This window comes from Pelecanus crispus, chromosome Z (assembly GCF_030463565.1).
Source record: "Pelecanus crispus isolate bPelCri1 chromosome Z, bPelCri1.pri, whole genome shotgun sequence".
NCBI lineage: Eukaryota > Metazoa > Chordata > Aves > Pelecaniformes > Pelecanidae > Pelecanus > Pelecanus crispus.
Window position 1 is genome coordinate 31,640,751 of NC_134676.1, and position 275,934 is coordinate 31,916,684.

At 40.1% G+C, this 275,934-nt stretch overlaps 1 protein-coding gene across 2 annotated transcripts; it reads right to left on the minus strand.

Moving 5' to 3' along the window:
• Positions 1-22,861: 22,861 nt before the first annotated feature.
• On the minus strand, positions 22,862-204,355 carry GLIS3 (GLIS family zinc finger 3). 2 transcript variants are annotated; one of them, XM_075726129.1, is made up of 10 exons: positions 203,971-204,355; positions 162,129-162,336; positions 155,370-156,495; positions 76,209-76,370; positions 74,666-74,776; positions 56,170-56,311; positions 43,654-43,816; positions 33,008-33,186; positions 23,997-24,179; positions 22,862-22,998 (listed from the first exon to the last, which is right to left on the minus strand). In XM_075726129.1, exons 1-10 carry the CDS (start codon positions 204,353-204,355, stop codon positions 22,862-22,864), a joined length of 2,796 nt encoding a protein of 931 aa, XP_075582244.1. The 2 variants fall into 2 exon arrangements, with proteins under 2 accessions (XP_075582244.1, XP_075582243.1); XM_075726128.1 differs by having other exon boundaries at positions 43,654-43,826; positions 56,162-56,311.
• Between the last annotated feature and the right edge of the window lie 71,579 nt (positions 204,356-275,934).

The following is a 275,934-nucleotide window of genomic DNA, read 5'->3' on the forward strand; positions in this document are numbered from 1 at the left end:
TCTCTGCCCTAAGCAATGCATGACAGCGCAGGAAGTCTCTGGATTCACAATCTCCTTGTGATTGCTGTACTGTTTAAAGCTTCCCCTTCTGTGGGTCATAAAAGAAACCAGGTATTTGTACAGTAAAATAATTTTCATCTGATAAATTGACTTTTTTTTTTTTTTTTTTTTTTTAACAGGGATGCAGGGATGTAGTTCATTAGATTTAGTTCTGCTTAAGATAGCCTGATATCTTGTACATCTCTCAGGTCTGGTGCTAGTCCAGCTGCAGAAGACCTGTTTTCTTTGGCATGCCATAAAAGAGCTTTGTCCTTTTCTTTCTGCTTTTCACAGGAATAACTTTGGTTTTTGATTATAGTGAGAATTGATTGGACTATTCTTGCAAGTACATCTTCAGTTATCATTTCAATGCAGTGCTTAGTTTATTCACCAGGGGTCATCAAAGGTCTGGATTTTCTTTGTCTACTGAGATGAACTGAATGGTGACATTTCACAGCTTTCTTCAGGACTTTGCATTTGGAAATGTTTATGTACCCTCTTACAGTCCTATTGCTCAGTCTGTGATAACTATACAATGCACTCTGAAGACTTATTTCAAATATTTAAGACCACAGTGGTTGTTTTGACAGACAACTTAGTCTAAGAGTCACTTTTTTATGCACTATTATTTTTCTGTTAGTGAGTTTAAATTTCCTTTTTGTGATATTTACATGAAACTATTAGCAAATGCAGGAGCAATAACAGCTATTTGTTCCTTGTAGGTATTTGTAAAAGCAAATATGGGATAAAGTGACAAAAATTGCATTAGGTACAAATCTGGTCTTCCTCTGAATTCTGGACTGTTTAGACAGCAGAGAAATTAGACTTTTCAGACCTGCCTATATTATAGCCTCTCACAAAGGCAGCAACAATGAAGAAAGCAGGTATTAATTTTCTTAATGAAGCACTTCTAGTAACTATTTTTGCAGCATTGGTTAAAATGCTGGGTGTAAAAGATGCAGTACAACTCATGTTATCTATAGGTTTGGGTCACTAAAACACCATAAGAAGTGCGTATTGTCCTGGACAAAACTTGTCAATGCTGAAATATCAGGCCAAGAATGTCCTCCATCAGCTTCAAAGACTTTTGGACATAAACTGAAAACAGTTTACCTCACTTTGCCAGGCATTTCAGGATCTACTTCCTAATCCAAGCCAGACAATGAAGTCAGTGAGAGGTAAATGCTGAGTGGCAAGAGCAAAACCAGCAGCTTCAGCCACTCAGTCTGAGGTGCTTTTCTCTCCGTATTTCTGCTAGTGAATAATAGCAACTCCCTGCCCCAAGAGTCTATGGTAAAGAAAATCATTTCTGAAAAGCTGAGATAGTCAGGTAGTTAAAGGATGCATATTAGTATGTCAGGTAGATAACCTATGTTGACTATTCAGTGATCCTGACAGACCATGGTTCAGAGGGTAATAAATGCCCTGGCATTATGCTGTCATGGCTAAAAGTCTGAGGTAACAACTGGCTGCTCTAAGCTTTGTCACTGCTTCCCACCATATGTGTATATAGTGATCACCTCACTTCCATTAGACTAACTACCAAACTTGTGTCACATGGATTAGTGTCTTTTCACAGGACCTCTAAATTCACTCTAAATCATACCTTCTTCCCAAGACATCAGCCACTTTTCAAATTTCCCCACTTTTAAAACATCTCGTTCCACAGCAGTAAATCATTATTTCCTATGGTTTCTGTTTCATGCTTGCATTGTCACATATCCTGAAAAAGATGCACTCACATTAAAACTTGTCCTATAAGGAGAATTTTTCTGTCCATTGTAGATTTTTGGTTTCTAAAGACAAACTGGGTTCATGCTCTATCCTGTCAGTGGGTCACTGGAGCACTGATATGTTTTCTTTGTTCTAGTTTAAGTGCACCTGCAAGAGCTTTTACCATTGGTACCTATGTCACATTTGTTTGAAATTGACCAACGGACATAAAAAATGTTCAGGTGGGACTTGACTGACAGAAACATTTATAGATAGCTAAGTCAGAAAAGTAAAGCTTAGTGCTGTCATTAGTCCCAGACAGATGCCTCAAGAAAGAGACATAGAATCATAGAATCATAGAATCATCTAGGTTGGAAAAGACCTTTAAGATCATCCAGTCCAACCATTAACCTACACTACCAAGCCCACTCTAGACTAATCAAGGGTAGACCAGACTAAACCATATCCCGAAGTGCCACATCTACCCGTTTTTTAAACGCCTCCAGGGATGGTGACTCCACCACCTCTCTGGGCAGCCTGTTCCAATGCCTGACCACCCTTTCCGTAAAGAAATTTTTCCTAATTTCCAGTCTAAACCTCCCCTGGCGCAACTTAAGCCCATTTCCTCTTGTCCTATCGCTAGCTACTTGGGAGAAGAGACCAACACCCACCTCACTACAACCTCCTTTCAGGTAGTTGTAGAGAGCGATAAGGTCTCCCCTCAGCCTCCTCTTTTTCAGGCTAAACAACCCCAGTTCCCTCAGCCGCTCCTCATAAGACCTGTTCTCCAGACCCTTCGCCAGCTTCGTTGCCCGCCTCTGAACACGCTCCAGCACCTCAATGTCTTTCTTGTAGTGAGGGGCCCAAAACTGGACACAGTATTCCAGGTGCGGCCTCACCAGCGCCGAGTACAGGGGGACAATCACCTCCCTGCTCCTGCTGGCCACAGCATTCCTGATACAAGCCAGGATGCTGTTGGCCTTCTTGGCCACCTGGGCACACTGCTGGCTCATGTTCAGCCGGCTATCTACTAACACCCCCAGGTCCTTTTTGGCCAGGCAGCTTTCCAGCCACTCCTCCCCAAGCCTGTAGCGTTGCATGGGGTTGTTGTGACCCAAGTGCAGGACCCGGCACTTGGCCTTGTTGAACCTCATACAGTTGGCCACGGCCCATCGATCCAGTCTGTCCAGGTCCCTCTGCAGGGCCATCCTACCCTCGAGCAGATCGACACTCCCACCCAATTTGGTGTCGTCTGCAAACTTACTGAGGGTGCACTCGATCCCCTCATCCAGATCATTGATAAAGATATTGAACAAGACTGGCCCTAAAACAGAGCCCTGGGGAACACCGCTCGTGACCGGCCGCCAACTGGACTTAACACCATTTATCACTACTCTCTGGGCTCGGCCACCCAACCAGTTCTTTACCCAGCGAAGAGTATGCCTGTCTAAGCCGTGAGCTGCCAGCTTCCCGAGGAGGATATTATGCGAGACGGTGTCAAAAGCTTTGCTAAAGTCGAGGTAGATGACATCCACAGCCTTTCCATCATCTACCAGGCGGGTCACCAGGTCATAGAAGGAGATCAGGTTGGTCAAGCAGGACCTGCCTTTTGTGAACCCATGCTGGCTGGGCCTGATCCCCTGGTTGAACATCTAACACAGCTACACCATTGCCTGAGAGGGAATTTTTACACTCAACTTTTGTGCTTTCATTTGTAACACATTCATGACAATTACTGTATAAATGCTTGCCACCACTTTAGGTTTCCATGCTTATCTAGATATTTGTATATGTTTTTGTCTACACATATCACTAAAATCTTCAAATGCTTTTATGATGAGAAGCTTGATAGGAGAAAAAATTAATTTAAATAGTAAGATAAGGGCACCATGTGTAAAGTAATACTTGAAATATGGAAAAAACTAAAATCTTGCTTCTGAACACAGTTTCCATATCTTCTGTATGTTCCATAAGTTGCCTTATCGCCTTTTTTAAAGTCTCAAAAAGATTGCATTCTGCTATATCTGATTTACCAAGATGATCACAACAGGTTCAAGGTAACCAGACAGAAAACTTACATACTTTGGCTGAGATCAGTGCAGCAGTATTCACTTAGGCCAGCTGATTAACCATTCCTAATTCAATAAAGGATTCTTAGGTTTGTTTAATGAATATTATTAACTGCTTGTTTCTGTGAATATTATTAACTGCTTGTTTCTGTACAGTGTGCTAAGTAGTTTAAGCAAGAAAAGTTTCAGCAAATATGGTTACTGTGACTGAGTAGCTGTCATGAAATACACTGAACGTGTATAAGTACACCCTAAGAATTTCCCATCAGTTTTTCCCATCTGCTCTGATCTTCACCTGCTCATAATTTCCCTCTTATACTTCATATATATATATCTACAAAAGGTAGCAATACAGTCTTGCTCCCAAACAGGAAAGCACTAATTAATGTACTTTTAATACCTTTAATGGTCTAGAGTTGGTGGTCACCTTCTTTGATGCTGTTGATAGACAACGGCATCTTTGTAAGCTTGAGTGTTTTCCACAGTAACCCTGAGAAATGACCACTGGAATACTCCAAAACCACACCCAGGAAAAAATGTTCTGCCAGCAGTTTCTTACCTGGTTTTATCTCACTGATCTCAGAATAGTTACTTGGCAACTCTAAGGAAAAAACTCAAGTGGTGTCAATACTCGTTATGCACTTGTGAAGCAGTTTAGCCTCTTGAGGAATAATGGCAGCAATTAGATATCTGAAGACTCTGCTAGTTTAATCTTTTGTAAGCGGGCCTTGCTCAGCTCAGCTATAAAAAGTCACTGTTTATAAATTTAATTTTTTGCAACTTTGAGTTGCAAAAGTTGGGGATAGGGAGAAGGCCACAAGCTATTGGGGGTATCCACACTCAGCTCAAGTCTTAGCCTGTCTCATTTTATACCTGAAGAACTTCTACAGACAAGGAGCAGATATACATGCATGCCAGGCTGCACAGTCAGGCTCACAGAGTTTACCATAGTGTCAGCCTCCAGCAGAACCAAAGCTGTATTGCATCATTTAACAAATACACCTGTCAAACTTGGGTTAGTCTGTCAGGCTTCTTCTGTTGGACCTAATAAAGCTTAAACCGAATTCTTTCACATACATATTGTGGAAAAACATTTCTCAGAATCAGAAATGTAATGAATGACCAAAAAAACCTCTTTCATCGAGTCTAGCTGCACAATATTATTGACAGTCATTCTCAATGAAATACTCCTTTCTCACCTCCTTTCATATTCAAATTCAGTGAAGAATGGCAACTAGTCAAAAGAAATTTCTTTTAGCAAATGGAGAACTTCATATTACTCTTTGGAACGATCTCTGAGACAACTAGAAACATAGAATCGTTTAGGTTGGAAAAGACCTTTAAGATCATCCAGTCCAACCATTAACCTAACATTACCAAGTCCACACTAAACCAATCAAGGGTAGACTAGACTAAACCATGTCCCCCAGTGCCACATCTACCCCTTTTTTGAACGTTTCCAGGGATGGTGACTCCACCACCTCTCTGGGCAGCCTGTTCCAATGCTTGACTACCCTTTCTGTGAAGAAATTCTTCCTAATATCCAATCTAAACCTCCCCTGGCGCAGCTTGAGCCCATTTCCTCTCATCCTATCACTTGTTATTTGGGAGAAGAGACCAACACCCACCTCACTACAACCTCCTTTCAGGTAGCTGTAGAGAGAGATAAGGTCTCCCCTCAGCCTCCTCTTCTCCACACTAAACAACCCCAGTTCCCTCAGCCGCTCCTCATAAGGCCTGTGCTCCAGACCCTTCACCAGCTTTGTTGCCCTTCTCTGAACACGCTCCAGCACCTCAATGTCTTTCTTGTAGTGAGGGGCCCAAAACTGGACACAGTATTCCAGGTGCGGCCTCACCAGTGCCGAGTACAGGGGGACAATCACCTCCCTGCTCCTGCTGGCCACACTATGCCTCATACAAACCAGGGTGCTGTTGGCCTTCTTGGCCCCCTGGGCACACTGCTGGCTCATGTTCAGTGGGCTGTCAACCAGCACCCCCAGGTCCCTTTTGGTCAGGCAGCTTTCCAGCCACTGCTCCCAAAGAAAGAGGAAGGGTGAGAAGATTTTTAGTGCTGTAAATCTGGATTCTGCCATCTCTCTTTTGCATGTCCTTTAGTTGAAGTGCTGTATAATTCACCTCATTAAGTGCTATCCAGTACTGGAATTCCTTCAGCTGACTGCTATCACCTTGCAAACATGCAACAGCACATTTTCACATGCATCGTATATCCTTACCTTCCTTTCCAGATAACATTGAATATAAGGTGTTGTTGAACTCTGACATATCTTGGGTTTTCATAATGTTTTTAAAAGTAATTTTCTAAGGTATTTGCATTTAGGCACCTATCTGCTTCTTGAGTTGACTTCCAAAGCAGAAATACATTTAGAATTGAATCTTAGTAGTTTATTCATTAAGTTGTAATTTAAGATAGTCAGTGTACTAGGTACCTTTCCAACTTGTGCTGCTGTTCCCTCCCAAATGTCCTCTTTGACTGATAGTTTACTGTTAAGGTATGGAAATTGTATTTCTTTGTTTTTAAGTAGTGCTTCAGTTAGAATCTGCTGGAGTTTCCATTAGATTTACCTTTTTTCATAAACAATTATTAGTTCTGCTGTTTGCAGCACTGCTGGGTTCTTTGTTATTTGCTTACTAGCTGATGGAGTCTCTATTTTACAAAACTGTTAATCAGGAAACTCAAAATGTCTTTCCTAATTTGCTGTTACTACGCCAAGAACTGTTTGTGTTAACTCTGTCTAAGCAAGTTTTTCATAATATATCCAATAGAAAAAGTGAGAAGTGAGAGACTGGAAGTTTGATACCAAATGCTACACTGAAGTTCATTGTGTTTACTTTAAAAGTACTTGCTGTACCTATATGTAAAGCCTTAACATTATTAATTGGTTTTGCTAGCATGTAATAACATTTCAAGTTGTTCCAGGCATATGATGTTCACAAATTTGATAAAGGCTCTCAAATGCTTTCTTCAAACCCAAATGTCTATGGCGAGAGTTTTTTGCTATTCGCTGCTCTCCGTTACTAATATTGCCAGGGTGAAGATATTCTGGGTCAAAAATCTAGCCTGCTCTTCACCTCAGCTACTTCCTTTATTCTGCTTTAAAGAGTTTTCCTGGTGCTACACTTATAAGAAATGAGTGATTTTCCTGTTCTTATTGTCAAAAGCTCTCAATGCTTCCCTAATCATTATCTTGATCTTCACCTTCAGCTTTCCTAGATTTTAACTTTCTATTTCTATTTTTACTTCCTTGTGACTTGAGACAAGTCACAGGCACTGGTTTCTTCTGGATGTTTAAGTTCTTTTACAGAGGGATCACAGGGTGTTAGGGTTTGGTTGTTTTGTTGGTTTGTTTTTTTTTTACATTGGGCATTTACTATAACTTGAAAAATCTGTTTGTTGTTTGCTTGTTTAAGGTCTTCCCAGACTACCCTGTTGTGGTAGATAGTACAAGCTTGCCCATTAAAAACTTGCTAAGCAAGATTTTACAGCTTCACAGCCAAAATTTTCAGTAGTCTCTTCAGCACCCTGGGAATATGATTCATTGGTCTCTGATACACAGATATGCCTCCATAAGATGTTCCATTCAGCAAACAAAGAGAAAAATAAAGTTAAGAAAAAATTAAAAGAAGTTTCCCCCATTGATACAATGGATGAAAAATGTGATAAACTTGAACTTCTGGAGAATGAGATTAAAGATGAACACTTTTTAGCTGGAGTCACCAGCTCACAACCAGGAGTCAAGCTTGTAAACTTGTTCAGTGGGAGGAAGCTGCCTGCTTGCCTGAAAACTGCCATCCAATTTTATTGCATGGAAGGGGAAGGAGCATTACAGTATGCAGAGTTATAATTCAAAGAAAAAAACTGGTCTTGGCACCTTCATCAGAGTGTGCTAGCCACATTGTGTGCTTCTCCATCCAGATGTTGTACCTGTGTTTTCTGTCACTGCTGCCTGCTTCCAGTTTACCCAATCAGAAATGTCCCCATTTTGACATCTGTTTCTGATTGCACTGGATCTATCCTGCCTTCTTTTCAGAGTGTCCTGAAGCCCAGGGCACCTCTCAAATCCAGTAAAGGTTTTATTCCATATTTTAATACACTATATTTTTAGGATACAGATTGTAATTAATAATTCTGAATACTGGCACAGCTTGAATATGGTCTGAATTGAGGGTCCTGACAAAACCTATCTGCCAGGGGATGTTAATTTCAGGGATTGTCCAGCAAAGACCTTGAGACGTGGTATCTGCCTGCCACTGGTCACTTGATATCCTGGGGTTGACAAGTGGGCCAAGCACAGAGTTTCAGTGACAGCTAGGAGGTCCACCCCTGGACTCTGCTCTGAAGGAGTGGTCCAGGGCCACTCTCTGAGGTGCTCTACAGCAGCTGGAAGAACATGTTAGCAGGAAGCAGCATGTTTGGAAGGCTGTTTGGGCCTCTTGTAGTTACAGCGGTATTAGAGCAGAGCTATACCAAGTGAGCTGATCATTTATTTTATTTTTAGAGGAAAAACTAGACATTTTCAACTTAGAACAAAACTGTAGAAACATCTCCAACCTACACAGCTTTAAGGCAGCTTGCATTCCTTCTGAAGCTCTTCACACACTAAACTGTGACCTGTACTAGTGCATTTTGGCATCTCAACCATAGATCAAACCACAGGGCGTTGCCACTCTGCAAGGCATAAAATCATACCAGAAAAACACTTTGAAAAAACTATGAATAAATAAGTCTTACATGAAAAGATTAAGTTTTATTGCTTTCTCATGTTTTTCTTCTTTGTGTAAAGTCAACCACCACCAAAAATGCCAGTATGTGGATTAGTAAATAGCTTCTTGAGTAACCATTGATGTGCTGTAATCTTCTGGCATGAGGCAAAAGATTCTGCAAATCAAAGACTGGAGAGAATTGTTATTTAATATTGAGATGTATTCCAGTATTAAATTGTTTAGGGATTTTAGATCTCAGCATTAATAATTTTTGTTTTGTTTTGTTTTGTTTTGTTTTGTTTTGTTTCTTCTTTGTGATGTTTCCTCAAAAGTGGGGGAGATTGTTGCTTTTTAAATCTCTCTTCTTTCCTTTCCCAAATAAAAATGTTGTCCTCTTCTCACAAGGAAATTGAGCAGTCCTTTATAATAAGGACAGATCACAAAGAACAAGTGTTAAAAGGTTTAAGAGAAGAGTGAAAAAGCAGAGTATAAAAGTTTCATCCAAAGATCCATTATTACACAGGCTCTCTGTGATTTCAGTAGTCTTGTTCTTCTGTTGGTAACTGTAAATATGGGAAAGAATTAAGATTGGGTTTTGCACCAAGAAAAATCAGTTAAGAAAAACAGTGAACTGATGTAATTACTTTGAAGTGGTTTAAATGACTAAACATTAAAAAATCATGAATAGTGTAGGAAACAGAGTAGACAGCAACAATCATTAGGGAAAGGCCATTGCAATTAAACTAGACCAAATTTAGGGTAGGATTTAGTCTTGGGGCTTAGTTAGCATGAGTTATGCTTACAGACCAATGGTAGTAAAGTACCTCAGAAGTTTCTGCAAGGCTTTTGCCAGTGAAAAATAAAAATCTTTCATTACAACTTGAATGATATGCTTCATGGTTGAGAAAATTATATTAAGTGTGCTTGGTCAACATTTGCAAAAATGTGCTCATGAATAGTTGCAACTGTTCAAAAACTACAACAGAGAAGAAAAATAATAGGCTTTATTGTTTTGAGATAATAGGATAAAATAAAAATCCAGCATTTCTTGGAAGTATGGAGTGGGGTCAGAATGCATAATAAAAGAACTGTGAAATCTGGACCCAGTTTTAATACAGCTGATCATGACCCAAAACAGCCAGAAATTTCAGGAAAAAATTATAATTTTCCCATCACTTGTCATTGGAGATTTTTATCTTTGCATTCTCTTCCAGTTGCAGCATCCTACAAATACATACAGCCAGTTTGCACTGCAGTACAAACTGTACAAGAATATGCCTGGAATTAAATCTAAACAGATCTTAGAAAAAAATAGCTGTGTTAAATTCTGCTCCAAGATGTATGAATGAAATATTCATCAGCATCTATGGCTCTTTTACAGAGATTTTGGCACAAAGAGAACCAATCAGGTTTGATATCTGCATTTTTAGATCCTTTTAGTTTACAGATAATGGATAGTAGACCAAGATGAAAGATGCTTAGTACAAATAGTTTCTCTCAGCATTTCCAAGGGAATTACTTAGACATAGCATTATTGTCATACAGTGATCACAAAAATGGGATTAATGATTAGCTATGAAGCATATGAGTCATGAAGCTTTCTTCTGGTGAAGAAATTCAGAGGCTTCTTACTTCAGAGGCTGTTTTCCATTGGTGTAACACATGAGAAGAAATATAAGGTAAGTGATCTCTATCTAAGGATCTAATTTTTTTTTTTAAAAAGGACCAGTAAGAGAGGTCTTTGTCTCTGAGAAAAAATTACAAACAGTTTTGCTCTGTGCTCTACTTCCCAGCTGAATTTAGGAACACATAAAGACATCAGTCCACACTTCACTGTAGTTTCACTGTGGAAATGAGCTCGTTTTATCCCCATTTCATCTCAGTTTTTAAGACTGCTAAGCAATGAATTTCTCACTTCATTCACTTTTAGGTCACCTTATGCTGCCACGTGTTCCTGTAGCAGGTTTGCTTTTGGAAAGTAAAGAACATGACATTGGTGACAAATTCCTGTGCATCTGTTTGCAGATAGTTTGAAGTTTCTTTATACCCTCTCTATCTTGTTATCCATTACATCACAGGGAAGATTCTCAGAGCAAAGTGTAACTGCTACCAGCCACCTTAAAGACCAAAATTAATCTAAATATTTTTACAGCAGAAAGAGTGTTCAAGTCCTTACAGTCAGTGCTCCAGGGGAGTGGATCTGCACACACTTTCCAGCACAGTCACCTTCTGAGGCTGAATGCCTGATTCTGACTCTGCTAATACTGACTTATGTCAACCTAGTTCCACAGACTTCAGAGAAACTGCTGTGGGATGATAACTGCCCTCATTAAGCAAGTACATACATGATCAGTACCACCTTAACACAGAAAGGAAAAAAAATCCTGTGAACTCATTTTAAGATAGATTCTAAAGTTTGACTGTACATTTCCTTGTACTGCTCCAATCTATTTTCATTTCTGGGGAAAAAGAAATCTGATCTTTCAGTCTATCAGTACAGATACTAAATTTCCAAAGCTTTTTATCAGTGCAACCTTTCAAACATCAATAAAGCACACAGCACATTTCTGCTAAATGCAAGCAGTGTATGTCTTCCCAGTGTAAGCATAGAATTAATTCCATGGAAACAGATGGAGTGACACCACTCCAAAATTAGGATAACTTAGCTCAAAACCAGGACCATGAAACATAAAGAGAGGAAGTCAGCAAACAAAATTAGCATTGTTGAGCAGTAGTCAGGACTGAGAGGGTCAGCAAATTCAGAAAGATCACATACCAATTAGATGAGGCACATCAACAGTTTCAGGAGTGATGGTGTGGTTTCTTGGAATCCTATGACTCAGCAAGGTTATTTGGATTGTCATAAGACTGGATTTTTCTAAGAATTTATATATTTTTACATGCCTTGTGCAACTTCCACATGTGTTATCAGGGCTGTTGCTCTGAAACAGATAGGGGCCTTATGCCCCATTTTGTTGATGTATACATCTTTTTTCTTGGTTTTATGTACAGTAATAAAATCTCTTGAATGGTAGAACAAGCAAATGCTTGCAGTTGATCTGCTGCTGGAAACATGCCTGTTGCTAATTTCACTTTTTGTTTTCAGGATGGTATTGAAGTAACCCAGTGGCCAATAGCAGCTCAGAGGCTGCTTTTGCCCTCTTTGTTGTGGATACTTTTTAAGTTCTACAGAACAAAGAGTAAGAGTCCCTACAGTTCAAAAAGGCATGAAGAGGCTTTTCCTGATATTCCCAAGAATATTCTAGAAACCCATGACCCCAAGGGAACAGGGAAGTATGGGGCCGGGATCCCTCCTCAAATGCGAATGCAGGCAGACCCTGCTGTTACTTTTTTTCAGTGTTCTCCTCGTGTTGCAGCCAGATGGATGGGATAAAGCCTCAAGGTTGCTTCACTCAACTCCTGCATTTTAGACAGCAGGTTTTACTGTTTCAACATGTTATTCCATAACAGAACTTATCTACCTTCACTGAACAGTTGATATGCTCACCAACATCCCTGAGTTTTCCTCAGCTTCTAACCTTGTACTAACACAAGTAGCTCATAAAATACTGCTTTATTATTTTTAGAGCTGCTTGATGGTGATGACCTTGTATAAAGACACTGAGTCCAGAAGATAATCTGTGCTATGTGTCTTTCCAATGTATCCCCACTTAGTAAATGCAGACTCACAAATAGGAGTCATCTTTGCTCTGAATCAGGTCTGGAGCATAACTGGCTTCTGGTTTTCAATTTTTTTCCAAGTTATGGCATGCATATATTTTCAGGGGCCATCACATTTATGCTATGCAAAGAATGCATTAAAAATGTGACCTCTTGGAGAAATGTGGACTGGTACCCTTTTTCACCCTGTTGTTTCTAGAATGCGCTTGCACCCCATTACATTTTGTCACTGTGCAAAGATGTGTGTTTGGAATTCCCGGTACAATTTCCAGGATTAATTACTGGAAGCTGCAAGGAGACTCAGAGAAGTAAAGAACCTCCTGATTCTTGCATGTGAAATACAACCCTGCAGCAACAGGGCTTTACACACTTACACATGTTAAATGATGTACAAGCAGGTGACACACTTCTAACACACTTACTAGCTGCCATTTTTCATCCACTGCTTCATCTCCTTTGCTGAGAAATAAGAGCCTATTTCAGCAGCTCATGAAATGTTGCACAGAAAGCTTATGTTATCCTAGACATCTGGGTGAATTATTAACATGGCATCATGTCAGGTGCTCTTTGTCCCCTTTTTTCTCTCACTCACTTCTGATAATTAGTTGAAACTCAGCATTCAAGAATACTGCCTTTGTTAAATGCCTGCAGGATGAGGTAAGGCTATAGGATTAATTCCAACATTTTACAGACCCACACATAGTCTAGCAGGGAGCAGCTTTCAGAGGCAAAAAAGTAGATTACTCACTTTTTCTCTCATTTCCACCCAAACCCAAGTATATGAAATTTAGATGAGCTTTTACTGTGGAACTTACTAGGTCTGATTTGGTATTCATGCTCATGACATGCTCGCTCTCTATAGTTTTTAGCAGAATCACTCCTTGTTCAGTTGAGTGCAAATGGGCCCTGAATTAAACTTAACATTTCAATGTCAAACTTATATTATCCCCCACCCCAGCAAAAAATGGGAGAGAGGACAACACATGTTCTTCCTGACTTGGGGTGAGATTTTTCCCTACTTCCCATGTAGAGTGAGCTTGACAGTGAATCTCAGGTTATTCAGTAACTGTGATGGCAATTCCATGGAAGACTGCATACCTGGTGTCAGTTCTCTCTCAAAAGATGTGAGACAAAGAATAGAGAGGAATAAAAGAATAGGAACCAGTGAATGCAAAATTCTCCTTTGTGATATAGTTTGTGCAGTTGGTTACGTCAAGGAAGAGTGGATGTACCACTCTGCCATGCCAAAATGGCAACTTGCTATTAACAGGTACATATGGTACAGTGCCATTAAGAATCTGCTCAAGGGTTTACATGGAATTGGAATGAGGCTCTTGAGTGCTGTGAGCATAAAATCAAGGTAACAAATTTAGAAGGCAACAAACCACCACTGGAAGGTCTTCCAGATTATAAGCAACCTACATCTTCCATTAAGTAGTAGTTTCTGGTTTTGATGATATTTAAAATGGATTGGCCTGTACTGAAACTATATAACCAATAGTCTTATAAATGTTATTGCAATTACAATGCCATATTAAGGTTAATGATGTATTCTCCTGTTGTTTTAGGAAAGAGCCTCGAGAGCTCTGAAAGGAAAAAGCTTTTATCAATTCCTGCATGTCCTTCCTGTGTGTCTGTACATATATAGTTTATAGGTATATTGTACTATGACTGTTTTTACTCTTTCCTTCACCATTTTTTTCCTGAAAAATTAATGTTCATGAGCCTCTTGAATCAACATTTAAAATTAGTTTCAATTGCCTGTGACCAGTTCCCTGCTACTGCTAGCATGCTGTAACGATACTTCTGTTTGCAACTGAAACCAAGTTATTAGGATCCTTTCATTGCAGGCTAAATGTTTGTTACTGTTTTCAAGTGGAGAACTAGGTTATATATCTATCATCTCCTTTGCCCTTTGATTCTTTAAAGACCTATGTGTTTACAACCCACTTTATCCTCACCAGAGCAATGATGCCTCCTATGACACAGTGGGCCACACTTCACATACTAAGTAAGCAAAGAGATGCAGTTTTTCCATTCACAGGACAAGCTTCCCAGTGGATCTTGGGAAGAGCTGCACAACACTACTCATTGTGTTTGGGGTTTTCTAACAGCACTCTGAGTTTGATTCCACAGTTAGCTTGAACTGTTTGAAGTAGCTGGATAGAATTACCATGTCTGCCTTCAGGTGATTTAGTTGTGGTATGTTTTGAGCAAATTGGCAAAAAGCACCTGAACATGTCAGTGACTTCTTTTTGCTTTTAGGTTAAACCCAAACTTCAATTCAAATTTAGACTTGAGTATAATTCTCAGGAAGGACATACAATTTCAGGCAACATCAGTTATCCTACTTATCTTTTTCTGCAAGCAGAGAGAGGTAAATCTACCCTCATTCACATTTGCGCAGGCCCAAAATGAGTAAAATGCTTAGTGTGCTTTGTCAGGAAGATTTTCTGAACAACATAAGAGAAAAGATACTATAGGAAAAGCTTTTTTCCTCTCCCTTCTTGGTATTCATTTTAGCATAAAGGAATATCCTAAGGCCATTAAACAAAAAGAAACAGCAGTAATAATAAAAAATATTGGACTGTCCAGTGGGAATTCATTTGATGCAACCTGTTGCAGTCATTGGGCCAAAACCAGATATTAGGGTCCTCCTTCAGTTTTTCCCTCATACAGGTGGCCAGAATTACATCCAGCAGCTTTGGCTTTGCTCAACAACCATGACTCTCCCAAGTCCAAAGTAAAACCCAGCGGGTCAGCTCCCTGAGGATACTTTCTGTGGTGGGATTCTCAGGTGGCATAGAGTCACCAAAGCCATTGATCTGTGCAGAGAGCATGTTTGGGAGAGGCACAGACTGTGTTCAGCCCTGGGCCACATCGGTCTTCAGTTGCTTCAGCAAACCTTCTGCTGTCAGAGTTCTCCAGTTTTCATGAGCAGCAGGCCCAACACCGGCAATCCCTTGGTCCAAAGGAGCATGAAGATCACATTTAGTCATAATTTCATTTAAGGCCTTTGTTTCTCTGCTAACAGCCTTCATTGTGTGTGATGACTTGAACAATAGCCTTGCATGGGGCCGTAATTCATACAGTGAAAGTAACAACTCCATCAGTAAGGCATGAAAAACTGATCAGACCAAGCAGTCTGGCTTCAGTTTGTTCCCGTATGTTAAATGTCCTGTTGGAGGTCACACAGTGATGTGAAAGTAAAATGAGGAACAATGGCATTGGCAAGCTCAATTCTTCTTGTCCTTTGAGCCATTTAGCATAGCCTCATTGACTGTCATGTTGGGGTTAGGGATCAAAGAAGAAAGTATAAAGTAAATGCACCAAAGCCACTATTACGTAAGTCCATTTTAGCTAAAACCAAACAATTGCCCCCACCCTTATTCAAAGTAGGTTTGCTCAGCAATGTATATGCATGTGGTTTCCATGAAGAAGGCCCACCAAGCTGAAAAGCCCAACTCCCAGCACAAATTCTGCATCTACCAGTCTCTACAGTGAAACAGGGCTCTTGAATAATTGAGACACACAACTACAAGTATTTGAAAAAGTGTAGCAACAAGAGTACTACAGTGGAGTTGAGTGCCACTCTTTTCTTTCTGGTTCAACCTCTAAGCAGCATTTCCATTAGTTAGGTAATCTCACCTTGTTGTAAATACTGCTTCAGCTTCGGTTTGAGTAATTGTAATAGAAATCACTGATATTGTGCAGATTCTATTTCAGCAGGTTCCCTAAAATTAGCTTAATCATTTTAATAGAGTTTCTATTCAATACATATCTAGATCACAAAATTGCTACCATATTTAATGCTTTTGTGGCCTGTCTCAACAAACTCACAAAAGAGAAAATTGGCATTGAAACTAGACACCTTTTACCCAGCATTCTTTCTTTGACTTCTAAAGAAGGACTGAAAAAAACGTGTATGATAGAATGCAGCTTCCATAGATTTAAACCTCCAAGGTAAAAATGTCTGTTTTGCAGAAATGTTTTGACTCCTCATTGGGTAAAATTAAATTGATCACGAATGAAGGTTTAGTGCAATAATGGTGCCACCTAACACTATTCCCACTTCCTTGATGGATAAGCTGGTTCAGTATTACTGCTTTAACTTTTGCCTAGGATTGTCACTCAGGCACTACTAATTTAACTTCCATTAAAGCAAAGTATCGTTCCTCTTCCTGCAACCAAAGATAGATACAGCATTATTACAACTGTGTGTTATGCAAAGCCGTGAGTTAACAAGTGAAATCACAATGCTGTCAGACTTGTTATTATGATTGTAAATATGTCAGCCACAGTTCTAGCAGCAACTTTGTCTTGTGTTTTTCCAACAAATTTATGCTGGAATTTTCAGAGAATTTTCAGGGAATGAAGAAGCCAGGACACCCTGGTTTTCATGAGCTTAATCAACCTCAATGTGTCCATTCCTGGAATAGCTGAAGGCAGATGATTTACATGTGTAGCCAAGCGTGCAGTGTGCCTACCGACTGGCAGGTTTAGGTACATTTTTGGTCAAAAGGGAAAAATGCATGATATTGAGGAAATGGTGGTATTTTCTTCTGCCTACCTAGATGTACTTGTAATGCTTTATCCTGTGTACCTAGTTGCAACCATGCATGAGGTTTGCATTTTCTAGTTACAACAAAGGTATGTTGGAACTTGTAACTAGACACATAGAAAGGCGTTCTTTGTTACAGTTCACTGAACTAGCCCATCTCATTTGTGAATCATTAATGATACTGGCTGCTGGGTAAATTTACTTTGGTTGTAAATCTATAAATGGCATGGGAAGATGTGGTAGAATGATTTTTCATACTTAGCTTTTAAATGAGAACATTTTAGTTTCAAGGAAGGTAGAGGAAAAATACAAATTAACATTTTGGAAGGAGACACAGCAACATTAAAAACTAACATTTTTCATTCTGTAATATTAATTTTACCATTCTGTTTCCTGTAGCTATATATTGCAGTGAGTATATACAGTCATGTAGAAGTTGTCCACTTTAAGACTGTCCATTATGGGAGAAGCTTTTTAAAGCTGCTTCTTGAGAAGTCTTATTTACAGTTGTTTACAGAGAGAGTTTAAAAATCAAGTAATTCAAAATACATTTGATGTTATTTGTGGTGATAAAGTGATCCAAGATAGGAAACAGCAAGTCTGAATGTGAAGAAGCATTTTCTTGAGGACCATGGCCTAGGAAAATGGACACTTGTGTTTTCATACAGACATAGTCACTCTATTACAAGGTATCTTGTAATTAGGTGCAGTAAATATGAATGGATTCATATTCAGAATGGAATTCTGAGTATTCCATTCCGAATGGAAGAATGCTGTTTGTTTTTTTCCACTCTTATTGAAGGAGATAGCTGTACAGCAAATGGAGCTTTATTGTACTATTTTCCATTAGGGCAGAGTTGGTATAAATTCAGGAATACACTATGGCTTTGTCACAGGTACATGGGAGAACTCTTACAACTACATACAAGCAACGAAATAATAACCAACCCCACCCCCCACCAAATTTCTATCTTGTGAGAAATTCTGATGTTTCAAAATGGGAGGTTGTTCCGAAATAGGAAAAAATAAACACCAACACTTTACAGAATAAAATGTTCAGGCAACTTTCATTCAGAAATTGTGTTCTCTGGAGGAAATAATTTCTTTCCTACACTTCACTACTTTGCTACAGGAGGGTTTGCAGGACATCATGAAAACCTGATCTAGCTTGGGCACCCAGAGAAAAGCACATGACTTTGAGCACAATATTCCCATTGCATAGGGAACTTGTATACATCTCATTTTAAGGGCTCTCTTTCCATCAAAAAGAAAAATTGAATTCTGAAACACTTAAATACAGCAACTCTCAGTTCTTCATGGTGGCTTGCAGGATTCACTAACAATATTTGCTAAACCATGGGGCAAGTTTCCTACATTCAATTAAGATGCAGTGTAAATAATGCACTGGGCAAAGTTCATTTTTAGTAAAGCTTTACTAAGCTCACACATACCCCAGTCAGTGAATTTGGGCTTACTTGTTTTGTTCTGCTCATGGTTGACTCAGAGCCAACCTTGCTAACGATTTCATAGTAAAATCAGCTTGGACCATTGTTTTCAAAAGTGTCTTTGCAAACATATAACAGGATTTTTTTTTCACTTAATTAATTTATTAGGTTGTATTTTGTCCTTAGATTTCTAGTCTAATTTATGGGTGTAGTAAAAGGTAACATCTTATTTCCTAAGCATGCTGGATTCTTAGGATGTGTTTTGGACAATATGAATGTTAGCATGCATCAACTTCTGTCTCTGTCTTTCGTTAGCATTTTGCCTAATGCACAGTAAAAATAGATGCTCTTTTCCTTACATTAAATACTCTGAAATAACTTCTTAATTGCTTGAGTATGTTAGAAACAATAAACAGACAGAAAAGCAAAATCTCTTTACATGTTGTATTGTAGAATCACATGAACAAAGAAACCAATAAAAATTATCATAGCACAAAAATGTAGTTAGATGTTCTTTTATTTGTGTCTCCACCCAGGGTGTAAACACACACTGAGGCATTCAATTATCTCTACAAATCTCTAGCCTCACTATACCAATAATTAAATCCAGACTTAAAACTCTGACCCAAGTGTTTTTTAGAAGAAATCTGAGATTTTTTTTTTTCTATTTCTGTTTCTAATTATACTAATCCATACAAATACTAGTAATTTTATGGTGAAGGACAATGGCTGGAGCAGTATTCTTTAAAGGCATCTCACAATAAGAAGTTCTACTGGTCATGTCATTGAGTTATAATTTTCCAGTTTTATTTTGTACCACGTGCATACACCTTTCAATTTTACCTTTTACATAAAAAAGAATTTTATGAAACAGGACAAAAATAAGTTATGATTATATGAAAAATAACTGTAACAAATCACAAAATTATACATACTAGTAGAGAAAAAAGTGTAACTAATTCTTTTGAAAATTTATTTCTCATGGTTTGCAACAGATATGTGTTTAGAGCAAATATCAGCCAGATATACAGTATGGCAAATGGAGTTCATGTCTGTATATGTGAGCATGTATAAATATGTAGAATACTCTGTAAAGTTTAGGAAAAACATATTCCCACTTTCCTCACCAAAGTGCTTTGTGTAAAAAATATTACACAAGATGCTGCTTTCTGCACAGAATAAAGGAATTTTTTTCTTAAATAAAACCCCATCCAGCTAATTTTAAATTGTGGTCTTTTTCTTTTGCTTCTGTTCCTAGGAAATTAAAAAAAAAAACCCACCAACAAAATTTCACACAAACAACAAAAAAGTGCTATTTAAAAAAAATCTGCTATAAAATTACACAGGAAAAATAGGGAATAAACAGTTAAAATGTAATTTTTATACTCATTCACACCTCTTCAAAGAAAGCTGAAAACAAAATACAATGTGACAGATGGCCTTAGCACTGCAATACTTGAGCATCCAGTATTAGTAAACCATAATGCCTATATGTGTGTGTGTATATATACGTGTAGATATACACATAGAAAGGAAGATCCAAATACACACATGCACTCGCATACACTCAACACATGTACACATGCACTTTGAAACTATATTTTAAACTCCAGTGTAGACCCATTTCTAATGCAGATATAAATAGACCATTTGAATCTGAAAACAAGAGAATTGTATAAAAGAATGATTGTAAATAACTTCATTAGAATATTGTTTAATGTCCATAGTCTAAAATAACTTCATCTCTTAGATATGAATCCCTTTAGGAAGTTAACAATCCAGCAAGTAGAATAACAACACAAATATCACTGAGGCACAAGTATTTGCACGTAACTCAGTAACTGGCATTACGCTATGTATTTTCACAAGCACCATTTTTCATTGTAACACGTGACAAACATGATTCCCTATTTAAAATACATGAGATAAACCGGTTCTTTTTAATACAATTGCCCTCAGTGATATAAGTTGATCCCCCAAAGTCAGTCTGACTCCAAAGAAAATAAAGAAACAATCATGAAGAATCCTCTTTGTCTTTGATGCAGAAGTAAACAAAGGCGTACCTTTTTACAGACTGGTAGCCCGCTCTTATGTGCTTAATTTGACTGTACTCTAGCTCCTTTTTTTTTAAGATTAACGCTCACAGAAAGCTGTAAATATATATATATTATATATATAAATGAAATAATGAATGAATGACTTGCAAAAGTTTCCTTTTTTAAATGTAACTGATGAACCCCCAAATTACAAATACCCTTTTTGAATTCTGTCTTCCCACTTTCCCTTTGGTCAGGATCTTTCCTGATGTATAAGCCCCCTCTCTACTGGGTACCTTGTATATTCAGATACTGGAGAAAATATTTCAAATGATTTAAAAGTCAGGGTGGTACAGATCTGAAGTCAGCAGCAATATTTCAGTATTGTACACAGCAGCTGACAAATTCTGGACAACCACGTGGTTAAAAGAACCTTGAAGGATTTATAGATACAGAAGTATGTATGTACATATACATGCATATGTACACACCTGGCCTGATCCTGCCCTTACCAGCTTTGGTGGAACAAAACATAGTCCTACACATTTGAAATTGAAGTGTTCAGCGTGCCTGCTTACTCCTGCTGAACCAAGTTATGCATGTGCAGGGACCACAGAAAGGGCTTTAAGATAGCACAAAATTAACGCTTTATTAAAAAGCAAAACTCGCTGTCAATGCACTGGACCAGATCATACATTAATGCAAAAGGACTGTCTTTTTGCCTGTGTAGGGAAGCCTGATGCCATTTAACCCAATGCAAACCAGATATAGTAACAACTAGACCTACTATTGCAAGCTGAAGCAGAGGGACACATTCACTTGTAATGTGAGAAGCAGAATAAAATGGGGAAGAAATTAGTACAGAATTATCTGTATTTAAGCTGTATTACTTCTTATTGTACATCCTTTATGTGCATGTTTATCCATATATACTTTGCATTTATTGGATGAAAATCTCTCCATTAAATATATAAGCACATATGTCTGTATGTAAGAATATACTTCACGAATATAAACCTCAAAAGATTGCCAGTGTTTATACACATCTGGACATAAATTCATCTTTGCAACAGGATGGCAAATTAAATCATGAATTTGACCCAAACTGCATTCAATAACTCTCCAAAGCTTCTCAGGATAAGAATATGTTTGTATAAACATTTTTAAAAATTAATCTTTCTAGATGAGTGATTTCAGAAGCATAGTTATGGTCTAGCCTGTAAGAATGGATTTTTGTCCTTCTTATTAAATCAGGTCATGAGAATATTAAGACGTACACTACACAGTAAGAAGTCCACAAAATGTATAAACAGGGATTAATAACCTAAAACTCAGTTTTACGTAATCTAATAGTTGCTCTCAAGGTATATATGGGATCACAGCCATGACACATCTCCACTGCAAAATACTGTTTTTAACTCATACCTTTGTAGCTTTCATGAAGGGTAACTTCATTTGCTTGCATCCTGGACTAAATTCAAAGACCAGAGCCTGATACTGAGTAGAAAAATCAAAACCACCAAACCAGTTCAGTTTTACATCTCTAAATAACCAGAGGGAACATAGCAAACTTAAGAGTAGCTCTTCTTCCTGAAAATGTGTTATGGAAATGAAAAATGTTAGGGCAACAAAAATTTAATTGAATCAGTACAGATTGCTTTTAAAAAAAATTGTGAAATTTAAGGAAGAATATCTTTTCTACATGGTATTTTAAACCTTCCTACAGAGTACTATAGCACATACAGCAGTAAAGCTCTACAATATAATTAAAAATCAATAGAAAGTTAAAACTTACTTATTTTTATCTAGCAGCTGTGCTAAATATAGACAAAGTCCATGTACCTTCTCATGTAGTGCATTTAATCCTTCTTATTGATTGCATAAAGCACTGGCTCAGAAGGAATATTGGAAAAATAGCAATGGCCATATTGTATGGCTTACAATACAGAGGGAAGGAAAAGACACCTAAACCGAAGTCTGTAAGAAATCCAGTACCAATGACCTTTGGCTCCAAAAGAAGCCAAACCAATGCTTCCGTAGTGCCAGGATATATGTCTAATTTCTCTCCCTTTTTGATGCTGGTGTGTGTTTAACTTTGGAAGCATCACATGCAAACAGGTTGTGCAGAAAGCTGTGTGCCTTTGAAATGTTGTAGTATGCTCTGGTTTTACTTCTTTTCCTTTTTTTTTAAAAAAAAGGAATTTTCTAAAGCTGTGTTCTTCAATAAGTCCACCTATTCAGCTTGAAAGGATTACAGCCAACAAGCAGTTTTCTTATTCAGTCTGTGAATTCCCTTTGAGAAATTAAAAGGAAGAAAGAACAAAAAAAGTAGAATTACTGTGCCACAGATGAAAAGAAAAGAAACAATTGCTAAGGTTTTGGCAAAGCTTGCTTTCTCCAAACATTCTCCTCAGTTGACTGCTTGAAAACATGATGAATGCTTGGTGATTGCTTTCTTCCTCTCCTTTATGTATGTATATAAACCTATATCCCCATACATACAGAGCAGTTTCATGGAGAGAAGAATTTCGTAGAGAAATATCAGAAGGGCAAGATGAAATGGAATGAAGTTCTTGTAATTAGATTTATATTACTTTAGCCTTCAGTGTAGACAGAAGAAAGCTGGCTAGAACAACGATCCACTGCATTTACTTGTAGAAAACTGCTATCCTCTGGCATGCTGCGAGTTGAATCACCAAAGATACCTGTGGACCCTGCTGGAAAGTCATAAACTGGAAAAAAATACAAAAATAATTAATTAACTAGGATAATTATATCATGGAGAATGTCCTAGTACTTATGCAGAGAACTGGAAATGGCTTTAAACCAAACAGACAAACAAAACAAACAAGCCAAGATATGTATGAAATTAATAATTACATAACTTACTGCTTACCAAGGGAGGAATTTCAGTTCTGTCAGAATCAAGTCTGAAGTACAGTAGATCTCATCACAACTAACACTTGCCCATTTAGTGGGTGCTAAAATTGTGATAATTTTAAAAATAAACTCCATGCCTGCTTATCAAATTTCATCATACCAAACATATGATAAGAGGCAATAAAATATTGTAGAACTCACTTGCTCTAAAGCAGACCGTGGTACAGAAATGACTAACATCTACGAGTGATAGTAGTAAGCACAAGAGCAACTGTTTGCAGAAAAACTCCCATCTTTTGGATTACATCTTTACATACTGTGAGATGCCTCGTTGAAGTTACAGGTGCATTGTTTTTTTAAAGAAAAATCAATGGTTTGAATCATCTCAGGCCCCCGCTACAATACTTCCAGCACAGTGGAGCAGCTGCAATGGAGCATATTTCAAAGCAAATGGGACATGGTTTAGTCTAGTCTACCCTTGATTGGCTTAGAGTAGACTTGGTAGTGTAGGTTAATGGTTGGACTGGATGATCTTAAAGGTCTTTTCCAACCTAAACGATTCTATGATTCTATGATTCTAAATACATGAGCTAGTGACTGTCTGACCCCCAGAGGTTAGAACCTTGAGAAACCCTCAACAGTGTGCAGTCTGCACACAGGCCAGATGTTACTGTGACCCATGGTGACTGGGTCCCAATACCAACCACTCCACAAAGGTCTGAAAACCATCTCCTCTTTGTGAAGAGTCAAGTCTGCCATGACAGATCGCAGCCATGTACACAGCTCAAGCAGATCTGTCAAGTCCACAAACTGTACACAACCGTCCACAAAGTCCCCAGCTGCCATTTACCTGCAATACCAGAATGAGCTGAAAAAGTTCGATGGAAAATGCCAAGCCCTGCCTGGCCTGCTGATGTGGGAACCAAGCAGTCTTCAAAAGGAGGAACCATATTGCAAGAAACACCATGTTGTACATTCTTCTGAGTGTCACCATAATGTGGAGGGCAGAAAGTCTGAAGCTGCCCATAAAAACCTACAACAAGGAGAAGAAAGTGTTGAGTAAAACACTTGGACAGAGATACAAGGGATAGCACATGGAATGATGGCTGTAAGAACAATAAAAACCTCAACTGCAGTAGCACCAGGACTTCAATTATTTTCCACCAATAAAGCAGCTTTGACATGAAACTCCCTAGGACAACCTCCAGTTGCTACTAATTCTGAACACAACCCACTTCATGGACATCCTGATTACAGCATGACTTGTTAGAAGCACTGACTGGCTAGAAGCTGAAATTTTTCAGGAAATTCCTCCTTTTATTCTGCAGTCCTGCTGTCTGAACTGGTACTCTCCAGATTCACACTGGGCTGCTGCCTGAAAAATCTCAGAAAATGCTTAATTCAAAATAAAGGAAGATTACCCAAGTAAGGTCTGAATAAAAGGGTCTGTCACTGATGCCCAGATAGCTGGCTTATAGCGGGGACATCGATATGAGACTCAGAAGGACTGCTAGCTGATGATCCATGGGTCCTGCTGTTTGTAAATACAGTGTAAGAGTTTTACCCGCTCATTGGTAGTAATGAGTCCACATGGAAGAGAACAAAGACCATTGAGCCACATGACATAAAAGATCCCCACCAGGGTATTGTTCTTTGTTTTTTGTTCCTTAAGTGATATTTGAGAGGTGCATATAAGCACTGAGTAAATTCACATTGAAGTCCATGCCAAAATATGTATTTATATAAACAAAACCATGCTTCTTGGTAAAACAGGGACATGTATGCAATCTAAGAGGCACAGGCAGATGTTCTGCAGTAGGTTGGTCTGATGATTTTTCTCATGGAAGCAAAGTCTTTTCTCCTGCTTAAAAAATTGCTGCTAAGTCTAAGTTTTGGAGATTTTGCTCAGAGTCTGAAGGATGGCTTTTATAGGTAAAAGACTGTGGTATGCATTTACTTCTGTTTTCTATAATATGTTCTTAGAATATATGTCAGAAATGAAACCATTATAAATTCAGTATTACAATATATACATATTTTTCTTTTAAGAAAAACTGTGGATTGAGCTCCTCTCTACCAGTGCTGTGGCTCCTTATTCTCACCACTCTCTTTCCATGCATAAAGGAAAAAGGAAAAAGACAGTGCATTACCTCCAAGGTGTTACATAGAAATTGTAGGCCTTGACTGTCCAAAAACAGGCCCAGGAGTGATACAGTCTCTGAAGGTTTTATTAGCAAACAGCTTATTGCCTAAGGGCTGGTGTGCTATTCTCTTAATGAAGAATATGTTGTGGTAAGTCATACCAAAAAGCCACTGTCAGACAAATGACCCCCTACCTCAGAAAGCATCTTAAGGAATTTCCTGTGTCTCAAGTTTATTCCAGAGACATTACTTTCAATAGAAAAAGCTCACGTGCAGGACTGTCTCCTATAGCCAGTCTAGTTAACCAACATCCATATGACAAAGTCCTTCTAGCTGAATTTCCTTTTAGCGTAGAAAGATCAATAAAAAGAAACAACAATAAAACCTTCCCTAAACCTTAAAACATCAACATCAGAAAAAAAGAAAAAAAGGGATTGAAAAACATCTTTTAATGCATCTTCTGTATATAAACTCCATACTGCAGATACTGGTTTACAATTCAAGAAGTTAAATGACTTCCCTCTCCTTAGGTATCTGTTTATTGTCTTTTGGATATTATAAAAAAGGAGGAAACCTTGTTACTTTCAGTGATCATAAATGTTCACAGATTTGACTTCAAAGAGCATTTAGTACTAGGAGGGAATAAGGAATCCTAATCTGGATAGTTAGAGGGACAGCCAACTGAAGTTCATCCTTCCATGTGTTCAGGAATTAGCCTCAGTACATACATACCATGTAGTTAGGAAAGTATATTTATACCAGACTTTCAGCTTTCATGCCTGGGATCTACTGACAACCATGAGCAGTATCAAACCACGAGCAGTCAGCAAATCAGTTGACAGGATTAAAAGCTCATATCCCTCCCTAAAAGTATGGGATGTCTGGATGAGCAGCATATGACAAAAGACCTTTAGGTACCATCTAACAGTTCAGAAAGGATCAAGGAGATATCCCAGAGGATAGGAGATTATAGGGAGAGAAGATCCTTTTATTAGAATCATGAAACATGGAATCACAACCTATCAGTATTTGAGAGGGACATGTCTAAATGTCTTGGGTACCTGAACACAACTATTGGCCTATTCATTCATAACTAGTAATTAGAAACGCCTGGCATGGGGCATCTAGTTTTGACTTAAGAACAAAAAGTATTTTAAAAATAAAAAAAAATTATATTGGTGCAGTTCCACACCCCAACCCAAACAAACCTTCCAACCTCAAATCCCTTTAGAGGGATAGTCCTTGCTTAGAAACATGTTATGAACATAAAGCACTTGGCAAACTTTTTCTGGATTGTGACTAGGAGCTAGGTGCATTTCTATTAACTTTCCTATGGAAGTGTGCACATGGGACTGTTGTTTGCTAAAGCTGCATGGAGTGTTTAGGTACAGATAATGCATTTAATAAATAATAGGGATGGAGAAAGGAGAAGGATGCAGTGGAAAACATATAATTTTATGTGATATAACTGATTTTCTGTCAAGCAGGAGGAAGGATGCATGATTTAGGAGTCTTATGATTCTAATTATTTTTCCTTTGAGACTAAATTTCTGTGCTCTCCACGGGGAAACATACCCATGTTGGCATGCATAAGATGTGCTAGCATTGAAACAAAAAACTCAGCATTTAAAAGCATCAGAATAGGCCATGACTATGGACAGAAAAAGTCTGAACCTGCACCCAGGAATTTGTAGAGACCTTATGGGGAGGTCTTGGTAACAATGGTGAGTGAAACATAGTCTTTGCATTTTATTTAGTAGTCTTCCAAGACACTTCTGTGTACACGCAATGAGATAAATGCCTAATTTCCACATACATAACAAGAGTTTAGATCAGGAAAATAGTTACATGAAAGAACATTGAAACAATTGTCAGAGTTCTGTCTGAAAACCTGCATGAAAAAAAGAGTATTTTGACTTCATATAAAAGAAGCAAAAAAAGAAAGAAAAATAATAAGTAGAAGCACAGTTCTTCTTCCACAGCAGGCACAATTTGCAGACTCTGTGCTCAGAGAGGCTGAACACTCATAGATTTCATTGTCTTTTGCAGGGGCTGGGGGCACTTTGCAGCCCCAGCTGTAAGATGACCGTTTCAATCTTTTTTTTCTTTTAAACTGCAACAAAACTGAGTTGGACTGCAAAGCATGTTAGGAATTTACAACCCGTCCATCCTTAAATGTTCAGTCCTGACATTTAAGAATCAACTGTAGTAAAACAAAATAAAAGAAAAAACAATAGCCATCCAAAACTTGACTTAGAAGCTACACAGCTATTGACAGTTTTTGCCTCCTTTAAAAGTGCTTTTAAAATCAACTTTTCTGTCAGCCAGCAACAGGACACACTGTGAAAGTTTACTGTTGAGTCAGACTAGTTACCAGAAACAACCATTTCAATCTATAGTGGTCTGAGCCAGCTGGCAAGACCCTTCAAGACACATGCTGAAATGTCCTTTCCCATTGCTCCATGCTCATTCTCTATTTGTGCCTTTCTCACAGCATCCTGTTCCCAATGCAAAACAATCTGGCAGTAACTTTGACTATTGCTAGCTGAAGTCTGGCAGAAAATCTACTTACCTTGGGGTTGAGCTATTGTGAGTCACATCCTCTGTGTTTGCTCATTCCCTACTTAAGCAAAAGAATATTGTCTAGCAAAGTCTTACAAGCTTTGACCCATTGGTACATTAACTGCTATACTGCAGAAAGAAGCAGGGAAGTGCCCAAAGCAATTTCATTAACTGATAAACCCTGATAAAACCGATAAGCTGATTAAAAAAAAAAAAATTAAGATGGAAAGAGAGCACAGAAAAATAACTCAACTTTCCTAGATACATTTTCTTTTCATGTTTCAGTGTCATAGATAGCCATCTTATAAGATGGAGAGCCATAAACAGGAAAGAGCAGAACAGAGCATACATCATTCTTTTCCCCTCAGTTACTTAGCACTATTCTAAATGTCTTTGTCCATGTCTGCAGTGCATCAGATCACAGTGTAGAAGTCTTTGAACTGGAGCCCAAACGTGACACAGCAAAATCTCCTAACTTGGTATCAGGAGCTCTTCCCTTCATTCACATGGTGCCATGCCCAAGATAATCTACGCTACTGCTGAACATAGGATAACCTGAAACCATATGCAATTCAGGCCTTAGACCCTGACCATAGCTGGCCCCTCATTCGACATTATCTGTTAGAGAACTACGTGTAGCATCAGTTTTCTGTGTTTTCATGCAGCACTGGAAAAATAAAAAAGGCAAACCGGTTGGCTAGTTAAGTTCCAGCAACTGAACATTTCTTCTCAGGACTGTAACTCTGGGGTGTATCAGTTGCTTTCTTATTAAACTACTTAAAACACACACATACACAAAGTTACGTCAGTTGCGTTTCTTTGAATCAGTACACTACAGCCAAGATCCATAATGTCAAAATACAGAATCAAGTTATTTTTCTGGCATTATAGCATTATTTCCTAAGGAAAGTGAAATATTTTTAAATACAATAAAATAGCTGTATACTGCAAGAATCTCTTCTAAAAGCAAGAAGCTCTTGTTCTTTATCACATAGAAAGCCTTGTCCTGAGAGATGCTGTGCATCTGAAAATCCCAGGTACACAGCCCATCTCAAATTCACAGCTGAAATCATGGTCCACATCAGTTTGTGATAGAGTCCTAATCCCATTGAACTGATGTGGACAAAGATTTCATTACAGATATGTAATGAATGACTGCCACAGTTATTTCCATAAGGTAGGAAGTTTCTGATGGACATTTATTTCCTTCTCAGTCAGCTCTCTGCCTGGCACCACAAAAAGAAAATGTTTTCTCAAGAAAATCATTGTAACTGCCATTAAGAAATACACATCATGGGTGAGTAGTTTTTACTGCTATGATATGTAAAAATTCCAGCTGTCTTTGGCCTGAATTACTTCAAAATAGTGTTCCTCTGCAGTACATTTCTACAGTGTCTACTAGGTGAATTACACAAATGTCAAGTAATCATTTGATACCATCTGAGTGTTAAGAACAAAAGGAAGAGTAAGACAGAGATATGAGTCACATACTGTACTGCCACACTGACCTGCAAATGTGAAAAACTAGAAATGTTTCTATTTATTTACATCTGATTATTTGTAATTAAAAGATAACTGTTACTAGTAGAGCTGCCTGTATAGATACACTAGTATAGCTAACTCATATCGGCCAATAATTTTTTTAAAGAAATGGCAACAATTTTTTTTACTGAGTATTTTGCATGACTTTTTTATTCCTTCCATTACTCAGCCAGCACTGGTCATCAGCTTAACTCACAAACACATATAACATAAGTTGCAGGCACAATTTTAAAGGACAGTCAGATTTCAGTATCAGAAGCATCCAAAATCAAGTCAGCTATATCCATGCCCAAAGGAGCTCTACCTGACTCTATACTACAAGCACAAGAATCTTGCTCACTGTGAAGGAGGAGTTGCCATTGCTGTTCTTTTCTTTCCTACCTCACACATCTCTTCTGACTTGCCTCAGAGCAATACCTTATTCTTGTAGCTGCCTGTGTGCTGCAGATGCCCATGTCTTCAGGTATCTCTGATGAGATCCCTGTAAGTTGTTCTTGGCTGAAAAGACTCACCAGTACAATACAGGTCCTGGGCCAATTGCTGCAGATTTCCAGGACCTGTACTGTCTTCAATTCTGTCTACAAACACATAATACAATGGCGTCAAGCTGGGAATTCATCACTCCAGTCTCCAATCCAGGATAGTTTCAGGTTTACTGCCTATGGTAACCCAATAAAAGATACTGCAGTCTAATGAAAGAAAAAGAAGAGCTTCACTTCTGCAGCTCAGTGAGTCGTCTAACATCATCACTTCCAAACACCCCATGCAGCAAAGGAAATTGTGAATTTCACAAGAGGAAGGAAGGGGAATATTTAGTCTATTATATAATATTAACCAAGGCAATAAAAAGCGCTCTCTGATATTGCTGCGTATCTGATGCTGAAAATCACTCAGAACAAATAATGAAATCTGAACTGCAGGCAATGTTCTTCTAAGAAAAAGCAGTTTCACAATACAAGTAGCTATTAGATATAAGAGGCTTGTCAATCTTGGATCTCCTACATCATTTCTTTCTAAAGGATAGTGCTCTGACAACTCCATGAGCTTTTAAGATGCTCAGGCTTTCAGTAAGGGAGTCTGTTTAGAACTTGTTTTCTTCAAAAAGCTTTTGGGCAATGAAACGCTTTCTTCCTTGGTACAGCCAATTTAAATGGAGTTGACAAGTTTAAGACTACACATTGAGACAAAAATGTCACCATTGTTTGGTAGCAGAGATGAAGTGGCTATAGCTACAGCACTTTAAATCATGAAAAGGCAGGTTATGAACTGCAGGAGACAGAAACTAACAGAGCTTCCCACAGACACGTATATACTAAATAGTCCAGGCTGCTGAGATAGCTCCATGGTGTTCTTCTACATTATAATGACATGACCAAGGAAGATGGCAATCTTTGTATTGCTGCTGGGAAAACATGACCATGAACTCTTGAAACATGTGCTTTTCAGAGGGAGAGTTTAGGCAAGCCTTTCAGGCACACAGGACGAACAAAGCTTTCAGTGTAGCACACAGGAGTGAGACAGCTGTGCTTAAGTTGGAGGGAGTACATTCTGACAAAATACCTCTTATAGTGACAATAGGTTACTTAATCTTTGAACAACATTTAATACCCAAATGTGGCTATTGTATTGCAATGTATTATATAGTAAAAAAAGAGAGTTCAGCCCACATTGTGTTCCAACCAGTTTTAAGTGCAGAGATCTTTACAATTGCAACTTTGAGTTGCTATCTATGTGTATACAATTCCTGTCACCAATGTCTATTTTCAACATAGGTTTTCCTAGGAAAGGGAGGCGAACACAGTAATGCTAATGTGGGACTAAGTAAGGTATGGGTTTAAGGTCCAAGCCCTTGAGGTTATCCATTTTTTGATCCACTCAGAAGACAACATTAAGCTCTATCTTAAATTTGGATGTGGAACAGGGCTTCAGTCTATATGTGACATTGACCCAGATGAGGGTCCTCTTATAATGGTTCTAATGACCCATGTGTTTTGCCTTTTGGACTGTAGGAGGGGGAGATGGGAACACATTAGCATTGCTCTGGCCTGCCCTAAAGAGAAGATGCCCAAGCAGATACGGAGCTAGCTGCACCAGCCAGTGCAAGTCCTGTGTGGAGCAGCAACTAATCTGAGGTGATCTGTGAGTGAGTGGGAGGCAGGATTCTTTGGAAACTGTTCAACTTTGGAGCAACTGGTCGTGATCCTGGCTTCTACAATTACTGAAGCTCCCATGACCATGAGAGGAAGAAGTAAAGCCATCTGTGCGCTCAAAGACAATTTTTGTTCCAGGCAGAAAGACAGACCTTAATGTCTGGACAACTTTCTGGAAGATGAGTTCTTGCCAAATATTCAGCAAAAAAGGGAATCGAGTAAAATGTATTGTACTGTGGAAATAGGAAGGCTAACCTGATCCCTTCATGCCCCATATGCTAGGAATTTATTGAACCGCTGTGGCATTCCTTCGCATATATATGATAATGAACAGCATATTAATAAATTTCATCCTGTACTCTGTTGGCCCTAGATTATTAGTGACATTTTAATCAGGGAATAAAGAAAGCCAACAATAACTGCTTACATCCATTGGTAAATTTCATGTTCTTCTAGTACAAATCAGTGCTGTACAGGATTACTAGTTCCTGGAAGAAAAGCACCTGGCTCAGATGCTGCTCATGTGTGGTCTAGTACGGTAAGAAGAACAAAACAGGACTGGCACCTTCCTTTCTCCTGTCCATGCTCATGAACTCTGGGAGATGCCTCAGTGTCCTGTATCATCCCTTTGCCTAGAGAGACTGCTTCCATCAGTGGAAGAAAATTAAAGACGACTCAGTTTTCTCAAGGTGTTTCCTATGATCCTGTGATAATTCTCAGGAAGCCTGATCAAAAAGCAGAATTTCAAGGCCTACAGAAGTCCAGTGTGCTACGTACCTTGTGTATGTAAATATGTCAAACCATATGTTTAAACAGTTGAGAGGAAACAGCATTACTGCTGTCAACACATTTCTGAAATGTTAAGGTAATTACCATTCAGACTCCATACCAGCTAGGGAAAAAAAAAAAAAACCCAAACTAACCCAATATTGTTTTCAGCTGCTGTTAATTTTCTTCTTGGCTACAGAAGTTTATTCCTGATTGAACAAAGAGGGAAAGAGAAGTCTTGAAGAAGCTGTTTACACAGTGCAAGTGGGAACACAGCTGTAAGAGACATGTATGCTAATAAAAGAAGAGGTCTCCATCACTCCACAAGTGCAAGGGAGAAAAATATTCCACCTCTTGAAAACCTGGTAACACTTTATGTGTAAAGTCAGGAGGGTTTAGAAGCATAACATTAGAAAATTAAAACCAGAGGCCATCACAGAATTATTTGCAGTTCTATTTCAACAACAAATCTGAAAATCAGTCTGAAGAGAAACCCATAACTCCATAGCAAGATGAATAACAATTAGCTATGAATTTTAAGGAAGTCTGAAGGCAGGGTGCTGAAGGCTACTTCCTGGAGTCTTTCAAAAGCAAAGGTGCCTTAAAAATACCAGCACCAGCCCTTGAAACACTTAATTTGAAGCCAAGCAGCAGCGACAAACAACTAACACCAGTGATGAAGATTCTTCCTGCTTACCTTGGATGTGGACGCTATTTGGTTGAAAAGAAGGGTTTGCTGCTGGCTGGTATGTCTTTAGAGGCATTCCTGCAGGCTGCTGAAGGTGGGTAGGCTGTGGAGTCCGTCTCTGCATCATGTGATGCGGAACTGAAATCCTCTGGGGGCTGATGTGAGGAGAAGGAGCCGGAGCAACAAACCTACGAGTTCAGAAACACAAAACTGTAAAATCCACAATAGGTAAGAGCTAAAGATTGTTTCTACTTTACTCAGATCGCTATAATGTTCAGCAGTTTGCATAGATGCAGACTTCCAAAAGAACAGTGTGAGGCCCAGATACAGAGAAGCTATATTTTCAAATGGTGACATATCATTAAATTTGACAACTGGGAAATTAAAAGGCTGAATTGCATCCTTATCATAGAAAACTCCTTTTAACTTCTGTGGGTGGGTTTAAGTCTTAATGGGAGGATATACCTCATGGGGGACCTGATTTCTGAGGCATTGCCAGCTGTCTCATTGTAAAGCTTTGTATCAACTGTATCTGTCAATAAATAGCTGTCCTTCCTCACTGGAAACAAGTGGTCAGTTCTGGTCACTGGACACTGAGGAGTTAGATATTAGGTTCAGGTCCAGGTCCAGGTTTCAAGTTCTATAAATCTTTGTATGTACCATAGAGCTATTTGAAAATACGCAATCTGAAGTCAATATAATGTATATAAAGGCAAGTGTTAAATTGCTTCCAGTTGGGCAGAGTCTGACCACATCAAAACGTTGATCTGGACTCAAAGTATAAACTTACAAGCCTGGCAGAGGAGAACCATTCAGACCAAACCTGGTGGTGCAGCTGCCACAAAGGTTCATTACTTTAGTGGTATGTTTTGCACAGCTCGTGTCACTGTTTGCACTACAAGGATACAAGCTACTTTTAGGATTTTAGACGACAGTTTTACAGACTTTGTAAGTTTAATTTTTTTCTACATTTTCTTAAAATTGCATATATCATAGTACATTACAAATAGGTGCTACAGTCATTTTTGCAGATGGAAAGCTGAGGTTAAAAGAGCTCTGGTCCATGCCTCCGATAACCAAACTACCCACTAGACCAATGGGATCTGATTGGTAAACAAAAGCTCAGCCTGGGCTCAGGAATGGCTCCATGAGAGGAGAGCCAGGAAGGCCAACAGGATATTTCTGCAAGAGGGTGAGTGAAACCTGATGTGGTATTCCTGTCACAGCTCAGCCTCTCTCTCCACTCCTAAAAGCAAGCTGCAAGTCTGTGCTGAGCAAGAGCACGCACCTACCCTTCTCTGTGGTGGGTGTGCTCAGTAGCTGCTCTTAGGAGGGATTAGTGCTTGCAGTTAACACAGTCTGCCAGGATCCTAAAGTGTGGACCTAGTCCCTGTTCTTCTGAGACTGGACCTCAATACACTAGATGACATTTTTTTACCCTAGCAATAAAGAACATTTTTCCTACATAAGTGTAAGGAAGCTGTAATCTCACCCTGAATACAACAGAAGGTGCAACTGCGGTAGTAGCACTACAGAACACTTCTAGACAGGGTCATCATACAGGTTATAACTGCATTTAAATCCAAGACACCTGAGATCATTTATGCTGCAGCTCAGAATCAGTACCAGCCACACATGATCTTCGTGATTTTGACTTAATTTGAAACCTATTTACTACATTTCTGGTATATCCATAATTTACATCTGGAGTATTGCAAGTGTCAAGATGAACTTTGGATGATTTACAGTTTTCTCTGAGAGTTGCATTTTTAGGCATATTTGATAGGGTTTGGATGGTCTTTGTGCTGATCTGGTATTAACTTCATAAACACATATATTACTTCAGATACGCAATAGATGGAGGAAATAAAGATGTCACTGCTAAGGCGTTGAGTCTTTAAGATATCAAATATTTCAGTGCTCCACATAACTGATGCAATGTAGACTTAAAGACATACTAGGAAGGAAAAGAATAAAGCATGCATGTGTTTCACAATAATATTAGAGAATAAATTTAAAAAAAAGAGAAATCGGTATCTACATTGTGATAAAAATATCAGAGGTTTTTAAAGTGCTACAATTACCTGGTTATATGTCTCCCCAGTTAGTTTTTTGTACAGCACTCACACAGAAAGACTGTTATTTGCTGCCAGAGATTAACAGCAAGGCACGGACAGTCCTTTATTACTACTATTACTTAAAAAAATCATGGAATATTATCCTCTGTGTTTTCAAAATTCACTTGTGAAAATTAATGTCTGAAAAATGGTTTTAACCAGCAGCCAACAACAGGGAAAAATCCTTTTCAAAACTCAAAATGAAAAGCACAGTTTACAGGTTTCACATCTGATTTAACATCCAAAAAAACCTTCCCAATAATAATGCACTAGTTTGTACAGCCAGACAGGACTCCTTTTTAGTGGTCTTTATAATGATTTATGAATCACTTCATGAATTCCTGGCTTACTCATATGGGTGACTATAGTTATCTACTTTTACTTCCCTTCTGCCTAACAAAAGAGAAACTTGGACTTGTCTCAGTCCAGATTTGTCCCTGAACAAATCACAGCGTGTTACTGGGGGAACTGCAAATTTAATTTTGTTCCTGAAACAATCAGGACCAGCTTGTAACCACTCAGAAACTGCCATCAATAATTGTGGCTAAGCCCTGGAGCCAATGCAATCAGGAACAAGGCAGACTTGGTAGTAAGCAAGATAGATGAAAAAGTTACCAAAGCTTACCTGTTTTGATGAGGTTAGTTAAAATGGCGCATATATAGGGGTTCTGTTAATGACCAGTACTGGTCACAGCTACATGGAAAAAAGATTTTACTCTAGCATTTGTTGACTGGAGTTGGCCCAAATGTGTACTACATGCACAATCTAAGCAACATTTAGGAAATGAAGGGAAGAGGAAAGCTAATAGTAATACACGCTATTTATACTATATAAATACGCTATATATATATAGTATTTATAACTATTCATACAGTTTATTTTAGCATGGTTGACCACCTGTAAATAAGTCTTTGGTGTGGTGGGGAAACAACCTTTCATGTTTGTGTAGCAAGGATATATACAAGGTGTTTCTTCACCTAGAATCTCAAGTGCTTTGAGACTCCTCTATTAAAGAACTGGCTGTGCTGAATTGTCTGGGCATCAAAGGACTGAAGGGGTTATATTTGTAGGTGGACAAAATACCAAGAACTGGGTGGTAGAGAAACCCTTTTTTGTTAAACTTCCCACTACGCAGAACTGCCATTGCAATCCAAGACAGTGGCAACAGGTATTATAAGTGTGACATCAAGTTGTCACTGTTGAAGCTGATGGGAAACAAGAAAAGGAAGAAGAGAATTGCCATTCAAAGGTCTGCCTGACCTATGGCTTTTTGATGGTGCTCCCGTTTTTCCATAGGAATTTCAAATTCCTACTCATCAACTCAGAATTATCCTGGCTGCTGTTCTTCTAGCCTGGCAGTCTTTCATTTGATTTCACACTCCTAGCCTCAGGAAGCTCACGGAAGTACATGACTGAGCCCAGCAATATTGGACATTTTGCTTATACAGGAATCTCTCAGTGGGCTTCTCCCACCTTCACTGCTTGATGTCTCCAAGAGTTTTCACCTGCATCCACTTCATAGAGCTCTCTGTAGCTAAGTAGCCATCTCCCCTTCCTAAGGGGAGAAGGGAGAACAGGAAATTTGGTCCAAGACAAGCCAGCATGCTGATGACAAAAAAAAATTCCAGGTCTTTCATGGATTTCAGTCCCACCTTAAAAGGAAATCCCTTTGACTCACTGCCTGCTTCACTTACCTTCTGGAAGGGAATAGCAACTCTGAGCTGCAACTAGAGGCTGAGTCTTCCTTGCCTTTTTTTTCAGGAGATTAGGAAAAGGGCAACAGAAAGAACACAAGGCAGCACCCCAGATCTTTCTGCTCTTCTGTCCTCCACCCTCAATGCTTGAAACCTCACCCTGCAGAAGTGAGGAGCACAGGAAGGATGGGAGACTGGCATTTTGGGGACAGTACTGGGGAATGATTGATTGCAAGATAGACTTAGAGAAGTGAGAACCACTATAGAAAAGGAAAGCTGGAGTTACATATCTTCGTGAGGAAACCCAGAAGAAGTGGCTAATGTAATTGCTATATATGCACATACATGTACATACACATATATATGGTGGAAAGAAGAAGTAACACCAAGAGGTCAGATTTCAAAATGCAGACAGAAATTGTGCACAGTCATTAAAAAAAAATCTATAATTTGGCATCCAATCACACTGATTTGGCATCTGAGATATGATTCTCAACTATTGTTTTTAACACTAGTGGTACCATGAATTCCCCCTCATGCTTCTGGCTTTCCTCTGTCTCTCAAATTCTCCTTCCTGTATGGCCATATCATAAGACATCAGAAAGCACATTTCAAATGTGGGTATAAAGATTACCTTGAATCACCAGAAAAAAGTGTAAGGACAAACTTACTTTTTTATAAAAAAGTGTGAAGGTAAACTTACTCTGACCCTTTTTTGTAGTCAAAGAGAATCAACTTTGTCAAATCTTTGAGAGATGTTAATCTATTCTAGGAAATGGGACTTTAGTCTTTTTACTGCCTTTTGGTAAATAAGCCAGACTACACTAAAAATGTCTGACAAAACCAATTTTTCTTTTTTACAGAAAAAACATGTTAAGAACCCAAATACCAAATAACCATTTGGGCTGCAGGACAACAGCTCTGTCGACTTCATATTCCTAGGGGGTTAGTATATTTCTGCTTTTCCTGTTTCCTGTACTGTTTCAGAGTTGTAGAAAAAAGCTGATTTTTCCTAAATCTAGCAAAGTATTTCATATTATATCAAATTTGTGTTTCACTTTTCCCAACTAGCAGTTTGCTGGGAAAAAGGTTGGTTCCAATTATTCTACAGTTTCAGACAAATTCTGCAGGGGACTAGGAGCATGATAAAAATAATGATAACAGCATATTCTACTATAGTAGTAATAATAGCAAGTCAAGGGAATATTTTCTTTGCTTGGGAACAGCAAAGAAAATATTTTCATTGCAATTAAATATTTGTTAAAAATATATTGAAAAGAAAGGAAACCGCATCTGTATATAAATGAGGAAAGAGGAGAAGACATAGTTTACCTACTATTAATCCATGCTCCACTATGGCACAAAATGCTACTAGCAGGAATTATTTGAGATAGGAACTATGTAACTATGTTGGATGTAGCTATGTCTTCATTCTCCGCTTTTTCTCAACTTCACACTGGAAAGTAAATCATGTGCCATCATTTAGACAACATCAATCCTTATGGCTGCTTTCAGATGCTTCCAAAATGGAAATGGAACATTAAACCTGAAAACTTTGGTCTTTGTTTTTTCTTCAGAGGTCACGGTTTTCTTTGAACAATTTGTAAACACAATTTATTGGGTTGCTGCTCTGTTAACTGGCTGAGTTCTGATCCTTTTTATTGGCTGCAACAGTTTGGGAACATATCCAGATGTTATGCAGTTGACACAGCCAGGAGATCAGGCTCTCATCACAGTTGAAGTTTTGGCTGGACAGAGGACAAAACCATAAGCTCCTGTAGGAGGTTGCTGTCTCCTGCAGTGTCCTGTACAGTACTGCACTTTCTGACGTTAAGTGAGGAATAATCTATGCTCACTCCCTCTTGATTGCCTTTGTATTTCTAGGCAAATCCAGGAAATCTGGGGTGATGTCTCCATTCTCTGCTTTAAACATCCCTGTCATTCTGCTGTGATCTCACATTTTGGTTTGGCTCCACACTTTATGCTGTGTGCTAGTGACTTTGCAGCTCCTCAGTACACTGTCAGTGGGGGAAACGTTCTCTTATAATAGAGTATTCTGTAACTCAACATATTGCACTGTAAGTTAATCCAGCTAGCTATCAACGACTATCAAATAAACATGGTTTAAAAATACTTGTAAGAAAAACATAGCTTTTGCCAAGCACAATTTTGAAAAATCAAATGTTTTCCCCAAAAGTCATGAATGCATTCATTTGAAAAAAGTAACAAACCCCTAAATTTTTTACCTATCTATGATATAACATGTTTCTCTCCAATGATTTTTCTGTTGCAAATGATTTTTTTTTTTTTAAAGGAAGGGAATCTTCTCCCATAACAGAAATATTTTGGCCAACACAAACCAAAACTTTTGTCCGTAGTTTTGTCCAGCCACTGAATTTGCACTTGTCAAGCTCTGCCTCATGCCCTGCACAGCAACGATCCCACAGTAGTTTTCTATCCCCATGGTGTCTCAGGGGAGTAGATTGCACGTGCCAGCAGACTTTAATTTTATATCCTTCTTTTCAGTCATTAATAAGTGTCTAAAAATCCTTTTCACGCTCAAGCTTTAGGAACACAGGAACTGCTATTTCAGATTAAACCAGTGGTCCATCTAGCCCAAAGAAGGGACAGCAGGAAGAAAGGACAGCCCCTCTGACCAGCATGACATGTTCTTCAGTGAGAAGGAGAATTTAAATGGAATTTAAAGTGGAATTTAAGGAAGGAAGCTGTGAGGGAACACCTCAATATACAGATTCCCTGGAGACAGAGATAGATAACTTTAAAATCTCTCTCAGCATTTTCTGTGGCTGTATTGCATTAGAGAACCAAGTTTCTTGCAAATGCAAAGAAAAGGAAAAGAGTGCCTTTGGAAAAAAAGAGGAAGCGTGGAAATAGGCTGGAGAAATATTCCAAGTTTTGCTAGGTTGGCTCTGAAAGGAGGTTGTAGCGAGGTGGGGGTCGGTCTCTTCTCCCAAGGAACAAGTGACAGGACAAGAAGAAATGGCCTCAAATTGTGCCAGAGGATGTTTAAATTGGATATTAGGAAAAATTTCTTCACCAAAAGGGTTATCAAGCACTGGAACAGGCTGCCCAGGGAAGTGGTTGGGTCCCCATCCTTGGAGGTATTTAAAACATGTGTAGATGTGGTGCTTAGGGACATGGTTTAGTGGTGGACTTGGCAGTGTTAGGGTAACAGTTGGACTCGATGGTCTTACAGGTATTTTACAACCTAAATGATTCTATGATTTGATGATTCTATGGCTCAGGTTCAGGGTTAGACTTGCTGCCACCTCCACTCTTTAGCATCCATCATTTATATGTGTCATTTGCTCACTAACAAAAAAAAGTGATAATGTCTTAGCAGACAATCCTCTGAAGTGTCCCACGCCTGGAAAGAAATTACTGTACCAATTTCAAACCCACACTGTTAAGGTCTTAAACTAAAGACTTTCTTTGAGGCAGCCCCTCATATGCTACATACAATGGGCTTTGTAATATATAAGGATTGGATGTCTCGACTCCTTGGTTAGAACTACTTAGAGGCTTTTGCTTCTGGAAGTCTGGCTTGGAGCTACTTATTATGTTACAGCAAAAGCATAAAAGGAATATAACCACACACTCAAATAAGCAAAAAGAAGCACTGTTGCAGAACTTATTATAGCATTACAGTAATGCTAAACTGAACAGTTCAGCCCTAAGTCCTTCTCTCCAGCTTTACACAGTCTCTAGAAATTCCTGTCAAGCCAGGACGTGTCGTGCTTTAGGGACATACCAGTAGCTCTGGTTCACAGGAAGGTGAAAAATCATCTGGAACACCAAGACCAAATGAAAAATTGTGTTCTGATCTCACATTGGTTAACAGGCTACTTCTTGCACAAAAGCAAGCCACAAAAAGCAAAATGTAAATATCGGGTAATTCAATAAATAATAAAAAAAAAAATTAAAATTAATAATTTCAAGCATTTGGCACCAACAATTTTGGGGCACTGAGCTGCACATGTTAACTATGCCATACGAAACCAAAATTTTTATCTGGGTTTTAATTAGGTTGGTTTTTCAGCTTCCTTGAATGACCATGTCTCCTTTTATTACAAAAATTAGTGAAAAGGAAGCCAAGTACATATTGTCTTTTATACATATGCTTTTGGGTACCACTACCATTTGGTACCTTCATTGGACAGTTGCAATTTTTCATATTAGGAGAGCACTGAAAGTTAGTATCAAAGAGCTGGAACAAACAAAATGTAAATCTGCATTTTTATTATGTATGTTTTCTTCTTTGATAAATGAAGTTGCTTCTTGGACCCAAACTCTCTATCTGATTTGCACTCTGTGTACATTGAGTTTTGAATACAGAATGAAAGCAGTGTAAGATGTGTCTCATGGCTGGTTCAATTTCTCACATTAATGAGGCTTAATCAAGTCCACACTCTCCCTCCCATTACCTAGGTGGAGAAAGATGCAAAAGAAGCCCTCCAATTATTTCTCCAGCCCATGGTACCCGGAGATGTAGGGAAAGTGCTTATTTCCTTCCACTTCTATCACTCACAAACCTGAGTTTGCTGTCCAAAATGGAAGGGGCACATGACTGGCCTGCAGAGTTGCCAAAGCAGCCAGGCCAGCTTGGATCAGCTTCAGTCCAACAAATGCAGGCTATCGCAAGGGTATGTGCTGGTCAGCCAGTCCTAGCTCTGAAACAACCCCAGGCACACACAGCACATCAGGAATCACACAGCATGAGGGGAACAAATTCCCTGCTTGCACCTCTAAATCCTGCAGTCCTCTCAATGACGAGATTGGGATAAACAGGGTGAGTCACACCTTTCAAAGACACTATCTCTGGCACTCTGTATACTGAAGTGTTGGTTTGTTCAGTTCACATTTTCACAGTTATCATCACACTCATGAAGTGGTGTAAATGACCACCTACTCACAGGGCTCCTAGCCGAGTGGACTGTATTAGATTCAAGATGCAGATTCTACTTTAGTTTTTCTTTTAAACATTTCCCTTAATTTGTACTATATGTTCTGTAATCAAACTGACACTGCTGTCATGCTTTTTTTCGTTTCTGAATTTAAACTGCCATTTGTCGCACTACCTAAATTAAGATATGGGCACTTTTTTTAAAATCCAAAATAGCTCCACATATGGGAATTAGCACTTAAAGCCTTTTCAGAGAGTATACACAGTTAACATATGAGAAAGGAGTGTATCACACTAGCTTTTTATTATTGTTACGCTGTAGAGTACTATAGTATCCTGAGGTCTGTAACGCATTCAAGGACTTAATGAGCTAAGTCATACTCTAAATGCATCTGCTATGGTCCTACACCACTGCCTGACTCAGAAACGGGCTAATGAGATCACTGTCTTTCATCATGAAATTTATACCTGTAATAACTATTGATCTGTCCCTGCCTGTCACCTCGTGCTCTGGCAATTGCTGGATATGGATGTTGGACAGTTCACACACTGGAAAGAAATCTATACTGGGAAGGAAAAGCCTCTGGGTCAGGCAAGAGAGCATGGGCAGCCCCAGAGTTTGCACAGAGGGCGAGAGCCAGGGCAAGAGAAAAAGGTCAGGACTGTGTGGCCAGGAGTGGGGAGGAAGGACTGAACCACTCGATGAGCTCCAATGATTATGAAATGGCAAGTTTCATCTTAGACTGGTGTACAAAAAGCTCAACAATTTCCAGTGGCTCCAGAACAGGCTGAATTCACATGTGCAGTCTGAAATCAAAAAGCAGTTTCACTTGTCAGTTCCCTGAGCCATCATGTTCTTCCATCTCCCCGATACAAGGTAGAGTGAGTACTGCTTTCCTCAAAAGAAATTATGCTCATTTATCAGTAACTGAAATCTAGTGAATGTTCTTTTCATGTTTGTAATTGGACACCTTGTGCTCTCCAAATTACTAGCATTTCTATTACTCAAGGAAATTAAACACTTAGAAATACATTAATGAAATACAGCAATTTATCATTTAGAGCACTGAAAAATAGGGAGATTAACAAAATAATGTTTAAGTATCCATATACATATAGTAAGAATTCAGTATTTTGTGTGATGGTGTATCTTCCTGGCTTTTCCACTGAAAACCTATTTGCTTAGGCCTATTCAGTCTTGTGATCTGGTAAGACTTCTGGTTCAATAAACTAGTGGAAATCTATACTAAGTGGAAATACAATACACTATATAAATACTTGGAAAGATTGCTGAAAATAATTTAGGGAATGTCTAAACATGAAAATTAAACCTCTTCCAAGCAATCTGCTTTCACATCACTGAAATATTAAAACCATGGAAACAGCAACAGGTCAGGGTTTTGTAGCTAGCCAGCATAAAATAAACCCTGATTATAAATCAAGCTCTCAACCCAGTGAATTAAAAATTCTTTCATTATCTCTTTGTCTTAATAACATGCCAAGAAAAAAAAATGCCAAGTTCCTGCAGAAGTTCTTAGTATTGAGAGAATATTGACGGAATATGACTGTCCTACCACAAGTAAACAGAAACGTGAATCTCAGGGCCCCCATTCTGTAAGGTATGGCTGGGCTCCTCTGAAGTTCAGTGTCCCAGCCAGTATGACTTTGCTCACTTGGGCCATTGGTGGAGATCAAGAGGGTATTGGAGAATGGATGGAAAGCCTCCCTGCCCAGGCTGGGATAACAGAGTCCCTTTCACCTCTCCTTCCCTTGGTAAACCCATACCTAGAGTAACTGTTATCCCAGGGCTGCCGCCAGCAACTTTCTGCACACCAACAATTCAGTTTCCGCCCATCCTGGCAGCTCTGAAGGCAGTCCTGCACCAGGCTCAGCATAGGAAAAGCAGGGGTTGGTCTTACCTCTCTGAGTCCGCAGCTGAGAGAAGAGGTAACTGGGGGGGAGGATGGAGAGGACTACCCTGTACGTTACATCCTGGGGAGGGGTGGCTGTTGGGGTGGGACAAGGACGCTCCCCCAGCTGCTGTTCCACTTCGACTTGTCTGTGTGTTGGGGAACATGGCTGCTGAAAGCAAAAGGAGAGAAATAACCCTCATCAGGTAGGTGATAGCATTGATAACTAACCAAATACTAATGGGCAACACCTCCCCTAATTCTTAGCAACTAACTGTTTTTTCTCAAGTGGTGTTTTCTGTCTGAAGGGAAGAAATAAAAACACATAAAAAACCCTAAATAATCTTTGCTGGTCCCAAATGACACTTTCATAAAACCAGGTATGACATAGCTGTGCTCCTTGTCTTGGGAATTTTATCTGAATAAGGCTGCAAATCTTCCATAGCTTCCTGTGTAGAAGAGGTGGGAAATACTTCCTAAGATACATATTTTTAGACCTAGTGAACAGAAAGCACGTAAATAGTGAAATACTTTCTACATTTTCCCCTCAGCTGTAAAAATCCCAAATTTCATAAAGAGGTCAACCCAAACTTAAATACTGCTATTATTGCCCCCAGACTACCCAGTAATGCATACAAAAATTTTAAACTAGCATTAACAGTTTAATACTTTTCTATGAGGTTGCTTTTGTACACATTTCAAATAGGGAAAGGTTCTGGATGATTAAACAAAAAGCAACACAGGACTCCCTCCAAATGTCCTATTTGACCCCAAACCCTGTAAACTCATTTTCAGAAGTTCTTTAAATCAGGCAGTCAGAGGTAAGACGCTGATTACCAAATCCCTCTGAAAATCCAGTTACTTAATTATTTTTACTGACATCTGTGTCAGGTAACTTATGTTGATGTTGCATGGCAGCCAAATACATGCTCTTAAATATTTTATGAACCCTGAGAATGAATTAGATAGGCTGTCTACAACATGAAAATTGTCTCACATTGTTTGGTTGTCATATCTACCAATCTCTTTATAAAAAAGGATTGTTTAGGCCCAGTTTACAGAATAAAATTCTACCCATAAAACTTACATTATGGTAGTGAATATATTGGAGATAATGATTCAAATTTATTGATAAAATCCTAGAATTTAAACCAGTTCCCCAAAGGGCATTGTCACTCGTAAAAGATCTTTCTAAGCTAAAATACCTACATTGATGCTGCAGTCCTAGCAGAACAAACACTACTTCAGGAGTAACCCCACCATAGATCCGTCTTCAAGAAAATGATTCCACAGGTCATAATTTTGAATGTTGCTACCCAAGATCAAAAGGGTGAAAAGTCCACCTCATCTCTCAAGTCCTCAGCCTATTTCTGGAAAGCCTTTATTCATCCTCACAAGCCAGCCTTTGTGACACACTAGATATTCACCAGGCTAAGGCAGAGTTAAGGAAAAGCTCTGGAGTTTAATTATGCTGTCGCCTCATTAAAGAGCAGTCCTGGACATCTTTCAGCTGGTGGAGATGACACAGTGCAAGGTGACAGATAGGAAACCACTCTGTGAATAAAAACATCTAATATAGATGCTGCAGAGGTAATGTCAAAGTTTAGGGAAAGTTGGCATGAGCCACACTGGTGGGCAAAGCTGGAGGAGTGGAGGCTGCCCTACCCCATGGCCAGGATGACCAACAAAAACACCTGTGGCTGCCCTTGGCACTAGTGTCTACTGTTTGCTAATCCTAATCACAACCCAAGTGAAAACAGACATCTGATAGTAGAAAGCATCCCAAACCTTAAAAGAGATACAGAGGATGCATATCCCACAGGGAGATGAGACATCACTTAAGCCAGCAGAGCAACTCACTAAGAAAGGGCTGAGGAAGAACCCGCACTAAGACAGGGGAAGGTAGCTTCTGTTGGTTTTTCACTTTGCTCATGCACCCCAAAAATTACTCTCTCCACATCTGTCTCTAAGAGTAGCACCAAGACAAATGCAGAGGGGAAAACAAAGGAATGATCTTTTGAATTTATTATTTTATGTTTACATGCAGCGTGGAAGAAAATACTGAAAAACAACCAAATGCACATGGACTGTCATAGCTGTTCTCTGCCACAGCCGTGATAAGCATTTCAAGCAAGTATTTTCTAAGTTGTGCTTGCATATTTCTAGCTGGTCCAGGCTGCAGTGGTAGCACAGGTTCCCACAGCACTGCCCAAGACCTGGTGACTCTGTTCCTGGGAAAAAGTTATCTGCAGCCAGGCATTGGCAACCATCTGTCCTTTCTCTGAACTAGAGCAACCTAAAGCCTACGACAATATTCACCATTGTAGTAGTATCTAATACTGTAGTACCTTTTGGCTAGAATTCCCAGCAATTTCTCTGTCCTTTTTTTCTGTTTCTGATGAAGAGACAGCATACAGCATAAAGTAAGAGCTAATATGGCTGGGACTAGAGGAGCAGGTAGAATATTTAAGGAAGAAAAAGCATGCATACTAGCTGCAAAAAGATATTCCTGTACACAGGGTATGTTAAATGACCACAGCACAACAAAAGAGCGTACCTGAGTTCCCACAGTGCCTCGTAATGAAGCCGCCAAGAGCAGCACCATGAATGATGGTGTGGGAGACCATATAACACCCGCAGATAGCGCAGCACATCTTTTGTCAGTGCAGCTTCTTGCTGTATAGAGGTACAGTGCTGAGAAAAGCACCTCCGTGGGCACCCAATGAAATGAAATCACAATGCTGGCAGTTGCTTCCCAGCGGAAATGCTACTATTAAAACTTCCTACTGTAGACATGGCATTGGTCCAAGCTACTACGTGAATCTTGTAGATACCAGCTGAAGGGAACACATTGTCAGCCATTGGCAGTCTACAGACTTATGGCACTCCACAAATATAGTCAGTGACAGGTGATTTCCCTAGTAGAGCTAGCCTTAAGAGACTGACAGAAAACTTTGGACACTATTTAAGAAACTACTAGATAACTTGAGCACTTTTTCTCAGGAGCTGTGTGTGTGGCAAGCTTCTTTAGTGGTTTAGCTGTTAAATGTGAGTTGCTTGCTCAAAGTGCTGGCAGGAAATATCTACACAAAGGAATGTGTTTTCAGTGCCTGATTCCATTAAACACCTGATTTGAATGATATGAAACTGAACAAATGTTCATGGCAACCAGCATTCTCACTGACTCAAATAGGTACCACACCAGGTAGGTCTACACAGAAAGATGCAGAATTAAGCATAAGTATTACTTAACAAAAAGGCTTCCTACAACAAGGCTTTTCTTTCCATCAGTACAAGATAAACTAACATACTTAAAGTGATTTTCAAAAGATTCAGATATTCTGAAAAAAAACCCAAAACAAAACAGAAAAACAAAAAGAATTGTTGATGCTATTCTTCTGTGCGCCTTAAAAAGCCCACACTACACCACAGTTTACAAGATGGATATAACCTGTTAGTGCTGAATATGAATCTTGGATTGGGTTACACCCACAAAGTTTCAGCCACAGAGAGGAAGGAGCCATGTTTTCATTTCTGGAGTCTCATCACAAATCAATTTATCAACACATATAAATTTTCCATGAGAATGCAAAGGCTTCTCTGTAAGAAGCTAAATTCACATGCATTTTCATAATGCATAGGAACAAATTAGGTGGTTGGAAGAGAAAAAGCTGATTCTGGATAAGGTTCCTTTAAAAAAAAAGACAGAAAAGTAGCATTTAAAAAGCTACAGAATCCAAAGCCTAAAAAAAAAAAATCTTTTTTTTTTTTAATGGAGCCAGAAACCTGTAATTTCATGGAACACTCTTTAAGTGCAGAAGAATTGCCCTCCTCTTTGCAAATTACCAACAATGGTATAATTTACTATCTTGGATTTATCACTGTCAAATCAGCACTTTGTCAATCTATTTCTGCCCCCCAAATACCTCTCCTCTTACTACTGCCAGCATGAATTTGGAGTAGGGCTGAGAATTCTTTCCATATAGAGTAAGACAGTGTGAAGGTTTCATTTTGTAGGTTAGTCAATTAAAATTATATACACTTATTTGCAAGAGTGGTTTTTTTAATTACTATATTTAACCTTTCATTTCTGCAAGGAATATTTATGCGGTCCTTGTGAACAAGTGATTTACTAGTGCGCAGAAGGAAAAATCTGAAATGCTTTTTGCACTTGGGAGCATCACCTCCATATATTCTCCCCTCTCACCTCCCCCAGGGAGCCCATACTTCCCTACAGGATTTCGTGGCCAGGAATATGTGGGCATATGATGTGTTGAGCTCTAAGTGGTAAGCCCAGCAAATGTAAAACATGCTGCCTGTGTTGCCTTGATCCTGCCCAGCTCATCTGTAAATCTGAAGACTCCAGTGTGCATGGAACTTAAGAAACCATCATGCACTAAGAAGCAGAGCAGAAGTCAAAATCACATTATGAAGATAATAAGCCTGCCTCCAAAGTAGGTCTGTCGCATAGACCATCTGCATTGATGATCTCTGTGTCTTTCTTCAGATGTTTTGCAGGCAGATCAGAGATACTGGAGGCATCCAAGTACTGGAGGCACCTAGAAAGCTGGAGTGTTAACGAAGTCCACCCACTCAAGATATTTGGATAGAAGAAGAAAACATGTCTAAGAAAGCACTCTGTACAGTAATCCAGTCTCACTATTTGGAGACCTGTTCAATCAATCTCTGTCTTTTGAGATCCCTTACCTCAAATATTTAGAAATCTAAATACTTAGACCAAAAAGTAGTTTTGTGATAAAGATCTTCCACATGTAAAGATTGTACTAAGACACCACACCATCTACAAAGAATCTTTTCCCCTACTCCACAGCTCAGAAAATAGGAGAGGAAAATTAAGAAAGTAACTGAAGAAGTACCAGCTGAGTCAGAGTAAAAATCTCAGAGTTAGTTTATAGGTAATTACAGGCCTCTCATAAAAATGGTAAAATGGTGCTTGCTAAAAGCCTCCCAATTGCTACCTAAGATATTCCCAAAACAGCCTATAATATAAATAAGAAAAGGTGTGTGGTTCTAATTTTTGAACATTCTTTGATCTATTCTCTGAGCTGGACATGATAAACATTTTCTAGTCTTGTTGCTGGATAGTTGCAATGATGGGCAGCTGGACTGGTTATTAGTTGAGAAAGGTGGACACCCTGGAAACTCCTGTAGTTTCTGAGATTATGAAATAATTAAATCTCTGAAGCAATAAAACGGGGTCTGGATTGGGATTTAACGTTGTTCCTGCCATGGCATCTTTACATCACATCCCTGCCTTTCAAGACAGATTCTTCTCTTTCAGTGGATTGCAGTTGCCTTGTTGCTTACAATGTTTGTACCAATTAATCAGTAAATGTTCTCTTCTTCACAATGTGAACCCAACCATTACACCAATTTTTGTAGAACCATTAAGCTGTCTCAAAATGGAAATTATAAACTCAGAAGTAAAACTGGTGAATAAAAGGACAAGCCTGAAGACAAATAAACTACCCTCCTTAAAATAGGTAAGATAATAATATTAACACTTTTCAGCCCCCTGTAATGTCTGTATAGAATCACAGAACCATAGAATCGTTTAGGTTGGAAAAGACCTTTAAGTTCATCAAGTCCAACCATTAACCTAACACTACCACGTCCACCACTAAAACAGTTAAGGGTAGAGTAGTAATTAATTTCATGTTTCCTGGCTTGGTGGCTGTATTACTTTTTAATGAAAGTAAAACTACAATAGAATCATTAAGGTTGGAAGGGAACTCTAAGATCATCACTCCAACCGTCAGCCCAACACCACCATGCCCACTAAACCATGTCCCAAAGGGCCACATCTATCCATTTTTTTAACACTTCCAGGCATGGTGACTCCACCACCTCTCTAGGCAGCCTGTTCCAATGCTTGACCACTCTTTCCGTGAAGAAATTTTTCCTAATATCCAATCTAGATGTCCCCTGACGCAACTTGAAGCCATTTGCTCTCATCCTATTGCTAGTTACTTGGGAGAAAGGACCAACACCTACCTCACTACAACCTCCTTTCAGGTAGTTGTAGAGAGTGATAAGGTCTCCCCTCAGCCTCTTTTTCTCTAGGCTAAACAATCCCAGTTCCCTCAGCCACTCACTTGTGTTCCAGACCCTTCACCAGCTTCATTGCCCTTCTCTGGACATGCTCCAGCAACTCAATGTCCTTCTTGTACTGAGGGGCTGAAAACTGAACGCAGTATTCCAGGTGCGGCCTCACCAATGCCGAGTGCAGGGGCACGATTGCTTCCCTGCTCCTGCTGGCCACACTATTCCTATTACAAGCCAAGGTGCTGTTGGGTCTTCTTGGCCACCTGGGCACAATGCTGGCTCACATTAAGTCGGCTGTCAACCAACACCCCCAGGTCCTTTTCTGCTGGGCAGTTTTCCAGACACTCTTCCCTAAGCCTGTAGCTTTGCATGGGCTTGTTGTGACCCAAGTGGAGGACATAGCACTTAGCCTTGTTGAACCTCATACAATTGGCTTTGTCCCATCGATCCATCCTGTCCAGATCCCTCTGTAGAACCTTCCTACCCTTGAGCAGATCAACACTCCCAACCAACTTGGCGTCATCTGCAAACTTACAGAGGGCATACTCAATCCCTTCATCCAGATATTTGATACAGATATTAAACAAGACTGGCCCCAAAACAGCCCTTGGGAACACCGCTTGTGACCGGCCACCAACTGGATTTAAATCCATTCACCACAACTCTCTGGGCTCGGCCATGCAGCCAGTTTTTACCCAGCGAAGTACACCTGCCTAAGCCATGAGCCACCAGCTTCCTAAGGAGAATGCTGTGGGAGACACTGTCAAAGGCTTTGCTGAAGTCCAGGTAGATGACATCCACAGGTTTCCTTCATCCACTAAGCAGGTCACCAGGTCATAGAAGGAGATCAGGTTAATCAAGCAGGACCTGCCTTTCATTAACCCATGCTGGCTGGACCTGATCCCCTGGTTGACCTGCACATGCCTGTTGAGTGTACTCAAGACGAACCGCTCCATGATCTTCCCCAGTACTGAGGTCAGGCTGACAGGCCTGTAGTTCCCCAGATCCTTCTTCTGGCCCTTCTTGTAAGATGGGCACCACATCAGCAAGCCTCCAGTCCTCTGGGACCTCCCCTGTTAATCAGCACTGCTGATAAATGACAGAGAGTGGCTTGGTAAGCTCCTCTGCCAGTTCCCTCAGTACTCTCAGGTGGATCCCATCTGGCCCCATGGACTTGTGAGTGTTCAGGTGGCACAGCAGGTCATTAACTGCTTCCTCCTGGATTATGGGGGCTTCATTCTGCTCTCTGTGCCTGTCTTCCAGCTCAGGGAGCTGAATAATCCCCTGGGCATAACTGGTCTGACTATTAAAGATTGAGGCAAAGAAGGTTTTAAGTACCTCAGCCTTTTCATCATCCTTGGTGGCAATGTTCCCCCCTGCATCCAATAAAGGATGGAGATTCTCCTTGGCTCTCTTTTTGTTGTTAATGTATTTGTAAAAACATTTTTATTACCTCTTACAACATTGGCCAGATTGAGTTCTAGCTGGGCTTTTGCCTTTCTAATTTTCTCTCTGCATGACCTAACGAGATCCCTGTACTCTTCCTGAGTTGTCTGCCCCTTCTTCCAAAGGTGGTAAACTCTCCTTTTTTTTCCTGAGTTCCAGCAAAAGCTCCCTGTTCAGCCAGGCTGTTGTCTTCCCTGCTGGTTCGTCTTACGGCACATGGGTCAGCCTGCTCCTGCGCCTTTAAGACTTCCTTCTTGAAGAAGGCCCAGCCTTCCTGGACCCCTTTGCCCTTCAGGACTGCCTTCCAAGGGACTCTCTCAGCCAGTGTCCTGAACAGGCCAACGTCTGCCCTCTGGAAGTCCATGGTAGTGGTTTTGTTGGCCCACCTCCTTACTTCGCCAAGAATTAAGAACTCTATCATAACATGGTCACTATGCCCAAGACTGCCTCTGACCATGACATCTCCCATGAGTCCTTCTCTGTTAGTAAACAGCAGGTCAAGCAAAGGCACCTCCCCAGTAGGCTCACTTACCAGCTGTGTCAGGAAGTTATCTTCCATACACTCCAGGAACCTCCTCCTAGACTGTTTCCTCTCTGCTGTCTTGTATTTCCAGCAGACATCTGGTAAGTTGAAGTCCCCCATGAGAACAAGGGCTAGCAATTGCGAGACTTCTCCAAGCTGCTTACAGAATGCTTCATCTACCTCTTCATCGTGGTTGGGTGGTCTATAACAGACTCCCAGCAGGATATCTGCCTTGCTGGCCTTCCCCTTCATCCTCACCCATAAGCACTCAACCTTACCATCACAATCGCTGAGCTCTATACAGTCAAAACACTCCCTAACATACAGAGCCACCCCACCACCTCTCCTTCCCTGCCTATCCCTTCTGAAGAGCTTATAGACATTCAGTGCAGCACTCCAGTCATGAGAGTCATCCCACCATGTTTCTGTGATGGCGACTAAGTCATAGCTATCCTGCTGCACAATGGCTTCCAGTTCCTCCTGTTTGTTGCCCATGATGCATGCATTGGTGTAGATGCACTTGAGCTGGGCTATCGATTTTACCCACAACATTGGCATGCCATCTTTAGGCTTCTCTCTGGTGAGCCTGGTTATATCCCCCAGGTATGGTCCTACCTGGTAATACATCACATTTAGTGGATTTAGTTCTGGATATGTATGCCATACTTCAGTGCAGCCAAAAAGGTGAGAATAGAGATCTTCTTAATTGTTAGTTACCCTGTATCACCTCCTCTTTTGCATCCATTCCCTATGCATCAAATACAACTCTGTTTTTCACTGCAATGGCCATTCATATCTCTGTTCTTCCCTCTCATACTTTTTTTCTTCCAGTAATGAGCTGTAACTACTTCACAAGGCTGTCACCTTTAACACATAGACTGTTTTTTCCTCAGATATCTCCCACACTGTCCATGGTGCCTAATGGTTAGGAGCTTACTTACTGGGACAATTGCTTTTATAAAATTCTTTCATTTTTCCTGTATGAGTCCTCCACCCTCTACCTGCCTGTTGTATCTACCTAGTGCCCTAACATTATTTTCGATATGAACTCCTTTGGGAATGAATTCTTTCTTCTTATGTGTGTAGAGCACCGAGCTCAGTACTATTTAATTGGGAAAAAAAAAAAACCCACACAAGTAAAAGAGTTACTTAAGTAAAGCACATCTTAAGTCATAGCAATAGAAGTAGCTAGGTCCAAGTTTCACCGTTCTGGAGCATAAGACATTTTAAAAATACACTTAGAATTGCAAAATGTTCTGTAACTTTCCTGATGCAATCTTTAATTTCCAACTTGCAAAGAAAATCATGCACTTGACAAGCTTTATTAATATCATTTGCTTGCTCTGGAGCACAGCAGAGTGTGATATTCAGTAACTATTTAGGAATTAATGACACATTCTTGTTTATTCTTAAATATGAAATGGTCAAGTTTTAACCAAACAGCACAGTAAAAATAATATTTTTGTACTGCATTATTTATGATTATTTCAGCTTTAGGAATTCTAGATTGCACTATTCAAAATAAGTTGATATGATTTCATGGTAGAAAAAACATCATTCATATGTTCTTATGCATTAATTGCTCACATCTTCATTCTATGAACTGAATAAACCCAAAAGCCTATGTATTTTTAAAATTTAAAACCTAGATGCTACCAGAAATTTTGCACTTCAGTAGAAACACACTTTGAATTTCTGTTTTACAAAATATCACTATGCTTAGCCCTAGAAGAATATGCTTGCTTAACTTTAGACCTGCAAATGTCATTTTGTGCTAGTTTTAAGTGAAGGATCTGTCATGTTACCTCAATGTATTAATAACATTACACTCAGTTCAGATTTCTTTTATAAAATCACAAAGGCCACAAAATAAGAAAAAAACATTCATACAGTCTTAACTTTCAGTAATAGATATGTAATGCAAAAGATTGTTGTTGTATTTCATTTAGATATATCTGTGTTTGCAGATTTTGTACTTCAATAGCACAGAGAAATGCTGATCATTACAGGCATTGTTGTACTTTGGTAAGTGGAAATGGACTAGCATCTAAATGTCTATTTCTGTCATCTCTTACATATTTCTAAGAGTTTTCTTTCAAACGTTTATTCTGTAGATCCCTTAGGAAAAAGGATAAAACTTACCTTTGCTTTAAAGGTGCATAAACAATAAGAAAAGTACCTTCAAGTGAGAAAAGTTTGATTTAATGGCATTGGAAGAATGCTACTTGAAGAGCAGCACAGACACATTTCAGCTAATATGCTGTCTCTAACAGTTCCCAGTAAAAGTTATAAATTTCATTTTTCAGAAAAGGCTCAAGGTTTTTCTTTAGATTTAGAAAAAATGTTGTTTTCAGAGAAGTTTGAAGGGTAGCTTTTCTAAGGCTTAAGTTTTAACACTTAAACTTTCATATGTTTTGCTTTTCTCTCCTTGGGGCATGAATAATTTTCATGTTCCCATTTCAATAAAATAATTCCCTCCCTGTTGGAGTTATCTACTTATTCACATAGTATATTATGATGTAGCAGCCCTGATGAGTAGTTAATGAAACAACTCATTTCAACTGGATTGGATGGTTGTCAAAATGAAGTGACATGGATTCATCTATACCTGACATAATACCCTCAGTTAATTGATGTGAAACAACACAAGCGAATAAAACTATGAGAAATTTGCCAAGTTATAGATAGCTGTGAACACATGTAAGGGAAAGCAGTTTATTACTTACTGAGAAATTAATGCTGATACAAGTATGTTGATGAATACTATAAAAATTGCTGCACAATAGGAAGCAGTGCCAAGTAATAAAAAAACAAAATAAATTATTGTATCAGAGAATGTTGATAGTTAGTAGTGCTGTAAACCCTAAGTATTGAAAGACAAGGCATGAATGAGATTGTCAAAAGTCTCAGAAGCTGTCTGTGGGATATCATGACTGCAGACAATTGCCAGCTAAGGGCTGGCTGGAGGCAATAGCTTTACTCGGCTTAGGGTCCTGACAAGTCATGGGGCAGCAGTTTGTTCAAGCCACTGTCAGTCTATGGTTGGATTGACCCAGTAGGCAGAGTTTGACACTTAATCATAGTCTGGAAGCTAGACTGATGAAAGAGCTGAGTGCTCAACAGATTCTAGTGGAAATTGCCTGTGAGGATGTCCTCAATTTCTGAAAACCTGATCTCAGCTCATCTGACACACTGTCCCCACCTAGCTTCCATCCTATCTAGGGACTTGAAAGGAAAAGAAAAAGCTGAGTCTTTTACTCTCTCTCTGTTTTGTGCATTACATTGGGTAATGCCAGTAAATAATTCTTTAAATCTTAACATTCCTCACTATCCAACTCCCTTTCAAAATACACTATAAAATAAGCAACTGTAACCAACACCATGTCCCTAGATGTTCCCCGGCCAAAATCAGATCGTTAAAATCTGAAATTTCCTTTAGCTTTCAAATAACAGATGCCACACTCAGCCTATACTCAGACTAAAGCATTTAAACGTTAACAGCATACAAGTAATACCAACTATTTTATAAATTAGGATACAGTCAATCACAGCTTTAAGTTTCCTGATTTTTGTCATATAAACCTACATCATCACCAACTAGTGTGTAGCTCATGACAGTCTTGACAGAAACATATGATAAAATTGATAGGTTTACAAGCCTGTCAGTAAAATAAAACCACTTATTGAACTGGCCACTTCATATAACGTCATTTTCAGCACTGCACATAACATTCAGACAATTCTTTCACTTCCTACATCTGGTTCTCAATTAAAAGTTGAATGGCTAGATGTAATGCATTCTGCCTGAAAGTTAAAAACAGATGTCTTTACAACTACTAAAATACTGCATTAAGAAATGTTAACATCAGTGGCTTAAGCTTTGAGATGTATTATCACTCATAAATTACTTATCAAATGTTTTAAACTTAGGTAAAATGTGAACAACGATTGTACATTTAAGCAGGTATGACAGAGTTAGGTATTTTAATATGAAAATCTCAAATGCTTAACTAAAACAATAAAATAGGATTATCACTTCCATAGCATAAATGCATTTATTGGGGTATTTATAGTCATAATATCAGAGCTCATAATGCAGCATTTAAGTTCATTAATGTAGATCTATTGGAAAACTGATATGTGATCCATGAATAAGGAAAAGGAAAAATACTCCTTTGATTTTAAATGAAGCTTAATGAATTCAAGATGTCTACAAGGAATAGTAGAAGTGAATTGCTAGCAGACGTCAAATGCCTATAGAGCAAAAATATTGCTTTTTGTTGCAGTAGGTCTTTTCATGGAAAAAACATGAGTTGTCCTGCCTCCCTTCAAAAAACAGGTAAAAATCTGTCAAAAAATCTACCTTTTCATATTATTTTGTAAATTCTATGCTTCTCATGAGATAGATATGGAATTTAAAGTACATCCTACTATGCAAAATCATTCCTAGTCTTAAGTGAGCAATAGTATTTATCTGTCCTTTTCTATACCTGGGTAAATATCATGGGCAGGCCCTGGGGAGTGTTCCATGGTATTATCTGCAGCATCATGTGGTGATGGGGCTGGCTGGAGGGGCTGGATTGCGAGGCAGTCATTCAGGATGTCCTGGCCAAGCTCTGAGCTCGATCGCAACTGGAACACAAGAGATAAAAAAGGAGAAATTATTATAACACGGACAAAAAAAAGGAAATAAATCACAAAAATCCTTAAGACACTGAAGAAGTATAACGAAGAAATGTTGAAGGATTAGAGAAAGCAATGGAGCACAAACAAATTCTTCTCTTTTAAATCCTGGTTAATATCCTTCCTTTATAGCAGGCATATTTCAAATCTGAGGAAGGAAACTCTTCCAGATGCTAAGCAAGACTGTACTCAGGACAAGGGCTACTTGTACAGATAGGACCTTGGACAGATGCAGTTACATGTGTTCTCTTGTCATACACTGCAAAAGAGAGAAGACTGTCCTGATTCATGGATAATGGAGATTTATCAAATGTCTGACATCTCTCATATCAGTAGAGGGATCCTATAAAAAATGTATGTACTTTCCTGCTGGCTTAGTGCCTTGAACTGGCTCACTGAAGGACCAGAAAAGTAAAGGTGCTCGTGGCAGTGGAAACGAGGGACTGGGAGTGAGCAGCCAGGAGTGATATCATTCAAGATGGTCAGGATGGAAGTGATACCACTTTATATGGACCAAAGTTGTCTCAAGACCACATTGTTAAAGTGACTAGGACTGCATTTGTTTCACATTATGACTGAACTGATCTGAAGTGAGTGCTCTGTCACTGCCACTAATCCCAGCTGCATGCATGGCCACTTGTCCGGTACCTGATCCATCAACAGCAAGTCTGTTTATCTGGCTGATCTAGCAGAAAATTCACTCTGCAAAGAATTAATAGAAAAATTCATAAAACGAGTCTTCCTTTGGATGAAGTTGGATGAACAGCGTCATCCTGAGGCTACAATACAATACCATAAAATAATGCAATTAAAAAAAAAAATCCCAGAACCAAAATAAGGAGAAGCTTACTGCAGCACCTGACACAAGGCTGTCCTAGCTGTAATGCAAAACAGCACCCTAAGGTTTCTGGCAGATGGATGCTCCTGCAGGATGCTGGGACTGATGCCTGCCCAACCCCCTGCCTGATGTTACCTTTATATATAACGGTATATATAACAAAATTTGCCTGTTCCTTATGGCCATCTTGGCTCACAGGCTAGTGGTGCTTTCATTTAAAAGCATGAAAAAGGAGGGTCTGTACTTATATGCAGTAGGCCACTGCAGTGGTTGAGATGCAGATAGATATGCTGTCCTGTCACCCATGTCAATGAAGAGATGGTTCACACAGCATGATAGACAGAAACCTGACTTAGTGCAGTAGGATTTGCTGCACTCACATATCAGAGTCCCAAGAAGCAAATCTCACAGACGGAACTGAGGCTTTTGTGTCCAGAACCTCTCTGTTTGGTGCCACGAAAGGTGAGCAGGTAAGAGTAACTAGAATATAACCTAGCATCTCTAACAAACTCCTAAGGGGAAGAAGAGCAACACGAGAAATTTCTGTCCATCCTATACTCGGAAATGAAGAAAAAAGAGTAAGAGGGAATGATTCTGATTGCAACTGTAGAACAACCCATTACAGTGCTGCGAGATGCTGATAATGACTCAAATGACTTCTGATGATATGCAGTAGTATGAAATGGTTGCAACAGGGTGGACACTTGGTCTTACACACCATAAGCACCTGAGGTAAGGTGACTGTAATAAGAGGTATTATGCAGCCTATGATACCTATGCACAGACTGTGCATGCTATAGATTATTCCTTCTCTTAAAAATTTAGTGAGTAATTATTAAGCCCGAAGGTACACTACCTTAGTGAGATATATTTGTTATTCTAGAACTTGTTGTTCTAGAATTGCACAGAGAGAGAGAAAAAAGGGGCAGGGAAGAGAAAGAGGGAGAAAAGGGAGAAAGGGAGAAATACCCTGACAAATGCTTTTCATTTATTATCCATATTTACAATCTAAGTACAAATGCGTCTTCCAGCGTAGCATGTATGGTTGTCTGCTATTATCCACTAATTATTCTGTTCTTAATGCTATCACTAGTAACATGGCTTTTCCATGAAATTAAGTGCATGTGAAACTAAATGCCAGATATATCCAGATTCAAATTTTTATCGGTTACATTATTAATGAGCATTATGTGACTTTAAATTTCTATGGAATCTAATATGAAAATAAATATGAAAAAAATCTGACTTCTATTAAAAAATCAGGATTCTATCACACAGAATGCAAATTTACAGAGGTCACCTGTGTAAAGTTGTTTGTGTGTGCAAATTTTTTTGTGAGTAAAAAATGGATCAATTTTATATGATCAGATGGCACTCATATGGATGAAGCAGTGAGCAGAACAAGAAAATGAGAGCTAAGTATTTACACATTAGTTACAAGTATTAAATAACAGCAGAAGCCTATTTTACACATTTTTCTATTTTGCAGTCTTCAGGAGGTCTGTTTTGCATTTGCAAATCCTTTGATACTGAGAACGAATCTATCACGACAACCTGTGCTGATATAAATTTTCTGGCTTGCGCAATAGTCAATGCTTACAAAACCAAACAAAACCCAGCACTGACAACAGAAAACCAAAAACAGTGAAACAAACACGGGGAGACAGCTGTGATCTGATTTCTGAAGATAGTTCTTAGTCCATGCATTGGTTATTATTGATTCATATTTACAACTGCAAGAGCTAGAAATACAGATTTTATAAACTTACATACACACACACATACAGGTATTGTATATATTATATATAATTTTAGAATGACAGTATATAGATTTAACTTACATATAATGAAATATCCTGAACAAGAGGCGGGTATTACACCGATTTGTGCAACTGCAGACACACACTGCTAATTCAAATTGCCACTAAACATACTTCCACAGGCCTTCTATAAAACCTCACCAGATAATAGGTGCTGTGAATAACTTTACTCTCCTTTACTGCAGGGTATGTATGTGAGTTGCTCTTTAAGAGCAATTACTGTTGTACCATTGGAAAGTGTAGGGAGCAAGGGGTAGAGGACCTGTTCTCTACTGCTTAGCAGAGCAACACCAGAAATGGGTAAGCTTCCTTTAGCAGAACCAGCCATTAAATCACAGATGCTTCTCAAACTAGACACAACTTCTGGAAAACTCCATTCCCCACCATTACTGTTTTCTCTTGAGAGATACAGTAACCACACTTTGGTTGCTGGGTCCCCCTTCCTCTGCCATCTAAAGCTCATCCTTTGTGCAACGTTTTTCCAGATCTTTCCTCTGTACCATGTCCTGGTTTCGGCTGGAATAGAGTTAATTTTCTTCCTAGTAGCTGGCATAGTGCTGTGTTTTGGATTTAGTAGGAGAACAATGTTGATAACACACAGATGTTTTTAGTTGTTGCTAAGTACTGCCTATGCTAGTCAAGGACTTTTCAGCTTCCCATGCTCTGCCAGGTGCACATGAAACTGGGAGGGGGCACAGCCAGGACAGTTGATCCAAACTGACCAAAGGGCTATTCCGTACCATATGATGTCATGCTCAGTATAGAAACTGGGGGCGGGGGTTGGCTGGGGAGCAGCGATCGCTGCTCGGGAACTGTCTGGGTATCGGTCAGCGGGTGGTGAGCAATTGCATCGTGTATCACCCAAGATTAAATGATACAAGCAGAAGTAATTAGAAGGGAGTAAGATTCTCCATTCTTCAATTTTCAGTTTCATTATATTTAAGTCCAAGAGCAGAGATGTGCTGTTGATTTGATGCATGACATAATTCCAGAGAAAATGTCTCCTTAAAAGAAAAGATCATTTGTTTTATATTTCCTCTAATGAGTGTGTTTTATCTGAGATCTGCATGTTTTTGTACAACCTGGCTAGTTTCTTCAGCATTATTCCTGTTCAGTAGAAATCAGACACCATCAAGGAAAACATAAGAAATGTGTGTTTATGAATACACTTAGTCAGATGAGAAGTAGTTTAGGATTTCTCAAACATTATTAGTTTGTTTCCAATCCACACAAAATAGGATCTCAGTAACTTAAAAACCTGCCATATGTACATGTACTCAGATCAACTCTAGTAATTCTTCAGCAAAGTCTAGACTCCTCCAGTCATTCAAACATGCCAGTTATGTCATCAAAACACAGCATTTTAAATCTTGCTTTCATGAAAGCAGGCTTCATGGGCTGTATGTATGCTGTGCACCTAGTAGAGTATTGCCGTATGTAAGGGAGACATTGGTTATAGTCTGTTTCGAAGCAGGTTAGATCTGTGCCTACCATCTCCAACACTAGCAAAAAAACCCTAAATACTGCTACGTTTCGTTGAGAGGAACTGTTTTACACTAACTGCAATAGCTTTATAAATGTGTTTTTGTTTTCATTATAAAGCTACGGAGGAATTTCTGTTATTCACATAGTCTGTGTATTGTTTACTAAGTGCTATTTGTCAAACAGAGAATAAGCCAGTAGTCTTCCACTCAGTTTTACTGTCTCTAAGTTAAGCTGGCATTGGGAGAGGGAAGCATGATCTGTCTACATAGAGCTACATATTGTACTAGTTTTTCTGAAGGAGTAGCCACATTTTAATATTTGCTTGTGCAGTTAGAGCAAAAGTATGTTCTGTTAGCATCATGACATTGACAATACACAGATGTGACCATTAGAAAATTACAAGTTCAACATGAAGCCATGCTATGTCACAGTGTTTACTCATATTACAGGTTTGCTTCCTACATTATCCCTTTACTCACGCAGATCAGCTTCAAGGTCCAGTGCTTTCTTGCATAGTATTAAATCTTTTTGACAACAGACAATAAAAGTTTATGCTTGCTAAAAGTTTATACTTGCTAAGTGTCCTAATTCTTGCCTCTGGAGGCTACAGACATCTTGGGGCAAAGAAGGAATGCAGACAGAAGGGATTCTTCAACAACCTTTGCTTCCAGTGAGTCATCTGGGCAGGATTTCTAGAGAGCCATCACATTCATTATTCCGCTGATTGTCTACCACAGCTTTCAGATATGTGTGCGTGCTATGTTCATCTGCTCTTACATTCGGTTTCAATTAAATGTTCGGCCAGGAAAACACAACAAAAATCAAGTTAAACTAGCCTATCTGCACAGTAGGGATGTTAGGTTCTATACAAGAAATAGTTACTTTTGCTCCTCTCAAAGTTTTACTACAAACATTTGAGTTCAAATACAAAAATGGCTTCCATCTTTGTGTGTAAATCAGGAAAACGTACCAAAAATGTTTTTCAGCCTCTAGCAGTAAAAATCAAACAGACCTGGAACCTACACAGTCAGCTAACTTTGGCAAATTTCAGGACAAGAAGAAATTCTGATTTTGAAGCAATACTAAAACCACTGAAAAACACACAGAAAAACACTGTTACGTTAAGGCTGATGACACTGAAATGAATTCTACCTTTATTAGACACAGAACAGTGAGCTTTCTTTTGACTGGTATTATTCTAATATGAGGAATAGTTATCTTTTCATTAAAATTACATAGAACACCAAGAGCACCATTTTAAGGGGCAAACATTGCAGCTGGGACAGACCTGAAAGGAAACCGAATAAAAAAATCAAACTGAGAATCTTACTTTAAGGAAGGGAAGTACAGTTTGAGTGAGATGTATTGTAAGTGATCATTTCCTGAAATAAACAAAAAAGCTGGTTTGGTCATAGTTCTGTTGAAAACATTATTATTTTGGTCTACATATTTGGAAGTAATATGTTTTCCCATAGAAGGGTCCTGAGGATGCTCCTTGTGACATCCACTGTCTTGGAGAAGTCTACATTTTCACAAATACTGCTTTCGCTTCTTTCTCACTCTAGTCATAGAACATCCATACAGATGCATGTGCGCGCATGCACACACCCATACATTACCTCTCTGCCCCGTATCAAATTGTATCAAATCTGAAAACATGCAAGTATTTCTAAAAAATGATACCTACATTATTCCTATGACCCTTCCTATGTCATCCTCCTTTTCTCACAGTTTTAAGAGGATTGTAGCTGTTTTTTTGTGAATGGCAACCTAAGAGCTGAGCTGTGCCATTCAAAAAGCAGGAAAAAAAAAATCTTTTTTTTGTGCCAGACTGATTTGGAGATATAGCTAGTATATGATATTCCTAACATCAGCTTTTCCAAGTAAATGCAGCCTGACAAAGAAACCACTTGTACTGCAGACTGATTTGAATTTCCGTTCTGAAAATACATCTTTTTGGCAAATTTTCACTTCATGAGTGGAAAACTGTGGAAAATAAATAAGTACTCATCCACCTGGTGCTTCATTTACCACAAACATATTTTTCTCCCTGTCACAGGTTACCAAAAATTGCCACAAAGATCTGTAAATAACATCAGCAATTGTTAGTATACAGAAACAAAGATTTTCAGATTTCGCATTCTTTCTTTGAAGTCTGCAACATCCTTTATATAACACTGGCCTTCACTTCAAATATTTGATTTTGTGTTAATCTCCACTGGAACTTAAGTTCATGCATGTACCAGTTCCTACAAGGAAATACTCATCTGTTCAAAATAATACCTTGATTAGAGCCTAAGACTAGAACTGAAAAAACTTTGGCAGCTTTACTAGTAAGAGATCCGAATTATTAGCCTTCAGGCATATGATTTTTACTCTTGTAAAGATTCCTTAGCACATTCCTGTACAGTTTCATCCACTGTCTGTGAGTTGTCCATTTAGTGTGTTTCCTGCCTAGGTGATGATGTGATGTGCTGGCTGGGCTGGCACTGCTAGCTTTCAGAGTTCCTACAGCCTCCCATTTATTTTGGGGCATTTCTGTTTCAGGTTGGGTTTTTTGTTGTTGTTAAAGCCCTAATTCAGCTTACAGTGCAGTCACACAAACAACTGAATATGAGGATAAACTGCTTTACTTTGAGGATGACAGAGCACTGGAACAGGATGCCCAGAGAGGTTGTAGAGTCTCTGGACATATTCAAAACCCGCCTGGACACGATCCTGTGCAACCTGCTCTAGGTGAACCTCCTGTAGCACTAAGGTTGGACTAGATGATCTCCAGAGGTCCCTTCCAACCCCAACCATTCTGTGATTCTGTGAACTGTGTCAGCAGATGGGGCAGAGTTCTGCAGCATGGGGAGGAAACAAATGGGCAGATGAAGGCCCCCCCTCATATGGTGACTGCCAGTGAAGCCTGTGTATCATTGCTTCAGGAGTAGTACTAAGGACTATGAAATCAGTACCTGCCAATGCAGGCCAACTGCCAATACTCATCTCCAGCAGCATGAAATCTGCATGCCAATGATGGACAGAGAGGAGGTCCCAGCCTGGAACAGGGACACTCAGTGAGGACAGTCTTAAAGACTTGAAGGGTGTTTGGGCTACTGTCAAGGCAGTTAACTGCAACCTCTTAGGCATCCTTTACACAGCTACAATCCTGCTTGCTCAGATACTGGTGATGCTTAAGTAGCATCACAGACAGGATAGCGTGTTTAAAACCCAGACTGAAGTGCGACTGGGTGGTAAGAATCATCGAATTACAGAATCATAGAATCATTAGGTTGGAAAAGAGCTTTACGATCATCAAGTCCAATCATAAACGTAACACTTGCCAAGTCCACCACTAAACCATGTCCCTAAGTGCCATGTCTACACGTCTTTTAAATACCTCCAGGGATGGGGACTCAACCACCTCTCTGGGCAGCCTGTCCAATGCTTCACAACCATTACCATGAAGAAATTTTTCCTAGTGTCCAATCTGAACCTTTCCTGGAGCAACTTGAGGCCATTTCCTCTTGTCCTATCACTTGTTACTTTGGAGAAGAGACTGACACCAACCTCACTACAACCTCCTTTCAGGTAGTTGTAGAGAGTGATAAGGTCTCCCCTCAGCCTCTTTTTGTCCAGACTAAACAACCCCCATTCCCTCAGCCGCTCCTCACAGAACTTGTTCTCTAGACTCTTCACCAGCTTCATTGCCCTTTTCTGGACATGCTCCAGCAACTCAATGTCCTTCTTGTACTGAGGGGCTGAAAACTGAACGCAGTATTTCAGGTGCGGCCTCACCAATGCCGAGTGCAGGGGGACAATCACCTCCCTGCTCCTGCTGGCCACACTCTTCCTGATACCAGCCAGGATACTGTTGGCCTTCTTGGCCACCTGGGCACAATGCCGGCTCACATTAAGCCGTCTGTCAACCAACACCCTCACGTCCTTTTCTGCTGGGCAGTTTTCCAGACACTCTTCCCCAAGCCTGTAGAGTTGCATGGGGTTGTTGTGACCCAAGTGCAGGACCTGGCACTTGGCCTTGTTGAACCTCATACAATTGGCTTTGTCCCATCGATCCATCCTGTCCAGATCCCTCTGTAGAACCTTTCTACCCTTGAGCAGATCAACACTCCCACCCAACTTGGTGTCATCTGCAAACTTACAGAGGGCGCACTCAATGCCCTCATCCAGACCATTGATACAGATATTAAACAAGACTGGCCCCAAAACTGAGTCCTTGGGAACACCGCTTGTGACCGGCCACCAACTGGATTTAACTCCATTCACCAGAACTCTTTGGGCCTGGCCATCCAGACTGTTTTTTACCCAGTGAAGAATCCACCCATCCATGCCTTGAGCAGCCAGTTTCTCCAGGAGAATGCTGTGGGAAACAGTGTTAAAGGCTTTACTAAAGTCCATGTAGATGACATCCACAGTGTTTCCCTCATCCACAAAGTGGGTCACCTTGTCATAGGAGATCAGGTTAGTCAAGCAGGACCTGCCTTTTATTAACCTGTGCTGACTGGGCCTGATCACCTGCTTGCCCTGTACATGCCGCATGATGGCACTCAGGATGATCTGCTCCATGACCTTCCCCAGCACCGAGGTCAGGCTGACAGGCCTGTAGTTCCCCAGATCCTCCTTCTGGCCCTTTTGTAGATGGGCGTCATATTTGATAACCTCCAGTCAACTGGGACCTCCCATATTAGCCAGGACTGCTGATAAGTGACAGGAAGTGGCTTGGTGAGCACATCCTACAGCTTCCTCAGCACCCTTGGGTGGATCCCATCCAGCCCCATAGATCTGTGTGTCTCAGTGGTGTAGCAGGTTGCTAACCATTTCCCCTTGGATGATGGGGGCTTCCTTCTGCTCCCCATCCCTGTCTTCCAGCTCAGGGGGCTGGATACTCTGAGAACAACTGGTCTGACTACTAAAGAGTGAGGCAAAGAAGGCATTAAGTACATCATCCTTTTCCTCATCCTTTGTTATTATGTTTCCCCCTGCATCCAATAAATGATGGTAATTCTCCTTAGCCCTCCTTTTGTTGCTAATGTATTTATAGAAACATTTTTTATTGCCTTTTATGGCAGCAGCCAAATTAAATTCTAGCTGGGCTTTGGCCCTTCTAATTTTCTCCCTGCATAACGACATCTTTGTAGCCCTCCTGAATTGCCTGCCCCTTTTTCCAAAAGTGGTAAACTCTCCTTTTTTTCCTGAGTTCCAGCCAAAGCTTGCTGTTCAACCAAACCCGTCTTCTTCACTGCCTGCTCTTCCTCTGGCATGTAGGGACAGCCTGCTCCTGCACCTTTAAGATTACATTCTTGAGGAATTTCCAGCCTTCCTGGGCTCCTTTGCCCTTCAGAACTGCCTCCCAAGGGACTCTGTCAACCAGGCCCCTAAAGAAAGAAGGGTTCCTGCTCTCTCAAGCCCCCCTTCATGCATATGCTGTAGCAGGGAACTGAAGACACACAAATGCAGAAAAGGATACTCTTTGCTACCGAAAATGAACCTGAAAAATACAAAATGGTATGGGCATGCACTGACAGCTGTTTACAAATTTTGAGACAATCTGGATTTTTTTGGCACGTGTGTAAATGTATTGAGGGTAACAGCACTTACTTCTTCTGGTGCACTTTTCAACACATCACACTGCCAAAGCTCACAGGAATACAAGTTCAGGGCAGAAACCAAGTACGGGGAGGAATCGTGATGTGAAATAGCAAATGTTAACACCAGAGTGAACCAACAATCTCTTGGTTGTAACAACTGCCACAGCTGCCAGAGCACCATGAATACCATAGGGGGGTTTCGATGGTTCCTCCTCCCTGCAGAGCAGAGCTCTACATGCACCGCTGGCAAAGCATATCCCCCATGATGGAGCTTCCCTGCAAGGCACAGCTTGTGCATCCCGCCACAGCGCACATTGCTGCCGCTGCAGCAGGTGTGTGTGGGGGTCAGCCACAGCCAGTCCTCTGTCGCTTTCAGGGTCTGTTTTCCTGTTTCTCACTGACCACACTCAAAAGAACTGGTCACTCGTAGTCTCAAAAGTTTTCCGACAAATTGTATGATTAAATTCCTTAAACACTGCTGCCCATTCCTAATCCCTTTTTGCCAACATCCTTTTCAGGAAAAATTGCTGCACGCCATGGTGCCTGATTTATATTTCATTTTGAAAACAGGAAGTAAAGGGATTAAAGCTGGGGATTAAAACACTTACTCTCTACTGCATTTTTTCTGCAGAATAGTTTCTTAGTTGCCATGGGCACTGCTCACTGACCTTTAGCCCCTGAATGCACTTCTTTTTGCATTAGTGACATCTTTTAAATGGACTCCATAGAGAACAAATGAGGGAGAATATCCTTATGTTCAACTGCTCTCAAAGCAAGAAAATAGATTTGCTGCCCTTTCAATCCATTCTCTCCCTTTTGCAGTTTTAACAGTGAAATCTGAACTAAGAGTTTGAACAAGGACAAGTGAAACCTGAAAGATGCAGAAGCAAACTGGGCACATACTGCAGGATCTGGCTGTTTGCTCCCCAAGAGGCAGGTGTTCACAGAGCCATTTCTCCAGATTAATAAAGTCACATAATAGACAATGTCTCTGGTAACTAGCTTAGTGCTCGAATAACCTGCTGAAATACCAATGATGTAATGGTCTAACCCTCCTTTGCTCCCTCTTTCCTCATCAATTAAACATTCTGAGTGAGCAGAAATAAAAAAGAAGTGTATTTCTTTCCTGTAAGAAACACATTAAGCATTGTGTTTCTTGATTCCCAGAAAAGCCTAGTTCAAATGCTGAGAAAAGAAAGGAAATGAAAGGAAAAACTGGAAATAAGTGTTGCAAAATTCAATAAACCAAAGATACTAGCTAAAGAAAATTACCAGGCATTGTTTTCTATTCATGTTCTCCACTAAATCTAAATGCTAGCATAAAATTTTGTTTATTCCAAAATCTTTAAACAAACTGGTAGTGAACATGTAGTCACAATAAAAAAGCCTGCTTCTACTGTAAAAAAATGTAAACAATGAACAATCAAGAAGTGTGCAGCCCTGTAAGAAGCAAGAGCTCTATATTATTTTGCTTAGGGAATAATGTATTTGCTGACAATGACCCACAGAATACAAAGGTAGACAATCTCTCAAAACTTTGTAGAAGTTAACCTGTAATGAAAACACTTGTATGTCCTATTTCCAGAGAAATACTGTTCAATAGGGGGATATCACGTCTTTAAGCCCTTTGTTTTTTTCCCATTTCTCTTAATGCTTCCAATGTAAGATAGACAGGTTTATATACATTATACATAACAGGGCTCTAAGAAAGAAGAGATGAACTGTTAGAAAAGGGATATAAAATGACTAGTCTTCAGAAGAATTCAGCTATTGAGATCTGCCTCTAAAGGTGGAGATTTTACATCCCTTTTTTGCTAATATGGGGGTTGCACAGTGGCAGAAGAGCAATATCTGCAGGACCATTACTAGCTTTGCAAGGTGGCTTCTGTGAAGCCCCCTCAGTTCAGATGGCAACCCTGCTCAAAGTCAGCACAGGCCACTGCAATTCCAGGAATAGCTTTGGCCAGACAATCCATACCCTTATTTCATTACTTCCAACATGGTCCACACCTAGTGTGGACTACTCTACTCTACTAGCCTCTGCTACAGTCTGAAGCAGGAGTGGATATGGCTGAGATGTCATACAGCCTGCTTCATATCAGCAGTGCAGTGTAGCACCTTTTTTCTTTATTGTAATCAGGGAAAGTATTCTGAAAACTTCCAGCAACTGCTAGCTGATTGGTTTTTGAAAGAGCAATAAATGCAACATGGAAGAAATCACGCACAAATATCAGCAGGATTAGAGAGACCCTGCTTGCCTGTCCTTTACTCCTCCTCAACACAGTAACACCTGAAAAGATCTCCTTCCAACCAGATATCACAGGAACAAATCTTGGAAAAGTCCATCTTCATTGGGAGAATGTTTTGACAACTCCCCAAAAGCCACTGTTCAGCCACCATTTTACAATTGACCAATCTGTGTCAAAAAGGAACATTATTAGGCAGAAATGAACCAAGCTGGACGTCCATGCACATACCCCTCATCTCCTGAGGTCTCATCACCCCCTTCATTCCTTAGTGGATTGGTAGATGTACCATATACACTAAATTCAAAAAAACCTCCACCAAGTGTAGACAACTTTAAGAAATGTCCTCTGGACCTCCTTTCCCAAAGCTATGCCTCCATGATACTTGCTTTCTGGCAGAGACAGTAGAAAAATGCTGACCCAGAAAAAGCCAAGAAAATAGACACAAGCCCAATTACTGTGTCAGACTAAGACTAAGTACAAATCAAATAAATAAATAAGGAGCAAAATACAGTTAAGACTAAACACTGCATGCTTTAGCTGATATATCCTCCTCTGCGTAGTACTAAGAAAACCAGTAGAGACCTAGGAGTATCACTTACTATGTTATGCATCTGCTGAGGTGTTAAGCTATCTGGTCAGCTGAATCCATGCATGGTTTCCTCAAGAACCCTTTGAATGAGCTAAGATGATGCAGGTTTCCAGGAGACAGACAGCTTTCAGAGGCAATTCTCAGGTAAGCTTTCAATATCTCAAAGCTTGTCTGTATAATGTATCTCATCCATAACTAATTTACACAACAAGATCAAAGACACGGTCTGGGCACTGTTAAAACTGCCAAAGAATGAAAGACTGATCAGCTGAAAGATGATATTATTTGGTATAAATTCTCTTTCAGTTCAAGGCCCAGACTAAGACTTTTTACATTCCCTTTAGCTGCTGTTGTTTATCTGAACCGCTCAAATTATCTTTTGCATTTTTCCCAAAGACGGAGCTAACCAGTTGTATCCTTATCTATTACACTTTCCTTTAATTAAACAGAAACAATCTTTTAAATCTTTTTTTTGGCAGGACACACTGGCTTAAAGAGCTATTATACATGACAACAGTTGTTCACTGGTATAATTATGGATAAAATTAAAACCATATCTAAAAGCATAGCCACCGCATCATTCAGATGAATGATAACGTAGATGTTACCAAATTGATCTTGTCCTTGCCAAACAGCTGTATGAAATCAAAGCAATCTTTTGTCCTTTTTTCATTATCTCTTATCTGTTTGAAAACACACTTTTTAAAAAGAGAAAACCTTTAAAAAAGGCATTAGACATTGCAGATGCTCATGACAAGATCTACAAAAAGTCTGTGGAGGATCCATTCCATTTACAGTGGGACTTGCACTGTAATACTTAAAAGTGAATTAAGTATTTCTTTAGATTTACAAATACAGATTTTTTTCAGCAAGACTCCTGCAGAAATAGCAAATTGTTTTTCATAGTATACTTGTAAAAAACATAACGTTCTTATATTTGTGCAAGGCTAAGTGCTAGCTTGCACAACAAATAGATCTTCATGAAGAGCATAATGGTAGTATTTGCCTTCTATATTGGTTTCAAATCACTGGATATGTAATAGTTCAGGCTCTGGCTTTTGTTAATGATATGTTGCATAATTTAATTTTCACTAACTTCAATAAAAAGATTTACAAACTAAAAGAAGTATGGATTCATATTTTCAAATAAAGTATCATCAGTTCACAGATGAAAGAAATTTGCTGTTTACTGAAAACACAAAGTGTAACCAACTGAAAATAAGCTTACTTGTGTCAAGTAGTGCCCTATTTTTTGACTAGTCAGAGACTCCACAGGATGACTCAAGGAACAAAATTACTCAGCCCTGTTGAAGATACCAAAGCAAAGTTCTCAACTGTAGCCTTCCTTATTAAAGCTCTTCTACAAGTAAGAACTATAGGATCTAACAGGCATAATGATTCACCCTGACTTCATGTAGACAATATCTCTACCATTAACAGCTGCACCTAATATTATAGGCTGGCAATTTTCGGAGCCAGTCTATACTCAGAACAAAAAGTATCACAGCATAAAGGGTTTTCAGATTTTATGAAGTCAGAAAATAGTATTAGTGTTTTGTAAGAAGAATAAATAATATGAAGATTAGCTGAAGCAAATACGTGCCTCACTCATCCTTCTGTTTTCCTAACCTTTTCTTCTGGTTCTCTGCACGTCCATAAAGCAGGCCAAGTAACTATACTGTTTTCACTGGGTATTTGAAAGTAGAAATGAAACAGCAATTTCAACTCATGAATTTTTCCTCCTTGTCCTTTCCTTTCAAAAATATTGCATGTTTACCATTGATTCTGGGAAACAATCGGTTTAGGCTGTTACAGCCCCTCTTCATATAAAAGGTGTTAGTTCAGGAAGTAACTCAGCTAAAATCTGCATTTCTCTCCTTTTTAGAGTTTCCCAAAAGGAAAAAAATGACTCATTTCTCTTTCTGGTCCTGCTCTGCCTTGAAAAATGCATGGAAGGTTGAAAAAGCTGAACAGTTGTTAGGTAATTATTGATGTGAGGTGAAAAGAAAAGGTAAATGGTTTATGAGATCCTAAGTTAACATGAGGTCCAAGCTAGATAAAGATTAACAAACACATGGCATGTCAAATGTTTAAGTGGCATTTGACTGTATGTACCAATATGCTTTCTAAATTGACAATTTTGTTGAACTCTGCATATGGAAAAAAATGTAGGAAAGAAACAGGGTGAAAGATGAGAGAATATAGGAGTATCTGGGGCAGAAGAAAGTCCTGGGACTGGTCTTACCACAGAATACACACCTCAGCCGCCTACAGATGTTCAGTTTGGGTTGCGTATCCTAAAGACCCAAAGCTACAAAGGAAGATGGAATAAGAAAGGAAACTGAAAGAGAAAAGCATTATAAAAATGGAATGAGAGAAGCAAAAAGGAAGGAGAATACATAAATTAAGGCTAGGCAGCCTGAAGATTATTTTACAGTATCAATTTAGAAGCAGATGCTTCTTCCAGATCAGGCCCAAGATCCATCCAGACTGCCTTAAACTATGTACATTGTGTCCACTAGCAGCTGGCATTTCAGGAGAAAGAGTGAAAAACTGCAAACAAGCAGTACAGAATAACCACGCTTTTCCCTAATCTATTAGCTTGATGCTGACTTCTATCCTAAAGCATGATCTTGAAGCTCCAATATCCCTTGCAAATCTCATGTTTATTTTTTAATCCTGTCTCGTTACCCACAGAAATATCCCTTTGAATCCCACATGGCACTTAGCTTCCATTATATGTTGTGGTAATAAGCACCACATGGTAACTGTTCAACTTACAAAAAAATCTTTTAAGTTTGTCGTCCTTTCAAAGTTGAAAGGAGGAGATGACTAAGAAGAGGACAGGTTTTAAAAGTAATTGTAGTCCAGAGGCATGGTGTGCATTAGCATTCCTCTCAGCATCACTTTATGCTCTCATTTTTCTATCACTGACTTCCCTGCTTAGAAGGAGCTCCATCCATCTTCCCCAAGGGAATATGAAATCCAAGCAGTCAGCAATTTTTACTTTTTAAAATAAGATAGGAAGCACTGCTTTTTATCCCACCAAAATATTTTAAAAGTGCAGACTGAATATTATGATGCATAGAGATTATACCTCAAATGTTTTGCTAGACATTTTCGGCATCTGTTCCCAGGTGTTTGCATGGTATTTGTGTACATGTTTGCCCTCATGTTTATGAATAATTTTACAAATTACACGAAGATGATTAAAGCAGGCATGGCTCTTTTAACTCTTCTGCTTTCCTCTGAAAAGTAAGTGAAAGTTTATTGTACTAGCCACTACATTGCTCGCATTAAATGTATTTGTGCTGGGATCTTCTTGGTCTATAGGATTTCATCCCACTACCTGCAGAGATTCCCAGTTACATGTATTTGGTGGATGGCCGGAGGCTGGCGGTTGGGAGGAGAAGGGGAACAGTGGCTGCCTTACAAGATTTGCAGAAAAGGCATTTTTGCCTTACATGGTAAGCCATAAACATGTATCAACAAAAGTTGCTTAAAATAATTCAAAGATGGAAATTTATCTATATCACATTGCATAATCTGGCCCCATCTTAAGAGGGCTAAGGAAAGGGTCAAAGCTTTGAAGACAGATCTAGAAAATCTGGGCTGAAGACTCAGTGTAAGGTTTAGCATAGCAAGTAGCTGATTCCGCTGTTATGAATATACTTCATCTTGCTATTTTAAGTCTATGCAACATCAAAGACGCATTTGCAGGTACAGTCTTGGAGAGCCAGCCACTTAAGACACCACAATAATGTCACTTGGTTTGTAGGGGGAGGTTGAAAGGAGGATTAAAAGCAGTCAAGCACGATATATTAAATGAATCCATGACTAACGGGGTGTGACAGCAAAGGGTTTCATTCTTTTCAGCAGAATAGATCCCTAGGGCTGGAAGTATTACTCCACTGTGCCTTTATCACCTTGGAATTTTTATGGTTATTTTTGATGAATTCACATTTTTATAAAGACTTTTTTGACATTAAGCCAATTTTCACTTTTAATTAAAGCCATAAATAACCTTAATTCTGCATTAAAAGGTTTATTGTTTCTTACTTTTTATTATTATTATGGCCAGAAAATATTTCAAATGCCAAAGCATGATGTTAGTTAGCAATTATAAGTTCTCAAAGGTCCAGTAACTGTGCTGTACCTTGTAAACACCATATATTGCAAACTTTATCCATGCTTTAAGTATCTGGCTTGGTAGATGCCACAATTTTTCTGTTCTTTTTGTGGAGGTTTGGCTTATTTCCCCTTCCATATATCAACGTATCTCAGGTGACCAATGAGCAGAAATAAATCCTTATCAAACAGGGATGAAAAAATAAGCAATTTTAAGTCTAGAATGTGCCCACAGAGAATCAAGCAAGGAGTAAAAAAGGCCAGGTTTAAACTGTTTGGTACAAAGAAGGAACAGAAAATGAGCAAAATCAAATAGTGAATGAAATGCAGGAAAGAAAATCCCACACAGTATTGCAATCCAACAAAATGAGAGAGAGGAGATAACATATTTCACTTTCAATGACAGTAATGTTACAGTGCAGTTTAATGCCTGTATTTGGGTCCATTATGCCAGTTTTAGCTGAGGCATCACACACAAATTTCTCAGAATGCAACGTCTTGATCGGCATGCTTGTGAAAGACAGTGTCTGGGTAGCTGAGCTGCCCTCCTGGGATAGGCAGGACAGGGGTCACAGACCTCCTTCGGCAGTCCTGACTGTGGGCAGCATGCACAAGAGCAAGGGAGCCAAAGCACTACTTATTAAGGTGAAAATGAATGCTCAGTTACTTTGTCTCTGATACAGGAGTGGGCACTCATAAGTTCAAAGGAAACTCCTCAAGAATACTACAGGCTCCAACAAACCATTGAATCAAAACTTACTCTTCAAATTTGTATACTGCAGCTTTAAAGACTGCCACTTAGTGCTTACAATACTGTATGAAGCAATTTTTTTGCCACTTTTTATGAATGGCTGTGCATTTAATTTTAAAACTTCTAAACTATAACTTGTTTTACATGCGGCTGACATCTCAAAGGTTTATCTATCCCTACACCATGCATGTTCCCCTTTCTGCTCAGGACCAGTTTCCTTTAAAATGAAAGCTTAGCTTTTTATCCTCAATGATCTAAACAATCTAATGAAATAGTGTCAGTGATTAATAGGAGATATGATGAAAAATGCTCAGAAAAAAAAAAATCATTTCCCTAGGTTGCAACTCAGCTCTTCAAAGATGTGCTTATACATATAAACAACTGTTGACTCATGGACTTTACATCCACAGGTAACCAGCCCTGTGAAATGTCTTGGTAATTGGAAGTGTCTGGCATACGGAAGTATAATTTAGAGCTTAATCTCACATACTGTACATCTGCCCTCAAAATCCATCCTTCCATCTGAGACTGGCCATGTAAACCAAATGGCAGAACTTTAAACCCAAAAATTTCTGTTTTCAAAAATTATTTTTGATTTGCCTTGTTATGTATGTTTAGTGATCAATCATCACATCAGAAAATAAAAAGCATTAAACCAGGCAGCCTCATTAAATCGAAGATGAAATTATCATCTACATAAGAAACATACCTGTTATTTCCCATTAATCGTTTTTCTAATCAACAGTCTGAAATCAGCACAGGTACTTGAAGATGCATTGAAACATCTAACATTAGAACACTGACTTCTCCACATAAGCTTTGCACCAGTCAACATGGTAGAAAATTTACCTTTTTCCTGACTTGTTGGTCTTTGGAAGAATGGGCTTTCACATGTTTTCTCAGGGAACTTGGATCTGTGTATCGTTTAGTACATCCTGGAATCTGACATGCGTAAGGTTTCTAAGTCAAAAAGAAAAAGGATAAAGCAGCTGTTATATCACAGATTATTTTAACTCAAGAGAATCCCTTTTGAGCCTTGGGATGCTGCAAACCACATTACTACAGAACACAAATGTTGTACATTATTACAAGCAGAATGCTCAGTAATTTATTAGAAAGGGAAAGGAGGAAAGTAAGGCTTATAAGGAAGACAAACCAAAGGAAAGCTTTCATTATGGCACCTTTCATTGTTACCTTTTTTTTTTGTAATCAGTACAATGAATATTGCTAGTTATACTCACATTTCTTCCACCCTCAGAGCAATCTTTGACTTAATCAGAAATTACATTCTTTAGTGAATCAGGTAAAGAAACTGCAGTAAAGGCCCAGATAGACTGTTTAGGATTATAGAAGAATCTGCTTCAGAAAAAGAGAACAAGAAAAGTGTTAGTTTACTACATTACAAAGAGAGCAAGCAAAAACCAAAGCAAGCATTGAATACTGAAGTTTCAGAAATATTACACACAAAAATGCACATTTTAATGTGAAGTACAAGACAAACTCCTTCAGCTTACATTTGCTAATAACACATCATTTTAGAAAGATACCAGTCCTGTAACAGTTATAGTTTTCTTAAAAGAAAGCCAAATAAATCTAACTCACCAAATAAACATAAATCTCTATAAATATCTCCTGCCTGTTCTAACCTGTCTGTCTTCCCTGAAGGCTTGTAGATCCACAATACAGAGTAAATGTTTGCTAAATTAGCTATTTTACAGTTTAGTTGCTTACGTTTCAGAAAGTATTTCCAAAAGCACCTTGTACAAATGATTAACTTACCAGCCATACTATCGACTATTCAAAATGGATAATTTAAGTTTTGTGACAGCCATTTAATTCAAATAGCATTGTTCTCGTTTTCTTTCTGGACTTCTGCCCTTTGGAAATTGCTCGTCTCTGACGAAACATGATCTTTTGTTATGCAACAAAAGTTTTTAAACAAATCTCAGCTGTGACTCAAATTCACAAGCAACAATTTGTTGGCACGAATATTTTTAGATTTACAAAATTATTCTTCCTCTCTTGACTTTCTGGTGCATGCCCCAGCCTTAAGTGTAACTGAGTTTTTCTCAGAGAATAGCAGGTATTATCACAGATGGCTTCTGTCTTTGCATAGTGACTTCAGGTTCCCTAAAGACCACCTAAGTGGGAGAAAGTTACTGCCCCTACCTGCAGCAAAGCCCATGGAGCTGTGGCCTTTTTATCAACTAGTTTGGCCCACCTTCATCCACGCTTACATTACTGGGTCACTTCTGAAACAGCTTAAACAGCCTCATCAGGCACTTCTCCCTTCCATCTCTAATGTTATGGGCTACCTGCTGCCACCAAGCTGGAGGACAGGAGCACACAGTCTAAGGTAGAGGGGACTGCAATGGGACTTCTGCTTCCTTACAGTGTCCAAGTGTGTCCTCTGGTGCTTGGCGCGGTCGCTGGAGTTGCTGAATGCTTTCTGGCAGCCAGGGTGCTGACAAAGGTACGGCTTTTCACCTGTATGGCTCCTTAAGTGAATCTTGAGGTTTTCTAGTCTGGAAAAGGCTTTCTTGCAACCCTCAAACTAGAAAAGAGAAAGAAATTATTTGAAAGAAAAGCACACACGGCAAACTGACACAGCAAACACTGAGCAGGAGGCTGAAAAGGCTTGCAGAGACCTCCAGCCTGCTATGGCTGGATGTCTCTCCAGAGCTGAGGAAAGCCTGGCTTTTCAGTGTGGGTGTTGCTGCAGGGTTTGAACCATTTAGACCATCAGAACATATTTATCCTCCCTGCACATGGCTGAATTAGGAAACTATGTCCTACTCCCTTTTTACAGATGGGACACTGAGACCCAAAGAAACTGGTCAGGTCAGAGCACAGCACCACTCAGCCTATCTGGGAAACACAGCCCCAGCTGATTCTCCCAGCAGCACACAGAAAGCAAAATGGTCACCGTGGGCTTCCCAAGTGCTAAGCTAGCTACCCTTATCTTAGCTCTGGGCTTGTTTGGATACTAGCAACTGAGCCGAACGCAGGCATCACTCAGTACCAACCCAACCTACAGAGCAACAACAAAATCATGCAGGGAAATAAATGTAAGTCTGCTCTGCCTTGTTGATGGTGATGTAAAAAGTAAAATGACTTTTGAAATATTTCTTTACCTTTCTGCCATGAGAAAATGTATGAGGTACTAAAAATAACGGAAGCCCATCAAAATAGGATTTAATCCCTATGGGTAACCAATAGTCATGTGGCACAGTATTTCTACACCTAATCAAGTACTGCATCTGCAGAGAAACATCTGTTTATAGGAGCAGAAAAACAGTTCTTCATCTATCGTGTTCCCACAGTACACTTTATCCTAAGGGAAACTAAAACCCATCAGTTCTATTTGACACCAGCATTTTTATGTACATTTGATTTCAATTAGACCTGAATATTTATGAATATTAGTTAGAAGTATAGGCTTTTTTAATTCTACCAGTCATGATCAATTAATGTTGTTAGTTTCAGCTGCTGCATATTCCACTGTGCAACATCTAAAGCATCTGCTGCATAACATGCTAGTTTGCAGTTCTGGTATACTTACAAAAATAATAATGCATTAACAGATGTCAAACATTTCTAATACTAACAAAATTTTCCACCATTTCTCTTCCTATTCATTTTACTCACTTGAAAAGAAATGGGACATTTTTCACTGATGTTAGAATAACACAAATAAATTTTATAATGTATTATTCAGTGCATGTATGTTTACAAAAACACAGGTAGGAAAACACTGACATAATTCTGATCACAATTAGCATGCCTTTCTTACAAATCTGTAAGACCCTCAAAAAAGAGAAAAACAGAATATAAACTTTTCATCACTTAATTTTAAGCACTTCAGTTTTTTGGATTAATGCAAACAAAAACTTCAAAGAATAAAGCACAGGGAGAAAATACAGAAAAAGAAGTTTCAGCCTCCCCAAACAAACTGGGGACTAACACTAACAGCTTTGGTTTAGTTTTAGCAACAGAAGAAAATATAAAATGAACGTTGCCCAGAAAAACACAATAAATAGGAGAAAATACACATTACCTATAAAATAGCAATATTAAAATTAAGCTTAAGAAATTAAAGCTTGAGAAAGGGGATGAACCACCCCTCACTATATCATAACTACAATTTTATCTTTTACACACATAAATTTCAAAAGATTTCTCAGCCTATGAAGCTTTTTATTTATATCCCATCCCTTTATCCAAAGTAAACCTACAATGCTTTTCAGATTATCCAATTTTGATCACTAAACATTAATTTATGCTTGTACATTTAGTGTTGCCTTTGTGTTTATGAAGGCTTAATATGCAAGCAAAACATTGTTGCAAGTGTAAAAATATTTTTACTTTTAGGGACCTATTGTTAGAAAATATTCCAGGATAAATGAAAAAAAAAAAAAATATTAGACAGCTATCTCTTACAATCGCCTGGATAATACTGTAATTTTTTTTAGCAAAACATAAAGAGAGGAGAAAGCATAATAAACACGAGATCAAAAAGATTGATATAACAAATGGCCTTTGAGAAGCAAAATAATTCAAGAGCAGCTATGTTAAAATAACAAAGAAACCTACTGATTAGCCCATCTTACGTAGACAAGTTAGTATTTCTTATTATATTCATAAAAGAACAACCATCCATTCTAATGACAGTAACTAAGCTGTACATAAGTATGAGCTAAATTGTAGTATCTCAAGCAACCTTCAATTTCATGGGGTAAAACTCAGCCCAGTGAAAAAGTTCGAAAAGCAGGCCCTCTGTTTTGTTTATTTCACAAGTTATTAGACTTTGAATCTTCAAGCATGCAAACAAAATTAAACATGTAAATAATTGTTTATATGATTGTAAAATTAGTGTTGAATTTAACTGGGCAAAAATGTTTAACTGAGCAGAACTGGGGAATGTTATCTTACAAATTTAAAAATTGTGATTTCTGAAGACTCCTGCATTGCCGATCATAACTTGGAAGCAGAGAAGATAGTCTGAATTTCTCTCTCCCCTCCACAGCCCTAAATTACTCTATGTCATATTCACAAGGCTATATATAGTTGTGTATTGCAGAAAAGGTCATTCTAGCAAAACACAGAAACTACAAGCCTGTATTATTAGAAGGACCATCTTTACACAACAGTTAATGAATGTTTACTCTAAAAACCAGACTTTTTGAAGCCTTGGGAATCTCTGATGCTTAAGATAAAAGGAACGAAAAGATACTATTTCCAATAACAGAGAACATACATTCTTTCCTGATAACCAGATTTCAATGAAAGTATTCCAGAGAAGACAGAATTACCTATGGAGGAAAAAAGTCAGGTAGATGGTAGTTATATTTTGAAATTGAACTCTTCGTAGTTTCTGTTATTAACTGTGGTAGAAAAGGAGGATGTAACACCTTTATTACAGTTAGTCACTTAAGTACATGGCATGCATTTGGCATTCTGAAGCTGTTTAACACTCCTAAACATACTCCTGATTAAACCAGATTTTTTGGAAGTATTATGTGGAATTAATTGTGTAATGTTTTCCTAAACTGCAATACAGAAATCAGAGTTACTGAGCTTTTATTTTTACTGTTGCATGCAAATTGAAACAGTTAAGTGGCTCATAAAGAAAATTTCTTCTCTGTACTTCCTAAACTTGGGAGTTCTTTTTAAAACATATTCATTGGAGTGTCCATATCCATGTTTACTTTATCTTTTTATAAGGATAATTGTCAAAAGCAAGAAATAATATTTTTACAGTGAAAGGTAAAGCGTGTCAATAAAAACCAAAAGCAGTGTTATGACTTTGAAACACTTCTGTTCTCATGAGTGTGCTGTTCATGTTTGTATACACAGAAACAGTGTTCAGTGTACCGGGCAACCATCCTGTAAAATTACACTATAGCTACATAGATTTATGTAATAATAATATTATGTAATAATAATAATAAAATAATCTGTGCAGCATGTAAAGCCCTGCAGAATGCACCATGCACTTCTGAGCCCTGTCTGGAATTAGACAGCAACATTCATTATGAAATACATTTAGACCCTTACACTTCAGGAACAGCATGGTAATGCCTGTGTGAATACTTCAATGTTAGTAGCAGATATTCAGTGGCTAAGTGTTTAAGATATTAGTCAGTTTTCACTGTAAAAGGAACTGCTCTGATTATTTCAGTTGATCACCAGTGTAACAAAGAATAAAGACCTTGCTCTGGCAAACAACATCCGTCTGAGATCTGATCCATTCACAGAAAAGTATCTAGTCTTGATTTTAAAAGTCAATGGCAGACAGCCTGGCTTCCTCTTAATCCTTTTAATGCCTAATATTATCTGGCATTCAAAATCTTCACTTTTTCCTATCTGAATTTGTTTTGCTTCAGCATCCAAACAGTGTATTTTCTTCTTGTCTTTTTCTGCTACATTAATAGGTAAGAAATGTAAAAGATAACTTCTGATTCTAGGTATTTTCTGTTATTAAGTCACTTAAGTTTCTCCCAAATAATTTATATATATAAAAATTATTTGCTTTCTCACTATAAACAATGCTTTCTCAGACCTACTTTGAAATTGATTCTAAAACCAAAACAAATAAAATTAAATACTCAGAAATACTGACACCTGAGCAGTATTTGATTTTATAGTAATGTTTGAGCCAATATACAACAACATGTTACTGTCCTATTCTGATACTCTCACATTTAGGCTTTTAATATTTTTTTTTTATTTGAATCAGTTATACACAGTGATCCCCATATATTTTTCAGCATCATTGCATTTGGGGGAGGAACATCTTTTATTTTTTAAGTATGAAGGATGAGCATTTCCCTAATCTGTTGCCATGTGTAGGGAAATATTTATGGGATATTATAATGAATACATTTAATTACATGTTCCCAATCTGGTCTCTCTCTAAGGTTACAGGGAAAAGGGTGTTTTTCCTGTTTAAATTTGACTTTGCTAAACATCAACTTTCCTATAACCCTTAAATTGCAACAGCTGGCTTTCTGTGTATCAAGAGCTAGCCAGTATCCACACAAAGTCTTAATAACAAACCTAGATACTTCAGTGACAGAATACATTTTGTTCTTCAATAAAACAGAATACATGCCTCAGGCAAGAAGCAAAAGAGACTGAGAGGCTCCCAAAAGGCTGTGATATAGAAAAATGATTGGATGAGACACATACAAATGATCTCAGAAAGCTAGCTGTGACCTATGCTTGACAGAAAGTTGAAGCACTGTCCAAATCTCTGCCAAACTGACTTGGAGGAAATCAACCCAACCCTATGTACACACCCAGGACATACTAACCAGATGCTTCAAATATGTTCCTATACAGTTGCAGAACCCAGGTTCATTTGGCTTAGTAACCTCTTCAGCCATGGTGAACCTTTGATGATGCAAAAAGAGAAGAAAAGAATGCATCCAGAAACTAAGACACATATCAGAGGGGAGAAATTCCTCCCTGATTTTACGAGGTCAACAAGGTAAGAAGCTTCACCATAGCAAACATGCTTTCCGTGAAAAAGTATTGAAAGAATCAACGTCTCTACCTTCCATGCCTCTTCTTCATTAAGCACAATGGATACTACTTTTGGTCAAAGGACACACGGCATCATAACAATGTGGGATGGGGCCTTCCCCACTACATCCACACAGGTAGGAAAGCCAGCAGTTTCACAGATGTACAGTTCAGATCAGATCTAGCTCTTCCTTTGCCAGCTAACCCATGGCTAATCCACGTCAATCCATGACTGATTGCACATGACCACATAGACACATACTCTAAAAACTCTTCACACAATATGGTTGGGTTTTCCATTGATAATTACTGTGGTCCCCTTCTGACTACTTCGACATTCACCTGGGATATGAAATATAGGATCAATATTTCAGTAGTAGTCTTACCACCGCTAGGCATTCAGGTAATGTGACTTTTCTAAATCAAACCCTCTTTTTCACCCATTCAAGGATTGTGTTAGCCTTGTCTAAGTCATAGCATTTTACAGAGGGTTTTCATTGCAGCTGGTAATATTAAATTCCCACTCAGACTCACTTTTTGCTAGGCAGAAATTCTCATCTTGTAAATATAAGCTGTATGTCTTCACTCCTGCCTGTACTGCTTTGCATTTGGCTGTTTTACAGTGCACCTTTTTATAATGCACTAATTCAGCAAAGTCAATCAGATCACCTGTAACAGTGTGATATCCTCAGTATTTGTGGCTCTACTAGTCCCTGTTAAACATACAAAGTTTACCTACTTATCACCCCTATTTTGAGAACAAGTGAAGTGTTCTCTAATATGTGCCTAACTAATGGAATTTAACACAAAAAACTTAAAATCACAGACATAAAATCATTTAGGTTGTAAAAGACCCTTAAGATCATTGAGTCCAATGTCAAACCTAACACTGCAAAGTCCACCACTAAACTACGTCCCTAAGCACCACATCTACAGGTCTTTTAAATACGTCCAGGGATGGGGACTCAACCACTTCCCTGGGCAGCCTGTTCCAGTGCTTTATAACCCTTTTGGTGAAGAAATTTTTCCAAATATCCAATCTCAACCTGCCCTGGTGCAACTTGAGGCCATTTCCTCTCATCCTATCACTTGCTACTCCCACCATGTTACAAGCTCCTTTCAGGTAGTTGTAGAGATCTCCCTCCACATAGGGTTCAAAAATGTCATGTTGTTCAAACATGAAAAGCCTTGGAGAACCCCAATTATAGTGTATACTGTCTTTTTCAAAAAAGAACCGCAGGCATTTCACAAGCAGTACTTTATATTCCATTCCTCACTGATCCCCATCAGCATTGGGACAAAATTCAGTGCAAGACCTCCTTTGGAAACAGCATTATCTGCCTATGATTCCACATTTTAATTACATTTAAGATATATTAATTAATAAATTATTAATGAATAATATTGGACTATTTTAAAATATTCTGTGCTTACCATTTACAATTTTATTTACATTTTTTTTTTCAGTAAAATATCAATAGAAACATAGTACTAATTTTCCACTTTTTCCTTCTTCCATCCCAGACTGTAGGAATAACAGCTTGGTAATACATGCACCCTCAAAGAGCTGATGGATATGAGAGAAGAAAATGAAACAAGTGGGACTCCACAAAGGTGAAGGACTCCAAGATGTTTCATGTAGCCTTCTGAGTCTTTGGAAAAGTGGGATAACTTGATATATAACATGTGCCGGAAGATCCAAACCAGTATGAGTCTGCCTGCCTGAAGGCAGTACAAAATGTTGCCTCTGCCTCATGCAGATGTACTCTCTGGACATTGACCTGATCCCATTCACACCAACAAGTTACTGTCTGAGATTGCTTTTGACAAGCTGCTTGACTTACTGACTTTAGTAATATTCATAAGCTGACCATAAATATGACAAATAGAAGTTTTAAATCTCAGACTTTGAAGAAAGTTATCTGAATGAAAATATAAGCCATTTCTGAATTTTAGGGAATGCTCTCATATTTGAATGCATATATGCAAATGGAGGGAATGGTATCGCTGAAATATAGAGGAAAAAATAAATCCAGAGTAGCATATACATAAGGTCTCAAACCAAATCTTTGAATTGTTCAGTAGTCATGTAGCATTTTAAAAAAGGTTTACTAGAAGATAAAGGGCAAATTAATTATTTAACAATGTTTTATGTCTATCTGTCAATTAATTTTGAATGCTCGGATATGCTGACCAGGTAGGTTCTTCTGCGTTAGCACCAAGGCAGGTGGTATGACAAGGACAAACTATCTTTCCCCAGCTTCACATTTATCACACAAACAGATGTAAAAGCTGTTCTTTATATGGCTTTCAAACAAGAACGATGCATTCCAAGCATTAATTAATGGTCTTTTAAAAAGCATTTCCCCTCCTCAACAGCATTAGCAGGGTGCTGCTCTGCAAGAGATGTAAGGGCTTTCAAAAAATTGCGAGTAAGACCTCATATGAAAACCTTTTAAATAGCTTTTTATTCCCCCAGACTGGCAATCTTGTAAACGACACATAATTAGTGTCAGACATCATTCAAACTGCTGACATCAGGTGCTCACCAACAAGGAGGCTGCATGCCACAGCTGAGATCTAAAAGCCCAGGTTCATTTCATGTAAAGTAAGTGCCGTGCTTTTAACCCTTAAAGTGTTTAAATGGGGAAAAATGCAGCATTCAGAGCAGCACTTCATTATACTGCAACCATTTCTATCTGAACAGAATATGTTTTGTGACATGGTGACTGAATGCTTTGGTAGATGCACAGTGATTATACAAGGCTATATTCTCCTCAAAGCTATGCAAAGGCTGGGATTTATTTTCTGCTTTTATAGTTAAGCTTATGAAATGATACAATGTCTTGGAATTCTTTGCTCCGGTAAATAATGACAGACTGTTTACATGTGTTGCATGCGATTATAATAGATGCTTGTTTGCCCACCCATTCAATGACAATTTGGTGCAAAGCTTACTGAAGTCAACAGGTAATTACTGTCTTTTTTTTTCCTCTTAAAAAAAGAAGGTTCCCTCCACTGCAATACTGTCACTTCAGGTATTTCTGGTATACTCCATTAAAATTCTACGATCCAGCATTGCGTAAGTACAAATGCAAACAAAAGGTAATTACAGACCATGACAAAGCCTGCAGTAAATTGTTATTTGTCTTCTTTGTACTTCCTACTTCAAGCTAAAAGGCTTATTATACTCAATAGATGTACAAGATAGTTCATATTATGAGTCAGATGTAAGACTTATGGGACTAGTCAGTACCTATGGCTATAAGGCTCATATTTTATGAGCTTTTGACTAAGGCACACATAATGCTTTTTGTGTGTGTGAGAGTGTATAGGACAAGATCAATAATCTATATCCTAATCTGATTTCATTTTTCCAATACATCCATCTGTCTGGGTGTATTTTAAGTAAGAAGAACTATAACAAAAATGTAATGAAATCAATGGAAAAAAAGGAGATATTAATGCAGAGCAAAAAGTTATACATTGGTTAACATATGGGAAATTGAATTGGGCTACTTTTTCAGACAGACACACAATAGAGGCTAGTCTATTGTATTCTCTTTGAACAAAATCTCACTTTATCAGTCATACTGTACACACTTGGCTGAATATTTCCATATGTAGACAGATTACTTGAGTTTATCAATAAAATTTAATTTTAATCTCCTTTCCAAGGAGATCAGTATTCACAGAGAACACTCTGGTGTCGGTTCTGACAAGACAAACAGGAACAGTGGATTAAGGTTGCAACCAAATCGCAGTTCTTGTGAGACCTCTCCTTCCAGGTGGCTCTTTTTGTTTATGTGTTCTTGATAAAGGTAGCATGCTCATTTCTCCTTTTCGTTTCAATACTCTGGAGATCTTCAGACTTCTCACATTCTAGAGATCTGTACCACACCATATACTCTTACTTTCTAGGTAACACCATGCCTAAGACACAAATACTGATCAGATGAAATGAAGCACAGTACATTGAATGTTATTTATCCCCTGAAATAATGGTGTCAAGAGATTCATTCACCATGGAAATGCCTTTTGTTTTCACTAGTTTTAGTAAGCATGGTCATTCCAGCCTTGGAAGCTATTCCTGTTGCTGTAGAGAAGTTAAATATTATGACAAGTCCTTTCAAAAGAAACTATTACTGAACACATCAGCTGCTACTGATTCAAAAACCATATGGTACAGAAACCATTAGAGGAAGAATCAACATGTTGGGAATTCTTTCATTGCTTCCTTTTGGAAGTCAGTGCTCTTGATTTTTTCTAGTTTGTCTTTCTTTCTTTCTTTCTTTCTTTCTTTCTTTCTTTCTTTCTTTCTTTCTTTCTCTCTCTCTCTCTTTCTTTCTTCTCTCTCTCTCTCTCTTTCTCTCTTTCTTTCTTTCTTTCTTTCTCTTCCTCCTTGGCTTTTCTAAAAGCTTGTCTTTGATCCTCTTGTAACTGAGGTCACCATCTGTATTCATGCAGCTTTCTCTACTAAAAGTTGACACAGTTCTAAAATTGTTCACTGTTAAAACAGCTACTATTATTGCTAAACCCCAGAGAATTAATCTAGATTTGAATACTTCTTCCTCCTAGTAAACTTGCAAGAACTAAATAACATTTTGTCAAGTAAAAAAACAGGTATTTCCTTGCAGGTATTTTAAAAGATATATGCAGGAACACTATCTTCCCCTCCAGTACAAATTCAAATATGTAGCTACATCTATTTTCTGTAGTTCAGATCTCTATAGGATCTTATGCCAGAGATATGGTATAAATTGAGACCATAGGCTTTCAAACATGGAGATAAGTGAGTGTAAATCACATTCTCACTGGGAAGATTCTTTCATTTTAGAACATTTTGGTCCTTGTGAATTTTTCAGAGGACTAAATTTTGATCTGTTATACCAGGGGAAAAAAGGAATAAAAGACCAGGGAACCTCTGAAACCATAGCCCAAATGGGAAAGAAACATGAGTCTAGAGGGTTCTTCCTCACCAAACTCCGCATCCAAATTCAGATTATTCATGATTCATTCTATTTTCTGTAACTAGAAATAGAATAGAAATATCTATACATAGGAATAGGAATATTCCATTCTGTCCTGTCCTGTCCTATTCTATCCTATCCCATCCCATCCCATCTATAAACATGCAAACTGGGTTTGAAAAATTCAAACATGCAAACTGTTCTGCAAGTACTATCAAAGTATTTCTTACAGTTACTTGAAAATATACCACTTGATTGCCATTCTTCACAGATACAATGATATTAGAGACAGGAAAGCACTAAGACGATCCTCTAGACTAGACTATTGGTCAGCTCTCACACTTATGGTACATAGCTCACAGCTGACACTATAAAACTTTTAGCACAGCTTTTTACAGACCTGGGACCTGGGTATGGGGTTCTTTCTACCCCCAGCATATGTACACAAGGCCAACTGCTATCTGGCATAGGCTCTCTTACTAAACTCCATTTATTATATACAGAGCCAAAATTCATTTTTCTTACAGATTTTTTTTAATTGAAAAAAGCCACATAGATCACTGCCAAGAGCAAAAAAGGCAGTGAGAGATCCATTTGATCTTTCATGAGTGCAGCATTTGCCTAGAGAAAATATGCTAGAATACAGAAGAACATGTCCATAAACACTAACTTTGTCTCCAAAGAAATTATGCGCTTAGGTTATCCTGAGGAAAAAACTTTGAATGGCTCCAATTTTGACAAACTGACACTGATGTTAATTAAAGAGCCTGGTTAAAGAGCTTTTATTAAAGCAAAAGCATAAGGCGTAATTTAATTTGTTGCTTGTTTATGTAAAGTGCTGTTCAACTTAAAGTGCCTGAGACTGAAAAGCACAATGCATACAGGAAGAGGCATCATTAGGAGAAAGAAATATGCTTGGCCAAACCTTGACTTGCATTCAGAATTTCAAGGTTCACCAGAAAAATGCATCAAACAATATACTGAAAAAGGCAACTCTCTTAATTTTAATGATACTTACACACCTGTTGCACTTCTTTTCCCTTGCCAAATTGGCTCAATCATATGTAGCTTCTTGCATAAACACAATTTTAATTTACACAGATAAACAGAATATTCTATTGTTAAAATACCAGACAATTAAACTGTGTTGCTGTTCCAATTTGTAATGGTGTGAGGAGTACCTTTTTCCAAGTAAGCTATCTCATAGGGACACACAGAAGCATACTGTTTGATTTCAAGAACCAAAAAGTCTTAGATTCTCTATTCTGCAACAACCACCTCATCAGGGGACAGAATTTTTTGCAGATTTCATATGACAGAATTTATTTGATGTTCTTCCATCAGGGAGGTAAAGTTTCTTGAATGTCTCTTGTTGAATTAACGAGAGGTTAAAGCCATGCAATCCATGGTGTATTCATGGTCCACTCACTTCATAATGTAGAAAGGACTGTTTCTGTTACACTCTGGCAGAACCAAGAAATATTCAAAAAGGCAGAAAAAACTCTTGGATAGTACTTCTTTTTTCTCTATATTATTAACAATTTGTAAAAGAACATCTGTGAACCAACCAATCTCACTTAACTGGTGAAGAAACAATAAGAAAATTAGAATCATGCCACAAATCTATGAAAAAATTAAGGCTAAAAATATATTTTTTTTTATTTTAAATTCTGTATTTTGACAAAAAGAATATATTTTCTTCTATATTTAAAGGAAATATATGGTCACAGCATTAAGTCCAAAGACCAGGCTTCCCAACCTTCTTCAGCTAGTTTCTTCAGAAGGATGAGGGAAACTTGAAAACACACATCCTTTTCATTGGATGCAAGTCCTCTGCTTTTGTTACAGGATTTCTGATTTAAAGGAATTCTTTGGGCTTTAGGTTTTTTTATCATTATTTTAAAGAATTCTTTTTATTCATTGAATAATTCAGGTGTTTCACTATGAAACAGAAAAAGGAATTTAGCTGCAATGTCAGAGCCACAATGCTGTTCTAAGGAAAAGTCTATCACTGTGCAGTTGTAACATTTCATTTCATAGAAGATGATAGTAATTTTGCACAGTTAAAGGGAGGAGGCTGGAGGAAAGAGCTTTCCTTTAAAATGATCTGTTCACACACACAAACTTTTTTTTCTCCAAAAGATTGATTGCTGAATCATAAACCAGAAGAAATTACACCTGTAGCGTCAAAAGTACTCTTTTTAAATTGAGAATGGTATGTAATGAACTCCAGCACAGGAACTTCAGATGTCTAAGTAAATGAAATGTATAGTTTCTTTTTTCAAAGCATTTAGCACTTTCCTTTTAAATAACATTTTGAATGTCATTATATCAATGAATCCCTCCAATGTCTATGTGAGAAAAGAGGGAAAACATTACTCTTGTCCTACACAAAGGACCTGAGGCCACACATATAGTGGAAAGGATATGGTCATACAGTAGGAGTGAACATATATAATTAAGCTGAGCAGCCCTACCTCTGCTAGTAATAATATTTTACAATAAAAGTGCAGTGGTAATCAAAACATTGTAGGGGTTGTGGTCCCAAGATAAATCTCATTTTAAATAAATTATTCCAAAGTTTTTCCCTTGTACTGCCTTTTACTAGAACTCTTTTGAAACATAATCTGTGCATCTTTATAGCTATGGCTATCCGCTATACTTGGGTACTTGGCTATAAGGATTACTTGGTTGTCCTCTAACTGTACTATTAACTTCGAATTTCCATCTGTTTGGGGAATAGACATGACACATACTAGTTTTTTATACCTCTGTTTCGTAACACTCGCTCTCTACCATGGTAGTGCCCTTTCAGTGATTTTTCATAAGAAATTTTAATCCTGACACTTGTACATAAAAAGCAAAACAAGACTATGTTACCTTGTGATATTTCTAACTATTTGGAGGCATGTAAAGCATATAGATGTTACACTCATAGCCATATTAATCAGTGAATATTCAGCATTTTCTAACAATTCAAGTGGTTTATTTGGGTTTACAGTTGTATCACATTCACTTGAACGGTCCAAGGCATCCAGAATACAGTCTGTACTACTTAAAATCCAGCCCACATACACCAAAACTATGTAACTAGAAATTAAAAAAAGAAAAGATCATATTATAATGTTTATTTTATGAATTTCAGAACTTTTAAAAACTACTCAATTAAAATTTGGCAATGTTTAAAAGAAATATGCTATTGCAAAATAAAAACTGATGTTTTATACTCAAAGTGTGAAAACTATGTTTAGACTTTTCCCATTGCTTTCTTCCTAATTCAGCTGAGGCAATTTTCTGATTTTGACATGAATCTGTTTATTGGTTTGGCTAGCCCTTATCTGCATTTCCAAATAAATAAAATATTCATCAAAAATACTAGCTCAGAAATAGCAACAATTCTTACAGACACCAAAGTGGGACATGCCTTGCCAAATAGTTTTCCTCCAAGGAAAAGGTAAGAAAAAACCACACTAGTTTTAAATCAGATTAATTGATGCTTTATTAAAAAGTGGTCAGATTAGTATCTGTATGGCTACTGAAAAAATATGGAAAACTCCCTAAAAGTTACTATTCAGCAAAAAATGTAAGCAAATGAAAGTAGAGCAAATGTTAATTCTTAAACAACCTTAACATGGATGTATTACTGTAAGCCCATACTGTAACAGTTCTCTCATAATAACCAGGTCCAAATTCTGCATTCCTTGAATATGCACCACTTCCACTGAAGTCATTGGGAATTTTGGATACGCAAGGAATGTAGAATTAATTTCTTAATCCTTAGGCCACAATCCATGATAATTATTGTGCCTCAACTCATAATATTGCCGGCTGAAAGCTCTGCAGCACCTTTTAGGGCATTAACAGTAGGATTCTGCTGATTTAGTCTAAAAATCATTCCAGGACCTTGCCTCTGCACTCTTATTTGTTATATGTACATTAAACTAAGCAACCACAAGTTTAGAGTGAAATCCATTTTGAGCTGTTTAGCAATGGAGCCTTACCTCTTCTTTCCCATCCGTCCCCTGTTAAAGGGGAAATCAATAATACAACTCAGCATTTAAAATCCTAGCTTTCCCCTGTTCTGAGCAGAGCTACTTACACAACTCTCCTTTCATGGCAAAGCACAGGAGGATATTCACCTCATGGTTTAAAAAAGATGGATTGCAGAAAAGAACAGTTGTGGAAAACAAGGAAAAAGCGCTTGCATTCTAATCCAGCAGCAAACAGCCAGAGGATGTTTCTTTCTTACCCCACAAGTAAACCATATGCAAATATCCAGCAACATTCAAAAAGCACTTCTCAGCTCAGTAAATGTTTTCTATTCTTGGCTGCTTAGCACCCTCAGCTTTTTTCAATTAGGTCCTGTTTGTTTAGTTATTAAAAAAAAAAAAACAAACCAGCTCTAAAGAAAAGATTAAGCCCTGTATCTTATGGAGAAAGAACATAAATTAGAAATTCTTTTCGAATCTGGAGTATGCATTCTTTAATCTTCTGCCCTGCTGAGAAGTGTAATAAGAATAAAGGCAGAAAGAAGCTTTTTTGCTTCATTTGATTTGTTCAGCTGAAAACATGCTTTTGACTATCTGCAACTAAATCTCAAAATTCATGACAACTCAGACAATACTCCCACATGTTACAAGCCTGTGAGTTAAAAAGAGAGCTGGGAAAGCTTACAGAAACCCACCTGGTGAGCAAGCTCTCCAGATTCAAAAGGGCAAGACAGAAGGCCATATGGATGTGAAGCAAGCAAGTCATGACTGTGAGAAGATGGCGACAAGAGTTTAGGTGCTGGCAATGTAGTTCTTCAGTGCAGTGTGGCCTCAGAAGGAAAATAATTTTCAAAATGACCAACAGATCTAACTGATGTGTGTGAGTTAGCTAGGGGGTGAGAAAACCAATGGAAGAGGCCAGAGATTGGAAAAGGTAAAGTGTTGGTTACCATTTACTAATGCTTTGCAGTAGAATTAACTGAAATCTAATGATTAGGCTTTGAATTTAAAATGAAAATGAAGACAATTTGATGAAAAAAAGAGAAGTCAAAAGACAATGCTAAAAGCAGAAATAGGCACCACCTCTTTGGGATAGAAAATCACCTTGCCTATATGTGCCATGTCAAATTGTGAAAGACCTTTGCTGTGATCCCATGCCAGTAAAAACAGCAGCAAGACAAAACTCTAGTAGCTATTTTCCTCCTTTTGGTGCAATGTACCCAACTGCAAAGAACCAATATGTACAATACATACAAAAGGAAAGAAAACAAGGCTGCTGTTTCTTCCCTTCCTCCTCCCTCTTAACATCAGAAAAAGACATGGTAAGGAAGCAGTGTGATCTTCAGATAATAGTTACAGTTTACAGCTTGCTGAAATCCCATTTAATGTCACCAAAGCTCATCTCAATTCCAACAAACTGAGTTCATACTGCATCACCTGCAATTCAATTTATGTGCACGAGAACGCCTAGCCTCTTGCAGACATTCCTCATAGCAGATTGAAGAAAACATGTGGTGTCAGCAGAAATCACACTGTGAGGGCAGATGGGGCTGTATTTCAGGCAAGCCCTGGTCAGATTAGGCCAGTGAGCCTGGGTTAGGCCATGGCTAGAGTCAGGACAAACAGAAGTCACTGGACTGGCTGTCACCAGTGAGTTAAGGCTAATGCCTGAGATAACAAGGCGATGCAGAATCTGGGAGTACAAACATTAGGGCTGGACCTTGGTTTGGAAGCAGGCAGGGCCACAGCTCAATCAGCAAATGTGTCTGGGTACCAGGAAAAAGACTAGGGGTTCCGAGCAAAGGCTGAGCGCACAAGACATGATCTGAAGGACCAGGCAAGGCATGGAGCTGGACCACACCCAGCAGAGCTGCTGGCACATACTCACTGGTTGTAAAACTGTGGCTGGGGCACCTTATTTTTTTTCTAAAGAGCTCAGCAGTCAACAGCTTCTGCCTAAAGGCAATGGCCACTGCCAGTCTTTTCTGACTCACTACAGGGTTGTTATTACTCCTGCCACACAGACTGTGCAAAAAGATTCAAGTTCCCAAAACTAGAAGGTAAGTAATGCAAAACCTGTGTGGATCCCCTTGAAAAGCTGCACTCATTTAATTCACACATACAGGGGCTTTTGGTCCTGTGTACTGAGGTGCTACCTTATACAAACAAAATCCATGTGACAAAAGGCCTGTGGTGAAGGGACCATGACGGAGTAATGCAGAAGAGTTCCCTTGGGGTGAGCCAAAAAAGCTGCTCATCTCTGAAAAATTTAATACAGAAGAAGTTGAGGAATATAGTAATAGAGACACTGTGGTGTTGATTATTTTTATTCTCCATCTTTCTAATAAAGTTAAATCAGGTATACAACATTTATATCCCACAACCAACCTTTAAAATACCAAAAACATCTACATAGCTTAATAAAGCAAACATGTACTTATTTCGCGTCAGGCATAGCTTAGAGGTGTGCTGAGACCTGTTCTTCCTCTGGGGCTCCTAAGAAAAGTGGCATGGCAGTGATGTAGAAAGAGAATTACTAAATAATTCAGGAATAAACCAGTTTCTGTGCTTTTTAGCACAGATCCTCCAATGCATCTAGCAATGCATTTCTTTACCCTGAATGTGTAAGTAGATGAAAAGGTTGTCAAGCATTGAAACAGGCTGCCCAGAGAGGTGGTGGAGTCCCCATTCCTGGAAGTGTTCAAAAAACAGGTAGATGTGGCACTTTGGGACATGGTTTAGTCTAGTCTACCCTTGATTGGTTTAGTGTGGACTTGGTAGTGCAGGTTAATTGTTGGACTGGATGATCTTAAAGGTCTTTTCCAACCTAAACGATTCTATGATTCTATGATTCTCTTACACTTCGTACACGCGAGTGGTTCTCACCATGCAACAGGGGCTTAAGCTATGATAAACCTTAAGTGATCATTACAGAGCAAGAGCAAGAAAGAGTAAATAGAGGAATTCAGTAATAAATGTAGGGTGTTAATGGAATAATCACAAGCCTTGAAGGATCTAATAATTTTGTTCCTATCATCCAACAGATGTTATTTTCCAGGAAAACCTTGGAACAGTTTACAGACCTTACAGAAACAGAGCAGTTTCAGAATAAACCCAAGGCTAGGATGAGAGAAGCCTGTCCAGAGCATGCAAGGCCAGGCAGAAGAATGAGATGCATAAAATAGGGACAGGAAGAAAAACGTACCCAGACTGGGTACGTTTGTTAAGATTAGTAAGCATGGCATATTACTAAAGATAAGTACATATACCCATTCCCCAAGTGTTTGTTCAATGAGTGAGTTACAAGACACTTAGTTGTTTATGCAGTATGTCTGGCACCACAACTGGTTGTGGAATACCTAGAGGACATTTTAGATAATAACAGATTAATGACTGTACCTAATTTTTACTGCTCATGGGTACAGCCAAAAAGAAAAAGCACCTGCAGGTTCAGAGGCACAAGTAGGGGATGAACTCTGCAATTTTCTGAGGGCAAGGATAAGAAGCTTTGAATTTCACCAAAGGAAAATAAAAGGATGACTCAGTAAATAACTATCCTTAGAACATACCACCAGTGCATGAAGTTAAGGGTTTTTTTCTCCTCTCCTTGGTGGACATTGCATTCTTCTTAGTATGTATATCCCCTTGGCAACTTAACATTTACCTCATTCACTGTGAATCACTACAGCATTCAATAGTCCTTGAAATGAATCTTTTCCCACTGTGAAAGGATCTCTTAGAGAAGCTGCAACAGATATTGGATCTATTTTTGCACTGTTGGCCAAAACCATCACACTTGGGTTTTTTAACTGACAATAAAAACTTTATTTTCTATTTTAATGGTCTGTACCATTAAAGCCAGATGATAAAAATACAGATAAGTGCACAACACAAAGACTAATTGAAAATGAATGGCAGATGAAGCTTACATGAGCTAATGGAAACAGCAGACTAACTCTTATTCTGGATTTATGCCCACCTCCTAATCAAGTGCAATACTAAAAGTGCATGTTGATGTGTACCACAAAACCAGTTGAAAACACAGTAGAATGGTATTCTATTGCACTTTACCTATCTGGAGTTTCTGTTTCAAAATAAATTTATGTTTACACTGCTATTGAAAAGTTCATCACCTGGCTGAACAGATGTCCAAATATAGGTTGAGCAATTTTGGTATCTGTACTACATTTTAAGGCAGATTGGTAAATTTGATAGGTGTTTGTTATTGATAGCTTTGTACAGACCCCTGATTATAGAACCATAGAATGCTTTGGGTTGGAAGGGACCTTTAGAGGTCATCTAGCCCAACCCCCCTGCAGTGAGCAGGGACAGCTTTAACTAGAGCAGGTTGCTCAGAGCCCCGTCCAACCTGACCTTGAATGTTGCCAGGGATGGGGCATCTACCACCTCTCTGGGCAACCTGTTCCAGTGCTTCACCACCCTCCTGTAAAAAATTTCTTCCTTATATCCAGTCTAAAGCTACCCTCCTTTAGTTTAAAACCATTACTCCTTGTCCTGTCACAACAGACCTTGCTAAAAAGATTGCCCCCATCTTTCCTATAGGTCCCCTTTAAGTACTGAAAGGCCGCAATAAGGTCTCCCTTCAGCCTTCTCTTCTCCAGGCTGAACAACCCCAACTCCCTCAGCCTGGCCTCATAGGAGAGGTGCTCCAGCCCTCAGATCACTTTTGTGGCCCTCCTCTGGGCCCGCTCCAACAGGTGCTGAGGACTCCAGAGCTGGACGCAGTGCTCCAGGTGAGGTCTCACCAGAGCAGAGCAGAGGGGCAGAATCACCTCCCTCGACCTGCTGGCCACACTTCTTTTGATGCCAGCCCAGGATACGGTTGGCTTTCTGGGCTGCGAGCACACGTTGTTGGCTCATGTCCAGCTTTTCATCCACCAGTACCCCCAAGTCCTTCTCTGCAGGGCTGCTCTCAATCCCTTCATCCCCCAGCCTGTACTGATACCGGGGGTTGCCCCGACCCAGGTGCAGGACCTTGCACTTGGCCTTGTTGAACCTCATGAGGTTTTTGAATTATGTTCAGGTAACAACTTCTCTGTTATGGGAAGGAGGGAATGATGAGTGAGGGGAAAACTGGCATGGTTTCAGAGACCTGGAAGAATCAAGAAACTGAAGTGAATGGGCTATCTCAGGATAGATCCTGCTGGACTGAGCACTTAGTGACTCCAGTCACACCAGCAGCACTGTGAAAAACATCTGTGACATCTGTATTCTCTTCTTCCCTTTGCATCCTATGTACCAATGAAGCATTCAAACCACAGTGGTTTATCGTTGAAGATCACCCAAGTTTCAGACCTCAGAAATGACTCAGGGAGAGCTCAGTGGAAGTTCTGGGTGTACTGCACTGGCAACTTTGATTTCCTCTAGAAAACTGACCACTTGCAGAAAAACTGAGGGGTTTATTTATTTATTTTTATTTTCATAGTTAGTCAGAGGGGGAATCAGAGCCCAGCAATGAAGAAGGATGATGGCAATGATGATATTGCTGGTAAGAAGATGGAGCTACAGATTTTTTTTTCCTCTGTTAGTGTTTGCTTATAAGAAGGCCCCATATGTAGTCACCTTTGCTAGCCCGGCTAGCAGTGACCTTTTGATGCTTTTAACAGAATACGCTGTAATTTCAAAACCAACACACATTATGGGATCGTGATGTTACGGCTACGCCCCTATAGTGACTATATTCTTTTTATAAAAACTATGTATAGATCAAACATTAAACACTCTCCATTAACTGCCTGCCAGCAGTTACTCTGTTACTTATTTTATTACTTCACTTTGATTGCTTTGTCCCACAGTCTGAAAACCTGGGGAAAACCTGAATAAGTCTTTTGCATTTTGCTAATTCAACATACATATATATACACACTTACCTGAAACACTGCAAGCCACTATTGTCAATAAAGGTCTAAAGGGCCCTTACAAAGATTTTCCTTTGATTTCTGCTTCAATTTATAGTACGAACACTGCCTGAAAGGCTCAATTGTTTCCTTCAGTGTCCTGATGTCCCATCAAACAAAACTGAATTGACTGAAATACAGCCCGTTGATGCTTTTGTATCACTATAGAAGCTGATGGCAACCTTTCACCTCTTTTGCTGAATGGTATAATTGGCCTGCCAGAGAGGATTTGGGATTTTAACACGTTCCCTGTTTGGCTGAGCTAACCAATTATTCTCCAGTTGCTATCAAGGCTGCAGACTTTCTTCATTGGGGTCATTAAGCTTGTCAAAACTAATTTGTCACCACAACTGCAGACCCTCATTGCCTCTGACAGCAGCACAAGTGTCAAAATAAACAGGCCTTTGCATTACAAGAAAGTAAATGACTGATCAGAGCCCACCAAGCGTCCTGACCATATGCCACAGTCTGGCCTTCTGACCCCAAGAGAGGTGGCAACAGTACCAGCTAAATGACATGGCGTCACAAAACGACACTAGTAATCATTCTGTAGAACAAGTAAAAAAAGCCTCAAACAGCTGAAGTGAAAGAACACTTGAAGGCAGTATATGACCTGAAATGATGATAATAAAGTTTTGGGTTGTTTTCTTTTTACTTAAAGAGAGACAATGAAAGTCACTTGCTCTGAAACAAAATTCTATTAAAGAAGTTACCAGCTGACTCAGACTACATTTTTGGAAAGCTGCTCAGACACAGCAGCTGGCAGTGGAGCACTTTGAGCCCAATCCAGCAGATCATTACTGCATAATCCTCTGTGTATTCTTGACCACCCGAGTGACATGTGAATCAGGCCAGTGGCAGTTTCTTCATCTGATGTAATACTAGCTACAGAGTACTTAGTATCAGTCCACACTTACTGCACTGGGGTAAAATTTGTCCCAGAAACATCTGCATACACCTAGAATTTGTTTCACTGAAGGTACCGGATATAACAGTCTTATAATAGAGTTAATCCTTTCTCATTATCCGTATCACTAAATTATTTTGGTGACAAATAATTCATAACCTGATTTTAATCTTTCCTTCACTGCTGCAATTATATTCAGTTTAACAGGGTAACTTGGAATTAGCACCATGTCCTCAGTTGCTATAGGGTATTTGACAGGAGAATAAACTTGCAAAAATAAGTGAGAGGTTTCAGAGGAACACTTTCAGCACATTCCTAACCATTCAAGGCACCAATTCTGGAAAGGCCTTTATCCTCAATACTCTGAGAGGTCCTACTTCATTCAATTAAGATGACTTGTACTGTCATAAGCTCATCCCATGAATAAATCTTTGCAGTGTCAGGACCTTCACGTGTATACTACCCTGCAGTACAAGAAACATTCTGTAAATACAGTGACAGCAAGAGGTGTTCAATTTTCCCCCTACAAGCCCTCAAATGTCATCTCCTTTTCTCCATACTTTTTGTAAAGCAGTATTTTTCTAAGCCTTTGGAAACATACCTCTTTAATGAAAACAGGCAGATGTAATATACCTCAGCAAACAGGATCCAGTCTTAAGAGCCAATGACTGTTGTTAGTTTTTTTGTCTATGTGAATTACACTTATTTAAACAAGGCTGAGTGACTTACAGTTCATCAGCAATGCAATGACTTCGAACACCACTGTTCCCATTTAAGAAAACTAAAGTAGTAAGAGGAAAAGAGACAAAGAAGAAAGAAATGGAGAGTAGTGCTGCACAGGATCCCAGGATTTTGTTGAGTCCTAATGATGTCATTCAGTATTTAATCTCTGGTGACAAGAAGGTTTTTTCCCCTCCTTTCAGCAAGAAAGCAAATTCAACATTAACAAAGCCCTGTATTTGAAGCCAAGATTGGATGTGAATCTTAAGTTGTTCCTAGCCTTCTCTATCCCTTCCCCTTGGACATAGAGAGTAGCCACAACTAAAAAAATATGCTTAAAAAGCCACAAAATTATTGTGAGCTTGTTTTTAATTTATATTTGGGATAAGGTCTTACAAAAAGGCTATTACATTCATTGGCAGAAAAATAAATAATGTCAATGGTTGTTGTGGTATGAATAATTGGGCAACTGCCAAATATTGCAACTTGCCAAGCATCACAAACAAAAGGTTTTAAAAATATGCACATTCTTTGACTAGCATCTTTTGTTGTTAAAATCAGGCATGGGTGAACCAATCAGAATAGGGGAGAGGGAAAGTAAGAGTAGAGAAAGAAATGGGTATGACAGTCTTCATATTCCCTAATAACTAATTACTTCTAGAGGGTGACACTCCTTATTTAAAACAAATTGCATTATTTCTTGATGCTTTTATTTCATGGAACAGCATTGACATTAAGAGCTGGTATATGCAGAGAAAGGGGAAAGAGTTTTTTTCCTTTTGTTTTACTTAATGGTTAGCATCCACAGGCAGCCAGATAAACTGCAGCAGATAAACTGCTCTCGTGTGATGTACATTGAAATTTTACAGAGTCAATATGTTTGTATGGGTCCAGTAAATATCCAAAAACAGTATTCCTAGTTTACATGAGTGAAGCTTAATTCTGAATTTTTTATGATTGCCTACAGCAGACAAATTTCAGTGCAGAAATAATGGCTAAGTGCATATGAACCGTTCCACAAAGGCTCCAAGTCAGGAAAGCAGCTCCTTAAGCTGCAAAGCAGTTTTCTTTGTGGTTTTTTTTAAGGATTCCCATAGAAAGGAATAGAAAAAGAAAACAATTAGTACAGCTTTTATTCTCTGTAAAATAAAGAACTATACCTACTAAATGCAGATTCTTACTATACTAAGTGTAATTTACTCTATGTCATCAACAGGTGTCAGGGACTGACAATAGGTGTCAGAAAGAAAGAAGAGTAAAAGATGCACCATGCAAAAGATGCACAATAAACCACCTACATGCCAATAATCCTCAGTCATCTTCTCATAACTCTCCTAATGTGCCCAGAACATGTAACTGCTCCAGGATCCAACAGGAAGGAATCAGAGTTATTCTGCCTACTGTTGCAATTTTAACCAGAAATCTGAGACCCATGACTCCTGAAAGCACAGAGAAAGAAGGACAGCAGCAATGAAAAGACTGCGTCTTGATAGCAGCTTTTCTGACTAGTCATTCGTCCCAGAGCTAGACTTACCAAGTTAAGACTCAAGGTCAAGTCGCCATTACCTAATTAACATTCTGCAATGTAGAAACACTCATGTTGTCTGTTCATATGGGGATAAATAACATTTTTCAGTTTTAAACTTACAGATTCCTACAAATCCATCCCCTTACTTGGTATGTGGATCTAGCTACTATAGAGGAAATTCGTGCTTTATTAATGTCAGAATGCACAGAAGCTCACTAAAACTGCAGAGTTGTGAAAGACAGCACAGTACAGCTATACATAAAGACCGAGAGTCAGGTTTTAAAGTATTATTTCTAGTCAAGTTTAAATCACATCTCTATTCAGCCTGAACATTCCAGTACCTAACATACTTTAGCACAAAGATTTATAAAAAGCTGATTTCAAAGTGACATGCATGAGTACCTAGGGAAAACAAACTTTTATCTGAATATTCCTAAATATTCGTGCTGTCCGTACAAAACCATAAATAATTTTAAGTAATAAAACACAGCTCGTGTACTCAGTCAGAATTGTACCAAAAAGATTTAGACAGAAGGACTCAATGAAAAAGCTTAGGATCAGTATACAGACATGAGTTACGAGTTGTGAGTCACTGCTGCTCTCTTTTATACAGAGAAATTCACCAGTGAGAAATTAACATGAATAAGATAAAAAACTACCTATAAACGAAGTGGCATTTTGCATTCATTTTAATTAAATATACTATCTACACAAGTGCAAGAACAACAAGAATCAAACCTGAAAAACACATAAGAAATATTACCTAATATTCCATATTACAAAATACACCTGAGACTATCATGTGCTACAGGAATGTGCTGTTCTATGACTATAAAAAACCAGATGTGCTTACAAGCTATTCTATACTTAGTTCTAGCTATATAGGAAAAACATATCTAAATCTGCTTTTTTTAGAATTATCAAATCATTTAGTAGTGATCTGCACTGAAAAACAGTTAAAGATCTTGGTGAAAAATTTGTCATTAAAGAGACACTGTTTGCACCTTCAAACATACAAGCACAAACCAGCAGACTATAACTCTGAATCAAAATTATACCTTGCCAGTTAATTTAACCTAGTGATTTTAGCATTCAAATGTTCTCACTTGATTGACATATGTGGATGAATTCAGTGAGATAAGGCTGCTGATGTGTACTGGTGCCAGTCAAAGATGACTCCAACTTTAATTGCTCAGTGCTGCCTAATGGTTTGCTAATTGCTCCACCAACACTGCTGATGGACGTGAGGATGTTGTGTTCCCTCATCCACAGGCAAAGTCACGCAGGTCAGTTTATATCATCAATATTTAAACAAGATGGCTTAACATATATGCACATGATTAGGGAAAACCTATGCTATTAGACAACTTCCAAAGTCAGCAAAACATAGAGTAAGTGCCAGCAAAAAGCAACTACTGGGGAAAGCTTTGTTTTCTGCCATTCCACTGTCTGCAAAACACAGTATTTCTGACTATGTCTGAGCAGCCTGGATGTTTTTCAGTGGTATTTATTTTTTCAACTTGTTAGTACTTTTATTGTATTCCCAAGGAATACAAATTCCTTCCTAGGTATTTTGTAGTCACATGTTTTTCAATAATTTGTCAGCTGATAACAACCTCAGTTGGATCTGTCTCAAGCAAATGACATGGTCAGAAGAGCTATTCATCAACTTTTTGGTCGGTGTGAATTAACAGCTTCATCCACAGGCATCTGAAATTGACAGGTATCTTTCCACAGATGATAAAAAAGAAAAGGAGCAAAAATGAGGGAAGGTAAGAGATCTGCAAATGTCACTTCCAGAGAAACTGTAAAATTCATCCTCAGATTCCAATGCAAGTTATTAAGCTTTCACTCTTCCAAATACAAAGTGGAATTTCTAAAAAAAAAAAAGTCAGCAGAGTAACTTGCTCTGAAAAGCAAGATAATGCTGTCTAAAAGAAAATTAATTTCTAAAAGAAAAATGTAAGCACCTCACTCAAGGCTGGAACCTGGCATCAGCAATGCAGTGAAACATCTGCAAGGATGCCCTCCTCTAACCCTCCTAGCTAGGCACAGACAGTGATGGTTCTAGGTTTGTGTGTTGCTTCTCCTGTGTAAACAGTGACAGTTCACCTGCATGTAAGTTTGCATGACTTAACAATGTTTTGTGTCAAAGCTAAGTTAAGCTTTTGACTCATTATTGGCTTGGTTGTGTCCTGTGCTTTGCTGTCACAGGAAACAATTCCATATTGAGTTATACAAATAATGTATGCAAAAAACTTGGTGCCTGCCAGCTGTAAATTTTGAGCACTTGACAACAAGAGCTTTATCACCAATTTTGCAAGTAGCAAAATGAGCTTTGGCATAGGATAGTTATCAGACGTCACCTACCATTTTGACTATGCAACTTGAAAAATCTCCCAGGCAGTTTTTCAGAGATACTTATGACCAGTTTCCCCTCAGACACAAGCATGCCAGAATTTTGAAAAGCAGGTCTTCAGCATTTAAAGTTGAGCAGAAAGAAGAGCAATGTACTCCAACTTAGGAGTTCTTTGAATATTTCTGCTTACAGGACATACTAGTTTCACAATGTAATTTCTCCACATAGCACTGGAAGATAAAAAGTGACAGGTTTGATATCTAGGCCACAGTGGAGGAGCGCTGCCTGTGACTTCTGTAGGGTTAGGATTCAACCCCAGTTTCCCGGTTCAGCCCAATAACCACAGTGCCCGCTGATCTCTGCTGTTCCGGTACTCCTCCCTTCCTAAAGATAACAGTGCATGTGGTAGACTAATACACTTTTAACCTGTAAGAACAGAAATTAATTTACTAATTTTTTTTTTACCGGTTTTCCAATTGTGTCTTACAGTATCCACATCTCATTGTTATTTTCCACTTTAATTGTATTAATTTCAACTTCAATTTTAAAATTGATTTGATAGTGATTAACATGATTACGATTTATCAGACTGCCACTACCTATTGAAATTCTATGCTTTTACCATAGGTTTTGTGTTTGATAATTAGCCCTTCCCTCTCTTGCTTTCTTTAGCAGCCAGCTACTACCAGCTAAAGTCAACTTTAATTTCAGTTTTCTTCTACTTTAAATGGAAGGAAAAAGCTGTTAAGGTAACTTGAAAACATTTATAATTTTGGCTTCCAGTAAGAGGTTAAACATAACCATTGCTCTGGCACTAAAGCTCAGAGCAGAAACAAACAAGTAAACAAGATCCCAAAGGAGGTTCCTTGGAAGAAGGGGAGAAAGAGAAACAAATGTGTTACCACAATTTGAATCAGAGTTAGGTCTTCCCAGCATCTATTTTATCCACCTGTGATGGAAGACAAAACCATGGTTTCTCATGAAAAATATGCAGGACGTGTATCAGAACAATGTAATTTTGTTTTCTTACTCAATTTGGTAAAATTAAAAGTATTCTGTAATGTTTTTAAAGGGGGACATTAATCTTTAACTGATTATCACAACTGAGATAAATATCATACCTGTGAACCAAATTGATAATGCAATGTAAACATACTGATATTCAAGAAAATGGTAACTGGGGCATCATTTTCATGTTTTTATCATCCGTAGGCTGAGACTTGATAAAATGTGTGTAAAGCACATGCCTTTCTAAATCCTCCATTTTTATCACTTATATTTCCTTATTAAGTGGGATATACTGCAAGTTTTTAAGGAAAATCTATAATTTAATATTTCTGCTATCACCAAGTTATTCTTCTCCAGCAAGCAACTTGGACTTGATAATCATTACTCTAATCATCTTGGTATATTTGTTCTCTGTAAAGGTATTAGTAGGTTGATGCAACTTAAGGTCACCATCAGTTGTATATTGAATGCTGTAGCAATGTAAGTGTCAATTATATTTCCATGAATATGTGATTACACCATACCTAAGCATGCTTCCTTAATAAACAATTTTTGTTATTGCTGTTTAATACTACTTGCAGGAAAAAAGAAAAAAAAATTACCTCAGCTCAGTAATTAAAACCTGTTCACAACTGAAATCATTCATGCCTGTTGAATTTACAAACACCAGATTGCAATGCTGAAGTCAAACATAATATGCAGAATTCTGAAGTCAACACAACCAAATGAGAGTTCTTAAGCTCCCTAACTGGTATCTTTTAAAGTTTTGACAGGTTGGTATATTTAGGTACATAGAAGCCAGTAATAAAACTTTCTTCAAACAGCTTACTCTTTGGAAATGAAGATGAAGCACAATTACAAGTGTTCTGATAACAAAACAGAGAAGAGAGAAAAGATGCAGGTATTACTGACTTCTCAGGAACTTTGTAATTTCAGAAGGAGTTCTTATTTCTATTCCAAATAGAAAGAAATATCTAGAAAGAAAACCGTTCATGTTTTCCATGTTCAGTCTTCAAATACTTATTAGTAATAAGAGACTCTTAAGTAAAGAGTACATAATTTAATGAAACTGAAAGCCTCATGTTATAATTGTGATTGTCTCTAATTAGAGTTGTATTTCTTTTGAAAATTTATGTCCTAATCTTCTCTACAGCTTGTTTGAAAGCATAAAATTTTATGAGTTTGACAATTCAAGAACAGTTGGAAAAACTGATTACTAGTGCTTATGTAGTCTAAAATAATAGTAGGGGTTTTTTGTTAATCTTCATTATTTAGCAATTCAGTCCTTCTCATTATGTAAATAACAAAAAATGTTGCTGTTACACTCAACAGAATTTGCTAGATTGTCTTTGATTCACCTTTTACCGTTAACGAGGGCTGCCTTTGACACACTGTGAGTTTCAAAGGAATGCTATTTAGTGAAAACCCCTATTTAATACCTACTGTTGATGCAGCTGATGTATTTAGTGAAAAATGGTATTTCTTTTATTACTAGCAGACAGATTTGGCTTATGCTACTCTCAGAAAGTCAATCACTGTTATTCACATCATTGTGAAAAACATTTTTTTTCAGCAGTGGGGAGGTCATAAAGTTCACAGAGAATTTAGAACAAGATTGTTACAAGGCTTAAAAGAACAAGTCAGGATTATTTCGTATATGGAAAGCTAGAGTGCAGACTGCAGGTGAATGAGTTCTTGGAATCTCAGTTTACAGGATTTTAATATGTCTGACGTAAAAAAACCTGAGAACATAATAGCAAAAGAATCTAATTTACTGAAACAATTTTACCTTCCCTAAGGTAAATTAATTACAGTCTCTTTACTTGCAAAATAAAGTGTGTTTTTCCAGTCTTTTCAATGTCAACTGGAAAATCAAGACTAAAACAAGTGACATTTAACTTTTCAAAACCAGGGTTATAATAACTTACAAATATTTTGTTTTCCTCCATTTACATTGTGTAAGAAATGAGAGAATAAAGACTCAGAAGAATTTTCTAATTATGGCTAATTAGACCATAGAGCTGGGTTGCGAATCACTGTTTTCTCTCTCTAATGAGAAAGCAATGGGGAGTATTTACTTGAAGCCAGGCTCCCACTAACAAGAAAGGGTTATTCACTGTTGATAAGGTATATTTCAGCTAATAAAATCACTACCTTAAGGATGAATCTATATGGAAAAAAATACATCACTTTGCAGACAAAACCGGACTATATCTCAACAAGTTAGTGCTGATGATGGAAGACATGTAGTCTTGTCTTTCTAAATAATATTCTCTGTTTTCCGTGTTTACCACTATCCTACTGATCCCCCATAGATACACTTTCAAAATTTGTTTCTGAAAAAAGTTTCTTTCAAGGTCTATGGCTGTGGATACTCAGGTCATTAACAGATGGATAAGTTTTGTAAAATCTGCCTCAGTTTTCAGCCTGATTTGGCTGGACAGTCTCTAGAAAAGCACACTTTTAAAAAAAGTGAACTGAGAAATCTGTAATTACATTTATTTGGTAGTGCTGGGAGGAACAACAAACAGCATTCCTGTTAGTTGCTGCAAAATATCCTGTGTGAAGAAAGGTACTTAGAAATAAAAAATGGGAACAATAATTTATAGTCAATACTTAAGAGTGACAGGTACAGCCAGTCAGACAGGACAGTTACAATGTCGTGTTATCCTTTCAGACTTAATGCAGCAGTACTAAGTGCAACATACAGCACAGAAAAAGGTCTCCTCTCCAGTTTCCTCTTGGAAGTCCAGACACTGTCCACAGACAGTAACATGTATTAATATAGTTCATATCAACACAGAATTTATTCACCTTTCTAAACTACTCTGGAGGCAACATTTTCCCTCTCATTTTTTCTTTCCATGCTGGCATAGCCTATGGTTTCACTTGGTTTGTTAAACTTGGTTGCCATATTTTTGGGAAAGGTAAAGCAAACACTAAAGAAACTTCTCCTGCAATTAAAGCCAAAACAAAGACACTGTCAAAGAACACGATATGCTTATTCAAGGGCCACGTCAGCCACTCGTTCAGACTGGATCAAACCCCATAATTTTAGACCTGATTTTGAAAATTCTTTTGGCTGATTGTAAGAAAAGTATGAACATGTGTTTTGTATTTTGCTAAAACACAACAAATGTTATTCTTAAGCTTGAATATGATGAAAGCAACAATCCAAACACGTATTTCTGCTACTAAAACCTATTTTAAATTGTTTTAACTTACTTCTTACAAAAAGTTTAAAAACCTTTCATTTTATACTTATTTCTTGTTTTTTTTTTCATTACTGCAACATCTCCTTTCTCATGACAGAAAGAATTGAGGTGAACCCTCTGATACTTCAAGGACAAAGAGCAGATACCCAAGAATAAGGGGGAACAACTCATCAGCTGATAAAGAGGAAGACCTTGATCATAAAGCAGAATGGAAGGAGGCTGATAACATCTCTATTTTCCTACCTCTTGCAGAAGAAGCCCACCATGAGGCAGAAAGCCTCCTCCCAGGCTAGACAGGGTGCTTGCAGCCACATTAATGATATATTTTAGGAGTAAAAAGCTTTGTGATCTGGATGCTTTCTATTTTCTATAAGTGAGTACAAGCTTGGCATCGTTGAAAGCTTCATACATTGAGCATACGTCTCAAGAAGGTTTACAGCATCTGTGGAAGCTTAGCAGCCCTAAGGAACAAACAAGCCCACAGCTCTCTGTAGGTTTTAAGCCTCCTTTTTTTGCAGCTATGGGAATCAGGAGCTGAAACAGCTCCACACCACCACCACACTTTTGGCAGGGAAAAATAGTGCACAGCATCAGGGTGCCAGTGACTAACCTGTATCTGTTGGCTCCACATTGTGATGCTGCTGCCTATGCACTGGCAGCAAAGGATGCTTTTTTAAACAGGTCAACTTTTGGAAAGTCTAACACAAACAGAACAGAGGTGCTAATACCCCTGCTCTTTGCTGTGAGTACTATATTCAGTTATTTCACTGTTTCACTGCTCAGAGAAATTTCCCTTCCTTTCTCAGAAATTATGGTCTACTTGTTTGTTTCACTCAAACCTTTAAAACCTAAGGACGCAGAAATCTTGGTAAATTCATACTAACAGCTGCTATTTTTGAAATTATCAAAATGACTCTCAGGATGAAGAATGTGATGCTTGGGCACAGTATCTGAACAACAACTACACATACTTAATCACAGAGTTGAAGATGCAAATTCATAGATAATTACCATTAGTCAAATGTAAACAATACATATGAATAACCAAAGGCTCAAAATGATACAGTGTTATTTAAAAAACATAGACTAAAAACCTAGAAAATTCAGAGTTAAGGTCACAACCAGCAACATAACTTGACTCAGATACAAATAAGAGCAAAATTTACTGAATGAGCTCACATAACTAAACATCTCAGAGATTTATAAAATGTACAAATGTGCTGAGAGGCACACTCTCCCATTCAAATGAAAAAGAAATATTTAGGAAACACATAAGATGTCACAGACTTCTCCAGGGAATAACAGTGAACGGTAAGAGACCCTCCTTCATTTTCTAGAAACTTCTAGGAGTTTCGTAGATATATGAGTCTGCAAGATAAATCTCTGTGATATCTAAATGCGTATAGCTCAGCTGAAGTCAGTCTAGCCTATTCCTCAAGAACATCACTATGCAAAGTTTCTTCAGGGTATCACTTATGTAAAAGAACATAATCTTGGCCCTCGTGTTCTTGCAAGCTAAATGCTTAGAAGATTATAACAAGATGCTTCCAGCACAATATGTTTTTGATTTCTAGCACATACTATGCACATAAGCCCAGGAAAATGAATAGAGTCATCCTACTCAACAGCAGTTTAACTTTCACCTCAGCCATCAGTGAAAAATGAGGGTCAATTGTTTTAACAGGATAGAATATCTGTGCTATTTAGACCTGTGATCATAACATGATTTGTACTTGATAGCAGAAAATAGAAGGGTTCTGTAAAAGACTGGTGTGTGTGTGCGTCAGCTCAAGAAGAAATATTTCTTAATTCATGTTCTGTAACCAAGTCTATTGAAAATGGGCTCATGGAAAAAGTAATACTGACCCTATCTTCTGTCTGAATCGGTACAGACTGTCTGGCTCTGTTGTTCTCCTGATTCTTGCTTGCTTTCTTTCAGATTTTTATTCTCGCTTCCCTGTAACTGGCTTCCAGCAAATCAGCTAATTAAATACCACAGTGGTGACAGTGAATTTCAATGAGTACCATGTGATTACTCCATGGACTCTCGCCAGCATCCTAGCTCAGCCAGCAGGCAAGTTCTGCGCTCTTCAGCTGAAGCAAGTTCATTGTGTTTCTGCATATACTGCCTATTGACCCAGTAAAAGATGGGTTCGCATTATACTACATGCTGTACGAACAGGGTAACTAACTCCCTGCAAGTACTTGCAATAAAGAAAATAAGCCATAGAAGAAAGGGTATGGCATATGGAATGAAAAATACCACTGTTGCAGAGATGTCAATGTCATGATCTTCATTAATGAAAAAGCTTCAGTGAGAGGATAAGCTAAAGACAAAGACAAGGAAAAGGAGGAGGTGAGGAATGTAAAGGAGCAACAATGGAGGTAAAGAAGGGAAGACTGGAGGAGACTTTTGATATATGCAGGGCAGAGAAAACCCAGGGAAAGTTATCTGTGAAACGATTCTCTCTTTTAGCTGTTTCAGCAGATGATTCTATCAGGTTGAGTATTTGAATGCAACTTTCTCCTGAACTAGATTTGTTTAAATTGCTTTCTAAATTGGATTTGGAGAAAAGCTGTTACCCAACTTTCTGGCCCCAAAGTGGTGATGTATATCCACTGCAGGAGTTGGGTTTAGATCACAAAACTGAGGCAAAACCAACCCTGTCTGAGCTGTGGTTTATTCCCAATGGTCAACACTGAGGTGGAAGACTTAGAGAAGATTTACCTGGAGACCCTGCAGCCCTCTGATATCAGATTTCTAAGTTCCAAACCCTGGGAGGTGTTCACATCCAAGGGCTTTTATAAAGTATCATCACGGATACACACAACCAGACATGCTGCCTGCAGTTTTTAGGTGTGCCTTGGTATTCAACAGTACTGTCTGACAGCACCTCCATAAATCTTTAAAATAGCAGGAAAACAGGAATTTAAGGAGATAGGATAACCAAGACAAGAAAAACATCCCACTCCCAATTTCTTGGTCAGATTCCTGGGCATATTTATGAAGCTTAAACAAACAAACAAACAAACAAAACCTACTACAGTTATGGATAAATTATCCTCAAGTTTCTAATAAACTGATACATGGTTTTCCAAAGAATCAATGCCAAAGTCCCATGTATGTTATCATACTACAAAAGCATAACACTTAGATACTCTGTATGCCATTAGCAGGGGCATCTGTATGAGTAGGGAATAACCACAACTTTAAAATTCACAAACAAGAATCCTCTTGGTCAGAAAGTACACATTGTCCTTTCCAGGGCTCCAATTTTAACACTTCTGACTAAGGTCTAGATACAAGTAATTTTGGAGCTGAACAAATGAGATCTTAATCCTTAAAATTCTTTCTGCTTCTCTGCAATACAACTAAACAATGTCCCTCTGATTTGTTCCTTGGAATGGAAATATAACTTTGAACAGCTTCTCTAAATAAATACGTGAGGAGTTACAGGACAAATTTTTTTTATATGCTCTGCTCATGAGCATTTTGTTAAGCAGATTCTGTATCACCCTTGCAATTACTTTTTAAAAAGAGCTCCCATGCTCCTGAAGAGACAAAATTAGTGCTCTTAACGGTGTTCCTGCCATGAAACACTCACTCATGTTCCTTACCGTGATTCTCGTAATTTCAAAACCAACTTTCTAAGTTGCAGTTTTACTTTCTTCTAACATATTGCACATGAAAGCAACAGGTTTTTTAACACCGTACTATCCGAAGTATATAACTGCAGCAAAAACAATTTATCATGCAGACCTTACCAATTCACAGTAATGTTTTCAGTGTAAATTCTCCAAAATTGTTTTTTAGGATGTTTTGGATAAACTTGATATAAAGATAAGTGTTATTGGTATATATCAGTATCATATGTCAGTACTGAGTTCTTTGAGATAAAGGGTTTTGTTACTTTTTGGTCAGGATATATAGACTCCTTGAGAGACTAAATACATCTAGCTTCTGCAGTCATGCTCAGTAAAAAGAGCTTCACAGACTTGCAGTGTATTTCCTGTGTCATTACTATGATAGGATAAGAAGTTCATACATCATAGATGCTTCTTCATTTAAAAAGAATTCAGAGTATAACCAAGACAGAGTGAAAGAGAAACACTGTGGTTTTATTTTCGGCACATTTATGAAACACTTGTGGAAAAAGAGGGTCAATATAAACCCACCTTAGGGTGCAAACAGTCCACATGAATGGAGTACTGTCTTCATGGACGGAAAAAGTCAGTGATACAGGTCTAACTTCAGTACAAACATGCTACATTTGGACATTGTGATTTAGCAGAATCAGCCCTGGAATGATTACAAGAACAGACTCCACATTTAGTCATTCTCAAAATACCATGTGTGAGAACAGCTTTCCATTTGGTATCCACCAAGGATCAGCTTTTAAACATTTCAGTAGTTTTGTTCCAGTACCCTGCTGTTCTAAATCTGTGACACTGGGCTCATGTAAAAACCTGAACCTTTATTTCAACTGCAGTACAACTGGCTTGTTTTTTTTTTTTTAAAGTTATTCTGAATTGTCCTCTGTGAGTTCATTACTACTTTACAGAATAGCACACTTTAATTCTTTGTTTTGTTGCAGAACTATTGTATTTACTTGCTAATGCAGAGACGGAAAAGAACATGACATTCCAAAATGCACTTTTTCCCATGATTTGTTCTGCCTCTAACAGCATGTGGTAAGACTACTGTGAATTTTAATACAACTGCATAAATAACAAAATAATAATGTTTACTGTAGTGTCCAGATAGATAAAAAAAGAAGAAAAGGCTAGCATATGAATTACAGCCCACTTCCAGGAGCATCTCAATTTGCCATTTGTTCTTGCAGTGAAACGTTTAAAGCTTTGCAAGCTGACATGTTCTTTAACACTAATAGGTTTATTGCATTCTTCTTTTTCAGTGTCCCTTTACAGAGTAAAGACAATCTTTTCTTTTGTCTCTGTGGGCCTCTCCTTCTACTCATGGTACAAAACTGATTCAGGAAATAATAAAACTGTAAATCATACAAAAGCTCCAAGCAGCTGAGGAATTTCTTTTCTGAGGAGACTTTGCTGATGGTACATTATATGCTTAAGTTTGAAGTGCTGTAGGCATCAGGTTTGGATTCACAATACTGTTAGCATCCCAAGAATCTCTCCAGTCACTACCCTAAGCATAGCTAAGAATGCTTTAGTCCAAACACTAATCTGCTTCATTGCCATCAGCTGAAATGCACGGCTTTTCCTTCTAATTCCTATCCTGATGGTGCCCTTGTGTTTCACATTTTTCATGGCTACAAAGTTAAAAAATACAGACTGCATTCTTCAGCTTAATTTTGTTCATGCTACAAATACACAAATTAACATTTTATTCAGCAAAGAAGAGAAAAACTAAAGATAATTCTAAAATGACGTCATGAGATCTAGTCTCTTTGGTTAAAAAATTAAATCGGTTTACAGCTGCAAGGTTTATAAATATGTAACTCTGTACTTAAAAGTAAAACCATTTCAATTAGGAGCATAAGTTGTAATCTAAAGTGAATAATGCAACAAATTTCTCTAGTTTAGTGCTAAATATCCACTGTCATATCTCAGCCTAGAATTATAATTTCATACAATTTTATCATCATTCCATCTTAAATTCTATAGCTTGTATTTAGCTCATAAATCTGAGGTAAATTATTTCATGGGACAAGGAGGCAATTCTTCATGGCCTTGTAATAATTTAAGCAGGAAACATCAGAATAGTTACAGTGCTAAAGACAAGCATCCAGTTTGAGCACAGGAGTATGGGATGTGGAGTGAACAGCATAGCACAAAAATTTAGTGCCCATACAGCCAGACCAGTAGACTGGTTTTGTAAACAAGCATCCTCATTCACCAAGATGTTCCACACAGATTTTTTTTCCCCCCTCCTCTCCTCTTAGCACTTTGGGTATTACTTCAAATGCCTGTGATCACCATGCCTTCCCCTCCTATCTACCTGCCTCACCTCTTCAGCTCTTCCTACAACTCCAGCTCTCTCCCATTACCAGCACCTCACCACTGATGGGACAAATGGCAACATGTGGCACAGCAATGTTGGAATAAAGTGTACTAACTGGACCGGTTGTCTTCACCAGTCTGAATGAATGTCTTATAACTTCCTTTCCCTCGACAGAAGTAATAATTTGGGCTCCTAATGTACCCAGTCACCAATTTTCACACAACCTATAGGAACTTCAGATACGCTTCAGGACAGACTCTGCCCTCCCTGGTCCTTCTCTGGATGGACAGAAACTGGAAGAGAGGAGCTTTTGTTCTACTGAAGAGGAGAAAGAAAGAAAAATAAGTTTAGAGAGAGTGAGGATCAAAAGTTCAGTCTACTCTCAGATTCATGAAACTTCACTTGTATATATACCAGATCTATCCATTCTCCTATATTTAGTCTGCATACATCTTAAAACTATTTTGGTTACCTCCAGTCTATAGACCTTTATCCTGTGTATCAAGCCCAGACAATTATGAACTGGAACAGGCATTTCCTTTATGGAGCTATCCAGTTGTGGTTTAAAATCTCTGTATTTCTTGGAAGTTACAATGCTCGTTGGTAAAATATTTCATCGTATCTTTATCCTCATAGTCACATTAATGACTCATTTAAGCTTGGCTTCCATACGTTCAGCTTACCTAAATGAGGTTTTTACTTCGTCAGCTAAATTTTGCTTGCTGAGTAATGCCAAATACTTATTCATACAGATAACTGCAATAATCTTGCAACATTTTAATATTCTTTCCAGCTGTGTTCTTTCAGTCTCCTTTCCCACTGTGAAGAAGTTGCATGCTCTGCCTCATCCTCTCCAGTGCAAGGCACGTTTTCAGAAATTTGTACAGTATTTCACAAGCATTTTCTTTCATGCCATGTTTAAGCTCTGTATCGTTACAACAACTGGCACGTTACATTTCTTCAGCCAGGGTTGGCCTGGAAAAGCTACTTCAAGGAGTGTACCTTTTTCAGGGGATGACAGAACAGGTGGCAGAAGTAGTACGGAAGGTACCTATGGAGAGCATTTAGTTCATGTCCCTACCAGAGAACATGAGCTTGCAGCTTCCACTGGAAGTATTGCTGCTTGGCATTTACCTATTTTTCTCAAAAGGCCTCCAGATCTACTATTGCACAGCTTCTGCTGGAAATCTAGTCCAGAAATTCACTGCAATACTGTTTGTACTGATACTAGGTTTTCCTAACAATCTCCATTCCTGGAAAGAAGTCTCTATATCCATGAGGGACAGAACAAGAAAAACTGATTGATCCTTTTCAATAACATTCTATGCACTCAAAGAATTTATACCTGCTACCCACTCTTCTTCAGTCCTCCATTACTTAGCTAAAGCTAACACAGCCCTTGCATGTTGTCTAGGTCATGTTTGCTAAATCTCTGATCATTCAAACTGGTCTTTTCAGACTCCAGGGGTGATGCTTTTCAACTCGTCCATGTCTACTTGAATTGCAGTATTAAACTGGACAGATTATCACTGGACAAAAAATAAGCTAAGGATGGTATACCATGTCGTACAGACAGTACTTCTACCTACAAGTCCCTGTGTCCTAAAAGTCTCATTTGCAGCAGAACAGCATTATTTAATGATATTCAACTTGAGGACCATTATTGTATTCTTTTTTTCCCCCCTGAAAATCTGTTACATGGCCAAATGTTACCATGTTATTAAATGTTAAATGTTATTCCTGCCTAATTTCAATCCCCTATATTTATTCTTACCGAATACCAACTGAAAAAAAAAAAATTCAAGATAGCTTTGTATTCTGATCCTAACACTTCAAGATACACACAGTCTTCCAGCTTCATCTGCAATTTGAATAAACATGTCAGACTGCTAAGCAAACTACTGACTAGACATGACAGATCACTGTGAAACCCCACTCAAGACATATCCCTCTCTCTGACACAAATCAATGGGGTCTGCTGACAGGGTACCTCTGGCAGGATTACTCAGCTTGTTTGCCATTCACTCTTCAAGAGTTCTATGATTACATTTCCCCAACGCTTATAATATGTATCACATGTAAGCATCAAAAGCTTTCATAAAGAACAGTCACAGCATCTATGAACTCATAAGTGTCCTCTCATAAGTGGTACTGGGCTTAGGGGGAAAAAATAAACCAAGCACAACAAACAACTGCTCTTTAGAATGAAGCTGTGCCTTTAATAATAGAGCAGATATTTGAGAACAAGGATGATGTCATGGGCATGTCTTTGCTCAGTTGAGAGAATCCAAATTATTTCTTCAGTTGTCTGACTGCAGTCCTTATTTGCACACACTGACTCAGAGATAGAGGAATTTGTGGAGGGAGGAATCACTTGAATCATGCAGCCTGACTCGGCATCATCCACAGAGCTACCCACTGTACTTTCCTGAAGACTCAGCTCAACTGTATTTACATGTCAGTAGTGATAACCTCTGCTGCCCCCTTGTCTGTCTAGTCTGCTACCACATTATTCATGCCATCAGGATTTTTTTCCTACCTCAACATCTAATGCCTGAGTAAACACAGAATGACCAAGTATATGAGTCAAGTTCTCTAAACCTATTTTCACTTGATGTCAAAGCATACCCATCCAGTGTCAAAATACTAGCCTATTTTTGGACCCCATACATTTTCAGCAAATTTCTTTTTGTTTTTAAGAAAGAATTTTTAAAATTAAAAACTCAGATGCTTAACACCCACTGGAATTACCAAACACTATGTACTGAGAACACTTAGTCAAAGAAAACTTTCTGTGGACAGCAAAATGTCATTTGATTGGCTAACTAAGATTTCTATGGTAGCTATGTCCATGTCTATTGCCTCTGACATGACCTGGTATGTGAGACTGGAATGGAGGCCCCTAGTCATGTTTCAGCATAAGTGAATGAGATGATGTGTAGTTTTAAACCTGTGTTCATTTAAACATAGTGTTTTTTTGTTTGTGGTTTGGTTTTTTTTTTTTAATTTTAGCTAAAGCTTCAAAAGCACATGGACAGAAAGTGTAAAAACAAAACTGGTTTTCATCTTCTGTAGTTTTTGGTGCTCCCTGGTCAAACACAGGTGCCACCAGCAAGCCCTGCCTCACATGAAGACTGACTGCAGCTAAGTCCAACACTGAGACTGTTCAGAACTGACTGTAAGCTGTAAAGCCCCATTTTGTACACAGCAGTCCTCGTATGAAGTAATCTCTTGTTCCTGACTACTTTATGAGTATGGCTAAAACTGTGGTATTAAAAGCTTGATGCAGGCACTTTTCACATATTACAGCGTATTGTGAATCACACCATGAGAAGAATTCCTGAACCTGCAGTTGACTACTGCTGAGCAGCTTGTACCTTTTATGGCAAACAGCTTACAGCTGAAATCAGTACATCATGATTCATGAAGTAAGGGTCCATATATTCAGCAGACCCAAATAGGATCTTCTGCAAACCATGGGCACACACAGCTCAGGAGATAACTCATCTCCTGTATAAGAGCTCGAAATCCTTATCTGCCTGTGAGGTTCAAATAAACTGTTATTTTTACATATTCAAAGATCAAGAGGCCCCTTATATTAAACAGCAGAACCTCAAATATATTACAAAGGTTAATTCGATGACCAAGAAGTTAGGCTGTAGATTTCTAGAGAATTCAATAATTATTTGGTCCATTGTTAAATTAAGAAGATAGCCCAAGCTCAGATGTAAGATTTCTCAAAGGTTAAAGAAAAATGCCAGTGGAAATCAGAATCATAGTAGACCATGGATTAAGGAATAGCAATTGCAGAGAACTGCAGATCTTCAAGATGATCTTATCAGACTAGTCCAGGCCTAAAGGCATGCAAGAATAAGAGCTTAGAGCAGATGCTAATAAAGTTAGCTTAGAAAACTGATAGGGTTGGAAGGAAGTTAATTAAAAAAAAAAAAAGAAAAAAGAAATTAAGAATGACCAAAGCAGTCATTGAGCTGTAATTCTGTAATTCTTTACTAGGGGAAGAGAGACTGACCATAATTAACATGAACACCCAAAAGGAAAAAAAATAACCAAAAATCTTGAATGGGCAATAATGCCGAGCAAAGGTATCAGATACAGCATAACGCACAGACTGCGTACCGTAACACTTGTCTATAAACTCTAAGCATGGCAAGAGCAGTTCAAGGAAAGGACTTAAATCCCACAAACAGTACTACACATCTGCAGGCTGTTTAACAGTGCTTTTGTGACCTTCAGTGTTTTCCTCACTGTGTTATCAAAACTCCGTAAGTTCTCCATACTGCTAAAAAAAAAGTTTGCCACTTTCATTGCCTGAAATCTGCACTTTAATTTAGTCTCACCCATGGATGTGTCTTGATAATGTTGAGAAACTTTGATTTCTCACACATATATGTGTGTTTCTTACGTTACCACATGGGCTGTAAGGTTAGCCCAGCAAAGAGTAACGTACCCGCTCCCTCACGCTCAACCCTGCAAAATTTTGCCCTAAGCACCCACAGGTTTTAACATAATACACAAATGCAATAGGGGTGTGCAACAAGGTGAGGGTTTTCAGGCAGGTGCCATATCCCACAGCAGCAGACCCTCTGCAGTATCTGGGAAGCCTAGTTGTGCACGAACGACACACCAGCCGTCCCCAGTGCTACCACCCGGGCATGGGGATGTGGTGACGGCGCTGCGGGAGGGGCCCTGGGCTCTGCGGTCCTTGGGGCGCTGCCTTAGCCTGTGATTACAGGCTTGCCGTCCCTCATCAGCAACCCTGCCAGCAACGCAGAGGAGCACTGGTTTCCCTGAAGTGAATCAGATGTTCAAAATACCCAACTTCTATTCCTGTTGTTTGGGTGGTTTTGTCTTTCTTTTTAACTGAAATCTCAAATGAGACTGTGAGGGACAAAGGCATACCTGGATCCTCTGAAATGATGAAAGCCCTGGGGGCACTTGAGGAAGCAGCACGGTTTGCCCCTGCCACAGCAGGACAGCTGCTTCTTTCAGCCTCCTCTGAACCAAGCTTATCAGCAGGAACCTGAATATAGCTTTCAAGTCTAGGTTGGGCAAAATTTCTACTACCTGGGTGGGTAGATGAGTGACCTCTTCAGGTAGCAGACTCTAAAATACGGACTTACTATCGTCTGTTACAATTTGGTTTAAAACAACCACTGATGGGAGAGTAGAAAAGTCTATTTCAGCAAGGATGTTCTCTCTTCTGTGTTTCAGCCTTGCATGCTGGGCCTCAGCATGGGCTGCAAGTTTTGAACATTGCTGCTGTATCTCGTGCTTCAAGCAGGCTGGCCAGGAACATTACAGAAAAAAACCAGTCAGACAATGCCAACTAGCCAGAAGAGAAACCTTGCACAAGAATAAGCAAGTCTGACTGAAATGCTTATGTGGAAAACCCCTTTTTCCAGTTATATATACACTGTTTCCATATCCTCATACAGCATTTTTCCACCTCCAGTTTGAAACTATTTACTATTAAATTATTATACATGTAAACAGGAATACCAGAAGAAATGTTTAAAAGTTTAAAAACATTTAAATTTACTGAATTTTAAATGTTCCACCTAAGCTTTAGATGCAGCTGTTCAGCAAAACCATATAATCCACCCTAGTCTGATATAGACCATAACAGGGTTTGTACTGAATTGTTTCTGTACAGAATATATACTTTTGGCTTCTAAGCTACATTTCCGGGTCATACATCATATTGGCTAAACTGTGTAAGCTCTGTCATCTCAGCCACAAATTGTGAGTAGGCTAATCATAGCTACTGTGCTGCTGTAGGTTCTGTCTGGCAGAGAACATGACTAAGAAGCCAGTTCTGGCCTGGAAAGTCAACAGGAGGGATCACACGGCAGACAGACAGCCCCCATCCCTGACTTAAGTACAGGCCCTTACCCTGACATAGGTGTGGACCAAAACACTAGCTTAACCACTGACTATATTTGGCAAAGATGTGGATGTAAGAACCACACCTCGAGCCAGATCTCTCTGCTCAAATGTTGTTTCCAGGAGCAGTGCTCTGAAAAGGTTGCGCTACTCGGCTGTGCCCAGACTCGCAACATTTTTTCCACCTGTGCAAACTTTGCTAAGGAAAAGCAAATGTCAGGCTCCCCTAGCTTGGCAGCATTGTGATTACTTACTATTGCAAAATAGATTAAATAATAGGTGCTATACAAATCACAACCATGGACTGGAAAAGTAAGTTTGCATGATGCTGCTTCATCCTACATGAAAAGGCCACCAAAAAACTCTTAGAAAAATCTGATGAGGAAACAAATTCAACATAAAAAAGGAATGCACTGCTGCATGTCACCCTTACAATAGTGCTGTCATCAATTCTGGCAAGTAAGTCTGAACCTGCAAATTTCATTATGCTATTTACTTTGTGGGCCAGAGATGTACTTACCAGGCTCATGACACACAAAGGCTTGTTAGGCTCCTGACAGATGTAAAGAAATACTCATCCTCTAGAACCTATAGTTCTAACACAAAGTTAAAAGTGATTTTCCAGAATCCTGGACAGGACGCAAGAGATAAAATTAATGCACTGTACTCATAATTTATACATGTGCAAGAGAAGCCAAATTTTGGGTTAGATTTAAATTTCAACAGCGTACTGTAAGTCAGACTTTTTAACCAGTCTTCACCAATTTATCTTTATTTTAATGAACACCTCTGTTATTACATATCTAATGTTCAACTCCATGTATGTTGTAAATTACTGTATGTAGTAAATTACTGATTTGTACTCATTGCTAAGGCTTACAGTTCAGTGTATATAGGATACTAAATTCTGTCAAAAAATATGTGTTTGCAAAGCTAACTAAAATACAAAATTAAAACCCCACCCCATAAACAGCTGAATACAGGCCTCAGGTCAAGAGTTATGTGCTATCTAGGTCTTGCTTTCAGCCAGACCTTCCTTCCTCATGGGAAAACCTAGGGTGCAGTTGGGAGAAATGTTCTGGGATTGTACTCAATTCTTCACAGGGAACAAGGATACTTTCGCCTTTAACCTAAAAGGCGTGGGTGTGCAGCAGTCAAACTGCAGAGTTTTGCTTAGCCAGGGGTGCACCAACATCTGTGCTCACTAGTGTGTTTATATGCACCGGCCTCAGACCGTCCTGTGGCATCCCTGTGCACAGCAGGAGGCTGCAGGAGCTGATCTCTCTAGCATCTTCCTCCTTGTGTCTTGTTAGGAAGGGCTCCCTTCCTCCTCCTTCTCTGTTGCTCTCACCTGGACCATTGTTACCTGTTGCTCCAGCTCTGGCTCCTCTCACAATGGCCTAGTCAGTAAGGCCAGAATATGACTAAGACAGAAGCACATGTCTGTGCTTCTGTGCTGCTCTTTATCGGTTAAATCCTCACACAGCAGGTGCTCTGTTAGCAGATCTGTGGGTAACCGTTCACCCCAAGACTCAGGGAAACAAATCTCTAATTACCTTGCCATTTTACCTTTTGATACAAATACATGAAATAAAAATCTCTTGTTACTGCTTTTTTTTTCTGTGCTCGAGGGATTAAACACAGGGGAGCTGGATGACCAAGTTAAGCCTTCCTAAAGAAATCAGTGCTTATGTATTCTGCAAAGAGACAGCAAAATGCAGGCAGAAGATTACAATGTGGGCTTGCACCATTATACTGCAGCCCCCAATGTAAGCACAGACTGTCCTTCCTGAGAGTTATGCGGTTCTGGGCATACTTTAAAACTCCCACACAAGGCTGTGCTAAAACACTCTCTCCTTACTAAGTGAAACATTGAAGAATACTGCCACTCATTGTTTGTCATGTTTCTTAAGGTTTTTGATACTACACCATTGTTCAAAGACATTACAATCCCATCACCAGATGGCAGACAGTCACATAATACCACCACCACACAGAAACACTTAAACACTGGAAGGATTGATTGAGGTCTCCATGATGGACAATGTAGCTCAGGAAATTTTCTGATATATCATCTGCAGCTACAGTTGTCAACAAGCAACACTTGTATTGTTGAAGAAATAGCGTACATGAGTTTGCTCTTACAGTCATGTTATCTAGTCTTGAGTGCTGAGAGGGATACAGACCAGAGCTTTTTCTGTTTCTTCAGGAAATACTGTGCCATTCAAACTGTTTGAAACTGAGTGTTTCAAAGTCACATAATGTGTGCCTGAGAGAAATACATTAGCCGAGGCACGAAGGAATCATGCTATCTTTGAATGATTACTATTTTTTCATGCGTTTCATACATCACCATTTTTCACACATTTTACTTGCAATAGTAAGATCTTTTGCCATGAAGACTGTAAATAAGATACACTAGTGCATTTAATCCATTAAAAATAATCAGATCTTTGGTAGCATTTTTTTCCTTAGCAGTAATAGTCATTAGCTGAATCTGAACAGATAGTCAGAGACAACATGATCAGATATTGACAGTATAAGTCAAAGGTCAAAATCTCGTCAAACCTAGCCTTGCAAATAAAATACTATTGGACACTGAGCAAGTCACTTAGTACTAAATCCAACCAGGGACATAAATACCTTAAAAATTTCAAGGCTAAGTTTTGGACTTCCCGTGTTGCATGCGATGCACAGGGAAAAGAAGGGAGCCAAAGCAGCAGCTACCATCACATTTTCTGTCAGACTCATACACAGATATGACTGGTATTCCCCAAAAATGCTAGCTTGGCTGAGCCCTCAAGGAACAGACAGAAGAATATCTATTTTCTGGACTTGACTGGGAGTCAAGAATGGAAACAGGGCTGAGTCACTCAGCTCTGTCAACAACAAATACGTGCACACATCCCAAATCAGAAATGCAGGTGCCCATGGGACTTCAAGGTCAAGAATTGGTATGCCTATGGACCAAAGCCAGGCAGTAGTTTACCAAGGGTTTTCAGGACTCATGCGAACAGGGAGACAGGGTTTCTTCTGGGTCTGGGCCACTTGTATCTGACCCTTCCTCTGTAACAGATAAAGACTTGCCTCCTAATAGTGCTCTGTGCCACTGAATAAATGCTTCATAGCTGCACTGAAGGGTGACAAAGCATTTCCAACCCATGAAGAGAAACAGCTTCCTTCCTGCCTTTTCCTCCATTCCAGCTGACATTTCAGGAGTCAGGCTTAGGAGTTAACTCTCCAGTTATTTAATAACACGGTGACAGGCAGTAGATAAACCCAGTCCTGTGCATGAGGTATTGATTATCGCTGCATTAGAACTGAAGAAGTCATGTATAAATAAAACAGCAAACATTTTCCACACAAAGAAAGAAAGGGCGAGAGTCATATAAAAAACCCCAAACTTTCATATATTGGCTAGTTTACATGGACAAATGGTAAAAGACTAAATTATGTTTACACAAAGTGATACCAAGAACAGCATAACTGCACTGTTTCCCCACTTACAGGCAATAGAACTCTCAGCTACTTCTACCCAAAGTAAAAATTCCTACTTGTACAACAAATTCTCTTCCAAATCTGTCCTCCCATGCCAATCTGTCCTTTCACCTGAACTATCAAAAATGCATGTGGATATCAAAAGGACATGAAGATGGGAGACTACAGAAGCCGTTCAAATAGTAATCATCTCCCTCAACTTAGAAGGGAAGCAGCAATTGCACAAAATAGCTTACACATATTTTTTCACAAAGGCTTTGACGTTTTCATGTAGAGAAAACCTTTTACTTCTGTACTGAGTACAGTAATTAAAAACTCTGTTATTGTTAACTTATCAGAAATGCCCCTGAAAAAACCTGAACTAAACCTTTGGGAACCCATAACCCCTCCCAAACACACAGACACTTACAAAAGGCATATACCTTAAACAAGATAACATAAAAAATGGCAATTTACAACCAACCTATCAGAATTTTTTCAAGAGGGAAAATTACTTATAAAATATTGATTGGACAATTGGAAACTATTTAAAAAAATATTTTCTTTTTTCCCCTAAATGATTTAATGTTCTAAAAAAAACTATTTGGCTTCAGCATTTATTTAATTATAAAAGATCTGTCTGGGGTATAAAAAACTCAATTTTCTTGATTTCAAAATTTTTATCTCAACTTTTTAACTTTTAGCTTCATTACTGTAGGTTAATTTTCCTTTTCAAATGAGTATTTCATCTAATCTCACCTCTTATTTCACATTTTAACTTAACGAGTATTTACAGGTATATTTTTCTTTTTTCCATATTTGTGAGACAGGAAATAAAATTTCAGTCAGAAACATTATTGTAAAACAAGCCAAAATAAGTGTTTTGTGACTCACTGCAGTTATTGATCCCTTTTCTGCACTAGAAAGGACATGGGACCATCAAGCCCTTACTTTGAGCATCTGGATGTCTACCCAGTTCTGTAGGAGCTCATGCCTTTTAATGAGGCAAGCCCCCATTCAGTTATCACTAAGTACAAAACCAACTGGTCAGTATGGGTTGCATGTTCCCTTTGTGACCCCCTCTACAGAGTGATTCAGAATTAAAGAACTGAGCTTTGTGACAAGCTGTAAAGACTCACATTATGTTGCAATGTTCCCCAGATCAGCCCTTGTTGCAAGTGATGGCAGCCCTCAGAAAAGCATAAATGCCGGTCTGAGCCTTCCAGCACTTTAAATCTGTTTTTCTAATTAGTATGAAAAAAGTTTTACCAGTTGGCAGCAGCAGCAAATTAATAATGGCAGCATCACACCAGCAGTAAACAAGGAACGAGAAAATAGGCAGAGAAAACCTGTGCCTGGATATTTTTATCCCAGCTTGGATGGGAACTTTTTTAGAAGAGGAAGGGTCTAGAATAAAAAAGCCCATGTTAAGGACTCTTTCACCCTTAGTTGTTCAGTTTCTCTGCTAAAACACTGAAGCATCAGCAGCAAGATTAAGTAGTCACAAGAGTCTGAACAGTCCTGTGGGCAGTGCAGGGGCAGCATCGTGTGGATAGTTATTTTTGTATTGTTCTCACACAAAACTATAGCAACAGGTGACCTCAAAAAACTACCAGTTTATGGCAGCCAGCATCCCCTCTACCCAACTATTTGCTGGAAAAAGTTAGCACAGACATTGCAGAAAGCTCAAGATGTCCCAACCAATGACTGTTTTAGAATCAGATGAATAGCCCATTCGGAAATGTCTGTCTGCTTGTGTGTCTCCCTCCACCAAATTTGGAAAGCCTAGACAACTTGCTAAGGAGAGACGAATCCCACCACTGGAGTGCAGAAATTACAACAAGGCAAGAACAAATGCAAAGAGCTGTATAACACAGTCCACATCCTCATGGTGGCTTTCTTTGGCATCTGTGTAATACAAGAGCTCTGGTTGCTAACAGCTACAGATGTCAAGTTACACAGGCAAATAAAAATGATAAACAGGTTTTAAAGCATACTAACCTACTGGAGCTGTTTCTAGGAAAGATTCATCTACTAACAGTGATCCAAAAGGGCTTTCAAAAATCACTCACCATACTTTTTTACTTGCTTTGAAGAAAGGCCCAAGTGCACATATTTCTGTAGCTTAGGAAGAATATCAGTATTGTTTACATTTGTACATGATGTTGCTATTCAGAACATACTTTGAGAGATATTATTTTCAGTTTATTTGAAGTTTGCCTGACACAAATATATTCAAATTTGAAACAGTTTTTAACACTTAAATAAACTAATAGGAAAAGTCTAATACGGTAGAAGAACCTGTGTATTAATTTCAGATCACACTGAGAAACAAATGCTACAGTCCACTAATGTTTAGTACCCTCTGAAACCTCCTTTCACTCTTTAAAATGTGATATAATTTTGGTAGTCTAGACTTCAGTGATAATTTTTAAAAATGACCCTGTTTTCTTTATTATTCATTGCTTCAAATATACTTTAGGCAAGAACAAAGGTATATAGACAAACTCTCCTTTTAGAACAGCTGAGTGGCCCTGCTGACAAACCGAATTTAGTGCAGAGATCTCTCACTTACTCCTGAGATAATGAAAGAGAAATCAGGCTTTCAGGCTTTTACATCCCTACCCATACAGGTAGTTGATTGTACAAACTTTACTGTTTCAGTTACTGCTGACAGGCTGGTAACATTTCTGTGTGCACTTGAGAACAGAACAAGTTCTGCTTCACTTTAAACAGACAGACACAACGTTAACGTACCAGGAGCCTGTGTAGGCACAGCACTCACTCAGACTGGTTACCACACAATTGAGCCCAACAGCTAACTGGTTTCCTGCTAAATCCAGTCTGCTTGCCAGTCACGATAACCATGTTTTACAGAGCCTGGGGAAGTGGAAGCCCGTAATTACTGGTGCTCAGATCCCTGGCTGAAAGCAAGGGCGGCTGGAGCATCACAGTACCTATAGGACTGTGGAACTCAAGAAGAGCCTGGAGAAGTGCTCTCGGCTTTCCAAATCTTGAAGTGAGAGATCTTTCATAATGTAATTATGAGCGAAAGTATTTTCTTTTTGAGGTGATTACATGCAGTCAACTTCAAGTTTTGACATTCCATAAATATTATTCCTTCAGTGATTGTTTCTCTTTAAGTTCAAAAGAGAGTTACACAGCTCGTTACCAAGCAATAAAGATCGCTTTTGTTGACACTCATGGAAACCTCTAATTACATGAGTCAGTGGAGGTTTACAACTGAATAAACAATTAAGAAAACTGGAAAAAAATGTTACAGAAGAGATAACATCTGACGAAAAGTGTGATGCCCAGCCATTTACTCATGTCTTACATGAAGCTTCTATTTACAAAAGAAATAATGATGGATCGTAAAAGTGATGAGAACCTATTAGAATGAATTGTTTGGGTACATCCATCAATGTAATAGCATTGCATTGAACAGTCTTTAAAGAAAAAGTTTTTAAAAAAATGCATCCCTTGAGTTTTTTACAAAATGAATGGCATATTCTTATCAGAAATCAAGCCCCTTTTTGCACACAGAAATCTGTATTCTGCTACTCTGTGAGCTGCTGCTTTTACTGTTATGCTGAACCGCTACCTTCTTATATCTTTAGTCTTGGCCCTGAGGACCAGATAGGGCATATAGCTTCAACAACAAGGCTTTATTTTAATGGCAGAAATTACTCAAGAAATATTTCCTGACAACTACTTGGCATTATGTTGTGAAGTACCAGGATCTTTTTCCTGACTTAAGGAACAAGGAAATAATAATCTATTTTATGCTAAAAAAATCCTTACAGAAAACAGAAATTTCATAATGGAAAATCAGGAAGTGAGACTCTAAAAGACCGTATTTTTCACAAGATTGGGTATATTGATCACTGATTATTTTTTTCATGTTTATTTTACTGTCTCCTCATGCTTGAACTACCTTCCTTTAGGAGGAAAGGCCAAGAGGGTCATCTCTTCTCTGGCATATTCATTTCTATCAGCCCTAATTTTAAAACTGTTCCATCTGGTCAACCAATAGACTACATTGGTCTCCTGGAGGGCTGTAAGTCAGTAAAGTTCAGTCACCTTCAGAAAACCTTTTCTTGTGATTGATTAAACCACGTTCATTCCTCCTTTTCAGCTCCTCCTGCTTCTATTTTCATGCAGGCAAAAAGGAATAAAATTCTTCAACAAAAGTTATAAAATTCTCAATTTAAAAAAAATGTATTAAAGGGCTGCATGTTGCTGGTATCTATTATCTACAGCCGTGCAAGACAGACTAGTCTGACCTGCAGCTGGTTTTGTTTGCTGCCGGGGAGCAGGAGCAATGTGCTACTCAGGACATCATACCTAGCCTCAGCTAGCAAAGAATGAGGTGGGAAGCAGGAAAACTGAACTAATATCAGTTGAGATATGCTTCACTATAAGGTAGGAGCATACAAAACAGAAGTGTCGACACGCTACACAATATGCTAGATGCCACATTAACACAGCGATTGCTTTTAGTACTGCTAGAATAAAGGCATTTCTGTGCAGAAAATCATGCAATATTGCCCAAAGTCACTGTTGATTTCTGGTGTCCAGCTTGAGTAATCTCAAATTGTCTCAAATTCCAGGAGCCAAGAAAACAATCTGATGATAAAAAAGCTTCTTAAAAGAGGCTCTAGTTAGGCAGTGAAAAGGCAAGGCAGCCCAAGCCATTAGGCATTATTTATCCTTCCTATACCGCCAACAGAAGAGTAAAACACCAGAACAGGCTGTGCCCAAGTGCAGACCAGCACCCTGCAGCATCCTGGTCTCTCAACCAGGAGAGGAACCTAGGTTAGGAACTAGAATGTGCCCCAGATCCTTCCTAGATTGAAATCCCAGGAAATCAAAATGCTGGAGAGTTGGGGCAGGACAGGCTGATGTAGATGGGACATTCCATCAAACTCAATGTCAAACTACTGTTTCTTGGTATGAGAGTGGCATTAGCATGTCAAACTCATAAATCCTCAGGCTATTGTATGGTGGTTAATTTATTCTCAAAAGCTTTTCAGCCAGAAATGTTGCTACCCAAGAGTTTATTGTATTCATGCCACTGAAGCAGTTTTCAGGTATTTTCTATTTTTTGAGAATGCCCTTTGTGAATACCTCTAAAGTTTATAATAAAAATAGTTAATCAATTTTCAAAGCCTGTTATTTTCTACTATGCAAGTCCTATTTATTTGGTGGATTAATCTGTTGTGCCCCATACAGCTGTATAACAAGTTTGATAAGGATTTTTAACATATTTGCTTGGCTTTAACGACATTGCAAAACCTCTACTCTAGCTGTTATTATTTATTTAGCAAGAGAAAACCCCACAGACTGGGGTTTATTATTTTTCAGTCAGAAACTTCTAAAAAACATGTCTTCCCAAAAACATTCCTATCAGTATCGACTTCATCACCCATGCAGGTGCTGAGGAACACAGGTACTGCCTGTCTGGAAAACAAGGAGTACCTGCTGCCTAATCCAACCCAGCCTAACTTGTGGTCACTGCTTAGGAGGTATGACTGAATTCACCATTTGTAACCTAGGTGCTTTCCCTTTCTGATCCCACCATATGTATTTCTCATTTTTTCAGACAAAGGCATTCCAGGATTATGATGACTTTTGGTAATGACAACACGATTTTCATCTAAGCTTTTGTTGAAAGTTTCCATTTCTCACTGAAGTATCTTCCTTCCCTCCCATTTTGGACTGGCAGTGGCAACACCATGATATTTGACTTTGTAAGAGGGCAGCCTGGAAGCTTCTTTGATACTGTAATGGTTTTCTGTATGTTTTTCATAAAAAAGTCCAAGGCCTACTCCCCTGACTGGAGAACAGAAGTCCAGGAACAGCATTCCTCCTAAAGCACTCATGTCATGAAGTCTGAAATAAAATTTTTCTGAAGTGAGCACTGGCTAAAAACAATTTTAAAACAGCATAATAGTATCTTTGCCAGAATTATTCTTTATTTCCATGGCTGCTAGCACAACAGGCACTGGAATGACTGAAGAAATCAATGTAACAAAGACAGACACCACAATGTGTTTGTACGTCTGCACACTCAGGCTTAGCTGAAGATAGGAAGATCTAAGTCAGCAGCTCCTACAGTAGTTTTCAAACCGATCTGAGTATTTATGGCCAGTACCAAGCAGGAGCAGCAATACAATACCAGAAGGGTGAGAGAAGGTGTGGTTGAATGCCTAAATATTTACCAGGGATACTGATGTCTGCACCAACACTTATTTGCAGTAAAACTATTTTTTAGAAGATGAACACAATTGTACTGTGTGTTATGAACACATAAGGCTGCAAAGAGACAGCTGTACTTCTGGTTTTCAGCAGAATAGGGCTAATCTCATCCCACCCCCAAAGTAGAAGGGAAAATTAAACAGAGAAAGCAACTCAAACTGCTAAATAGAGATGGTGACATTAGGCTAGAATGGCCTGCTCTTCTTGAACCTGAACAATGTCTTTAATTCCATACAGCTGCAGGTGTACAAATAGCTTGAAAACAAGTACTTTTCCTTCACAGCTTATTGATGCTGATGCAACAAACAATTAAGCAGGCGCTTTACTCACATGCCTCAGCATCTTTCCTGAATAGGGCTGCTTCCCCGAATCTGAACCATAGAAAAATATTTACCTATTTGCACATGAGTGAGCACATAATTATTTCAGTTTCTATCTTTCTGACTCACTGCAGAAGGCCCACAAAAAGCCAACAGTGCCATGGAAATTCATTCAGTCCTCAACTTCCTCTCCCCATATGCAATGGTTATAACTTGTCTCCTTGGTACTGATAAAAAAGAAGACACCCTCTAAGATATATTAGTGAAATACAGCAGAGAAATATAGGATCTGAATAGAAAAGAATATCTAGGGTACATATGTCTATGTTGGTATATTTAATTATACAGAAAGTTGAAGAAGAGTAATAAGGACACAATTCACTAGACTGCTAAAAAGAACAGTTAGGTTTTTTGATAAAAACTTTGCAATGCTTCAGCTAATAAGACATCAATGGAAATGATCATGTCCTTTCATAGAATCATAGAATGGCTTGGCTTGGAAGGGACCTTTAAAGATCATCTAGTCCACGCCCACTGCCATGGGCAGAGACATCTTCCACTAGATTAGGTTGCTCAAATGCTGTATCCAACCTGACCTTTAACACTTCCCAGGGATGGGAAAGAAATCTTGATCTTTTTAGGTAATGATCTTCTGGGAAATGTAATTGATTGGTGGCAGTGTTTCTTTCAAGGTCTGACTCCATTCTGTCACCTGCCCATACTCACATTATTTTCTCCCTTGTGTATTACCCACTTCTTTCTTTTTTCTTTTCTTTTTTTTTTTTTCCTGGGGGTGGGAGTGGGGGCAGCTCTAAACATCCAGCAAGTACCTACTCTGCTTGCAATATTGAATATTAAAGAGAATAATTACATAAGCTGCCTTGTGCCTCTTATTTTAAGTTTCTGTTCCATGGTTAAATACGAAATAAGTTTGTATGTCTGTCTTCTCATAGTCTGTAATGTCTCTCTAACATTCTCAAGCTATGAACATAGTTTTGTTCTACCTTCTCAAACATATACTAAGACCTAAGAGTTTACAGAACGCATTCAGTTATCTCCAAGAATTGGTTTCTAACAGACTGCACAGAGGAAGTAAGTCTTAAATGTCAAATTATGTGCTCATTAGCAAGAGACTGGGATGCATACTTAGCAAACAATTACCTCACATACCATAAAGAGTCACTTGAGTTCCTACTTTGCAAAATGAGAAAGGTCAAGATAAAAGCTTCTATTTTATGCAGCACAACCTTTAACAAAAGTAAGTTTGGATAGATGCAGTAGACAAAGTCCTAGCAGAGAACCTGGGGAACTGAGTCAGGAAAGGACCTGCTTGTTCTACTAACTCACGTCAACAGCTGCATTTCTGTACTACCACTAGCCTAAATGCACATCTGCAGGTCTGTATGTAAACAAACAACTGAAGCTGAAAGTTTTCTGTGTGTTTTTTTAATGTAAATGTTCCCTGTGGAAAATAATATTGTAGATTATAATTGAAGTCTACAGCATGAACAGAATATCAATGATTTATGCAACACCATCAACTTGGCCAGCAGCGAGTCCCACAACAGAAGTAAAAGTATGTTTATAATTAGTGTCTAATGTGTTATCAGGGAAGCCTGGAAATTAACCAACCCAGAAATAGTTTTTATGTGTGATCGTGCATAGTGAAGATGTGATTTGTATGGTATGTAGCAACCCATTCCTATATGTACTACTGGTAAACTACTCTTTTCTAAATGAAAAGTCATTTTTAAGCATGAGCCATTATTGCCTTCTTGTTCCACCAAAGCCAGATGTTCTGAGAGAATAATGACAGGATATACTTTCAAATATCCATTTATAGTTCAGGAACTGCATAAATGAAGTCAAAATGTCCTCAAACTTAAATAAAACCCACCTAATTTCCAGCTGAATCCTGCTCTCCTACAGTATCTGGATTAGCTCACCTGTATCAGCCAGAAGGAGCTGGGAAGTGTTATACATGCAGGAATCAGCTCTGGATAGGAAGAACAGACAGATGTCGTGTGGAAAACTTTGAAGGGAGAACTGTCTCTCAGAGCATCCTGTTCTCTCACCACATATTTAGGCAGAAAGAGAATACAACTGTTGCTCCATCCTTTTAAATGTTTCTTCTGCATTCCATAGGCCGTGTTGTTCTGGGATTACAGCTGTGCTGGCCCTTTAAACAGGGCACACAAAAAAAGAACACGGTAGTCATGCTCTTCCCATACAAAAGCACACACCACAGAGGGGTCAGGGACAAACTGGCTTGGAAATGTGTTAAGACTTTTTTGGAATGACAGTATAAATAATGTTTAACTTTTTTTTTAAATATTTGTTCAACTGTGTGCAATATCAGCAGGTCTCTGACATATATTGATTAGTTCTATTAACATTACTTTCCCATTCAATGAGGTAACACTGTTAGGAGGAAGGTGCTTTTACACAAACAAAATAGTAATTTCAGTTGAGGAGAGTCTGGAAAGTTCTCTAAATGGGAAAAAGCTAAAACATCTCCCAGTTTACCTGCAACAATAGCAGTAACAACATCACATTTGATGGACAAAATCCAGCAAAGGCAAAATTTTATAACTGATGTGGAAAAAATGAACAATGGTAGCATTTCCAATACACACACCTGGGTAAACATCCTGCAGAAGAAGCATGCCTTAATAACAGTAATGTGTGTTCAGCTTCTTGGGAGACAGCAGGAGCCAGTCTGAAAATTAAGAACTGGGGTGCCAGCAGCATGCACATACACACACGCACACAAACATACACACACACCTGATACAGTGGAGCACAGAAAGAGATGTGGGGGAAAGAAACCCAACTGCTTCCTTATACTTTTCTAAACAGTCATTGACAGCCGGTTATATTTGCAAAACAAGATGATGCTCTTTGGGAGTCTATTTACCACTCTCTATTTTGGGAGTGTGCCTGGGAGTTCAGGTAGCTGTGAGTGTTACATGCTGCTACATACAACCAGAGTAACTGTTTGGCTTTCTGTGGGAATCTGTGTCTTATCTCCCAAGGACCAGAAGTAATCTGCAGCAGTAAGAAGACTGCAGCCACGAGGAGCACGCCTTTCTGCAGCAGCCCAAAGTGGACAGCATGGCTGGCGCAGAGAGCACAGAGCCCAAAGACAGCAAAGCAAGTTCAACAGTAACACTGGGATAGTGTTGCAAGAGCAAAGCAGCACAGCCCCTCAAATTTGAGAACTAGGGTATATCAGCATGATCTTATTTCTGAACTGATGTGGCAAAACTGGCTGGGTGTGTGGCAGTTTACTGCTCCTCATTGCACAGGGTAGCAATACCAAGCAGTGGTCCAAGCCGCAATCTCAACTCTGTGGAGTCAATGGCTAACTGACTGATTTGGGAGCTTAAGCTGCTCTGCAAAATTTATTGACTGTTCATTTGTAATTTTGCTTCCCAGTTTGTTGATATGTTGTCAGGCAGTGGCCTTTTTATTTATTCTCACTGAATACTTCAATATGCAGTAATGTTAAAATTCTCCTTTCCTTGTGCTGCCTGTACTTTCCATCACATATGAGGAAACAAACTGAAGATGTGCAATTACAAACCACTTTCGTGTTCAGTCTAAACATTTCAGAGTATCCACAATATGGCTGAGGTTTATATATTTTATATGGATATTCTCATAATACACATGGGGATAAGCTTTCAAATATTAGTATTCTGAATGTTAATTTTCTGACCCAGCCAACTTCTTTCATGCATATGTGAATAGACGTAAGTGAAGACTGATGTTTAAAAAGTTTACAGCATCACTTGAATACCAGTTGAGCAATTCCCAGTTTTTAAAGCATGATGGGACTATCACCTGCATCTAGACTGGCATTCTAAATAATACAATACACAACCAGTAATTTCTTGACTGTAGGAAATAATTCATGCTCATTTTCTAAGTAAACTTTACATAGACCATTAACTTATGATCTATGGAGAAAATATGTTTTAAAAAGACATCCAATGTCAGTGTTGATGTTGGAAATCAAAGGGGAAATTAATCTAAATAATCATATAAATAAATAATTTTCCCCTTTGATTTCCAAATTTATTCACTTTAGAAGTGAAAGCATAAATTCTACTTTAAAAAATGTAGAATTCCTCATGGTGTATTTTTTGTTATTTTTTTGCTACCTAATATTGACTTACAGCATTGGATATGTGCCATAGCAAAGATGCGAAAGTGTCAGAGCTCACTTTCCCACAGCAGGGTTTGTTGATGTTACTTTTGCCATCATTGCAGGTAGGCACTGAAAAATGTTGCTGGCCTTGCAGATGGTACAAAAGGTAGTCTGCTGGCCTTGCAGATGGTACAAAAAAAGGTGGCTTTGAGTTCTGCTCTCACAATCCAAGAGGACATAAAAAGGAACAGAACCATGCACCTACACTCTGCTTCATACCAGTTGTACAGAAGGTGTTTGAAATGCATAAATATCAGTCACGTTACTGGGCCAAATACATCTGTGGTGCTTACAGATGCAAATATCATGGAAGTTGTGGATAAATTAGCTGGCAAGTGAAATGGTAGTGGAGGAGAGTACAACCAGAACACTACAACATGTTTCAGGGAAGGTGTTCAATGGATACAACATATTCCTCAGAAACAGAAGAGGATTGATACAGAGAACATTATCAAGAAACCATAAAGCTAAGTATGGACAATGAGGGCCTGTGCTGGTCCAGCCATCCTACAGGCAGCCTGCCCTGGCAAGATCGCTACAGAAACTGAATTAACACCACTTACAGGATGCTAAGGGAAAGCAGAATGGGACTCTTTGCCCTCCTTCAGATAAATCCCATCTCCTCTCATGGTACAGCACCAGCCTTCTACAAGAACAATGAACATCATATTAGAGTTTAGACCATGAGAATCAACATATTTAGCCTCTCAAGTCAGGATTTTGTGATTCATTCCTAAATTAGTGAAAAGTCTCACTAAGCTACATACCCCATATAACCTTCTTAAGAGAAAACTCTTTTTTCCAGCAAATACAAAAACAATGCAAGATTTTCCATTTACTACGGACAAGCAGAACAAATAAGCAACGAGTCCTTCAGCGAATTATATTTACTCAGTATGTCTGGATTTTGCAACAACACAAGCAGTTAAATTGCAAAGAATAATAATACACAATGATGTATCATAGTTTCAGTTAGAGATATGCTTAGTGATCATGCCTACAAAAATGGTCTTCATATGCAAACCTTCTGTCCAATGTCAGTAAATAAGGAAGGCCGCTGTGTCTATATAAAGTTCTGTCAAGTGATGACAGTATACATCAGTTGAAGATTTGTATACCTCTCTACATTGTCATCATGCATCTTAAACAGAAACCATGTGATTAAAGGAACTGAATGTAATCTATTACAAGGCAAACAAGAAAACAATTAAAAAGCACCTGATGTAACAGCACACAATTTTAATTTGTTTGCATGGTAAACACATTGCCAAATTCTTGCCTTGGATATGCTGCTTCACCACCATTTACCTCAACCGATTTAAATTGTATGACAGTTTTAATGTAAATTTAACCATTCAAACTAAGAATGTCACACCAGAGCCATACATCACTCAAACCTGTGTAACTGTAAGAGAAGTCAATGGGTTTATCAGGAGCATTTAGAGTTTGGTTTCATGCTGTCAAAAAGCTAAACAGTCAATTATATGACTGAAGGAAAAAAAAACCCAATAGCCCTTAGTAACAGAGCCTGTGGTATCTTTGACACAGTTTACAGGTACATCTTGGGATCATTTAGGTTCTTCTTGAACATTTTAAATCTATTTTAAGCATTGTTTCAAAAGTCAAAGCATTTTAAAATTATCAGATTGCAACTTCACCTTTTAGGTGATGATAAAACATTGTTAAACCATACTTAAAAAGAAGATATTTAGACAGACTTTACAATATTTTCAGAAGAATACTACTGTAAGTAAAGGGAATCAGAAATGAATTTCTCAGTGACAGATTACAGAAAACTGTTATCTGTCCTGAATGACTGAAACATTCCTTTTAATAACAGACTGTAGCCCACCTATTTTATTTGATTGAAGCTTTTTAACAGCTTGAAATTTTAATTTCTTCAGGAAATTTTATTTTATATCTCTATTTGAGCAAGACTGAAAAATATTTTTCTTCAGCTACAGCATACAGGACTAGTAACACAATACAATGCTTACAGTTTGGCCTTAAGTCCTTGGAAGTATTTACTTGCTATTTGAAGTACACTTAATTTAGTACTTAATCTGATTTAGTAGAAAAGCATTAATCTAATGTCCAAAACCTGAAACTATATAAATAAAACTTAGAAAAAGGGCACATTTTTAACAGTAAGTTTAATTAACCATGCAAATGAGTTATCAGCATAACTACTGACTCCTCCTTCCTGAGGTTTTCAAGATTAAATGTCTTTCTGTAATGGATATTTCAATTATCCATAAGTTATTGGTTCAAAGTTTAACTATATAAAATTTCAAATTCTCCAGTAGATGGTTGGGCCAGGTTATATAACAGGCTGGTTTTACTTTACCCCTGTCCCACTAACACTTTCTCTTAAAACACAGTCCCTGTCACCAAAAGAGACATACGTCCCTTTTGTCCTGTGGTCGTGAAATATTTACTGTTTGAGAGTCTGCTGTATTGCTTCACGACTGTATCATAGAGGCAGCACTTACTCAGAACTCATTCAACCCATCAACTGCACATCAGCTGAACTCTTAATCTCGCTAAAAAACCTTGTTTGTGGACTTGTTTCCAGGTTTCACTGAATGTTAACAGGAATCGGTCAGTTCATGACATGGTAAAGATTTATACTCTTCCTTATGTACCTAAGGAGAGCAAGAATTTTAAATATTGGGGACATATAAACATAGGGCTTAATTTCCACCCTTTCAGATTGTTATGCTCTTATGCCTTCAGGTTTGTTTTTTTTTTTTTGACCACTGGAGTATACTACACATTAAGCATTCTGGAAGTGTAACTCAGTCTGCTCCCCTTTAAAAAAAAGTAAAAAAGACATGTTAGGCATTAAGGAATGCAATTCAACAGTCATATTCTGTTTTGTTGAGTTCAGGTATTTCTGCTTTCTCTCTACTTTGAGATACAATTGCAGACATTAATTTTAATGCTGCTGCTACTTTAAGTGAGACCTTTAAAGCAGGTAGGAACATACACTAGCCACATTAGCAAAAATGTGCTAAAAGCACCCAGGTTCTCAGTTTATATGTTTCTAATTTGATGTTGCAGCTTAATTTGCATTGCAAATTTTCCAGTGCTGTGTATGGTCTTGGGAGCATGTGATTACATATGCATCTCTACTGATGTACCCCATTAGAGTAAAGCATACCTTGGCTTCCTCCTCACATAACTGATACAGCTTAACCAGGCATTGATAGAAGTGAAGAATACTATAGCCAATAGTACAAGAAGCTTCTCCCCCCACCCCCAGCCAAATAACATCTGTCAATTTGATACTAAGATCCCTCCTGCAGTGGGGAATCCCCAGCCAAGGCAACACTGCAGACCTTTAGCCCTGTCATCATGTCTGAAGAACTGCCTTCAAGTTGAGAAAACAGCCTCAAAAGCACTTCATGAGACTAAAGAGCAAAAGATGCTTGAGGATCTAGTCCATTAGATATATTAACATGGCAGAAAACACTCTCATATACATAGATAAAAAAACATGTTAAAATAAAGCATTGCCTCAAAAATAGCATAGGGTTACATGAAATGTCACCAGATGGCACTATTAACATGGTCTTCAAGTTATTTTAAGCTTGTGAGCAAGTTTTTAGCCTTAAAGAAATCATACCTATTTTTCTGTTGTTGGTTTGGTTTTGAGGTACACGGAAGAAGTCATTGCAGACAGCAGACTCTTGTTACAGCCTGGGGAACAAAGTCCCTCCCAGAGAATTAAGCAGTAGTAAAGAGACAGACCGTGACTCCTGGGTGCAAATCTTACGGTGTTTAGAGCCCATTCAAGGGAGTTGCAAGACTTCCCTGAGCTCACTGAGGACCACAGACCTCTTTTCTTAGTCCTTCCACAGGGAAGACTGCTGTCTTCAGAGGCATGGTCTGTTGTCAAGGAGCAGCTGTGACAGCAGGGTTGAACTACCATGTATGTCAACGCAGCTGTAATGTCATTACTTTTGCCCATATGAATAAAACCTCAAACCAAGTACACACAGACTCTCCTTCTCCCTGTCTCCTAGGAATGACTGTATTCTCTTCACTCCGAATATAAAATTCCAGCAGTGACAGGGAAGAAGGTATATGCTAGAAACTCATCTAATTTTACCCAACTTTTGCAGTCGTGTGAGGTGTACAGCAAACCTTCCCTTAAAGTGATTGTCGTGGTTTAGCCCCAGCCAGCAACTAAGCACCACACAGCCGCTCGCTCACTCCCCCTACCCCAGTGGGATGGGGGAGAGAATCACAGGAGTAAGAGTGAGAAACACTCCTGGGTTGAGATAAGAACAGTTTAATAACTGAAATAAAGTAAAATAGTAATGATAATAATAACAATATAATAATAATAATAATATACAAAGCAAGTGATGCACAATGCAATTGCTCACCACCCACCGACCGATACCCAAACAGTTCCCGAGCAGCGATCGCTGCTCCCCGGCCAACCCCCCCCCCAGTTTATATACTGAGCATGACGTCACATGGTATGGAATAGCCCTTTGGTCAGTTTGGATCAACTATTCTGGCTGTGCCCCCTCCCAGTTTCTTGTGCACCTGGCAGAGCATGGGAAGCTGAAAAGTCCTTGACTAGCATAAGCAGTACTTAGCAACAACTAAACCATCAGTGTGTTATCAACATTATTCTCATCCTAAATCCAAAACACAGCACTATGCCTGCTACTAGAAAGAAAATTAACTCTACTCCAGCTGAAACAAGGACAGTGATATAACCTGGTGCTGCTATTCAATGTACAGGCAATTCATGTACTTTAAAAATTTGGAAGAGATTATGAAAATTACATATCCTGTTCTTTGCATCACTTGCATAACGAGTCCTAAATTATTCTGTTTATGCAGATGGAAAATTATAAAGCTAAACATATTCAATGGGATGGTGCAAGGACAATATTTCAGAGAACTCAGATTTTTGTCTTAAGCAACATTTGTTCCTGTTTTAATATTTCATAACCCTGAGTCTGAAGAGGAAAACATCAATGAATATCCTGCAAGTACAGTCAGCTGCTTCTCCTTGCCTCTTAAACACTTTTGCATAGTGGACTCCTCAGAAAGCTACTCATGAAATACCAAGTTTTGAAAAAATTTTTTTAAAATCCAGACTGCTATATACAGCAATGAAGATGTTCCGTATCTCTGCAGAACACTAGCCACTGGTTTCCTGAAAACCATCATGCAGAAATATCAGGTTACCACCTCTGACTATTCTACATGCTTCAGATTTATTGTGGAAATCCTGAATCTTCTGACAATCCTCTCAAAGAATGTGCTGAGGAGTATAATGAATAACTCTTTGCATTAGAAAGATTCACAGGACTTTGATCAGTGTCCTAGGAAGCATCAGGTCACAATGAACTGTACAAGCTGATTAGGGTTGACCATCATCAGTCTACGGGTAAGCACTGCTGTTGTCAATTGCTAAGTCAACCACAGAAAATATACTCAGTAATAACCATTCATATCTGATGTGCTAACTAGGAGTTTAGCTACCTAATTTGTATTGAAGTAATTGTGAGACTTTTCATCTATCAATCTAATTCCACAGAAAATTAAGTCAAGCCATAGTATCTTGATAAAAGAGACTGTAATGACTTGCATGTTAGTGGTTCATTTTATTGCTGATTTCATAAGAGAAGCTCAGAACTCATATCTGAAACTAGCTGGAAAAATTTCGGTATTTTAAAAATCTGAGTCAACAGCTACGTGCATTTTAAAGTAAAGGACACAATACTTCTGTATTGTGATCTTTCTTTTCCATTCCATAGTCAGCCTATGAGTTTAATTACTGAGAATGACTTAATAATAAACAGATGAAGTATTAAAAAAACCTGAACCCACCTTCTCCTTCTCCCTCCATTAAAATGGCCCAGTATTTTTATTATATTTGGTCATGTACCTACAACATCTTACTGTATACATCACACTGAGAATACACAAACCTGTGCAAACAGTCCTGAGAAATGGGTAAGGCACATGTCCTGTAGAGTTCCTTCCCTCTCCCTGGACTAGACACTTAAGAGATTGCAAACCACTGCAGCAAAGCACGATTCTCAGACATCCTGAGAAACTGAGGCCAAGGTGAAGGGTATGCTTTGTCAGAAAACTTAAGAGCCTCTCAAAAAGTTCTTTTCTCTGTCAGTGCTTTATCTGTCCCAGGCAGGCAATCAATTACACAATGCCACATGGCAATGTCTGTTTTTAATTAGGAACAGTCCACCTAAATAAAATAACCAAGAGACAGCTGGCCACAGCTGTGGTCCCATAAATCAATATTCCAGGAGATGGAGAGAAAGTCTGTGAAGCTGACAGATAGCCTGGAACAACCAGGACACAGCTCATAAGACAAAGCCCTTAGGATACAGCAGAGATCCTTACTCACTGCTCAGTCCTAATGCCTGGTTGTCCTGCACCAGTCTTCATCCTGTATTGGCTAGGAATCACTGGTCCTTACTGCTCTGTTCTAGGTACTGCTTTTTAACCATTTGCCCATGGTCTGCTAGGTTTCCATTCTAGCCCAAATCCACATTTGCAGCACAGGCTCCTCAGATTGCTGGTTTCAGCCACGGGATGCCAAATGCTGTTGACAAGGTTTTTGAAACAGTGCGTTTCTTTGCTTCTTTGATCTGGACCATAATTTAACGTGATCATGATACCCAACTCTACCCTTGACCATTGCCTAGGTCTGACCACTAGAACTGACTATGTCTATCAACAATGGAGATTTCCCAGACACTTCAGTGATGTTAACGTTAGGGACAATATGGAAGTTACACTTTTTTTTTTTTTACACTGGAAAAATGCACTTTACTTGTCTCCCCTGTACTCAAAAACAAGTGAGTTAATTCTGCTCAAATCTGAATAAACACTAAGACTGTAAGCATAAATGATAAATGTTGTTGATGTATCTACTCAGGAATGCATGAAAAAAGATTCTGTTTCTTGCTGTATTCTGTTTTCCTCTGTATTCTGACTTTTTTTATTAGATCCACCTGATGTTTGTGTAGATAAGCACCACTACCAAAAGACCTTTGAAGTGCAAAATAAAGCCAATTATATTACAGAAGCACATGGCAGTTTGATCTATAAGATATGTGAATGTCAGTTTGGTAAAACACAGAGTTTAAAAAGAAACAGAGACCAGTAAAAATGGGAGCTGCCTCTCACTGCGAACAGAATTCTTATGTAGGTCACATTATCCAGCTGCAGAAAGATCTGAGATTTTGGAGCAACAACACATGCAATGACACATGCCCTGACATAATTATGATAAGGTTGTTTTCAACACATGGAAACTTCTGGGGCAAAAGAGTGCAGGCTGCTTATGCCTTTCCTTAAGAACTGGACTTTTAACCTGATGGCCGGACATTATCTTTTGTTCTTTTTTTATTTTTTTTTTTTTTACCCTGTGGAGTGCTTAGAACTATTTGTTGTTAACAGATGCCTTTCCTTTAGGGTACCAGACATCTCACACTTCCCACCACTATTCTAGAACTTTTCAACTGGGATAACAGAGGTCTGTTCATTTTTAAACTGCTGAAAATTAGACAGCTAAAACCTGCAACTTAGAGCCAACTCTTCAGGTACCTCAGTCCTGTTGCAAGTCAAGGGCTTTTGAACTTCAGCTGCAGTTCACTGGAGCCAAGGAACACTGTCTTCACTTAGCATCTTACTGCAAAGAGCTAAGCATTGCATGGTATGCAGCTCAGAGACTTCAGATTGTTCATTTACCTAACTGTGAGTTCCTACTTGTGAGTCAGAACTGTTCAGCTTGAAAGACGCTGTAATTAAGCTGACATGCCATTCAGTGACCTTGGCATAATCCTAATGAGATCTAAGTCACAGACAACAATTACTGGAAAAATAGAGGTATGGTTCAAACAAAGGAGAAAGCACTAACATTTTCCGTGAGCAAGATCAATGTACTTTACAGCAGAGAAACATAATAAACTGCTTTATCAGCTAAGTCTCTTTATCCACCACAAAAAGTGGCTTGTACCTGGATAGTACATCTGGCAACAGAATCAGGCAAACTAATTACTCCAGGAAATGAATTGACTGCAAACTAAGGCCTTCACAGCATTTCTTTCAACAGACAAAACACAATGCAGGCATGGCTTTTTAAAAAGTCAGCAATCAATACTACTCCAGAGTCAGTAAGTTTTGTAGTTACTGCTGTACGCTGGCAGGTGAGGAAAAGCCACTTATCCATGCTGCTGTCATTCCCATTGATGGTCTCCTGCCCAAAGTGAGAAGTCAGTTTTGTTCTCTGTTTGAGAGGTTATCAGCCCTTGAAACACAGAGGTATTTTCTTCTACTTACAACTAATTGAAAAATGCATTTTAAAAGATTACCATTTGATGGGTCAGCAACACTGAAAAAGCTTCCATGTTTAAGAATGCTTTTATATCATTGATGGTAGGTTTTATATTAAAAAAAGGAAAATACGTGTTTAATATCTTAATAAAACAAAGAGGTATTAAGCAGACACTCCAAGCTTCGTATGAGAAACTAATGACGTTAAGAAATAACAGCCATTTTTATTAGAAAAAGTCAAATGACAGGACAGCATATGCTGTTCTGTTATTTTGGCCTTATTTAAAATGTACAAATCCAGCTGCCAATTGGAATGTCAACGCAAGTTTAGCAAGATGAGAGTCTTGTTTAGAGCTCTAGCACAGTCAGTTTTAGTTATTCTTAGAGGGTATGGTGATACTTGGGACTTGATTTCTGTTCAAATATTTCTGAACCATCCAAGTTTCTCAAAAGAAATCTGTTATTTCTGTGAAAGAATTAGGGTCTTGCAACTTAGCTATCTGTAGTGGCCTAAACCTGTGTTACGTTTTAATACGCCTCTAGCAATCTAATTAATGTTCTGACATCCATATACCAGATGGTATAATTCCTCAAACAGATGAGAGCAAAGCTGGTGATCCTTCCCAACATGTGGGTATTCTGAAACATCACCACTTAAACCAAAGGGCATCCACACTAAGGCTAACATATTTTTATTACCACAAACGATGAAGACCATATACTTGTTGAGTAGCCAAGATTGAGATATTTTATTTGCTGTTCTAACAGGCAGCAAATGGAGCCACCATGTTTTACACAAGAGATATTTTATGAAGAGATATTTATAACAAACAAGAACTGAGCTTTCTGAAATTGGAGTTCTTGAAAATCAAAATGTCCGTTTACATACACCTTATGAAGCAAACTAAGCAAAACGGGTTTTAAACAGGTTCTTTACATAAGAATGCGATTCATAACTAGCTCCAGATTCTAACACATGCACTTGTATGGAAAACCAACGAAACCAAACTTCACATTTCCTGGGATGGATCCCCTATGAGATAGGTGTATGGGCCATGTACTATACACCTCCATGCTTGTCAAGATGCATCTCATTAACTTTTCTTGAATAATGAAACAATGGCATGATAAAATCCACCTGACCTCCTGAATACCACCAGTAAGTTGCTCCAAGTGCTAATGACTTTTTCCCCAGGGGGCCACATTCAAGGACAGTGTCCTGGTTTCGGCTGGGATAGAGTTAATGTTCTTCCTAGTGGCAGGCATAGTGCTGTGTTTTGGATTTAGGATGAGAATAATGTTGATAACACACTGATGGTTTAGTTGTTGCTAAGTACTGCTTATGCTAGTCAAGGACTTTTCAGCTTCCCATGCTCTGCCAGGTGCACAAGAAACTGGGAGGGGGCACAGCCAGAATAATTGACCCAAACTGACCAAAGGGCTATTCCATACCATGTGACGTCATGCTCAGTATAGAAACTGGGGGGGGGGGGGGGTTGGCCGGGGAGCAGCGATCGCTGCTCGGGAACTGTTTGGGTATCGGTCGGTGGGTGGTGAGCAATTGCATTGTGCATCACTTGCTTTGTATATTATTATTATTATTATATTGTTATTATTATCATTACTATTTTACTTTATTTCAGTTATTAAACTGTTCTTATCTCAACCCAGGAGTGTTTCTCACTCTTACTCCTGTGATTCTCTCCCCCATCCCACTGGGGTAGGGGGAGTGAGCGAGCGGCTGTGTGGTGCTTAGTTGCTGGCCGGGGCTAAACTATGACAACAGTCAGGTATTTCACTGTGAAGTGCTCAACGCCCTACAGAAAATACAGCAGGAACACCCTGGGTATCTTTGTTGTAAGGACAGTGATCAAGGTCTTTGCTGCTTCACTACCCTTCCATCTCATTTCTCACCTCAGCTGCAAAGCTCTCACACATACTCAACAGCTCATTTATAGTAAGGTTCAGTTTTTGCACCATGGGAACCAATGTATAAATTTAATAGATTGAAGTGCATTTTACAAGGTCATGACTAACCTGGAAAAATGACTTCCAACTTTTAACAGTTTCTTTTTTCTAACAATTACAATATGCTCCAGAATTTTCCTGTCAAAAATGGGGCTAATCTACAAAAATTGCCAAGCATTTTAAAAAACAGGTTTATTAAAAACCACCCAGGATGTTTTACAATTCTGACAGTTCCTTCTCATATGCAGTCAACAGGTACACTTGCAAGCCATCAAGATACTAAAACTTCGCAAGTTACTACCTATTAGTTGAGCTGTAGTATAGCATATGTACATAACCAGTCTATTCCAAATGCAAAATAAAATGCATGTCTGACCTCAGGACCTGTAGCGGACTAAGTGTTCAGAAATCACAATTTACCATGGCTTTGCAGGTGGCCAGTAACATGCGAAGCTCTGGTAATACAATCATTTGAAACTGAATGCCCATATCCGTAGATTACCTCATCTGCTGACACTACAAAATCTTGTATATATCAGCAAATTAAAAGAAAACGACAGTATTTTTTCCTAACTTGAGAATTTGTTCATCAGCTCTTCATATCAACAACTCAAAGAAGCTTAGATGACCAGATGTTGCTAGCAACTCTGGTATGACCAGAACCAGAAGACAGAACCTGAGAACAGATCATTTTATCTTATCTCACAGGCTAATATAGATGAAAATACTCAAAGAAAATAATGAAATAAACAAACAAATAAATAAGTAAATACAACACACTGTGCCTGCTCCTTACCAGGGACAGATGTTTCATTTACTGTTTTAGCTTTCCCAAAACACGTGTCTTTTCTACACAGGTCGAATACTTCATAACTTCCTGTGCAACTTCAATTAACTCATTTAAATTATTTTCTTTGTCTGCACTTGTTTTTGAAGTGGTGACTGTTTAGAGAGGAGGGTGTTATGGCAATAACACAATGTTAGATCATGATCTTGAAAAAATTAAATTACTGCGAATTTATAGAATGGACAATTATTTTTCTGGGACTCAAGTCAAAACATTTTTCTTTGTAAAGATTTTAATCAACTTAGAAAGAAAAACATATCTGTTAATAAATTAGGTCCACAGTTCATTAAGAGAAATTGCATTTTGTCTAAACTTTTAACTTCAGAAGGAAAAACATGCAGTTTCTGGAAAATCTACTGATCAAGCAAGCCAAAATACTGAATGAGTTAATGCAAAGAACCCCATTCAAAAATTGGAAGAGCTCAAGGTATTTAATTCAGCTTACTCTTACCATACAAAGGGATTAAAAAGAGTAGTTCTTTTTTTTAAAAAAAAAGACTTTCAATAAACATGAAAACTCATGGAATACATAGCACCACAAGGTATATATACCAAACCCATAGTAATGAGTCAGATTCTATACAGTGTCACTCTAGAGGTAAAACAGAATAACTGAGTTTGTGATTTTCCCAGAACTTAATAAAATAAGACCTTGTTGTTTGTATGGCTCATGTCACTAGTCCACTGAGGGAGGCTCTCAGGATCACTAAGATTGTACCTATATCATCTTACACAGACAGAAGTGACCTGACTCTGCCTAAACTCTGAGCTTGCTGGATACATGCCAGAATAGATCCAAGTACCACATATCCATTGTCAGTGTTGTGGACTGCTCCCACTGCACAGAATTTCACAAGGACTGTGAAGAGAAGTCTTCACAACTAATAAAAAATTGACTTAATCCTGTCTATAAAGGTTGAAAATTGGGAAAAAAAAATGCAAATTGCAAGTATGCATAAAACAAGAATAGCCAAAACTGGTGTACTGTCCTCATCACATATGATGTAAAACCTGCTAGCCTAATTTTCTTCTCTTCCTTATGACAGCATGTCAAAGTCATATACTATGCAACCATTCCCTTCCTCCCCATCCTCCAGAGAAACAAGCAGCAGCAGTAAGAAACACCCGATGCAGGCACCAGGTTGTCAAAGACGACACACCACAGAATCTGTTTCCAGTCTCTGCCACCAGCATAGTCTGTAACAGAAATGTTCTACATCCATATAACCCCAGACATGCTCTCTGTATCCACACCTGAGACATGATTCCCCCATTACATCTAAAAGGGAACATGCAGCTGCCTCACCCTCCTGCAACCTTGCCTTGTGTGCTCTGAGCCATTAAAGGCTTCACGGTGCTCTATTATATTACATGCTATTGAAGGAAAAAGTATCTCAAGATAAGGCCTGAGAGACAGATAACCTACTTAGGTTTTCTCATTTTCTGGGAATATAAATAGAGCACACTTTCCTCTCACTCTCCTTCCTTTATCAAGACTGCATTTTTACTGCAACAACTTCTTATAGTTATTCATCCTTACCAAAGCAGTTTGTTCCCATCTTTTGTTCCTCTTCAAAAACTCCTAACATCTTTGAGCTAAGATCGTATCAGAACTTCACAGTCATGGAAATCTGCAGGGGCTGGACGAACACAGTCCTCCTTCCCATAAGCAATCAAGAATTCTCCTTATTCAGCTCACTTTAGTCTTCTCTGTCGCCCTCAGGTTCGGCGAGTGGGCAGGTATACCATTTCTTTGCTGACCAGATACCATTTTCGTCTGATGGTAATGGAAGGTCTGTCATGCCGGTAAGATACAGCATAAACTAGAAGGATACTAACACTTTAGAACTTTGTTCATCTGCAAAAGCCCATGGTGATGGATTCAGTGACCCACCTCCTCTTAGATAATGGAACCCAGATACTAGTATGATGAAAGAAGAACTGAAATTAGTAAACAGAACCTGCTATGATGAGTTCATTTTTGTAGTCTTCTAAGCCTTGCAAAGACTATCTGCAACATATGACCACTATGCATCTTGCACTGATAAGCATAAAAGAAATGAAAAAATTAACTCAAAAGCTTTTCACTGTGGGTGGCTGAAGGATCAGGGAAGAAGATGAGTTTCCAAAGAGGCCATGACCATTTTTCAAGATGTGTGATGAGTCAGACTCAGTATTCTGAGATTAATGTTGCATTCAGTGGCCCTTCAGCAACTCCTGACAACCAGAAGCAGAAGTAGCAGACCTCTGCCTTCAAAGAAAATGTCAGCTCTCACAAATACACACGACAGACTTTTGAGAACCTCATCACAATTGAAGCAGATCAACAGTCTTGCAGATGGCTTGCTTTTAATTTGGAATCAAACTCTCCATTGATTCACTGAAATGCCATGTTCCCAACACAGGCTTCACAGAGATTCATGTAACTGATGATACGTTGTATATTTTCAGTCACTCTGCCTGCAGAGCAATCAATTATAATGATTTCTACAGTATATGCTCAATCTGTATGTCTCTTTCCTTGACAAGTTATGCAATAATTGACCTGCTTCACTGGTGCAGACATAAAATCAGTGTCACAACTTAGCAGATCACATTGTTAATTTACACAATGGATTCAGACCACATTAGTCCAGGCATTCAAAAGCCAAGAGTCCTTGTAAGTCAGTCAGAGCTGAGCAGCCTTGTTTCTCAACAGTGGCTTATTTTTAAAAAAGGAGTCTCAATAATCTCAGCAGTCTCAACATAAATATTCCTTAATTCAGTTTATGCATAACCCACTCCTTTAAACAAAGGAGACCTCATGTTCATGCTATCTACCAACTTCTGTAATGATTACCATCAAATACCTTAAACAAGGTTCCACAAGTGTGTCTGAATCACTTGGAAATTGTAAGATCACAGGACTGAAACTTTGCCATACCAATTATGTAAAGCCACTGGAAAGAAATCCATGCATTTTTGCAAGCAGGCAAAGCAGGCTTTTTGTGGAACAAAAAAAGCCTTGTCTTTTTCTATTATGTGACGACTCCTAATTAGAATCAATGATTTTTTATTGTCAGCCCAGATAAGCTTGTTTGCATAGCTGTAATTTCTTAAAACAGAAATCTTAATGTTACTAGGAAAATACATCCATCAGCAGTATGACAGACCTTGAAGAACAGTGGCATTGCTTGACGTTTACATCTGATTAAACTTGGAGGCAATTCTGCAAATGTTAAACAGTAAAGAATATAGTAAAGAGCCAGTTTGAATGCATTTATAGAAATGTACCAAGAGTACCCATAAAGGCACGTTGTCATCTTTTCCTTGAGCTTGTGCCAGTTGATGACCAATAGAAAGCATTCAAAGAGGGAGAAAAGAGAGGGAGGGAAATTATTTATAACAACTCTTTGTATCAAGCACACTGCTTCATGGACAGATGAGGAACATTACATTTCAACATTTCATGCAGAAACAGCTCTGAAAAAGAATTTCTTACCACAGTGACATCTCTCTAAAATGATTCACTTGTGATCTTGAACTCTGTAGTGATGTGTGTTAATTCTCAAGAGCTGAGTACTCATGGAATAAAGTCACTATATGTCCTTAAAAATGATGGTAAGAAAGTATCAAACCTAAATCAAAACAGTCTTTAATAGACAGGAAAAACAAGCACTCGGAGTAGGTAAAGGTGATATCAAAAAACAATCACTGTGTGGCTATACCAACGTTTAGCAAACCCAGATGCATTGAACAGAGCTGAGTCCCACAGCAATTCTAGACAAAACAGTCACAGCATCCTCACTAGCTCCTCTTTCTGAATTTCCTTTTCTCAGTTAGTTCAGCACTCTACACAGACACAGACTGCACCTTCACAGTGACTACCCTCTAAAAAGACCTTGCTGTTTCCATGCAGCCTTGTTCAGAAAATTTTGTTCAGCAGTTATTCAAGCCCTGTTTACACAAGATCAACAGCAGTTGCATTTCTGTAACAGAGGACTGCACTGCACTGGCTGTATTGGTAATATCCTTGTCCAAGAAGCCTATTTCAACCATTTATAGGGAGAGTCCATCATGTTCTGAACCGTGCTTAATCCTTACACTCTCCAAGTTCTTTGGAAACCTACGCTGCAATTATCTATCTGTAAAAGTACACAAGCTTTTAGCACCTGCTAAATGCCACCTCAGCTAATTGGGACTACAATGGCAGTAAAAAAGAATTGCTTCAGGGATCAGAGAGAATCAAGTTGATTCTTGTCTTCCTCAGTGTTTGAATTAGTGTGCCTGAGGCTGAGGGGAGACCTTACTGCTCTCTACAACTACCGGAATGGAGATTGTAGCGAGGTGGGTGTTGGTCCCTTCTGCCAAGTAAAAAGCAATAGGACAAGAGGAAATGGCCTCAAAAAGTCAGAGGAGCTTTAGACTGGATATTAGGAAATATTTCTTCACTGAAAGGGTTGTCAAGCATTGGAACAGGCTGCCCAGGGAAGTGGCTGAGTCACCATCCCTCGAGTTATTTAAAAGATGTGTAGACGTGGCGCTTAGGGACACGGTTTAGTGGTGGACTTCGCAGTGTTAGGTTTACAGTTGAATTCAATGATCTTAAGGGTCTTTTCCAACCTAAATGATTCTATGATTCCATGTAAATAGGTGTATAAACCTGTGTTCAAGACATGCCATTGAAATCAATGGAGTCACTGGGTTGTGTGTCATTGACTTCATGATTCTGCCTGGAAGAATCTCACTAAAGTCCATGAGACTATTGCTGTTAAAAATTCACAGGACCAGTCCCTTTTCTTGATTCCTTTAAACATTAAGTCAGCAAAAATATCTTAAACTAAATCTGAATGCTAAAAAAAAGGTCAAAGAATACCTTAACATGTCAAAATGCTTCAGAATATATTTGCATTTGGTCTGCAATGTATTTCACTAGTGCAATCACAGGTGCACAAAAAGGTATGTGGCATTTTTCCATTTCTTAATTACTCTGTACAAATAATCCAATGACTGTTCTATGATGCTTAATTCTTAACATTTGTTTTTAAAGCCTATGTTCACAGATAAACGATCAGACTTAGATGTCTGGGAAACTCTCCACAGAGCACCAGAACCATTCATAAAACCTCTAATCCTTAGAAAATCTGTCAATCACCTGAATAAAAGCCGACACTGTGTTTACCTGTGCTTAAAACTGTATTTCCTTTCTGAAGAAGTAACATTGCAATGTACATTAAAATCTATTAACTAGTTCCCTCTACTTCTCTCTTCCTTTCTTTAAAACAGAATAATGTTTTCTGGGAATGGTTTCTGTCTATTTCTGTTGTGACTGCATCATAGCTTGCATTTTCTGTTTTCCCATCAGATATTGTTAGGCTTTTCTATCAGTAAATGGAAAGCTTCATAATTTACTCACTCTGTTCCTGATACAGGTCCAGCCATCAACCAAACAGGGATGCTGTAAATGCAAAGTAAAATTGGCAGAAAAGAGCAGAAGTTATGTAAAAAGATTTTATGGCTTGGAGAGCAATCACTTCACACAGACCTGCTCCAAAACCAGAACTTTAGCATTAGCCGCACTTCCCCGCCCCCCCCAGCTTGGAATTCAAATAATTTTCTAGTTTAAAACGCTGGTATTAAAAAAAAAAAAATCCAAACAAAACAAAACCCAAAACCAACCTCTAAATTTTCAGCAGATACAAAGTTTCATTTGGGATTCCACATTTCAAGTAGATTAAACTTTTAAGAGTGCTTCAATTTTTTTCGTTTACCATTTATTTATATTTTGGTACAGCAATGAAGAAAATCTCAAAAATGTTCCATTAAAATCATGCTACAGGGAAATGAAAATAAGTAAAATATAATCTTTGTGCCTATCCACAAGCACAAAGAGGTAATAAATTAGAAACCTTTCCACACAAACGTAAGTGTTTGTGCAATTAGGAATGTTCATTGTTATTTTTGGATACTTCACAGTCATGTTCTGGACTACAGTGAAACTAAAAAGATGCCCGTTTGAAAAAAAATCATTAAAAATCTGTCTTAAATTTTCCAAATATCTAAGTTAAAAGCCAAGAAAAGCTGGTTAAAATACTTAATAGAAAAATAAAATTATTCATTAAAAGAACAAGAATTAAATTAGAGGCTTCATAAATTTTATTGTTTAACATAAAATATGGTTCTCTGGCTATCATGTTTCACTGTCATCTTCACTGTTCCACATCTAAATGTAGAAAGGGGTTTGCTTTGCATTTTTGAATGCATAAAGAGATGCTTTGATATGAAAGGTCAGTACCTTGGATACCATAAGCCTTCAGGTGCTGACTGAACTCAAGTGGAAGTTTTGCATCTTAAGCAGCCACAGGAAGCGCACGCATCATTACATTTTGAACTATGGTCACATTATGTATCTCATACTGAAAGAATAATATCAAAAGACCATTAGTACCATTGCTGAGAAGTAAGATTTATTAGCTTAAGCTAGATGCCATCTGATGTGATCACATGGGTTTGAGCTGTTTGTGGAGGCACACCCACAATTCATAATTTGTTTTTCCTTTAAACAGCTAAAACATCATAACCAAAACCAGTAGGTTACTAAGATTGCATAAACTTGTGAGACTTAGGAAGTCTTAGCTCTATGGTTGCAAATTAAAACTCAACTTTTCTGTGTCTATACACCACGATATCACCTAATTACTCATGCATCTCTGCCTTTTCCATGGCATTTCTGTTTCAGTTACTTTACTGAATTACTGAAAAAATGGGCGAGAACAATAAACTTGGCATTCTCTGACTTTCAGCAACTTGACTCTACAATTAAATTACTGTTCTTTTAACAATGTTTAAGACTAGGTGCTCAATTGCTACTGTAGCATAGTGAAATTCTTCTGCAAGCATGTAAGCAAAAACATACAAAAATTTTTATAGTTTCAATTTGGTGAAGACTTCAGTGCAATATAGGATTTGATATGGTCTTTCCTTATCACAAGAAACAGTGGCATGTGCTGTACATAAAATATATAGTACATGCTATATATAGCACACTATATGAAGGCACACTGCTAAAGCCTGAAGATGGAAAAAAAATCCCCATAATTTTTAAAGAATGCTTTTCTGGTTTTAATAAATATTTCATCTTCTACACCACGTTCCAAGCACATGTCCTTCAAATAGCACACACACGTCTATCTAAATACTCACCTGAAGATGTTTACTTGTGTCTCAAAAAAACATTATACAAGTGTTTTAAGTTTTATGGGTTTTTTTTTAAACCGTACCTTCTGTTTTACGTGCTTAGTAGACTGATGTGTTGTGGGATAATTTCAGATATTTAGCAGATGTTAAATGGATGTTGCTTCAAATCTGACAGGAATACTAGCAATTTTATTGCTTTAAATCACACCAAGCAGCTGTGATAAAAAGTGCAGTATAAGTATTACTATCCCATACTTTAAAACACTAATGGCACTGTGCTGAAGCATAGCTCAGAACTTATAGAAAGCAAAAACATTGAATTCAGTTTAAAAAGGGGAAACATTCCTAGTGTACCTGAATGAAACTGCAAAGAGAGAGCCTGAAATTTATCTCTAACAACATGCTGTTGCTATTTGCACCCGAATAAATATATTAAGCTTACTGTTTGCATAGCATGACAATAAGGCTAATTAAGTACCTCTTATTGCAGCTGAACTTGAAAAGTACAAAAATACTCACTACAGAAGAAGGAACACTGAGTAGAAAATAAGCTCACAGGTACAGCCAAAGAGAGCAAAAGGTCAGCATTTGCCAATTGCTACTGTGGAGTTTCCACAGCTATGGGGAACTCTCTTTTTTTCCTAATCCAGAGGAAATCTGAGGGAACCTCAGATACCATTGTGTGGTAACTGCTGGCAAATGTTACAGATTTTATCTCAACCCCTGGCGTACTAACTGCTTGCATTTCAACATCAATTTTTCATTTAACTTTTTCTTCTTTCACTTATTCCTGCACAGTACAAGCTAATGCATAGATTAATAAGTAAATACAACATGTTTGAACATGCCATACCTACTTCATATAAAAAAGTTTAGGAATAGGCACTAAATATATATATTACTATGTCATGAATAATTTCTTTTAGTCTTTAAACCAGGTCACTGAAATGAAGAATGCATTCCAGATGCAGTAAGTTGGAATAGAACCTGAAAGATGTTTTAATGAAAAATAAGGGAGCCCAATACATTTTAACAGCTATTTAATGAATTCCTATTCGAAACAAGTCAACTTCAGGTGAGGCCTCCCTCTTGCATGCAGGTACTCTTCAACTTCACAAATTTCCATGCAATAAAGCAAGGCCAAGCATAGTCACCTACTTGGGCTTCCCATGTAAAATAAAATGCAAGACTCCATGAAATTCATGCCTTTTAAAATTACAGTGCATTTTTTAGAACAAGAACCAATCTTCTAAAAATGGGCAGGAATGACAAATACACCATGATTTTTCAGTACACAGAAAAAGTATATTGCATCAATTTGCCAAGACCAAATCTGAACATGCAGCTCTGGCAGCAAATTCAGGTAAAGCTGGAAAAAAAGAGCCCAATTCACAGAAAAACAACAATATGAAACAAATCTGTCAGGACCAGTATGCAATTATTTTCCATTCCACCCTAGTTACCTTTGTACAGAGGGACAAGTATGTTTTGAGTTTTTGACCTTAAGAATGTTTGACTTTAAGTTTGGATCTGATTAGCATGATCGTCACATATTTTTATGTGCTGCTATCTGATTAATACTCACCCCACAACCCTTTTATCTTCCAGAATTGAAGAAGACTGCTCATCCAGAACAAGAAGGAACTAATGACTAGAGTATCGCTTGTAGCTATAGTTTACCACTTCAAATTTTTATTACATAGATAAATAGAAACTAGTTCAGATGTGCCAAAACAAATGCTGAGGTCAAAGGAATATTCTGTTTGGCTCGGATTTTAACTATAAGCACATCAAGTACTGCAGTCCTAGCTGTTCTTCGAGTCCCTTCTCAAATATATGATTTCATCATCACAGAGCAATAACAGAGAAGAATAAAATGATTTTATGAAGTTCAGCTTTTAATTAGTTGTGCATCTGATTCTGCATTATCTCTATTAGTGTTGCAACAATACAACTTAGAAGTAACCCTGACCTTGTACTACTAAAACCTTGCAAAGCTTGTTGAACTATCACAGCAATCCGTTGGGATATACAACACAGTATATAATAATACACTTTCAACACTCAGCTGCACAGCAACAAATACTGCATGATAAATATACTGACTAGGACCCATAGCCATATATGCTTAATGAGAAGACTGTCTCTTGCAAAACGATAGGAACCATCAACACATAAAATGCTCACACAATGACTAGTGTGTGATGTCACTAAGGTGACTGGTGTAACTGGCTGCCTTTGATTACAGGAAGTCTTGGTAAGTTACATTAAGACAGTTCCTCCCAAAGACCTATTACTTCTGCTATATTCTCTGTAGTAGATCTGGTTGGTTCACATAATAGATGTGTACTTGGCATTTTTCCTTCCCTGCTTGGTCTACTAGACTGCCTCTTATTAGTCTGCAAACAGCAGTGGATGTAGACTTTTACTTTATAATGATTTTAGAGAAAGAGGCATCCTACATGTAGGACCAGAAAATAAAATCTAGAAAGACCCTAGGTGCACAAATAAAGACTATGAATGGATTGTTTCGATTTATCACTTAAATGCATAAATTCATACAGGTTTGACGAAAAATTTCAGATTTCTTTCGCATAATTTTTTGTTAATTACAGAAATCATACTTCACGATCATCTTCCCCAAAGTTTTCTCCCTAATACCTCACTTAAAATCTCAGTTGAAAAGCTTAAATTATATTGATATGTTTGTAAATTTCACTGCTTGGTGAGAAAGGTATGAAGTACAGTTTCCTAAACATATTGAGAGACTTCCAGACCATGGTCCCTTGGCATTAGAAAGCCAAATTCACACTATCTGTGAAAGGATAAAGGAAGAAAGCAGCAAGCTGTTTCACTCGAACCCTGCTAAAGAATATCATTTCTGCATGCGTGTCCCAAGAAAGGGGGCCTATGTTCCAGATTTACACCCACATTATGAGGGTTATCACGTCACCCTGAGTATTTATACATTTCATTACACTTCTAAACATGAAAACAAGATAAGTATGTAGCTGCTGCTTCTGATATGCAAACTTCTTGGCACTATCCAGCAACACTTGCTGAAATTCAGTAAAATTAATCACACTTTTTGATGTTTACGAAAGCAATCACTCTTTGAGAAGCTACTATAGATACCTCCCATTTTTTTGCAACACAGCATGATTTGGCACACACTTTTGTTTAGGTTTAGTAATCTCAAAAACGTTATCATATGACGTTCCTTATCCACTTGAACATTAACATATTTATCATCAGTGAATAACATTTCTTTCAAAGCTAAGGACTCCTCAAGGAGGACTCATAATCATGAGTAGGTCACTGTAAGCATCCTTTCTGAACAGGGAGGGCATGGAGTATAGAATGCTACTAACAGAATGTTTTCCCCAGTCTTACTGGATCCCTCATCACAATTCTCTGACTAGAAAGACCCTGGGTACTTGCATTACTCTTTTTAAAGTGCACTTCCACCATTCCTGCCCTCTTTCTTCATAGTGGTGTCTGCCCTCACTCATCTGCTGATGTCTCTCTTTGTCTCTTTTTTGCTGTGCGCTATTCCCTTGAAAAATTACTTTCTTGACTCCTAATAATTCTTTATTCACGTTCTCTCTCTCCCCACAAAGCTGGCAAGAAGTCCCTGAGGAGAAACTGAAATTAATGATAAGCTCTGATCCAATATTATCTGGAGAGCAGAAAAGAGAATATTACGGAATTTAAAAAAGTATTGAGAGAGCAGAGAGCCTGAGTTCAGGCTCTGGTGTGACAAAAGGGGAGGATAAAGTCTTCCTAGCATTATGACACAACCTCTACCAGGTCCTTTAAATTCAAGAAAGAAATCTGGGAAGGTATCTGCTCTCCCTGAAGGAGATGGGCCCTTTGAAGTAACAGAAGTGAAAGAAAAAAATTTGCTCTATTGTACAAGCAAACATCTACATCATGGTAAGAAAATTATTCAACTAGGTACACGCCATAATAGACTCGTAGCACCAATTTACATTTCACAACATATAAACAAATATTTTTTCAAGTGAATAATAATCAGCAGTTATTCCTAGAAATTACATATTCATTGTTTTGTTAGGTTACGCTGAGGACTGGAAACAGCACTGGTGAGGCTGCTTTCTGCTGACACTAAATAAGCACTTATTAAGGGTAAGCTAATCATCATCCGAAATACAGACTATATGTAAGGCCAATCAAGAATCTGAATTACAGAGACTGTAGATGGTTCACTGGAGTCTGAACATAAACTGATTTTAGGGTTTACTGGCTAGATTGTTACTCTATGTGATTACATATGTGTGAGATTGACTTGAAGTGACCCTAAGAAAAACAGCAAGAAAAACATGACTTCAGGGGTTGAATGCTCACTGCTAGAATCTGTGAACAGAGAAATTATGTGGTTTATTCCTACTATATTCATGGAAAGAGGGCTGTGTTTGTTAGTAATGAAACAAACAACTGCCTTAAAAAACACCCAACTCTTCTCAGTTTCTCATGGTAATATTATGCAAGATCCTGAAAATTCCTCAAGTCAAAAAGGAGTAACATGATGCAAGAATATTTCAGGATAAATTGTGCCATTTATTCTGCAGCACTCTTCCTGCATGTATCCTTCATGCAGGTACTTAAGTACTGATGGTACTTAAGTTTTGCTTTATGAGGGTCTATCATGTCACTTTTGCAGTCTATAGTGAAAGTTTATAAATTTAGAATATTAAATTTTATCTAATCCTATCTGCCAGTACCTATCAAATTAAAGAATACCTTTCCTCTCTATCTAGGTGGAAAGATGGAGCAGTCATTCGTTCACACAGACTAGTTAAAAAAGCACACCATTAACTAGGAAAAACAAAGGCAGAGTTACAACTTCTCTATATTTTCATGAGTAATAGAGAGCCTTTTATTGGTTAGAGAGACAGAATTCAGACTTACTGTGCATTTGTTCGGCTTCTCTCCTGAGTGGACTCTCATGTGAATCAGCAGTTTATAACGGGCATTAAATGGCTTGTACCTTCGTGGGCACCCTGCCCAGAAGCAAGTGAAGTCCTCTCCTTTCCTCTGGTCTATATGGATCTTCTCTATGTGCCGCACAAGTTCCTCTTGCTGGTCATACAGTGCACCACAGTCAACCCAGCGACAGCCATGCTTGCCATTGAAATCATCTAGCTCACCATCTTCATCAAGCAGGGAGCCTGGGGCAGAAGGAGGCACAGGCAGCTGGTGAATGTGACTGGGGAGCCTGTGTGGATGCTGGTGCTGGTGAGCATGGTATGGTGGGGGTGGCCCTTGTGGAGGAGGCGGCAGCAGCAGGGGTGGAGGTGGCACGTCGACCACACGGCCTGAGAAGTCATCCAGACGTTCATTTTTCAGGACGCCCACTGCCTGGTTGTCCACAGGCAGCACGCCCTGCTGGATCACCATGTTACTTGTGGCAGCCATCTGCAAGCTGGCTTGCTCCAGTTGCTGCATTCGCTGGTACTCACCAGCCCCATTCTCAATGTACCCTGGGAGGGTGACGTTGCCATTAGCCATGAGGAGGCCTTTCTGGGCAGCTGGAATAGAGCAATTTGGGGCTATACAGCTTCCTCTCACTCCCAAGAAATGTCCATAGACCTCAGGCTGAGGGGAGATGTTTGCTGGCGATGTCCTGGAGCTGTTGATGTAGGCCACCAGAGAGGTTGGGGATGTACGGATGATTGAATTGAAGTCAATTCCAATGCCATCAGACAGAGGAGATAGAGAGAGTGCTCTCTTTTTGGAGCGGCCTGATTGAGACCAGGCTGAGGAATGGCGAGGACTAGAGTAAGGGGAATGCTTATTTTCCATGCCATGTAAGTAGGACGGTAATGAGTTAGAGTTGCAGTTACTGGACACAGATGTTCCAGGTGAAAAACTTAGTAAGTCCCCCAGATCACTGCCATTTTGTAAACCTTGGTCAGGAGGTATAGAAGGAAGTGTCTTGTACCTATGCGACCACTCCTGCTTAACACTGAAAGTGGACTGACTTTCTGACAAGCTTAACGTTGTAGAGGCCAGAGACTCACGTGACAAGAGCGACCTGGAATAAAGGCACAATAAAGTAAGTAAGCAGTTAGACAATTCAGCAGTGGTTCTTCTATTTTTACACAAAAAAATAAAGAAAGGCTACAGGTACCTCATTTTAGGTACTCAACTTCAGCACTCTCAGTTAATGTACCAGCAGACATATTCAGGCAATACATAAGTAACAAGGTCACTTAGGAAACCAACATTAAAACTTCAACATTTTGAAGAGAAGTTCCTGTAAGGTTTCTTGATACTTCACTGCAAGAAATCAATGCCATTTTTTTCATCAGCTGTGGTGTAAATAGGTTTGGACTTCTGAAGCCAAAGCATTATGCTCCTGCCTTGTATGAAACTCATATTGATTTGAATTTACTATTATTTTTGCTGGCAAAGAATGGGAAGAAAACTGATTAATAAAGAATAATATTTAACCTGAATGACTTTGCCAATTGTAATGCATACAAATAGTACTCTCTACAGAAATAGCTCAAGTTTATAAATACAGATAATATCTAACTTCACAAAACAAACAAAATAAATGAATAATGTAGAAGAACTGGTTGAAGGGGTTTATTTAGTCTTGATTTGATGATGTATCTGCCTCCAAGTCAGCAATCAAAATTTTTGACAAAAGTGTAATCTTGCTGTTACCGTTGTTTTTTCACAGAAATATTATGCAACTTGTTTATGCTGCAAATGTCCTACGGGTAGCTTAAAGAAGAACTCATAAGCTCTTAACAATATTGTTTTCTACAGAAAGGTATAAAAAGGAAATACAAGGACATCAGGTCCCTGATTCATGGCTGCAAATGCTGGGTAGAGGCCGAGTGGATTTATGTCTTTATGTTTCCAGTTCACATCCTGGCAGACTTGGATTTCCTGCCAGCCAGTGGTGCTACCAGTATATTAATTTCTATTTTTAAGAGGCTGTAACAGGAGGAAGAACCAGGTATGTATCTTGATAAACCTGGAGATCTCACAGATACAGAAGCCTCTGCATCTTACGTTTTGTGGGTTATTTCCTGGGTTTATTATTTTCACAATACACTTTTCAAGAAGCATAGAATTTCAATGGTGGATCAAGTACACAGGAAATTTGGTTTCTCTTCTAAATCCAAAATGCATTTTTTAAGGTAGACAAGTCAATCACTGCTTCTCAGCTTCTCACATAAAAAACAAGATACACAATATTTCCTCCTCTCATACAAACAGTTCAGGAGGTCATATTAACTTAAAAAAGACAGCTAATAAGTGCTAATAGGTACTTTAAATATCAGGTGTTGAAAAATATTTCTTAAAACTCTAAGTAAACAGTATATTAAATTTTTACATGGAATAATCCAAAGGCACTGTCATGTAGGCAAGGAATATGTATTCTTATTACAAAGGTAAGTTCCTACAGTCCGTTATTTATAATTATTTTACTGTATGGTTTTATATTGCTACAAACTTCAAATTTCTAAAAGAGAAAGTATGCACCATAAAGAAAATTAATCAAAACAAATCTCATGTCTTTCTTGATATAGACACAGTTACAGAAAGCACCTTTGAGGAGGCACTTCCACCTATTTTACTTGCTGCTTTTTTTTTTTTAATAGGGAAGCAAATTTTGATGTCTACTCAGAGTAAGCAATATTGCAGTTGCTTCTGAGTTCTGCAAGGTTTTCTTATAGACACTGCTTCAGGAAACAAGGATCCACAGGACAGATCTGTTAAGGCTCATAGTTGCATCATGTCAGTACTACAGCTTTACTGCAGTGACTGCAGCTTCGGTGGAGATACATGAAACTACTTAATTTAAGAATTGTTGGTAGGCTAAAATTGTATCTGAATCTCATTTAAAACAACATCAGTCAACCCAAGAGAGCAAGAACAAATCCTAAACAATGGCTCTGGAGATATTCCCAGTGATTATGGCAATATTTACCAAATTCCCATGATTGTGCTTGGTAAACCAACTTTTCACCTCTGAGATCTGTGGATTATCTTTCAATTAGATAAGCAAAGTTGAAAGAATATATGAAAACACTAGGTAAAGTCATTCAGGCATTCCATCTTCAGTTCTAGCCACAGAGGTTAAAGCTGAAAAATCACAGTGTCTTTGTTATCTTATTCTACCCACCACACAAGCACTCCCTGATTGATAGTTTTTTCCCTACTACTTAATATTACAGCATTTTCCAGCACTTGAGAGTCAAACAGCACAAAGAAAGAAAAGTCAGTTTGCAGTGACTTTGATTTAAGGGCTGGATTGTGCTGCAAGAACACAGCCCAGCCATTTCTGAAGAGCTGGAGGAGGGGAACTGGTGCTCAGCCAGGCCCTCAGCACCTTTTGTCTAGAGGGGAAGCTTGGCACAGGTTGAGGAAGAGAGGAAGCAGTTTGCAGGTGCTATGTCTGCACACTGAGATAGCTCACAAACAGTGAAAATGTAGCTTTAAATACCACCCAGCCTTGCTGTGGTGACCTATGGGCTAGATGGGTAAATGCTCCTTTGCTCAAGGAGCAACATTGCTTTGTAATGGATGGTTGATTTGCTGTATCAGAATAAGAAACATCCCGTTCAAAGGGAATGTCAGTATAGGGCACTGTTACGGAGGCTATGTTACTCCATCAGGGTTTAAATGGCATTTTCAGAACAGAGCAGTGAAGAAAAGCACAATTAACACGCTGACTACAATTTGCATTGAGAGAAATGAGAAAAATGGGATTGTTATATCAGGTCAATTTTGTGTAAGATTTAGATCTAAAGGGATAATTATTTGTGAAAAAAATTGATTCAGGCTGTTGGGTCTGTTATCAATGGGCTTTGTTAAAGCACAGTTCATTATAGGGCAGTTAAATCATGTTAGTATGCTGTGGCCCCAAATACAGATCCAGTCTTCAACAGAGCAAGAAAAGCAAGTAAGGTTTGATTTTTCCATGCTAGGCTATATATATTTATATCTGGAAAATATAAATGGGGGGGGGGTTGCCAGTTTGATTATTTAAATTTTTATTTTCTCTTTTATAATTTGGGAAAAAAAAATCATTATCAACATAACAAGTCTACTTTTGCAATGTCAAGAATTTTAATCAGATGCATAGTAGGACCAGTGTAATTCAAAAAGCTACTAATGCCTAACACAAAGGGACATACCCAGCAGTGAAGCTGAAGAAAAATTCCATTTTAAGTCTTGTAACAAGGACAAAAATAAAAAGCTGGCCCAGAATTTCAAGTATATAATAAGTAAGAGCTAGATAATCTGAAGAAGTTTTGTCCTCACTTAAGTCTCTAAATTTGAAAGATTCCAGTTCCCAAAACAAAGGAAATTTATTTAAAACCCAGCCCACGCTGTGACTCAGTGGTTTTATTGGGGGAAAATAAATATACCTAATATGAAAATGAAGCGCCAGCTATGCCACTGTGCCAGATTCTCAGCTGGTATCAATCGGCATGTCTGCTTATTGTAATCTAAACCAGCTTGAGTTTGGACCAGATCTTTTATGAACATTTACAAGACATTTCTGCAATTACTTTCTATTCTCCCTCTGTGTACAGAGGCCACAGTGTCAAGTATAACCCAGAATCTTAAACACAAACATGGAAGAGTGAAAACTATGTTTTCTTATCTTTTTGCGTGGTCTTCTGTTTTGCTAGCCAAGAACCTTTTGTTCTTTCCTAGGTCCTTTTCTGACTTGCATCAAAGTAAATGGCAGTATTACATCTGGTTTCAAGCAGCATAAATTAATATTCTGAAAAAGTTTTTGGGAAACTCTCAAAAGAGATGGGGAAGGTTTTATCCCTCATGGTGTATATACCAAAATCTGATATCTGTATCAAAACTCCAATTTTGCCAACTTTTTTCTTTCTTCCATCAGTAAAAACCAAGACAAGTCATTTTGGTTTGGGTCAATTCAGCAAATAATCTGGTTTGGATTGAGCTGCCAGAGCCCAGTTCATGGCGCCTGAGAGATACAATCCAGAGAAGGCACTCAGACCATGAAGGATTACAGAGTCAGCTTAGGCAACCAGTTTGGGCAAATGCAGTTTATTGCCGAACAATATTGTTTCAAAAATCTGTGAATTAAAATCTGACTTTAAATTTGTTTTGCCGTATTAAATAGTGAATTTGAGGGCAGAATTGCTGAAAAGCACATTGTGTGACAAACTGATTTTATAACATCTTCATTGATAAATCATTAAAAGACACCCTAGAGACACTAGAGCCTTGATTCTGCCAGAGTTTCAACTTCAGTTAGCCCTTAGTAAATGTTTCTTTAAAATAAAAACAAAAACGTATAACTCAGTACTGACTTAGTACACCCAAGCACACATTCACATAAAAATAACAGTGTTTGGAACCATACAGGTGCACCTAAAACTTATTAAAGTAATAATTACTTAGTGATATTTCTATATTATCATTTTTGTTCTGCTTCAAAGGCATGTCTCTGGATTTGTCATTTGTCATCATCTTAGCACTGAATGGTTCTCCCTGACACATTTATATAGGAAGCATAATAACTTTTGTAAATTGTGCCGGGGGACCCAGTCTTCACAAATGAAGTGGCAGAAATGTCACAAACTATCTTACAGTGGAGTAAAGCAAGGTTTTCTTGCAGTTACATAATACCAATTTTAATTATTTCAAGAATGTTCCTTGGCTTGTAGTAAAGTGATATAGCAAAATGTAAACTGTTTTGAGAATAAAGACTCTTGTGGCCTTCTGTAAACAAGAACAGTTACATTTCAACTGAGTAGGCAACTGTTGCATCAGTCACATCCTCAAAAGTGGGAACACAGCTTATGAAATAACACACCAGAGTGTTTTCTCACTGTATGTTTAAGTTATATCCAGGGATGTGCTTAATGTATTTGTATCAAGGTTGTCAAATAACTATTTTCCCTTCATTCATGTTTTTTGACAATACTCATAGCCATAATTTCAAAAGTTATTTAAGCATTTAAAAATTAATTAACAAATATTTCTCTGTGGTTTAGTGACATAAAAAGGCAACATTTACAGGTAGAGGCCACAGTTTTTATTAAACTACCCACCAGAGCTACAAAAATGGACAAGTTTTCAGGGACACAAGTCTGACACAGATGAAGTTAACTGCTGGCTCAGTGCAGACTGGGAAAAATTGATCTGATTAACTTAATTATGTAAACAATTAAACAATCTGAAAGCAATCATCCTTTGATGAGGAGAGAAGAACATTTAACATTTTAACTTTTAACATTAAAAGCAGGTCATTTAAGTTTACTTTGTCTGACATTAGCGTTACTTGACAGGCACCAACGTAACACTCTTAGCACTATGTTAAGCTAACATAGTCACTGCCCCTGAAGATGTAACATGTGGACTATTTCTGCTTTCATCCTCCATAATATTTCCTGCCCTTAGTACAAAAATATCATTAAATGACTATAAAAATCTTTACCTAACAAAAAAGCTCTGTCAAACATAGAAAATGTGTGGCCAAATTTCACCCATGATTTGAATGATCCAAACAGTATGATTATAGCTGAATTAAACTGCATTTAGTTAGATTTCCCGTGGCATAACTGAGCATCATTTAGGCCATTTTAATAATCAGAAAGGTTGCAGGAGAATTAAAATACCCGTTTTTAAAGTACTGCATATAAAAAAGTAACTCAGGACCTTGTATCTGATGGAGAAGCGCTCAGGCTGGAAACATCCATAGACCTCTTTAAGCTAGGGGTGATCTGGTTGCATGCTGTTGAAACCTGATTAGCAGGAGGTGAAACAGGTCCCAGCTGTTGAACTGTCATGGGACTGCCGGTGACTATTACATTGTTGCAGCTGACTTTTCCAATGGACTTGCACTGGGGTCCATAACCAAGACCTCCTAAAAATAAACAAGGCAGGTTAGTATTCATCTCCCATGAATCCACGATGAGGCCACAGAACTCACATCCCTTTGCAAAGTAGGAAAAGTGACTGGAACTGAGAATCTTCAGATGAGGACAAAACAGGGCACCAATAGAAGTATTTTGCAAACTTCTCCTCTCTAAAGGGGAATTAATAAATTTTGCACATTTAAAACATGCTGAAGTACATACACTAAAGAACAAGCGTCATGGATAAACATGAGAAAAAACACCACTAGAAGAGTCTGGGTAAAAGAGCAGCCCTCAGCTGAGAGACAGCCAAGCCATAAGCTCACCTGTCTCTGAAGAAGGAGGGAAGACAGAACCCAAGGAGGCTGCAGGGACACCACTGTGCCTTGAATCCTACCACACCCCACAGCTCCAAGCCATTGCAAACCCTTCCATCATTCCTACTACTAGTCATCCAAAAAGCAAGGGGACTGCAGGCAGGCATGCAAATAGCAACCCCTGCAATAGGTCTGGTGTGGCAAAGTACATAGGCTGCAAAGTTTCCCTGGCAGGAGAGAGTTACAGCTGGAACCCAGCATTCCTCAGAGGTCTGGGGAGAGGAATTTGAGACGGATCAAGCAGAGAAGCATTCTGGATTTTCTTTAGAAGGCCACAGTCTGCTCTTAATCACTGCTGCAATGACTCAGACTGATCGCTATTACACAGTAGCACAAGATGATTACAGAGGTAGCTGGCAAATGGGACATATCTGCGAAATGCTCTATGTACTTTGTGTTCTGATTTAGGTCACAGATGGTGGTTTACAAGATCCCCTGCATTAAAACACATCAAGATGAAAAAGTTAGAATGTAGGTCGTAATATGGAATTCTCATCACAGTTGGAAATTAACAATTAGATAATTCACATTTCTAGCTGCTTCCCCATATTCAGACTACTCCCCAAAGCAGGATAGCAACATTAGGACAAATAGTGAAAAGTACATCAATTCAAACCATTTTCTAAATTAAATCTACTTTTGACTTGGTTGTATAACTCATATACTAGTCTTTCTCAAGGATGTTTGAATGGGTTATGAACTTCACAATGAAGTACATTAAGGCATTGACAGCCCTCACAGTCACAGGAAGAAAATCCAGATCCTTCAATCTCCTCCAATCTCCTACAGATGAAAAAGGATTATCTTAAAAATTTGCAATTCACCCTAGAAATTTCAAATTATAGTTTTCTTTTTTAAAAAAAAAAAAAAGAGAACAAATAGATATGTCTCTACAACTACCTGAAAGGAGGTTGTAGTGAGGTGGGTGTTGGTCTCTTCTCCCATGTAGTTAGCGATAGGATGAGAGGAAATGGGCTCAAGCGGCGCCAAGGGAGGTTTAGGTTGGAAATTAGGAAAAATTTCTTTTTTCCTCTGGCTGCCCAGAGAGGTGGTGGAGTCCCCATCCCTGGAAGTGTTCAAAAAACGGGTAGATGTGGCACTTTGGGACATGGTTTAGTCTAGTCTACCCTTGATTGGTTTAGTGTGGACTTGGTAGTGTAGGTTAATGGTTGGACTGGATGATCTTAAAGGTCTTTTCCAACCTAAACGATTCTATGATTCTATGATTGTATGTTTATTCCTGTTTCAGGGGTCTGTGCCTTCTTTTCAAATTCTTCTTCCCTCTGACTATTAATATCTCACACATATGTGAGGAGCACATACATGATTCTCTGGGATGCTAAGCGCTCTGTAAATTCAGGTACAGATGTTACAAGTTGATTGCATGATCCACCACCAAAATGTACTCCTTGGGATGAAATATGGCAGCCCTTTAAGAAAAACTTACTCATTGCTACCACTTCGAAACATAAGTGAAGAATAGAGCATCTGGGTGAAAACCCAAGGGTAAGGAAAGAAGAAAACATTTAATAACCTATCCTGAAATTTAGCTAGAAGGACTGGAAATTTCCAAGGACAAACATGTAAGGAGAATTCCTTGTACTGCACTCAACTCTGTTGTGGGTACCAAAAAATAAGCTTTTAAACTTTGTAGGATTGCTGTCTGCTCTCAGTAAAGATGTCCAATTAAATCAAAAGAATAAGAAAAGGCATTTTATTTTCTTTCTTGTGAAGTAGTTTGTATTTTGAACTCACTAAAGCTGAATCAGTGTGCTACTCAGCAGTTGCTTTTATAATGTTACAGAGTGCTAAAATGGAACCAGCCAGCAAAAAGTGTAAGTTGCCCCTGGTAACAATATGAATGCTACTCCTCTTAGCAAAAGGCTGGGTGAGGTGAAGTTAAAAATTTACATGACACATTCACATCATATAAAATACATAATACTACATAATATGCCTATATGTGTGTGTATACTACATATGTTCAGTCAGCTATTTTTTAGAAAAGTTTCTTTAGTATGTAGAACCAAAGGCTTTCTGCACCAAAGGATATAAAAGACAGGGAAGCATGCTATAATAACATAAGAAATCCAACTGGTTTTGACACTGAAACACAGTTGTAAAGCTTGTAGAGCCTATATATATTGACTACATAATAAGATGTAAACCTATTACTCAGCATTGAGAAAAGCAGCTCTACCACAAAAATGTACCACATATATACTGATTCTTCCCTGTATGATACCATAATGCCCTTCACTCATAAGCCACTTTCAACAAATTTCAATGGTATCAGTAACATCTAGTTTATTATATTCAGGAAATCAAGGGCTGTGCACTTGTAAGATTTTCATTTAGGGACAGGCCATTATGTCGATTCAAATAACAATCTGCAACCATAGAGTGAAATTGCTACTTACATACAATTAAACCTGAGCTGCTTGGAACTTACATGTCAGAAATAAAAACCCTGAAAAGCAAAACCAGAAAAGGCAGTAGTGTCAAACCAGTACTGTTAAATACAGAATGTTGCATCCTCAATACATCCTGGTTTCTCTTTCAATTATAGTGTCTGCTCTTATTATCTGTGCATAAACAGCACCTCAGTGATGCCAAGAATAGCTAAGAGAATTTGTTGTGTAAGGCTAAGGATGAAGGCCAAAGATGGTCTGGTCACTGGTCACTGAAAAGAAAAACATGAGAAAAGGAGTACTTTGGCAATATTATATTACTGGGATGACAGACAAAAGTAATGCAAGACTCCAGTCCTGATAAACATTTGCCTGGGCATTTGTCTGATGCAGAAGTGGAAGGAAAAGGTTTTGTTCTTTTTATCATTGATAAACTTTTGCTGTTGTGGGGAAAAATGACAATTCTTCCACTTAGAAGGCCAGGGCAGGGAGGGAGAGAGATTATCAAGAAAGAATCTCTCATCAGCTCCCACTGTTGAAAGAGACTGCAAAGTAAAAGACTACTGCTGTGAAAAGCAAAGTCATAACATTTTATCCACTGTTTCATACAGGTGTAAATGTGCCAAAAGACCATCATTAATACCTCATCTGTGCCCTGCAGATCACTGAGCAGTATTAATTTGATCTGAATCAGGCGTAAGCGTACAATCACATGTCTGTTTAGCTAAGTCAGAGCACAAGATAGGAAGCTTATGCTGACTTTGAGCCAGCTGCAGGAGTACAGACCACATCTGATCTAGTGTAAAGTTAAATGGGTGCAACGTGGACATCTGACCTGGCATGAGCCTGCTGCTAAAAGGCAAGCTGTCAGAAAATGCGTTCAAAAGCACTGAATAAATGTGAAACGGCAGAATGATTATGCCCCACATCAGCATTTGGCATCATATACCCACAATGCAAGAGGCGCCCTCAGTCCAGGTTTGCTGTATCACTGACCCAAAGCCTGAAAATTTCAGGACAGGGAAAGGACAACCAGGAACTCCCTAAGGTCTTGAATCCACATCAGCTGAGATAAATGGGAACTTCTTTGCGGGACATCAGTGGGTTTGAATGAGGCTGTAGATTCTAAGAAAAATACATGGACATAATATTTCAAACGAGCAAGAGAAGCTTTTCTTATATACTAAAATATAAATCAGGAGATAGTCAATACAGGCAACAATAGTTGAGGAGGTGGAATCAGCCCTGAGCTGACTCACAGGAAGAGCTATGGTTGACTACCATGTCATTTATTCCAAATAAACATATTACACATAAATAAAAACTATTCTTTATCAATAACTAACAGTAATAATTAAAAAGTATAAACAGTAAAAATATTTTCTGGAAATATTTTAATCCATTCACTTCCTCATTCATTAGCTTGCCTGTTTTCCCTCTTTATTCTCTATAGCTGGTTAATAGCTAAACTTCACTCATCCTTGACATGCAAAAATATTTCACTGCAATCTTGTGAAGAACATTCAAAGAACACAGAAAAATACAACTACTTTAATTTAGGTACACTGCATTTCAGATGAGATTCTCTTGACTTACATTGCTCATATTTTTTGGAGGCAGAGTCCAATATCAAATTATTTCCATTTAAACACATTTTCTTTTATCAGATATTGATTGAAAACCAAGCAATTTCTTTGTCTACTTCTCCAAGTCAAGAGTACTAACTTGTTAATTCTGCCAAGTAACTGGGGTTATAAAATGAAACTGCTTCGCCAAACCTTTAAAATTGTAAACTATGTTTCCAATGTATAAATGATAACATAACAAAAACATATAGCAATAAAAACCAGTTTTAATTATCTGGTGTTCTGAAGTGCACAACTGTCCTGGTTTCGGCTGGGATAGAGTTAATTTTCTTCCTAGCAGCAGGCATAGTGCTGTGTTTTGGATTTAGTAGGAGAAGAATGTTGATAACATGCTGATGTTTTTAGTTGTTGCTGAGTACTGCTTATGCTAGTCAAGGACTTTTTCAGCTTCCCATGCTCTGCCAGGTGCACAAGAAACTGGGAGGGGGCACAGCCAGAATAGTTGATCCAAACTGACCAAAGGGCTATTCCATACCATATGACATCATGCTCAGTATAGAAACTGGGGGGGGGTTGGCCGGGGAGCGGCGATCGCTGCTCGGGAACTGTCTGGGTATCAGTCGTCGGGTGGTGAGCAATTGCATTGTGCATCACTTGCTTCGTGTATCATTATTATTATTATCATTATTATACTGTTACTATTAGCATTACTATTTTACTTTATTTCAATTATTAAACTGTTCTTATCTCAGCCCAGGAGTGTTTCTCACTCTTACTCCTCCAATTCTCTCCCCCATCCCATCGGGGTAGGGGGAGTGAGCGAGCGGCTGCGTGGTGCTTAGTTACTGGCTGGGGCTAAACCACGACAACAACATAGCAAATACATAACACCAGATCAAATGTAATCATCTCTTACATCAATAAATTCTGCAGTAACTGAATTAATCGGTATGAAAGAAAGCTATTAAAATTATCTGAAAATCTGTCTTGTTGCTGTTAGAATAACAGCTAGAAATAAAAGAATTGCAACAAAGGAGCAAAAGGTAATTTCCCTAGGGGGTTTCCTGTCTGTTGACATACAGTAATTATGAACTTTGGGAACGGCTGGTTTTAATGTTTCCCTTGTAATTGGCTACCACTCTTGTTTGTGTGGATTCTGTATTCAGCAAAGTGGGGAGAAAAGGGCACACCCAAAAGAGCATATTGTAAGACAATAAATACTAAAGAGGACAGAGACAAAAGCAGTAAGTAAGATTGTGTCAATGTATTCTTCACGTAGATTAGACATAAGCCACCAAGGCCTTTTCAAACCAAATTTGGTCTTGTTTCCTCAACATGGTGAATCTTCTGGATGTTGCAGTCCTCAACTACCACATTCATCTTTGCTGTGTGTCACTGTATCTGTGAGGTTGTTGGCATCCTAGTTGGAGGGGCTTCACAGTAGCTGCTGACTGAATGAACTCAAAGGTTTGCTTGGAAGACTTGTTTCCAGATGGGAAATACTCCAATCCCTCTTGCCCTGGGGCTGCCAAACTTTTCAGGCTTCCCCTCCACCAATTTTAGTCATATTATTAATGACTACTGGAGAGCTAGCACTTGTCCCTTTGTCCTTAAATGCAATCCCCACTTTTCTATTGTTTCTACAGCCAGCTAAGAGGCACTATTTCACACCAACTACATAGACAGAGACACCAGCCGCAGGGCAGTGGATATCAGATTCCTTGAAATCCTCTTTACGTGTGTTAAACTGGAGCTTCAAAGGGGAAAAAAAAAAGGCAGAATAGGGGGGAGACTGCCATTTGCCTCTATTAACACAGGATCAGCCAAAATCTTTGCCTGTTTGGGAATCTGTCTGTTTCTTCACACTCGTATCATCCTCTGAACCCAACTCTTTTTTGGGAGACCTTGAGGCTTGTAGGTGAACTACACAAAAATTCAGTCAGAATTACATTAGATATGACCAATTTCTGTATGGCATGCAATCTGGAATTTTTCAGGGTACAAGTAAATTACTCAAAAAGTTGCCAAATTATGATTTTTATTTCAAGTCTTATGAAATACAGTAGTTTCTCAACTATACTACACCACACAGACACTACGTGTAAGTGAAACAGAGATTCTTGGCCTTTATTTTCTTAAAAAAAATCAAGGCTTTGTAGTTAGAGAGAAAATTCTGAAATTGAGCTTCTAAAACCTCACTGGTTTTAACCTCATGGTTAGGATCTTAGCTCATGATTTTCTTTTAGCAATGCCTTGTTAGTAAGAAATTTCCTCCAAAGCCTCTGGCAGTATCCACTCTGAACAGTCAGTTAGACAGACCATTAATCTGACTAGTATTGGCAATTCCCATGTTCTTAACTGTTTGCAGAGACTTAATCATTACAATCAAGAAAAATAATCTGGAGGAAATACACTAAACAGAATTATATGACCACATTGTATTATAAGAAAATATTATGTATGCACTTTAAAAGCTTTCCATGCTTTGAATCTTGGAAAGGCTGTTTCTTCACTATCAGAGTGCACTTGGTAAATTAGCTTGCACTAGTTTCCAGTGCTATTTGCCATTCATTGTATGAAGTAATCAAGCATGTACTTTCAGCAACTCTACTGTGAGACAAAAGAGACTGACAAAGCACAATGAAAAACAATGTCTCCCTTCAAGTGGAACCAAGGTAAAAAATTATCCAGAACTGACCGGTGAAAACAATACCTCACAGGTGATTAACTTAGCTGGTTTCAAGCAGACAGCAATGAGATCACCTACTTCTATGGAACACTTTAACTACCGAATTTAAACAAATGAAAACAGTAGTCTTGTAATGACTAAACTAAGAATATATTATGAAACAGTCAGGTTCAGAACACTTCCAGAACAAAACGCACGTTGTAAAACAAAGATTTTCAATTAGATCTGCATACACATAATATCTCATATTAATTTTCAATCAGTATTAATTATATCAGGAAGGCCTCCCACTTACTAAAAAGCTATTTTGAAAGCTAGTTTGTTTTCCTATTTTGCATAAAAAGTACAAAGTTATCAGTTAACTACTGCACAGACCAGTAAATGTTTAACTGAACTAAAATACAAATGTTTTAACTGCAATGGTTAACTCCTTATTTGTTATCAATGACATTAGATGACTTCTGCTTTTGTCCTTGTTAGGATAATATACAGTATGTGGTCTTCCATTGCAGAAAACATACAGCTTTACACCTTTGGTTTATACTACCACTTCTCTATAGTATTAGTTACTCACATCAGCTTCTGGTAAGTTTCTACCTACAAAACATAGCCTGACCATTTAGTTTGTACTTCTGAAAAATTAATACATTGTGCAAGCCTCATATTTTTCTCAAGTAACTGGTATGGATCAAGAGAAACTTCACTAGTCATGTAATACATTACTCTACTGGTATATTTATCTAATGGTGAATAATATCAGGAGAAAAAAATCAAGTTTCATGTTTTGAATTTTAGTATTGGCCAGCTCCTTAAAACACCATTACAATACAGAGAGAAAATTATTATTACAATCAAAATAGAAATATACAGATATTTGAAAGAACAAAAGAGAATTATATTGGAATTAGAGATAATACCTTCCAGTTCCAGTGCCATTGGGATATTACTGTTTGAATCTGACCTAAATGAACACAGAATATACATCTGTGTATGTGTGAGAGCACAGACTGTTATTTCAACTGACTTGCAAGTGGCATTACTTGAGGGGCAAACCAAAAAATAATATTGTCAGAACTTCCTCATACATTATGAATGGTAGGACTCAAATGAAATCTACAGGGAAACGCTTTGCCCTTTAAACAGTGTTGCACTCAACTGCAAAATAAGAGGATCGATTCCGGCAGTGTTGTTGGAATACTTCTTTGCTGATACCACCTGACTACAATGCGGAACAGCCCACTATGGAGGGGCAGTAAGAAAACATTTTAGAAAATTAATTCTCTGGACTCTGTAACACTTCATCTCCCACAACTTCTAGCACTGTTCAACCTTCACTGCACATTTGTGCTTTTCTTCACATTAGAAATACATACTTAGCATTTTCCCAGTAATTCAAGTTTTTTTCCTCAGGATGCTCAGATCAGATAATTTCTGTTATCTCAATATCCTTAGTGTTTTAGAAAATACCACGCAGGAACTTTGCTATCTCTAACCATAGGCACAAGCAGATCCATTACTGAAGAGACTTTATCGTTCCATGTACTGAACCAAGGCAGCATAGTACGCCCTGTTCACACGGTAATTTTTGGTTTCTTGCTGTGTTCATTGGACTACTATCTAACATGGAGGCAGCCTTCCTTGTGCACGCCTTATACTCCCTTCTCCTGTCAACCCAGTTGTATGAGCAGTGAGTAACAATGGGAAGAAAGAAGCAGAACCCTTCCTTCCTCCAGGCTCCAGGCAAAGGGAAGATCTTTTATCTCCTTTACCCACTTAAGACATGGGGATGCTAGCTCTGTCCAGCAGAGCACCAGGAGTAAGTGGACAGACAGACTCTCAGCAGGTTTGGGCTGACTTAACTCCAATGATCTATGACAACTTGCCCCTAGTAAAACCTGGTGCCAGCTGTGCAGGAGTCCTGAGCAGAGGGCAGAAGAGCAAGGAGGTTGCTTTCTACCTCCAGTATCGGTCAAGTCTCAGTCTTTGTACTGTAACACATCAGTGTCAGACTGAATTGCATGTCATGATCCAGCAGGAGACATCTGTTCAGCAAAAACGCATGCAATAAAAGCTTTGTTCAATGTAAAACTGTAATCCCATATGAGGCTCTCTTTCCAAATCTTGACAGAATACCCAAGGTATTTGACCACTGCTTCTCAGAAAAGCATCTTTCCTCCTTTAAGAGACTGAAATGCACAAGAAGAAAAGAATAAATGCCAACCTGTTAAGAACAGGTGGCAAATGTTAACATGGAAAGAACTGCAGAAACTAGCTCTTGCAGTGTGGAAGCAGGAATGTAAGTAACTTGCAATCACATTCAGTATGTTTTTGTTTCCCAGATAAAGACCATTGTTCAAGGATACTAAAGGGTAATTTTTAAAACGGCATTGTTCCTGAGTTTCTGAGCAGTACAAACAAATAATTTTCTCTTTTTCACTGCATTAAAAACAAGATACTGTTTAATGCTGTTTCTCCTCAAAGATAATATGAGAACATTATCCTAGTTGCCAGTTTAACCAGGCAGAAATAACAAGCATACAGCCCACATAACGTATGTATTCTAAGAGGCTTTATACTCAGTTAATTAGTTTAGCTGTTGCTTTTGTGGTTCATTTAAAAGTTTCATGCTTCATTAAATATCAATATATTTTATCACCACAAAAAACTTTTCAGTAAAAATACAATTGTCTTTTCAAGTGATAATCTTGTTAACTGATATATACATTTCAAGCATGTCTATCAGACGCTATCAAAGTCTGAATTGCTACAGTAACAGTATCTCAAAGCATTATGCAAATCTCATTCCACACACAATGGAAAGACTTTTTTTGCCTGAAACAAAAGTACTTTGTCAAGAAAAAGAAAATGGTTTTGACACATGTTATTTTCATCATTAAGAAAGTTCCCGCACTGATCTCTGGTTGTTCCACCTTCACAACAATCAGCTCAAACATACCTTGGATTCAGTAGTTGTGACTGTTTTGTCACGAGTCCTTAAGTTCAGAAAGTCAGAAAGTCATGTCCTTAAGGAAGCATAAAGATCAATGAAACTAACAGTTGCAAAGATATAGAGGCCAAAAGCCAAGTGCAACTTGTGGTTAGAGAAAAGAAACTTCTGTGGCCAAGAGAACATTTTTTTCTACTATAAAGGTTTACTTACTTATGCGGAGCATTCATTTTCTCAATTCAGGATATAAGATTACCTCAGAGCAGCTTAGAAGAACATTTTGCAGACAGAGAAATTACTCCTTACAAGTCCACCTGCATGATTACCACAACCTCTCTGGAAATTTCTACCACTATCTTCATATGCAATCTTGTTCTATGAAATACATGGTCAGCTAGGTGCATTGCAATAATAAAATGACAGCAGTTCTTATTATTTGAACTGACTTTTAGAGGAGGCCACTATCAGCATCCTTCATGTTACAGCCTATTTAGATTCCTTAAAAGCTGAAATGTTATTACATCATGGTCCAAACAAAACCTTCCACTTGCCTTTCCACTCTTATCTCTTCAAGCCAATGAGAGACAAACCCTGGGAAAATTATACAAACAGCCACAAGTATTTAAAATCTGTATTGTCACTACATGCTTTCACTCCTCTCAAAGCTTTAGACATTTTTCTTTCAATTTTATTCTTTCATTAGCCCAAGGCATGCTAATTAATTGGAATTTCCCGGGTCTTTTGTTGTTGTGATCAAAAAGAAAAGACCAAAAAAACCTCATTCCATCTTGTTAAAGTGAGTCCATCTACCTTCCACAAAGCCAGGGTAATAAGAGGAAGGATTAAGGCCACTTGAATGGCTTAGGCGCTGTAAAGACAACTCCAGCTCCTGTCCTTTGCAGTCATCCTCGCCAAAATTGATTTATGGAGAATGACATCTTAACCACAGCTATTACTTTGTGAAGAGGAGGCTGCTGTGTTGGCAGGGTTTGGCATCCAAAGTTGGCTACTGAGTAAGGTCTGATGCAAAGACACAGGAAACCACACTGGCATACCAGCGCAATGGTGTGTGTGCATGTCTGCAAGGGCTGTCTGAAGGGTGGAAAGAAGTGTTCATGGACAAAGGCATAAAAAAGTCAAATGTATGTGTGCTCTGCCGAGCTGAAGCACCTTTGTTAAAGTGTGGAAACCCACACAAACATCCTGATGGACACTGAAATCTTTTTAAGAAGCTGGTCATCCCAAGTGTGTATCTCTCCTCCATACTTCTAAAAAAATCAAGCGATACCCATCTTTACATTAGTTTGACAGAGAGAATGTGCTATATAGGTAAGAGTAAAATGTTCAAAATTGATTATGTCATCTTTGAGGACTTCATCCTGTTGACCTTCAGTGAAGTTAAATTACAAGTACACAAGTCATTTTTACAAACAGAACCTTGCCTTATGAGCTACTTAGATAATTTTTCAAACTTCTGTCATATGCAGGTATTCACGTATTCTTCTTCATACAATTTATTATATGTTTCTTTAGATCCTCATTAAACTGCACAGATTTGATTCCCTGCAATTCAGGTTTTGCAATTCCCTGAGGAATTGAAAAGATATAAATCAGCACCTCTAACAGTCAGCTGTGGTTGTCTATCACTATTACTGAAATCCACGCTCTATTCTACAGTTTGTAAAACTTTATGTCAAAAAAAAAGTTTGCTTTTGAAGTACTTCTGATGTGCACTGCATGCTGAAGATGCAAAACAAAGCCCGTTCCACTTCCAAAAGACTCAACCAGGCCAACAGCGAAGAGTTAAAGTGCTTATAATTGAAGAAAAAACAATAACCAGAATAATGGTAATAGTATCTTTCCTTTTACATGACTAGCTCCTCTTCTTGATACAACATTCAAGAATAAAGTCTGCACAGGCAGGCTGAATGAAGAAAGAGTGTGCATTTGCAGTATGTGTTTGAGAGAGTTTTCAATGCCTAGATGTGGTAGGTTGACCTTGGCTGGCTGACAGATGCCCACCCAACCAGTTTCTCAATCGCCTCCCTGCTCAATAGCACAGAGGAAGAAAGTAAGATGGAAAAGCTCCTGGGTCAAGATAAGGACAGTTTAATAAGAAAAGCAAAAGCTGTGTGCAGAGGCAAAGCAAAATAAGGAATGTATTCACTACTTCCCATCAGCAGGCCAGTGTCCAGCCACTTCCTGGGCAGCAGGGCTTCCATACATATAGCAGTTGCTCAGAAAGACAAATGCCATTACCACCAATGTCCCTGCATCCTCCTCCTTTCCCTCAGCTTTTATTGCCGAGCATGACATCATACAGCATGGAATATCCCTTTGGTCAGTTTGGGTCAGCTGTCTGGGCTGTGTCCCCTCCCAATCTCTTGCTCACCCCCAACCTACTGGACTGGTTTTTGTAGGGTAGTGGGGTGGTGGAGAGAAAGCCTTGACACTGTGCAAGCACTGCTCACCCAGAGCCAAAACACTGGTGTGTTGTTATCCTTGGTGTGTTACCAACACTGTCTAGTCGCAAATGCAAAGCACAGCACCATACAGGCTGCTATGAAGAAAGTTAATTCCATCCATCCAGACCCAGTATACTAGATATGGAAGAAACCCAAAGGAATGTCAGGAGACGGCTCTGGGAGAGGCAAATGTGTGGGGAACCAGCTCAGCAGGGTAGGGAGGGGAAGCACTTCCCAGTGAATGTCTGGAGTTCAGGCATCATTCCAGACTTCAAATTTACTTCTAAAAACATTATCAGAGTCCATTTTGAAAAGAGGAATGCTTTCCCATTGTGATTTTATGTTAAAATATGTGAGAAAAAAGAAAATTAAACATTGGACAGGTATTAAACATTCAGTTTTCTGTTCAAATAATGTAGTTTTAGGATTTCACAAGGCTTGCATTTTCAGGACAGAAAGCCACTTGTTTCATAACCAGGGAAATCTTACTGGTTTAAGACAACAGCAAGAATTTGGAATATGAATATGAATATGAATACTTGCACTCTATGCACTCTGAACAATTCTTTGAAAGCCAATTTCTGCTTTAAATCATCATTACACAAAAGTTGTTGCTTTTGTAATCAGCAGGCATTTTTTCAAAAGGATGCTTCTGCCTGAGAAACCCAAGCAAAGTGGAATGCTGAAGGCTCAGCCAAAACTGCAAACCGAGCTAAGTGCTGCAGGCACCACAGAGGTGATCCTGCTCCCTAATGCACACCCTTTTCAGAAATTATATTGACTAAACCACCACAATTCCTTCCCCTGCTCTTCTCAGGCAGATATGACTTGGATGTATATGAGGAGTTACCCAAGATGCCCTGAAACAGACAGGCAGAGGGACAGTAGCTCCTCTCTGCAGAATCAGGGCAGTGGGCCAAATGCAGTGGTGGGATGAAAAGCTGTGACATGACTTGCTCCTCCCCCAGGACTACAAGGAGGACCCCAACCACAGCCTGTCCTCTTGGTTGCTCCAGAAGGACTTCAGCTTTGCACCACAGATACAAGCACAGGCTGTAAGGTGACAGCCTATCTCATACAACTTACAAAGAGGGGTAAAAGCTAGGACGTGAGGCAGGCAGCCCAGAATAATACCTGTCTCATAGGAATATGGATGTTCACAGGGAAATGTAAGCCAGCAAGCGAATCACAAAAAATTTCTATCAATTGCTCAAAGATCCTCACTTTAGGTCTGGCTTTACTTCCATAAAAAGCATGAAAGCACTAGGTGCATATACCAACTAGGTATCCTTCTTTTTGGTAGCTCTTCTTGACTGTCCTCAGGATCAGAAAAGAAACTTAACAACTGAAGCTGCCCTGTTCCTTCTGCCTAACATGCAAGACAACTCCTACTTAGTTTCCTAGGTGAAAAGGCCAAAAGCATATATCCTGAGACTGTTTCAATGGGCTTAACAACTGTTGGAGACTCTCCAAGTTTGTCAGCTAAGACAAGGTTGTAGGCCCTTTGACAATCCTTCTTGTTTAAAGTCAGGTGCTGAAATCTGGAAATCAGCAGCATTTTCTGCAATGCCAAATAAATATATCTTAAACCCTACCCACATACATTGGATTGTGAATTTTTGCTCCTAAGCCTAATCAGTTACCTACTCAATGGTCCCTTTGATTTCTGGTCCAAAATAGGTACTAGTCAGTTTCAGCCCCAATTTTTGCTTTATGCTAATGAGAGTAAAGTTTTCATCAAACTATCTTTGAAAACAAGTTCTTGGGTCGTTGCTTTAATCTCATTCCACAAGAAGTGCAACACAATCACAGCCTCACATAACAAATATCTGCTATACTAATGATGCCTTTGTTTCTCTTTAGGTGTTATACCTGGGTACTACTAAGAATGCATGTGAAACTAAACCATATTACATTTTATCACAGATAAGCACATTTCACCACCTAATGTATCCATACACAGGGCAAAAATACAGCTACCAATGTGTCTTTAACTTTGCCAATTCTTAAATTAAGAATTCATGAACAGGCACCTATAAAGTCTGAAGTTTTCATGACTACATTTTAATCTTCACTATTTTTTCTACTCTTCTAATATTGTTATGGTCATCACAAGATTTTTAGGTAGATTGCCACCATGTTTTTCAAAAGGCTGCAGCTGAGGGGCAGGACAAACCATAAATATTTCTAAAGTTATTAATGGGCTGAAGTAGGGTGCTTCATTGAAACTGCTACACAATGTTTGTGATATTAGTTTGAAAAGGTACAATGTGATCAGCCAAATGGATGAACAACCCAACCGCTTGACCGCATGCAGTGAAGTAAATCCTCTGGAACAGGGTATCTCATATCAGTAAAGGTGTGTAAATTCTTAAGTATTTATGGGACTGGATCATAGATAGCTGTGATAAGAGTAAACCTATACATTTTATTAACCTAAACAACCAAATCATATAAATCTCAACAGCCACACCCAAGTTTTCCATTTTAAAGAAACAATGAAAGACACTTTTAGAGCATATTTGTTAGGATTGTAACTTAGCCCCTGGTTTCTTGTTTGCAACTCTTAAAATTATTTCTTTCTCCATGAATTTTTTAAAAGAAATCTTGGTCTAGCTATAACATGCTAGGTAGTTGCAAATGAAAATAGGAGATTATTATCATTATGTTCAAGTCTGGTTTTAACAAACCCTTGCAAAAGATTCCAGCATCTAATTTAAAAGACTCATTTTAGTGATGTGTGGGTAAAGAACTATTCAAATAATTCAGTTTGACCATTAATGAACTTATAGATTAGTATATGGTGAAGGAATTCATGACAAAAGCAATCATGTGGAAAGAATCTGCTCATGACTATTTGTTCTTGTTTTGCAGAACTTTTTTTTTTTTTTTTTAATCCAATCAACGTGGATTGGTTCTTTCTGGTTTAACATACTACAAAGTTTCTTAAGTCTCCCCAGAGACTGAGGAATTCAGACTCTTTCTTGAACCAGAATCCCCAAAACTGAATATAAGAAAAATGCAGAATAAAGATTAACAGTGATTTTTTTTGTTGTTGTTTGCATGGAATCCACATCCTAATGTTTGATGTATGACTGTACAAAATTAGGCTAATTGCTGTAGCAGTTAAGAGAGCATTTTTATTAGTCAATAATGGGAATACATTTTTCTTGTACTCTCAAACCCTCCCAATTCTATTCATAAATCAACACCTCCCAATATATGTCAACTTTATTGACTTGAACTGGGAGAAAAAAAGTTAAAGATCACACTTAACATATTGTTTATCACAGTAAAATGTTAGATCAGAAATGTATCTTTTTCCTAAAAATACAGACACAGTTTCACACATACTTTTTCTTGATGATTATGCTGAGTTACTCATTACACATAGGAGTGATAGAAAGCATTGCATGCTTCAAATGGTATTAATGACTTGACATTTATCACCATTTTTCAACCACAGAGTTGTCTGTAAATGTACTCATGTACAAATTTTCTTTTGTAAGAAAATTCTTTTACAGTCAAGCTAAGACGGACTGGTGAGGGTACTGAGAGGACCCTGCTTACCCTCCACCCTCAACACCAGGCATGCTGTCCCATATATTTTGAATTGCCACTTGGTATTTGCGAGCTTACTCATGCTCTTCCTCTTCCTGCCATCAGGAGGCTAAACAGAAAGGGAACCCGAGATGGGTCTTGGCATGGTGAGACACTTTTGTGAACCGAGTGGGTCTAGACTGACCAGGGACATGCAGCCCCAGAGCATACTGCACATCTGCAGGTGCCCACTGTGGACAAGCCCCTGGCAGACAAATTAGGCTCTTTAACTCAAGTTAAGTGAAAAAGAGCTTTTTCCTTGGTTCTTGCTCTTGCAGGCAAATGTCAAGACTGCTCTTCAGAATATTGTCTAGACTAAGAAAGCATGTATGTCAAACTGTCTGCAGACACTGGAAAAATCTGAAACCTTCTAAAAAAACTACTGCAGCTGGAAACTTTGTTTTGATGAATTTATTCCTAATTTCTTTACCTAAAAACTCAAAAGCTGGTATTCACAAAACCTTCTTTCCATGGTAGCTCATAATCAGCTGATCATTGCATATTTAAAAAATGAAAAGACTGTGCAGTACCTTTACACAGTTTTGCATGGTGCCAACAATAGCAAAACAGACCATTTTGTTTGTATATACAATTATACAAACTAATGATATAATTAGTTAAAGTTTGCACAGTGCTTTAATGTACACAATTACTTTTTTCCAAGAGTTGCTCACATTTATGACCTGGCAATGTAAAAAAACCAAGATCAGGGTGTCTCAGCTTCACTCTGCAGTGCAAGAACCCAACTAAATGTGACCACTGGAGACACCTGTTGTCTACAACAGCTGGGAACTTGCTCAGTCCAGCTCCCTACCTACAGCCGCTCTCAGCAGCACTTGGATACGATCTTGTCTCACACCTACACTGCACTCAGTCCCCACCTCTACTTCCATAAATGTGAAATGAGATTTTCAAAAAGCGCCAGTGTTTTTTAATTCACTTCCATTACACTCAGACCTCAGGATCAGTTAAAGTGAGACCATCACTGAAGGTTTTGAAAAAGCCCATCAATGAAATGTACAAGCAGCTATAGCAAACTCAAGCTCATCATCATGTAGTCAGTGTTTTGAGACTACATCTTCCTGACGGGCTTTTGTAAAAACACAAGAGGGCTTTTGTAAAAACACAAGAAACAAGAAAACTTCAAATATTTTCTAGGTGCTTTTACACCCCATACACTGTAAGAGTAAGAACTGTAAAATGTGTGGTAACACTCTGATTTTTTTCCGCAGGGTATGTTGTGCTTTATGCCATTTAAAAGGAATGAACCAAGTCTGTTGGTTTTTTTTTTTTTTTTTTCTTGTAATGCAGGGAGTCTAGCCTGTTTCATTGTCTCTCCTTTACTCTTGGCTTCCATATAGAAATTGTCATCCTTTATTTTCCTGAAGGCTACGGAGGATCAGAGGGCAGTAAGCTGGGTCTGGAAATTTTGTTTTCAGTGGCCTGTCTTCCCCTTTCATGTATGAGGCCATAAGAGAACCACAATTTGTGTTTCAGAGAAGCAATGATAAGATGCAACAAGCAGTACCAGACTAACACAGCTATGCTCTTCTCAGTGTCCAACAACAGGACAACGAACAGTCCCAATAAGATTGACCCTACAGTGTTTGGTCTAGACAAAGGCAGACAATAGTGAAGTAAAAGTAAAGAAAATAAAGTACAGAAAAGAAAGTAAAGCAAAACTGCATCTTCCTGCTGAAACTTGTGAACTCTGACGCACAATGCTTCCCAGGTCTCTCCCTCAGGAAGTACAGCTTTGCAAAACTTCTCAAGTAACCTGAATGTCATTTACACAGATTTGGTCCTTGGTGTTCCCCTTGGCTTGTAGCAGGGCAATTAGCAGCATACTCCCTTTGTCCAGCTGGCAGAATTATATTGTGGTTAAGTAAACATGGGGCATGTACACTTTGTTCTCCCTCTTCCTCCCACAGGTATCCCTTCACACACTTCCAGCTCTGACACCCAAACGAAATTTCAATCAGTATTGGTCTTACCAGAAGTAAAAGGCAAAGTAATAAAAGAAATCTGCATTAAAAAAAAAAACCTTTACCTTCTTGTGCAAGAAGACGACTTCAATTATTCACATGGCAGTAGCTGCTCTGTATCTATGTCCTTCCATAGCTGTATGTAAAGTATGTACTTTTAACACTAGAACATTGTTGCTTATCATGAGTGCTATCACAGTAGTTCTTCATCACTCTCTAAAGAAACTGGAGACTGAAAGGGGAATTTGAACAGCGCTTTGAAAAGTCAAAAAATGAAAGGTACCAATGATGAGGAAATAACTGGAGCACTGTGAGGATGGGAGAAGATAGAGTGGAAGCAACACAATCACTGAGAGATGAAAGGCAAGAGTTACACTTATCGCTGCCCTCCACTTCATTTGATTTCATTGCATCTGTTATGCTCCTGACACATACTAACAGTTTGGGGAAATGACAAGTAGTAACCTGTGTCTTTACCGAGTTATCATGCCTGCCATGGACACTAATTTAGAGGTGCTACTACTCATCCTTTCCAGGAGGAGTGTGGAGGATGTGGAGGATGACTTCCACATACAACTACAGGCCTAATGCAAAGAATAATGTTATGAAATTTTGAATAGGACTCAGCAGCATCTGGAAAATGTTTATTAATATTCATAGACCAGGTACGTTTCAGACAAAAAGAGACATACTGAAGGCATATGACAGGTAATTGACTGGTATGGCCACAGGCACAGTGCAGACATTAAGATACTTCTGTAATTTGCAGTTGTACATTTTTTGCACAGTAGCAGCAGCAGATTTTGGCAGATACAGCATTAGCAACAACTCAGAGCACCTAGAAGAGGAATTGCTAGGGAGAAAGCAGCAAAACTGGAGATCAGGGAAATACATGGTAATTTTCCACAAAAGCTAACAGACATGAATACAATACAGATATGTCATTTCATGTGGCTTTTTTTTTTCCCCAATATAAGGGGGAAAATCTGACATAATGTCCTACTGCAATACAAAAAGCAGCTGATGTGTTTTTTCACTTCAGTGATGAGAGTATTATTACAAACACAGAGCAGTAATCAGTGGCTGCTATTTTTCTTGTCACAAGTTAGACAGCTACACTATTTGATTCACTTGTACGTAGCAATAAAGTAGGTTTGTGTCTTGTATTTTGAATTTGTGTTGCATTAGTCATGAGCATATAAATTTAGGATATGTGCATATATTACTACGTAAACAGATAATAAGGAGAAATACTGTAAACAATTAGAACATTCACCAGAAAAATGGATGAAAACAGTTGCCAAGAGTCAAACCCTAAATCTTATCATTCTGCATTAGGAGCAGAAATTCACTTATTTTAATTTTTGAACTTCAGATTGCATCCTTCGCAACCAAGCATTAGGTATGAACAACTGCAAATACCAATGGACAGTTTTTCCTTTCAATAATTCAAAACAGTATTTAAAAAAATGTTTGCAGCTGGAAAATCAGATGCTTTGTCAGTATTCTACACATTATTATTTCTTTAACAGTTTGTTTTTCCTGTTCTAAAATAACCCAAGGCTTTCAAAACATTTAGAGAGAAGACACTTAGACAAAAAAAAAATCCTATATACTCTTTCTCTTCAAAGCTACTATTATTGCTTAGTAACTTATCTTTGGCAGCTCATAATCCAAACTCAATTAACTTTCTTTCAACACTATTTTTACCATATTAATTTCAACAAAATCTCTCCTATGTAGAATACCATATTATGGAATTTAATTGGAATGAAATAAATAAATCAGTCTAAACCTCTAGAATCTAATATGAGTTTTTTTCCTACACTTTCAACACTTCTGCAGAAATATGCAGTATAGACATAGTTTTGCATTAGACTCTATAAAAGTCTAGCATTATCTAATAAAACTTCCATGACTTGTCCACAAGGACTAAAAAATAAACTGCTCCAGCAACCTTTCATTCTGAGTTTCAACTTCACCCTTTGACAGGGAGAAGTTGTTACCATCTAAAAGAAATGTCTTTCCAGCTGCACAGACCTTACCACCTCTCTCAATAGCAGAGGTTAATTAAAAAAAAAAAATCTCCAGATTAAAGAAGAAACTCATGTTGGAGTCAGGGAACGTTCATGCAGTATTTTCTGTTAATAAGAATGTACAAACTCCCACTTTTGTGACCAATGGGGGACATAGACATGCAGAAAGAGCTTCCCAGCTGGTATTTTCAGAACTCTCTCAGCACTGGGCCTGATCGTCCCACTCACAAGGCCTTATGCAGAGTCACCAGCCCAAGAACATCCATGTTTTCTCCTCCGTCCACTTTCCTAGTACTGTAGCCACCAGTGGTTGTGTCTGTCTTCTACAGAATGCACACAAAGGAATGTCCTTTCCCTTCTTCTGGGAGGAAGACTTCTGAATTGTGGTTTAGGTTTGAAGGCTGAGACGACTTCAGCCATTTGCTGTCCAAAAAAACCCCTAAAAATCCTAGGTTTTCCCCTTATAAATGTCAGTGCACAATGATAAGAAAATCCACAAGTCTAAATAGGTCCTTCACTCTACAGAATATTAAGACCCCAATCTATGAAAATAGATTTACAAACCCACACAGGAGCTGAAGCCAATCTGAATGTGTACTTATAATCAACACAAGTGCACACAGACTTGCTAAACTTGAATCAAGAGCAACGTCCATAACAGAATTATACCCATATTTGAATTACACTTTCAAATTTCAATCCCGGTTGCCTGACATATACTGACATTTTCATCTTCTGTGGTCCAGTCTATGATCCTCTACTCCCATTAGCCCTTAACGTTACACAGTGTAGTATTTAGTAGGTGAAAGGGGTTCAGAATCTGTCACTACAGTGTTTTCCATATCAGATAATAATTACATCTGTAAAAGGCAAAATTTAAAACCAAGATCTATTTAGACTTATTTTTCACATTAAACTCATCTCTGGACTTGGGGATTTGTTTTTTTTTCCCCACAAGTGAAAGAGAGAGAATTCTTGCAAGCCCCAAGTCTCAGTTTCTCCACCTCACAAAATTACAATTTACTGTACTTGCTCTTTACATGAGCAAGTTTTCCTTTTCTATCAGTGCATTTCAACATAACTGGTGAGCAAGTTTTCCTTTTCTATCAGTGCATTTCAACATAACTGGTAGGGGCTGAGCTGCAGGAAGGTAAGAGGAGTGCTGAGGAAATACAAACGAGAAGGAGAAGGCAGGGTTATCTGAGGTACAGGATGAAGCTCCAAGGCACACCCTGCACAAGCATGCTGGTTTCTAGAAAGGCTTGCTGACAAAGCAGACACAGAGGGAAAGGAGACAGAATTGTGATGCTGGGGACACCAGGACTTACCCATCATCCCAACTGGTGGGGACCAGTGGCCTTTGGTAACCACCAGTCAGGGGGCTATGTGGAACAGGCATGGGTGGAAAGTTTTCCAGTAGCTAACTAGACACATGCTCTGTCTCATTTGTTTTTCAAGTATTTCCTGGGGCAGACTCAAAGCTGTTCCACCTTTCAAACACCCGGTAAGTTAAACATCCCAGTGAGATATCAACCCTACTTAATTTCTGCACACGACTTGTCATGAGGTCAATAAAAGTTTCAAAGCCTTCACCAGCTTCCATATTTGGCAAGAAAATTATTTTTCTTTTGTGAGAAAGGAATTCAAAACAGCCATAGGAAAAAACGTAAAAAATTAATGGTGTTGGTCTTACACAAGATTCTAGGCAGGGTTAGCAATTTGACTATTAACTACATAAAGCCATTTTATGAAACAAATGCTTCCCATTCCCCATCCAAGTTAACAGTAATAAACTGACCAAAAATTGACAGTTTCACTGGGTTTTGAATACTGCCCAGAGTTTGTATGATCACAGATGAATAAATGAATATGAATATACAAATCTACATAAAATTAATTTCCTCATTCCTTTTCCCTCTCCACGCATTTCTAAAATGTATTCAATGATCCAAAAACAGTTCCTTGTGACTTCCCTGCTTCCTCTCCCACCTTCACACCAAAACAAGTGCAGTTAAATAACAATCACTTCCACTGCAACCAATCAAGATGCCAGAAACAATATTCCCATCACATGAACCCCAGTAATTTCAGGGATAAATACTCATGGCTCAGGGCAGAAATCTCCCTGTTCTTATGAACACACATGATGCATTCAAAAATAAATGGCTTTTCACATGGAAATGACATGTAAATGTATTTCACACCAATGAAGGAAGTAGTTGAGAAAGTATATGCAAGATGGGAAAGACGCCGACACAGCAAAAAGTCAAAATAGAAAGCCACTTTAGGTGGTGCGGCAAAGCTAGCAAGAATCTGAGTGTAGATTAAGTGGGCAAAAATCACCAGTCTTGCACCTCTATGGGCAAAGAAGAGTCAGGCAGCAGCATTAACCATCCCACTGCTCAGGACTTGGCCAGGAAGGGTACACAGGATATCAAAAGTAGTCTTCCAGCAGGCCTCAGGATCCAAAAATGAACAGCATTTCTCTTACATTACAAAAGATTTTTTTAAACATTTCCTCTTACTTGAAAGCCAACTCATTTTCTAGCTACATGCTTAAGCAAATAAATATCCAAGCAGTACTCCCTTACTGCCAAAAGCATCAAAGCACTCACAAGAAACAGTGTGGATTGTGTTAGAAGATACATTTCACTAATTAATTGACACCATGCTGGGTCAGTAGTTTTTTTAGAAAAACGTTTATTTGTGAATGCTGATTGACAGACCAATTACAGTTTGGTTGGCTGGAACTTGAAAGCCAGCTGCAGATTTATTCACAGATGTTCAAACAGTAGTATATAATAAATGTTAAGTTCAATCTAGATCAAATATGCTACTGCTGAACTCGTAACTTATCCTCTGAAATAAGCCATTGAAAACATCTCAGTAGGACAGAACAAGGATGTTAAAGAGTATGTTACACAATCAAGAACTATATTTAGCTGCCAAAGTAAACTTCCTGTTGATAATGTCAGCAATGATGATGACTGCCTGTCATACTATACTGGTATTTGAATAAAGCATGAATTATAAATTGAGGCAAATATTAAAATTTATTCTGGGTTTTCTCAAGTGCCTTTTTAGTAAAAGTATGTTTTCTTTTTACCTTTCTAAGCAAAAATTATTAAACTGTATATAGAGATTTTTTTTTTTAAACTTCTGTGCTCAAAACACTTATTTACAATGTTTCCAAACCATTCATGGTAAAATCCTTGGTAAACCCAAAGTCTTTTCAGTAGCCAAATCTCATTCAAGTCTCAGGAACAGACAGACTGAGAAAACTGTATTCCTAAACTGTAAAGTAAAGCTAAATTTTTTGTGTAAAAGGCAGGACATAACACTACTTAAAAGTACTCTGTTTAGCCTTAGACTCCTCATTCAAGTAACAGTAAAGAGATGCAATAAAGAAAAGAGCCATTCAGGTGAAACAGAGAAACATTCTTCATCAAAACCCCAAGATTTGAGGATACTGAAAAGCAGACAGAGAACCTTTTTATCGCTGTATCTTCATCTTCAGTCAATACTAAATACCACCTAAACAGAGAAACCTGTACAATTTCATTGCTGCTTGTACAAGATCATCACTCTTGGTGTTCATAACCAACAAAATCCAAATACATTATAATGTTAATAAAACATAATCCAGCCTAAATATTCACCTCCATGTCAATGGAACTCCTTTTTGGAAGTGACATGATAACATTTCTTCTGCCTTGAAGCTCCTAGAGCAGTTTGCAAGTCTTCAATCCCACAGCTCCTGAAAACGCAATGAAGCTGTGGCAGCCTGACCTGAGCAGTGCACTCCCGGTTGGATGCGCTTGCTGTTAGAAGGGGCAAGACCATGGTCACTCTTGGGAAAGAGAGACCCTTCCTCCTTTTGGGAGCTGCTGGGCTAGTGGAGGGAGAGAGGGCTGGAGAGCAGGGTACAGCACAGTGCCAGGATGGAGCTGAAGAGATGGCAGTGGGCAGACAGACAGTCACATCTCAGGGGAGACAGACACAAAGACTTTGCAAAGGACTGGAGAGGACTGGGCAGGGCTTCCCACCCCTGCACTGGTTGCCAGCAAGGACTCCATATAAGACCCTGTGAGATTTATGAATAAACATTTTGATTTCTCCTCTTACTACTTTCACTTTTCTCTTTTTACAAAGTTAGCCCTAGTTGTTACCCTATTTTTTATAATAAATAATTTAGAAAACTTACCTTAAGTCTTGGCATATCTATTGTATAATGGCCAACCAGCATTCTCTATCACAGGCATTGACTGCTCTTATCTCTGCTAACAACCAGGGAACTGAATCAGACATTGCATGGAGATGGTGTTCCTGAAACTTTCTTGGGAATATTCAGCAGAGTTATACCACTTGCAGACCACAGACTCAGAAATTGTATCTGCCAAATTTAATCATTTACATTTTTAGTATTATCTTTCACCAATAAGAAAAGCGGAGAATATTTTTTGGGAGAAGTTACTTTAAAGCTTGCCATTTCCAGTTGGTATTTGCCATTTCCAATTTGCAAGCTCTTAATACTTATCAGTGCTTTTTAGCCGCACTGCAAAGTTTAATCTACTGGGGTTTTTTAATCTACTAGTTTTAATCTACTGTTGATTAATTCTTCAAATCTCAATTCTGTAAAGGATTTTTACCTAATACAAGGTAAGAATCACCCAAAAATTTTTTGTAAAAGCAGAAGAGTCTGAATTCTCCTGCAGATGAAACAATACCAGTTCCATGTGACTGCAGGAAAAGAGCATTATCCCACTGCTCTGCTGGAGACCCAAATATAGCTTCTTTAGTAGAAGACAGATTTAGTCTGATGGAGTTTACTTCTCTGCAGATGAGATACAGACCAGATAGCAATGGTCAAGCACCTCCAATACCTTCCCTCTTTTTTACACTTTGGTTTTGGTGGGGTTTTTTGTTTGTTTGTTGGTTTTTTTTCTTTTAAAAAAGAGGCAGACACAGCAAGGAAGTGAAAATGGAAAAGTATGTACTTATAAAGTACTGCATCCACTCATCATTGCTTAAATATCTTTTCTTTCATATTCATCTCCACTAAAAATCTTTTTTTTTTTTTAAGGCTTCATTTCATAAAGAAATAAATAGTACTAAAGCAAAGTCAGTCAAAGCAGCCTTTCCTGAACACAGAGGAATGCCCCCTGAATGAAAGTAACATTTTACCCTATTGATCTGCCCTCAAAGAAGCGGGAAGCTATGTAAAATAATTCTGACCATGCAGACGAGAGTTACACCACTGTGCAAAGTAATCCCTTATTAGAGCCCAAATACAAAGTTCTGAGTACACCACTGATTTTAATAGGAAGTTGGCTGGAGCAAGATTTGGTGTCATTTCAGGGAACTAAATTCATGAGGCTTTTGGACACATTTGCAAAGGGAAAGTGTAGTGAGGAAAACAGAAGTTTGCTCACTATTGCACACAGCAACCATGGGTGAGCCAGGACACCAGTTCTTCTCACTGGCTGAAGTTCACCCCACTCCAAGCACCAACAGGAGTCTTATGCCCTGGAGATGTCCCCTTGGACCCTATTGGCCTGCTGTGTGAACACCTGCAGGGCAACCTGTCATGCCAAAATTCTTTCCAGAGCTTTTACAAGCAAAATGTTATGAAGCAACTGCTTTGTTATAACTAAAGCCGGGGAAGGCATGCCTCTTCTGCTGACCTTGAGGTGCTGCCCTCAGACAAAACATCAGACTCATGCTTAAATTAGCAAACCTGAAGAAATGGTGGTCTCTGCTCATTAAAGCATAATAATCCACTATAGATAGACTCTTCTCATTATCATATGAAACCTCTTATACAGGCAGAAAAAAGTTGGCAGGTCTATACCAGACAGATAACAGTGAGTCACTTAAACCAGTACCAGTTTTAGTATTACACATGCTTGTATGCTTTTTCATGACAAACATTTGCTACCGTCAAGAGAGCCAGAGCTACAGTGACTGACTGATGGTACATTTCCCACATACACCCACCCTCTTCTTCTTTCAGTTGCCCATATAGAGGCCCAAAGAAGTAGTCCAATTTTAAGATGAAATTTTATAGAACTCTACACCTGTGCTTCCAAAAAAAGAACAAATGATCATGTATACAAACTGTCTGTTTGAATTGTGAAACAATACCTGCACGTAAAAATACACACATGCCGTGCTGAAGTTACACCCATGTATGAAATTTTAATCAATCACATGCTGGCACACAGATCATTTGAATGTAGTTTGCAAGCAAACAGCTGTAGGTTTGCACAAGAATAGTTTTCATCTGAAACCTACCTCCCAGCTTCAAAAAATTGCACCGCAACTGTTCAGGGGTATTTCTGGGTACACATGTATGAGGACATTAAGTTCAAAAACACAGGACTAGATCAGTGAACCCAGCTACAAGAGTGACCAATCAAAGATGCAAACATTTTTCATTATTTCAGAAGCATCTCAGTAATTGTTCAGTTAACTAACTTAACTTCTCCTGAAGGTCAGTCTCTAGAAAATGTCATGTTTACAAATGTACAGCCTTGTTATGAGCAAGTAGGATAATTATAGAATCATAGAATCATCTAGGTTGGAAAAGACCTTTAAGATCATCCAGTCCAACCATTAACCTACACTACCAAGCCCACTCTAGACTAATCAAGGGTAGACCAGACTAAACCATATCCCGAAGTGCCACATCTACCCGTTTTTTAAACGCCTCCAGGGATGGTGACTCCACCACCTCTCTGGGCAGCCTGTTCCAATGCCTGACCACCCTTTCCGTAAAGAAATTTTTCCTAATTTCCAGTCTAAACCTCCCCTGGCGCAGCTTAAGCCCATTTCCTCTTGTCCTATCGCTAGCTACTTGGGAGAAGAGACCAACACCCACCTCACTACAACCTCCTTTCAGGTAGTTGTAGAGAGCCATAAGGTCTCCCCTCAGCCTCCTCTTCTCCACACTAAACAACCCCAGTTCCCTCAGCCGCTCCTCATAAGACTTGTTCTCCAAACCCTTCACCAGCTTCGTTGCCCGCCTCTGAACACGCTCCAGCACCTCAATGTCCTTCTTGTACTGAGGGGCCCAAAACTGGACACAGTATTCCAGGTGCGGCCTCACCAGCGCCGAGTACAGGGGGACAATCACCTCCCTGCTCCTGCTGGCCACAGCATTCCTGATACAAGCCAGGATGCTGTTGGCCTTCTTGGCCACCTGGGCACACTGCTGGCTCATGTTCAGCCGGCTATCTACTAACACCCCCAGGTCCTTTTCGGCCAGGCAGCTTTCCAGCCACTCCTCCCCAAGCCTGTAGCGTTGCATGGGCTTGTTGTGACCCACGTGCAGGACCCGGCACTTGGCCTTGTTGAACCTCATACAGTTGGCCACGGCCCATCGATCCAGCCTGTCCAGGTCCCTCTGCAGGGCCATCCTACCCTCGAGCAGATCGACACTCCCACCCAATTTGGTGTCGTCTGCAAACTTACTGAGGGTGCACTCGATCCCCTCATCCAGATCATTGATAAAGATATTGAACAAGACTGGCCCTAAAACAGAGCCCTGGGGAACACCGCTCGTGACCGGCCACCAACTGGACTTAACACCATTTATCACTACTCTCTGGGCTCGGCCACCCAACCAGTTCTTTACCCAGCGAAGAGTATGCCTGTCTAAGCCGTGAGCTGCCAGCTTCCCGAGGAGGATATTATGCGAGACGGTGTCAAAAGCTTTGCTAAAGTCGAGGTAGATGACATCCACAGCCTTTCCATCATCTACCAGGCGGGTCACCAGGTCATAGAAGGAGATCAGGTTGGTCAAGCAGGACCTGCCTTTTGTGAACCCATGCTGGCTGGGCCTGATCCCCTGGTTGACCTGTACTTGCCTGTGGAGTTCGCTCAAGATGAACCTCTCCATAATCTTCCCCAGCACCGAGGTCAGGCTGACAGGCCTGTAGTTCCCCGGGTCCTCCTTCCGGCCCTTCTTGTAGATGGGCGTCACATTGGCAAGCCTCCAGTCATCAGGGACCTCCCCTGTTAACCAGGACTGTTGATAGACGATGGAAAGTGGCTTGGCAAGCTCCTCTGCCAGCTCCCTCAGTACTCTTGGGTGGATCCCATCCGGCCCCATAGACTTGTAAGCGTCCAGGTGGCATAGCAGGTCATTAACTGCTTCCTCCTGGACTATGAGGGCTCCATTCTGGTCCCTGTCCCTATCCCTATCCTCTTGCTCAAGGGCCTGAGTACCCTGGGGATGACCGGTCTGGCTGTTGAACACAGAGGCAAAGAAGGCGTTAAGTACTTCAGCCTTTTCCTTGTCCTCGGTGACAATGTTCCCCCCCACATCCAGCAAAGAATGGAGATCCTCCTTGGCTCTCCTTTTATTGCTGATGTACTTATAAAAGCATTTTTTATTGTCTTTTACAGCACTGGCCAGATTGAGTTCTAGCTGGGCTTTTGCCTTTCTAATTTCCTCCCTGCAGGACCTAACAAGATCCCTGTACTCCTCCTGAGCTGCCCGCCCCTTCTGCCAAAGGCGGTAGACTCTCCTTTTTTCCCTGAGTCCCCGCAAAAGCTCCCTATTCAGCCAGGCCGGTCGATTTCCCCTCCGGTTGGTCTTACGACACACGGGGACAGCCCGCTCCTGCGCCCTTAAGACTTCCTTCTTGAAGAGGGCCCAGCCTTCCTGGACCCCTTTGCCCTTCAGGACCGCCTCCCAAGGGACTTTCCCAACCAGGGTCCTGAAGAGGGCAAAGTCTGCCCTCCGGAAGTCCATGGTAATAGTTTTGGTGCCCCTCCGCTTAGCATCACCCAAAATTGAGAACTTTATCATGTCGTGGTCGCTAAGCCCGAGACGGCCTCCGACCTCGACATCTCCCACAAGCCCTTCTCTGTTGGTAAACAGCAGGTCAAGCGGGGCACCTCCCCTGGTAGGCTCGCTTACCAGCTGCATTAGAAAGTTATCCCCCACATGCTCTAGGAACTTCCAAGACTGCTGCCTCTCTGCTGTGTGGTATTTCCAGCAGATGTCTGGCAAGTTGAAGTCCCCCATGAGAACAAGGGCTAGCGATTGCGACACTTCTGCCAGCCGCTTATAGAATGCCTCATCTACCTCTACCTCCTGGTTGGGTGGTCTATAGCAGACTCCCAACAGGACATCCGCCTTTCCAGCCTTCCCCCTCATCCTTACCCATAAGCATTCCACCTTGTCATCACCACTGTCAAGCTCTATGCAGTCGAAACACTCCCTAACATACAGAGCCACCCCACCGCCTTTCCTACCCTGCCTATCCCTTCTGAAGAGCTTATAGCCCTCCAGTGCAGCACTCCAGTCATGAGAGTCGTCCCACCACGTTTCCGTGATGGCGACTATGTCATAGCCATCCTGCTGCACCAGGGCCTCCAGCTCCTCCTGTTTGTTGCCCATGCTACGTGCATTGCTGTACATGCACTTAAGCTGGGCTGTCGATTTTGCCCCCAATGTTGCCATGCCGCCCCTGGGCTCCTTACTAGCGGGCCTGTTTATATCCCCTTCCCCCTTCAAACCTAGTTTAAAGCCCTCTCAATGAGTCCCGCCTGCAACAACTGCCAATTTATGCAATTTCAAATATCCTGTCAGAAGAAACATATTGCAGTGCTCTTATTCATTCATTCATTGAAATCTGAATGATATGCATCCACAACAGAAAAAAAAAAAAAGTCTAAGTTACTCAATTAGCAAAGCATTTGCTAATGTCCTAACTGTCCAAATACTGGCTCGGCCTAAGCAGACAACAAAATTAATGATAGGAGTTGAATGGACCAACTTCCACCACAGAATAAGGTAATTGCTCCAGAAAGGAATTCCTCTTTCTGATCATCTTGTCATGAAGGCTTTTAAAATGGGGTGGGTGGGTGGGTGGGTGGCTGTGTGTGTGTGTGTAAAAAGACAGCAGTAGCAAAAGTGAACCATATTCTGCTTCAGCCTATTAATGTGTCAAATGGTTAGACTAAACAGGCATAGATTTCCCTATACAGCCCAGTGAAAACCACTTAAACCAGTGATTTTATCAACTGTGTGGTATCTGTAGAACTGACCACATAAAACCCCAATGAACTGAGATTTTTATCAGAAGAAAAAGTTCCGTTTCAAGCCGCATCTGGAGAATATTGCCTGGACATGTGGTTTTTTGGTTGGTTGGTTGGGTTTTTTTTTTCACAAGGGCCTGCATATCAGCTGTATCCTGTATCATGAGACTGAGGGAAAAGGCTCAGAGACAGAAAAAGCTCATTCCCTGCTCCTGCCCCAGGCCCTCCTGCCTTTTGTGATGTGAGATGTGTTCCTTACATCCCCTTCCCATTCTGGGGCAGATATGGAGCTGACTTCCAACTTCTAAAAACAATTCAACAGTTAATCAGCTTCAGCAGCAAATGTAGTCCTGTGACACCCAAACACTTCCAGTCCTACCTCCTAAATCTCTCTAGAACCACCAGCCACAAAACAGCTGAAGGGCATGCTTGCCACCAGCAGAATTTCATAAACATCAGTATAAAATGGCAGTATTTGCCTTAGCCCCATAAATATGATGGTTGGATGCAGAAAACAAACTTCTCTAGCTGTTCACCCAGTCTCAAAAAAATTTCCCCCCTTTATGAATAATCTAGATTTCTGTTTTAAGACAATGAAGAGAAAGTGTTTATTGGTTTTGCAATATCAACTATCAAAGATAAATTAGGCGATCAAAATCCCACCTAGAGCCACCAGAACTGAAGAATGTTTCTTTGCTGAAATACAAAAGTAATACCACTTTACCATCGAACATGTTTCACTGGTAAAGCCACAGCAGTCAATAATAACTATTTTGCCATAATTCTGTTTACCAAATGAGTTTACCATGGCAGAGAAAAGATAAAAAAACACACTTGGCTGCTGCAGTTCATATTAATACAGTTTAAAAAACTACAGTAAGCGTTTCATGGCAGTACATTTGTTCTGGCACCTTACAGTTAATACCACATTTAAAATTTTTTGTTCAAGGGAGAATAATAACCCCATTTACTTATTCACTATAGACTCATCACACCCATCACTATGTATTATATTTTCGTCACTGTCATTGTGACTTGCATTGCAGTAATGCCGAGAGGCTGCAGCAGTAGTTGTGTCTGTCACTGGGTAAACACAAAATAAATAACCTGTTCACCATGAATCCAAACAGAGAAGAGACACAAATAGGGAGAGTGAGAACAGGGGGACATAGAGCTAAAATGGGACAAAACAGTTCAAGAAGCTCCAGCAGCAACTACCACAACAAAGACCAAAATAAAATTCTGCCATGCTGATGTGTATACTGAATTTCGACAACAACATCAACTGAGCCATGTTTTTACATCTGCATCTCTGCATTCCCTGCCCAATGCCCCACCTGCTGCACCCAGTACATACTAAGGCGGTATCTCAAGTCTGCTGAAAAGGTCATCTACACTCTTAGAACTAGCAGTGAAGGACACACTCCACTAATTCAAGTAGAAGGTAACTTGCAATGCCTGCAAACACCTCAGTGGGATGAAATTTAACCTGAAAGGTTTAAGTGGTACAGAAACACAGACAAAGGAACACGTGCAGACTATTTATAACCCAGTTAGAAACAGGTCAGATACATTTTAAAACAGTTTATTGTCCAAGCTAAGCCAAAGTTCAAACACGTCAGCACGGTCCTTTAAAAAAAAGTCATACCAATACCCCTAGCTTCCTTGAACTCTAAGGCAGAACTAATTATCAAATTCAGCTTCAGAAAGACCAGTAAAATAGAACAGAAAAAAAAGTAATAGCTGCAGACAATTGCCGCTTTTATTCACAGAGGAATTATAGAATCACAGAATCACAGCATATCTCAACTTGGAAGGGACCCATAAGGATCACTGAGTCATAGAATCATAGAATCATAGAATCGTTTAGGTTGGAAAAGACCTTTAAGATCATCCAGTCCAACCATTAACCTAACATTACGAAGTCCACACTAAACCAATCAAGGGTAGACTAGACTAAACCAAGTCCCAAAGTGCCACGTCTACCCCTTTTCTGAACACTTCCAGGGATGGTAACTCCACCACCTCTCTGGGCAGCCTGTTCCAATGCTTGACTACCCTTATCATGAAGAAATTTTTCCTAATATCCAACCTAAACCTCCCCTGGCGCAGCTTGAGCCCATTTCCTCTCATCCTATCGCTAACTACTTGGGAGAAGAGACCAACACCCACCTCACTACAACCTCCTTTCAGGTAGTTGTAGAGAGCCATAAGGTCTCCCCTCAGCCTCCTCTTCTCCACACTAAACAACCCCAGTTCCCTCAGATGCTCCTCATAAGACCTGTGCTCCGGACCCTTCACCAGCTTCGTTGCCCTTCTCTGAACACGCTCCAGCACCTCAATGTCTTTCTTGTAGTGAGGGGCCCAAAACTGGACACAGTATTCCAGGTGCAGCCTCACCAGCACCGAGTACAGGGGGACAATCACCTCCCTGCTCCTGCTGGCCACACTATTCCTCATACGAGCCAGGATGCTGTTGGCCTTCTTGGCCACCTGGGCACACTGCTGGCTCATGTTCAGCCGGCTGTCGACCAACACCCCCAAGTGCTTTTTGGCCAGGCAGCTTTCCAGCCACTCCTCCCCAAGCCTGTAGCGTTGCATGGGCTTGTTGTGACCCACGTGCAGGACCCAGCACTTGTTGAACCTTGGCCTTGTTGAACCTCATACAGTTGGCCTCGGCCCATCCAACCAGCCTGTCCAGGTCCCTCTGCAGGGCCTTCCTACCCTCCAGCAGATTGACACTCCCACCCAACTTGGTGTCATGTGCAAACTTACTGAGGGTGCACTCAATCCCCTCATCTAGATCATTGATAAAGATATTAAACAAGGCTGGCCCCAAAACAGAGCCCTGAGGAACACCGCTTGTTTCCTCTCTGCTGTGTTGTATTTCCAGCAGATGTCCAGCAAGTTGAAGTCCCCCATGAGAACAAGGGCTAGTGATTGTGAGACTTCTGCCAGCAGCTTGTAGAACGCTTCATCTATCTCTACATCCTGGCTGGGTGGTCTATAGCAGACTCCCAGCAGGACATCTGCCTTGCTGGCCTTCCCCCTCATCCCTACCCATAAGCACTCGACCTTGTCATCACCACTGTTGAGCTCTATACAGTCAAAACACTCCCTAACATACAGAGCGACCCCATCGCCTCTCCTTCCCTGCCTATCCCTTCTGAAGAGCTTATAGCCATCCAGTGCAGCACTCCAGTCATAAGAGTCATCCCACCATGTTTCTGTGATGGCGACTATGTCATAGCCATCCTGCTGCACAAGGCCTTCCAGCTCCTCCTGTTTGTTGCCCATGCTACGCGCATTGGTGCAGATGCCCTTGAGCTGGGCTATCGATTTCGCCCCCACTGTTGCCATGCTGCCCCTGGGCTCCTCACTTGTGGCCCCATTTATATCCCCTTCCCCCTTCAAACCTAGTTTAAAGCCCTCTCAATGAGTCCTGCCAACTCATGAGCGAGGATCCTTTTCCCCTTTGGAGACAGCTGATCTCCATCAGCTGCCAGCAGGCCCAGTGCCATGTAAACCTCCCCGTGATCAAAAAAAACAAAATTCCACCGATGGCACCAGCCTCTGAGCCACCTGTTAATCAGGTGAGTTTTTCCATTCCTTTCAGCACTCTTAACTGCCGCTGACGGGATTGAGGAAAACACTACCTGCGCTCCCGATCCTGTGACCAATCGTCCCAGCGCCCTGAAGTCCTTCTTCATTGCCTTAGGACTTCTATGTGCAATCTCATCACTGCCCACCTGTACAACCAGCAACAGGCAATAATCGGAGGGCCACACGAGGTCGGGGAGTTTCCTAGTAACGTCCCTAACCCGGGCCCCAGGGAGGCGGCAGACTTCCCTGTGAGATGGGTCCGGACGGCAGATTGGGCCCTCAGTTCCCCGCAGGAGGGAATCACCCACCACAATTACCCTCCTTTTTTTCTTAACAGGGGCAGTCGTGATCCATGGGGCTGACCGACTGGCCCTCGGCAACCCCCTGCCCCTGGCTGGACCTTCGCCTTCACCTCCCTCCCCGCTTGCCTGGCCCTCAACTCCCAGAGCCCCATACCTGTTATGTGAGGGCAGCTGGGAAGGTGAGGGAGGCTGGGAGGGGATTCGCCTGCCTCCCCGCGCAGGGACCTGTTTCCATTCCCCCCCATCTCTTGGATCCCCTCCTTCTGCTTGCCGGCAAGAGGGCAGGGGATCCTCCGCTCCTTGTGGGGCCTCCGCCTGCTGCCCTGGCCCCAGGGACGGTCGGGTGCAGCTCCACCAGTCTGTCTCCCTCTCGCACTCCCTGATCCTTGCAGGACTATTCCAGGTATTTACAACTGTGCGAGAACCCTGAAAGCAAATGAAAGACCTTTTTTGCACTTTATGTACAGAATAGATGTCAGAAGAGCAGCTTCTCTTCTCATTGTTTTCCATGGGTGACAGGTAGGAGGGAGCAGCTAAAACAAAGCAAGCAGTTGGTATGCTTCCTGTTCACCATCATTAAACACTTCTGCAGCAGTGGGGACCAAATGAAGGAACACATTACCGTGGTGAAGATCATCTTATAGCACTGCTAGGAAAGGCAGTATAGTTCAGGAAGAACACAATGATAATGTACAAAAAAGCCAAATCCATCTGCAAAATTCAGTATTTGCACACAACTATGTTTAGCTGTGCACCAGGCTGCTTTTTGGCCCCTTGCTCCTCCACATAAAGGCACAACCAATCTGTTCTCTCTCTGTAGGTGCACATGCAGCCCTGAAATTAATTTTGTGTTTGTCATCAATAAATTGCATTTCAAGTGGAGATCTCACAGGACTGTATAAATGTAAAAGTAACTTATCCAAAATTTGCCAATGAAAAGAATAAAGGCACAGCAAATTTAAGTGACTTACCCATATTCACACCAAAATACACCAAAATCTTAATTCACGCAGAGAGAGAGGTGGCCTCTACGCAGTTTTCAAGAATTTTCAGGTACAAAACTTCCAGTACTTTCATATTTTAACTGGATTTTTATTCCAAATTTCCCCCTATAAAAGGGTGGCTGAAACCTGCATCTCTCTGTATGGGAACAGCTTTTGTTAGTGCCACCTCCTGGTGATAAAACAAAACTGAAAAATCATGCACTAAGCTGAAGATTCTCAAACAAAGTAAAGTGAAAATACAATCTTTTGGCCTGTTTTGGTTTGCTTGTTTATGATGGCTTGACTGGAGGCATCAGATTTTCCTCTCTGCAAACTTAAAGGAGGATACAAAATTCATTAGCCATTTTTAGGACGATATAAGTGCAGATGCAGAAACATCCTTTAATCACTGACAGAGGGAAAAAAAAAGGAAATGCTACATTCCTGGAAAAGTCACCCTCTCAGGAAGGTACATCTGCCTTGATTTTATCCTTTGGGAATTTTGCTGGGGAGGACATTCAAAAGCATACTGAGGTCTCCACCAGAGGTTGCCCATGGGGTTGTGAGCTTGGTGTACCCCCCCATCCACCTTACCCATGCTTTCTTTGCAGCCTTCCAGCTGGCGATACTCCTTGGATGCTATTGACAACAGCAAGCTGTTGTCATGGTGGAAACAGGTGTCATAAAGCTATTGATAAATACAACTCATCACCTTCAACTGGTTTGCCCCAGTCTGAAAGAATAATATTTGGTCTAAGAATATTATAAAATATGAGCTTTACTTAAATCTACCCCTTCACTATACTGTATTTTGGATAGCTGCAATTAATTTTAAAACTTACTGTCCAGGCCCACAAAGCAGAGGATAAAGGTATAAGGCTGGGTATGAGAGAAGTTAAATTACACTCTTAACACAGAATGGTAAGTGTTGGCAATATGCCTAATACTCTTGAGGGATTTTACAGTTCCTGTGTAAAGTAGATCCTTTTTGGCATTAAGCCTAACACTCTTCAGGGAATTTTTGTAAGTTGCCTGGGGCCTTTATAACACATAGCCCAACATGCTTTTTGGCATTACCAGCTATTTTTATTTTCTTAAACATTTTGTTCTTAAACAAAATTCCGAATGCTTAAGACTCTAAAAGTACAGAGTCAAAGTCAATGTAAATGACTGCCTTCCATCATTTGTGTTCAAGAGCTGCCTGAACAACATTTGTGTTCAGGAGTTGAACCAGGCCTGAAACATGACAGACAGGAAAAAAAAAAAATTAACTTGAAATAAGCACTCCAAAGGAATATATTGCAACAGGAATCTGAGCACCACCTTTTACATAAAAATGAATTAAACCTCTTGTACATTCTATGAGAGGCACACCAAGAACCACAGTGAACCTTCTCAAACCTGACCAGGATTGCTGGTCATCCAGACCCTAAACCTAATTGCAGAATTAAACACGGGGAGTCTCATGCTCTCAGCTGTGCCCTTTTGGAAAGTCCTAGACCAGACAAAAGAATCCACCAAGACCCATCCCTACAGTCTTCAGAATGGATTTCCCCAACAACTGCCAGAGCCGCAAGTAATGATTTCCTTGCCTTGATGTATCCTGTGTTGTTTTTCAAGCATATCAAGGCCACTGAAGCATATGCAAAGCTGGAAAATGTGTAATGCTGGAAAAAACTAAGATCATTATCACTTAATCACTTTGCTGTACCTAAACATTGTCAATAACCCGGCTTTAAAACTGCTGACAATTGATTATAGAAAACAACTGAAAAAGAAAGTAAGTCCCGGGTCAAGCTTTCTGCGTAAGGAACTGCACAGAATACTGATGAACATCTTTTTTCAGACTGCGCCAACTGACACATAAAACCAATAGTACTAGAGAGCAAAATAAGTATGTTAAAGAGATTTCAAGTGTGGCTCAAGCTGCTTACTGATTAACACTTCTGCATGTAACACTCCTCACAGACCTGTGCAGTTATTGTTCAAAAGTGAAACAAGGCTCTCGACAACAGGAGACAAATGATCCTCCCCGACCAAGTTCACAGTTCTCACACAGCTTAGCAGCACTGGAGCTGCTGCTTCTTCCAGAGGCTCTGCGAAAAAAGAAAAAAATCCCAACCCCAAGATTTAATGCCTGTCAGCTATTTCCAGGATAAGGAAGAGTCTTAATAATCTCCAATAGGAAACATGCTCATCTTACACATGAACATTAGCTGACTCATTTTACTAGAAAAAATTTACAATCATTTTTGCAAGAAAATAGGAAATAAAATACACAATGACTTTTCATGTCAAGAAACAACTTAACTCTGCAGGAACCACAGAAACGGAAGACGACAGCTGTCTGCAATGGCCCTGGAAAGGAGAACAAGAGGGGTCCGTGCCTATCTGCACAAGTTTCTGCATTTCCTATAAACAAATGTCCAGATTTGCTTCTTCAAGTCCCATCTCAAGTATTTTCATGTCAACTCTTCATAACTATTACATAGTCTAAGTCACATACCCACACACTGACTACACTGGTTTTTGCAGAGCAGTCAGGGTGGAACAAAGAGTCAGACTGGTTTCCAAGGCTTGAACTCCCCACGTGTGTAGTGTCACCTGCTGCCAGGGAGAATGGGGGATGCAAGGAGATGGCTCTCATGACTGACAGCTGCTTACAATTTCTAGAAAGTCTTGCCAAACATACCAGCTCAAACCACAATCACAATAAGGATGACCAAAAGCCAGGCTGACCAAAAGCCAGGCTGACAGGCTGCCTCTCCCCTCCCCACACCCATGTTGGACCTCCCCACCAGGCTATGAGCACGGTGGCTGGAGGTGCAGCAGCTGCACCACCTCCACCAACAGCACCTCAGCTCAGAATTTCAGTCACAGTGGAACTTTTCCATCAGCCAAATCCAAGCTGCTTTAAGGCTACAATGTATTGTCTTACAGGACAGGAAAATCCACTCCTAAGCTTTGAATGAACAGCCATCATGTTAAGTGTGATCACAGCGATTCAGACCCAAGGATCCAACTCTGCCAGCAAGACCCTCCCTCCAGCGGTGCTTACAAATAATGCTGCGGGAGAAATACAAGGTGTTCTCCCCAACTACTCCTACAACCGCCTTCCACAACTACCTACACCAGCAGGGATATACTTATCTCTAATACCTCTTGATGGACTTCAAAAACATGTTTTCATTCACTGAGTAAGAGAAATTAGTATAGGTGTTGAACATATTGGTCCTTTCAGAAAGCTCGGATTTTTATTACTACATGAGACATGTGAACACTACGGATATGTCTGAACATAGTCTCAGTCCCACGCTCACGAGTTCATTGTCTACACAGAGGAGTGAAGAAGACAAGAGGTAAGAACAGCTACTAGGTTTTCCAGAAAACAAAATACTATTCTGGTATGTATAAAGTGCAGATATGCTGGTAGTAAATCCTTGAATACGTAACTTTTGGACATCATTACATTTAGATCACAGTTCTAATTTGAACTATTTGAAATTTACATACTTTTAAAAAAATTACTTTCTTAATAGAACACTCAGTAGAAAGCTGGATTTTTTAAATGATATTATTTTTCATTACAAGACTTCTGTCAAAAGATCTGCATTGATGAGAGAAGTTGAAGACCAGTGCTGGCCAGGTTATCGTCTTGTGTCTTCCTTTACTGTTCTCACCTTTTTCCCCTTTCTGCTCATTCCTGCCTGATGTCTCTCTAGCTCACTTTCACCTCAGCAGATACTGTCAGTAAAGATCTCTTTCTAGGCCTGAGTAAATCTAAAAGGTGTGAAAACAATTATTTACAAGAAGTGGTCAAATACGCATATCAAACAAAATGAGAGACTAGATTTCCAATCCAAATATGTGTACTGTTATGCCGGAATTTTGCACCTAATTTCTATGTGAAAATATCTAATATGGGTACACAAAAGTGTACATTCCTAGCAAAAAAAACCCCAACCACCCCACTTGCACTAGCACATTTTTCTACACTAAAAAAAATCCACCATTATACTATTTTATTTTTCATATACACAACATAGTACTAGAAAGCATACTGAACCATTGGTACCACACAGGAGGTAAAGTAACTGAAATCAGGGATGTATACCCGTGCATGTTCAGACTTGCTTTTTTTCTCCATACAGTAACACAGCACAATGTGCTTCAGGTTCTCATCACGCACAAAAGCGTAACAGTTTCTCATAATGTGACTTAGGTGGCATCCTTTCTGAAAATCAACTCTTTTCAAAGCTTTGTAACATTATACAAGATCAAGAGAGTCTTCATGCAAAGTAAAGACACTCTGCGTGTTGTGGGTACTGCAGTATTACATTCTCTTTTTGTGCACTCAGCACCACCTCCTGTCAAAAAAAAAAAAAAAAACCCTCTGTGCAAAACAAGGCACACAGCTGGATTGCCCAAAAATATTCTGTTCTTTCCTCCATCCTGAACTGAATCTCCTGGGCTGGGTTTGGTTTTTTTTTTTTAATGTTTTATCCCTTATTGAAAGAATGCAAGGAAACTATTCCAAAACCACCAACAAGTAATTTTGTCACGTATCTTGCTGCTTTTACTATCCCATGTGTTTTAAAGTAAAAAAACCAAAAAATTACAAAAAAACAACTTTGAATAGTGCAAACCTCTGTAACTGATACAGAGACAACTGTAAAAGGAAAATTGTTGTCTTCTTGAGGTGAAGTTTTAACTAAAGTAAGTACCTACCAAAAGACATTTCCCTCCATGTACCCACCACTAGAAAAGGACAAAATACTTAAGAGCTGCACAAGCATAAACTACATGGATAGTTTTATAAAGTTTACAGTCTTGTTTACATACATGGTATGCTTTATACAGCATAGCAAGGTTCAAAGTCAGAAAATTATCTGGACATGACCAAATGAATGAGACTTAGCTCTTCCATAGCAGGAACGTTCCCAGCACGCATAATCTTCAACTCTGTAAGTAGTCCTGCTAATAACAAGAACTTTAAAGCATGAGGAATTACTAATCCCAATCCACAGAAACACAGAATCTGACGTCCATCGTATCTGAAGTCCACAGTATCTTGTCTAACCAGCACTGTTTATACATAAGCTTCCTTAATGCCTGCCCTTCAGCTGAATTCTCTGCTCGCTATCCCCCAAAATAGCAGACTACTTTACATATGTGAGAGCTAATCAGGCCAAGAAGTAAAAATGGAAATGACTCGCTGGGAACAAAGAGGTCAGGCACAGCAGATCAAAATCCTGAAACCAAGGGCATTAAACTAGGTGATGCTGTCTTCACCCTGTGATGCTGCTCTGCCACACATACTGCAGGTGGATTAGCTGTTTTATAGGGCTATTTTATAGATCTCAGCATGGATTCCCTGGTTTCACACCTGTCATTTTGAAGACAGCAGGAATCAGGCTTTACCTGTAGTGAGAGAGAGAGAGAAAAGCTCCTCCAAAGCTCATCATGTGAGGAGTCCACCTCTCTTCCATGTAGCAGAAGCTTAAAGCTGTATGCTGTGAATTACACCCACCACCACCACCAAAGCAAGCACCAGACGGTGATCTCAGAGGTCACGCAATGAATATGTATATGCATTACCACTGGTCTGACTCAGCAGAGCACTCAAGCATGCAGTTAACTTTCAACTTGTTCTGAAACGATACTGATTTCAAGCCTGTAAGCCTTGCTGAAAAAGCATGGATTTCCTAAGTTTTCAAAGGGAAGTAGTGAAGAAAAAGAGAAAATGGAGGGAAGCAACGCATTTGGAAGAAAATGGGAAATCTGTCCCCTTTTCTGTATTTTCACTCAGATCTCAACCCAAGCTTTTCTTGGTATTTTAAACAATTTCATTATTTTCTATACATTAAATTCTCATGTCTATGTACATTCAGTTTCAACAGTATGACACCAAAACTTCTCCAAAAGAGTATCCCTATCTCCAGTATGACAAGTCAAGAAGTACTGAAAACTTAAAAGTTCTGTTTTGACTTCAAAGACCCAAGAGCAGACAGTCAAGTACTTTCTCATAGATAGGTAAATCTCTGATGCACAGGTGCTTTCTCACAGAGGACCAGCCTCCAAATTTTGTGAGGGCTATGCATCATTATTTTCTACAGCATAAACAGTGGTTCCAAAAAATGGACTGCAAATCTATGGTTGAGATATGCTCCAAAGTGCTTTACAGCTTGTTCAGCCTAAGCACTCTAAAAAGCATGACTACATTGCTGTTTTCAACAGCAAGCAGCTGTTAGTCACCAGTTGAAAGCTGTGTTCATGCATCCAAGAAGGAGTATTTCTGATAGGACTCACAAAATTCTGTTGCCACAGAACATAAAATGACCATCTGGATTTGTTGAGTCAAGAGGTTAGGTTAGCAAGGCAAAGTCAAACTACGCTGTTTATGAAGAATCTTAGGACAACTCAGGGATCCTGAGCAACTGCTGTGTAATTAAAGTCCCTGGGAATAATCAGTTTCAGTATCTCTTCCTTTGTAGCAAGACAGTGATAAAGAAGAGACTGGATTCCATCTACTAAAACCAATACCATCCGGGTAGGTGATATTGGAGAAGAAATGCTACTACTAATAGCAATAGAAAAAGGAGTCTTACCTTCACCTGTGCATGGGGAGAAGGTATTTCCAAGTTCTTGCTGTTTTGGCTTTAAAGACTGTGGGGCTGGCAGTCCTGGGGGCTGTGGGACTTGTAATAAAGGCTTCCCGTTTGTAAGCACTTGTTTCCTGGGACTTAGAGCAGGAAAGTGAATAGTACTGTCAGTGATGTCGCTCTGAGGAGCCACCCCTCCTCCAAGGGGCATCTTTAAGTGCAGGCTGGCAGATAAGTTTCCAATAGCTGTGCTTGGGGTGCTGCTATTTGAAGATGGGTAGGGCTTTCCTGCATGAACTCTGATAGGTGGGATCTGCTGTCCACTGATCATCCTAGGTCCATGAGGAATACCTGTTGTCCGATGGCTCATACTGCATGACCTCCCATTCATTTTTAAGAAGTGAATGTAATCAAAGTGTGTTTTTACAGACCCACAGCTATGACTGATATCAATCCAAAGTCAGTAAGTAATCCATTGTGTATTACGCCTGTTTAAAGAAATACATAAATAAAAATAATTGATTTGTAGTAAATAATACAAGAAAGAGGACTGCACATGACTGTTAGCTTTGTGACATTACTGGTTACAAGAAACAAAGTACAAGCCCTATATGGTCTGTCAGGGAGAAAGAACAAAGCCAAGCAATGACTTAGAGCTCTAACATGGAGAAAACCTGCCTCTTCAAAAGCTGAAGTTTGCAATAAGGTCAGCTGCCTTCACATTAGCTAAACCAGCCATGAAATTAGGTGAATGCTGACCAAGTGCAAGAAGGCAGCCAGGAGTGAAAAGACTCTCTGATAGGGAGTTGTCATTGGGATGAACACAGCTATCGCCCCTTTTCTGCCATCTCCTCAGTCTGTTAATTAAAGTAGTGCTGAAAAGCACATAGAGTAGGCCAGGGCTGTGCAGATACAGACAAAACAGGAAAAAGGTACCAGTTCACATTCTAAAGCATGTGCATACAACAAAATTAAGAGGGAACAGCAAAATCATAGAAATGCCTCTACGGCCCTTCAAACTCTGTGGCACTTCACAATAGAAAAGTATTGCAAGAAAGCACGGCACAGAAGTATTCATACACATAACTTCAATCACTTCAAAAGCGGATGCTTATTGTAAGCCTGTAGATATCCCATAATTTAAACGTAATCATACAGTAGCAAATTTTCAGGGACATCTTTCAAATTATACCAATTATTTTTGAACACTGACTTTTCGTCACTTATGTTTTCCTGTTATTTAAATCTTAGAAGACAAGACTGGTAAGGGGTTTGAGAGATCATCTCAGCCACAACCTACCCCAAAGCAGAATCAACTAGATCTAAACATTTCCTGACATAAAAAAGATTTGTAGGCAAAAGCTCCACTTGTCAGTATAGATCACCGGGCTAAGATACCGCACAGATAGGGTAATTTCAGCCCTAACTCAGCTGAACAGCACATGCCCAACTTTCATCACTAGGTTCATACGTTTAACATTAAGCACATGTTTAAGTAGTTTGTTCAATCATAGACTCAGTACCTAATTAACTTGTTCAGACAAACAAATTAAGTTCACAGAAATAAAACTTAAGTACGGCTTCAATTATGGTTTTCATTCATGTATACATTAAGGTTTTAATTAAGTGTGATGAACTTGCTGCAGCAAAACACTGAACCATAACTTCTTCCTTCAGCACATGAGATTTTCACCACTGAAGCCAATAAGATTATAACCAGTATATTCATGATTGAATTTCACGTAAAACCATCATACTTAACCCTTTGCTTACTATGATTCTACAATGTCTCAATTTTCTCCATCTGTGAACTGTTAAAAAAACCCAAACCAAAACATCCCTGTATATTTTGCAAGACTGCATTCATAGCACACCTCCAATTAGAGTAAAAGCCATCTAAGTGTCTGTATAGACATACATGCATAGATGATATTCACACACACTCTCCAGTTAAAATCACTAATAATGAAAGGCCTAAGCATTTTATCTTCAAAGGCAAGAGCGAAATCCCTACTGACATTAATAAGAAAGATGTGCGCCAACCACACTTAAATGGTCATAAAAGATTTATTCTACATACTATTTTTAACTGTTACATTTTTATATTATGTGAATAAAAATTGTAAAGCACACCAATTAAAAGCAATATTATTTATTTTCATGCCTAGCCGAAGCATAAATCACTCTCCGCAATTCAACCAAGGACAGGGAGAGCTGAACGTTCTTAAATTCTCAGAGTTTGTTCTAAAAGCAGAATGTACCTTGCTCTAACACAGGTGACTAGATCCTTGGAAAAGTACATACAAACAAAGGCAGTTGGTTTGCTGGCAAGGCTATATACCCTGTCACTATAAATTGGCTACAAATAAAAATCATTCTTGCCTGTAATTCTCATCTGCAATTTTAACTACATTAGAAAAGTACTAACATAATCAAGGAAACATTATACATGACAAATGTATTAGCTTTACTCAAGAAAAGCACCTTTAGTTTAATCAACAGAAGAATATTTCTACATAGGTTACACCGACCTACCAGCCCTATAAAATCCAGGTCCTATAAAATACCACTTGTGTTGTTAGTAGATTAGTCTCCTTTGTTATTCTTCTCCAGTAATATTATATCGTACAATGAGTAATAGTGTTCTATGCTATCATTGTCTCAATTTTACCATTGGCCATTGCTGTTTTTTTTACACTTGAAGAAAGGCCCCATGGCCCATCATTTCTTTCCTCATGCTAGTAAGCTGTATTTTGAACCAAATTACCTGAAAGTACAAACAAAACAACCTTTTTTATGAAAGCAGAAACAAGTTAAGTAATGTCTCTGCATTTTCTTCCTATAGTCTCCTTCCTGATTCTATCATGAAAATGTGTAACGTTACACTAACATCCAAATCACAGCTTCCTTTCTTTGAAATATTAAAGCACTTTGGAAAAAATAACTTTTCCAACTATTTTTAATTATTATTTTGTGGTATTTTCCGTATTATTTACTTGCTCATGAGTGGCTTTTCATTAGTTAGATTTGTTTCACATCAGCTTCCATTGTGATGTCAGGGGACCTTCTCATATCAAAGTCAAGAGTGGCCAAACTGATTCAACCCAAAACAACGGATTACCTAGAGATGCATTAAAGCATATGTAACTAATTAAATGCCAACTGGACATGAATTATATTCTAAAAATCTAACTGACTTTTGCATCAGATCCATAAATAGCTCCTGATTATGGCTACCTGTAATAGTAAAAAGACATGATAAATTTCTAACCGAAGTGATCTTGGAAATTGTAGGAATAAAGCACCGAATATAACAGCTTATTTAGAAATAAGCTTAGAAATCCTGAATAGGGTTGAAGCTTAAAGTACTAAGTTAAAACACAAAAAAAAAAAAAAAGCAGAAAAGAATACTATTCCGAGATTGAATGGCTGTGCTGACAAATTCTTTTGTTCTACCAAAGGAACACAAGCACCTGCCACCTTTTAATGAAATATTTCTGTCCATCAGTGAGACACTGTAGTGACCTTTTCATGCTCCCATGGATGTTAAAGGAAATACAGTTATGTCCACTGCTTCTAAAGTCTCTTCTTTTTAAGCTGGCATTACTCAAAGATCTATGACTCTGCATCTATCAATAACAGCATGACAACATAATTACTCAAAATCCATAACAATGAATCATAAATTCACTTTCAGAAAGCCATGTAGTAAAATTTAAATTCAAGCTGAAGCCTTGGAAAATCCGAACACTAATCCTTCAGAAAGCAAAACAAAAGAAGAATTCACAAATCTGTGCCTGCAGCACAGTATGCCATATAGTCTACTTTTATAGTGCAGTTTTCAAAAGTAATCAGAGTTGGCTTACTGCTTCACCCACCGAAAGAAGAGGTAAGGTACATTTCAATTTCAATAAAAGCTGAATTACTCCACTGCACAGATCAGTTTAAGGAATTAATAAATCCAGCTCAGGAGACACTTTCACAAAAGTAGTTATGACACTGGCACTTCCTGCATAGGGTAGCAAGCACTATCCCAAACCAAAGGAGAAGACCGAAAGACAATGCACCAAACAGTCCCTCTTTTCTATTCTTCCACTGGAGACACCTCACCTCTACAACAGCTACCATACACCACAGAAAGCAAGTATGAACCATAACACACTCCCTTGGCACTGTGCGCTCCAAGACTGTGAGTGCTTTCCCTCATCCCCACCACGACCAGGGACAGCCAAGCCTCTCTCCCTGTTTCCCTCAGCACAAGTCCAGGAAAACATTTACTTCCTACCATGGCTGAGCTACCACAAGGCCACCCAAAGGGGCTACCTCCCCTTTAGGCTCTCCTCTCCTCTGCCCGCCCTTCCCTCCTTGCATGGGCATGGTATGTGGAGCATCACCTGTCAGTGGCACCATGGTGAAATACTCAGAAGTCACTGCCTCCTCTGACATCACACCCCTCATGAGTCAACCTGGGTGGGCTCGAGGAACAGGATGGAGAGGGGGAAAGGACAGCCACCAAAAGCTATAGGGATGCCTCACCTCAGCCTCACTGACCACTCGGTGTCTAGAGAAATGGGGCCTTGGAGGCTCCTGAGGTTTTTGTGTCTCACAACTCTTTGCAACAAGGACACACCCTAACATAGGTGTAAGCCATCAACAGAAGTGCTGGTATTACAGATTTTGTGCAGTTATATGGCTATAGCTCACAGACCAAAGCATCATAATAAATTCTTCTTGGAAAGGAAAACCACACATAGATTTAACTAGGGGAAAAAAAAAATAGCTGAGAGCTTGAAATTAGGCTTGGAACAATACGTGCATTAAGAATCACAGCTGCAATAAAGGAAGACAATGTGGCTTCAAAACTGAAACTACAAAATAAGCTTTCCACTCAATTTCTAGAGAATCTCTTCCCCACCCTCCATGCCAGCCAGCATTTCAGAAGTCATGTACTACTGAGAGTAATAAATACCTTGTATTAGCATCCACTGTTTTGGTCATTTGTATCCATTTCTTGACAACTGCACTCCTGGACTACAACAGGGGGCTTCATTCCAAACTGCAGTACTCTGACAATATCACATTTTTCTTAGGCCCAGATGGTCAGCCAAGGAAAACTAGAAAAGGGTCACACAATGTGAGGGTTTCTAGTTCTCAAAAATCACTATAATACCTTCTCGACACAACATCAATGAGCAAGGCAAATGAAAGCTAAAGGAGGTCCGCTACAGCACTGTGAGACAACCAACCCCCAAACATGATTGAGTTTCTCAGAGCTAGCATAATGAAATATACTAATTACTTATTACTTGCACCACTATAATTCCTAGGAAGATTAGTCACAGAAAGGAATGCCTTTGTGCGAGGGACTGTACAAACACAGAGCAAAGCGCAATCACCGATACTGCTGCAACTACCACCAAAAGGGCAGCCGTTATCAATGGACAGGATGATGTATATCCCAGTGTAGTTGGGACCAAACATTTTTACCATTCTGTCAGAAAAACCGTCTCAGGTTTTTATTATGGTAATTAAGATCTCCTAAGCTTTTTCTCTATTACGACCATGTCAGAGCTGTGCTACTGCAAGTGGTTGCTGTAACAGAACAGCATGAGCTTTCCAGGAGCAACGTTATTCTCATTAGGGCTAGCTACAAACTTCAGACAAGCTGCTTGAAAAACCCAATACAAATCTGGCAGCACTGAGTACCAGAGTTGGAGGCATACTTTCTGACATACTGTCAATAGCCGCAGCATCCTTACCCAGTAACCAAAGGCTCCTGCAAACCCTGACTTGTGCACCTTTTACTCACCCTGTTGCCCTGCTAGCTTTGCCTGTAATGACTTTGGACTTTCCAGGACTGCAGCCACAATTGTTAACGTTGCAGTGTCAGCAAGGGTGAGAGCTTCAGTGCAAGCAGGACACGGGAAACCCCCAACAGTGTCCCCATGCAAGCTGGTGGCAATGCAGAGGCAGAGGCACAGGGCCATGGGCACCTGCACTGCCCTGGAGCACTCACTGTGACCACCGCTGGTGGGGCAGGGCGGGCAACCACCACATGCTGCCGGGCAGATGGCCCGGGAGATACCTACCGCCACCCTTATCCTACCCATGGCTCATCCCACAGACCTCGCAGCTAAAGGACTAGTGGCTTCAAACAGGGCCAAAAGCTAACCAGGGTCTCAGGAGAGGAGGGCAGAGATTGAAAGCCATGAATTTCAAGTATATTAAGTTTAAGAGGCTGGAGTTACCAGCAGCACACAGGCCCGCAGATGAGGCAGAGCTGTCACCTCGCTGGGCACATGTCTGGGTTTTTGCCCGCGGGGACACTGCCTGGATGACGGCAAGCCCCGGGTAAGTCACGACCGGCACCGGGGCCGCGGGCCTCCGCAGGGCAGCCGCGCGGCCCGCACACCGCTCTCGGGCGGGCACCCCCGGGCTCCCCACCCGCGCTGCCCGCACCGCTGACACCGCCCGTGCTGCCCTCCGCACTGCCCTCCGCGCTGCCCGCACTGCTCACACCGCCCGCGCTGCCCTCCGCGCTGCCCGCACCGCTGACACCGCCTGCACCGCTCACACCGCCCGCGCTGCCCTCCGCGCCGCTCCGCGCTGCCCCGCCGTGCTCCCGCCGCCGGAGGGGCGGCCGGCGGGCAGGCTCTCCGCTCCGCAGCCTGCCCTTGCGGGTACCTATCTCCGCTTATTCATCAGCGGGATGACAAATCTCCCGGGCGGGTGTCTGTCCCGTCCTCCCAGACAGCGCTGCGTCCTCATCTCCGCGGCAGGCTTGTCGGCGAGGTGAGTAACTGCGAAGTAACTTCACCACAAGAGGGTTTGTTTTGCTTTTTCTCCTCCTCCTCCCCCGCTCCCCGCTCTGACACGGAGGCCGAGAGCCGCCGACTCACCCTCTCCCGCCGGGGCTGGCGGCGGGCGGCACGGGGCCGCTCACGGGAGCGGGGCAGCGGCGGGGGCGAGCCACCCCCCACGCACACGGGCGGCCGAGACGGGGCGCGGAGCCGCCGCACACGCCCCGCGGCACTCACCTCCCGCCTCCCCCGCCGCCGCCTCCGGGCCGGCGCCGCGCCGCCCGCAGCGAGTGCAGCTCCGCGCAGAGCCCCGCCGGGCCGCGCCGGGCCGGCCTGTGCCCCGCCGCTGTCATGTGCCCGCCGGCCCCGCCGTTAACCCTTGCCGCCGCGGCGGGCTGGCCCCCCGCAGCTGCGCTGGGCTCCCGGCCGCAGCGGGGCCGCCTCTCCGCGCCGAGCCGGAGCTGACTCCGCGGCGCGGGGGGAGCGGGGAGGTCCCGCCGCCAGCGTGCTCCATCGGGCTGCCTTGCTCCGCGGGGCGGGGGGGGGGGGGGTGGCGGCTCTGTTGAGGCCGGGAGGACCGGGGGTTGCGCAGGCGGTGGAGGGGGGGTTGCTTCGGTGGCTCTGTAGGGGCTGGAAGATGCCTGGGGGGAAGCCTGGGGGGCTGCGTAGGCGCTGGAGGGGGGGGCACTGTAGGGGATGCGGAGACAGGGGGTCGCACAGAGGCTGGAGGTGGCTGCACGGGGGAACCCGTAGGGGTGGTGGGGGGAAGCTGCGGGGCTCCGCGAGCGCTGGAGCGGGGGTATTTAGGAGCTCTCTAGGGGCTGCGGGCGGGTTTTATAGGGAATGCGGGGGGGGGGGGGGGTTGCATGGAGGCTGTAGGGGGCCTGCATGACCTGTCTGTGGGGTGTACGGGAAACTGGTAGGGCAGAGGAGTGGGTAAACAAGGGGGACAGTACCTTAGGGGTAGGAAAGAGGATGAAGGGGCTTGATGCCTGGTGGCACTTTCCTATGCACATCTCAGAAATGCGGTGTGAGGGCAGGAGCTCTTCTCTGCTATAAGGTGGGGATCCTGCTTGCAAACCTCAGAGGACTAAAAATGGGATAAAGAAAAGTTGGAAAGAAAACACTCTGGCAGGTCTGCTGCCTCCATCCCCTCACCCAGAAAGGCCCAGCGATATTTAACCCCCAGACTGATGATCAGCCTCTTGCAGAAACAGTTGCAGCCCAGAGGTACATGCCACAAAGAGTACCCATTGCTCAGGAGGAGGCATGGAAGGCATGGCCCAGTAATTGAAACACATTGGTTGTTTTAGTTTGGGTGGGTGCTATTCCCCTCTGCTGCAACTGGGGAATTGAGAGTGTACGTGAGGTGAGGATAAGCAGCTGAACAGCCAGGCTCAGAGAGCAGCAAATTGCTCTCTTACTCTAATGGGCATGAACCCAGACCTCATGGCAGGGCACCCTGTCAGCAGAGAAGCCTCAGAACAGGGGAGACCACCTGCATGTGTGGGCACTAGAAGAGTGGAACAGGCCGAGGCCCTTCATGCAAAGCAAGATCAGCCTAGCACTTAGAAAAGGTCTTAGTCCCAGTTCTCCAAGAATGAGAGTGGCACCGTGGCTGTCCTGATTGCTTCTTCCAAGGAGAAGGGGAGCCTGTATCGCTCCTGCACTGCAAGAGCCATTAGGTGGAGGGTTGAGGAGGGGGAACACGTCCTGGTGTGCCCAGATCACTGGCCTCCTCAAGGCCAGCCTTGATCTCCTTAGCTGAATAAGCTTTTCTGAGCTAAAGCTCCTTTGCCATTCACTCATATTACATCAAATTAATGTGACTGTGAAGTTGATAAGAAGACAACATTGTATGTTCTTTACACATCCAGAAAATATAGTGGAGATGTTGAGGCTTCAGGCTTTCTTGTAAGGTTAAATTGCTTTCCCATCTTTTTGTTTCTAAATGTATGGAGGATGCTTAGGCAGTGAGTCACTTCTAAATAAAATTACTATATATAGCGTATTTAAAACAAAAGTATTTGTAAGCTGTGACTCACTTTAAAAAGCTTATTAAAAGAACTGACTGCTGAAGAAGGGCGTCTTTACCATGTGAAAGCACAGAATTTACTTGTGAGCCCAGTGAGTTAAAATATCCGTTTTGTTTACTGTATCTTTTTTGGCACCATATGCCAGAATTTTCTATGCAATTATATTTCAGTTGGAACTCATGATGAAAAATTGCAAGGATTATCCTTGGACTGACACGGTAGCCACTGTAATGATAGTGGTAGACTCACATTGCAAATGAGTAATACAGGTTTAGCCAACAAAAAAGGCTCATTAAAAAAAGGAAACTGTCAAAATAGTCATTGTAATTCAAATCTACCAAAGCAACTAAATAAACAATGAATTTGTTTTAAATAAATTGGTTTAAATAAACACTGATGATATTGTCAGAAACCCAATCTGACAGCCGTTTAAAAAATCTGTTGTCTTTATTGAGTCATTCTTATTTATGAGAAGCAAATCGCCTCAATTCTTTAGCTGAAAAAAGTGATGGATCCTTTCAGGCATGCTGGAAAAGACACCTGCTCATATAAATCCTTGTCTCCTTTGTCCTAGAGAAAGACCACCTTTCTGGGTGAGCCCTGAAAGGAGATGGTGACTGGCTAAAGATGTCTGAAAAGAGCTCATTCAATGGGGAGAGAGAAACTGCATGAGGAAGAGATTATTTATTTTGTTTACTGGTATTTTTGGAGGGCTTTTTGAGTAAGGGAATGACTCTCTGGGCAGTGAAGCATAATGTATGGAAAGCCAAATTATTCCCTTCAGGGGCCATTGCAGCAGAGGGAGTAGGGAACAAGGAACGTGACAACCTGAGAATATAGCTGGCTTCAGTTTTCCTGATCTCTCTCTTCTGTATACCAGCAGCAGCAGTCCTGAGATCTTAGGAGAGAAAACTAGGTAGAAAGATTATAAGACAAATTAATTTTGTGGCATTTCTGTAGCAAGACTGAAAAAAATGTTTTGGACCCCAATACCTTGGAAATGGTGGCAGTCAGTTTAGCTGGAGGACACATCACCTTTGAAAATAAAGACAATCCAAGAGAGTAGGTAGAATACAATAATACTTAGAGAAAACTAACAGAACTAGAAGGGTTTACCTCTTGATGCCTCAGACATACTTCCTAGAATGAACCTAAGTTTGAACATTCACTTCTCAGATGCAAACACATATGCAGAAGCTTTTTCAAGATGTTTTTGTGGCAACTGATTAAAAAATCTTGCTAACTAACCATTTGGGTCTAATTCTTTAATTTTTTCCGCAGATCTTCCATTTCATGTCTATTCTATTTTCATAGTTACTGTGTAACTGAGAACAATATTTTCAGTAGTTAAGGTGACATGACAAAAAAGTAGTAACTGGGTTGCATTTTGAATAATTTAATGTGTAACAGGCATCTTGTACTGACACTAATGTATTTGAATATCATAGAATTGGGTTTTCCTGGTTTAGCTGCAAAAGCAAGTCTTGTGCCTCCCCCATCTCAGCTTAGACTGACTCCCTGGTGAGAAGGAGCTCTGCAAGGGTGCTCTGTTTCCCATTATCCATGGTCCAGCATCTCAGGGCTGATATCTCTTTCTGTTTAGTATGAAGGTGCAGCAGAGAAGGTGTGATCTGGAGGTCAGAGGTCTGGAGGAACAAATCAGGTATTGTGGACATGAGTTCTGGGGCCAGGTCCTTTTTCTTCATCTTTCCAATCACAAGTCACAGGTTGCTTTCACCCGCTCCAAGGAGAGCTGTCTGACACCACCGTGACACAGCAGGGCCACAGAGCTTTGTTTCCTATGTAATTCTATTTCCCATTTCTGTATCCGGATTTCATAAATAATACTTTTGTAGTGGGTTTTACTTGCTACACAGGAGACAAAGCAACATGTTTCTCCTCCTCTTTGCAATACGCTAACACTATGAAGAGCATATTGCTAAGATTTCCAAAGCTCCTAACAGCACCTAGAGAACCTTACAACAAATCAGCTGTTGTCCTTGCAGCTCCAGCAACTCACCCTGCACTGTAATGTGAAGAGATGTATAAAGACCATTCCATTCTTGTTTTTAAATGTAAGCTGGCAGGTGGCGAGAAAGCTGTCCATGGAATAAATATTAAAAAAATACATGCATTCTACTTACCTCCTCAAAGAAACAGAGTTTGATTCTCTAGTATTCTTATATAGACAAAGCTGGTGCTAGTAAACAGGATTCATTTAACTAAAATGTAGACCAATTATATATGGTATGAACATATGTGCAGAACTGTTTCAGAAGAATGCAGTCACTTTGTATAACAGCATGTGGTGATACCATGTAACTGTTTAAGGTCAGAAACTAAATTTATTAGATGAAAATTAATTGCAGGGGAGTTCTAGGTTCCTACAATGCATCTGAAGAAGCTGGGACTGAGGCTGATGAGTGGAATAAATTTTCCAACTCTCATAAAAATTTAATCAGGAAGAAGACTTAATAGCAGCGATGCAGTTTAGCTAACATAGTCAGATATCAATAGTTAACTGAGACTTTTCACTAGGTATTTTATGTACTGGGGTTCAGGTTACAACGTGTGAACATCATGTACATCAACAAATAGGTGAATAGAACAGAGGGACTACGTTTGCCTGGGAACCTCAGTCTTCATGCCTGAACAGAATTTGAAGTCAAATTGAGTTTGATGTGGACCAAATTACAGTAAACCAGCGTCATGGTTTAACCCTAGCCAGCAACTAAGCACCACGCAGCTGCTCACTCACTTCCCGTACCTCGGTGGGATGAGGGAGAGATCGGAAGAGTAAGAGTGAGGAAAAACTCCTGGGTTGAGATAAGAACGGTTTCATAATTGAAATAAAATAAAGTAAAATAGTAGTAATAATAAAAATATAATAATAATAGTAATAATAATATACAAAGCAAGTGATGCACAATGCAATTGCTCACCACCCACCGACCGATACCCAGACAGTCCCCAAGCAGCGATGGCTGCCCCCCGGCCAACTCCCCCCAGTTTATATACTGAGCATAACGTCATGTGGTATGGAATAGCCCTTTGGTCAGTTTGGATCAACTATCCTGGCTGTGCCCCCTCCCAGTTTCTTGTGCACCTGGCAGAGCATGGGAAGCTGAAAGGTCCTTGACTAGTGTAAGCAGTACTTAGCAAAAACTGAAACATCAGCGTGTTATCAGCATTCTTCTCCTACTAAATCCAAAACACAGCACTATGCCAGCTACTAGGAAGAAAATTAACTCTATCCCAGCTGAAACTAGGACAACTAGATATGCCTAATTTCACTTCAGAGAGTATAAGAGATTTCAGTATCAAGAGCTGGCATGACATCCATTCCATTCCCTAGTATCTACTAGAAATAGCATTATAGGTAGGACACTAATTGAGAGTGAAGTAAGAAGCAAAGAAGGAGATTTCCCACAGTCCACCTAGAAACCTTAGAAGAAAATGCTGCGATAAAATGGAGCTACTGTTTGTTTGTCCTACAGTAAGATTTTCTGATATTAATAATGATTTATTTTGTAGGCCCTAGCAATTTAAGATTGAACAGCTGATAAGTACAATGTTGAAACTCACTTTTCTCGTTTGGGAGAGTAAGCACTTTACTAATCACTTCTGTGGTATGCACATACCACTGCAATCTTTATCCTACTCTTGTTTCTGTACCTACGCACTTCAACACTGATTTTTAATGTTGAATTATACTTCATACTCTGTAATAGATACCTACATGTATGTAGTTAGCTTTCATTACTATAGTACGTTAGGATTTGCACCCAAGGAACTAAAGTAGTTCAGAGAATACCAGTGGAAAATACATTAAGAAGTAGGTCCTTAATCAATCAGATGTTGAACTATTCACCCCAAACCTGCAACACCCACATACATGGCTACTCATGGAAAGATCGATCTGTTGCCTCTTTCCAGGTAATGGGCTTCCCATGGCAATACTATACGTGCAACAGTGATAAGTGCATGGATGTGTCTCCCCCAAACCCTTTTCTAAATTCCATGTCAACCTTGGGAAGAGGTATGCTGGCTGCTGGAGGTGGTCGCACATCTTCAGAAGTCTGCCAGCTGACAGCAGGAGAAAGTTCTTATACTCCTTTCACACTGTCTAAGGTATGTCCAGTCTGACTATGCCCATGTAGCATGGGTTTTGTCCCAAGCCATAGAAGGAAGAACAAGACAACCCTCGGTAAGTTTGCAGATGACACCAAGTTGGGTGGGAGTGTCGATCTGCTGGAGGGCAGGATGGCCCTGCAGAGGGACCTGGACAGGCTGGTTGGATGGGCCGAGGCCAACTGTATGAGGTTCAACAAGGCCAAGTGCTGGGTCCTGCACTTGGGTCACAACAAGCCCATGCAACGCTACAGGCTTGGGGAAGATTGGCTGGAAAGCTGCCTGGCCAAAAAGCATGTGGGGTTGTTGGTCGACAGCCGGCTGAACATGAGCCAGCAGTGTGCCCAGGTGGCCAAGAAGGCCAACAGCATCCTGGCTCGTATGAGGAATAGTGTGGCCAGCAGGAGCAGGGAGGTGATTGTCCCCCTGTACTCGGTGCTGGTGAGGCTGCACCTGGAATCCTGTGTCCAGTTTTGGGCCCCTCACTACAAGAAAGACATTGAGGTGCTGGAGTGTGCCCAGAGAGGACAACGAAGCTGGTGAAAGGTCTGGAGCACAGGTCTTATGAGGAGCATCTGAGGGAACTGGGGTTGTTTAGTGTGGAGAAGAGGGGGCTGAGGGGAGACCTTACTGCTTTATACAACTACCTGAAAGGAGGTTGTCTTGAGGTGGGTGTTGGTCTCTTCTCCCATGTAGTTAGTGATAGGACGAGAGGAAATGGGCTCAAGCTGCGCCAGGGGAGGTTTAGGTTGGATATTAGGAAAAATTTCTTCACGGAAAGCGTAGTCAAGCATTGGAACAGGCTGCCCAGAGAGGTGGTGGAGTCAGCATCCCTGGAAGTGTTCAAAAAATGGGTAGACGTGGCACTTTGGGACATGGTTTAGTCTAGTCTACCCTTGATTGGTTTAGTGTGGACTTGGTAATGTTAGGTTACTGGTTGGACTGGATGATCTTAAAGGTCTTTTCCAACCTAAACGATTCTATGATTCTATGATTCTAAGAGTGGGCTGTCACTTCAGTAAACTGATTTGAGATGACCAGTCACCTTTCCTGTGTTTAAATACAATAGGAGAGGAAGATGTGTGCACCATGTAGGTCACTACAATTAGTGACGCTGTATCATCCAATCTGGTAGATGAAAAATTTTAAAGTTGTAAAACTAAAATTTTCAGTGGTTTAGGGGCAGGAAGAAGTTACCCTCATGATAAATAAATATCCTTTCTCAGGCTTGTCCAATCAATGCTGAAACACAAGTAAAAGGTGTCTGGACTTTCTACTTTCTACCATATCTTTAAGAAAATCACCCAGACTCCCTTATTTTCATTGTTTAGTATGTGTTCACCATGGGAAGAGATGCAATTTAAAAATAACGTGAATGATTTGATGCTACCCTGGTTTTTTTTCAATTTTACATGCAGCTCATTCTGATGGAAGTCTAACTTTTTCCTAGGATCATGTATTTCACTATCAGAATTTGTTTTTCTCATGTCTTCTGCTTCTGCACAGTTGAATATACTTCCTAAAAGAGCATTTCCCTACTTGGGGTCACAGAAAGACTCCTGTAGTCTTCACTGAAGTTAAATCGAGGTCTAGCTATAGGGCTGACTTCATTCTCAGAACAGTGCATGCTTATATTCCCAGCCCTGTTCATATAACTGTATACACATATTTTCACATTTAATTAGCTCTGTTAGAATCTTAAAGTGCAAGGATATAGTGGATTATAAAATTGGATCCTGAGTCTTGCCTTGATTTTATGTAAAGAAACACTAACAGCTTCTCTGTTTTTATCCATTTGTAAAATGGATATAAACCCAACCATGGTCATCTAGTACTACAGTCTTTACTTAATTACATTTGAGTTTTGTATTCTAAGCTGCAGTAGTGTACATTGCACAAACAACATGGAGGTGTTGCTAATTCCCTATAATACTACTTTGTTCTTGTTAAAAGGACCCTAAGCAGAAATGGATGAAAACAGGTCACATGCTCCATTCTTGCTAGGGGTATGATGTATCTCAGAAGTGATAAAAAATCCACAAATGCACCTGAATTTATCAGTAAGCTATGGCTTATTTAGTGTGACATCAGTAAATTTGGTGTATTTTTAATTTAACATTGTAGTATTCTGCACTGCAGAATTGCAGAAACATAGTTTCTGTAAAAACGTTGAAATTAGACAATTGTCTTCTTTCATAATACTTTAAAAAGTACAAGAAACTTTTAGAAACCCACTATCTCAAAATTCTCTATTTTTTCCAGTTCCAAAGGCTTACAGCTTGACTACGGTTCAGCAGATTTGCATTACAGCAAATGTTGACAATTAGCTCCCACTTTTTTAGTTCCTATTTTCAGATTTCTATGCCTATGTTCGGGCTATAACCCTGAGAGGCCATGGTGGAAAGTACTTCCCAAGACTTCTAGGCAACAGCATAAAACCAAATGCTCGTGCAATGAACTTGAAACTTTATCTTGGTCACTTCAGCTTTCAAATGCTTCCTGCTGCATTTTTACTTGCTATTTCTTATACTACACAACATTCTACTCTATGATATGTCTATGCACTTCACTAACTTCTGTGAGCCTGACAGTACAAATGCAGAAGCATAAGTGATTTAGGTACATTTCTATCCATTTTCTCCACATTGCTAAAAAAAGATTCCTATCCTCCTGATATGTTACTTTTTTATGTATTTAATTTATTCTGTAAGGATACTTAAAGCTCCCTTTTAAAATCTCTTCATTCAAAGCAGAAGTTACTAATTTTCTGTGCTCTGTAACTGAAGGAGTTTGCATTTCCACAAAAACCTCTGGCATTCGTAGATTTAAGATGGAGCTGACCTGGAAAGATGACATTGTCAGAAAAATTCTACAATATAAGGATTAGAGAAACAAATCTGGCAAACTTTAGCTTTAGGAGAAAAATCTTCCAAGCTCTCCAGAGAAGTGCTGTGATACTTAATAAGATCGCCTGCTTTTCCTTTTCTAGGTTCCCAGTACACCTGTAATGAAGACAGAGTCCTGACTTTCAGAAAGTGACGTAAGTTATTTCTTGCGCAGCTGAATTCAGACTGCCTGTTGTTGCTGGGCTAGATACAAAGTGTCATATGTGCTAAAATGGTTCCTTTTTTTCTGACAACTCTGGCAACCATAATGTTGCATGGCCTAGGGATACATGAATGGTTGTGGAAAAACCTGACCACAGAGAAACAGGAAAATTAAATACTAAAAATCTTTAAAAAACGTTGTGTCACCTTTTTCTTTCCTATTAGCATCCAACAGCTTTGGTACAAGCTTCTTTTTTTTGAAGAGGTACCATATCTCTAGAGAGAATATATGTACACACGCATACACATACAAATATATGCACTCAAGAATCCAATCAAAAGTAATCATATCAATATCTAATGCAAGCCTATACCCATTTAAATAAAACAATATTGCATGCCAGCAACAACTGGCAATATTTATGAACATTTTTGTTGCATTGCATTGCTCATATGCTCTTTTTTTTTGAATTTTCACAACACTGCATGTTACTATTACAGGGAAACGTTTCCGAGACCTGAAGAAATAATTGAATTGGTTTGGATTTCAATAGAAAAATTTAAAAATATTTAAAATAAAGCAAGTTTTAAATGTTTAGCTGGATTGCAGCCATGATTTTCTGTGCCTCACAAGGTAGAGAAGAAGGAAGATACAAAAAGAAATGCAGTCTAGCTAGAAAGCATGGGTGAACTGAAGGGCTTTCCTCAAGCTAATGATTTTTCAGAGCATATGCATTTGTGTACTGCCACAAATCAAAACCTGACCTCTCAAGTAGATGCTCATTAACTTTCATTGCCGTGCCATGAATACATTCATAGGTGCTTCTCGACTTGAAGTTATGGTGTCTGGGAGAGGGAAAATTGCTGTATGCCTCTTCAGCCAGCCACTCTCCTTTGCCAGGTATATTTGTGCTGGTTGGGGTTCCTCGCTCCATGGACGGTATTTGCCCAGTCAGGACTGTCCTGTAGGCCTTGATACTATTAGGAAGGAAAGAAAGTAAGAAAAGGGCACCCAAACATGAGAATGAGGCACTGAGTCTTATTTACTGAGAGCTTAGCATCACATTTTTTCACTCAGGTCTTATTGGAACTCCTGAAAACCTGTACCTTCAAAGACCACACCACCTCAGGGCGTAATAGAATGAAATTTTACTCTCCTTTCTCTCTGCTTTGTATGAGGTATTTTGGAAGTCAGCCAACTACTCAAGTTCAATGGTGAATATTTTTAAAATGATATATTAAACTAATAAAATAGTAATATAAACTGCATGGAAAAGAAACCAGCCACCTCTGTCTTCCATTGCCATACTGTAATCACAGCTCCTAAGATAATTTCTGTTACATGGCATAATAAGATCACTAGGTGATTTCTTAGGTTCCTATCATTATTTAGCTCAAGACAGAGCAGCCGTTATAACATAGCTTCACTCTGAGATTAACCTGCTTCTTACTATACACCCTTTACTGTATGGACAACAGAAGATGCTGATACCTCAACTAACAGGTGTAAAATCAGTGGATTTATTTTTGGTTGATATTCAAGCATGACAGACTCTGGAGTCACCTTTTGTTATTATAAAGTGGCTGTATTCAAGTATCTTTTTTGAAGATTCTGCATTTCACTATACATTTAGGTTTTTTCTATACTCTGAAGCAAATCAACAACCAGGGAGTTTATTAGTTATAATCATAGAATCATAGGATGGTTTTGGTTGGAAGGGACCTTTAAAGATCATGTCCAACCCCCTGCCATGGGCAAGGGGCATCTTCAACTAGACAGGTTGTGAAACCTGACATTGGACACTTCCAATGCTAGGGCACCCACAACTTCTCTGGGCACCCTGCTCCAGTGTCTCACCACGCTCACCATAAAAAATGTCCTCCTTACGTCCAATCTAAATCTACCCTCTTTCAGTTTAAAACCATTGCCCCTTGTCCTATCACTACAGGCCTTGGCAAATGTCTCTTTCCATTTTTCTTACAAGGATCCTTTATATATTGAAAGGCTACAATAAGGTCTCCCAGAGCCTTCTCTTCTCCAGGCTGAACAACCCCAACTCTCTCAGCCTTTCCTCACAGGAAAGGTGTTCCTTCCCTCTGACCATTTTTGAGGCCCTCTGGCCCCACTCCAACAGATCCATGTCTTTCCTGTCCTGAGGACCCCAGAGCTGGACATAGTACTCCAGATGGGGTCTCACCAGAGTGAAGTAGAGGGGCAGAATCACCTCCCTCAGCCTGCTGGCCACACTTCTTTTGAGGCAGCCCAGGATACAGCTTGTTCTCTGGGCTACAAGCACACATTGCCAGCTCATGTCCAATCTTTCACCCACCTCTGTCCCCAAGTCCTTCTCTACAGGGCTGCTCTTAATTCATTCATTTCCCAGTCTGTTCTGATACTGGGGCTTGCCCTGACCCAGGTGCAGGACCTTGCACTTGGCCTTGTTGAACCTCATAAGGTTCACATGGACCCAATCCTCAAGCCCGCCAGGGTTACTCTGGATGGCATCCCTTCCCTCAAGTGGATCAACTGCACAACTCACCTCCTTGACACCATTTTACCTTATGTCACAGAAGGCCTGAATGTCATCTCAGACTGAGGTCTGTGGCAGTTTTGGAGGGCCAGAATCCAAAAAAGTCACATCTAGAAGGAAGCACCAATGTCCAAGAGGTCAGCTATACATTTTCTGACTATTCTTGGGCAGGTCTCTGAAATTTATGTGCCTCATATCCCCACAGGGAAATCACATTGCTATGGCTCAGTTTGTCTATCTAGACTGTATGCTCTTTAAGGCAAGAATACATCTTACTATATGTCACTCTGAGAGGTAGTGAAGCTCTAATCCCAGGACTTATACATGGGAAAAAAGAGTTCACACAGGCTCTCCAAGCACTGGCTGAGAGCCCCACCAGAGCCAAAGATGGGGCTTTATCAGCTCATGAATCAAGAAGGTCCTAAATCAAACACCATGAGGCCCTAATCTGGCTTTGAGCCTGTATGTGCTCCTTTAGTATAAATTTTAAAAGGATTAATGTAGGATGTAGACAGAAGCATGAACTGGTCTTTTTTCGTAAAGTATATATCAGTGGTTTAGAGACACTGTTCCTAAAACAGTGTCATGGGGAAAGAAGCACTGTATCTCCCTTCACCCCTTGCACTCCAACACTGCAGATAAACACTTAAACACTCATCTGAAAAATAAACCCATTATTAAATGTAATCACATTGCTGTTAAGTGAGGGCTAACATTTGACAGAACTTTTTGCTAAAATACAATCTTAGTTTCAATCCAAATGTTGAAACTGGTTTTTCAAAGGTACTATTAACATTTTTTCTGATTTGAAACACTTTATTTCACCAGTCTTAAGTATTACCAAACAATAAGAATCTTTCACCAAAAATCATAGAAACAATGTCACAGACATCTTTGAAACTGCAGGTCAGCTTAAGGTAGGAGAAAATCAGAAGTTCAGGACTGTGCAATTTTTATTCTAACTTAGAGTTCAGGGTCCACCTTTAAAAAGAAAAATGACCTGGAGTCCTAATTTTTTTTTTTTCCTGGCTCAGAGAATTTAAGTCGAAACACAATGTTTGCTAATGTCTTGCTCTCACAGTTACATGGAATCTGTCTATGAAGAATACATGACATTTTTTATTTGTCACTGTGCAAACAGGCACGAAGTATAAATACTGTTTATAGACAAAAAGCCTTCAGTCTGCATTCAGTGTTAGTGTGATGGTATTGCAAAACAGCATTGCAGTTGTCTCAGAAGTGGGTTTGCAGTGACCTCTGTAGGACAGAACTGAGGCAGGGTCCATTAGTGCTCCAGACTCACTTTTGGGAAGTCATAATCATGTTGGACACAGCTGCAGCTTCTCCAGCCTAATCACGGTGCATATCTTCTGCCTACCCATATCAGGATAAGAAACTGCTGACCTTCAGCCCATGATACCCCGAGTGCCTGACAACTCTGCTATGGCAGCATGGTAGAGACCTCCCCACTGGCCCCTGGAGCCTTTAGACATGTAAGTACCAGTTGTGACTACATCAAGGTTTCTGAAGAACAATTTCTGTGAAACCACCTGCTTTGCCAGGTTTCAAGGTTTACAGCATGCAGAGATCTCCTGGTAACCAGGCTCTGGCTCAGCTATCACAGGGAGATACAACCACCAACCACACAACATTCAATTCAGTCTGCCTATTGGGATTATTTCTTTAGTAACTGTGCTGCAAGACAGGGACAGTTCGTGCAGGAGAAAGAATATTTTCATCTCTGGCCTCTTGAGCATTTTTAACAGGGCAACAGTGTCTACCTGTTCTTTTACGTAAAAATCAATGGGGAGAAAGCAAAGGTGAAAACATTGAGTTATGACTCCACAGACTTCCAGTACCAGTTTCTAAATCAAAGAGACAAATTTAATTCCAGTGTGTGTTCTTTGGCAAAATCTCTTTGACTAGTTCAGAATTTGTGCTCCTCACTGATCCAGACACACTGCAGTAAATTATTATTTTTCATGACTACCCTGTGCAACAGTACAGCCTTAGGGCCTATCATCTGAGAAACAGCATTGCAGCAAAGAAGACCAGCCACATCCTTCGCTGTACTAGCAAGGGCACAGACAGCAGATCCAGGGAAGTTATCCTGCCCTGCTATTCACTCAGCACATGTGAGGTGGCTATGGATTGCTGGGTCCAGTTTTGGATCCCCAACAACATAGGGAAGACATGGATACACTGGAGCATGTTCAGCAGAGGCCCTCAGCCCCATGTCAACCTGGAAAATGGATGGGAGATTTTGGGAGATCTGTTGCATCTTCAACTTCATAGAATCATTGAATACTTTGGGTTGGCACCTGTAAAGGTCATCTAGTCCACCCCACCCTGTAATAAGCAGGGACATCTTCCACTAGTTCAGGTTGCTGACAGCCCTGTCCAGCCTGACCTTGAATGTTTTCAGGGATGGGGCATCTACAACGTCTCTGGGCAACCTGTTCCAGTGTTTCACCACCCTCATCATAAAAAAATTTCTTTCTTATATCTAGTCTAAATCTACCCTCTTTTAGTTTAAAAGCACTACCCCTTGTCCTATTGCAACAGGCCATGCTAAAAAGTTTGTCCCCATCTTTCTTATAAGCCCAATTTAAGTATTGAAATGCCGCAATAAGGTCTCCACTCAGCCTTCTCTTCTCCAGGCTGAACAACCCCAACTCTCTCAGCCTGTCCTTATAGGAGAGGTGCTCCAGCCCTCGGATCTTTTTTGTGGCCCTCCTTTGGACCGACTCCAGCAGGTCCCCATCTTTCCTGTCCTGAGGACTCCAGAGCTGGACACAGTACTCCATGTGGGGTATCACCAGAGCGGAGGGGCAGAATCACCTCCCTCAACCTGCTGGCCATGCTTATTTTGATGTAGCCCAGGATATGGTTGGCTTTCTAGGCTGCGAGCGCACATTACCAGCTCATGTCCAGCTTTTCATCCCTAAGTACCCCCAAGTCCTTCTCTGCCAGGGTGCTCTCAATCCCTTCATCCCCCAGTCTATATTGATACCGGGGGTTGCCCTGACCCAGGTGCAGGACCTTGCACTTGGCCTTGTTGAACCTCATGAGGTTCACATGGGCCCACTTCTCAAGCTTGTCCAGGTGCCTCTGGATGGCATGCCATCCCTCACACATGTCAACCACACCACTCAGCTTGGTGCCATCTGCAAACTTGCTGAGGGTGCACTCAATCTCACTGTCTGTGTCACTGATGAAGATATTAAACAGTACTGACCCAGTACAGACACCTGTGGGACACTACTTGTCACTGATCTCCATCTGGACATTGAACGGTTGACCACTACCCTCTGGATGCAACCATCCAAACAATTCCTCATCCACCAAACAGTCCATCCATCAAATCCATACTTCTTCAGTTTAGAGAGAAGGCTGTTGTGGGGGACTGTGTCAAAGGCCTTGCAGAAGGCCGGATAGATGACATCCATAGCTCTTCCCTTGTCCACTGATGCAGTCACTCCATCACAGAAGGCCATTAAGTTGGTCAGCCATGACTTGCCCTTGGTGAAGCCATGCCAGCTGTCTCGAACCACCTCCCTGTCCTCCATGTGCTTTAGCATAGCTTCTAGGAGGATCTGTTCCATGATCTTCCCAGGCAGAGAGGTGAGGCTGACAGGTCGGTAGTTCCCAGGGTCCTCCTTTCTACTCTTTGAAAAAGAAATGGGTGCAATGTTTCCCTTTTCCCAGTCACCGGGGACTTCATCTGACCGCCATGACTTTTCAAATATCATGGAGAGTGGCTTTGCAACTACAACAGCCAATTCCCTCAGGACTCTGGGATGCGTCTTGTCAGGTCCCATAGACTCACGGGTGTTCAGGTTCCTCAGGTGGTCTCAAACCTGATTTTTCTCTTACAGTGGGAGGGACTTTGCTCCCTCAGTCCCTGTCTTGCATTCCTTCCAATCAGGAGGTGTGGGAAGAGAGGTTGCCAAGAGAAGAGTGAGGCAAAAAAGTTGTTCAGTACCTCAGCCTTCTCCTCAGCCTTCTGTTGTTACCAGTTTGCCAGTTGTGTTCATCAGGGGGGTATGCTTTCTTTGACCTTCAGATTCCTCATGGGAGGACACAGAGAAGGCAGAGCCAAACTGTTTTCAGAAGTGCACATCAATAGATGAAAAGCAAGAGACACAAGCTGGAGCATGGAAAGTTCAGACTAGAAATAAGTAAAATGTTTTTCACTATGAGTGTGGTCAAACACTCTAGAACAGAGAGGTTGTGGAGTCTGTCTGCCTGTACAAGGCTTTGAGTAAATTGCTGTAGTTGACCGTGGCGGGTGAACAGGATGATCTCCAGAGGAGCTGGCCAGCTTCAGCCACTTGTGGTTCTTTGAAATGGCTTCTACACAAGATCATGCCAAGAAACTCAACACTGAATTTTTGAATTCGCTGCTGTTTAGCACAAACCAACAAAAAGCAGTAGCTATGCAGTTCCTAACTCGAGGTTCTCAGAACAGAAATGCTTCACTGGCAAGTACTATGTGCCTCATGGTTGTGAAATGCAAAAACTTCAGACAGCACTCAGAATTCTGAGGCTATAAATGACTAAGAGAAAAAATGTTGCATACTTTTTCCAGCTGTAATTACCATGAGCAGGCACTCAATTTCCATGAAGATACTATCAAGATATACTGAACTGAGAAATGCATATTAATCTGAGACATCTATATTAATCTTGCCTTTACTAAACAGTATTTATCTTGAAAGATAAGTCATGTCAGTCCTGAAAAACCCCACAGTTAATAGGTGTGTTTAAGTGCTTTTTATGTTGAGATCACATCAATTAATGGTAATACAGGTGGTGAAAGGATGATCTGTATTTACAGATGAAGAGCCTGGCTGAGCCTCATTGTATTTACAGGCTCTCTCAGCAACCTTAAGATCAATACTGCAGCCTTTGCCTTGAGACCTACTAATGAGCAGCACTTAAGCAGTCACCTGGAAGATCAGCAGGAACAGAAAAGCTGTTTTCTTGCACCAGCACTTATCTTGCCAGTTCACATCATCATGCTTCACAAAATACGTTGCTATTCCCAGAGCAAATTGGGTGATCATCTTGCCAAACCAGGAACAGGGAGTGTCCCAGGAAGAAGGACTTCCTGCACCACACAGGAAACTAGTGTCTGAATCTTGTTAGAGAAGACCATGTATCTGTTCTTGAATCAAACCCTGTCTTACCACCTCCACAGACAACCACAGCAACACCAGCACTGTCCACCTAACAATCTGGATTTCACAGCCTGCCACGTTTTAATTTCTGCCCAGAGTCCCAGCTGGGCATTACCAACACAGCCCAAAGACCTAAGTCATCAAGTAACTCCAATCTCCTAACTGGCCATCAAGGCAGAAGCCTACAATAACATCCACTGGACACAGCCCACTTGCATGGCTTGTACTGCATGAACAGAGTTGCTTCTTACCATTTTGTTTCTCTCCAGCTCCTGTATGGGACATGACCTGGTCTGTGCCCAAGCACATCCCTATCCACACTCCCACTGGAAGCAGAAGGTGCTGCACCCAGCTGCACAACTGCTGAACAAGTAATAAGCTCTTCACACAGCTGTTGCCCCCCTACATTGAGACTTACAGGCCAATTGAATAATAGGGCTTCTTATCTGAATAAAATGTAGGCCCGTGACTCCCCATACTTTCTCACAAGTTAGTCAGGGCTCCACATACAAGGGCTAACTTGTGGAGAAGGGTGTCCCTGGTTGTGTATGAAAAACAGCCAAGCTCTAGAAGATGTTGACAAGGATGCCACAAGAACTAATGAAATAGAGACAGGACAATGCACCACAACAAAAGATGCCCTGTATGGTATATAGTGTTGGCATGACTAGGGTGGTATGGAAGACTTCAGGGGCTTCAAATGTAAACACAAATTTCAGCATAAAGCATTCTCTGTAGGCTGGAGGTATGACTGAAAAAAAGAAGTGTGGACAGAGAAATGCTTATTTGCCCAGGGCCATAACCTTAATATCTGTTAGCCAAATTAACATAATAGTGCAAGAGATGGAATTCAGAAATCCACTCACTTTCGCAAATACTCCTTCAGTTTGTTTGCATACCACTACTGATTTTTAAAAGCCAGGTCTCCCAAGGCTTCCCTTTTTTTGGTGTTCTCTCATCTTATCAATAAAATGAAGTTACTCAGCAGATCAGGAGCTTCTTGGAAAAAGAATTTGGATCTCTGAGCATAATTTTCCACATTAGAACAACAGATCCACTAATATATTATCCTATCACAGCTGATACACAAAATATTAGGTCTTTAGTTTTTCTTCCTTTGACATTCAAATAGCCTGCAAGTAGGACTGCTTCACAAACAGCTTATGGTGACCATGGTATCTGAGACTGGGCAATGCCTTACTCAAAGTTCCTGCTGTGGAATAACCACTCAGCTGATCCTGCAGCATTTTTTCACATTTAGTTCACGTCCTCCCTTCTGAGCGGTTGCCTACAACCCTGGAGAAGACCAGAAGCCCTACTTGGCCACGTATCTGAAGTCTGCCCACTAGGCATGCACTGATGATATTTCTATGGTGTACCTGTAGATGTTTCAAAACACTACAGAAGGTTCTTCTCTGCTGCTTCAAGCTATCTGTGAGACAACAGTAAAGCCTTCCCTAAATGCTGATAACTTTTCTTGAGCATCATTTTTGCCAGAGAAAATCTTATACCTAATGCTCGTTTTCACAGTAGGTCCATATAAAATCTTTGTAACTTGTCAAACATTTAATATAAAAAGCTGCTATGACTTGGTGTAGGCTTTATTTTTTTTTATTTTGTATGGAAGCTCTGCACTGACTTAATGGCTTTAAGGCTAGGCTGTATTTGTGTAAACAGGTTGAGATGATGTTAAAATTTCTTTACACAGAAACTGAGTTACATCTTAGACGTGGCATGAATGAGGATCCCTGCATGGACAAATAGTGATAACATGCAGGGGCAGAAGTTTGATATAACTGAGATGGGAAAGACATTTCTGTCAGGTGAAGCAGTCCCTTTGATAGAGTAGAACAGGGAAGATGTCCAGCCTGAAGACACATCCATACTGCAGCAGCTACCCTGACATTCAGTATGCTTGCCAAAATTCTGTTGTTTTGTTTTAATTTGTTGTTTCATAGATTAAAAAAAAAAAAAAAAAAAAAAGAAGAAGAAGAAGAAAGGAAGAAAGGAAGACAAAACTTGATATAAATCAAGTGTTGAACAGCTGGGGAGGGAGCTAATAGTTTCCTTTTTAGTCTAGAGGAGGAGAGTAACGCAAGAGGACACCGGAATCTGCCATTTAGCTAGAGATTGCTCACTAGAACCTTCAGAGACACTCCTTTAGTTATGTAAAAAGTAACAGGAACCCAGGTATTCCTGACTTATTGCTAGCTCCTAGCTCTCTTACTTAGTCTGAAAGGAAACACCTAGTACCTGGCTTTGTTCAGTTGCCTACTAGGCAGAGTTTTCCCTGCCCTGCCTCTTCAGAGGGGCAAAGAGCAGCTAACCACTGCAGCAATTGCTTTTGCAGCTGTAAACTTGTTAGCAAGCCTCACTGACTAAACAGGTGTCCTGGTTTTGGTTGGGATAGAGTTAATTTTCTTCCTAGTAGCAGGCATAGTGCTGTGTTTTGGATTTAGTATGAGAATAATGCTGATAACACACTGATGTTTTAGTTGTTGCTAAGTAATGCTTACACTAATCAAGGACTTTTCAGCTTTCCATGCTCTGCCAGGTGCACAAGAAACTTGGCACAGCCAAGACAGTTGATCCAAACTGGCCAAAGGGGTATTCCATACTATATGATGTCATGACTCAGTATATGAAGTGGGGGGCATTGGCTGGGGGGCAGCTATCACTGCTCAGGAACTGGCTGGCTATCATTTGGCGGGTAGTGAGCAATTGCATTGTGCATCACTTATTTTGTATATTATTATTATTATTATTTTCCCTTCCTTTTCTGTCCTATTAAACTGTCTTTATCTCAACCCATGAATTTTGCTTTTTTTTTTTCTGATTCTCTCCCCCATCCCACTGGGGAGGGGGAGGGTGAGCAAATGGCTGTGTGGTGTTTAGCTGCCTACTGGGTTAAACCACAACAACAGGTTTAGAAATTAATCTGTTACTTTTCAGCTGCTCTGACACTGGAAATATCTTGAAGTAAATCCAGAAATCCTTCATATTTGGTGCAGGTGATTTCATTACTGGCATTTCTTCCCTTTTGAACGGCACAGAGTGAGATGCTGCTGTGGTATCTATTGGTGTAAGCAGTCAGTGTAAGAGAAATGCTTAAATATGTATGTGGGGTAACATATACTATCTATTGTTCTCAGTGTTACATCTTTGTAGATGGCACAATTATGGAGAATTCCCCAAAACCCCTTCTAGGAAGTGAACGTGCTGGGTTGCCTCTCTAAAGTGCATACTAATGCATGCAGTGTGGGGGATAAACTCAGTTAGAGATCTGTGTGTAGTTGCGGGGCTAGGATCTTGTTGGGATCACAGAGACATGGTGGGATGGCTCCCATGACTGGAGTGTTGCAATGAAGGTATATAGGCTCTTTAGGAAGGGTGGGAAGGAAAGATGAGGAAGAGGAGTTGCCCTTTATGTGAGGGAGCAGCTGGAATGCATGGAGCTCTGCCTGGGGACAGATGAGGAGCCCACTGAGAGCTAGAGTAAAGGTAAAGGTGATGTTATAGTGGGTGTCTGCTACACACCACTTGACTAGGAGGAACAAGTGGATGAGGCCCTCTACAGACAGATGGGAGCAGCCTCACATTTGCAGGCCCTGGTCCTCATGGGCATCTTCCACCACCCCCATATTTGCTGGAGGGGCAACACAGCAGTACATAAGCAATCCTGGAGGTTCCTGGAATGCATTGATAACTTCCTCCTCCAAGTGCAGCAAGGAGAGCTGACTTTGGCCTCTTCAAAGATCTGCTTGGAGGAGTCCTGTGGGATAAGGTCCTGGAGGGAGGAGGTGTCAAAAACAAACTGGTAAATATTTGAATTTCACCTCCTCCAGCTCAAGAGTGGTCTATCCCAATGAATAGGAAGTCAAGCAAAACTAGCAGGAGGCATCTGTGGCTGAACAAGGAGCTCCTGACCAAACTCAAGCACAAAAGAGTAGAAGCAAGGACACGTAACCTGGGAGAAATACACAGAAGTTCTCTGAGCATGCAGGGATAAAGTTAGGAAAGTTAAAGCCCTATGACATTGAATCTGTCTGGGGATGTGAAAGAGAACAAAAAGGGCTTCTCTAAGTATATAGGTGACAAAAGGAAGACTAGGGAAAATGTGGGCTCATTGCTGAATGAGAGAGCGGATCTGGTTACATAGGACATGGAAAAGGCTGAGGTACTGAATGCCTTCTTTGCCTCAGTCTTTACTAGCAAGACCATCCTTCAGGAATCCCAGAGACCAGGGGAAAAATGTGGAGCAAGGAAGACGTACCCTTGGTGGAAGAGGATCAGGTCAGGGAATACTTAAGCAACCTGGACATACATAAGTCCATGAGCCCTGATGGGATGCACCCATGAGTGCTGAGGTAGCTGGCAGATCTCATTGTGAGGCCATTCTCAACAATCTTTGATAGATCATAGGGACTGGGAGAAGTTCCCAAAGACTGGAGGAAAGCAAATGTTACTCCTGTCTTCAAGAAGGGCAAAAAGAAGGACCCAGAGAACTAAAGGCTGGTCAGTCTAACTTTGATCCTTGTGGCAAAGGCAGCAGATGGTACCATGTATAATAAGGAGTATATAAGGAGTGCTGCCAGCAGGTCGATGGAGGTGATCCTTGCCCTCTCCTCAGCACTGGTGAGGCCACACCTGGAGTGCTGTGTCCAGTTCTAGACTCCCCAGTACAAGAGAGTCCCTAGAAACATTCAAGGTCAGGTTGGATGGGGCTCTGAGCAACCTGATGTAGTTAAAGATGTCCCTGCTCACTGCAGGGGGGGTGGCTATATGATCTCTAAACATCCCTTCCAATCCAAAGCATTCTATGATTCTATGATAAGAGAGACATAGTCATATTGGAGAGAGTCCAGCAAAGGGCCAGTACGATGTCGAAGGGACTGGAGCATCTCTCCTATGGGGAAAGGCTGAGGGAGCTGAGACAGTTCAGCCTAGGGAAGAGAAGGCACAGGGCGGACCTCATCCATATATATACATACCGGAAGGGAGGGTGCAACAAAGACAGAGCCAGGCTGTTTTCAGTGGTGCCCAGTGACAGGGCCAGAGGCAATGGGCACAGACTGAAACACAGGAGGTGCCCTCTGAACATCAGGCAACACTTTTATATCATGAGGGTGACTGAGCCCTGGCACAGGCTGCCCAGAGAGGTTGTGGAGTCTCCCACATCAGAGATATGCAGAAGCTGTCTGGACATGGTCCTGAGCAACCAGCTGTAGGTGGCCCTGCATGAGCAGAGGGCTGAACCAGAAGACCTCCAGAGGTCCCATCCAACCTCAGTCATTCTGTGATTCTGTGTGATTCATAGGGCCAATCAGTTATATATCTTGTTAACAGAAATGACAAATAACTTCCATTTCTTTTTCAAACTTAGGTCTCACATAGTGATAAATTGCCTAATGCTCCTGCTGAAAATGTCCCTAGAGTAGTGAAGTACCAGTAGTAACCAGGGTAAAGCCTTTTAACCAATTTAAAGTGCTATATGAGGGAGCAGAATTAGGCCAGTGGGCAATCCTTATCAGATGATTTTGCCATTGCTTTCACCAGGGGTAGTATTTTAAATAAGCATCTCTGAGAGCTTATTTTGTAATTTACTTCTGCTCTCAGACCTAGATCAGATTATTCAAAACATGGGCAGTTCAGACATTTAGTATTCTGCGCACAGACTCCAAGATATGGAATCCCTGACTTTTCTAACATTTTTTTCCTTGTGGTCATGCAAAAGCGTTTGTGTATCTTAATCCTTCTGGTGTTCCCAGAGTAGAGTGAGGTGCTTGCTCATCATGTTGTTGCTGTATATATGTTCTCTTATTATTAAGGCTAGCATATTTCAGCCCCAAATGCACTGATATGCTTTCTTTAATGTTATGATGCTACTGGTACCAGTGCAGACTGCTGTTCCCACCAACACTGATCACTTGCATTGGTTCTGCCCTGGGTGCTTAGGCTGTGACTTGGTAGGGGAATCTCTAGAGTCTTCCTCATTAGAATTTCAGCACCTAACTGAAATTGAAGACTACACTGATGGTACAGGCATTACAGTTCATATATTGCTAAGCATAATGCATCTGTGGGGCTCTTAAAAACACTTTTCAAAAACATACTGTTTGCCCTTGTATTAAGCAACTAATAGGTCAGGTTTCCTTGGCCAGCATTCCTAGGAGCTGTACCTTACTACCAGTTTCCATTCCTAGCCCTGCCACATACCTCTCTCTAAACAAAGCATATAGAATGCCAGGGAAATTTGGCTAGAACAACAACAAAAAACCTCAACTATCCTGCAAGGGCCAGATAAAGCTATCCATGTCACTACGACCATGGTAGGCAGCCACAAAGTTACTTCACTTGACAGTTTGGCCTACTCACTCGCTTACCTTATAGTGACACTTCTTTCCTTGTTAGTGATCAGGATAATGTATTTTGGTTTAAAAGGGCAAACAAAACTGTCAGATTTTTACAGGCTTCATCAGCTGATTTCTCTGTAGTGTACTAATGCTGATAGTTCTGGTTTCACATTGGACTCACACTGTAACTTTGGGGAGGACAAAATATCCAAGTCATTTTATTGTAGCCAGAACACACACAAGAGAGGAGGCTTAGCACTGTGACATTTGCAGTCCCCTTGGTCTGGCTGTTACATAAATACTTCTCCATCCATCCCAAAGCTTTATTAACCTCATCAGCAAGAAGTGTTTAGCTTTCCAGATGTGAATCATGAACTTTCTGGTACACACTACTTACAACCATAACTGGTTTGATTTTTTTTTTCTCCTTTCTTTCTGTGGCTAGCATATGATATTTCTTTTGACACTTAACTTACACAGATCTATAACAAGCCAAAGGAAAATTAGCAGCATAACAAGCAGAGAAAACATATATTTTCTCCAGTAACTACTGTCTACTTAATAATTAACTGGCAGCCAAAAGGATTAAAAGTTTTGCCTAGACTGAGGGTGTAAAGGTACAAAACTTATTTAGTCATCCCCTGCATCAAGTGATCTGTCCCCTGAAGTTATTTTGGTAGCATTTCCTAGCAATCTGAAAAACAGGAATTCTAGCAGAACAGCAATAGCAACTTCAGGTGTCTACAAGCATTTGAAATGCCACAAGCTTCCAGACTGCTGACTGACTCAGCTGCCTTCCAAACCAAATCCAGTTCCTATTGACTCACTTGGGAGCTAAATGAAGGTGGTGCTGAGGCAGTGCCATCAGTGTTCAGCTGATAACCCAAAGAAGATAATCTTTCGCTTATCTTCCAACCAAAACATAGAGCTCTACACAAGTTTACCAGCAATCACATGGCCCATATTAGTATGTTAATATGTTTATACTAAAATGCTGACAAGTTTTCTGTCCAGGAACATAAGAAGTATAAGATATTAGCAGTTTTCATATTACTGGTACTTTCTCTTACGCAGCTTTTATACTATATCCAGACAATCCAGTCTAGAGGCCAAATAAACCCCAAACTATGGAAGAGACAAATCTGCTGTTCCAGATTTGATTACTTTCCACTAAACACAGGCACTTCCCTGTTGTTTATTCTGGAATTAAAAAAAAAAAAAACATGGAGAATACTGTAGGGTGCTTGCTAATACAGATGTCAGAAATTGGCTATGAGGATTCACAGACAATAGAAACAGCTGAAACTTGACATATGTAACAAAAAAAGCATACTGAGACACTTAGCTGCGTCTTTTTCTTGCCAGTGACTTAAACCAATTTTACTCTAGTTTAATTTTGTTAAAATATATAGTATCTCACCAGTGTGAAGTTACACACTACACTTTTATCAATTGCAGAACTCCATCACACAGCAATAAACATGTCTCTGCAGAGCAAGGACAGCAAAACAAACAGGTGCTGTCTACCATGACTTAACTTACCACAAGATGTCACCCGTGTCAAATGTAAGAAAGTATAAAAAAAGTCATAGGCTTATTATTCAGGAACTGTATTTGCAAAGCTGATTTACAAAATACACATCCTGTCAAAATCATCACTGTTGTAAGAATTGGGCCTGTTAAAGCAAGAATTTTTATAATACATACAAGTGACTGGTTGTACACCAATGTATAACTTTTCTAAAATCTCATCTACCACTGTTACCTGCTTGCTAGGCCAAAATGATTGTAAACATGGTGTTTGTTATTTATGCCTCCTGCTGGGTATGTGGACATTGTGTCAATGATACTGTTGCTGTGAATAACACTAGAATAGCTAGAAAAACACTAGAAATGGAAGTTCAAGAGATTCAGGCATAGGAGAGGTCTTTGTAAGCTAAGAGGAGAAACAGATTCCCATCTGGGGGAGTGAGCGAGCGGCTGTATTGTGCTTTAGCTGCTGGCTGGGGCTAAACCACGACAGACTTTTTTTGGCACCCAATGTGGGGCACAAAGGGTTTGAGATATTAACAGATCAACCAGAGTGTATTAAGGAATCTGTTAACAGTTGCCAGTCCCGGTATTAGTTCATCCGATCTGCACTGTGCTCCTTTTTTTGCTGTACATGTTAAAAGATTGGTGGTGTTTTTTGCAGTTTGCTGTGCTCTGCAGTGATTAGTCATGTTTTGTCTGGGAGATTTGTTATTAAAACACTGACCTTGAGCATTATCTGGTATTTGGGTTTTGTACTGAAGCCGTTACTATACTTTGGGTACCACCTCATGGAGAATTAGCAATTATATCTCTTCCTCTGAGAGGTTTTTTTGTGGAGGAAATATAGAATGGCAGCTTCGTTGCCTTCTTCTGTGATGTTTCTTCCTTCATTACAATAACTTTTCAGTATCTTGAACATCCTTAGGTAGTTAAGAAACTTCCGTTGGTATTTCTTGGGAATATTGTTTCAGTTTTGGCAAAGTTAATAAGCTATTTAAGAATATAATCCAGAGATCTGCCTGGAGTCTACATAGTTATGAGTGACAGGGTATGTGGGACAGTATGGGCAAGTACCTAGGACAGTGGGCACCTCCACTCTTTTGGAATGTCACCTCTGAACAAGTGCAGAATCCTGAAGAACTAGTAAAATATTTGGAAAAAGTGTGTTGTCACCCTGGCAACTCCAGAGAGACATAGATCACTGCAGTGTGCTGGGGACTGGCCCATGCCTATCAAGCTCTGTTCAACAATACTCAGAACCCTCAAGGGGAAGAGAAGGTCTCTGGATCTGATAACAAAATGACAGGCACTGCAGCTACTCCAACCCCTGCCACAGGCACTGCGGCTACTCCAACCACAGCTACAGGCACTGTGGCTATTCCAACCCCCACAACAGGCACTGCAGCCACTCCAACCCTGGTGACAGGCACCATGGCTAAACCAGAAAACCAACCTGTGCCAGGATCAGTTGCCCCTATACACAAGAAAAAATACACAAGAAAATCAGCTCATTCAGTAAGGGATGAAGATGAACCAGGGCCATCACGAGAACAGGAGGAGGAAGAGGCAGAACCCATAAATGAGATGGTAACCACCTGATCCCTATTTCTGAGTGAGCTGCGAGATATGCCAAAAGATTTCAGTCATCATCCAGGCAAACACATTGTCACCTGGCTGCTCTGATGCTGGGATAATGGGACCAGTAGCCTGGAATTAGAGGATAAGGGAGCCAAGCAGCTGGGATCCCTTTCTAGGGAAGGGGGCATTGACAAAGCAATTGGAAAAGGGGCACAATCCCTCAGCCTCTGGAGGTGACTTCTGTCAGGTGGGAAGGAAAGGTGTCCCTTCAAGGAAGATGTTAGATATCACCCAGGCAAATGGACCACTACAGAAAGAAGTATCCAGTACCTGAGGGAATTAGCCATGCTGGAGTTAATGTATTGTGACCTGAACTATAAATTCTTATCCAAAGATCCACATGAAGTCAGGTGCACACGACCCCTGTGGCAAAAGGTGGTACAGAGCACACCAGTGTCGTATGCCAACTCATTGGCAATACTGTCCTGGAAAGATGAAGCGGCACCAACAGTGGATGAAGTGGCCAGCTGACTCCGGGAATACAAAGAAAGTATCTCTTCCTCTCTTGTCTCAGCTGTAAGAGAGACTGTCCCAGGAGGTCCAGCAAGTCAAAGAGGATATATCCTGCTCTCCACCTGTATGGACCAGTATCTCAGCTATTAGGAGTCAATGTTCTTCTGCTCAAGAGAGAGGATATAGAGGGTACACACCACGGGGCACCCTGTGGTTTTACCTGTGTGACCATGGAGAGGACATGAGGAAGTGGGATGGAAAATCTACCTCAACCCTAGAGGCACGGGTGCGTGAGTTGCAAGGAAAAACTATTACAAAGGCAGTTCTTCCAGGAAAATTGCAGCTCCCATTTCCAGTGAGCAGTTCCCCAGACAGAGTAAAAGGGCTGATTTTTCTTCTGATCTTAATCAAGGGACTCTTGATTCACATTTACAAGAAGTGAACAACGAATACTATGACCAGGATTAGAGGGGCCCTGCCTCCTGCCAGGTGGAGGAAAGGGACAACTGCGTTTACTGGACTATGTGGTTCGAAGGCCTGGCACATCAGGCCCACAGGAGTATAAGGCTCTAGTGGACCTCAGTGCACAGTGTACCCTAATGCCATCAAGCTATACAGGGGCAGAACCCATCTGTATTTCTGGAGTGACAGGGGGATCCCAACAGCTAACTGTATTGGAAGCTGCAGTGAGTCTAACTGTGAATGAGTGGCAGAAGCACCCCATTGTGACTGGCCCAGAGGCTTCATGCATCCTTGACATAGACTACCTCAGGAGAGGGTATTTCAAGGACCCAAAAGGGTACAGGTGGGCTTTTGGTATAGCTGCCTTTGAAACAAGAGGAAATTAAACAGCTGTCCACCTTGCCCAGTCTCTCAGAGGACCCTTCTATTGTGGGGTTGCTGAGGGTCGAAGAACAACAGGTGCTGATCGCTACCACAACAGTGCAGTGGCAGCAGTATCGCACCAACCGAGACTCCCTGATTTCCATCCATGAACTGATTCGTCAACTGGAGAGCCAGGGAGTGATCAGCACGACTCGCTCACCCTTTAACAGTCCCATACGGCCAGTGCAAAAGTCTAATGGGGAGTGGAGGCTAACAGTGGTCTATCGTGGCCTGAATGAAGTTACACCACCACTGAGTGCTGCCGTACCGGACATGCTAGAACTTCAATATGAACTGGAGTAAAGGCAGCCAAGTGTTATGCCACAATTGATATCACTAAGGCGTTTTTCTCAATCCCTTTGGCAGCAGAGTGCAGGACCCAGTTTGCTTTCACTTGGAGGGGTGTTCAGTACACCTGGAATCAATGGCCCCAGGGGTGGAAGCACAGCCGTGCCACCATTTGCCATGGACTGATTCATATAGCACTGGAACAGGGTGAAGCTCTAGAACACCTGCAATACATTGATGACATCATTGTGTGGGGCAATACAGCAGAAGAAGTTTTTGAGAAGGGAAAGAAGATAGTCCAAATCCTTCTGAAGGTCGGTTTTGCCATAAAACAAAGTAAGGTCAAGGGACCTGCGCAGGAGATCGAGTTTTTAGGAATAAAATGGCAAGACGGACGTCATCAGATCCCAATGGGTGTGATCAACAAAATAACAGCTGTGTCCCCACCAACTAGCAAAAAGGAAACACAAGCTTTCTTAGGCACTGTGGGTTTTTGGAGAATGCATATTCCAAATTACAGTCTGATCATAAGCCCTCTTTACCAGGTGACGTGGAAGAGGAAAGGTTTCAAATGGGGCCCTGAGCAACAACAAGCCTTTGAACAAATTAAACAGGAGATAGTTCCTGCAGTAGCCCTTGGGCCAGTCCGGGCAGGGCAGGATATTAAAAATGTGCTCTGCACCGCAGCCGGCAAGAGTGGTCCTACCTGGAGCCTCTGGCAGAAAGCACCAGGGGAGACTCGAGGTCGACCCCCTAGGGTTTTGGAGTTGGTGATACAGAGGATCCGAAGCCTGCTATACTCCAATTGATGAAGAGATACTGGCAGCGTATGAAGGGGTTCGAGCTGCTTCGGAAGTGGTCAGTACTGAAGCACAGCTCCTCCTGGCACCCCGACTGCCAGTGCTGGGCTGGATGTTCAAAGGCAGGGTCCCCTCTACACATCATGCAACTGATGCTACGTGGAGTAAGTGGGTTGCACTAATCACACAATGGGCTCAAATAGGAAAACCCAGTCACGCAGGAATCTTGGAAGTGATCATAGACTGGCCAGAAGGCAAAAATTTTGGAATACCACCAGAGGAGGAGGTGACATGTGCCGAGGAGACCGCGCTGTATAATAAATTGCCAGAAAATGAAAAGCAGTATGCCCTGTTCACTGATGGGTCCTGTCGTATTGTGGGAAAGCATTGGAAGTGGAAAGCTGCTGTGTGGAGTCCTGTACGACAAGTTGCAGAAACTGCTGAAGAAGGGGAGTTGAGTCAGTTTGCAGAGGTGAAAGCCATCCAGCTGGCTTTAGATATTGCTGAATGAGAAAAATGGCCAGTACTTTATCTCTATACTGACTCATGGATGGTGGCAAATGCCCTGGGGGGGGGGGGTTGCAGCAATGGAAGCAGAGCAACTGGCAGTGCAAATGTAAACCTATCTGGGCTGCCACACTGTGGCAAGGTATTGCTGCCCAGGTAGAGAACCTGGTTGTAAAAGTACATCATATACATGGTCACGTACCCAGGAGTCGGGCCACTGAAGAACATCAAAACAACCAGCAGGTAGATCAGGCTGCTAAGATTGAAGTGGCTCAGGTGGATCTGGACTGGCAACATAAGGCTGAATTATTTATAGCTCGGTGGGCCCGTGACACCTCAGGCCATCAAGGAAGAGATGCAACATATAGATGGGCTTATGACTGAGGGGTAGACTTGACCATGGACACTATTGCACGGGTTATCCATGAATGTGAAACATGCGCTGCAATCAAGCAAGCCAAGTGGTTAAAGCATCTGTGGTATGGAGGACAATGGCTGAAATATAAATGTGGGGAGGCCTGGCAGATTGATTATATCACACTCCCACAAGCCAGCCAAGACAAGCGCCATGTGCATACAATGGTGGAAGCAACCACCAGATGGCTGGAAACATACCCCATGCCCCATGCCACTGCCCAGAACACCATCCTGGTCCTTGAAAAGCAACTCCTATGGCAACATGGCATCCCAGAAAGATTCAAGTCAGACAATGGGACTCAGTTCCGAAACAACCTCATAGACACCTGGGCCAAAGAGCATGGCATTGAATGGGTATATCACATCCCCTATCATGCACCAGCCTCTGGGAAAATCTAACAATACAATGGACTGTTAAAGGCTACCCGGAGAGTAATGGGTGGTGGGACATTCAAACATTGGGATACATAGTTAGCGAAAGCTACCTGCTTAGTCAACCCTAGGGGATCTGCCAGTGGAGCTGGCCCTGCCCAATCAAAACTTTTATGTACTGTAGAAGGAGATAAAGTCCCTGTAGTGCACGTAAAAAATATGCTGGGGAAGAGACTCTGGGTTACTCCCTGCTTGGGTAAAGACAAACCCATTTGTGGGATTGCTTTTGCTCAAGGACCTGGGTGCACTTGGTGGGTGATGTAAAAGGATGGGGAATTCCGATGTGTACCTCAAGGGGATTTGATTTTGGGTGGAATTAGCCAATGAACTGAACTGTATGATGTTAGTTGCTATATAATACCATATGTCATCTCTTTTATGGTTGCTATATGCCACATCAATGGTATTACAGTAAGCCTTGCCCAGATTGATGAAGAACGAACTTTCATGAAACTGAGCAAAGTGTAGCAGTGTTGGAACGAGAACTGGCTTCAGCATGTAACAATCCAGCACTGCACACAATGTCTCTTGCCCTGAAAGACTGTGATGACAGATGGAAACCAAAGTCATGGACTAAATGAACTCAATTGACATTTTAGAGGGATGGCCCATAGATAAAGGGAATGATATCTGTGTGCATGTATCAAGACAGGGAAAGTAGTGGTGATTAATTAGAATACATTGGAAAGGGTAGGACCTGGGCATGACGTAGATGGTATAGAATAAGGGGTGGATACTGTCCTGGTTTTGGCTGGGATAGAGTTAATTTTCTTCCTAGTAGCTGGCATAGTGCTGTGTTTTGGATTTAAGTATGAGAATAATGCTGATACACTGATGATTCAGTCATTGCTAAGTAGTGCTTACACTAGTCAAGGACTTTTCAGCTTTCCATGCTCTGCCAGGTGCACAAGAAACTGGGAGGGGGCACAGCCAGGATAGTTGATCCAAACTGACCAAAGGGCTATTCCATACCATATGACATCATGACTCATTATATAAGCTGCAGGGAGTTGGCTGGGGGGCAGCGATCGCTGCTTAGGAACTCACTGGGCATGGGTCGGTGGGTGGTGAGCAACTGCATTGTGCATCACTTGCTTTGTTTATTGTTATTATTACTATTATTACATTGTTATTATTACTACTACTATTTTACTTTATTTTATTTCAATTATTAAACTGTTCTTATCTCAACCCAGGAGTTTTTCTCAGTCTTCCTTTTCCGATTCTCTCCCTGATCCCACCGGGGAAGGGGGAGTGAGCAAGTGGCTGCGTGGTGCTTAGTTGCTGGCTAGGGTTAAATCACGACATATACGATATTAGCAATACTGGAACTAATTGCATTTGGATGAATAGTGGAGTGAAAGTATGAGCAACATGAAAGCCCACTCGTAACTTCTAAGCATAAGTATTCAGCTCTGCACCGTTGAACTACTCAGTAATGACAAAATACGTGGATAGTGTAAAGTGGATGTAAAATGGAGCAGTATATGTTCTATTGTAATCAAACTGTCTTAGCCTCACTTTTCCATCTGCTTCAGCTCCTTGTTGTACTTATGATACCACGAAGCACAAGCCTCTTACCAGTGCTGCCAGTTTCATCATGAAGTAGTAATAACCTCATTTTGGAGAATGTAAAGTGACACTGTAAAGAAAGCTGTTGCTAACATCAGTGGGACACACAGAGAAGAATGCAAAACTTGCAAAACTCTCAGATCCAATCTCCACAACCTGTTACCTGAAGTAATTGATGTCATTGGCTTAAGCAGTCACCAATCTCTCTCTCTGTCTTTTCTTCTTACCTAAGAGGGAGTCATCTTACAGAACTCATCGTCTTAAAACAAACTGCACACTGCTTGGATGAATACATGTAGGCAGAAATATTCTCCCTTTTCTGCATATACAAATGTTAAATAAATGTATGGTATTGACACAAGAGAGATCTTTTCCTTTTTATTTGCATTATACTGGTTTCTGACCTTATTCTGCCAGCAGGATTTACTAATGTATTAAGTAGCAATATTCAAAGTTCTGTGTTGTTTGTTTAGGATGAAGCTACATGTGAGAACACAGAGCCTTGTTCCAACATTCTTCTTCATATGGTGATTTGGAGGTATCAAACGGAGATTTGATAAGGTAAACATCTTCTCAATAGCATATACTCATCAGAAGGAATGTACATCAGTCTGATCCTGTGCCCAGTCTTTCTCCTAGCTTCTGACCTCAGAAGGTAAAATGTTAATGAATCATCATCTGCAGTGAGACAGAGCACAGAGGAAAGAATACCAGAAGGAAGTAACTGAAATATGAGGCCAAGGTACCAAGAAATTTAATAATTGGATGCAACATTAACACAGACTTGTGAAAAGAGAAAAAGAAAATCCCATCCACACACTGTACAACAAATCTCAAAGAAGAAAGAAGGACTTGCAGATACTCCGCCATTTCTTATCAGCTTTGACTAAAAGAAAGCCCCCAGCCATTATTTGTTGAAAGAGTGAAAATCTTCCTGAAGGAAAAAGAAAGATGGCAGAGGACGGTGAAATCCAGCTACTCAGAAGTTGAGCTTGTATAAAGGACAGAATGAGAAATCTTGCTCCTTCTTGCAGAGGAAGAAGCCATTCAAATTTTCCAAGTCAGTGCCAAGAACCACTGGTTTTAAAAGTTCTAAGAGCTCACCAGTCACCACTGATGATTTGCAGCATTTTAAAGTTGATGGATTTATCTAACTTGCCTCACCTGTGTCATGGAAGAGACGTATGCATGGTCTCATCAAACCTGTTCTGCTTTTCTATATCTAGGTATCTGTAGCAGTTCATTTCTCAGCACTGCAGATAGCTAGAACAAGGTCAAGTCATGGGGCCTTGTAAATTAATTGACTCAGCATTTCTAGATGACTGGTCTGATGTTAGCTAGCAAAGCTGGGAGGATACTTGCTCAGCACTGCTACTTTGATGGGAGAATGCCGACACAGAGGCCTTTGCGAGCTCGTTTGCTGACCACCATTAATTTACTAGCCGAAAGTCAAAGGGGTTTGGGATGTGCATGGTTATTGTCTCAACAACTCTACTACCAGCCTGCTGGTGTTGAATGTCGAGACAAAAGATGTAACATTGTTATGGGACTGACATATAACATTGTTATATGCCCCTAAATTCATGGACAGAGTGACACAGCGTGATTGCTGTGAAGTTCATGACTGCCTTCTGTGATGTAAGAGAAGATGCAATACCAGCTTCTTTCCTAGTGGGTTCTTCAAATTTGAGTTGAAGATGATGTTCAACCTTGAGTTGAAGTTGTTTCTTTCAACCTTGAGTTAGTCTGTTATGTCCATTATGTTCACTTTCCTAGGTTTTGGGTTGGTTTCTTTTTTTAAAGTCTTTTCTGAGAGAAACACAGTTTAGGTATTGCACAGATTTGCTTACAGCAAGCAGGCTGAAGAGTGGATGAGCTTTATGCAATGTATTCTAAGCAACCCTCCAAACTAGTTCATTGTTACATAAGATTCACGTGAGCCGGTGACGTAATTTGTAACACTTGATACTTCCGCTTTCCACACACGGTATTTTCTTCGCTTGGTTTAAACAAGGATTTAGTTTACGGTTGTTGTTTGCATCTAAACCAGTTTGTTTTGTTTTTAACCTTTTATCACTTTTTAAAATATGGCTTCAAGATGAAATATTGATGCAACAGTTTTCTGAGTAGCCAGTATTCTTCCTGAACATTGTGCGCTTTGTCAGTGAATTAATTTCTCAGCATTGGCTATGTGCAAGATTCTAAGATCACTTAGGAGGATTTCCAAAGTAATTTCATAGTAGGAAAGACTTCCTTTTTTTGTAACTCTTCTTTTTTTCTCAAGTGATCTAGGCTGTGTTTGGAGACACTGCTTGACATCTTGCATTTTAAGTAGTTTACATCAGCAGGGTTTAACACATTATCCCTCTAATCTGCCCGTGTTTTACACCTGCATTGTGTTAGTAAAATGAAGATGATGTAAGGTTGTGGAGTAGCAGTCAGTCTCTTTACAATTCCCTTCTTCCTCTTATATTGCTCTCAAATGGGAGCAAATCCCACAAAATAAATGCGTTAAGTTTAAATAACAGCCCTTAGCTCAAAACTGTTTCACTGAAACATTTGTTTCAGCTACAGAGTTGTTGGATACGAAGTCATCATCACAGTCATTTTAGTGGCAGACATCTCCTTTATCTTTGCTTTCATACAAAAATAGGGAAAATAAGGTAAATTGATCCCAGACGACTACAAACAGGACCTTGTCCTCAGCACTGATCCATCAAATGATTTGAAGGGGAAGTTTCTTATTCCACCAGCACCTTCAGCAGGCAAAATCAACAAAGTTAGAATGCCAGGAATGCAAGCACTGCTGTTCCACATCTACTCCAAACTCCTTTCTTCCTCCGTACTTCCACCATATCCGGTCACCTTCATTTCACAGAATCACAGAATCATAGAATGCTTTGGGTTGGAAGGGACCTTTAGAGGTCATCTAGCCCAACCCCCTTACAGTGAGCAGGGACATCTTTAACTACATCAGGTTGCTCAGAGCCCCATCCAACCTGACCTGGAATGTTTCTAGGGATGGGGCCCCCACTACCTCCCTGGGCAACCTGTTCCAGTGCTTCACCACCCTCATTGTAAAGAATTTCTTCCTTATATCCAATATAAATCTATTCTTCTTTAATTTAAAACCATTACGCCTTGTCCTGTCACAACAGGCATTGCTGAAAAAATTGTCCCCATCTTTCCTATAGGCCCCCTTTAAGCACTGAAAGGCTGCAATAAGGTCTCCCCGCAGCCTTCTCTTCTGCAGGCTGAACAACCTGGAGAGGCGCTCCAGCCCTCGGATCACTTTTGTGGCCCACCTCTGGACCCGCTCCAACATGTCCATGTCCTTCTTGTGCTGAGGGCTCCAGAGCTGGATACAGTACTCTAGGTGAGGTCTCACCAGAGCGGAGTCGAGGCGGAGAATCACCTCCCTCAACCTGCTGGCCACGCTTCCTTTGATGCAGCCCAGGATATGGTTGGCTTTCTGGGCTGCAAGAGCACATTGGCGGCTCATGTCCAGCTTTTCATCCACCAGTACCCCCAAGTCCCTCTCCGCAGGGCTGCTCGCAATCCCTTGATCCCCCAGCCTGTATTGACATCCGGGGTTGCCCCGTCCCAGGTGCAGGACCTTGCACTTGGCCTTGTTGAACCTCATGGGGTTCACACCGGTCCACCTCTCCAGCTTGTCCCAGTCCCTTTGGATGACATCTCGTTCTTCTGGCATGTCAACGGCACCACTCAGCTTGGTGCCATCTGCAAACTTGCTGATGGCACACTCGATCCCACTGTCTATGTCACTGATGAAGTTATTAAACAGCACTGGTCCCAGTATGGACCCCTGAGCGACACCACTTGTCACTGATCTCCATCTGGACATTGAACGGTTGACCACTACCCTCTGGATGCAACCATCCAAACAATTCCTCATCCACCAAACAGTCCATCCATCAAATCCATACCTCTTCAGTTTAGAGAGAAGGCTGTTGTGGGGGACTGTGTCAAAGGCCTTGCAGAAGGCCGGATAGATGACATCCATAGCTCTTCCCTTGTCCACTGATGCAGTCACTCCATCACAGAAGGCCATTAAGTTGGTCAGCCATGACTTGCCCTTGGTGAAGCCATGCCTTGGTGACCATCAGGTCCAGTATTGCATCCCCTTGGGTAGGGGTGTCTATTACCTGGCTTAGGAAGTTGTCCTCAATGCATTCTAGGCATCTCCTGGATTGCCTACAGCTCGCCATGTTGCTTTTCCAGCAAATGTCGGGGTAGTTGAAGTCCCCCAGCAGGACGAGAGTCTGCAAGCACAAAGCCTCCTGCAGCTGGAGGAAGAAGGCTTTGTCAGTAGGCTCCCCTTGATCAGGCAGCCTGTAGTAGATACCAACCACAAGGTTCCGCTTGTTGCCTCTGTCTCTGATTCTTACCCATAAGCTTTCGACCTGCTCGTGGCTGTTCTTCAGGGATAGCTCTTCACACGGTATCGATTTCTTTATGTAGAAGGCAATGCCCCTCCTTTCTTGCCTGTCCCTTCTGAGCAGCCTGTAGCCATCAATAGCCACATTCCAGTTATGGGATTCGTCCCACCAAGCCTCAGTAATGGCAATCAGGTCGCATCTTTCTAGCAGCATGGTAGATTCCAACTCCTGCTGTTTGTTCCCCATGCCGGGTGCGTTCGTGTAGAGGCATTTCATCTGGGCTGTTGGCCGTGTCACTTCCTTAGTGGAACATCCCTTGTTTCCCTTGAGGTGTTTCATGGAGGTTTCCTTGTTGGCTCCTACTACCTCAGGAGTCCCCAGCTCATCTCTGCAAGACTTTGACTGTGCTGCAGCACCCCCAGCATGCCTCTGGGCAACAGGTTGAGGGCTCATAGTAGCACCCCGTCCCTCCAACCATTGCGTACCATCCCACAGCTTGTCACAGACAAGCCTGATATGTTCCCCCTCCCCCTTCACATCTCGTTTAAAGCCCTGTCAATGAGCAGCCCCGCAAGCTCCTGAGTAAAGACCCTCTCTCCCCTTTCAGAAAGGTGGCTCCCATTTGATGCTAGCAAGCCTGGTGCCATGTAGGCCATCCCATTGTCAAAAAACCCAAAGTTGTGACAGTGGCACCAGCCACGGAGCCATGTCTTAAGAGATTGGGTCTGCCTGTTCCTTCCAATGTCACTGCCCACAACTGGAAGGAGGGAGGAAAAAATAACCTGTGCCCCAGATTCCCTCACTAACTGTCCCAAGGCCCTGAAGTCTCTTTTAATCCCCCATGGGCTACGTACTGCAACTTCATCACCACCACGTGGAAGAGCAGTAATGGGCAGTAGTCCGAGGGCCGTACCAGGCTGGGAAGTCTCCTGGTGATATCTCTGACCTGGGCACCAGGGAGGTAGCAGACTTCCATATGAGGTGGGCCCGCCTGGCATATTGGACCCTCTGTTCCTCTCAGAAGGGAGTCTCCTACAACTATGACCCATCTTTTCTTCCTTATGGAGGTGGTAGTAATATGGGCGGTAGGTCTTTGTGGTCTTGGCGATTCCTCTGGTGTCGATGTTTCAGTAAGCCTCAGTCTTTTCAAACCTCTCCTTCTGTCGGGATTTGATTCTTATCATCCTCCTTGGAAAGCACTTTGGAAAGCAACTTCTGATGGGGCTGTGCACCTCTTTCCATGAAGACTGTTCTCAAAAAGCACTTGAACATTGCAGCTCAAACGGAGGTTCACCCATACACATTTCTGCCACCAAGGGGGCATGTCCCTTCTCCCTCATTTGGGTGACCTGCTGAGTTATAATCATTTATCATCATATGACTATGTTGATCCTCAAATGTAATGGTTAAGACTTGAGATATTTGTGCAAATTCTAGAGCTACATGAACCACTCAGAGAAGATGATCAAATCAGCACAGGGGCTAGAGGCTAATCTTCCCTGTCCCGAGCCTGGAGTTTTCACTTGGAATTGAGTTCACTGGGGACTGGGCTGAAGTGGATGCAAGGATGGCAAATCCACCTACACTGCGATCACTGTCACAGAGTGGCTCTTCACTAGGAAGAGGGTTTTTGGCAGTCACCTGTGCTAGTCAGAGCTCAGAGGCTGTCTCATTTCTTAGGGGAACACTGCATGCTAGTCCTATTGCTTTTCCTTATTGTTGCCATGTGCATGTTCTTCTAAAGTTGGCATTTTATCCTGCTTTTCCATTATAGCAGAAAGCGTTGCATCTTGTAGAACCATACAAAGCCCCACATCTGCAACAGTAACTCTGCATAACCAGCCTGTTGCGCCAGGCCCAGATACCGGGGCGTCTTGGTTCAGCTTACTTTGCACGTAATGGGATTGCACCAGAGGCCCCTTGGTGGCCTCCTGCAAGGGGTCTGTAGTCCTCAGATATGTTCCAACATGCTCGTGTCCCTCCACCTATTTGTGATCCTCTACTCTCTTGACATCCCCCCACCCCAGAGATGTAGGGCTTGTTATGATGCCTGATAAACTCCAGAGGCCTGAGACTGCCTTTTGCTTTTCCTTCATTGCTTCCCATTCACATTTGAACTTTAACTATTAATTTCATTAGCTATTATTAAAGAATGATTTATCCATTTCATTACTATGCTGTAGAGTTATATGCACATAAAAGTTCTTTACCTGTATACACATATATATACATACATGTATAGAGGTATATATATATATATAATAATGTATCTAAGTATAAATAAAACACATACTGATACGATTTTGTACACTCCATTGTATACATACATTCCTGTATATCTATAGATATGTCTTGGGTGCTCATGTGTCTCATTAAGGATGCGGGTCCACAGCAGCCCATTCGTATATACTGATGGCTACTCTGGAAAGACCAAAGGCCCAGGCTTCATTGCGGAGCATGACGCTACGTGACATGGAACAGCCCTCTACTGAGTTTGGGTCGGCTGGCCCTGCCGTGTCCCCTCCCAGCCTCTCGCCCAGCCTCGGCCTACTCGCTCGGGGACACACGGAGACAAACGGAGGAAGCCTTGGCGCTCTGCAAGCACTGTTCAGCAGCAGCTAAAACGCTGGCACGTTTTCAAAACGCTGTCTAGTCACAAATGCCAAACAGAGTGCCAGGTCACAGCCATGACCTCACACCATGCGGGGCCAGGCCTCTGTGAAGCCAAGGGTGGCCACCCTGCATGACGGCACTGTGGGCCACAACCTCCCGCCTGGAAGGAGCTCGCCGTGTCCTGGTGGCTGCGTGCCCGAGGCAGGCGTTCTCCTCCCAGCAGTGGGTTCGGGGCTCTCGCCCGAGAGGCCTCCCCTGGGCCGGCAACGCTCCCGTGGCGGAAGGAGGACACAGACGCTTGCAGGGGAGCTGCATTTCTCCCCAAGATGAGGAGTGGAAAGGCTCCTGCAAGAGCACAAGGTGCTGCCCTGTCAAGGGGGAAAGCCAGCAGCAAGATGCACAGATGCGCATCTGCGCACAATGAGGTCGTCGAGAACACGTACGAGGGTTTGTTCCTCCTGGAGATGTCGGCTGGCAGGTGGGACCCACGGAGCCTAACGGGGGGCTGGGGGGACACGATGGAGAAGCCGGCGAGCGCTGTGGGCAGCGCCACAGTGCCAGGGCTCGGGGAACCCGCCGTGGGTGGGGAAGAGGCTCAGCTGAAAGCCCCTCTGAGCCCCCGGGCCAAACCCCGCGGTCCTGCTGCTCGGGGTCCCTCCGGGAGGCTCAGAAGTTCCCGCTGCTCTCCAGCACAAGCCCTTTATGGGCGCCTGGGGCAAGCGCCATGCGGGTGTGTCTGGGCAGCCTCTGGCAGAGCCGCGGCAGAGCTCAGCCCTCACCCCGCCGGGCCTGCCCAGCAAAGCGCTGCTGCGGCTGAAAGGTCCTGGTGGGTGTCCGCTGAGGGAGAGGAGCCTTGCGGGTGTTTGGGAGAGGTCTCTGGCCCTCGTTGCCGCAGAGGCCCTGGGAAGAGGTGGGGGCTTTGGAGGAGGGCAGCTGCTCCCCTCTCCCCAGAGAGCGCCAGGCCTGAGACGCCTGCCCAGGGGCAGGTGGGTTGTACGGGGGCCGGGGGGCAGTCGGGGTCAGAAGCGGCTGTGCCGCCCCGCTCTGCTGCTGCTTCTGCCCTGTGTGGCCATGGCCGGACGTCTCCTGGGAGGCTTGCCAAAGCCTGTCTTCTGGCCAGGGCCTTGGCGTGGAGGTGGTGCAAAACAGCGCTCCTTTTTTTTCCTCCCACAGGTGCACCCCCTGTCAGGAGGACCAGGGCACCCGCCGGACAGGGCCAGCACGCTGCAGCTGCGGTGCGGGAGAAAACGAGCGTAAGTTGAGCGCTGCCTTTCACCCCGTGTTTGCACCAAGGCTGCCTGGCTCGGCCAGGACCCGCGGCCCTGCAGAACCAGCGCCACTGCCCCGCTGGAGGCCTGGGGCCACCTGCCCTACGCAACCGCGTGGAGCTGGCTACAATGTTCATGCACACTGCTGGCTCATATTCAGCCAGCTGTTGACCAACACACCCAGGTCCTTTTCTGCTGGGCAGCTTTCCAGCCACTCTTCCCCAAGCCCGTAGCGTTGCATGGGCTTGTTGTGACCCAAGTGCAAGACCCGACACTCAGCCTTGCTGAACCTCATGCAGTTGGCCTCGGCCCATCAATCCCGCCTGTCCAGATCCCTCCTTAGAGCCTTCCTGCCCTCAAGCAGATCAACACTCCCGCCCAGCTTGGTGTTGCCTGCAATGTTACCAAGGGTGCACTTGATCCCCTCATCCAGGTCTTTGATAAAGATATTAAACAGAACTGGACCCAAAACTGAGCCCTGGGGAACACCACTTGTGACCGGCCACCAACTGGATTTAACTCCATTCACCACAACTCTTTTGGCCCAACCATCTAGCCAGCTGCGTTCTTTTTTGGGTTTTTTTTTTGGGGGGGTGGGCAGGGAGGGGTATCAGAAAGAGAAATATTTTGCCCTTTATCATTTTATCCTTTTCCTGCATAAAAAATAACTGTGTTCTCTTGCTGTGTTTTCCGAAGTCGGAAACTCTGCCCTGTTTTAATTGGTGTACACAGTCTCAAACTGCTTGTTGGCACAGCTGGCTGAAGGGTTACACTGGGGAAACAATGGGACATTGTCAAACAGCTACAAAGTAGAGATCAGAAAAACTTGCTGTCTCCCTAGGTGCTTGCACTATACTCATGGGAGCTCCCAGGCTGTTTCAACACCAGTACATTTCAGGGGGTGGAGTAACTTGCCTTTGCTAGATGGCTGCAGCACTGCAGCACACTTGGGTAGTTTTGGGACCCTCTGATGTATCCAGGTGCAGACATCTTACATGACTGTGCATGGATGGTTTGTTCATGGTCAGAGAGCACTTACTTGTGTCACTGGCATGTAATTCGGTCACTGTGAATGTGGTGGTCAGGTATACGTACACAAATAAGATCAATAAGGGAATATGTCCCATACTAATCGATTGAGGTGGTAAATTTGCCTTCCTGGACGCTGAGAAGTCTTAACTTCTGAAACTTCAAAATGCTTTTGCCCCAACAGGTCCCTCAGAGGGTAATGCAGACTGTTCCTCAACACCTCTTCCTTGAGGAGTTCCCCAGCAAGACTGTCAGCTGCATGCAGGACTTCCTGATAGAGCAGAAGGGGTGGACACGCTAAGCTGCCATAGAAAAGCTCTTTGCCAGTCCTGTATTGTGAAACCAAACTGTGTCTTGTTAAAGGATGGTGTGCTGGGAGCATTCTTCCTTCCCCAAAGGTACATGTAACATCCCGCACTCCTAGCGCAAATCAGACACAAAAAGAGCCTGTCTGAATATGAGGCAGAGAGTACCGATCAGTTGACCAGCTACCAGGATTGACATCAGAGCATACTAGTCACTGTGGCAGCAGGCCCCTATTAAGCAGCATAATTCCTCCAATCAGTGAAAAATGCTTTCTGTTCGTACACCAAACATTCAGTAAAAATCCAGTCACCACTTTAAAAATTACGGCTCGTGACTTCCTTATATCTTAACACTGGTCTATTACGAACTGTTCAGTATGAAAAAGACACAAGCATAATATACATATGTATAATATATATGAAAATGGTATGGTTTATAATCACCTGCAGTCATAATATACAGCCAATGTTTATATGTTCTTAGTACTCTGGTTTTAATTCATAGCACGCATGTAATCACCATTTGAAAAAAAGTAAATTAATTAAAATAACATTTAGACTACTGACAACAAATTGGGAATCCAGTGCTTACTCACCTTGCTGGATACTAAATCTAGAAAGTGGCTGCTAACTTGATTCCCACTATCTGGCATTACTTTCCTGATACAGTCTCACTTACAGTGTTCGTCTCCTACATGGCAGATGTTCGTCTCCTACATGGCAGATGTTCTAGACAGTAGACTGGAAGGTAAAGCAACTGCATGCTTCAGGGCAGGCGAGAGTTCACAGGGATGGGAAGCAAGTAACGCTTGTTCATTTCCATGATGTTTCTGGTACTGTCCATTGCTAGAGACAGGGTACAAGCCTAAATGGACCTCAGCTCTAACCCAGAATGGGAATTCCTGTGTCTTAACCGCTGACAGGCTGATGCACGGGAGGATTCATTTCTACCTGAGGAATGAGAGGACACACAGCAAGACAAATCGCTAAATCAAGACCAGGGAGGACATCACTGTAATGGTGAATTTACAAGAATAAGGAAAGCAACATCAGCCTTCATGAATGCGGGTGGGCTGCCATACTACCTGGGAACAGAACATCTGTTTTTCCAAATACAAAATCCCTTACTAAATCTTGATGAGGGGACAGCTTCTGAGTAAAGACGAAAACAATATGTGCAAGCATCAACTTTTTATGCAGGGTAAGAGAGAAACATAATTTGTATCTTTTGAGACACAGCCACAGCTAACCAGTGTCTTAAAAGTTCAGCAGGAAACCCAAAATGGGGAATCATTAGTTATACACATTAGATGTGCATTCTTGCTTCAAGGAGGTCAATGGGAATTTTTCTGTGTGATGAAAATTTTTGATTTTATTGCATTTAATGGCTGAAAGAAAAAATGTTCATTTAATTTACTCATTCTCCATACAAAAGATATCAGAAGCACAGCAGCCCAGATTCTCAGCTAGATCAGAAAAAAACACAGTGCAGACCCTGAGAGTACAAGCAATCTCTGTGGTCAGCTAATAGCAGACCACTCTGAACCAAGGCAGTGGTGTATGCAAATTTTGACAGAAGCCAGCAAGCACAAAAGTTCAACAGAAAGCAGTAACTGTCCCTCCCATGCCCCACCCCCTCCTCACCCCCCCCAAGCAGCATGGAGATTAGTATGCAATCTGCTAACTCTCTCTCATGACAGGTGATCTCTGCCCATTGGGAAGTCCTCTCTTGGCTGAGCTCAAGGTCAGTGTGTGCTTTGCAGACAGAATAATTGGCCACACCAGATTTCTCTTCTGATGCTGTTGTAGCTTTCATTAAATAAACTGATAGCTAAATACCATGTTTATGATATTTGCCTAGCCTATGACTGTGCACTTAGCATCACTGGAGATTTTTTACCAACAGCTTAGATAGACATGCCAATAATGATGGCAGCCATAACTAGAAAAGGGAAATGGACTAAATGATTTCTTAAGGTCCCTTCTACCCCTAATTTATCTTATTCTGTGAACTTCTTGAAACCACTCAACTGTGTTCCCACTGAAGTTTTATTTTTTGTGCTCTAGTGCCCTGAGAATAACACATACATTCTAATTTTAACTTCATTGGGCCAATTTGTTCGAAGTTGCATTCTGTTTTCGGCACCCTGTAGTAAATGAATGCACTTTTAGGCTTTGAGCGTGTAGGGAATTTGGAATGTGCCACATAAACAACTTGATCAACACAATTTGTTACCTCAGTATTTACTATTGTTCAGTGAGTAGGAGACAGAGATTCTGGTTTCAGATGTATACTCACAATCCTCAGGACACTGGGATTACAGCAGAGGAGAATGTGACTGCTGGGGAACATGTGCCTTGGAACTTCTACTGTATTTCTGTATGCGGTAACAGGGAGGATGCCATGAAACAAATGTTTGTTCTGGACCGAGCTGAGCATTAAGTAAAATTCTGCCTCTTCAAAAATATCAAAATTAGCTTCTGTCAAGAATCAAAATGAAAATGTGAAGTAGCTAGTTCCTTGCATAGCAGAACACTGTAGGTGTGATTCAGAAACTACAGGTCATTTATGTTTTACAGCAGATCCCTCCAGAGAAGTATTTGTGTCAGATCAGCCCTGTATCCCAGGTGCTTCTGGTATTTAAGCTTGTCTCCATAGACAGGGATGTCTGCTTGGACTCCAGCTTCTGTCCCACAGCTTGCGGCAGCCTCTGAGCCAGGGAGGCATTGCTTCAGCCTGTGAGCAGGCAGCAGACCAAGCTGTGCTGCGGGACACGCAGGCCAGCCAGAGAGCTTGGCACGTACAAGGGATGAGAGCTGTTAGGACTCTCAACTCCAGTTCCCTTCAGACAACGCATCAAAATAGGGACATTCAGGTTAATGTCGGATCGACATGAGAAAAAATATTTTCTTACTTCTCTTTTAATTTAGAATTCATTGATCAGTATTTTGGGGGGCAAAATTAACACTTGGAAACACTTTCACTTTGTAGAAACTGTAATGATAATAAAAGCATTCTGAAGGAAAACACCTTGAGAGCTTGTCGTGGTTTAACCCCAGCCAGCAACTAAGCACCACGCAGCCGCTCACTCACTCCCCCTATCCCGATGGGATGGGGGAGAGAATCGGAAGAGTAAGAGTGAGAAGCACTCCTGAGTTGAGATAAGAGCAGTTTAATAATTGAAATAAAACAAAGTAAAAGAGTAGTAGTAGTAGTAGTAGCAGTAGTAGTAATAACAATATAATAATAATAGTAATAATAATACACAAAGCAAGTGATGCACAATGCAATTGCTCACCACCCACCAACTGATACTCAGACAGTTCCCGAGCAGCGATCGCTGCCCCCTGGCCAACCCCCCCCAGTTTCTATACTGAGCATGACGTCATATGGTATGGAATAGCCGTTTGGTCAGTTCGTGTCAACTATTCTGGCTGTGCCCCGTCCCAGTTTCTTGTGCACCTGGCAGAGCATGGGAAGCTGAAAAGTCCTTGACTAGCACAAGCAGTACTTGGCAACAACTGAAACATCAGCGTGTTATCCACATTCTTCTCACACTAAATCCAAACCACAGCACTATGCCAGCTACTAGGAAGAAAATTAACTCTATCCCAGCCGAAACCAGGACAGAGCTCTATTTCCAGACCTGAGTGTCTTTCCATTTACAGAGGCATGTTAGACGTTGACTTCAGGCAAAACCAACAAAACAATCCTTAAAGGAAGAAAACAGGGACTTGAAAGTTTTCATGCCTGTTTTAAGTTGTTCTGTGGCTTAAAAAGCTGAACATTCAAAAAACCCCACATTTTCAAGGATCTGCTAGTTTTGATGGAATTGAACTATCAAAATGGCACCTCCCATTGTATTTTGTTTGCATGTCTGAGTGTGCTGGAGCTAAATGGTTCTAAGTTGTATGATACTATTCAGAAAAGCAGAGCTGTAAGCTGGGATACTTCTGTTCTTCTTAAGAATGAGCAACACATTCCTATAAAAAAATGTTGCTGCATCAGTATCACAAACTGAAACAAAAATAGACTTCAGTGGGACAGAGCTAAATCTGGAGGTAAAAAAGGTATGGTTTATAATCACCTGCAGTCAAGAGAATAGTTCACAGTTGTATCTCATCTGTTAACTGCCAGATAATTGACAATATTTTTCCAGATCCAAAAATTTGGGTTCTGTGACCTTTATGTCTTTGGAGAAATTTACAGGCTGGTTATGACACACTTTGTCAATCCTTCATACATTCAAAACAAAGAGCCAGCAATGTGGTCCTGGAGCAAGGAGAAAATAAATACCTTTCCTCCTTGTCCTCTTCCCTACATTCAAGGAGCACTAAAAGACCTTGAGCCCTGAATCATTTTGTCAGCCATGTTAACAGCAAAGGTTTTTCTCCCCTCAGACTGGGTATAATTGGAGAAGTCTAAGTCTCCCACCGCAGACAAGCGCATGCTGATGTTTACAACATGATCTAAGCACAGGATGTATTTGCTGCTGCCGAGCATACACATCTCAGGAGATTGAACTTATTAGGCAAACACTTTTGCATGCTCTTCTTCACTGAGGAAGGGTAAGTTGATTATTATCTAGAAAATTTTTCATTATTTTGACCTGGAATTTATAACTTTTGAAACAATTTACATTTAAATGAAGGGCTAAATATTTGCAAAATAGTTTCTTCCCATATAGATAACCACCTTAAAATGATGAATTAGACTTCAAAGAGCTCTTGCTGGTCCTATATTCACTGTGTGGAATTTTATTTAATGGAAACTGCATAGGATTTCTGAATTGTTTTCCCTGGCAAGTCAGCCAAAAAAACTTTCTGCATGATACATTAAAGAAGCAGTAAAGATGAAGATAAATATATCCTTGGAAGAGGGGAGCCATAAGTGGAAAACTTCCTTTCCAAGACTTGTGGTTTCCATACTGAAAATACTGGCTCTCAGTGTTATGCATTCAATTTGTTCTCAGAATACCTGAGCCAGAACAGGCAGGAGAATATTTTTGTCACTACTGAATTGAGCACTGCTACCCTTTGCTTCTTTTTTCCTTCTGCTGAAGCAGAGACATTTAAAATGCAGAGCCTCACTCACTAGTTCTCATTCAGCTGATTTGGTAACAGAAGGCACAAGATGCAATGCAGGAGGTGGCAGACAAAGAATATCTACCCAGGTCTGGTTTTCCACAGTAAAGGTAAGATAACTTGGCTGTGCATTATTTTCCCTTCCTGCTCTTTCCTCTTCAACATCTTCCTGAAGTGATCTTATTACAAATACAAGATTGAAAACCCCTCCCACTCCATAAGTTCTCATCCAGCTGGGTTAAGGGGGATCAGGAAATCCAGCTAGGGCACTAATACCTCCCTCGTTACATAAATTAAATTACAGCCTTCAGACAAAGCAGCATGTTGCAAGATGATACCTCCTTCTAAATGTTCCAGTGCAGAACAAGCCTGCCGCCACCCCTAAGTCATTATTGGTAAAAGGCAGGTAACATGGCAAGTAACAGCTAAACTTCCTTGAGACAGTATCTAAGTATTCTCCTACAAGTGAAAGAACCACAGTTCTGTCTTGACCTTATGGGATCCACACAAAGGCAGCTGAAGGATGCAGAAAGGATGCTGTAGACTCTCCTTTGCTTCCACACTACACACCTGCCTGTGGCTTAGAAACAAATAGACTGAAGTTTACCAAGTACTGACCTTTTCTCCTGCTTTCCCATCCATGGAATTTTGATCAGTGTGTATAAATATCAGAAAAGCTTACCTCAAATAAATGGCCCTATATTTGCAAAAGCAATATTAATTTATGTCAGCCTGAGCCAAAGTCAGCCATGCACACCACTCTCTGGTACAGTGTTTTCTTACTAGATTAAGAGTAATTGGTGTAGAGGACTGAGCAGAGGCCACTGCAGTGCCAGGGGAAAAAACAGATGTGCAACCTCTAACCTTCAGAAATGCCTTAGTAAGGTCCAAAGCATCTGTCTCCAGCTTTCTTTAAGCAGCTTTGGCCCAGTATTATTTTCTGTCAAATCATTAGCTCTTTTAAACAACACAGATCTCACCTGCTACTCCTTGCATGTAAAGCACTTTACAGCCAAGCTAGTAAGTTCATTCTTGCCACAAGCTTGTTTCATAAAATATATTTTTTAAATGCTGTAAAGACATTAAGAGAAATAATAGTGGCCAAAACTATATGCTGGGGACTGGTACACTTGCTAAATTAGCATGCCTTTTCCTATTCTCATACCTGAATTTCAGCTTTTCTAGTTTTATTTAATGACTCAAGCTGAAACTGTATATACCAGCTGTCTGTCAAGGACTGATAATTTCTCTTAATTTTAATGACAAAATTTTGTCGGAACTGTTCTGTTCTTTCTAAGAACAGGATTAGAGAATACATTGTTTTGCTGAAGTTAAAAAATGCTGGCAACACATCCATGAGGAACTTTCAAGTCTCCCTGAAACTGGTTAGAAACTTAGTAAGTTGTTGGTAGAGGGGCATCAGAAGAGTGGGCAGATCACAGAACAGCTGTCAGTCTGTTTCTCAGTCTTGATGGCATTGGCCTTGATGCATCTTGGTGAGGCAAGAGCTTCTCACATCTGATGATAAAGAGCCTAACCAAGCTATAGGCACAGAGATTAGACTGGTACTCCAGTAAGGCAAGTAACCTTGCCCACTACCACCACTCTCAAGAGGTTCCTCTTCCATGCTGAGAGACAAGTAATACTCTCTTTTACAGCAGATAGAAGATGGCCAACAAAAAGAACAGGAAATAAATCCAGCTGATAAAACTAAAGCCTTTCTTAACACTTACCAGTGCTTCCATGATACTTCTTCTGCCCTTTATGATTCATAAATGCAAATTCAGAAAAAGCAAGAGGTGGCTATCGGTTTGGAGCAGGCCAGTGCTTGCAATGCAGATCTGAATGTTTGACGGGAAATGCTGTACAGAGATAGCATCACATTATTACCTGTGCCTTTTCGGGTCTGTTTATTTCTGTGAAATCAATGCTCTGATCCTGTGTAAGAAAATATCACGTCATTGTAATTAAAAACTATGTAACAATATATATGTAGAAAATAAAGGACTCAAAGTCCAGTGGAAACTAATCCTGGAAGCTACTGGCTTTTGAAGATTCATTATGCAACTCTAATAAAGCTCTTGTCAGGTTTGATTACATAGCTGTAATTGACAATTTTGTAAGTACAGCATTTACTACATTTGAAGATACATATGTATAAACTGTTTTATTGTAGTAATTGAATCTGTAGAAACTAGGATTTTTCTTGTTAGTGATAAGTGGATACACACATACACACACTTCCTTCATTAGCCCACTTCCTTCATTAGCCCACTTAAACACTTCAACAGCAATAAAAACAGATCTTTGTCCCAGGTCCACCCTTGAAATCCACATGCTTTGTGACACAATGGTCTTTCAATTAATTGTCATTCACTTGCCTTACCTACTTAGAGCCTGGATTCATCCCTGGATAAGCTTGTGGCACTTCATCTTGTTTGTTAGGAATCTGCTCCACAATAACCAGGTGTTTAATGGTGTCCTACAATAGGATTTTAATTCAGGGATTTCTGACTGCATCCTAATTACATGCTAAACACTGTCTACAATTACAGCTTTGTTTCCATAGCACAAAAATAGACACGTGTCTGTGAAGTCAATTCCTTACTAGATAACAGCATTCATAAAAAAGTTAGATTGTAATTCACTCACAGTTAATCAAGAGTTTATACATTTTGATGCCTTCTGTTGCATCTGCCTAGCAATATGTTTTGGTATTATTTAATAACCAATTTACTGTGTCCTTCATGTGTCTATTTTAAAATCCCTCATTCTTTTCCTTTATGTAGTTACACTTTGCTTTATTACTTGTTTCCAGCATAAGCAAAGCAATTTAGAGCACTGCTGATATCGTCAAGCAAACAGTTCCTTTTCTCCACAAGCATTTGATGTAGTCAGAAAATGGCATAGATTACAGTTCATTTATATTACTAGAAAGCATGAAGAAAACTCTGTCAAAAGCTTCTTTAATGATTGTTCCCTTCTCTTTCCCTTCCACCATCTCTACCAAATAACATTTTCCAGTTGCTTTCACATCTGTCAATGTGGTTCTGTATTCAATGCCCAAGAGCTAACAGAATACACACTGAATAGAGACAACTCTTAATCATAACCTACCTTTCATTATAGCTCTTTCACACTTATTTTGAGAGCATCTGTTGATTTCTCTAACCAATGAATAGCAAGTCTTTGATATTTTTGGAAAGAAATATAACCAGTTATTGAAAATGTACTCAGGAATTCGTAATACCCTTTTTCTTGTCTACTTGGATCTCAGCAAAGATATAGCAATATAAAAAATGTAGATGTGGAGTGTTTTGGCTAAGCCACGAGATGGAGCCGGTGAGTAGGCTGACCAAAAAAAATCCTTTTCACTGCTTCTGTAAGGCTGTGCTTGCTTATGCTGCTTGCACACACACACAAAAGCAGCCCTTTTTCAGGAAAATTGCCTAGAATTCCATGGAAATTTGAAGAGCAATGACTGCCTCCCTGGTCACAACCTCCACCTTACACTAAGCATATGGATCACGCTCTCTGAGCACACCTTCAGGATCAGAAGCTCTTTCTGAACACAGCTTTGGGGAAAAACGTAGTTTAAGGCAGCATAGGATAACTTTCACTTAACTTGGAAAATTACCAGCTTGGACTGAACCTGATGTTTTCTCACTGTGTGGAGGAATGTGGGAAGGAAATCCTGGATGACACAGAGAGCATCATTTTTTCTTAATTGTGCACTATGTATTTCTACAAAGAGATCTATTTCTGATGTCTGGCAACATTCCCATATATGGAAAATACAGATGTATGTTTCTTATGGATGGTATACAGAAGATGGTGCAATGAGGACAATTGAAATATATACAGATTACAGATACAGTAATGACTTTGCAGTTAATGTCAGCCTGATTGCCAAGGTCTTGTAAGAAGATTGACTGTTCAGATATATCTGACAACAGTAGCATGACTGACTCATTAGTCACAACAGCATTCCCTCTCAGTCATCCTCCTCTTTCAAGTCTGGAGCACGTAGAGAGGATACCAGGTCTTCAACCAAAATCAGATGCCATTTTCATGTACTTTGTAACTGAACGCACAGATAATTCACAATCAGATTCTCTCTTTTTCCAAAACAATGTAGATCATAAATAAATAAAAAGAGGCAAGAAAGCATCATTCTGTGAAAATAAACTCTTATGTAATTCAGTTTCTCTGTAACATTCCTACCTTGCCAAATGCAAGCTGCCCAATATCACCTTAAGTAAATTTAGACATGGTTTATAATACAGAGAAATAGCAGAGATCCTTCTTGAGTCTCCCTGAATAAAGAATTTTACACTATAGGCACTGAAGGCTTTCTAGGCCTTCGAAACATAAATCTCTCAATCAGGCACATAAAGAGATCAGAATAATAGTAACAGTAGAGCACAATCCAGCTTGCTGAAGTCACAGACTTCAAAGGGTCCATGGCAAAACTAACAGTAGGACTGCATTGTCTCAAAGACATTCAGAAGAGAATATCTCCTTCTTACCTTTTTTTAAGTAAAATGCCTCTGCAATTATTTCTTAGGACACCATTAGTATTGTGATTGCTTGTGTAAGCTCTGTTGTGATGCAGCGAGGTGAAACAAGTGCTTGATGGTACAAGGACACTTTCACTGAGCACGAAGAGAGAGTGAGACAGACAAATCCATCAAGCTTAGCCTGCAGATCCAAGTGCACAAAGCAAAGCATGCTGAAAACCTACCACACGTGCAAATAAAAACAACAAATGAAAGCACAATGGATATACATGGTGGGATAAAATGGGGAAAATACAGCATTAAAGATCATCCTTACTGCTCTCAGGAAGGAGTCAAGACATAATGATCAGACTAGCATTATCAAAGCAAGAAGTGATGTGGTGCATCCAGTTGGAGATTTTGAAGCCTAGGTTTCAAAGTACTGAAGATGAGCAAGTTAAAGGCAGGCACAGCATGACAAAAACAAGCCAATCTTATCTACTGCTGAGGACACAAAATGTAAGCAATTTTGAACTATTTCCAGTTGATTCCCTATTTTCCAACAGCTTAAAATTCCAATTAACTGAATTTTTAGAGTCCCACTCAGCAACAAGGAACCTATTAAATTATAGAGAGTAACATATGCAAATGGAAGCAGTCACCTTATTTTAGCATGACAGCTCATAAGAAAAATGAAAACACAAATCCTATTCTTGCATAAAAGCATTGGAATTATTTTACTAGTTATTATTATGTTTATGCTTATTATACTACAATTTCAGCAAAATAAATTATAGAAACAAAACAATGCTATGTAAATAATAAGAAATTAATTAGCACAGGCAAAAACAACTAAGCTTTTCTTGCTGTTATTGTAGTCTTTTGTTGTGCAGGCTTAGATTTGAACTATTAAAAAATATAAAATAGAACAAAATAGACATTAATATACATCAATACACATCTTGTAGTAATAAATTACAACAATGCCAAGTAACTGATTTTATTAAATGTGCATATATTCAGTGAGTCTGTCCTCTCACCAAGAAAACAACAAAGGAAAAAGTCATACCAGTTTGCCTGCAGTGAGGGAGCCGAGGGAAAATATTTTTCTGTCTTCTAATCTTCTTGTTTCTTTAGTTTTCCTTGGCAAATTCCCTATCAGCTTTCACTGCTGCCTCGTTAGGGACCACACTGCCTTTCTGCAGCCTATTAGATGCATGAAAGGGGCAAATGTGAAAAAGGCATGGAGATCTTGACATATGCAATGGTAGAAGACCAGGTGAACCCACAGACTAAAGAAACAGAAGGGCTGCCAACTTACAGGCACCATACTGATAGCTGTACACAGCCATAACTCTGAAATTGACTTGTCAGTCTGCAGCAGACATGCCAAACTCATAAAACATTTACTGATAAGGTAGTATGCAGACAACCCAGCTAAGGACTTTTCATAATGCCAGCACTATTGCTATTATCCAGAAGGCATCTTCAAACAAATATTTTTTATTTAATTACACACAACAGCTTCACAAGAAAAATAGTGACCCTGGCATATTTTTAGATTTCAGATTTGCTACACTGGGCCATCCAAAGCATTTCCTCATTGCACTAGCAGAAAATATTAAACTTCAAAGAAGAGAAAAGTCATGCTGTACATGTAAATGCCATGCCATTTGTCAAGACCTTTTTATATGTAAGTGATGACCTGGCAGAGTTGAAGAAGGCTGCGGTTTTTTTAATTAGTTTATAGGGGAATTTCTGCAGGGTTATAATGAGCGAGTCTAGAAAAGATCTCTTCACAAGTCTTCTAGCACTGTTAAGTCTATGCCATGATGATTCCCCTCCTGATCCAGATGCGATTTCCCCAAGAAAATTAGGACCGTGTATTCCAACTTGACTTGTAATGATTATCATCCCTAGATTATCTTCCTTAACAGCTATAAGTTATGGCAAGCATTTGTAGGAACTTGCAATTTTCTTCTGACTCCAGAGTTTATCATGTCCCACCAGAGAAGATCCCATTGTCTGTCTTTCTTTGTTCACTTACTGACACCCAAAATGTTTATCTCACTTTCTACATGTATTGAGGGAATAACATGTATTGAAGGAATAGTCTGTCTTGTAGGCAGACATGGGGGAAAAAAGGGTTCGATATAATTGATCAAGATGCCATGGACTAATCTTCCTGTGTCTTGGATGGTACATGCAGACTGTGCACTTCTCCCAGGTCCAGGCTATCCTTCTGGTTGTTTGACTCACAGGAATGCACTGGTTTGCCTCAACTCCTTCTGTGTTATGTTCAGGCCCTTCTCTAATAGAATTCAGAAAAACTGCAATGACAAACTTCCAGCATCACTCTCATAGCTAAAGTGACATATAATAGTAATTGGAAAAACACTTTCAAGAATGAACTGCAAACCTCCTTGCCAAAAAATGGCCTCTACTGGATATTTAATGTTTTATTTTTCAAACTGAAAAAAGCCTAGGCAAACAAAAAAACCAAAAAACCCCCCCAAAAAAGGAAAATTATGAGTCTCTACTCCATTCAGTAGAAGTTTCATTAAAAGAAGAATTCTTGCAAATTGCCCAGTTAGGATAATTTCAGTAGTAATATTGGCATATGGATCTTCAGAATTTAACTGATTCTTTTAATCGAGCATATTCAATATTTCTCTCAGCACGTATACTCTGAAATCCCCTGTTCTGAGATTTTCTGCCTTGCTCTGTCTAGGTTGAATTCTTTGTTGTTTCTTGCAACTTGTCATCACTTCTGGTGCCACTGGATCTGAAAACTAAGTGACCAACCCACCACTGAAAGTCATTTTACTGAACAAACATCTCCCCATATGTATCAGAATTTCCTCCTTACTTCTTGTAAAGGTGACATAACAAGCCAGTAGAAAGGATTATCAGACCCAAATTATCCATATATTCATTCACAACAAAGTAAGAAATTGCTAGATGGTTATTTTCAACATACAGCCTCTTCCAAACAAACTTATACACATGATTCATTGGCCTGTCCTTGGGATGGTGTCACAGTAGAGCTGATAATCTCTATTTCAAGATCCTACTGTTGACCTTTACATTCACAAAGTTTGAGATGAGGCAATTCAGTGCTACAACAGGTTCTATCCCTGACATTACATTTTGGTTTGCAATGCAGAATGTACTTTTATTTTCAAGAAAACAGGTGGTCTCAATCTGAAAATAACTGCCTTTGAAGTTTTTCAGGATTTCCTCAGACTGATGCAACTGGAATACCTCACAGACACATTAGATGAAAAGGAGTTTCCCAATATTAGCTGATCTTGTGAGGACTATACAATAACATGATTCTTGTGATGTGACTCCTGCTTTGACAAAGAACCTGTTTTACCTTCCTACTGGTTGATTCCAAGAGAATATGAGAGACTACTGCCATGGTTATATCTTTATGTGGTCACCAGATCCAGAGAACCTGGAGAGCTGGAGACACCTCTGCGAAAATTCCGAAGCAAACCTACAAGTGAATCTGTTAGCTTGAAAGATAATATTCTGCTACACACTTGGTCACAGGTCCTCCTCTGTCCTTTAGCAGGTGAAAGAGGACAAAAGTAGGGGTACATGCTGGCACAGAGTTCTCCTCACAGTTTGGGCCAGGGCAGGGAGAGGGGGGCAGAGATCAATGTTCACTGCAGCATACACACACACACAGATAGATATATAAAATTTATATACGCATAAAGAAAAATCTGCAAAGAACTTCTTAAATACTTTTTGCTGCTGTCATGGGAAGCAGCTACCTTCTGCAGGCTCCTGAACTAGCCATGCTGACACTGAGCAGCAGTGCAGGGTCACTTTCACGCAGTTCTTTTGCTAGCACAGGACAAAAGAAGCTGCTCACTTGTTAAAATACTTTTGTATTTCAGTCAGTTGAAAACCTTACCATGCAAATTTGCTGTACTGTAGCTAAGTCCTGATGCATGGAGAGACTTTATGTCCTCTTGGATGATGAAAAGTTTCCACTGCTACTTTTCAGAAGTGTTTTGCCTCTCTAAAGGCTATTTTCAGAAAGATTTGTTTGTTCTCACAGGATATTTCTGTCAGAACTGTGAAAATATGCTTAACCTGCCATGGACAAACTTAATTATAAAGCTTGCTAAAAGCACAGGTTGAATTCCTACTTGCTGCTGGTGACTACAAGTTTCTGTCTGGCTGGAAAAGTCAGCTGCTTCAAGCCCAGCAGCATTTCCATGACAACATCGCATTAAAAACCCCTCGTATTTCAACACTTAAAAAAATAAAAAGGTAATTTCTTATGTTTTTCTTTTTACTGCCTACTTTGTAGTTTACTGATCTCTAGCTAAAGAATTTCTTAGAAGCTAATTACTAGGTAGACTAAAGCCCTAAGGCAAAGCCTTAAGATTTCTCCTTTGGCTACTGTAACAAATAAACTAGAAACCCTTACCTCCTGTACAGCATTGTTCCCTTACCAGTGTTAGAGGGACCTCTGATGAGAAGCAAGCATCATCATGCTCATTTCACAGGCCTAAGAACTGAAGCACTAGAAGGCATAAACAGGACTGAAATAGTTACAAGGTAGAAAAGAAGACACTAAGTCCCATGTGTCCTGTAAACTACTATTAACAATATCCCTTGCATGATATACTGAAACAATGACCATACCGCTGTACAACCTGCTTGCATAATTTGCACTAAAATATAGTCCCTTCTATACTAACAGCTGTGTGTAAGATTAACTTACCACACTGACTGAGCATTCACCTGGCTCCTCTGCACTGCACTGCATTCATTTCTCCTCCTTGTTCCTAGCAGGCTTTTTCTGCAGCTAATGCACCAAAACAGATGCTTGGCCGTTTAAGGCTTTCCTACAACCATGAAAATTTGGCCTATGACTTGCAGTGTGTCTGAACCGAAGTCCAATGGCTAAACTTCAAGTCTCAAAATAATACTGCCTCCAAACCATTGGAAATTTTCAAATATCAGCTATTTCCTTACAGCTACAGCTGATGGTGTTCGTTTCATTGCAGTTCAGGAAGGGCTGTAATTCATCAGCCATCCCTTCATATAAGTTTGTGGAGACAAGCTAACACATGGTGGTCACCCTGCTCCTCCTGGGGCAATACGTCCTTTGCCAGCTTTCATCCCCCAGCTCTTGCAGAAGTTCTGTCTTTCTCAGGAGAATTTTCAAAGCATGGACAAAGGATACACAGAATGAAAGCTGTAAAGGTCAGGTTCATCTTCCAACAGCAGTCCTTCATAGTTATGGGAGAGTGGATGGGAATGACCCCTCTTATGTTTCAGAAGTCTTTAGAGGAGGGCAGAGATCTTTTCTTAAGACAGAAAAGCTGCTCTGCTGCTGCTTGTCCACCTCCCTTCTTTCTGACACGTGTGATTCCCCGCCACTTCCAGAGTCACAGTCATACCCTGGAGCCACATGATATGGAGCGAAAGTGTAATACTCTTCAATATCAGTCATCAGATAACACAGGGTCACAAAAATAGTTTAATGAGGAAATGTGAAAAGAAAAATCTGCTTCAGATCCCCCCTATATTTTTGTCCCACAAACAAATGAAAAGAAAAATGACCTCTTTGTTTTCCACTCATGTAGCCCTATTAGACAGGGAGGCTGTTTTTAATTCCTATGTGACCCTAACTGCCAGGTAACACTTTAAACTTTTGCACTGTTTTATTAATCCTTCTAGACATTGTTTTCCAGTCTTCCTGAAAAATGTAAGCAAGTATGACTCAATGGCACAGTTCCAATGCAACATCTTATACTCCACCTACACTTATCATAAATTTTGAAGATCCACAGTAAACGCATCAAGCATAGTATTGAGTATGCTGCAGAAGTTAATTGTCAGAACCTAAGTACACAATTTTTCCCAAATCTCCTAATTTTCTGTCAGTTGCAACAGGGCCATTACAAGTATATATTCTCCCAGCTGACAAAAGTAAATACATGCATTGAATTGCAACATGATTTTGCTAGTACAAGCTAGAATCCCAGTACTCCTGGATGAATTCAGTACCATTTTTCTTCTGCTGCTCTCCATTTTTTTCTCCAAATCCACCTTTGTGTTCTGATTTCCTGACCTCTGCCATTAGCCAGTACTTGTCTATCCCAACAGCAATGCAAGTTGCATATTTTCCTCCGTACTGCAGCCCAAACTGCCTGCCAGAAAATAATGTTATCATCCCTTTCGAAGACAAATAAAACCTGCAAAATAATTTCAGGAATTATGATTTCCTATCCTGCCCTCCAATTTCTTACACTGATAATACTGAATAAGTAAGGTATTTGGGGCATAGAGGCCACTGCAAATGGCCTTCCCCAATTATTATTTAGAGATTGTTATTATTTTCATTATATAGGTTCTGAAAGTCCACTGAGACCCAGTTGTGGAGCAGGACTCTATTAGAAAAAGCAATACGTAAATACAGACTGAAGTGAAGTCCCTATCTCAAAGACTTTACAGTCTACAAAATAAGACTGTCAAGAATAACTACAATTGCCCAGATGTGTACAGAACAGGACTGCCAACCAAAAGTGTTAAAAAATAATGAGTCATCCCCTAGAAAATGGTGAGGCTGGCTTAAATATCATGAGATTTAAAAAAATTATAAAAGATGAGTTCTGCTTGCTTTCAGAGCATTTACAGTGTGTCACCACTGTATTTTTTTACTTTTTATTCACACACTTTTGGGCTAGAATCTTAGTTTACAACTGGATGTTAATATGCTAATGTGTTCAGGCAACTAAAAAAGCTGAGACTTAGATGCAGCCTGCTAATACTCCAAGTCTTGTGATAAAGCTCCTGGTGACAAATTGGCAATGCAATGATTGTTTAGCTTGGGCTAGAAAGGATGTCAAGGGCACCAAGCATTTTCAAGTTCTTGAAATAAACCAAAGGTCAGAACATGTACCTGTAACTCATTTTTGAGAGTTGCATAGCCAGTAATTCTGAATGCCTTTCTTCATGTCACCCTCCAGATCTTTGGGTATGTAAGTTAACCTATTTTCTTGAACTTGCTCAATGTTCTCCAAATTAGTGTTCACCCACTCATCCATTTCAATACGTTACCAAGATACTTGAGCTTTAAAATAATTTTGTCATTTGCTATCATTATCTTCTATCAAGAAAGTGTTCTGCTTCATTATGTCTTTATTAAAATAAGTCTCCAAATGGCATGTGGGTGAACAGAGCCCTCCAATTCCCTTTATGCCATTTGTGAAGAGTCGTAAAGAGCAACTGTCTGCAAGAATCAATAATTTTGTAGTTAAATATGTATTAGAGTAGCTGCATGTATGACATATCACATAACGAGTCATTCTGCAGAATTGCTGGAGCAGCAGTAGAATATTATCCTATACTTTGCCCTTTGTTCACTGTCCCCATATATTAATGCATACACACTTTGCACACTATGGAGGTAAAACAATGTTACTCCAACATGGCAAGGCAGTATCATCACCTTCACTTGGGGAACAATTTATTATTCTACTAATAAAATTGTATTTGTTTAACATACTTTTACCTCTGTTTTTCAGGGTGGTAAGAGCTGATTGCCGGTACAGTGAGGATCCAGCCTTCTCACATGGTCCTGGAGGTCAGATGTCAGTGCTACTGTGAAGTAACTCTTGCTCTGAGGTGGAGGTGCCTTGTACATTTCTGAGTCAGCATGTGGCAAGCTATTGCAGAAATCAAAAGGTCATCCTCCGCTTCAGACTGCAGATGTATTTATCTTCTCTATCTGATCCTATCTTTCTCACATCTGGACCTATCCATCAGTTGAGGACAGCACCTTTATGGATTTCTATGAACATTTAAAAATTGGTTACTGAATACAAGTTTGCCCATGAAGAGATCATGGGAAAACTTCCCTTCCACACAAACCTCATCCCTGCCATGCTGCTATTATCTGCCAGGCATTTTAAAATGCTTTGAAGAAACTCAGAAATTTTTAATCATCATGCAAAATGAATTAATTTATTTTTACTACCAGAACCTCTTCTCACATGAGGCTAAAGAAGGGTACTGTCAGAAATATGTGTTGTTTGCACTCATCCTTGGTATTTTGTGTACCTAGGAAGGAAAACTGTTTGTAGTCATGTTGGTCTAGCTCTTCTCATGGACGCCTAATTGGCTGAATAGTTAAGAAAAAGGAAGAACCATTTTTAAAACCATTACCACAATATGCATCTGGATTTACACATCTGCTGGCTCATGATCACTTCACAGCTATGCCATCCTACTTTCTAGGCAAATGAGAACTGCTGGACTTTGTAAAACATATCTGCCCTTGATGAATTCCAGAGTATGGCTTTCCTTCAGCCCTCTGTAAATAGTACATAGATGATGATTTAAATCTCAGTTTGTGAAAAACATTTTTATGCTACCTTCCCACTCTGCTTGCTTACCTTCTTACAACATAAAAGGTCTGCAGCCAGGCAAAAATACAAGCATTGTATGAAATGTTTATACTACTTAAAACAAGAAAGAAAATATTCAAAGCATTTCTCACTGATAGAAATTCCTTTAATTATCACATGGGAACAGTCTCTTCCAGCTTTCATCAAAATCTGTGACAATATTCACAGTATTCCTAGTGAGAAGGAACACAACTTAGAAAAAAATATAAGTGATCTAGAACATAGTGTTCCAGTTCCAAGGTTTTAAAAGTGTAACAGGTGCACCACTATCAAGGAATTCTAATACGTTTGGACAGGCTGGTCGGATGGGCCGAGGCCAACTGTATGAGGTTCAACACGGCCAAGTGCCGGGTCCTGCACTTGGGTCACAACAACCCCATGCAACACTACAGCCTTGAGGAAGAGTGGCTGGAAAGTAGCCTGGCCGAAAAGGGCCTGGGGGTGTTGGTTGACAGCCGGCTGAACATGAGCCAGCAGTGTGCCCAGGTGGCCAAGAAGGCCAACAGCACCCTGGCTTTTATCAGGAATAGTGTGGCCAGCAGGAGCAGGGAGGTGATTGTCCTCCTGTACTCAGCACTGGTGAGGCCGCACCTGGAATACCGTGTCCAGTTTTGGGCCCCTCAATACAAGAAGGACATTGAGGTGCTGGAGCGTGTTCAGAGAAGGGCAACAAAGCTGGTGAAGGGTCTGGAGCACAGGTCTTATGAGGAGCGGCTGAGGGAACTGGGGTTGTTTAGTGTGGAGAAGAGGGGGCTGAGGGGAGACCTTACTGCTTTATACAACTACCTGAAAGGAGGTTGTCTTGAGGTGGGTGTTGGTCTCTTCTCCCATGTAGTTAGTGATAGGACGAGAGGAAATGGGCTCAAGCTGCGCCAGGGGAGGTTTAGGTTGGATATTAGGAAAAATTTCTTCACGGAAAGCGTAGTCAAGCATTGGAACAGGCTGCCCAGAGAGGTGGTGGAGTCAGCATCCCTGGAAGTGTTCAAGAAACGGGTTAGACGTGGCACTTTGGGACATGGTTTAGTCTAGTCTACCCTTGATTGGTTTAGTGTGGACTTGGTAATGTTAGGTTAATGGTTGGACTGGATGATCTTAAAGGTCTTTTCCAACCTAAACAATTGTATGATTCTATGATTTTCATCATTATTGTTTTATGTTAGTTGGATACAGGTGAGTTCTTCTGATCCCACAGTGAAAAATGGCTGATAAAACACTAATGTTTAGTTGAGATAGAACAAAACCGGGTTTTGGTAGAAAAAAGATATTCAGCATTAAAGGGCTATAAACTAGCAAATAAAAATCCCATCTTCAGATGTCATCTTCCTCCTAGCTCTGATCCCATAGGCTCCAACAAAATTAAAAAATCCCATTGGTCTGGCACATGATTTCATTTAATTTAAAAAAAAAAAAAAAAGAAAGAAAGAAAAAAGAAACCCCTCCTCTCTATGTTGATTTTAGGCCAAATACAGACCATTTTACCTACAAGGAATATATTTTGACCAATAACTCAACAATACTGAAAAAAGCTCAGTTGAGGAAATTACAAGGGAGAATGACTAATTCGACACTCTAAAGTGTCTTTGGTGAGACAGTAGAAAAACCTATGCAAACAGAAGATAAAGCAGCTACTGGCAATCTTACTGGCAGTTATAAGTAGATAACAAGGATCCCTCTGTGTATTCAGAACCAGCTACTGGAATAGAAATAGATATGCCTTTAAAATTAAGAGTGGGTTGGATTAGTTAAATAAACCAATATGGGATCTGGTAGCTTAAAACTAACCTTCATTGGATTAAACAGGATCTGTGTGTGCAAAGGCATTACTGCCATGAAACAAGTATCCCCCCCAAGTATCCCCCCCCCCATCAGCTCTGCCTTTGGGGACAGTCAGAGCATCTGTCAAAGAGGTCTTGTTTGTTTATTTTACGGGTCAGCTCAGGACCAGAATACTTTTTTGTTTGTTTATCCAGCTATATTACACAGTGTATATGGCAGTTAAACATTGCAGTCATATGTCAGGAGGCACAGGTTCCGGGCTATAAGGAAAAATCCTGCAATTTTGGGTGCTTAGTTGCAGTAAAGTATTCTTACACACATAAGACATTTCCTTGAGCCTCATTGGGCTCTTCCCTGAACTGCATCCAGAATCACACTTTTCATTTCTGTCTCTAATTTCAGCCTTCATATTTGTCTAGAAAGCTAAAGAGTGGAACCTAAGCAAGGCGACTTTGTTAATAGCCTAATTCTGTAATTCAGTGATAAAAGCATTGTGCTTGATGGCTCATGCTTAGTTAACTCCATAAAGATTTTACTCTTCAATGTAGTGTATTCCAAAGACAAAAGAATTTCAGTAACTTTAATGATAAAAGAAGCTAGTGCAGCAACACAGTCCAGTGCCAAAGGATGACAACTGGAAATGTTCACAGTACTTAGAAATACTATGCTTTTTATTGGATTATTTTCTTATTAAGATAAGATATATTAGACAGGAATTGATTACTCTGTGTTTGGAAATTTTGTATGTGTTCCCTGGCTTTATGGTGTTAAAAAACAGTTGCAAACTTCCCATCTGGTGGACTGGCCTCAAATAAAAAAAGCAAACTTAATTATTCTACCTGCATTGTAGGTAGATTATTAGCACCTGTTTTTTGAAATCTTTGCTAAATACTGTTGTTTTATCAAAGCATTTAAAAAAAGGCAATACCCACGATTTCAGCATTTCCCTGTGATGTGATTTCTTATCTATGGTCACCATAAACTATGAGGAAAAGGCAATTAATTAGTTTTCTATGGATCAAATCAACTGTCACCAAAACTTATACAAATGGTAATCATAGGCTGACCTAGGTAGAAAAAGTTGAAGGACTAAATAAGTAAAACTCTTGGTTTTTCCTCTCTTAACTACAATCTCTGAAGATATTTTTTAAGGAGTATGAAGAGGCAAGCTTCCACTTGCTATACTGTGCACTACACCATGCTGTATATGTTCCTGTAGGACCTGTCTGCCTCTCCCAGCACTGAAACACGCAAATGCCTCAAAAAGTTGAAAATATTCCTAGCCTATGAAATTACTTGTTATGTTCCTAAGTAATTCCCTTAAAGCATTGTTAAGACAGTTCTGCAGATTGGAAATGAATGTTGAGACACAGCGCTACATACATATCAGGTCACCATGTGGTAAAAACTTGTCAATATAATAGTTATTTCTGTATTCATGTATGATCCTAGGTCTACAACAAAGTAACCTGGATTAACTGAGCCTTCAAGAAAAAATCAAACATATAAATGCATGTCACTTTTTCCCTGGCCAATGTTCAGGTTTTCAAGACCAATTCCTCTGTATGTTTCATTAACATTCAAATAAATTTAAACACCCTCCCCCCCCATATTGTCATGCATGCAATCTCACCCATGATCTACTCTGAGAATTTTGTAACAGTGAGCAATATAACTAAAGAATGTATTCCTATGATCTGTACGCATGAAGTGTATTGACATTTTTTCACACATACATCCTATTTCGTTTCATAGTTATTCCAGGATATCTCGAAATCACACTGTCCTGGTTTTGGCTGGGATAGAGTTAATTTTCTTCCTAGTAGCTGGCATAGTGCTGTGTTTTGGATTTAGTAGGAGAAGAATGTTGATAACACGCTGATGGTTTAGTCGTTGCTGAGTACTGCTTATGCTAGTCAAGGGCTTTTCAGCTTCCCATGCTCTGCCAGGTGCACAAGAAACTGGGAGGGGGCACAGCCAGAATAGTTGATCTAAACTGACCAAAGGGCTATTCCATACCATATGATGTCATGCTCAGTATAGAAACTGGGGGGGGTTGGCCGGGGAGCAGCGATTGCTGCTTGGGAACTGTCTGGGTATCAGTTGGCGGGTGGTGAGCAATTGCATTGTGCATCACTTGCTTTGTATATCATTATTATTATTATCATTATTATACTGTTACTATTAGCATTACTATTTTACTTTATTTCAATTATTAAACTGTTCTTATCTCAGCCCAGGAGTGTTTCTCACTCTTACTCCTCTGATTCTCTCCCCCATCCCATCGGGGTAGGGGGAGTGAGCGAGCGGCTGCGTGGTGCTTAGTTGCTGGCTGGGGCTAAACCATGACATACACAAAGCTAAAAATAGTTTAAATAGAATTTAGATTTTTGTTTGCTCAGCAGCTGTGCTCTGTAGATGTACAGGCAGCTAGCCTCCCAAAGTATTAGTTCTTTTGGTCTTTTTCCATAGCTGAGTTAATTTTTAAAATAACACATTTCAAGAATGATCCATGGTCTTGGGTTACCTTCAATTCTTTTCCATTTTATTGGGACACTTTTATTACAGTTTTTTCTTTTATAGGTCCCCATACAGAAACTGCCAGCTTGACTCTACATACAGGATCAAAGCCAATGTCTGTCATTCTATAATAGGAAGATCAAATTAAAAACAGCTTGCTCATCAGGATGTTTAAAACATCTCTATTTCACCTGCCTATGTCTTTTTTAAATGCTTCTTTAAGTTTCTATGGGTGCTCTAAGTTATCAACTTCTTTTTTTCAAGGTCATGTCCATGGAATTACATTTGATCAAGTGAAAAAAAGAAAGACAATTTATTAAGGAAAAAACCCTAGAATTTTGGCATGCATTTTTTCTTAATTATTTTTAGGGACAAAACACTAGCAGAAAAGAACAGAAACATTGTACTTTGATAGGAAACAAAAACTATGTAGAGGTCATCAATACAATTCAATACATATTGTTCTACTGTTGCAGAACATGAAAATAAGATATGTCTCTAGGCTTCACAAGTTATATAGCATAATTGTATTATGTTTTTTCTAAGGTTGCACAACTCCTCTAAGATATTGCAAGCTCCAGGAAGGCATATATCAGCTACAATCACATTCCTTTATACCAGTAAGAGGGCATTTTTTTGTGCTGAGAGCGCTGCAGACAATTCTAGCTCTTCCAGAAAGGTGCCATGAAATCCTTAATGTGAAAAAAGGATACTTAAAGCATGAAGAGAAACACACAAACCATGGAAACTCCATGGAGGAAGAAGTAAGCTTTAACTTAATTTTAGCTAGTTTTCAGGAACCATTGTATTGCAGTTATTTCCTCTAGCTCACCAAAACAGCTCAAAAGAAAAGCAGGGTAGTTTTAAGAAGGGATACATGAGAAAGTGAATAGAGAGAAAACTAAAGGAAGGCCTAAACTCTGAAGTAGTCTTGCAACTGATTTTGTTGCTACTGTCCAGAGAGGCACCACCTCCCTGCCTCCTGGGACAAATCAGAACTTTTACTTACTGAAAGCAACACCTGAGATCCCCAGTAATGTGGGAGGAAATAAAAACCAAAAAATTACACTCAGTGGCCCTGAGGCCAGAGCCCTTCTGCAGAGGGTAAGCCTGCTCCTGCCCACCCTGAAACCTCATGTGCCTTTTTGTTCCTACATCTCTTCAATGCTACTCATACCTTGCCACATTTCTGTACTGAAGTCTGGACATAGTCATGGTATTTCTTACTGTTTCTTTGCATTAGCTTTGTTTTGCTTTTTCTGTGGCTTTGTAACATGGTAGTATGCCAGCTTTCTTTTTAAGTGGTCTAGAAGCTTTATGATTTAATTAAACTAATATGATACTTACTCATCTGCTTCCTTTCTACCACTAGGCTTCCTTTTTATTTTTTTAATTAAATTTTCCTGATGGTGGCAGATGCAGACAAAT

Excerpts from the sequence above, each read along its gene's own strand:
- GLIS3 (XM_075726128.1), bottom strand. The coding sequence starts at position 204,355 with ATGAATGGGAGGTCATGCAGTATGAGCCATCGGACAACAGGTATTCCT. Across the intron at positions 162,337-203,970 it reads CTCCCCATGCACAGGTGAAG|GAGGTCTTGGTTATGGACCC; the intron begins GTAAGACTCCTT and ends GTTTATTTTTAG. Across the intron at positions 74,777-76,208 it reads AGAGGACACACTTGGACACT|AAACCTTACGCATGTCAGAT; the intron begins GTAAGGAAGCAG and ends TTTTTGACTTAG.